The 288,358-nt window shown below is 38.6% G+C and overlaps 4 protein-coding genes and 1 non-coding gene across 18 annotated transcripts in view; 1 reads left to right on the top strand and 4 right to left on the bottom strand.

Annotated features, from left to right (window-relative positions):
- The window catches only part of VPS13B (vacuolar protein sorting 13 homolog B), a 769,553-nt gene extending 737,736 nt beyond the window's left edge, over positions 1 to 31,817 (top strand). For all 10 annotated transcript variants that reach the window (XM_057531718.1, XM_057531717.1, XM_057531723.1 and 7 more), the window contains 8 exons: positions 5,690 to 5,808; positions 9,726 to 10,531; positions 14,643 to 14,819; positions 16,749 to 16,919; positions 23,272 to 23,448; positions 25,739 to 25,841; positions 26,340 to 26,589; positions 30,309 to 31,817. In XM_057531718.1, the coding sequence (XP_057387701.1) occupies positions 5,690 to 5,808; positions 9,726 to 10,531; positions 14,643 to 14,819; positions 16,749 to 16,919; positions 23,272 to 23,448; positions 25,739 to 25,841; positions 26,340 to 26,589; positions 30,309 to 30,557 (2,052 nt within the window). In that variant the 3' untranslated portion in view covers positions 30,558 to 31,817. The remainder of the gene's footprint in view (positions 1 to 5,689; positions 5,809 to 9,725; positions 10,532 to 14,642; positions 14,820 to 16,748; positions 16,920 to 23,271; positions 23,449 to 25,738; positions 25,842 to 26,339; positions 26,590 to 30,308) is intronic.
- Positions 31,818 to 32,657: 840 nt separating this feature from the next.
- On the bottom strand, positions 32,658 to 42,680 carry LOC114236623 (cytochrome c oxidase subunit 6C). Of its 5 annotated transcripts, none has more exons than XR_009005769.1 (5): positions 42,618 to 42,680; positions 41,407 to 41,541; positions 40,302 to 40,430; positions 33,786 to 33,822; positions 32,658 to 32,774 (listed from the first exon to the last, which is right to left on the bottom strand). XR_009005769.1 is itself a non-coding variant. In XM_028164298.2 (4 exons), the coding sequence occupies exons 2-3, from the start codon at positions 41,518 to 41,520 to the stop codon at positions 40,317 to 40,319; spliced, it is 228 nt and encodes a 75-aa protein (XP_028020099.1). In that variant the 5' UTR covers positions 41,521 to 41,541; positions 42,473 to 42,611; the 3' UTR covers positions 32,658 to 32,774; positions 40,302 to 40,316. The 5 variants fall into 5 exon arrangements, 1 of the variants encoding a protein (XP_028020099.1); XR_009005768.1 differs by lacking the exon at positions 42,618 to 42,680 and adding an exon at positions 42,473 to 42,611; XR_009005771.1 differs by lacking the exon at positions 42,618 to 42,680 and adding an exon at positions 42,139 to 42,397.
- A 68,246-nt stretch (positions 42,681 to 110,926) lies between these two features.
- RGS22 (regulator of G protein signaling 22) lies at positions 110,927 to 280,979 on the bottom strand. The gene is made up of 27 exons (XM_057531906.1): positions 280,955 to 280,979; positions 280,427 to 280,455; positions 265,755 to 265,817; positions 256,549 to 256,770; positions 225,879 to 225,964; positions 225,067 to 225,235; positions 221,743 to 221,872; positions 219,337 to 219,937; positions 217,782 to 217,943; positions 209,622 to 209,796; positions 205,877 to 206,010; positions 203,271 to 203,385; positions 201,700 to 201,822; positions 200,775 to 200,876; positions 173,297 to 173,491; positions 170,577 to 170,669; positions 166,609 to 166,781; positions 165,518 to 165,680; positions 162,332 to 162,490; positions 160,238 to 160,306; positions 157,662 to 157,823; positions 149,330 to 149,509; positions 145,020 to 145,178; positions 132,599 to 132,697; positions 112,341 to 112,434; positions 112,143 to 112,223; positions 110,927 to 110,998 (listed from the first exon to the last, which is right to left on the bottom strand). Exons 1-27 carry the CDS (start codon positions 280,977 to 280,979, stop codon positions 110,988 to 110,990), a joined length of 3,774 nt encoding a protein of 1,257 aa, XP_057387889.1. The 3' UTR covers positions 110,927 to 110,987.
- On the bottom strand, positions 250,664 to 251,720 carry LOC103006175 (growth hormone-inducible transmembrane protein-like). Its single transcript, XM_057532134.1, is given in 1 exon segment — positions 250,664 to 251,720. A coding segment is annotated over 1 exon segment (1,014 nt). The 5' UTR covers positions 251,678 to 251,720.
- On the bottom strand, positions 276,026 to 276,132 carry LOC114236629 (U6 spliceosomal RNA). The gene has a single exon (XR_003622529.2). It is a non-coding gene; the product is annotated as a U6 spliceosomal RNA (small nuclear RNA).
- Positions 280,980 to 288,358: the final 7,379 nt, after the last annotated feature.

Here is a 288,358-nt window from a genome sequence, read left to right as displayed (position 1 = left end):
CTGGAAAGAGGGAGACTGAGACACATACACAGCCTCTCACCCATAACAATTCTGAAATTTTTCTGAGCACATGTTGTGTGGGGTTTTATACCTTGGAAACAAGGAATAGTCTTCAAGCCCTGTCTCTGCTCATGGAAGAGCTCTTTTGCCATTGTTCTTCCGGTCCCTGGATCTACCCTCAGAGATCCTCCTTGGCCAACATCTGAAGTTGTATTGAGTCTCAAATAATCAATCACAGACTCTTTTAGTCTAGGTTCATGAATTTATTAGGCAGTAGTAATTTCTCAGAAACTCGGTAGACTGCTTATCTGTTTGATTCCAGAGAATTCCATGTGCTAATAACCACATCCTTGGTCCTTTTAAAGACATATTTCTGTACTATCTTGCTTCCTTACCTCTCTTTGGATTTAGGAGAGCTTCTGTGGCAAAGTTAAACTATTCATCTAAAATTTTTTTCTGAGTCACCTTAACAATTAAGAAGTTTTAACAGTGAGTTCTGATGGCTATACACAGCCCTAAGTCTGAGTATTAATCTGCCTTCATGGTCAAAGATTAAGTTTTATCTCTTACTGTTTGGGGTTAAAAGCATTACTGACTTTGCAAAGCCCTGAATTTCTGGAATCTCTTTATTCTCTTGAATTTCTATTTGCAAACTGGCCAGTTCTTTCCTGAGCTCATTGCTTCTTCATAGTGAAACACATTGCCAGACACAGCCAGCAGCAGCCAACACTCACTACTTATGTTTTGTCTTCAAACCTCATCTTCTAGAGCTACAAATCTATTAGGTTTATAATCTACCTCCCAAGTAATCTCAGACAAGTTTTACTAAGTGTCTTGCCACTTTGTAACATGAATTCCCTTTCTTGTAGCTTTCAATATCAATTTCTACTGCCTACCATTAAGCCAAGGACTCAGATTTTAGGTTTTTGCTGGAACCCTATTTCTATTACCAATATTTCTATCCATTAGTATCGGCTACATTATGCTGCCTATCACGGTCCTGTTTACTTCTTGCTCATGCTACATCCCAGGGTTTGTCATCAGGGGCTCTGTTCTACATGGTCACTCAGGGACCCAGGTTGACAGAAGCCCCATCATCTTCTGTCTGGCTCATTGTAGCAAACCACCCGCAAACCTAGAGGCTTGCAACAATGGTGATTCAGAGGGTTTGGTTTGGTGATTTTTCTGTGTGAGCCTGGGATCACTCATGCAGCTGCATTCAGGTAGAGGGTTGGCTACGGATGAGTTCAGCTGGGAAGTCTGGGCAGCTCTCTTACCACGTGGTCTTTCCTCCATAGGGAGGCTAAACCAGGCTTTCTCACATGGTTGGCAAGAGGGCAAACCCCAAAAAGCAAGCTTTATCATGCTTCTTCTTGAAGAAAATGGACACAAAACTATTGCCCTCATGAAATTATACAGAGACCATGATGGTTAACACCCTGAGGGGGAGAAACATTTTATACATCTCTGCCTTGGAACTTGTAGCTCTTATCTCATTACTTGTGTACTTGGCTTTTTCACCACCCAAGCTGGGAGCAACTTGAGGGCATGATTACTTCTCAGTGCCTACTGCAGTGAGGAGCTCCTTGTAGGCTCACCTTAAATATCCAATAATTGATTGAATGATTAAATGATCAAACCATTAGACCAAAACAAGAATTTATTTTAATTTCTGGGGGACCTGGCACTAATTCCTCTGGCACTTGGGTTCCCAACTCTCTAATCCCTAGAGCTCACATTGTACAAAATGCTTGGTGTTGCAGGTTATTTCTCTACATGTGAAAGGAGACAAGAGTAGGCTACAAGAATTAAAGTCTGCGTTTCTTCCGTTCTAGTGATGAGTAAAAGGGACACCCAGCAATATTTCTCTCCAGGGTCCAGGTTTTTGGCTGGAAGACGTACCTTAAAGGTTTAGGTTAATTTGCTTACTTTCGGAGATCCCTGGGCAGTTAACAGAAACCATCAGCTTGCCTTATCCTTACTATCTTAGGAAGTACACGTATCCTCACTTCAAAACGCCTGCCGATTGCTTTGAGAATGAGCAGTATTTTCCTCTTCTGATCCCCTCCTTCCCTCCTTTGAGGGGTAGTAGTTCTGGTTTCTAACACTCTCTGCTAAAACCCTGGGATGCCCTGAAGTTATGGACAGTCCTTGAGAGGAAGGAATATACATGGGAGCACAAGACCTTAAAAAGGTTTGTGTCAAATGAATAATCCCATATCTGTAAGCCTGGAAGAAAGCAGTTGACTTACTTTACATATCATACAAAATAATAGCTTTTATAAATGTGACTGTCTGTCAAAGAATATCTGTTTGTTTTAGGTTCGTGAGCTGAGCCATTTTTTAGGTTGGCTGCATTCCACATTTTATCATAGTCAAGTTCAGTTTTTATCTTGGAACAAAAAGGCAAATTCAGGATACAGAGTCTTTTGAAACACATCTTTTTGCAAAACAGTCCATTTGGGAAATATATCCATAGAGTATACAAACTGACTCCACTCCTGCCCTCAAGAAGTTGAGAATCTAGTGATTGAGTCTATGATATAAACCAGTGACTGTAATACAAGCAATAAGATTTGTGATCAAACAAAGTATGGTTAAAGTGTTTCAGGAATGTAGGAGTAGGTATCAATCTGAGGAAAGGAATGGAAAAATTAGAGAATACCCTCCTGCAATAAGGTGTCCTTACCCTGTATGTGCAAAGATGCATAGGATTTGGAAAGGATTTGCGTGGGGGGGACAGCGCGTTGTCTGCACAGAGGGTGCTGAGGGGCATTCAGGGACCTAACTAAGCTAGAGAAGTGGCCATAGGATGAAAAAGAAGGCTAGGGCAGGAGTTGGCAGAGCAGGAGATGAAAGTAGGGAGGAGGCAGAGGTAACCTCCAGGTGCCCTGGATGCTGAGGACGCTCAGGATTTCTGAAGGAGGAGCCGTTGTACAAGAGGAAGCCCAGTAACCTTGAAGTCACTTCCAAGGGTGAGAATCACAGACTCCTGTGGTTCTGTGTACACTCTTTCTCGTACCTCTTCATTTGGACAAAATTAGAACACATTCATTACATGCCAGGCAGACACCTAGCTTTGTTCCTTCATCCAGGAATTTTCAGTCTTTCTTCTTTTATTTGCGGTTCTAACAATAATAAAGGGCCCAGACTTGGACTGAATTGATATTGCAAATCATCAGCATCAACATCCCCAAACACAAGGAGGTTCTTGCCCTTACCTTCAGGTAATGCTGGCAGTGAACATGATGTTCTCAGAGTCGTTCTTCAAATAGTTCTGATTTCAAATATTTATCCATTTAAGCAGCATTGGTATTTAATTCTTAAAGGACATCTGTTCTGCTGGCCTGGCACTGGGCTTCTGAGATAGAACTTTTTTGCAGGGGGGGATAGAACTTTTTTTTAAGTCTTAGTCCACCTTCTCATGGAAGAAAAATTAATTTTTACTCCAAGCAAATCAAGTTATCTGACATTCTTGTTACAAGTTATGTGAGGGACCTTGAGGGGACTATAGCATGTCTTGTTGGTGGGTTTTCAGGTATGTTTTTGTGTCCCCAGCGTAAACGGGCATCATTATGGTAGTAAGTCAAAACTCAAGAGCCTGGAAGTTTTTTGCACATTGCATTTCAATTCCTGTGTTTTAGGGGGTTTCTTTCCCACAGAGCTTCATACGCACACATAAAGCTGGCCCATGGCTGGGCTCCAGCCCATAGAGAGTTATTTGTCAATTCCAGAGAAGCAGAGAATGAAGACACTCATGCCCTGTCGTACATCTTTTTTTTTTTCTATGAACCTTACAGCTGGATATTGAAAAATCTGGATTTGATTCTTTTTTTATTCATTTCAAGTCAGCTGAATAGCCTCTACACATGGATATAAAGAAATATAACCGGGAAGTGTTTGTGGTATTGAATCAGAACTTAAGACATTTGAAGCCTCTAAGAGTTTTATAGTGTCTGGCCTTACATTTAGGTCTTTAATCCATTTTGAGTTTATTTTTGTGTATGGTGTTAGGGAGTGTTCTAATTTCATTCTTTTGCATGTAGCTGTCCAGTTTTCCCAGCACCACTTATTGAAGAGGCTGTCTTTTCTCCATTGTATATCCTTGCCTCCATTGTCATAGATTAGGTGACCATAGGTGCGTGGGTTTATCTCTGGGCTTTCTATCCTGTTCCATTGATCTATATTTCTGTTTTTGTGCCAGTACTGTACTGACTTGATTACTGTAGATTTGTAGTATAGTCTGAAGTCAGGGAGCCTGATTCCTTCAGCTCCTTTTTTCTTTCTCAAGATTGCTTTGGCTATTCAGGGTCTTTTGTGTTTCCATACAAATTGTAAAATTTTTTGTTCTGGTTCTGTGAAAAAATGCCATTGGTAATTTGATAGGGATTGCATAAACATAGGCAGAACACTCTTTGACATAAATTGCAGCAAGATCTTTTTTGACCCACCTCCTAGAGTAATGAAAATTAAAACAAAAATAAGCAAATGGGACCTAATGAAACTTAAAAGCTTTTGCACAGCAAAGGAAACCATAAACAAGACAAAAAGACAACCCTCAGAATGGGAGAAAATATTTGCAAACAAAGCAACTGGCAAAGGATTAATCTCCAAAATATACAAACAGCTCGTGCAGCTCAATATCAAAAAAACAAAACAACCCAATCAAAAAATGGGCAGAAGACCTAAATAGACTTCTCCAAAGAGGACATACAGATCGCCAAGAAGCACATGAAAAGATGTGCAACATCACTAATTATTAGAGAAATGCAAATCAAAACTACAATGAGGTGTCACCTCACACCAGTCAAAATGACCATCATCAAAAAATATACAAACAGTAAATGCTGGAGAGGGTGTGGAGAAAAGGGAACCCTCTTGCACTGTTGGTGGGAATGTAGATTGATACAACCACTGTGGTGAACAGTATGGAGGTTCCTTAAGAAACTAAAACTAGAACTACCAAATGACCCAGCAATCCCACTACTGGGCATATACCCAGAGAAAACCATAATTCAAAAAAACACATGCACCCCAGTGTTCATTGAAGCACTATTTACAGTAGCCAGGACATGGAAGCAACCTAAATGTCCATCAACAGGAATGGATAAAGAAGGTGTGGTACATATATACAATGGAATATTACTCGGCCATAAAAAGGAACAAAATTGGGTCATTTGTAGAGACGTGGCTGGATCTAGAGACTGTCATACAGAGTGAAGTAAGTCAGAAAGAGAAAAACAAATATCGTATATTAACGCATATATGTGGAATCTAGAAAAATGGTATAAATGATCTTATTGGCAAAGCAGAAACAGAGACACAGACAGAAAACAAATGTATGGACACCACGGGGCGAAAGAGGGGGTGGGATGAATTGGGAGATGGGGATTGACATATATACACTATTGATACTATGTATAAAATGGATAACTAATGAGAACGTACTATATATAGCACAGGGAACTCTAGTCAGTGCTCTGAGGTGACTTAAATGGGAAGGAAATCCAAAAAAGAGGGGATATATGTATACATAGAGCTGATTCAGTTTGCCGTACAGTAGAAACTAACACAACGTTGTAAAGCAACTATACTCTAATAAAAATTTTTAAAAAAAAAGGACATTTGAAGCCATTTCAATAGTGTTTCTTATTGCTTTTCAATCTGATTTTGAGTGTTCTTTTTGCAGGTTGTGTTCCTGACTGGCTTTGGCTGTGTGTATGTGGACACTGTCCATCAGTGTGGCACAGTCTTCATCACTGTGGCCCCAGAAGGAAAAGCTGGACCTATTTTAACTAATACCAACAGGTAGGCTTAATTAGTATCCCAGTATCAGCAGGGTATGTTTCCCGTTATAAAGTTGTAAACCTACTATTTGCCATTCTTTGTCATCCAAATATATACATTAAGGCTTTTGGTTAATTATTGTATAATCCATAAGGGTATGGTTATTAGCATTAAATTACACCCATAATAAGAAGCAATATATCATCTTCCGTGGGTACCCCTTCCAGTTCTTCTGTGGTGAGTTTAACAAGCTGATTTACAAACTAAGACATGAATCTTAGAATTATACATTATCATTAGCATGAAATGCAAATTAATACTTCTCTATCCACACAACCACCTAGTAATTAGTAATTAGACTTAGCTACAGCAAAAATAAAGTCACCTCTAAGAGCCACATTTTCCCCCGTTCAACCTGAGTGTTGCCATCAGGTTTTACAAATATGAACCAGAGTTATTATCCTTAATTTAAAGGAACTCATATAATTCAGTAGGAATAATATGAAGATAGTCCCTCCTTCCAAAAATTAAACAAGGGCAAAAGACACGAACAGAAAATTCTAGGAAGAGGAAACACAAGTAATCAAAGAAATGCAAATTTAAATAGGATATTACTTACTGAATTAACAATGATGTTCCATCGTATAGAGTCCTAGTAAAAGTGTAAATTGTTACTATTTTCTGGCAAGCACTTTAGCAGTATGTATCAAGGGCTTTAAAATCCCTCTGGCTTGGAAATTCCACTTTTAACAGTTTTAAGAGCTTGAGAGTTAAAGCAATAATTAGAGAAGTAGGCAAAGGTATGCAGAGAGATTTTATCACATTGCTAATTATAATGGCAAAATATTCAGAGTACAAACCCCATCAGCAGGGGAATAGATGATACATAAATGTACCATAAATGGTATATCCACAGAAAAAAGACTTACAGGATTTTAGTGGAATAGAAAAATACATATGATGACTCTTAAATAAAGCAAACAGAATATAAAATTGAACATATAAATATCCTAGTTATGTGCACATACAAGTACATATATGCACACACATTCTCACACATACACAAAGAAAACATTCCTAGAAATAACACTGAAAAGAAAAGAATCAAAATTGTTAATGGATGTGCGGTTATAAGTGATTATTTAATAATTTTCTGTATTTTTTCTACAAGAAGAATATACTTTATAATCAGAAAAATTTTAATTTTTAAAATTTTTATTTAAAATGTGAAATAGTAATATCAACTTTTGTACATTTGTTTAAGCTCCTTTTTTAAAATTTCCTTGCTTTTCATATATGGTTAAGAACTCATTAATTTGGACCTTGCCAAATTATCATTAATTTGAATTTGTAATATCTCAAACAGGTTGGGTAGACTATTTCCTTTGCCCAGAAGTGTTTGTAAAAAAAATTAATAGTGTAACAAAACCGGAGACTAAATTTTGACTTGCATAGCCCAAAATTTCAAGCCCACACGACAATTTCAGGAACGTTTTATCTAGGGCATTAGGAGGGCATTGTTATGACAGTAGCAACAATCCATGCATTCAGTGGTAGAAATAGGAAAGGAACAAGGATTTGCTTGTATTTCCTTAATTCATTTGTTCAGCAAATATTTTTCAAGTGCTTACTGGATGCCGGTGCTCTTGTAGGGATGAGGATACACCAGTGACCAAAACGCCCAAAATCCCTGCTCCCGAGGAGATCACATTCTCATAGGTGGGGAAAGGGAGGACAGAGAATAAACGTAATAAAAAAGGAAATTTTATGGTTCAGTAGAAAGTTGGAGTTCTGCAGGGATAAGAACAGAGCCTGGGAAGGACTAGTAGTACCTGGGCACAGGGACAGAGAGAGTGTAGTTTTGAAAAACTGGTGTAGGTAAGCCTCACCAGGAAGTTGACATTTGAGCAACTTGAAAGCAGCGAGGGGGTTAGTAATGTGGTCATCTGGGGGTGAGCTTTCCAGACAAAGGGCACAGCCAGTTCAAAGGTCGGAAGCAGTGTGCCTGGCGTATTGGAGGAGCAGGGAACAGGCCAGTGCAGGCCAAGTGTAGAGGGTGAACAGGAAGGCACTAGTGCCTGGGGTCAGGGAGGGAAGGGCTAGAAGGAGGGGACACGTCGTGTAGGGCTTCGTTTTACTTCTGAGTGAAACCAGGAAGTCATTGGAGCTTTTTGAGCAGAGAAGTTACATGATGTGACCTAAATTTTTAGAAGACCATTGGCAGCTTTATTTTTTTAAGTTTATTGAAGTGTAGTTGATCTACAGTGTTACAGTGTTACAATGTTAATTTCTTCTGTACAGCAAAGTGACTCAGTTATACACATATATATTCTTTTTCATAGTCTTTTGCATTATGGTTTGTCACAGAATATTGAATACAGTTCCCTGCGCTTTTGCAGTAGACTATAGAGAAGCACAGGAGGAAGCAGGGAGACTGGTCAGGAGACTATTACAGTTATTCACACTAGAGGTGGTGATGGCTTAGGCTACACTGTCAGGGGAAGTGGTAAGAAATGGTCAGATTTGGGACGTATTTTAAGGAAAAGCCAATGGGATTTCCCTGGCGCATTGGATAAGGGTTGAAAATAGAGGCATCAAGGAGGATTTCCAAATTTTTGGTCTGAGCCCCTGGTAGGATGTGGTTGTCATGAACTAAGATGAGAACGACTGTATGTGGGATTGGGGGTGAGATCAAGAGTTTGACTACAGACGTGACCACTTGAGATGTCTTTTGAGACGTGTAAGTCACTACTATGTGGATGGGCAGCTAGAAATACAAGATCAGAGTTCACAGGGAGTTCTAGGCCGAATATGTGACTTTGGAAGTCATCAGCATATAGATGCATGTCAAATCGTAGGCCTGGATGAAGATCTCCAAGGGGAGTGAGTGGAGATGGGAAGAGAAGAGGACCAAGGGCTCAACCCTGGGCACCTTAACTTTAAGAGGAGGGTGTCCCATAGGTGCTGAGTGACCAGACGTACAAGAGCTGAGAGCAGACATGCAAAGAAAGTTTTTCCAGAAGGAGGAAGTTATCGACCCCGTCAAATGCCATTGTAGGGTGAATGAGTCACAGACTAAATGCCCGTCATTTGATTTAGCCACATGGAAGTCCCTTGGGGGCCTTGACGAGACTTGCTTTGGTAGACGAGTGGGGACAAAGGCCTGCCTGGAGCAAGGTTAAGAGAAAGTGGAAAGTGAGGAATAGCAGACAAGGTGTATATGCTTTGGAGTTTTTATGTAAAGAGGATCAGGAAAATGAGTGATAGCTAGAGGGGGACATAGAGTTACGAGAGGGATTTTTTAAGACAAGAGAAATAAGAGCATGTTTATAAGCTGCTAGTAGTGAAGAAAAAACGATACAGAAAAGGGGTGAATTTCTGGAGAGATGACCTTGACGGGAGTGAGAGCCCAGTGGTTTAGCGCACGTCAGAGTGGCTCGCGATGGACAGCTCAGCTCTAAACGTGGCGGGGGGAGCAGAGCACATGGCCTGACACGCTGGTAGCTGGGCTGTTGTAGTGTGGGCTCGTGATGAGTTTTCTTCTGCTTGCTGTACTTTTCCAGCATAAGGCATCTTGGTTATTTTATTATGACTTTCTGCTTTGTGATGATCATGACAGAGAATTAGTGCACAAAGAACTAGAGGGATTTGAGAATAAAAAATCTGGTGTTGATAAGGGAAACATGATACAGCAACACGACAAGAACTTGTAATAGTCCCTTTGGGAACATTTCCCAATACTGTTGGAGTATGACCGGCTCTGTCCAGACACAATGTACTGAAAGTTGAGTTCTTATTTGTTTCTTACGAGAGTCTGATGGGACGTCAGGAGGTGTTTAATAAGGCACTATCATTAAAAACTAAGACATTAAGGAAGAAAGGGAGGGAGGAAAAGAAAAGCAGGGGAGACTCATTGTTCTTTTCCCTTTCTCCCGTAGAACTCTGGAGAAGATTGTGACATTTAAAATGTTCATCACTCAGTTGAGCCTGGCGGTGTTTGATGACCTCACCCACCACAGAGTATCGTCTGAGCTCCTGAGACTTACACTGGACAACGTTTTTCTCCAAATAGCCCCGGTGGCTGGTCACGTCCCTGGGGAAGAGACGACCACCACCCTCTTTCACCTTTACTGTGTGGAGGTCTGCTGTAGGGACCTGCAGTTGGACAACCAGCTATATAACAAGTCCAATTTCCACTTCGCTGTCTTGGTCTGCCAGGGGGAGAAAACAGAATCTATTCAGTGTTCCAAGATGCAGAGTCTCCTTACGTCCAACAAAGATTTGGAAGAATACAAGAAAAACTGTTTCATCAAACTCTGCCTCACCTTAACTGAGGGCAAGAGCTTCTTATTTGATATTAACGAGTTCAGTTTCGAACTGAAACCTGCCCGCTTATATGTGGAAGATACATTTGTCTACTACATCAAAACTTTGTTTGAGACCTACCTTCCTAGCAGCAACCCGGCCGGTCACCCCGTGGCCTTCGCAGGTGGGAAACAGGTGTTGCCTGTGCAGGTCAGGCAGCACGCCAGGGCCCTGGTGCATCCTGTGAAGTTACGGAAGCTGCTGATACAGCCGGTGAATCTCCTCGTCAGCATCCACGCTTCCCTCAAGCTGTACATAGCCTCCGACCACACCCCGCTCTCCTTCTCAGTGTTTGAAAGAGGCCCCATCTTCACCACGGCCAGGCAGCTCGTCCACGCCCTGGCCATGCACTATGCCGCGGGGGCTCTCTTCAGAGCAGGTGAGGACACAGCCAAGGGGCCACGATGAGCCAGAGCCTGAGCAGAAAGGAAAGGCTTTGGGGTGGGCTTACTGACTTCAAGACATAGGGAAGCAGCTTGGTGGGAGGTGAAGAGCACAGCCTTTGCAGTTAGACAGTAATGGATTTGAATCCAGACTCTGCCACTGCCGGCTGTGAGGCCTTGGGCAAGTTATTGAACCTCCCATATCTCAGTGTCCTCATCCATAAAATGGGTTTTAAGATTTTTGACAGGAAAAAGTGGAAGTATGTAAAGTACCCTGAATTTTGGTTGGCACTTAATGAACACTCAGGCAATAGTAGCTGTTATATTTGCTGTTATATGACAGAGTTTTAATCCCATTTAGCAAACGCTTTTTCAGCTCCTTGCAGGCACAAGGCTCTATGTTAGGGCACTAGTGCGGCCAGAAAAACCAGCCCAGGCCCTCAGGTCCTGGGCCTAAAAGAAATTCAGTTCTGGGTTGTTAGCTTTCTTCATTACAGTCCATGAATAGCTCCAGGTGAGAAATTCAGAGGATTTGTGTGCTCGTCAGAGGCATAAAGAGCCTTCTATCTACCCAGCGCAGCCCTGCCTGTCTAGACAGATGGCAAAGAGAAGGCTGTAGGCATCTCAGCCTCTCCACAGGCCTGAGCCCGGGGCGGGGGGAGTCCGCAGGGGGTGCTTTGAACATGTGTACAAAATGTTGTATGGGGAGCGCTGTGCACTGAAGGTTGCTTTGGAGACCAAGTTGTCTCCTGATACCCTATGGTGATTGGCTTCGGAACACGCCTTCTTGACCTAAATTCACTCTAAAGTGGTTTCAGTCTGATAATCTGGCTCCTCGCATTCCCATGCATTCCAGCACCCGACACCAAACAACCAGAGTGGGTCTTGCAGCCCCTTCTGGTAAAGAGCATGGAGGTCTTCCTTTCTGAAAGTAACAAACAAGAGACCTTGGTAATGTTGTACTTGGTGGGTACATTCCCATATAAGGTAACATTGTAGCAGTGACTGACCCATGTAGTTGCCCTACTGCTAAGATTACATTTTCTCCATAAAGGAATTCATAGAGTTAGAGCGCTACCCAGAACTCTCAACTGAAAAGGGCAAGATCAGGGGAGGGCCCTGCCCGGGAACTGTTGTTTTGATAGCTTGTACAACAATGAAGAAAATATTTCCCTCTTGCTAGGATATTATTTAAAAACAAGCAGCTACGATTTCAAATTTAATAGACGGGTATATTAAAAACCTACTCTTTCAGGCAGTTTTTGTTTTTAACCTGAGAAGCATGCCTGTAGGTTACTGAGCTCTGCTCTGGAGCCTGGGAAGGAATAAGCTTCCCGTCCGTCTGGTCATCACATTAGGCTGAGGTGTGGGGAGCACCCATCAGAGTAATGAGCTGGCAGAGAAACCCCAACTGTGACCACCAAGGAACCACGTCCCTGCAGCCTATGTGCTAAAAATGATCTCTCTTTGTTTTGTTTTTCATGAGCTTTCACAAGAACATTCTGTTTGGATTTTTTGTAATCCACCTAAAAGTTCTCTAAGCTGTTGTCCCAATCTCATTATATGCTGAGACAAGAAATTCTGAAACAGAGGGCCAAGTTTTTAGGCCTGCTGGGAATTCTGTCACTAAAGGCCTGCAGACAATCTGAAGATTATCTGGAGGAAAGCAGTGATTTTTGAAAGAGTTGGAAATGGGAAGATGGTAGGAGGTTACCCCCGGGTAGAAGCATCTTAAAGAGAATGTACTGGCATTCTTGTAGAGGAAAGGAAAGGGCTGGCCTGGGAGTGGGCAAGTTGCCTCTGCATCTCACATGGGTCAGTATTCACCCACTGGACTTGATTAAAAGGTTCCTCGTTGGGATGACTGAAATACCCTGACCTCATTTCTAGGGAGGTACTTGTAGAGGTTTTAACAGTAAAGTAGTTAGAAATGAGTAACAACTGACCCTATTTGAAGAAAAGAATGTGGGCTCTGTAATTTCCTGGGGTCTCCCTCTACCTCCAAGGCTCAGTTTGATGGGAAGCCAGACAGGCACTTGTTTTCAACAAAAGTTTGGAAACAGGTAAGAAAAAGATACATGTGCTTTTGGAGGGAAATAATTAAAGAAGGAATGCCCTCAGATGCTTTGGTCCTTTTCTGGCCATCTCAGATGCCACTGAGAAGTAGCGCTGGTCCACACGTAGCCTTCCCATCAGCAGTGAACCTAACCCAGGAGAGTCTCCCTCACCGTCCCGTAGCCGGGGTGAGGGCTAGAAGGTGAGGCTGGGTGCTTTCCACACACCCTGTGCCCCGCTGCCCTGGCCTGAATGGGCCCATTGTAGAGTGAGTGGTCTTTGCTTGGCAGTAGCTACGCACCTTTCTTTATCTCTATATGGAGCTTTAGGAGAGAAGGGGAATTAAGATGTTTCTAGTCCAATCTTCTGCCTCCAGGCGAACCTTACAACTATGCCAAGCTAAAGGAAATTTGTTGTTTCTTTACCTCCAGAGAAGGCCCTCCAAGGGAGACTATTCCACAGCCTTCCACGGTACCCTGCCTACTCAGCGCAGCCTGGGCTCCCAGGAAGAGGGAGGGTGGGCTCTGGAACCAGCTAAACCTGGCTTGGAACCCTCGCACGTGTCTAAACGGCGGGGAGACTGTGAACTGACTCAACCTCTGAGCCGCAGTTTCCTCCTTGTCCTGCCTGCCCTTGAGATGGTGGAGACGGGGTAACACCGTGTCGGAGTAGGCTCTGTCCCCTGCACCTGGAACAGTCCCTGAACCCAGGGAGAGGCTCAGTCCTTGGCTAATCTGAATTTGCACGGAGGCAGCTACTAGGACTTGAAGAGTTGCTGTGAGAATTGAGGGAGTTGAATGCCTGGCGCCCATAGGCGCTTCCATTTATAATCTGCATCTTCTGGAAGTTATTCCCTCTTTTAACCTAAACCCTAGTGTTGTCTTCTAATGTTCCAGAGAAGAGAGGTGGGCTCAAAATTTAAGAACGTTCCTCTCTACAAGGGCTGGGCCTGGGAACCCTTCAGGGCTCTGGCTTGGCTCTTGCACCCGTACCTTCCCTACCCTCTGGGACTGATGACTTGACTGGGGGTCTCTGTCACAGGCCTGGCCTCCAAAACCCTGCTGGGGGGCGGCAGGATCGGCTCCCACACGGGTCCTGTCCCCGTGGCCTCCCCGTTAAAGCGCTCGCCGCCCTGGGCTGGAGAGGCCATGGTGTCCCCAGGGGGAGCTGTCTGTTCGGCATCCTCTCCTGAGCCCCCGGCCCTTGCCTGCACCTCCCGTCCTCCGGGCGAGAGCCCCGAGCCCCCCACCCGGGGAGGAAGGCGAAGGGGAGCCGCTCCAGCCTCCACACCACAGCCCCGTTCCCACGGGGCCGAGCGCTCGGCAGTCGGGCCGCCGCTGAGCGGGCCGGCTCCTGGCGAGCCCCAGCTCAAGTAGGAAACCAGATCCAAAGCTCCCCTCCTGGGACATTCGCGGGGAACACGCCCCTCTCGCTAACCTAATCAGCATGTCCCTGTCACTAGAGTTTACACAACTGAAGCTGGGCTTGAAGGGGAAACATTTCTCTGGCTCCAGCTCCACTCCAAAGGGAAGCGCTCAGCTTGGTAGGATTGGGGAAGATTAAAACTAACTGCTCCATCCTTGTCAGAACTGTGCATCCCCTTTGCAACACCGCATTTAGCATCTGGCCTCCTCCCCTGACCAGGCGTCTCCTCCTCATCCTGGTGCCTCCGCTGCCCAAGGAGGTTTTAAGGGTAACTTCCCGGCCTGCGAACACCTGCAGCCCCAGGGACTGCCTTTCCTGGGGGCGGGAGCATTGTCCCCTGCACACGGGTCCCTTTTAGCAGGAATACGGGAGGCTCGGGCAGGGAAGTCATATTAAAGCTATTTGTGAGGCCGCCAAAAGGATCACTTTGATTTATAAAGTATGAAAGTTTGCCATTTATGAATTCACAGTGAATGAGTTATTTCCCATATTTTGCTCCAAAGGAGCTTATTACATTCTCCATTCTAGTGTGAAAAATGAATTGCAGGGAAAATGGGTCACTTGTCCCATATGTTGAAAGTGCTGTGTTTAAGATTTCAGTAACCCCTTCCCTTTGGTCCCTCACAGGCTGGGTGGTTGGATCCCTGGAAATCCTTGGCAGCCCGGCAAGTTTGGTGCGAAGCATCGGGAATGGGATCGCCGACTTCTTCAGGCTTCCGTACGAGGGGCTGACCCGAGGCCCGGGAGCCTTTGTGAGCGGAGTTTCCAGAGGGACGACATCATTTGTGAAGCACATTTCCAAAGGTAGCTATTCGGGTTCCTTGTAATGAGGCCTTATTTTCATTCCTTCCCTCTCTTATTTTTTATTTTTAAAGAACGTGTTAAAAGTTTTCAGTGAATTAAGTTTGCCTCTAACTTTGTTTGGCTTGTTAGCTGGCAGTGAAGTGTTGGATTTGTAACAAAGCTCATATATAATGTCTTATATTTTAAACAGATCACTGCTTGCCTGTAGTGTGTGAAAATGTTTCAGAAACTTCAGAATTTGAAACCTCCCAATGGGAAAACAAGGATTGGCTCAACTGTTATTCCATGTGATAAATACAGAAATATTAAAGGTGTTCAAGACTTCTGCTAAACATCAGAAATCCTACACTGTGTTGCCTCATCATATTTTTTTAAATATAGATACAGTTGTCATAACTTTTGTAAGGCTATGGATACATTTTGACGTGGAAGTCGATTGGGAGGTGAAAGAGCCAGCTTTTCCCTAGCACGCCACGTAAACAGTGCCACCTTGTGGCCCAGACGGGTCATCAGGCGCAGAAGCCAAACTGCCGCCCACAAGAAGGAGAGCGTGCTTTCCTTTCATCCGTGTGTTTGTTTGCCCATATTTTGGTCAGGTTGGCAGTGACTCGGGAACTAACAAGGGCCATCTGAGTCCCCGTTTCTTCTCAGCAGGAGGCAGGGGAAACAGGGCAAAGGCCTCCTCCCCCATAAAAGGCTTTTTACTGTCAACAGTACTGCAACTCTGAGTGGGCAGGTTACAGAAGTCTCTAGAAGGCCTCAAACAAGACTTGAGCTCGAAATACGAGAACCCATGATCCATAGAGGGGGACTGGCAAGAGAACAGCAAGAGCAATAAACCAAATTCCATGGACAATCACGGGACCACTCCCCCGGGGCCCCGGTCATCCGGGAGGCCTGTGAGCCAAGCTGCAGGAACTCACAGATGAGTCACTGGTGGATTTCTCACTCTTGACACTTGAATCTTTGTGGTTCTGTTGTTTTTATTTTAAAATAAGACAACCAACACTTGCTAAATTGCACTCCGGCAGTAATTTTAGCATAGTGACTCACTGAATGTTTTTTACACTTGTTCTCTCCTTCTCTTAGGAAAATCTGTTTGGTTTGTCTGTGTGTGTGTACGTGGATTTTTTCTTTTCAGATGACTGGTTAAGATGCAGCTGCAAAAACAACATCTTCCATTTCTTCTGAAAACTAGACATCCAATAACAGATGAACTAATTCATTAGCTTCAGGATATGTCCGTTGATGTCTTTCAGTTTTTCTCACTGGGGTCTATGCAGACTTGCTAGAGGGGATTATGACTGTCTTGAGCAAGATGCAGAAATAGCCTTTCTTGGGAAAACCAGACAGAATCGTGGCTTTCACATGCTTTACTCCCTTTGTTGTCCTCACTGTTTTTCAGCTAACACCCTGAATATCAAAATCACGCATATTCTCTGTGGCATAATAATTATTTCCTGACTGTCAAATGATAAAAGTAGAAACATTCCTTTACGATCTGTTTAAAATTCAGCAACATAACCTTACCCTTTCAAATCAGAGCAGGCAAATTGCAACCTTCAAAACTGGGCCTCAGTGAGGACTTCAAAACTAACTATTTTAGCCAAGCCCTAACAGTCAAATGAAAGTGCATGATAGCCTCCTATGAGGCCGTGGGCATTCTTCTGGTAACAGAGGTTCTAATTCTACCCGCTGTGAGGAGTGCCATCACCCTTGTCAGCAAGTGTGCATCTTCACCTCATTGTCTTAAGGCTGCTTCTTCAAACTGATCGAGGGGAAGCCACCCTCACTCTCCATGGGCGAGTCCAGAAGGCGGATGTGCTTCCACCTCCCTCTCCCCTCCCCCACAGCGCTCCAGGGACCACTCCCCTAGGGGCCACCGTCTATGTGACCAGGAGACCAACCCACGTGCTCTTGTGCCCTCAGGTACCCTCACCTCTATCACCAACCTGGCCACGAGCCTGGCCCGGAACATGGACCGGCTCTCGCTGGATGAGGAGCATTACAACCGGCAGGAGGAGTGGCGGCGGCAGCTCCCGGAGAGCCTAGGCGAGGGGCTCCGGCAGGGCCTGTCCCGGCTGGGCATCAGCCTGCTCGGTAAGGGACTGCCAGGGACCGGGGCCCAGGACTTCCCACGGGCTGGTTGTGGACTGTCCCTCTTTCTGCAGAGATGCTGAGGCTCAGAGAGGCCAAGGCACGCATTCTGGTTCCTACCCTGGCCAGCGGGGCTCTGGAACCGGCACCCTCTCCAGAGCCCTTGTGCGGCTGCGCAGGGCCATCCTGGGACCTGGGCGCTCCCCGCTCCCCGCTCCCCGCCGGTCGCGTTCCCGCCTTCCCTCGCCTCTGGTGGGAGATGCCTCTCTGCGTCCTCGTGGCTTCCGTAAGACATCATTCACTCCGTAGGGCCCCGCGCGCGGGGTGTCAACACAAGGACGGCAGCCCACAGCTGCATGCTTGCTGAAGGGAGCAACGGGCAAACCTCCTGAAGCGCTTGCTGCCTCTCTGCCACAGATACTGCAAACGCCTGCTTGTGTTTGGGAAGCACTTGAGCAATGTGCAAATGTCATGTAAACTTCAGTGAGGAGCCCACTTTTCCCTTTTATTTTTTTAAGAATGCCAGATCTGCCTGACTCCGAGTAATTGCCATTTGTCAAGCAGCCAGATGGTATAGCTAGAGATGAAGATTGCTAGGGGTATTTCCAAATATTACAAATGTTTGAAAAATAAGTTGCTTTGGAAAATCTATGAAAAGGAAGCTTCAGAGCTGAAATTTTACAGAGCAGGATTTTCAAGGGTATCTTTTGTTTATTTGTTTGCAAAGGAATTTAAAACTGTATTGCTTGGCAGCCTGCCTGCCGAGCATCTGAAGGAGTGTGCATCTTGCAGAGATCAAAGTGGCCCAAAGCAGGGAGAGCAAAGGTCAGAAAAGATGAGCTTGAAAGGATTTGTCCTCTCTCCAGGCTGCAGTTCTGTACATAACCCCCCCGACTCGCAGGGGGGCCAGCTGAGGCCCCGAGAGGAAGTCGTAAGATGTTACAACTTCAGGTTAAGTTACTAGAAAGTGTTTAAGCCCTCACCTGCGGTGGTGTGGGGCACGGTCCTGTGATGATGTGTGGGAACGGGGACCCGGGGTGGAGCAGCTGGTCAAGGAGCGACCCCGCCGGCAGAGTGGCTGCTCTGGGGAAGGGCAGATGGCGGGGGGGGGGGGGGGGGGGAGCCGGTCCTCGGGAGCCAGCGGACCCCAGGCTCAGATGTCCAGGCCCTTTCTCTGTGACCTCAGAGCTTCTCTTTTGTAAATTGGGGCTGAAAATTACTCTGCTGTTATTGGAAGTAATGCTGGTCGGTTGTGTGCCAGGCATAGGGTCCATGTTTGGTAAACAGCACCTTCATTATATTCTGGTAGCAAAGGAACTATAAGAGTTGCCTGGTTTCACAGAGTGTCCCCGCAGAGAGAGACATCTGAGCAGTGGCAGGAGCATTTCTGCTTTAGTTTTAGTCCAGTGGGTTCAGTTGCTGTAACCACAGGAAGTGTCAGTGAGGTTATCTTGGAGCCCTCAAGCCATCATTTGGGAACTGTGGGACCTCTTTCTGCTAAGAATCGTGGCTTTACATGCCCTCTGCTCTGGGCAGGAGAGCTTCCTTCTCGCTGTCCAAGCGCTTCTTGGATGGAGGCGCTCAGCAGAGGAGACCTGAGCCGGCTGGCACGTGGCTGTCCCCATCCTGACTAATCTGTTCTCTCCCCACCCAGAGAAGCCCACATCCACCACCCATTTTCCACAGTGTAAAACTGTGCCTGATGGTAGAAATCAGTTACGTGGGGAGCCATGGTTCTGCCTTTGTGATGTCATCCTTTCCAGCATGGCTCCTGTTATTAACCAGGGTAGAAAATCCTAAACCTTTGAACTTTGCTGTAGCCATCATGTTTTGTACTCACTCATCCATGCAAAGAACCACTTAGCCTGTCTGTGGAAACTACAGTAGGCTCGTGGAGTCTGTGGGCCCCTAAGAGCTCCACTCCCAGAAGCACATGTGTGTCCATTTCTGTGCTTCTCAGGCTAAGGTTGGCCCAACCAGCTTCCTTTCCTGGAAGAGTTCAAGAACTCTCTGTATCCCACATAATCACTGGGTCATTTCAAAACGTCTGGTCCTTGATGTGTGGCAGGAAGAAAGGGGAGAGTAGGACCAACCAAGTCCCCTCACCTGGAAAAGTATAGATTTGTCACCATTTAATCCATCCCCAGAAGTGGTGTATAAAACTGCCAAATGCCAGTAAATGCCCGATTGAAGTTAGAGCTATTATCATATAATAGTTTGAAAGCCATGCTTGGTGAAATCAAAATGCTAGTTCCTCAGTTTCTTCCTTTATAAGACATAAACATAAATGACCTGGTCAGTAAAAAATATATTTAAATAACACTTCTGGGTTGTCAAAGTACTTTCACATGGGTCATCTTATTTGATCTTCAAACCTAGGCATGAATGAGGTTAAGTGACTTGCCCAGGTCAAACCTCCAGGCAGGACAAGAACCTGGGCCTTCCCACATGTCACCCACCCTGGAGGGCTCCAAGCCTGGAAACGATCAGGATGTGGGGAGACTGAACAATTGACAGTTCCAGGGTAGGAAAAATCCATTTCCCCCAAATGTTTATGGGTTTGATGGGCCTTCTTGACTCGGCTTGGCCCTCATGGGGACACGGTGGAGCGTTATGAGGCACTTGAAAAATCAAAGGACGTCTTTAGCTGTCCTGCCCAGCCCCATCGCCCCGGGATAGTGAGGAAGTGTTGGGCTGCAGAGAGATGCCGCGGAGGCTCCTGCAGGAAATCCACAACCGTTTTCAGAAAGCAGTGGCTTTTGGAAAAACTCTGTTTAGCCTGCAGAGTTGGCATCAGGCTTGCCCGCATTTATCAGATCCGTTCCCCGGATGCCCCCACTTTCTACCACCCCCTGGAGCCTGCTGAGAGAGGATGTGAGCTCCGTGTCGCAGCTGCACGGCACGTCCCCTCCCAGGTGGGACTTCTCCCTGGTGAATACCTAAGGCAGGATGTCAGAACTCGCTTCCCTGGCCCATGCCTGAGCTGGATGAAGCGCTGCTGGCTTTCCCAGCAGCCACACCTGTCTTGACGGCCGCTCTCGGGATGCCCTTCGGAATCCCGACCACGTAGGCCTCCACCAGGTGAGTCGGCACGGTTTCGCGAGCGAGCGAGTGAAGAGCTCGGCACCGAGAAGGCGCTTAACACACAGTCCGGCTGATGCTGCCCTCAGCCATCAGCACCCTGCTTTGCAGTTAGAAGGGAATTTGGGAATAACAGACGTGCTTCCTTCTCAGTTTGCTCATCTGTCGTGGTCAAAACAAGCAAGCCTCAAGCCGGGATGCCTAATACACTCTGTGGGGTTCGTTTGTCCCTGGAACGTGAGCTGTGGAGCGGTGTCCCAGCCCAGGCCTGTGCCTCCGCTATTGTGATTTTAAAAAAAATGTTCAGAATAAAATTACAACATGTAATAAGGCAGCACCAAAATAGCCACACAGGCAGAACATTCATAGATAGTGACCCGGTGAGTTTTGCCTAAGGCTGGGGAGCAAGTCACAGAAGAGGTGAGGGAGGGTCTTTTAGTTCCCTTGCTAAACAGAGCAAGCCCTCCTCTTCCAGCAAAGGGTAGGAAAGGAAGCACGTCTGGGACTTCCCTGGTGGTCCAGTGGTTAGGACTCCATGCTTCCCCTGCAGGGGGGAACGGGTTCAATCCCCGGTCAGAGAACTAAGATCCCGCATACCGCGCAGTGTGACCAAAAAAAAAGAGGAAAGGAAGCACATCCGGCTTCTGCCCTGCCCAGCACACGAGGGGGGTCCGGGGAAGCGCCCCTTCCCTCCCTGCCTCACTTCATCACATCACAGCCGGCTCCATGTGGCTGCCCTCCCCGTGGGCCTGATGCCAGCGGACAAGTTTGGGGATCAGTCGCCGCTAACTAAAGCCTCAGAGCAGAGTTGGAGTGTATGGCAGTAAATAATTTACCAGTTGTGGGATTTAGCGGGATTACACTGCCTGAGAGACCCTCTGAAGCCCTGGGAGAGCTGCCTCTCAGGCTCAGCTGCAGACGCGGGCCGGGCTGCCGGTCTCTCACGCACCTGGAGCCCAGTGAGGTGTCGGTGTGTGTGACAGGCCGGCCTCCCGCCTGGGGCCTGGCACTGGCCCAGGGCATGCGCTCCTGCAGCTCCTTCTCTACCTCTTAGCATCTAACACCTTGTCACGGGGTTCAGGCTTTCCACTTTGGGGGCTGCCTGAAGAATTTATCTATCAAAGTTTATCTATCAGAGCCTTCACCGTGGCCGGTGGCTGGAGAAAGTGGAAGATCAAAGGGGAGTTTCACTGTGATACGGGTTTGCACTTAGGCAGATCCAAGTCAGAGCCTTGTGTGGATAATCACTGCTCTATGCTCCTTGTGCTGGTCAGGCCTGACACATTAAAGGAAAATGGGAGATTTTCACCTGCCCCCCAACTCTGTTTTAATAGTGTTAACAGCAATCTGCCCTTCAGAGAAGACATTTCTACCAGAAATACAGGCAATAACTTATTGGTGAATTTGTAATTATTTACCCCACCTTTTCTACTGTTAAGCATGGAAATCTTTCAAAGAAATCAGAAAGTGAAATCACAAAGTCTGTGTTCTTTGATTTGATGCTATTCACTTTGAACTGTCTGCTATGAAATGATTTGAAGAGAAGACCCCAGGGTTCTTGCCTCTCCCAGTGCAGCCGGTTCCATTAATACTTCCCAGCTGCCCTGACTTCTGACCTCATAGATGGAGAGCAGAACATCAGATTCCTCAGACTGAAAACAGGAGGCGAGCTCCCAGCCCAAGCACCAAGACCGGGTGTCTTGGGGGGTGCTGAGACTGCCATCCCTTGGCGCCTGATAGCCAAGGTGGCCCAGGCCAGCTGTGAGCAGCTTCTTCCACTTCCCTCATCATTTCTTTAAGAGGTTTGGGAAGCGGTGGTCTAGGCTGGGAAACAGACCTGTCGCCTCAGGTCATTCTTAATCTGTCAGTACATAAACTTAAATGGCTCTGTCAAAATTTAGAGGAGTGGAATCCATGAAGAACATTGCCTTTACAACTGACCCAAAGGAACTGGCCTTTCATTTTACTGGATTTCGTTCAATGGAATATTACTTGAAATTAGCAGGTCATTAACTGAGAACTGGAAATCTCCCTTTACCCAGGAGACTGAATTAGTGGCATTTGGAATAATGGGATTTGACATGTACTACAATTTCTACCAGGGGACTGTGCATTTTCATTAATCCTAGCAGGTTTGAGCTGAAAACAGAGAATTCTGTCAAGAATTGTAATGAAATTTCTACCTCTTACTGGGTTAGGGAACCCTTCCCTCTGACACGGCAAAAAATCTGGACTGTTGGGGCCTTTAGTCGAACTCATCCCTGGTCCCTCAAGGTAAGAGGAGCAAGGGGGGGACCCACAGAGGCTGAGGGATTCGCCCTCCAGCTCCGAGCATGGCCTGGCTGACCCGTGGGAAAGCCGTTAGAGCAAAGTGCCTTGAGCGCAGGGTTTGTAGCTGTTCTCAAGTGAACGGTAAGCGGCCAAACCTCAGCTGAAGTGAGAGAAAAGGAAATTCTTCCAAGACTGGCAAAGGAAAGAGCTTGTTTTATAAACAGGATCAGTGAATAGCTTGGTGGTTAAGAGCGAGGCTGTGACTCGACTCCCTGGACTCCAATCCTGGCTCAAGCGCAGGGCAGCTGTGTGACCTTGGGAAAAACTCCTTAACCTCCCTGTGCCTCGGTGGCCTTGTCTAGGAACTGAGGGTAAGAGCCACGCCTGATTCCCTAGGGTTGTGAGAATTAACGATCTCCTACAAGTAAGCTCTTAGCACACAGTAAGCACTCAAAACAGATTTGCTATAATAGCAATAATAATTACTATATCAACAATTACTCTTATTATATAATTATTAACATATTAACATTACATTACTATTAAATAATTGCTCTTATTCTTACTAAAAGAGAGAACAAGGAAAGGGGCTGGCCCTTTTCAGTTTTTTCATCCTCTTGATTCAGTGAAAATGTATTAGGCTCACTCTCCTCCTAAGGAATTGTTAGCTCTTGTCCCTAAAGTGTGTTGCCTGATTTCTGGAAAAGGATGTGTGGGTGTCACTTGGGAATAGTCTGGCATGTTTATTAAATTCGAAACTGAACTTCACAGATCCTGTGTTGGGCCAAACCCAGTCTGAACTTTGTGTTTTGATGAAGATAATAATGTCTAACACATCCTCAATGTACTTAGATAAATGGTAAACAAATGCATAGTAAAGAGCTTTATAATGAGGGTGGGGTTTCATTTTCAATCCAAACAAAACTGTGCTCCAGATTGAAGGTTTTCTCTTTCTCAGGATTTTATGCATCAGTCCTCACCCGGGGCTTTTTTTGTTTTTCAGGTGCAATTGCTGGTATAGTCGATCAGCCAATGCAGAACTTCCAGAAAACATCGGAGGCTCATGGTTCAGCAGGACACAAGGCCAAGGGTGTTATCTCCGGCGTGGGGAAAGGAATCATGGGAGTGTTCACGAAGCCCATTGGAGGGGCTGCTGAGCTCGTGTCACAGACTGGCTACGGTGAGTCCTGGAGAACCAGCCAACTCAGACATCACCGATAAATTTGCGTTATTATACCAAGGTTTCCCTAAGATAATCTAGCCCCTCACATGACAGAGGAGTGAAAAATAAAATAGATAAATCTATAAATAAATAGTCCTTTTTCTTACTTCTTTATGCTTATTTACACAAAGAGTTGAATTGGACTATGACTAATAAATTACGATAATAAAATTATAAAGCCAGGAAATCAATTAATAATTTCAGTATATACAGGTCACAGAATCTTTTTACAGTCATTTAATAAAATCGACTTTAATGCAAAGTAACCAGTTAGAGGTTGAGGGCAATAAATCCAATATACTGAAGCAGAAAGTAGACTTACTTTTTCTGGTGAGCAATTTGAAAGAAAAAAATAAGTTATAAAGCAGGAAGATATCTTTAAAAGACAATGCATATGTATGTGGAGAATGAGAGAGAGAGGAGCATGCGTGTGGCGGTGGGTGCATGCACTTGCCCGTGCAGCTTGGCGTCAGGCATGGCTTTCTCGCCAGCAACTGTGCTGCTCTCGCAGCCAGGCCCAGTCTCCTGGCCAGTGTCAGCGAAGGTGCATGATCTGCCACTGAAAACCCTTCCCCGAGCAGACAGGTGCGGAGAACTTGGGCTCGTGGAACTGCCGCATTAGGCTGGTGCCAGGCCTCTCCGCACATGCGCGTGCACGCAGGAGCAGTGGGTGCGTGCGAAAGGAAGCGCCTCCGCCTGTGCTAATTCTCTACATTCTTGGCAGAGCACATTAAAGTGACTTTACAGAACCAGGCAACTGGAATTGTTACCTTTTTTTTTTGGGCCGGACCTCGCGGCTTGCAGAATCTTAGTTCCCCGACCAGGCACTGAACACTCGGCCCTTGGCAGTGAAAGTGCAGAGTCCTAACCACTGGACCGCCAGGGACCCTAGAATTGTTAACCTTTTTACCTAAAATCGGTGTCATCGTTTTGGTCATGAAGTGGCTGGCTGGCTGGAACCACAAACTATGGGCAGGAGCTCTGCATCTGTATCTGCATCTGGCCATAAAGTCTGCAGGGTGCATTTGACTGCGGCCTCCTGCGCCTCACTCGGTCTGACAAGAGGCAGCCCACACTAGGGCATAAAACCCGTGTCTGAAAGGAAGAGAGCGGGAGACGAGTGCCCACACTCAGGCAACCATCCGGAGAGGCTCCTTTAAGAGACCACACAGACAGGAACATGTGTTCCTCTCCGCTCTTCCCCTCACCTCCTTCCCCTCAAGTTCTGTCTCTCACTCCTGTGGATGACATTTTCACTCGCAGGGAAACTGACAAAAAGAACTGCTGCAACTTATAACTGGACAAAGTTAAATGCTCCCTTATCAAATACTTAACACGTTAATAAAAACAGTATTCCATTTTGCTATAGACTGCAGTGAGGTAAAGTCAACTTATACTTCATAAATTCCTCTGGTCTTGAAAATGCCATTGTCCCTCACTGTGTGTTTCCCAAGGCTGAGGAACTCTCCCTTATGTAAGAGCACCTCAGAACAGAGCCTCACGTGGCCTTGCTGGTTTCCATCATTCCTGTAAAACTTTTATTACCGCACTGAAGGTTTTACAAACCACTAACTCAGTCTAATGACTGTGCCTCGTTTATAAACATTTACAAGCCCTCGGAAGGCACACATGCTGTACCATCTTTGGTTCCGAAGCGTCTCTCTGGAGGGCTGCATGACTGCTGCTGGGTGCCCTCGTCTGGTGCTGGCACAGGGAGAGCGTGTAGTAAACCAGAGGCCCCAAGAGCACTCATAAATGTATATGGATTCATGTTTAACAGCTGGATTAAGTCACTTAAATACTGCATCTAGACAAACCGTGTGCCTTTGTGTGCATCTCTGTGTATGTTGTGTTTTCTATTTCACCAGCCACAGCACAGATACGGAAGTATTGTAGTATTAAGCAAGGAAGTCAACTAACAATCTTGACTTTTGTATCACATAAATTGTAAATGATGTGTAAGCTATTGCTCCAGACTGATTACTCCCAGGAGCATTATGCGTCCTCTAATTGCCAGTCTATGCTTGGACTGCAGCTCATTCATATTTCAGTTTGCAGCTAATATAAGATCACCAGGGTTAAGAGCATTGCAATGTTTAATGATTATCTATATACTTGCTTCCAAAGATGTGATATCATTTTGGATCTGTAGCATTTTATGGATGGCTTTAAGCAGATGACATCACTGTAGCATGAAACTGTTTTCCAGAAAACAGCTAGTAAAACTCCCTTACTTCTCTTACCACAGGTATTTTACACGGAGCTGGACTTTCTCAGCTTCCCAAACAGCGCTATCAGCCAAGTGATCTGCATGCTGACCAGGCTCCAAATAGCCACGTCAAATACGTCTGGTAAAATTATCTAGACACTTGTTCAACTGTACACGTGCGCTGTATGTTAACAGGGCCTGGCTTGCTCTCAAGCTAACGGGCCACACTTCCAGGGGAGCCCAAGAGGAGCAGCTGTTTTCGGGGAAAGGCTGCCATCCACGGATCTGGGCTGGCAGCAGGACACAATGCCCCCCTCCCACACGTCCCACTCAGGGGAGGATGCGCACTGGCAGAGGTGCCCGGGCCTGCAAGAGGGCCTGAGATTCTCTATGGAGCCAGTGTTCTAATTAGGGGTGACATTTCTAATGGGGAGAAAAGGAATTACCAAAGCCAAGGGATATCTTTGTCTCCAGGAGGAGCTGGGTTCTGTTGACCAGAATCAGAATTCAAGTGACAATTACATTTCAAACTGAAATAATCAGATTGGTGAGGGCCTCTGCCTTGGTACAAACAGTGAGCCCTGATAAGTGACCATCTTTTCTAAGCTGGCTTTGGCCTCATTTTTCTCCTCTGAAACAGGAAAATGCTTCAGTCTCTGGGCAGACCAGAAGTCCACATGGCCCTGGATGTGGTTCTGGTGAGGGGCTCGGGCCAGGAGCACGAAGGGTGCTTGCTGCTGACGTCGGAAGTGCTCTTCGTGGTGAGTGTCAGCGAGGACACCCAGCAGCAGGCCTTCCCTGTCACGGAGATCGACTGTGCGCAGGACAGCAAGCAAAGCAACCTGCTCATCGTGCAGCTTAAGCAGCCAAGAGTGGCCTGTGACGTAGAGGTACGTTTCGGAAAACAGGGTGACCAGGGTCAGCTGCCGGCAAAGTTGAGACACAGGGTGACCGCAGGTACCAGGCATTTATGGGCCAGCAGCGTCTGGCGTGGGTGCTGGAGACCAGGAGGGCTGCCAGGGGAAGGGGTGTGGGCAGCAAGGAGGCCGATGGACTCAAGAGCTGGGGCTAAGCCACCTATAGGAATTGAAGGTTGGTTGTCATGGAACTGGGGTGCTGGAGCTTCAAAACAAGCAGGTCTGAACAAGAAGGGCCAGGACCAAGGCAGCAATTCCATGCAAATACTCCACGAAGCAGGCCTCCTGGTCTGAACCCCACAGAGCAGGCCCAAGTCTGCACGTGGCCTGGGAGTGACTGCAGCAGGTCACTTTAGCAGGGACAGGAGAGGACCACCATAGAAGTGAGGGGTGTCATGAGTGAAACAAGGCACAAGCAGTAGGCCTGACCTTTGCAAGCTCACAAACCAGGAGGCCTGACTCACTCCCATCCCTCATTCCCAACTCCTGAGAGTTCAGGGTCAAAATTTTGTCAACTCTCTCCCATCCCCTGCCCTATATTTTGTGTGGCTCTGTGTTCCCTTTCCAATAGGATGGTTTCCCATCCCCGAAGTACCACAGGGTACCTCCTGGGGATGCTGTTCAGGCTCTTGGGGCAGCTCCCTGGCCACACAGCTCCTGAGATGTGCTGGCTGCTGGCTCCCGGCTCCACATAAGTTGATGTAGAATGGATGTTCAGGTGGGGCATTCTGGGTGTCAGGGGTCAAAGGTGAGCAGCAGTGCAGCCCGGGGTGAGCAGGTGCACCCACTGCCAAACTGCTCTGCCCCTGCCCTCCCTGCTGACTGCCTGATCCATGGGGCCCTGAGAGTTGACCTCAGAGACAGACATCTTTTCCCACACAGCTTGATGGGGATGGATCAGAGGCAAGGTGTAGCCTGCTGGCCCTAACTTAGGGTCTGAGTAGCCCCAGGAAGAGGACAGCAAACCTGCCTCCAGCAGGTCCTGCCTGATTCCTTCTTTCATTATTTTCTTCCTGGTATGGGAGCCTGCGTCTCCCTCACACCACTGTTTGCGTAAAATTATTTGAGAAGATGGAAGGCAGCCAACCACAACAACTCTGAGATTTCTCTAGTTTCTTGGATCGTAATCAGTCAGGCTTTAAGCTGGGGCTTGGCACTAAGACTACATTGCTGGTTCGAGTTGATGACTTTCTGGGAATAAACAGAGGTCAGATGTCCAGCCTGACTTTATTAGATCTGCCAAAATCTTCTGATCCAGATGACAATAAAGCAGCAGTGTTCTGGCTACAGGCCTTGGCAGGGGATAGTATCATTATCTTCAAGTCCTTGGTCCTTAACGAGAAGCTCCCAAAGCCCTGAGGAATATCTGTGACCATTGTTATTCCTTAGTTGCTTGGGAAATATTTCAGATCTTTCTTAAACTATTGAGACTAGAGAATCATCTTTAGCTGTTAAACTGTCTTCAACTGTGATCCTTCTCTTTGGCTTTTCTGCTTGAGGAGGGGGTACTGTGGGGAATTACAGCTGGAGGGGAACAGACCTCAGTTTCTCCGGGGGTTACTGAGATGACAGGTGGAGTCACCCCTTCCCCCCCCCCCCCGCCAGAAGTTGCCAAGGCTAACTGAGACCATGGGATCAGTGAGTTAGTTAGAGGCAGAAGCACTAACAAACACTCTGGACGCCATGCTCACCACTCGTTTTCCATTGGTGTTCAGTGATAACAGGGTTGGGATGAAGGGGTGGCTGAAACAGAGGCAGGAAGAGATGACTGAGGGCAGGAATACTGCAGGGCAGCTACTGAGCTTACACAGCAGCACCCGGCACTGGGCAGACCTGGGCAAACCGGTAGATACCAAGCATGCTTTCAGCCTCCAAACTGCACTTTCTCACTGTTTCCTTTACCTCTAAACCCCAACTCCTTATTAACAAAAAGTAACTGCCCGATTAATCCTGTGTCCACACCCTAACCTCCTCCCTCACCCTGATGGAGACCCAAGCTGCAGAACAAAATGGTCTTTTTTTTGAGAGATAGTAGACCCTTCCTTAATAGCACTATAATCCAGTGTATTTTCAAAATGGGAGTAGGGGAGTCACTTGGCGGTGCTGCCTGACCATACATTTTCCTCAGTGGCCATGCCTAACCTAATCCACAGATGTGAAGCTGGGCTGGGAAGCCTACCCATTATCTTCCAGTGAAAACTAAAGAACAGTATTTTAAAATCTTTACATGAAATGGCTTTTCTGGGATTTTTGCTCTAGATGCTAGGAAACACAGCTCCTTTGAATTTTGGAAGGAATTAATTTGTAGATGACATCATTTGGTATATTCAAATATGGCAGGATTTTTTTAAAAACCAGCATTTGCTTTTCTTAGTTAAATGCAGCCATTTTTAGGGTAATAATAATTGCTTAATATGCCTGGCACATTACTGAAATCCCTTATGAGAGGCTCACAATGAGTCAGGAGGTCAATTTATTCCTTGGCCATGTTCCTTTCACAACACGGGTTTTCCTGTGCTGCTGTTCAGGAGGAGCAATTAAGACTCTTGTGTATTCAGAGCTTTCCAGCTGAATCCTGACCCCATCAAATGATATCATCAGAGCTCTGGCTTTTGCCTGGTGGTGCACAGCTTTCATCTGTCAGTGAATCTTTGGGGGCCTTTATTTTCTTTCCCAAGCTTAAAAATATGAGACGGAACTCTAATGGATGCCCTACTTATTCCTTATTTCTCTGGCAGGCAGACCTCCCTCTTTACCATCCCACTGGCTTTCTGCAGCTTTTAAGACACCCTTGGCTGCATCGTCTCTGTGCCCTACACAGAAATATATAAATTCTTTACTACTATTTCAAAACCTAAAAAGCCCTCATTAAAATGTTTATAATTCTTCCAGAGTAGTCTTCCCAACATTTGGTAGGTAAAGACCACTGAAAGGTCAGTGGCTACCTGATCCCCACAGGTCAGTGGCTTACACAGGAGACTTCCCACTCCACTTGATTTACACAATAGATACAGAATTTCAGGATGGGAGGAATTTATAGCTCCACTTGCCTTTGATGGGTACTTTCTCAGAGAATCTCTCTTAAGAACTTAGGTAGTATATCTCAGTTCTCCTATTTGAGTTCCACTGAAGATGAGCCAGACTTTTATGAACCATAAATGTACTTTGCATCCTCCCTCTTTTCCATAAAAATTTCCCCTTCCTCTGCCCAGTTTTTTTATTTTCTCTGGCTTTAAATCCTAGTATTTATAAAAGCAGAAAATGTTACAGTTCAAAAGGTATTTGTTTTTCTAATGCTCTGTCCAAAGCCACTGGGTTTGAAAGAGGTAAAGAGGTTCTGTCTGGAGAGGTTTGCGGAGACAAGCAAACAGAGCTTTTATCTCAGGGTTTAATGTTGATTAGATTCAAGCAGAGGAAAGACACTTTCCTCCTTTTGTTCCTGGACTAGGCTAGTAAAGAGCCAGTGACAGATGTTTTGAGAGTTAGTTAATGAGTAAAATATTCTGAAATCGTCAACTTCAAACATGGGAGTTTTACACAACACCAAATGCTTATTCGGTGGCTTTATTAGATAACCTAAAAGGCACAACATCCAATGTATCAAGGCAAGAGAAGGAATGATTTTGTTATGGAAGTCTCCTTATGAGCGTTTGGCAACTTACTTACTTAAAAAATCTTTTTTTGGATCCCAGGTGGATGGAGTTCGAGAGAGACTGTCAGAGCAACAGTATAACAGACTTGTGGACTATATCACAAAGACATCTTGTCACCTGGCCCCCAGCTGCTCTTCCATGCAGACACTATGCCCTGTGGTGACTGTGGAACCTCTCCCTTCCACTGTGAAAACATACCATTATATGGTTGATCCACACTTTGCCCAAGTCTTCATCAGTAAATTTACCATGGTGAAAAATAAAGCCCTGAGGAAAGGGTTCCCTTGAGTCCCCTCTGAGGTGTTGATTCCTGCTTGTGCAATTTATTTCTGAAAAAGAAACCTAATGAGCTCTAACAACATCTAATGTGGACAAAACCCACTGTTCTATAATTGTTATAGTAATTTTCTAGCCTCTTCCAAAACTAATTCAGGTTCTTCCTTTTTCCCGAAACTAAGATACTTCAAAATTGAGTGACTGATTGATTAAAAAACCTATTCCTTTCCCATTTGGGGACAATGAACAGAATCCTATTATTAATCTTATCACGTGCAGAAAATACATTCCTTTTTGCTGTTTGCTAAAATTTCGACTATAATTAGGCTCTGTTAACTCCAACACAAAACATGGTCAGGCCTTGGAAAGAGATTAAAACTTCATCCCCAGTTGCATCTGTTTTTAGGCTGAGACAACTGCCTAATAAATACCCTCGTCTGCAGAGGTTCAGATTCTTTATATGAAATAAAATGCTTAGGAGCTTACTGTTTAACTTGTTAATAAATTTGTTACTTAAATGTGATGCTGTTTCTTTAAGTGAAAGCTGCCATGTACATTCCTAAACCTTTATGGAAATTTACAAAACATTCAGATGACTGTCCAGGTACATTTTTGGAAAAAATGTTTTTCTAGTTTGTTTTACTAGGCAAGCTTAGAGAATCTTTTATCTACTGATAAAAACAGACCCCAGGTGCTCAGGTGAGTTTCTTTAGTTTCATAAGCAAAACACTACTGGGGAACTCCCACTACTGGATATTCTTATGGAAGGACTCACCCTGATGCATTGGCAGACTCAAGAACCCGAACATTAACCTGAACAATAGTTTATTTTGCTGACTTGGCTTGATCACAAGCATAAAGATATTCCCAGTATCTGACATTCTTTTGTATTTAAAGATGGATTTGGCTTAAGATCCTGGGTCACCAGGTACCACCTTTAATATTCAGTTAAAATTTGATACTCCAATTAAAACACATTTTTACTCATTACATCCAAACTTGGGCCTACAACCTGATACCTACAATTGTGAGATGCTAAGAAAATTCAATTTCAAATGCCCACTTTAACTTTCTTTAAACTTAAGCCTCACATGTTATTGGGCATAAGAGGTCACTGCATAGTTGTTTGCTGTTAATGGAAATTCACGCTGAATATGGAAAAAATGGTTCCACCATTACTTTGCTGTAATCATACTCATTTAGGAAAGTTTTGTCAACCTCAAGAGTAACTATTTTTAAGACTGTAAATATGTATTAAGTCGTATGGTAATTTTGCATACTACTTTAAGAATTGTTATATGAAATTGTTTAAAATAAAAGGAATCCTTGAATTACTGGTAACACAAATGTGGGTTCTTAAAATGCAGCTTTTCACTCATACTTGGGTTTATTACAGTTTACATCATTGGAACTCAGGAATTTTGCACGAGTTAAAAAGAAAATTTTTGTTAACATAATAAAAGAACTGGTGATTAAATTAGCTGTGGCTAAAATACACTTAATTCTTAAAGCTCTCTGTAGTATCACTTTTATCACAACAAAACCACAATTATTAAAGGGGAGAAAGGTCCTAAGACCTCCCTGAAAAAATGTTATTACCACACTCTAAATTAGCAGACATTACTCAATCGCAATTCCAATTAAATAACACAACTTTTTCTAGACTAGATGTATATTCCATATTGTACAGTTAGGTCTTCAATAAAGTAATACTGAGTAAAGAACCTTAAATTTTAATTACCTACTATTACATCTGTCCAGTGGTTGGATCCGGTAGGGCAATCCAGTGACAATGAAGTCCAAAGACGTTTTATTGGAAAGGCAAGTCTCTGTTCCTTTTAAGAGCCCACAGTATAGCAGTCATGTAGGCTCATGCAGACCCCTTAAACCCATGGCCCAGGCAGTTACCTCAGTGAAATGGACAAAATGTGAGAGGAATCAAAAATGTCCTAAAACAATGAAAATTTTAAAAAATTATGAATCTTACGATGATAACTTGATTTCAATAAGTTAAGTTCTAATTTAATTCCAATGATATGACCAATTCTAATGCAAGTACCCTGAACTATATGTATCAGCAAGAGTAACTGCACAAAAATTTAGTGTCCACAGTATTTGTTAATCGTTTATTTATCATGAGAAACTATTCCTTAGCCCAGATATTAGTAGTTCATAGTTCAGGAACACAGGTAAGTGACAAACTTCCATGGAACTCAACCCAAAGAAATTCTGTGGAGAAAAACAGAGTGGCCAAGTTAATGACAATCATTCTCTTAATACCTCAGCACCCTGGAGATCCCCTGAGGTCCACTGTTACCAGTGGAAGCCACACTTTGATCACTCACCCTGAGCCCAGGAGCAGCCCTCTTCAGGCTGCCTGGGCTCCAGGTCCATTCTCCCCCAGGCTCCCGAACCTCCCTGACCAGCCTCTTTTCCACTTGGGACACTGACACCTCACTTTGGGGTTTTTTTGCTTTCATTTACCAAATTCTGCTTTTTTTCTTCAAGTCCACCCCCCTCTGTTCCCTTCTCATACCCATACTGTTCTTAAAAACCAGTAGCCCATCTGTTCTAAACAACATTTCTATTCCTATCTCCAAATCTGTTCCTCTTTTTCTTATTGTTTTTTAAACAATCAACTTCTTGTAAGTAAAAGGTAAAAAAATATATATTTAAAAAAATCAGCCTGTTAACATCTGATTATGAAATGCATACCCACTGTGGAAGTTTTGAAAATTTCAAAGGTACAAGAAAACAGCAATGTTAAGATTCCACACACAACCACTAATATTTTCTTGATCTTTTTACCTTCAGACTTTTTTTCTGTGCACTCTTTAACACAGATCACCCTTTACAAAATACATTCTTAGTTTTCTATTCTACTAATTTCTGTTACTCTGTGATTACCAATTCTAAGGGACATAATAGTCCATGATATGAATGTCATAAATTCCTTATCAATTTTCCAACCACTGGGAATAAAGTTGTTTTTCTACTATTATATATATTAAACTGTGGCATGTATCTATCTGTGACTCAGATACCGCCTTTATATTAAATATAAACAACTATAGAAATGGAATGTAACAGAATTGAATCTTATATTAAGCAAAAGTTATTCATAGTCAAAATTATCCTTGAATCTTTTAGAAAACTGACCTGAGTCCAATACAGCAGGTCTCCCCCACACCCCAGATCTTGGGAAAGATCACACACACACACACTCTCACACATACATACATATGGCAGTTGGAATGCTCCTTCAGGAACAGTCTGCCTGAAAAAAAAATAGCACATTCACATTCCCCTTGTCACAGCAAACTCACACTGGGGTGGTAGACAGGATCTTTAACTCTACTTGAATTGTTCTACCTTACTATTTTGTTGAGCTTGAATGAAGTTAAACACATGAATTACAAGATTCCACAGTACAAATAGTTTCATCAGGTACTGGACACATGCTTTCAAATCAATTTAACAGATGACCTTTCATCAGCACACAAGCCAGTCCTCTTCTAGACACAGAACCTTAATCACACTGTCCATAAGGCAGTAGACCTTAACCACCCAAACCAGAATCTCTGGAAAGCCACCAAGTCACCTATGGACATCCAAATAACAAACTAAAAATAACAAACTAACAAACTAAAAATAACTGTCAAAAACTTGTTTTTTAAAGCACTTCTAAAAATGTGATTTTCCTGATGCCAATCTAGCAGTAATAGCACAACATGCAAAATGATTCTGAACATAAAATCAACTTCATGTCAGCAAGATGGTGCAATAACAAAGCTCCATACCCCTACTCCCGAAGAGAAAACGCAACAACACATGGACCAAAGTGTGTTTGTGAGAACTGCAGAAATCAATTAAGCTGCAACAACCAAGCAAACACCTAAATATGAAAAAGCTGCACTCAAAATGGCAGGAAATGTCATGCACTTTTTTCTCACCCTTGCCCCACCCCCTCCTCAATGCAGCAGTGAGGTCAGGAGGAAAGTGACCAATTCCTGACTCCTCCTTCAGGGCAGAAGGAAAAGAGAAGACCCTGCATGCAATGTTCTGGCTTATTTGAGGGCTTCCCAAGGGACTGCTTCTATCTTTATCTCAGAGCACTGATGAGAATGGTGACAGAGTTTAAGTGACTTATGAGACACCACCAAAAAGACCAATGTATGTATTCTGGAAGTGCGAGAAGGGGTAGAGAGTTTATTTGAAGAAATAACGGCCAAAACCTTCCCAACTTTGAGCAAAGAAATGGATATATAAATACAAGATGTTACTGGAAGTAAGATGCACCCAAAGAGACCCAACACGAAGACACATTATAATCCAACTGTCAAAAACCAAAGACAGGGCTTCCCTGGTGGCGCAGTGGTTAAGAATCTGCCTGCCAATGCAGGGGACACGGGTTCGAGCCCTGGTCTGGGAAGATCCCACATGCCGCGGAGCAACTAGGCCCGCGAGCCACAGCTACTGAGCCTGCGCGTCTGGAGCCTGTGCTCCCAACAAGAGAGGCCGCGATAGTGAGAGAGGCCCGCACACCGCGATGAAGAGTGGCCCATGAAGAGTGGCCCCCGCTTGACGCAACTAGAGAAAGCCCTCGCACAGAAACGAAGACCCAACACAGCCAAAATAAATAAATAAATAAATTTAAAAAAAAAAAAAAAAAAAACCAAAGACAATGGATCTTGGAAGCACCAAGAAAAAAATGATTCATCACCTACAAGGGAGCCTCTGTAAGATTAGCAGTGGATTTCTCAGGAGAAACCCTGCAGGTCACAAGGATGTCAGATGGTAAATACAAAGTGCTCACACACACACACAAAAATTACCAACCAAGAATACTATAACCAGCAAAAATGTCCTTCAAAAATCAGGAAGTGGGCTTCCCTGGTGGCGCAGTGGTTGAGAATCTGCCTGCTAATGCAGGAGACACGGGTTCGAGCCCTGGTCTGGGAAGATCCCACATGCCACGGAGCAGCTGGGCCCGTGAGCCACAGCTGCTGAGCCTGCGCGTCTGGAGCCTGTGCCCCGCAACGGGAGGGGCCGCGATAGTGAAAGGCCCGCGCACCGCGATGAAGAGTGGCCCCCACTTGCCGCAACTAGAGAAAGCCCTCGCACGAACCGAAGACCCAGCACAGCCAAAAATAAATAAATAAATAAATAAATAAATAATTAAAAAAAAAAATCAGGAAGAAAATTAAGACATTCCTAGATTTTAAAAAAAAACTAAAAGATAAGGAATTCATTACTACTAGATCTGCAATGAGAGTTCTTCAAGTTGAAACAAAATTACACTAGACAGGGACTTCCCTGGTGGCGCAGTGGTTAAGAATCCGCCTGCCAATGCAGGGGACAGGAGTTGGATCCCTGGTCCGGGAAGATCCCACATGCTGCGGAGCAACTAAGCCCGTGCACCACAACTACTGAGCCTGCACTCTAGAGCCCGCAAGCCACAAGTACTGAAGCCCGTGCGCCTAGAGCCCACACTCCGCAACAAGAGAAGCCACTGCAGTGAGAAGCCCGCGCACAGCAACACGAAGAGTAGCCCCCGCTCACTGCCACTAGAGAAAGCACATGCACAGCAACAAAGACCCAACACAGCCAAAAATAAATAATAAATAAATTAATTAAAAAATTACACTAGGCAGTAACTCAAAAGCCATGTGGAAATATAAAGTTCACTGGCAAAGGCAAATATATGAATAAATATAAAAGCCAGTGTTGTAACTGTTTCATATCCCCACTTTTAATTTTGTAGGATTTAGAGACAAAAGCTCTAAAAAAAAGAAATCTATGTTAATGGGTACACAGTATCTAAAAATACAATTTGTGGCATTAGTAACAAAGTAGGGGAGCAGAGCTGTAAAAGAGAATTTTCTATGTGATTGAAATAAGTTGTTACCAATTCAAAATAGATTATAACAATAGGTTGGTTTAAACTCCCCAAAAGTCATAGATCTGAGGAATGGATACAAAACAAGGTCCAACTATGAGCTGTCTACAAGAGATTCACTTTAGATCCAAGGACACACACAGTTTAAAAGCTAAGGATGGAAAAAGATTCCATACAAACAGCAATCAAGAGAGCAAGAGTAGCTATACCAATAGCAGACAAAACAGACTTTAAGTCAAAAAATGTTACAAAGACAAAGGACATTATATAATGATAGAAGGGTCAATTCACCAAGAAGACAGATTATAAATATCAATATATATGCACCAAACATCAGAGCTTTGAAATATATGAAGCAAATATGAAGCAAATGCTAACAGAATTGAAGGGAGAAATAGACAGCTCTACAGTAATAGTGGGTGACTTAAAATACTTTCAATAATGGCTATAAGAACCAGACAGAAGATCATTAAGAAAATAAGTGGACTTGAACACTACAGACCAATCAGATCTAAGAGACAAATACAGAACATTCTACCTAACATGAGAATACACATTTTTTTTTCTCAAGTGCATATGGATTAATTTCCATGTTAGGCCATAAAACCAGACAATAGATTTTAAAATACTGAAGTCACATGAAGTATCTTTTCTGGTCACAAGAGATGAAACTAGAAATTTATACCAGAAGGAAAATAGAAAAATCCACAAATATGTTGAAATTAAACATACTCTCCAACAACCAGTGGGTCAAAGTAGATATCAGAAAAGAAATTTAGGACTTCCCTGGTGGTGCAGTGGTTAAGAATCCACCTGCCAATGCAGGGGACACAGGTTTGATCCCTGGTCCGGGAAGATCCCACATGCCACGGAGCAACTAAGCCCATGCACCACAACTACTGAGCCCGTGCTCTAGAGCCCGTGAGCCACAACTACTGAGCCCACGTGCTGCAACTACTGAAGCCCACGCGCTTAGAGCCCGTGCTCTGCAACGAGAAGCCACCGCAACGAGAAGCCTGCGCACCGCAACGAAGAGTAGTCCCCACTCGCCACAAATAGAGAAAGCCCACGTGCAGCAAAGAAGACCCAATGCAGCCAAAAAATAAAGAAAAAAGAAATTTAAAAAGAAGATCAAGTCAACAACCTAAGTTTACACCTTAAAAAGGTAGAAAAAGAAAAGCAAGATAAACGAAAGCTAGCAGGAAATAAAGATTAAACAAAATAGTGAACAGAAAAACACTAGAGATACATCAACAAAATCAAAAGAGCTGGTTATCTGCAAAGATCAACCAATATAACAAACCTTTAGTCAAACTAAGAAAAAAGAAGACTCAACTAAAAACAGAAATTAAAGAAGGGACATTATGTCACCAAATTAGATCACCCACATGAAATGGAATAATTCCTATAAACACACAACCTACCAAGAAATAAGAAACAGATTAACAGACTTATAAGTAAGTAAGGAGATTAAATCAGCAATCAATAACCTCCCAACAAAGAAAAGCCCAGGATCAGATGGCTTCACAGGGAAATTCTACCAAACACTTAAAAAAGAGTTAACACCAATCCTCCTCAAGCTCTTCCAAAAAACTGAAGGGGGGCGGGGGGGGAACACTTCCAAATTCACTCTATGTATTTTTTGTTTTCTATATATTTATATTAAGACATCTTAAACATTTCTGTATGGCGGAGAGACTGGCCCCCACCATGTTTTCCTGAACCTCTCACATGTCTCTTGTGGCCACATCTGACTCACCATCTCATTTAAGAATATAAAACATTCTATAAGACCAGCATTACCCTGATATCAAAGTCAGACAAATATAACACAAGAAATTACAGAGTAATATCCCAAATACAGATGCAAAAATCCTTCAAAAAATACTAGCAAACAATTCAACAGCTCATTAAAAGGATTACATACCATGACCAAGGATGATTCAACATAAGAAACTATACCACAGAAGTATAAAAAAGCCACATGATCATCTCAACTAATTCAGAAAACGCATTTGAAAAATTCAATACCTTTTCATGATTAAAAAAAATTCAAATAAAGAACAGAAAGAAACTACCTCAACATAATAAAGGTGATACATGAGAAACCCACAGCTAATATACTCAATAGTGAAAGACTTAAAAGCTTCTCCAAGGTCAGAAAAAAAAAAAAAAACAAGGATGCCCATTCTTAACCCTTCTATTCAACATAGTACTGGAAGTCCTAGTCAGAGCAATTAGGGAAGAAAAAGAAAAGACATCCAAATTGGAAAGGAAGAAGTAAAACTACCTCTGCAGAAGACCTGATCTTACATGCAGAAATCCCAAAAAGATTTCACACGCACACAAAAAACTGTTAGAATAAACTCGGCAAAGCTGCAGGATACAAAATCAACGCACGAAATCAGCTGTGTTTCTAGACACTAACAATGAATAATCAGAAAAGCAAATTAAGGAAACAATCCCAATTACATTAGCATTAAAAAAAAAATACAATTCTTAGGAATAAGCTTCACCAAGGAGGCAAAAGACTTGTATACTGAAAGATACAAAACACTGCTGAAATTAAAGACAAAAATGGAAAGACATCCTATGTTCATGTTCCCTTAACATCATATCCAAAAATTAACAAAATGGATCAAAGACCTAAAGGTAAGAGCTAATAAAACTATAAAACGTTCGCAGAAAATATAATACTTTACAACACTGGATTTGTCAATGATTTCTTAAACATGACACCAAAAGCACAGGCAACAAAAGAAAAATTACATAAATTAGACTCCACCAAAATTTCAAATGTCTGTGCATCAAAGGACACAATTAACAGACTGAAAAGGCAATCCATAGAATGGGAGAAAATATCTAAATCATATCTGATAGGGAGTTTTAAATAACTCCTACAACTCAACAAAAACAATCCAATTAAAAGTGGGCAAAGGACTTGAATAGACATTTCTCCAGAGAAATGTCCAAATGGCCAAAAAGCATGGGAAAAGATGCTCAACATCATTAACCACTAGGGAAATGCAAACGAAGACCAAAATAAAACAACACCTCACACCCATTTCGATGTCTACTATCAAAAAACCAGAAAACAAGTGTTCACAAGGATGTGGAGTAATTGCAACCCTTGTGAACAGAAGTTGGTGAAGTAAAAAATGGTGCAGCCACTATGTAAAATAGTATGGCAGTTCCTTAAAAAATTAAAAACAGGGGCTTCCCTGGTGGCGCAGTGGTTGAGAGTCTGCCTGCCAATGCAGGGGACACAGGTTCGAGCCCTGGTCTGGGAAGATCCCACATGCTGCGGAGCAACTGGGCCCGTGAGCCACAACTACTGAGCCTGCGCGTCTGGAGCCTGTGCTCCGCAACAAGAGAGGCCGCGATAGTGAGAGGCCCGCGCACCGTGATGAAGAGTGGCCCCCGCTTGCCACAACTGGAGAAAGCCCTCGCACAGAAACAAAGACCCAACACAGTCAAAAATAAATATAAATAAATTAATTAATTAAAAAAAAAATTAAAAACAGAACTACCATATGATTCAGCAACTCCACTTCTGAGTATATACTCAAAAAAGTATTAAAGCAGGGTATCAAAGAGATATCTGCACACAAAGCAGCAGCATTATGCACAGTAGCCAAAAGCAATCCAAGCGTCCATTAACAGATGATTAAACAAAATGTGGTATACAGATAAAATTGACTACTTAGATGAAAAGAGTTCTGAAGACTGGTTGTGCAACAATGTAAATGTACTTGACAATACTGAACTGTACACTTAAAAATAGTTAGGACTGTATATTTTATATATATTGCCACAGTTAAAAGATTTTAAACAGTAATTTCAAATAACCATATTACCTTTATATTCCAAAATCACTTTGCACTCTGAAAGATACCAGCCTTCCTCATCTCCTCAAAATCTTTTATGGAATCATAATTTCTGTAGAAATCTGCATATGCCTTCTTTCTTGGTTCAGCCACAGCAAACTAAAAAGTAACATATCACATTTAGGACTAATTTTTTTTAATTATTAGAAACAATATCTAAAGACAACATAAATCACCAAGTTTTTGTTCACCTTGAATCCTACTTATCTTGAATCCTATTATAAGGCCCTGAAAGAGGTAATTAAGTTAAAATGAAGTCTTTAGGGTGGGTCCTAACCCAACATGACTAGCATCCTTAGAGAAGGAGAAAATTCAGACAGAAACAATGCTAACACACAGAGGACCATGTGATGAGAGGGAGAAGACAGGAATACAAAGCCAAGGAGAGAGGCCTCAGAAATCAACCCCACAGCCAACTATTTTTTTGGCCGCAGCGCAGGGCATGCAGGATCTTATTTCCCCAACCAGGGATAGAACCAGTGCCTCATATCAGGGATAGAACCAGTGGAAGCACGGAGTCTCAACCACTGGACTGCCAGGGAAGTCCCCCACAGTTATCCTGATCTTGGATTTTCAGCCTCAAAAAAAAACATTTCTATTGTGGAAGCCACCCAGTTTGTGGTATTTTGTTATGGCAGCCCTAGCAAACTAAGACAACTTCATTTAAAGATGGAGGACAAGCCACCTGGGGAATAAGATACTTTCCCATCACACTTAGGTGGGTGGATAAAGGGTAAGAGGAAAGGAGCACATTACAGAGGGAATTTCTTTAAAAGACTCTAGGGACTTCCCTGGCAGTCCAGTGGTTAAGACTTTGCCTTCCAATGCAGGGGGTGTGGGTTCGATCCCCGGTTGGGGAACTAAGACCCCACATGCCTCGTGGCCAAAAAACCAAAACATAAAACAGAAGCGGTATTGTAACATGTTGAATAAAGAATTTTAAAATGGCCCACGTCAAAAAAAATCTTAAAAAAAATAAAAGACTCTATATGCTATCTATGAAAATAAAATACATTTTCAAATTTAAAACACATTTTTGGACCATGAGCACAAAGTAAAAATAAAACATACATACCTTATAGAAAGCTGCAACTCCCAAGGAGACAACGAATGCTCCAACAATATGAAATCGCAGACGCTTGGCCAGAAGGCCACGCATCTGAGGTTTTGTCAAAGAACTGGAAGCCATGGTAGTTTTTCTCCTTGACAGCTAAAATAATAAAAGACAACTCTTAGAACATAAGATACCTAAAGAACTCTTCTGCATAATGCATTTTAGTACCCAGAGAGGCACAGGCAGGACAGTGGACCTACTCCTCTCCCGAAGCCTAAGGTCTTTACTGGCTTAGCGGTTTCATCTTCTCACACGGTGGAAGACCACCCTAAATAAGCAAGATGATCGCAGCCCAACAGTAGTAACCAGGGAACAAGAACAACAAAAACCTCACCCAACTACAGGGAAGATTAGCAGCGGCTCTGGATGGGGAATCACAAGTGCAAACATTCCTAGCATTAACTCTACAAGCTTACTACCAACACATTTCAGCCTGTGACACAGCTGTTTTCCCATTTTATTGAGAAAACCGGGATGCAGGAAGGTTACGGGACTATTTCAAGGTCACGCAGTCAAGAACTAACACTCGGGCGGGACCGTAGCAGGTCCCGCAGGGCCCACTTTGTGACCCGGGCCTGAAGGCCGCGGCGCGCGGGCCGGCCTCCCGACCTTCGGCGAGCGCGGCCCGGGCACGGGCGGAAAGGTCGTGGGCGCGCGCAGGGGGCTGCCGGGAGCCCACCCCTGCACTCCTACCACAGGCCCGGTGACCCTCCTGCAGCTTCCCAACTCCAATCACAAACGCTACCACAAAGCTGACGCCCACTAAGGGCCGACGGTGCTCCTTGAGCCTCTGGAACGGATGAGGAAGAAACCACCTTCCCTTTTTGTAGGTGAAGACACTGTGACCAGACAGGTCAAAAGACGCAACGAAGGTCACGCTGAAAGCGGTAAAAAAGCAGCGGCCACCGGGCCCGGGCCGGCTGTCTCAAAAGCCCGGCGGTCCCTCGAGGCCCCCTGAGCAAACCCGGCCCCCGTGGGACCCGCGCCGCCAGCCCGCCTCCCCTAAAAGGCCGCAACGAGGACTTGCTGGGGTCGACGAGGGCGAGAGGTCCGAGGTTTTCCGCCCCAGAGATGCAGAGTAACGATTTAGCTCCAATGTAGACCGACAGCAGGCAGCGGGAGGCGGCAGGTACGGGAATCCGAACGAGGGACGCAAAACGCGCAAGACTCACCTCAACAACGACGTCCTTGGAGAAATGGACGGCGTTCCAGCAGTGCGCAGGCGCATAAATAGAGGGAACGGAGAGAGGATCCGGCTACGGTGGCCCAAAGAATACAAAAGGCCTCCGGCGCACGTCTCGCTGTTCAGAGCTGAAGTTAACCTGCATATTTAGCCTCTTCTCTGTGTAACCTTGGATTCAGGGTTTGAACTTGTGAGTCAGTTTCCTTAGTCAAGTCGAGAAATTGATCTTACTCATACACAGAGTTGATATGAACTTATTGGGGAATTCAAAGATTTTTAATATGTGATTTTTTTTTTTTTTTAAATGTACCCTACAAACACAGCACAAATCATCCTGGGCATGGATTGCTCCAACTATGTGCACAAACCAACATTTTCATTATGACTATCCTTATGCATCTAGCCACTTGTTTGGGTAAAGAGTAAATAAAACAGCCAAGTTCCAGGAACTCACAGCCCAGCAGATGAGAGACATAAACTGAGTAACATCAATCCCAAGCAGTAGGCGCTACCATAGACACGTGACCCTGGTGCTGCAGAAGCAATTACCTGCTTGGAAAAGCTGAGCAAGTTTGGGTGGAAGTATTTGTGTGGACTTTTAGTAAAAGACAAGTGTTTTAAAGCAAGGTATCTGGAAGTTTATGGAAAGTAGTGTGTAAAGTAAGGCTCTTGTGCCTTAGGGTTGTCAGACTTGGTTTTTATTGAAATAACCTGGATTTGTACTGCATTATTCAACTCAGCAAGTACTGTGAAAGATTCATAGGATACATGATATTGATTCAACATATATAGATTGAGCAATTACTAGGTACCAGGCTCTGCTATTAGCAGGGCAGATCATCAAGGAGGTCATGGAGTCTTTGTCCTCAACTTGTTAACAGATGGTTCTGGGGAGTGAAACCTTTCAGCCACACAGAAATGGTGCTAATTGAAGGTCAGAGTGGACTTGTACCTCAACAACATTTTTTTTCAGACTTCTTTTTGTCGAAGACAAGTTCGAGTGCCTGAAAAATGGTGAGGCCAAACAAACTGAGATGTCGGAGTTTAGAGCAGAGAAAGGTTTATTGCAAGGGCCAAGCAAGGAGAACAGGCAGCTCGTGCTCAAAAAAACCGAATTCTTCAATGGTTTGGGAGGAAGAGTTTCTAAGGGCAAAATCTGGGGTGAGGGCTGCAGAGTATGTGACTTTCCTGTTTTTGGCTGGTGGTGAAGAAACAAGGTGGTGTTCCGGGAATCTTGTGCTCAGCCTGAAGTTACGTTCCTCCAGGAACTGGGTGGGGGCCTTAGTTCCTACCGAAGAACTCAAAGACATATTGTTATATATCTGTGAGGTGAGTTATCTGGGAAGCGAATCTTAGAGAGTAAATACAGACCTCAAGTAACAGAACTAGAATTTAATATCCATTGAAACATAATCTTTTTCTTTCTAAAATTACCCTCACTTTTACCAAATATAGCCGAATTAAGACTAATTTGTTTACCAAATAAGTCTGGTTAATTGGTCACATAGGGTTTTTTACACTGGCTGTACTGGAACTTTTCATAAGGAGTCTCAGACAACTTTTTTTTTTTGAATTTTTGAATTTTATTTAATTTATTTTTTTATGCAGCAGGTTCTTATTAGTTATCTATTTTATACATATTAGTGTATATATGTCAATCCCAATCTCCCAGTTCATCACACCACCACCACCTGCCACACCACTTTCCCCCCTTGGTGTCCATATGTTTGTTCAGACAACTTTTAATAGGCCTCTCAAGGCCAGGAAAGTCATGCCAAGGACTTGCCATTAGATTCTGCCTGGGTGAACTTCTCTCCTCTAGAGTTCCCCAAAATATCAAGATTCCTGTACCTGCCAGGAGGCAGCCTTTTTTGTTCACCTGATAAGTCTGTTCAGAACCTAAGAGTTTCCAATTTCTGGATGGATCAGGTAGAGAGAAAAGATAAATGTTTTAGTTCTACTTACAGAGGGGTAATTTACCAAATTGCTTTAAGTCATAATTACCATGAGGGGAAGGGTTTCCTTATATCTGGAAAACACAGATCAAAACCAATAATATTCCAGATAAAAACCATGAAAATTATAACCATATTCATCAGTTCACTGAGTAAGCAATTCTTTTGTTAGTAGTTTTATGAAGCCATCAGATTTTCCATTAGGATTCTTTAATTTCTTACCCAGTTCAACAGTATGATCTGAAATTTACCAGAAACTGTGCTTGTCCAAAAGTCCTTCCTATGAATCTTCTAGAAGATGAAGCACTTTTGCAAAAGCATTGGGGTACAATAATAACTGTCTATACATGACAAAAGACTTTAAAAGGCAGTTAAACACCTGATTATGATGTAATTGACAAAGAAACTTTGTTACTGCTGTGACACACAACATTTTAAGATAATAACTAGAATAATGACTGATAATGTTAGCAGATAGGTTAGGGGGTCCCTGGAGAAAAAAGAATCAGTTATAGCTTTTTGACATAAGAGAAGCCGTTTTAGGCCTCAGCCATTTTGTGATCGGTTAACCTGGCAACAATGCTTGCTCTTGAACAGGTCTCAGTAATAATGATCTTAAGGGAACAAAAGAACTGTTATCAGGCAAGAGAAGTAACAATAACAAAGATAAATCAGATGTAAAGACTCCCAGTTCTGTTTCCATGGTAAAGGCTAGCCTGAAGCACCTTCTTGAGCTGTTTTGCAGAATTTAAACCCTCCTTGGGCACTCAGTCACAGGATCAACTGGAACCTAAGGGATGATGATGACTTTTTCTGACCCTTGTGAGTTCAGTCAACGAAAGCTTGGACTTGGTTGAACTTGGCCCCAATTCAATGCTGAACTCTCCTCTGCTCAAGCCCCTTCATGAATATGCATGTACCCTTAGCTTAAAACTGCCCCAATTTTGCTGCTGGGGAGACACTGCTTTGGGAAAGACCCCAGTCTTCTCCTTACTTGCTGCAAGTGGTAAAGCCATCCTTCTCCCTATGTTTGGCTTGGTTGTGTCTTTTAGTTTGACACCCACCAAGAGGCAAACCCAGTTTGGGGGTAACAATAACACTATATATCAGGACATATCCAAATTTTAGAAATTTCATGTAATTTCTAAAATGTCTATATTAATGATATTTACCCATACAGTATAACCTGAGAAGGCTTATCACTCATTTGACAATGCTTCCCATGTAATTTAACATACCAAATAATCCTAGTTAATTTAATCTCTCTGAGATGCTGAGATGCCTCAGGGTTCCTCTGAAGTATCCCAGAGTTAGCTGGAGGTCAAAAGAACCTCATTAAGAATTTGATATTTGGAAAGTTTGTCAAAAATATCAAAACACTTGGTCAAATAGTATCACAGGTCACTGTGAATACTTATTCACATAATCAAAGTGACAATAAACGATTTTAAAAACAAATACAGGTCACTTAAAGGCAAAGAAAAAATCTGTTATCAAAAGCACCGTTCTAAGAAAACTTTGTTCTCTTAACAGAGAGAAACCAAATCCAGTCTTGCACCAGCCTACTCTTAATAACAAAATCCATTTACCTAATTAAATTTAATCCAATCTGAGCCAATCCTGACCATGTACAAAACTTTTTTCTCAGTGTTCCTTTTCACAAACCTTCTACAACTTTTTGAATCCATACTATTTTGGATTTTATTTTCTTTTCCATTCAGAAACAATCAGCTCTAGGACAAAACTACTGTTTTTTTCCCTAACAAAATGCATTTCCATTCCTCATACATTCTTTTACTGAAAACACATATCGTACTTTCCTGGAATACTGAAATGTTTCCCTTATTATTTTAGTAGCTTCATATTATAATTTTAGCCCTTAAAAACCTTAATCTCTAGCAAAAACCAAGAATCAAGTAATTGTGAACTGTTTGTCATACCAGCATTTCCTGATTGGAACTTATGTTTTAGTTTTCCTCTTGTAAGAAGGCAAAGGTAGGTAAACTCAGACCTGTTTAGCAATTAATGTTCCAGTATTTTATCTTATTTGAAATGACCTAGATTTTCCATAAATTCCTATCATTTAATTTAATTTAACAAAACTAAAGTTTCAAGTTACCAAAATCAGGGGAGATTATTTGAAGTCTTCAGCCTGGGAAAGCCTCTCAGATTGCTCTGAGGGACGTTCCAAAGAGGCAAAAGAGGAGCCAGCATATATAAGAGTTTTGCAAAAAACAAAAACAGAAACAAAAAACAAAAGAAAAAACAGGTAGTCGAACATCAAAAGATTACTGCTAATTAAAGAAAAAACAGACATCTCAAGTTAATGAATTTAGAGCTTTCCTATGTATGGGAAGATTCAAGAGTCTGGGCTTAATGAAATTGTTCCTTTGATATGCACCTTAACTATCTAGGGCCAGTATCCTGTTTTCCTCCATTCTGAATCCCCTCAGGGTACACCTTGGTGGGGGAGGGGTGTGGCCACAGTGGCTGATGGCTTGATGGCCACAACATCCTTTGTTTACTGGTAGGGTAGGTGACATTCTTTGTCCACAATATCAAGTTATTTTCCTTGCTGACAAATTGCAACAGATATATTTGACTTCCAGTAAACATAAGTATAGTAAAAGTATTATTCTTAATACTGATGACTCTAAAGACATGTCTATATTAATCAAACCAACAAGCTTAAGTTAGCTTTTTTTTTTTTTTTTTTAAAGAAATTCACGTTATTTATTTATTTATTTATTTATTTATTTATGACTGTGTTGAGTCTTCGTTTCTGTGCGAGGGCTTTCTCTAGTTGCGGCAAGTGGGGACCACTCTTCATCGCGGTGCGCGGGCCTCTCACCATCGCGGCCTCTCTTGTTGCGGAGCACAGGCTCCAGACGCGCAGGCTCAGTAATTGTGGCTCACGGGCTTAGTTGCTCCGTGGCATGTGGGATCTTCCCAGACCAGGGCTCGAACCCGTGTCCCCTGCATTGGCAGGCAGATTCTCAACCACTGCGCCACCAGGGAAGCCCTTAAGTTAGCTTTAATACCATATATTAATTTAATATTGAATATTTCCCAGATCATGTGAACCTGAAATTTATTCTGGTCAGTTTCTTTTATATTTATGAGAATTTTTATAAGTGCTTAATCCTTTTAAGCCAATTAAATGAATTCATCCACAAACCTATCTTGGCAATGCCATTTCAAGGCAGAGACACATCATATTTATAATGTATGCATATACATACATCTATATAGACACAGACAGAGGTCTCACAGTTTTCCTGCTTGAGTTTAAAAGGCCTCTTTTTTTTTTTTCTTCAGTCTCAGGGATTACAGATGATTAAAGTTCCTGAGAACCCAGGTAGATCATCTACAACCATACATGTCACTCACTCACTTTCACATGTCTCACTTCCAGATGAAATTAAATCAGCATTCAAGTTACTAGGACCCCCTAATGAAGGTCAAAACCAGGAAGAGAGAACAGGATTCAGATTAGTACTCATGTACCAAGACACTGAAGCACACACCTAAGATAAAAGCCAAACCAATTCCAAAAGGCTCACTTTGATACAATAGCATAAAAGCCTATACATAAGGAATCTCATCCCATTTTCCTTCCTTCTACAAAACAGTTCTAGTTGAAAGATGGTGTTATAATTTAAAGCACCATAGGGGCCATTGTTCTCCAGATCCCAAGGAGTACTGAGGCCAAGCAGGGTTACAATAAAATACCATTTTCTTTCATTCATGGGAGCATAGCTGAAGATCTCCCAGTTTTGTAAAATACACCACAGGGGGCTACAAGATGGAACAGAATTCTGATCACCCATACTTAATTATTCACAGCTGGTGTTGTCAAATATCAAGCAAACAGCAAACCAGTGCAATGCAGAACAGTCTCTGGGAGTTGGTGCAGTTTCTCTAGCCACAGAAAGGGAAATTCTCAACCAATGCCCCACCAAGGATGGAACCAAAGAGCCAAGCCTTAGTCCAAAAGGGAAAATCCCAACCAATGCTCCATCATAGGCAAAGCCAATGCAACAGGGAAGATCCCTTTAAAGTTAGGAACAGCCATATGACTTACTGTGGCCAAAGCAATATGAGTGAAAATGACATGTGTCCCTTCTGGGTCGATGCTTCACACCCCAGCATGTGGTTTGCCATGTTCTCTTCGCCTTGCCTTTGTTATAATGGAAGTATTGATTGAGAAGTCACCTATGTCTCCTGGGTCCGTGAAAGACAGAGCTAAGCAGAGACCTCCTACTATCCTATACTGGCCAGGTTCAGTGAGTGAAAAATAAGCAGTCTGGTAGCATGTTATTCCACTGAGATTCAGGGATTTTTTTGGTTCTAAAGACAAACTTAGCTTGTCCTGACTGGTACAGGAGGTGAAAAAAAAAAAGTATCTGTTTTAGTTAAACATGTGTATGTAAATGCTAAGAAAGATAAAATGAGTAATAGAGACAGTGAGATTGTGAAAAAGAAATGGAGACATTAAGGTGGCACTGGAAATGAGCTATTTTGATCACCACAATTTCTCCTAAGTTGAAAACAAAACAGCCTTTCTAGGTTAGGGCATCCCTGAGCCCAGTGCTGACCTCCCCAGAATCTGTGATGTTCTCAGCAAAGCCCTGAGTTTATGATAGAATCTGCTGCTTAAGAGTCCTCCAGCTGCTGACCGAAGGTAACTCTGGGTGTTTGGGCCCCTCAGGAGGTGTGTGCTTGGGGCGTCAGCTCCCCCAAGACTTTTTAGAGGGAGAGCACTGTATTCTAGAGGATTTTGGACTCCTCCAAAGTTTGTATGTGGATCAGGGATGATGTTTTCTGACCACTCTAAGGCTGAGTTACTGCCTCACTGTAAGCCCTATGTAGTTTGCAAAACATGTGCACATATGTGTTACAGTGGTAGAAAATAGCAGGACTGGGGATGGAATCTAGAGTGGGAATCCTCCCACAGCAGAGATGTGGAGAGCACCTCCAGAGAAACTCTACCTCAGTGGACACCACTCATTAGCCTATGATTTGCTGAGCGCCTGTTATGTGCTCTGTGTGTTCCTAATGGCTAAGAGGATGGTCCCAAGAAGCCACTGATGACACTCCCCAAATCAGTAAATTATTTCAAAACCTTCCATTTCTCTTTCATTAAATAGATATATCCTCCTAGGTCCCAATTAGAAAATCTAAGAGATTATTTATTCAGACTAACAGTGATGAGGTCTGTGAAATAACTAAGTACCAGATTTGATGCTTTTCTGGTCATTTTAGAGCCAGCAGTATTTAAAAACAAACTTTCCAGGACTTCCCTAGTGGCACAGTGGTTAAGAATCGACCTGCCAATGCAGGGGACATGGGTTCAAGCCCTGGTCTGGGAAGATCCCACATGCCACGGAGCAACTAAGCCCATGCGCCAAAACTACTGAGCCTGTGCTCTAGAGCCCGCGAGCCACAACTATTGAGCCCGCATGCCACAACTACTGAAGCCTGCACACCTAGAGCCTGTGTCCCACAACAAGAGAAGCCACTGCCATGAGAAGCCCACGCACCGCAACAAAGAGTAGCCCCCACTCACCGCAACTAGCGAAAGCCTGTGTGTAGCAACAAAGACCCAACACAGCCAAAGATAATAAACAAATAAATAAATACATTTTTAAAAAAGAATTTTAAAAATAAATTGTTTGTTTAAAAAAAAAAAAGAGGACCTTCAAGATGGCAGAGGAGTAAGATGTGGAGATCACCTTCCTCCCCACAAATACATTAGAAATACATCTACATGTGGCACAACTCCTAGAGAACACCTACTGAATGCTGGCAGAAGACCTCAGACTTCCCAAAAGGCAAGAAACTCCCCAGGTACGAGGGTAGGGCAAAAGAGAAAAGGAAAAACAGAAACAAAAGAATAGGGACGGGACCTGCACCTCTGGGAGGGAGCTGTGAAGGAGGAAAAGTTTCCACACACTAGGAACCCCTTCACTGGCAGAGACAGGGAATGGGCCCGGGGTGGTGGTGGGGAGCTTCAGAGCCACGGAGGAGAGTGCAGCAACAGGGGTGTGGGTGGCAAAGTGGAGAAATTCCCACACAGAGGATCGGTGCCGACCAGCACTCAGCAGCCTGAGAGGTTTGTCTGCTTGGATTGGGGCTGGGAGCTGAGACTCAGACGTTGGAGGTCAGAACCCAGGGAGAGAAATGGGGATGGCTGTGTGAACACAGCCTGAAGGGGGCTAGTGCGCCACAGCTAACTGGGAGGGAATCCGGGAAAAAGTCTGGAAGTGCCTAAGAGTCAAGAGACCATTGTTTCGGGGTGCGCGAGGAGAGGGGATTCAGAGCACTGCCTAAATGAGCTCCAGAGATGGGCACGAGCCACGGCTATCAGCACAGACACCAGAGACGGGCATGAAACACTAAGGCTGCTGCTGCAGCCACCACGAAGCCTGTGTGCAAGCACAGGTCAGTATCCACACCTCCCCTCCCGGGAGCCTGTGCAGCCCGCCACTACCAGGGTCCCGTGATCCAGGGACAACTTCCCCAGGAGAACACATGGTGCACCTCAGGCTGTTGCAACATCACACTGGCCTCTGCCACCACAGGCTCACCCTGCATTCTGTACCCCTCCCTCCCCCCGGCCTGCGTGAGCCAGAGCCCCCTAATTAGCCAGTCCTTTAACCTCCTCTTGTCTGGGTGAATGATAGACACCAGAGGGTGACCTACATGCAGAGGCAGGGCCAAATCGAAAGCTGAACCCCAGGATCTGTGCAAACAAAGAAGAGAAAGGGAAATCTCTCCCAGCAGCCTCAGGAGCAGCGGATTAAATCTCCACAATCAACCTGATGTATCCTGCATCTGTTGAATACCTGAATAGACAACGAATCATCCCAAATTCAGGTGGTGGACTTTGGGAACAACTGTAGACTTGGGGATTGCTGTATGCGACTGACTAGTTTCTGATTTATATGTTTATCTTAGTATAGTTTTTAGCGCTTGTTATCATTGGTGGATTTGTTTATTGGTTTGGTTGCTCTCTTTTCTTTATTTTTAAATTTTTTTATTTTAATAATAATTTTTAAAATTTTTATTTTAATAACTATTTTATTTTATTTATTTTCCTTTCTTTTTTAAAATAAATTTATTTATTTTATTTATTTAATTTTGGCTGCATTGGGTCTTCATTAATGCACGCGGGCTTTCTCTAGGTGCGGCGAGAGGGGCCTACTCTTTGTTGCGGTGCACGGGCTTCTCATTGTGGTGGCTTCTCTTGTTGTGGAGCACGGGCTCTAGGCAGGCGGGCTTCAGTAGTTGTGGTGCGGGGGCTTCAGTAGTTGTGGCTCGCGGGCTCTAGAGTGCAGGCTCAGTAGTTGTGGCGCACGGGCTTAGTTGCTCCGCGACATGTGAGATCTTCCCAGATCAGGGCTCGAACCTGTGTCCCCTGCATTGGCAGGCAGATTCTTAACCACTACGCCACCAGGGAAGTCCCTCTTTCTTTTTTCTTCTCCCTTTTCTTCTGAGCCATGTAGCTGACAGGGTCTTGGTGCTCCAGCCAGGTGTCAGGCCTGTGTCCCTGAGGTGGGAGAGCCGAGTTCAGGACATTGGACCACCAGAGACCTCCTGGCCCCACGTAATATCAATCGGTGAGAGCTCTCCCAGAGATCTCCATCTCAACACTAAGACCCAGCTCCATGCAACGACCAGCAAGCTACAGTGCTGGACACCCCATGCGAAACAACTAGCAAGACAGGAACACAACCCCACCCATTAGCAGAGAAGCTGTCTAAAATCATAGTAAGTACACAGACACCCCAAAACACACAACTGGATGCAGTCCTGCCCACCAGAGAGACAAGATACAGACTCATCCACCAGAACACAGACACCAGTCCCCTCCACAAGGAAGCCTACACAACGCACTGAACCAACCTTACCCACTGGGGGCAGACACCAAACACAATGGGAAGTACGAACCTGCAGGCTGCGAAAAGGAGACCCCAAACACAGTAGGTTTAGCAAAATGAGAAGACAGAAATATGCAGCAGATGGATGAGCAAGGTAAAAACCCCCCAGACTAAAAAAATGAAGAGGAAATAGGCAGTCTATCTGAAAAAGAACTCAGAGTAATGATAGTAGAGATGATCCAAAATCTTGGAAATAGAATGAAGAAAATACAAGAAGCGTTTAACAAGGATCTAGAAGAACTAAAGAGCAAACAAACAATGATGAACAACACAATAAATGAAATTAAAAATTCTATAGAAGGAATCAATAGCAGAAAAACTGAGGCAGGAAAAATGGATAAGTGAGCTGGAAAATAAACTGGTGGAAATAACTGCCAGAGAACAGAATAAAGAAAAAAGAATGAAAAGAATTGAGGACAGTCTCAGGGGCCTCTGGGACAACATTAAATGCACCGACATTTGAATTATAGGGGTCTCAGAAGAAGAAGAGAAAAAGAAAGGGACTGAGAAAATATTTGAAGAGATTATAGTTGAACACTTCCTAATATGGGAAAGGAAATAGTCAATGAAGTCCAGGAAGTGCAGAGAGTCCCATACAGGGTAAATCCAAGGAGAAACACACCAAGACACATATTAATCAAACTATCAAAAATTAAATACAAAGAAAAAATATTAACAGCAGCAACGGAAAAGCAACAAATAACCTACAAGGGAATCCCCATAAGGTTAACAACTGATCTTTCAGCAGAAACTCTGCAAGCCACAAGGGACTGGCAGGACATATTTAAAGTGATGAAAGGGAAAAACCTACAACCAAGATTACTCTACCCAGCAAGGATCTCATTCAGATTCAACAGAGAAATTAAAACCTTTACAGACAAGCAAAAGCCGGGAGAATTCAGCACCACCAAACCAGCTTTAAAACAAATGCTAAAGGAACTTCTCTAGCAGGAAACAGAAGGAAAAGACCTACAAAAACAAACCCAAACAATTAACAAAATGGTAATAGGAACATACATATCGATAATTACCTTAAATGTAAATGGATTAAATGCTCCAACCAAAAGACACAGACTGGCTGAATGGATACAAAACAAGACCCATATATATGCTGTCTAAAAGAGACCCACTTCAGACCTAGGGACACGTACAGACTGAAAGTGAGGGGATGGAAAAAGATATTCCATGCAAACGGAAATCAAAAGAAAGACGGAATAGCAATTCTCATATCAGACAAAATAGACTTTAAAATAAAGACTATTACAAGAGACAAAGAAGGACACTACATAATGATCAAGGGATCGATCCAAGAAGAAGATATAACAAGTGTAAATATTTATGCACCCAACATAGGAGCACCACAATACATAAGGCAAATGCTAACAGCTATAAAAGAGGAAATCGACAGTAACACAACCATAGTAGGGGATTTTAACACCCCACTTTCACCAATGGACAGATCATCCAAAATGAAAATAAATAAGGAAACACAACCTTTATATGATACATTAACCAAGATGGACTTAATTGATATTTATAGGACATTCCATCCAAAAACAAGAGAATACACTTTCTTCTCAAGTGCTCATTCTCCAGGAGAGATCTTATCTTGGGTCACAAATCAAGCCCTGGTAAATTTAAGAAAATTGAAATCGTATAAAGTATCATTTCCGAGCACAATGCTATGAGACTAGATATCAATTACAGGAAAAATACTGTATAAAGTACAAACACATGGAGGCTAAACAATATGCTACTAAATAACCAAGAGATCACTGAAGAAATCCAAGAGGAATTTAAAAATACCTAGAAACAAATGACAATGAAAACAAGACAGCCCAAAACCTATGGGATACAGCAAAAGCAGTTTAAAGAGGGAAGTTTATAACAATACAATCCTACCTCAAGAAACAAGAAACATCTCAAATAAACAACCTAACCTTACACCTAAAGCAATTAGAGAAAGAAGAACCAAAAATCCCTAAAGTTAGCAGAAGGAAAGAAATCATAAAGATCAGATCAGAAATAAACAAAAAAGAAATGAAGGAAACAATAGCAAAGATCAATAAAACTAAAAGCTGGTTCTTTGAGAAGATAAACAAAATTGATAAACCATTAGCCAGACTCATCAAGAAAAAAAGGGAGAAGACTCAAATCAACAGAATTAGAAATGAAAAAGAAGTAACAACAGACACTGCAGAAATACAAAGGATCATGAGAGATTATTACAAGCAACTATATGCCAATAAAATGGACAACCTGGAAGAAATGGACAAATTCTTTTTTTCTTTTTAACATCTTTATTGAAGTACAATTGCTTCACACTGTCACACCAGTTTCCACTGCACAACAAAGTGAATCAGCCATATGCACACACATATCCCCACATTCCTTCCCTCATGCGTCTCCGTCCCACTCTCCCTATCCCATCCCTCTAGGTGGTCACAAAGCACGGAGCTGATCTCCCTGTGCTCTGTGGCTGCTTCCCACTAGCTATCTATTCTACATTTGGTAGTGTATATATGTCGATGCCACTCTCTCACTTCAAGAAATGGACAAATTCTTAGAAAAGCACAACCTTCCAAGACTGAACCAGGGAGAAATAGAAAATATAAACAGACCAATCACAAGCACTGAAATTGGAACTGTGATTAAAAGTCTTCCAACAAACAAAAGCCCAGGACCAGATGGCTTCACAGGAGAATTCTATCAAACATTAAGAGAAGAGCTAACACCTATCCTTCTTAAACTCTTCCAAAATATAGCAGAGGGAGGAACACTCCCAAACTCATTCTACAAGGCCACCTTCACCCTGGTACCCAAACCAGACAAAGATGTTACAAAAAAAGAAAACTACAGGCCAATATCACTGATGCACATAGATGTAAAAATCCTCAACAAAATACTAGCAAACAGAATCCAACAGCACAGTGAAAGGTTCATACACCATGATGCAAGTATTCTTCAATATATGCAAATCAATCAATGTGATACACCATATTAACAAAATGAAGGGTAAAAACCATATGATCATCTCAATAGATGCAGAAAAAGCTTTAGACAAAATTCAACACCATTTATGATAAAAACACTCCAGAAAGTAGGCATAGAGGGAACTTACCTCAACATAATAAAGGCCATATATGACAAACCCACAGCCAACATCATTCTCAATGGTGAAAAACTGAAACCATTTCCACTAAGATCAGGAACAAGATAAGGTTGCCCACTCTCACCCTATTATTCCACATAGTTTTGGAAGTTTTAGCCACAGCAATCAGAGAAGAAAAAGAAATTAAAGGAATACAAATTGGAAAAGAAGAAGTAAAGCTGTCACTGTTTGTAGATGACATGATACTATACACAGAGAACCCTAAATATGCTACCAGAAAACTACTAGAGCTAATGGATGAATTTGGTGATGTAGCAGGATACAAAATTAATGCACAGAAATGTCTTGCATTCCTATACACTAATGATGAAAAATCTGAAAGAGAAATTAAGGAAACACTCCCATTTACCATTGCAACAAAAAGAATAAAATACCTAGTAATAAACCTACCTAAGGAGACAAAAGACCTGTATGCAGAAAACTGTAAGACACTGATGAAAGAAATTAAAGATGATACAAAAAGATGGAGAGATATACTGTGTTCTTGCATTGGAAGAGTCAACATTGTGAAAATGACTATACTACCCAAAGCAATCTACAGATTCCATGTAATCCCTATCAAACTACCAATGGCATTTTTCACAGAACTAGAACAAAAAATTTCACAATTTGTATGGAAACACAATAGACCCCAAATAGCCAAAGCAATCTTGAGAAAGAAAAACGGAGCTGGAGGAATCAGGCTCCCTAACTTCAGGCTATAGTACAAAGCTACAGTAATCAAGACACTATGGTACTGGCACAAAAACAGAAATATAGATCAATGGAACAGGACAGAAAGCCCAGAGATAAACCCACGCACATATGGTCACCTTATTTTTGATAAAGGAGGCAAGAATATACAATGGAGAAAAGACAGTCTCTTCAATAAGTGGTGCTGGGAAAACTGGACAGCTACACGTAAAAGAATGAATTTAGAACACTCCCTAATACCATACACAAAAATAAACTCAAAATGGATGAAAGACCTAAATGTAAGGACAGACACTATCAAACTCTTAGAGGAAAACATAGGCAGAACACTGTATGACATAAATCACAGCAAGATCCTTTTTGACCCACCTCCTAGAGAAATGGAAATAAAAACAAAAATAAACAATATGACCTAATTAAACTTAAAAACTTTTGCACAGCAAAGGAAACCATAAACAGAATGGAAAGACAACCCTCAGAATGGGAGAAAATATTTGCAAATGAAGCAATTGACAAAGGTTTAATCTCCAAAATATACAAGCAGCTCATGCAGCTCAATATCAAACAACAAACAACCCAATCCAAAAATGGGCAGAAGACCTAAATAGACATTTCTCCAAAGAAGATATACAGACTGCCAACAAACACATGACAAGATGCTCAACATCACTAATTATTAGAGAAATGCAAATCAAAAGTACAATGAGGTATCACCTGACACTGGTCAGAATGGCTGGTACATCATCAAAAAATCTACAAACAATGAATGCTGCAGAGGGTGTGGAGAAAAGGGAACCCTCTTGCACTGTTGGTGGGAATGTAAATTGATACAGCCACTATGGAGAACAATATTGAGGTTCCTTAAAAAACTAAAAATAGAACTACCCTATTCCCAGCAATCCCACTACTGGGCATATACCCTGAGAAAACCATAATTCAAAAAGTCATGTACTACAGTGTTCATTCCAGCACTATTTACAATAGCCAGGACATGGAAGCAACCTAAGTGTCCATCAACAGATGAATGGATAAAGATATGTGGCACGGGCTTCCCTGGTGGCGCAGTGGTTGAGAATCTGCCTGCTAATGCAGGGGACACGGGTTCGAGCCCTGGTCTGGGAAGATCCCACATGCCACGGAGCAGCTGGGCCCGTGAGCCACAATTGCTGAGCCTGCGCGTCTGGAGCCTGTGCCCCGCGACGGGAGGGGCCGCGATAGAGAAAGGCCCGCGCACCGCGATGAAGAGCGGTCCCCGCACCGCGATGAAGAGTGGCCCCCGCTTGCCGCAACTGGAGAAAGCCCTCGCACGAACCGAAGACCCAACACAGCCAAAAATAAATAAATAAATAAATAAATAAATAAGAAAATCCTTTAAAAAAAAAAAAAAAAGATATGTGGCACATATATAAATGGAATATTATTCAGCCATAAAAATAAACAAAATTGAGTTTTTTGTGGTGAGGTGGATGGACCTAGAGTGTCATAGAGGGTAAAGTAAATCAGAAAGAGAAAAACAAATACCATATGCTAACACATTTATATGGAATCTAAAAAAAAAAAAAAGGTCACTATATCTGTAGTGTCATCTGCAGACGTAGAGAATGGACTTGAGGACGCGGGGAGGGGGAAGGGGAAGCTGGGATGAAGTGAGAGAGTGACATGGACATATATACACTACCAAATGTAAAATAGATAGCTAGTGTGAAGCAGCCACATAGCACAGGGAGATCAGCTCGGTGCTTTGTGACCACCTAGAGTGGTGGGATAGGGAGGGTGGGAGGGATACCCAAGAGGGAGGGGATATGGAGATATATGTATATGTATAGCTGATTCACTTTGTTATACGGCAGCAACTAACACAACAATGTAAAGCAATTATACTTCAATAAAAATGTTTAAAAAATAAATAAATAAAAATGGAAAAAAGAGATTAAAAAAAAAGCTTCCCACAATCAAGCTGGCATCAATCACAGAAGGTATACACAGAAATTTCCTAGCCTGATAAAAGCCTTTATGAAATGAAGCTGTTAGATTAAAGTCATATTAAACTCAGCTGTTTAAAATACCCTATATGAATATAGAAAGAGCAAAAAATTTACTAAATAGAAAAAATCAAGAGAAGGGGAAATACCATATTTTAACTTCTAAGAGGACACAACAAAGCTAAAAGATACTCTGAGGGAGGACACGATAACAATTCCTTAATTTTAAAAAGAGGATCTCTTAGTAACTACTTTGGGATCCCACTTTGAACTTGTGTTAATTTCAATTTGTAGATGTGGTGAACTAATCAAATCCAATAAACATGGATGTCTTTATCATCCAGATGTTCCTCTGGGTAGACAGTCACCTGTCCGGCTGGCTAGCAGCACACAGCTATCTGAGGGCTGCATGGTCACCCTGACATGGGCCAGGTTTAAAATCTGGGGCCCCAAGCAATCATTTCAGAAAGGACCACCTCACCTATCACTACCTGAAAAATGGGCAGACCTGGCCCCTTTTGTACACTTCCCCTCACATTTACCTTTAGCCTTCTCTGGATTACAAAGAGCCTGGATTTAAAATATATTCAATATTCAAATTATAACAAGTCTATATGTGACATGGAACACAGCACACATGTAAAAAAATGAATGTGTGCTATAACTTCTGATAGTGGTAAGTGCTGTGAAGAAATGAAACAGAGTGCTGGGGGGGTGCCCTTTAAGATGGGGGTCAGAAATGCCCTCTCCAAAAGGGTGAGCTTTGAACAGAGTCTCTACTTACATGAAGCAGTAAGCCCTGTGAAGATCTGGCAGAAGAGTGTTCTCTGCAAAGAGAGCAGCAAGTGAGGGCATGTGAGGCTGCTGTGTTCTAGAAGAGCAAAAGGCTAAGGAGACAGGAACTAAGTAAGCATGAGAGTTCACTCAGGAGGTGAGATTTAAAATGAGATTAGCTTGTCCAGCTGAGTAGATGGGGAGAGCATTCCAGATGATTGGCTGAATTTCCACCACCTGGTGGCATGAGGACTTAGAGAAGAGAATTAGAGTAACATTTCCTACATCTGTAGGGCTGACATCTGAGGACTCAAGTTAACACTTTCTATAACACAATCTATCAGTTACTCCCTTCTCAACTATTTTGGGTTTTAATTGCTTGTATATACATTTTTTAACCCTTCTTAGATTGATGATAATAAAGGGAGCAAAATGGGAGTGAATAATCCTATCTTCACCACCTTCTGTAAGCAGTGTCAATGGTCTTGCTTCTTTGAAGAGCTGTAAAGTCCCTTTGAGAGCCTCTACACTGAATTACCAATTTAGAGGAAATACAAGGGACAGAGGAACATGTTAAACACCACCACAGGGATGTAGTTAGCAGAATCCAGACTATGGGAATCTCTACAGGACAACCTGGTTTCTTAAAAAATAATAATAATAAATTGCAAGGAACAAAAAAAGAGTGAGAATTGTCAACCAATCACAACACGTGGAACTTATTTGGGTCCTGATTCAAACAGACTGCAAAGAAGAAAGGCAAAAAAAAAATCTAAACAGATTTATGACCTGGAGGTAACTAGAAATTTGAACACAAATTGGCTATTTATGAATTTAAGAAATTATTGTGAAATCTCTTTTTTTAGGATTGGTAATGCCCTTATGGTTTAGAAATACATCCTGAAATATTTCCCAATCAAATGATATGATGATGATTATTTCCTTCCATATAATACAAATGGGGTTGGCAGGTAGGTAGACAGGAGTGGGGGGTATTGATTAGGGGAGAAATAATCAGGGGTCAGCAAACTGTTTCTATAAAGAGTCAGGTAGTGGCTGTGGGCCAAGGTCTTTGTTGACAGTACCCAACTATCTTGTTGCAATGTGAAATCAACCACAGGCAAACTATAAAGAAATGAGATGACTGTGTTCCAATAAAACTTTATTTATAAAAACAAGTACTGGGGGCTTCCCTGGTGGCACAGTGGTTAAGAATCCGCCTGCCATGCAGGGGACATGGGTTCGAGCCCTGGTCCAGGAAGATCCCACATGCTGCGGAGCAACTAAGCCCGTGCACCACAACTACTGAGCCTGCACTCTAGAGCCCGCAAACCACAACTACTGAGCCCACGTGCCACAACTACTGAAGCCCGTGTGCCTAGAGCCCGTGCTCCGCAACAAAAGAAGCCACTGCAATAAGAAGCCGGTGCGCGGCAACAGAGTAGCCCCTACTCGCCGCAACTAGAGAAAGCCTGCGTGCAGCAACAAAGACCCAACACAACCAAAAATAAATAAATTTATATTAAAAAAAAAAAAGACTCTGAGGACTCAGATTAAAAAAAAAAAAAAGTAGTGGGCTGGACTTGGCCCTTAGGCCATAACTTGCCGACCCCTGGTCAAATGGGCATTATTGTAGCTGGATCATGGTTACATAGGAGTTCACCATACTATTCTGTCTACTTTTGCATATGTTTGATATTTTCCTCAATAAAATGTTTACAACAAATGAATGTCTTTAGCATTATTTACAAGCCTCAGACCACTCTTCAGCCTTCTTGGTATTATTCTTGCAGGTGACTATTCCTCATACCTGACTTGGATGACATACCTTTCATTTCCCCTTTTGGATAAAGGCTTTTAAACTCCAAACTCACCTGAGATCCCCCTGAACAACTACATTAATTTTGGTTTGGCCTCAATATGGAATCTATCTGCCCAATGCCAGTGTGATTCCACGGGTACATCTGTTCTAGCGAAGGACTGTCCTTGTAAAACAACCTGACCATGCTTTCCAGGAGCTGGGACCATTAGCTGGGCCATCTCATTAATCAAGGGCTTATAGATCCTGGCATCCTGGGATCTGCTGGGGCCCATTGAGGGTCCTACTGGGCCCTGTCTTCAGATTCTGGAAGCTACTAGAAGAATGTTCTTCCGTCAGATTTACAGCTTCTGCTGCTCTAAGGCAGCCCCTGGTCTATTGAGTGGAAACCCACAGTAAGCACAGGGAAATGCTGGATTGAGAGAGGCCCTCACCCTCCCCGCACGCCAGGCCCTTGAAACCACCTTCTGTAGTTTCAAGACTGGGACCAGGACTCAGAGCTGAAAGTCAAACTAGCTCAAAAAATGTTTGGAGACAGAAGTTTCTGTCCACCCTGTGCACACTGAGGTGGTCCCCTGAGCTCAACCCTACCCTGAATTGTATGGCATATAAAATTATTTTGTTATTTTGAAATTCTTTTCAAACATGGAGAGAATCAGTATATTTTATTTATAAAATATCTGCCAATCATAGGTAATAAAGGTATTATTTTACCAAAAAAATTTTTTTTGGTTTGGTCCCTATTTTCTGCCATGTTGAGATTATCCATAACTAAATTTTTATTTTTAAATTTAATTTAATTTTCACTTTTTGGTCCTCTCATTCCTCTTAAGCCATACCATTTGAAGTGGAATCAGAACACACCTAGCATTTCCCTAAGTAAGTGAAGAAATATAAAAACTCTGCTTTCTCTCAGTCTAAGGTGCTTATTTTACAAATATTTACTGAGGTTACTCTGGGCCATACTTTGTGACAGTTTTTGTGGAAGCAAAGATGAACATGATTCAGTCCCAAACTTTGGGGAGCTCCCAGAGTCCTGTAGACCCCTACATTCTCATTCTAAACTCCAGGACACTGCCTTCTAAGCTTCCCATCTCTTTAATATCACCAGCTATTCTCATTATTGATAGAATTAAGCTTAGTGTATCAATTTTCTGTGCTTTTCTTTCTGCCTTCTAGAGAGAGAGAGTGACTCAGGACAAGCAAAGATGTGTGCAGCCCCAGGAAAGAGGGTCTTAGTGTGCCTGCAGCCTAACCCAAAGTTTCCAAGCTTTATCTGCACACCCCTACACTATTACTTATTAACCTTCTTCTTTAAATTGACTCATTTTAAATCAATGTAGCCATTAATATTTGGAGATGCTAACATGGGCTTTCTCATTTTCCATACTGCCACCGTTCACCTGGGTGGAATAACATTCTATACACACGGTCTTCAGTGTAGTCAGCTTGTTGAAGTGATTTTAAACCTCCCAGCGGGCAAATGGTCTTAAAAGCCACAGCTTTTGATTGGTGTGAGCTCTCTAAGGAAAAAGAAAGTTTTCGAGAATCAACAGCTAAATCTATCAGGAAGCAGGGGTATAAAGAAAGTGGATTATAAGCAATAAGCCCAAAATATTCACAATTTCCTACTCCAAGGGAAATTAAATGAGATGGGAGGAGGAGAATCAGGGAAGAGGTAACTGGAGCTTGGATGCTTCATGGGTGGCAGAGAGGGGGTTCGGGCCAGTTCTAGCAGGTGCTGTAGAGCAGAGCTCCTTATATTTTAATGCGCGTGCAGATTCAGACTCAGTGGGTCTGGGGTGGGGCTGGAGATTCTGTGTGTCTGAAAGGCTCCCAGGAGATGCTGGTGTTGTTGATACACAGACTCTATGCTGATTAGCAAGGCTGTAGAATGTCTTAAGGATTCCCATGGACCCATGGGGGGGATCTGTTCTGAGACTGAGCTATGGGCCCCAAAGATCCAGAAGATGGGTGAGGAGGACAAAAATTAAACTTCAGGAGCCAGTGCTGGGGCACAGTGTCAAGACTCAGGAAGACTGTACTGTACCCAGTGAAGGAACAGGGTAGACCAGGCACCCAGCTCCTCCTTGAGGCCAGAATGAAAGTCACTCCAGAGAGAAGGGAAGGAGGGGAGGGCATAATTCTAAGGAGAATTCTGAATGGACCCTGAAACAACTGAATTTTAAATCGGGGATGATTGAATTGAGTCACACTTTCTGTTCAAGAGAAAGAAATAGGGAACAAGAGCTTACCTGAGTTCCGTTATAGAGAAATAAAATGACAATTCTTGCATATGGGAACACAGTATCTAAAATTCATACCTGTTAAAATTTTTACTTAACAACTTTATAATATATATTATAAATTATATATAATATATAATTTATATAATTTTTAATAATTTTTAAAAGCAAATTCTGTGTAAATTTTATATCACTACAGAACATAAGTCAGGATCACTTGAGGACCAAGAAATCATATTAATGTCTAATTGAAGGCCCTGAGTCTGACTTGAATTTTTTTTAATTTTTGAAATTAATTTAATTAATTTTTTTATATAGCAGGTTCTTATTAGTCATCAATTTTATACACATCAGTGTATACATGTCAATCCCAGTGGCCCAATTCATCACACCCCAACCCCTACAACCCCACCGCTTTCCCCGCTTGGTGTCCATATGTTTGTTCTCTACATCTGTGTCTCAATTTCTGCCCTGCAAACTGGTTCATCTGTACCATTTTTCTAGGTTCCACATATATGTGTTAATATATGACATTTCTTTTTCTCTTTCTGACTTACTTCACTCTGTATGACAGTCTCTAGATCCATCCACGTCTCAAAAAATGAGCCAATTTCGTTCCTTTTTATGGCTGAGTAATATTCCATTGTATATATGTACAACAACTTCTTTATCCATTCGTCTGTCAGTGGGCATTTAGGTTGCTTCCATGACCTGCCTATTGTAAATAGTGCTGCAATGAACATTGGGGTGCATGTGTCTTTTTGAATTATGGTTTTCTCTGGGTATATGCCCAGTAGTGGGATTGCTGGATCATATGGTAATTCTATTTTTAGTTTTTTAAGGAACCTCCATACTGTTCTCCATAGTGGCTGTATCAATTTACATTCCCACCAACAGTGCAAGAGGGTTCCCTTTTCTCCACACCCTCTCCAGAATTTATTGTTTGTAGATTTTCTGATGATGCCCATTCTAACTGGTGTGGGGTGATACCACATTGTAGTTTTGATTTGCATTTCTCTAATAATTAGTGATGTTGAGCAGCTTTTCATGTGCTTCTTGGACATCTGTATGTCTTCTTTGGAGAAATGTCTATTTAGGTCTTCTGCCCATTTTTGGATTGGGTTGTTTCTTTTTTTAACATTGAGCTGCATGAGCTGTTTATATATTTTGGAGATCAACCCTTTGTCCGTTGATTCATTTGCAAATATTTTCTCCCATTCTGAGGGTTGTCTTTTCGTCTTGTTAATGGTTTCCTTTGCTGTGCAAAAGCTTTCAAGTTTCATTAGGTCCCATTTGTTTATTTTCGTTTTTATTTCCATTACTCTAGGAGGTGGATCAAAAAAGATATTGCTGTGATTGATGGCATAGAATGTTCTGCCTATGTTTTCCTCTAAGAGTTTTATAGTGTCCGATCTTACATTTAGGTCTTTCATCCATTTTGAGTTTATTTTTGTGTATGGTGTTAGGGAGTGTTCTAATTTCATTCTTTTACATGTAGCTGTCCAGTTTTCCCGGCACCACTTACTGAAGAGACTGTCTTTTCTCCATTGTATACCCTTGCCTCCTTTGTCATAGATTAGTTGACCATAGGTACGTGGGTTTATCCCTGGGCTTTCTATCTTGTTCCATTGATCTATGTCTCTTTTTTGGGGCCAGTACCATATTGTCTTGATTACTGTAGCTTTGTATTATACTCTGAAGTCAGGGAGTCTGATTCCTCCAGCTCCGTTTTTTTCCCTCAAGACTGCTTTGGCTATTCGGGGTCTTTTGTGTCTCCATACAAATTTTAAGACTATTTGTTCTAGTTCAGTAAAAAATGCCATTGGTAATTTGATAGGTATTGCATTGCATCTGTAGATTGCTTTGGGTAGTATAGTCATTTTCAAAATATTGATTCTTCCAATCCAAGAACATGGTATATATCTCCATCTGTTGGTATCATCTTTAATCGCTTTCATCAGTGTCTTATACTTTTCTACATACAGGTCTTTTGTCTCCCTAGGTAGGTTTATCCCTAGGTATTTTATACGTTTTGTTGTAATGGTAAATGGGAGTGTTTCCTTAATTTCTCTTTCAGATATTTCATCATTAGTGTATAGGAATGCAAGACATTTCTGTGCATTAATTTTGTATCCTGCAACTTTACCAAATTCATTGATTAGCTCCAGTAGTTTTCTGGTGGCATCTTTAGGATTCTCTATGTATAGTATCATGCCATCTGCAAACAGTGACAGTTTTACTGGTTCTTTTCCAATTTGTATTCCTTTTATTTCTTTTTCTTCTCTGATTGCCATGGCTAGGACCTCCAAAATTAAGTTGAATAATAGTGGTGAGAGTGGACAACCTTGTCTTGTTCCTGATCTTAGAGTAAATGCTTTCAGTTTTTCATGATTGAGAATGATGTTTGCTGTGGGTTTGTCATATATGGCCTTTATTATGTTGAGGTAGGTTCCCTCTATGCCCACTTTCTGGAGAGTTTTTATCATAAATGGGTGTTGAATTTTGTCAAAAGCTTTTTCTGCATCTATTGAGATGATCACATGGTTTTTATCCTTCAATTTGTTAATCTGGTGTATCACATTGATTGATTTGCGTATATTGAAGAAATCTTGCATCCCTGGGATAAATCCCACTTGATCGTGGTGTATGGTCCTTTTAATGTGTTGTTGGATTCTGTTTGCTAGTATTTTGAGGATTTTTGCATCCATATTCATCAGCGATATTGGTCTGTAATTTTCTCTTTTTGTAGTATCTTTGTCTGGTTTTGGTATCAGGGTGATGGTGGCCTCGTAGAATGAGTTTGTGAGTGTTCTTTCCTCTGCAATTTTTTGGAAGAGTTTGAGAAGGATGGGTGTTAGCTCTTCTCTAAATGTTTCATAGAATTCACCTGTGAAGCCATCTGGTCCTGGACTTTTGTTTGTTGGAAGATTTTTAATCACAGTTTCAATTTCATTACTTGTGATTGGTCTGTTCATATTTTCTGTTTCTTCCTGGTTCAGTCCTGGAAGGTTATACCTTTCTAAGAATTTGTCCATTTCTTCCAGGTTGTCCATTTTATTGGCATACAGTTACTTGTAGTAGTCTCTTAGGATGCTTTGTATTTCTGCAGTGTCCGTTGTAAATTCTCCTTTTTCATTTCTAATTTTATTGATTTGAGTCCTCTCCCTCTTTTTCTTGATGAGTCTGGCTAATGGCTTATCAATTTTGTTTATCTTCTCAAAGAACGAGCTTTCAGTTTTATTGATCTTTGCTATTGTTTTCTTTGTTTCTATTTCATTTATTTCCGCTCTGATCTTTATGATTTCTTTCCTTCTTCTAACTTTGGGTTTTGTTTGTTCTTCTTTCTCTAGTTTCTTTAGGTGTAAGGTTAGATTGTTCACTTGAGATTTTTCTTGTTTCTTTAGGTAGGCTTGTATAGCTATAAACTTGCCTCTTAGAACTGCTTTTGCTGCATCCCATAGGTTTTGGATCGTCATGTTTTCATTGTCACTTGTCTCTAGGTATTTTTTGATTTCCTCTTTGATTTCTTCAGTGATCTCTTGGTTATTTAGTAACGTATTGTTTAGGCTCCATGTGTTTGTGTTTTTTACGTTTTTTTCCCTGTAATTCACTTCTAATCTCATAGCATTGTGGTCAGAAAAGATGCTTGATATGATTTCAATTTTCTTAAATTTATTGAGGCTTGATTTGTGACCCAAGATGTGATCTATCCTGGAGAATGTTCCGTGCGCACTTGAGAAGAACGTGTAATCTGCTGTTTTTGGATGGAATGTCCTGTAAATATCAATTAAATCTATCTGGTCTATTGTGTCATTTAAAGCTTCTGTTTCCTTATTTATTTTCGTTTTGGATGATCTGTCCATTGGTGTAAGTGAGGTGTTAAAGTCCCCCACTATTATTGTGTTACTGTCAATTTCCTCTTTTATAGCTGTTAGCAGTTGCCTTATGTATTGAGGTGCTCCTATGTTGGGTGCATATATATTTATAATTGTTATATCTTCTTCTTGGATTGATCCCTTGATCATTATGTAGTGTCCTTCCTTGTCTCTTGTAACATTCTTTATTTTAAAGTCTATTTTATCTGATATGAGTATAGCTACTCCAGCTTTCTTTTGATTTCCATTTGCATGGAATATCTTTTTCCATCCCCTCACTTTCAGTCTGTATGTGCCCCTAGGTCTAAAGTGGGTCTCTTGTAGACAGCATATATATGGGTCTTGTTTTTGTATCCATTCAGCAAGCCTGTGTCTTTTGGTTGGAGCATTTAATCCATTCACATTTAAGGTAATTATCGATATGTATGTTCCTATGACCATTTTCTTAATTTTGGGGGGTTTGTTTTTGTAGGTCCTTTTCTTCTCTTGTGTTTCCTACTTAGAGAAGTTCGTTTAGCATTTGTTGTAGAGCTGGTTTGGTGGTGCTGAATTATCTTAGCTTTTGCTTGTCTGTAAAGGTTTTAATTTCTCTTTTCAATCTAAATGAGATCCTTGCTGGGTAGAGTAATCTTGGTTGTAGGTTCTTCCCTTTCATTGCTTTAAGTATCTCATGCCACTCCCTTCTGGCTTGTAGAGTTTCTGCTGAGAAATCAGCTGTTAACCTTATGGGAGTTCCCTTGTATGTTATTTGTCGTTTTTCCCTTGCTGCTTTCAATAATTTTTCTTTGTTTTTAATTTTTGCCAATTTGATTACTATGTGTCTCGGCATGTTTCTCCTTGGGTTTATCCTGTATGGGACTCTCTGCACTTCCTGGACTTGGGTGGCTATTTCCTTTCCCATGTTAGGGAAGTTTTCGACTATAATCTCTTCAAATATTTTCTCGGGTCCTTTCTGTCTCTCTTCTCCTTCTGGGACCCCTATAATGTGAATGTTGTTGCATTTAACGTTGTCCCAGAGGTCTCTTAGGCTGTCTTCATTTCTTTTCATTCTTTTTTCTTTACCTGTTCCGCAGCAGTGAATTCCACCATTCTGTCTTCCAGGTCACTTATCCGTTCTTCTGCCTCAGTTATTCTGCTATTGATTCCTTCTAGTGTAGTTTTCATTTCAGTTATTGTATTGTTCATCTCTGTTTGTTTGTTCTTCATTTATTCTAGGTCTTTGTTAAACATTTCTTGCATCTTCTTGATCTTTGCCTCCATTGTTTTTCCGATGTCATGGGTCATCTTCACTATCATTTTTCTGAATTATTTTTCTGGAAGGTTGCCTATCTCCAATTCATTTAGTTGTTTTTCTGGGGGTTTTATCTTGTTCCTTCATCTGGTACATAGCCCTCTGCCTTTTCATCTTGTCTATCTTTCTGTGGATGTGGTTTTTGTTCCACAGGCTGCAGGATTATACTTTCTGTTGCTTCTGTTGTCTGCCCTCTGCTGGTTGAGGCTATCTAAGAGGCTTGATGGGAGGCTTTAGTGGTGGGTAGAGCTGACTGTTGCTGTGGTGGTCAGAGCTCCCCACCTTCAGTCTTAAGAAATTTGTTGAAACCTCTGGTCAACTGATGCCCTCTATTTATTTTTGTGGGTTTATAACTTTATCCTTTACAGTAGCTTTTAGGGGTTTGGAGAAAGAGGAGCTAAACACATGTGCTTAATCCACCATACAGAATTACAAGTCTGAAAGTGTTGTTTAGAAATCTTACCATTTCCAGTGCTTTTCTTCTTTCCTGCAGATGCAGGCTCCCATCTGGGATCATTTCTATCCAGCCCTGGGAACTTCCTAAATATTTCCTGCACTGCAGGTCTAGTGCCAACAAATTTCCTTAGCTTTTGTTTTTCTGAAAATATCTATATTTATCCATCATTCTTCTATTTTTAAAATTTTACTTTGAATTAATTTTAAGCTTACAGAAAATTGCAAGAATAGTACAAAGAACTCCCAAGTACTCTTCTTAACTGGTAACATTTAATTTTTAACCTTTTGCCACATTTGCTTAGTTATTCTATCTTTGTAATCTCCCTCTGTTCCTTTGTCTCTGTATATGTATATATATTATACATAACTTTTGATATTATACGTAATTTTGTATAATATAAGTTTTTAACAATTTGAAAGTAAGCTCTAGATATAATGACCCAGGTTCAGGGAATTAACACTGAAACAATACTACCCTCTAATCCACAGATCCTGCTCAAGTTTCACTGATTGTCCTGACAATGTTCTTTACAAGTCTACAATCCAATCCAGGATTACATATTGCATTTAGTTATCATGTCCCTTTAATTTGCTTCAATCTGGAAGATGCCCTCTGTCTTTGTCTTTCATGCCCTTGACATTTTTATTTATTTATTTACTTACTTACTTACTTACCTATTTATTTATTTTTGTCTGCATTGAGTCTGAATTGCTGCCCACGGGCTTTCTCTAGTTGTGGTGAGTGGGGGCTATTCTTCCTTGTGGTGCACAGGCTTCTCATTGCGGTGGCATCTCTTGCTGCGGAGCACCGGCTCTAGGTGTGCTGGCTTCAGTAGTTGTGGCTTGCGGGCTCTAGAGCGCAGGCTCAGTAGTTGTGGCACATGGGCTTAGTTGCTCCGTGGCATGTGGGATCTTCCCGGACCAGGGCTCAAACCCCTGTCCCCTGCATTGGCAGGAGGATTCTTTTTTTTTTTTTAACTTTTGCTTTTTTTTTTTTTAATTTATTTATTTATTTATTTGTTTATTTATGCCTGTGTTGGGTCTTCGTTTCTGTGCAAGGGCCTTCTCCAGTTGTGGCAAGCGTGGGCGACTCTTCATCACAGTGTGCAGGCCTCTCACTGTCACAGCCTCTCTTGTTGTGGAGCACAGGCTCCAGACGCGCAGGCTCAGCAATTGTGGCTCACAGGCCTAGCTGCTCTGCGGCATGTGGGATCCTCCCAGACCAGGGCTCGAACCCGTGTCCCCTGCATTGGTAGGCAGACTCTCAACCACTGCGCCACCAGGGAAGCCCATTGGCAGGCGGATTCTTAACCACTGCGCCACCAGGGATGCCCGTTCTTGACATTTTGTTTTTTTGAAAAGTACATGCCCGTTATTTTGCAGAATATCACTCAGTTTGAGTTTGTTTGGTATATTCTCATTTTTCAGGAGAGGTTTTTTGTTTGTTCGTTTGGCAGGAATAACACAGAAGTGATGCTATGTCCTTCTCAGTGCATCCTTTCAGGAGGGGCACAATGTCAGCTGTCCTCATTTCTTGTAATGTTAACTCTTACTACTTGGTTAAGGTGGTGTATGTCCATAAATAGTCAAACAAAGTTGAAAAAGAAGGACAAAGTTGGAGGACGCACACTTCCCAATTACAAAAATATGTGGTACTTGCATAAAGACAGACATATAGACCAATGCAATAGACTAGAGCACCGCTCCCCCCGAAAACCCCTCACATATACAGTGAAATGACTTTCCATAAGGGTGCCAAGACCATTCAATTTTGAAAGGACAGTCTTTTCAACAAATGGTGTTGGGAAACATGCCAAAAAAAAAAAAAATGAATTTGGACCCTTTCCTTATCTTACACAAAAATTAACTCAAATTGAATCAAAGACCTAAAGGTAAGAGCTAAAACTATAAAACTCAGAAGAAAATACAAGCGAAACCTCATGACATTGGATTTTGCAATGATTTCTTCAATATGACATCAAAAGCACAAGCAACAAAAGAAAAATTAGATAAGGCAGACTATATCAAAATTTAAAATTTTGGGCATCAAAAGACTCAATCAACAGAGTATAAGGCAACCTACAGAATAATAGAAAATATTTGCAAATCCTATGTCTGATAAGCTGTTAGTATTCAGAATACATAAAGAACTCCTACAATTCAACAACAACAAAAACAAACAAACAAATTCAAAAATGGGCACAGAACTTGAACAGACATTTCTCCAAGAAGATGTCCAAATGGCCAATTAGATGCTCAACATCACTAATCATTTGGGAAATTCAAGTCAAAACCACAATGAGATACCATTTCATACCCATCATGATGGATATTATTTTTTTTTAAATAGAAAATAACCAGTGTTGGGAAGGATGTGGAAAAATTGGAACTCTTATGTCCTGTTGGTAAGAATATAAAATGTTGTAGTCACTATGGAAAATGGTATGGTATTTCCTCAAAAAAAAAATTAAACATAGAATTACCATATGATGCCGCCAAAGTTTGGGGAATAGACTCTTGGATTCACATAACACACCTAAAGAAAGCACCAAATCTTGACTGGACCTGCACATAATCTGGTGAGCTGAAAGTAAAGATTTCCCAGAATTGAAGCAGATGACACCTGATGAGACAGCTTTCCCAAGATTTCTGACAAGGCCTCTTGGAAGCTTGCCACCAAACCTTTGATAATGACATAACACTTCAGATCTCCAGCGTCTATGATCTATTAAGAGGACTTTAGATAAAAAGTGCCTGAGAGTCCTCCCTCCCACCTCTTCTTGCTACTCAAATGTGATCTCAATAGGTTTCCAGTCTGTGTACTTTCCCTCTGATGTGAGACACTACACCCAGGAAAGATCCTTCCTGGCACTGAGGGACAAAAAGCCACTGAAACTGAAAACCTGACTCCTGATCAGTGATGCTTTCAAAGAAAGATCTTGATTAAAAGGGGGAAATGTAAAAAATTAATAAACAGAAACCTCAATTAAATAGAGCCAGGAGGGCTGAAGGGGAAGTTCTCACACCCTGTGATAATAGCAGAGCCCAACAGGAAGAAGAAAGACTCCTCTTCCTTCCTGACAATAACTGAGCTAATGAAAAGCTATAGGGTCTTTGTTTACTATAGCCCTTCTAACCTCCTTTTCCCCTCTATAAAGGAGTTCTCCTTCCCTTACTGTGCGGGGACTTGCACATGGCTAGCCATGATTGCAGACCCTAAATTGTAATTCTCTGCTGATGCTGAAAACCACCCCCTTTCTTTTTGCTGGAGAAATAACTGGCAGTCTATTTGCTTTAGGTCAAAAGATTAATAGTTGTTTATGGCAGAAGAGGAGGTCTGATACTAGTTACTTCATCATGTCCAGTGCCAGAAGTCCACAAATATTTCTTAGGTTCTTATAGCTCAATCTTATATTTATACAGTAAAAAATTAAAGGTAAGCAAACCTATACCATGTGATTTCCAGTTTAGTTCTGTACAGGACAGGAAACATGTGCGATCCCTGTCTGCATGCTTCCTGTAACTTTAGTAATCTCAACTTGCACTGAGGATACAGAAAGGATGATTTGTAAATTCATAAAAACAGAGCTAAAACTTCAAGAATCCACCTAAGTCATACCCAAGTACCATTCAGTTTTTTATTTTAAGCCACTTAGATTTCAGGGTTTGTTATAATAGTATGGCCTGGCCTAGCTTGACCAATGTTCCAATCAAAGAATATCATAAAACTATTTTTGACAAGTAAAAAGGAAGCTATACAGAATGCATATTGTTATCACCCATGAACAACAGTATCATGAGCATATGTATTAGTATTTAGATGAAAACTTATACCCATGCACACACACATATACATGAACATTTAACTTGCCATGCCATAAAGTACATCTCAGAGATCATTCAAAAAATAACTTCCACATTAAAAAAAAAAAAACTTTCTCACTTCATTGGTTGAGCGTTCAAGTGGCTAATCAATTCTTACATGACCAAAAATACAAAAGTATAATCTAAGCATTGTATTATCAAAATATATTGTATCAATGTCAGTATCTTTAGGCCAAGTATTAGAGTCTAAAACCAAAGGCAAGCATCACATTTTAGAAAAATCGAATACTTCTAGAGAGATTATGCTACCTATCTGCCACAGAGGGATGAGATCTGCATTTACTTCTTAATCATCTATTCCATTTCTAGGAAATAAGCAACGTTATTATTAATATCAAATGAGAAGACTAATTTGCTTCATATGAGGCTTGGACTTTAATTCTCCCTTGACACTGAGACTAGGTGTCATAATGATAGTTGGATAGGCTCAAAAGGGAATTAATGCTGGAAGTCATCATGGTTTCATGATATAAGCTGTTAGCAGTGTAACCATGGATAAACTAACCTCTTTGTGCTCCAGTTGTCTCATCGGTAAAATAATAACTTTTATTGATGGTTCTGGTTCTTGTAAGGAATGTAGAACAAGCTGGTAATTAATAACCATTTAATAACTGTTAGCGAACATCATCATGATCACTATCATCATCACTATAGCAAGGAAATTCAGATATTATTAGTGCTGACCACAACTTCGTCATTCACTTTGTACAAGAACGTGAATAAGAATGTAAGCAATAGGTTTTATCATTTTGGCCCTTTCTTTTTACCTGCTTTAGTAAAGTAGGAGTATTGCTATACATGGCATACTGAGAATTGTGGTAGACGTTTTAAAAGTAGAAGTCGGGACTTCCCTGGTGGTGCAGTGGTTAAGAATCTGCCTGCTAGGACAGGAATAAAGACAGAGACATAGAGAATGGACTTGAGGACACAGGGAGGGGGAAAGGTAAGCTGGGATGAAGTGAGAGAGTGGCATGGACATATATACACTACCAAACGTAAAATAGATAGCTAGTGGGAAGCAGCCGCATAGCACAGGGAGATCAGCTCAGTGCTTTGTGACCACCTAGAGGGGTGGGATAGGGAGGGTGGGAGGGAGACGCAAGAGGGAGGAGATATGGGGATATATGTCTATGAATAGCTGATTCACTTTGTTTTAAAGCAGAAACTAACACACCATTGTAAAGCAATTATACTCCAATAAAGATGTTAAAAAAAAAAAAAAAGAATCTTCCTGCTAATGCAGGGGACACGGATTCGATCCCTGGTCCAGGATGATCCCACATGCCACGGAGCTACTAAGCCTGTGTGCCACAACTACTGAGCCTGCTCTCTAGAGCCCTCGAGCCACAGCTACTGAGCCCATGCACCACAGCTACTGAGCCCATGCACCACAGCTACTGAAGTCTGCACGCTCTAGGGCCCGCATGCTGCAACTACTGAGCCCGCATGCTGCAACTACTGAAGCCCATGTGCCTAGAGCCCGTGTTCCACAACAAGAGAAGCCACTGCAATGAGAAGCCCACACACCGCAAAGAACCAACGCAGTCAATAAATAAATAGATAGATAAATAAATAAAATATGTTAAAAAGTAGAAGTCAAGGAATACATTTCTGAACCAGGTTTCTCTATATTTCAAAAGAAGCTTTCAGTTAAATATTAGAAAAATCAGAACATGCCATCTTGGAAGAGAAAGTTTTAAATTGTGAGGAAAACAGCCTTAAGCAAGCCACATACATTTTTAAACTTTTTTTTTCCCTCATACATTTTTAAACTTGTTTTGGAACCACCTTGTGGTTCCTTCGTGTTTGCACACACACACATTAGACGGAACACAGGGGCTATGTTAACACAAACACTGCCATCAGAGCTCAAGGTAAATGCATTATAAATTAACTTTTCATTATTTAATCTTGGATCCCCAGGTTCTTGGAAGTATGGTGGAATCACATTCATCAAAATGTCTCAAGGGACACATAAAGCTTTCAAATACGTGAGGATTTGGATAAGGTAACTTGGCAAACAGAGCTTGAACTTGGCAGTGTAGGTTGCTACATCTACAGCACAGATTCACAAAGTATCCTTTCCATCTCCCTTGGTTGATGACCAACTAACGTGGCCAAGTCAGCTCACTAAACAAGGGTGTTATGTTCCAGGCACACTGAATTCAGAGTTTCAAGAGTCGCTTGTTTTTCCTCTTTATCAGTTAGCTAGAGTTGGAGAAATCCAAAGATTGAAAATTTTTATTTATTTTTTTTAAGGTCACGTTGTCTTTTACCAAGAATCAAAAATTTAACTATAACCTCAGGAGATACAAAGTGTGGTGCTTATAAAACCATCCAACTATTTCTTCAAAGGTTTTAAACCTACTAAAAGCCTGGACCCTACATGCTGCGCAAAAAAACACTGAATGGATTTGTACCGGCACTGTCACAAGATGGCATGCAGATAAAGTGACCCTAATTAGACTCAATCAAAAATATATGGCACTGGGCTTCCCTGGTGGCGCAGCGGTTAAGAATCCGCCTGCCAATGCAGGGGACATGGGTTGGAGCCCTGGTCCGGGAAGATCCCACATGCCGCGGAGCAACTAAGCCCATGCGCCACAACTACTGAGCCTGCGCTCTGGAGCCCGCGAGGCACAACTACTGAAGCCCGTGTGCCACAACTATTGAAGCCCGCGTGCCTAGAGCCTGTGCTCCGCAACAAGAGAAGCCACCACAATGAGAAGCCTGTGCCCCGCAACGAAGAGTGGCCCCCGCTCACTGCAACTAGAGAAAGCCCGCGCGCAGCAGCGAAGACCCAATGCAGCCAAAAATTAAATAAATGAATAAATAAATAAATTAAAAAAAATATGGCACCTTCTGGATCTGTTAAAAGCATAGTAGGCATCTTAACACAAGTATTTTAAACTTTATTCAATTCCAACTAAAATATGATGGATATACCATAGCACTAACCAAGATTTTTCGAGAAGATGGTCACCAAAAAACCTTCTTCAAGCATTAAGCTGCAAATCAGAGCTTGGTTGCCTATACAGGATTCTCAGACAGGCCAAAGACCTATGGAACTGGAATTTGTCCCTTAAATTGGTCATTCTTAATGCATTCATAAGAGATTTACAAAGCCCATGGAATTGTGCATTTTATAAAGCTGGAATGCTGTTGGCTTAAGCATTACTTGGGACTTAAAAAAAAATCATAAAATAACCTGTTTTTACTTTATTGTTTTTTCTTGAAAAAATCTAAGTAGGAAAAAGTAGATCTCATATTTCTGTTGCACTGAAAGGTTTGAGCTTCACGATTAATAGTATTGGCAGCAGATAGTGTAAACAGTCCTCCTTAAATGCATTTTGATTAAACGCATTTAGAGTTCCACTTAAGATGCATTTTGCCATGTTCAGTATGGTGCTAGACATGGGGTGGAAAAACAGCAGATATTTTTCCAAGCAGGAAGCATGAGATTGCTAAAATCCTCAGCCTCTACCACAACATTAATTAGTGTGTTTCACCAACTAAGGCTGTAAGATTTGTAAATGAAATTCTAGAAGGGGCATCAAGCTAAAACAGGATATGGAAGCCAAATGGAAAACATGAACCAATAAAAGAAAAAAGCTAAACTAGCTAGAAGTCTAAGTTTAGTCTTTGAAGTCAGTTCAAGTCCTGCATGCTTTAATTCTGATGTAATCTTAAAATGGTGGGTACAAACAAGAACTCAGAAACAGCTTTTGGAACTTTTGGACCAACTGCACATGAATCAGTTTGTTGATGGCTATAATGATTACACGGTGGTCTTTGCTGAATTACATCTGAATTAAAACCGTCATTCTCCTTAGGCTGAAATATAATAATGAATATTATCAACAAGAATAGCCATCCTGCAAACAATACACCCCCCATGCTTATAAAAATTTTTACATAGTATATTACATTTTGTTGATATATCACATTATTTGTCTTAACAACAGTAATGCATAAGCTCTTACACGCTAGCACATTCTTCCTGTATGACAATGTGTTTGTGCCTTGTTTGTCCTGTCGTTTGTCTCATTTCACATTCTAGTTAATGACATGATTGCTTTTCTGCGTGCAAGAATATTTTTCTGAGAAGAGAGAATTCTCTGGATCTAAAAAAACTATATTTCTGGCAAGATGGGAACTTCAAGCACATATGGCATAAAAAGACCATGTCCATAATAGTCTTAGTGGACAAAAAAATTCTTCAAGTAGAAGCAAAATTGGATTAAGTGCATTTTTCTTGTCTGCTAACAGCCTTAAAAATAAATAGTACAAACAAAAAAAGGAAAATGATTTTTTTTAACAATCCACTTAAAATCCTCAGATGGAGTAAGTGTTATCAATATGTTGTAAAGTGTTTTTCATATGAGCCAAATTAATTATTCTTTGAAAGAAATGAAAGTTATTTTCTTTTGATGATAAGTGGAAATGTTTACTATGTAAACATTACTTTAACTTAAAAAGAAGGGTCTTTTGATAAAAACTCCTTTATATACATAATTTCAGTACATTTTTAAAAAAACATCTTTATTGGAGTATAGTTGCTTTACAATGGTGTGTTTTATAACAAAGTGAATCAGCTATACATATACATGTATATACATATATCCCGATATCTCCTCCCTCTCCTCCCTCTTGCGTCTCCCTCCCACACTCCCTATCCCACCCCTCTAGGTGGTCACAAAGCACCGAGCTGATCTCCCTGTGCTACACGGCTGCTTCCCACTAGCTATCGATTTTCCATTTGGTAGTGTATATATGTCCATGCCACTCTCTCACTTCGTTCCAGCTTATCCTTCCCCCTCCCCGTGTCCTCAAGTCCATTCTCTACATCTGCATCATTATTACTGTCCTGCCACTAGGTTCTTCATAACCTTTTTTTTTTTTTAGATTTCATATATATGTGTTAGCATAGGGTATTTGTTTTTCTCTTTCTGACTTACTTCACTCTGTATGACAGACTCTAGGTCCATCCACCTCACTACAAATGACTCAATTTCGTTTCTTATTATGGCTGAGTAATATTCCATTGTATATATGTGCCACATCTTCTTTATCCATTCATCCGATGATGGACACTTAGATGGCTTCCATGTCCTGGTTATTCTATACAGAGCTGCAATGAGCATTGTGGTACATGACTCTTTTTGAATTATGGTTTTCTCAGGGTATATGCCCAGTAGTGGGATTGCTGGGAATAGGGTAGTTCTATTTTTAGTTTTGTAAGGAACTTCCATATTATTCTGCATAGTGGCTGTATCAATTTACATTCCCACCAACAGTGCAAGAGGGTTCCCTTTTCTCCACACCCTCTCCAGCATTTATTGTTTGTAGAATTTTGATGATGGCCATTCTGACTGGTGTGAGGTGATACCTCATCGTAGTTTTGATTTGCATTTCTCTAATGATTAATGATGTTGAGCATTCTTTCACATGTTTGTTGGCAATCTGTATATATTCTTTGGAGAAATGCCTGTTTAGGTCTTCTGCCCATTTTTGAATTGGGTTGTTTGTTTTTTTCATACTGAGCTGCATGAGCTGCTTGTAAATTTTGGAGACGAATCCTTTGTCATTTGCTTCATTTGCACATATTTTCTCCCATTCTGAGGGTTGTCTTTTCATCTTGTTTATGGTTTCCTTTGCTGTGCAAAAGCTTTTAAGTTTCATTAGGTCCCATTTGTTTATTTTTGTTTTTATTGCCATTTCTCTAGGAGGTGGGTCAGAAAGGATCTTGCTGTGACTTATGTCATAGAGTGTTCTGCCTATGTTTTCCTCTAAGAGTTTGATAGTGTCTGGCCTTACATTTAGGTCTTTCATCCATTTTGAGTTTATTTTTGTGTATGGTATTAGGGAGTGTTCTAAATTCATTCTTTTACATGTAGCTGTCCAGTTTTCCCAGCACCACTTATTGAAGAGGCTCTCTTTGCTCCATTGTATATTCTTGGCTCCTTTATCAAAAATAAGGTGACCATATGTGCGTGGGTTTATCTCTGGGCTTTCTGTCCTGTTCCATTGATCTATATTTCTGTTTTTGTGCCAGTACCATAGTGTCTTGATTACTGTAGCTTTGTACTATAGCTTGAAGTTAGGGAGCCTGATTCCTCCAGCTCCGTTTTTCTTTCTCAAGATTGCTTTGGCTATTTAGGGTTCTACTGTGTTTCCATACAAATTGTGAAATTTTTTGTTCTAGTTCTGTGAAAAATGCCATTGGTAGTTTGATAGGGATTTCATGGAATCTGTAGATTGCTTTGGGTAGTGTAGTCATTTTCACAATGTTGATTCTTCCAATCCGAGAGCATGGTATATCTCTCGATCTGTTTGTATCATACTTAATTTCTTTCATCAGTGTCTTATAGTTTTCTGCATACAGGTCTTTTGTCTCCTTAGGTAGGTTTATTACTAGGTATTTTATTCTTTTTGTTGCAATGGTAAATGGGAGTGTTTCCTTAATTTCTCTTTCAGATTTTTCATCATTAGTGTATAGGAATGCAAGAGATTTCTGTGCATTAATTTTGTATCCTGCTACTTTACCAAATTCATTGATTAGCTCTAGTAGCTTTCTGGTAGCATCTTTAGGATTCTCTATGTATAGTAACATGTCACCTGCAAACAGTGACAGATTGACTTCTTCTTTTCCAGTTTGGATCCCTTTTATTTCTTTTTCTTCTCTGATCACTGTGGCTAAAACTTCCAAAACTATGTTGAATAATAGCGGTGAGAAAAGTTTCAGTTTTTCACCATTGAGAACAATGTTGGCTGTGGGTTCGTCATATATGGCCTTTATTATGTTGAGGTAAGTTCCTTCTATGCCTACCTTCTGGAGGGTTTTTATCATAAATGGGTGTTGAAAGCTTTTTCTGCATCTACTGAGATGATCATATGGTTTTTATCTTTCAGTTAGTTAATATGGTGTATCACATTGATTAATTTGCGTATATTGAAGAATCCTTGCATTCCTGGGATAAACTCCACTTGATCATGTTGTAGGATCTTTTTAATGTGCTGTTGGATTCTGCTTCTAGTATTTTGTTGAGGATTTTTGCATCTTTGTTCATCAGTGATATTGGCCTGTAGTTTTCTTTTTTGTGACATCTTTGTCTGGTTTGGGTATCAGGGTGATGGTGGCCTTGTAGAATGAGTTGGGGAGTGCTCCTCCCTCTGCTATATTTTGGAAGAGTTTGAGAAGGATAGGTGTTAGCTCTTCTCTGAATGTTTGATGGAATTCGCCTGTGGAGCCATCTGGTCCTGGGCTTTTGTTTGTTGGAAGATCTTTTTTTTTTTTAATTTATTTTTTATTTTTATTTTTGGCTGTGTTGGGTCTTCGTTTCTGTGCAAGTGCTTTCTCTAGTTGTGGCGAGCGGGGGCCACTCTTCATCGTGGTGTGCAGGCCTCTCACTGTCGTGGCCTCTCTTGTTGCGGAGCACAAGCTCCAGATGCGCAGGCTCAGTAGTTGTGGCTCATGGGCCCAGTTGTTCCACGGCATGTGGGATCTTCCCAGACCAGGGCTCGAACCTGTGTCCCCTGCATTGGCAGGCAGATTCTCAACCACTGCACCACCAGGGAAGCCCCTGTTGGAAGATTTTTAATCAGAGTTTCAATTTCAGTGCTTGTGATTGGTCTGTTTATATTTTCTATTTCTGCCTGGTTCACTCTCAGAAGGTTGTGCTTTTCTAAGAATTTGTCCATTTCTTCCAGGTTGTCCATTTTATTGGCATAGAGTTGCTTGTAGTAATCTCTCATGATCTTTTGTATTTCTGCAGTGTCAGTGGTGACTTCTCCTTTTTCATTTCTAATTCTATTGATTTGAGTCTTCTTTTTTTCTCGATGAGTCTAGCTAATGGTTTATCAATTTTGTTTATCCTCTCAAAGAACCAGCTTTTAGCTTTATTGGTCTTTGCTATTGTTTCCTTAATATTTTTTCATTATTTCTGATCTGATCTTTATGATTTCTTTCCTTCTGCTAACTTAGGGTTTTTTTTGTTCTTCTTTCTCTAGTAGCTTTAGGGGTAAAGTTAGGTTGTTTATTTGAGATGTTTCTTATTTCTTGAGGTAGGATTGTGTTGCTATTAACTTCACTCTTAGAATTGCTTTTGCTGCATCCCATAGATTTTGGTAGTCGTGTTTTCATTGTCATTTGTTTCTAGGTATATTTTGATTTCCTCTTTGATTTCTTCAGTGATCTCTTGGTTATTGAGCAGTGTATTGTTTAGCCTCCATGTGTTTGTATTTTTTACAGATTTTTCCTGTAATTGAGCATTGCTTTCAGAAAATATACTTGATATGATTTCAATATTCTTAAATTTACCAAGGCTTGATTTGTGACCCAAGATATGATCTATCCTGGAGAATGTTCCATGAGCACTTTAGAAGAAAGTGTATTCTGTTATTTTTGGATGGAATACCCTGTAAATATCAGTTAAGCCCATCTTGTTTAATGTGTCATTTAAAGCTTGTGTTTCCTTATTTATTTTCATTTTGGATGATCTGTCCATTGGTGAAAGTGGGGTGTTAAAGTCCCCTACTATGATTGTGTTACTGTCGACTTCCCCTTTATGGCTGTTAGCATTTGCCTTATGTATTGAGGTGCTCCTATATTGGTTGTATAAATATTTACAATTGTTATATCTTCTTCTTGGATTGAGCCCTTGATCATTATGTAGTGTCCTTCTTTGTCTCTTGTAATAGTCTTTATTTTAAAGTCTATTTTTTCTGATATGAGAATTGCTACTACAGCTTTATTTTGATTTCCATTTGCATGGAGTATCTTTTTCCATCCCCTCACTTTCAGTCTGTATGTGTCCCTAGGTCTGAAGTGGGTCTCTTGTAGACAGCATATATATGGGTCTTGTTTTTGTATACATTCAGCCAGTCTATGTCTTTTGGTTGGAGCTTTTAATCCATTTACATTTAAGGTAATTATTGATATGTATGTTCCTATTACCATTTTCTTAATTGTTTTGGGTTTGTTATTGTAGGTCTTTTCCTTCTCTTGTGTTTCCTGCCTAGAGAAGTTCCTTTAGCATTTGTTGTAAAGCTGGTTTGATGGTGCTGAATTCTCTTAGCTTTTGCTTGTCTGTAAAGGTTTTGATTTCTCCGTCAAATGTGAATGAGATCCTTGCTGGGTAGAGTAATCTTGGTTGTAGGTTCTTCCCTTTCATCACTTTAAATATGTCCTGCCTCTCCCTTCTGGCTTGCAGAGTTTCTGCTGAAAGATCAGCTGTTAACCTTATGGGGATTCCCTTGTATGTTACTTGTTGTTTTTCCCTTGCTGCTTTTAATATTTTTTCTTTGTATTTAATTTTTGATAGTTTGATTAGTATGTGTCTTTGCTTGTTTCTCCTTGGATTTATCCTGTATGGGACTCTGCACTTCCTGGACTTGATTGACTATTTCCTTTCCCATATTAGGGAAGTTTTCTACTATAATCTCTTCAAATATTTTCTCAGTCCTTTTCTTTTTCTCTTCTCCTTCTGGGACCCCTGTAATTAGAATGTTGGTGCATTTAATGTTGTCCCAGAGGTCTCTGAGACTCTCCTCAATTCTTTTCATTCTTTTTTCTTTTTTCTGCTCTGAAGTAGTTATTTCCACTCTTTTATCTTCCAGGTCACTTATCCATTCTTCTGTCTCAGCTATTCTGCTATTGATTCCTTCTAGAAAATTTTTAATTTCATTTAGTGTGGCGTTCATCATTGTTTGTTTGCTCTTAGTTCTTCTAGGTCCTTGTTAAACGTTTCTTGTATCTTCTCCATGCTATTTCCAAGATTTTGCATCATCTTTAGTGTCATTACTCTGAATTCTTTTTCAGGTAGGCTGCCTATTTTCTCTTCATTTGTTCGGTCTGGTGGGTTTTTACCTTTCTCCTTCATCTGCTGTGTGTTTCTGTGTCTTCTCATTTTGCTTACTTACTGTGTTTGGTGTCTCCTTTTCACAGGCTGCAGGTTCATAGTTCCTGTTGTTTTTGGTGTCTGCCCCCAGTGGGTAAGGTTGGTTCAGTGGGTTGTGTAGGCTTCCTGGTGGAGGGGACTGGTGCCTGTGTTCTGGTGCATGAGACTGGATCTTGTCTTTCTGCTGGGCAGGACCACGTCTGGTTTTGTGTTTTGGGGTGTCTGTGACCTTCTTATGATCTTAGGCAGCCTCTCTGCTAATGGGTGGGGTTGTGTACCTGTCTTGCTAGTTGTTTGGCATAGTTGTTTGGCATAGGGTGTCTAGCACTGTAGCTTGCTGCTCGTTGAGTGGAGCTGGGTCTTAGCGTTGAGATGGAGATCTCTGGGAGAGCTTTTGCCATTTGATAGTACATGGACCTGGGAGGTCTCTGGTGGACCAATGTCCTGAACTCAGCTCTCCCACCTCAGAGTCACTGGCCTGACACCTGGCCAGAGCACGAAGACCCTGTCAGCCACACAGCTTTGGGGAAGTCTGAGGTCGTCCGCCAGCATTCAGTAGGTGTTCTGTAGGGGTTGTTCCACATGTAGATGTATTTCTGATGTATTTGTGGGGAGGAAGGTGATTGCCACGTCTTACTCCTCTGCCATCTTGAAGGTCTCCTTCTCTGAGATTTCTTTAGAGCTAAGTTCTGTAGGTCAGAAATACAGCATGGCCTGGCTAGGTTCTCTCTTCAGACTATCACAAGGCACAATTCTGGAGGCTGGGAAGTCCTCATGTAGTGGAAGGAGCCAATTTCAGTACTCTTATGATGGAAACTGTATAGGTGGGTTTATATTTATTTATAGAATCTATATGTGAATAATTAATAATGGCTCCCAACTAAGCATGTTCAGTATTTTGACCATACACATTTAATTATTTTTAATTGAACTACAGTAGATTTACAATGTTGTGTTAATTTCTGTTATACAGCAAAGTGATTCAATTATACATATATATCCTTTTTAAAATATTCTTTTCCATTATGGTTCATCACAGGATACTGAATATAGTTCTCTGTGCTATATAGTAGGATCTTGTTATTTATTCATTCTATATATATTAGCTTACATCTGCTAACCCCAAACTCCTGCTCCATCCCTCCTCCACCCCCTTCCCCTTGGCAACCACAAATCTGTTCTCTATGTCTGCGAGTCTGTTTTTGTTTTGTAGATAGCTTCATTTGCATCATATTTTAGATTCCACATATAACTGATATCATATGGTATTTATCTTTCTCTTTCTGACTTACTTCACTTAGTATGGTCATCTCTAGTTCCATCCATGTTGCTGCAAATGGCACTATTGGGTTCTTTTTATGCTGAGTAGTATTCCATTGCATATATATACCACAGCTTCTTTATCCATTCATCTGTTGATGGACATTTAGGTTGTTTCCATGTCTTGGCTATTGTGAATAGTGCTGCTATGCACATAGGATGCATGTATCTTTTTGAATTTTAGTTTTGTTTGGATTTTTGTCCAGGAGTGGGATTGCTGGATCATATGGTAATTCTATTTTTATATTTTTGAGGAACCGCCATACTGTTTTCCATAATGGCTGCACCAATTTACATTCCCACCAACAGTGTAGGCGGATTCCCTTTTCTCCACATCCTCTCCAGCACTTGTTATCTGTAGACTTTTTAATCATGGCCATTCAGACCAGTGTGAGGTGGTACTTCGTTATAGATTTTTTGTTTGTTCTTCTAAAATTTTTATTGGAGTATAGTTGCTTTACAATGTTGTGTTAGTTTCTACTGTATACAGCAAAGTGAATCAGCTATACATATACATATATCCCCTGTTTTTTGGATTTCCTTCCCATTTAGGTCACCACAGAGCATTGAGTAGAATTCCCTGTGCTATACAGTAGGTTCTCATTCGTTATCTACTTTATACATAGTATCAGTAGTGTATATATGTCAATCCCAATCTCCCAATTCATCCCACCACCCCCCTTCCCCTTTGGTATCCATATGTTTGTTCTCTACGTCTGTGTCTCTATTTCTGCTTTGCAAATAAGATCGTCTATACCAATTTTTTCAGACTCCACATATACGTGTTAATGTATGATATTTGTTTTTCTGACTTACTTCACTCTGTATGACAGACTCTAGGTCCATCCACATCTCTACAAATGACCCAATTTCGTTCCTTTTTATGGCTGAGTAATATTCTATTGTACATATGTACCACATCTTCTTTATCCATTCCTCTGTTGATGTACATCATAAAATCTACAAACAATAAATGCTGGAGACAGTGTGGAGAAAAGGCAACCCTCCTACACTGCTGGTGGGAATGTAAATTGATACAGCCACTATGGAGAACTATGGAGGTTCCTTAAAAAACTAAAATATAGAACTACCATGTGACCCAGCAATCTCACTACTGGGCATATACCCAGAGAAAACCATAATTCAAAAAGACACATGCACCCCAATGTTAATTGCAGCACTATTTACAATAGCTAAGACATGGAAGCAACCTCATTGTAGTTTTGATTTGCATTTCTCTAATAATTAGCAATGTTGAGCATCTTTTCATGTGACTATTGGCTATCTGTATTTCTTCTTTGGACAAATGTTTATTTAGGTCTTCTGCCCATTTTTTGGATTGGGTTGTTTGTTTTGTTGTTGTTGAGTTGTAGGAGCTGTTTGTATATTTTGGAAATTAAGCCCTTGTTGGTTGCATCGTTTGCAAATATTTTCTCCCATTCCATAGGTTGTCTTTTTGTTTTGTTTATGGTTTCCTTTGCCATACAAAAGCTTGTCAGTTTGATTAGGTCCCATTTTTCTATTTTTGTTTTTATTTCTATTGCCTTGGGAGACTGACCTAAGAAAACATTGGTACAATTTATATCAGAGAATGTTTTGCCTATGATCTCTTCTAGGGAGCTTTATGGTGTCATGTCTTATGTTTAAGTCTTTAAACCATTTTGAGTTAATTTTTGTGTATGGTGTGAGGGTGTGTTCTAACTTCACTGGTTTACATGTGAATGTCCAACTTTCCCAACACCACTTGCTGAAGAGACTGTCTTCTTCCCATTGTATATTCTTGCCTCCTTTGTCAAAGATTAATTGACCATAGGTGTGTGGGTTTATTTCTGGGCTCTCTATCCATGCCATTTTGATAAGTATAGCTTTGTAGCATTGTCTGAAGTCTGGGAGGGTTATGCCTCTTACTTTGTTCTTTTTCTTCAGGATTGCTTTGGAAATTCTGTTTTGTTTTGGTTTTTTTTAACAGTAATTTTTCCTGTAATTGATATCTATTCTCATAGGGTTGTGGTCAGAAAAGATGCTTGATACTATTTCAGTTTTCTTAGATTTACCAAGGCTTGATTTGTGACCCAGGATGTGATCTATCCTGGAGAATGTTCCCTGTGCACTTGAGATGAAAGTGTATTCTGCTGCATTTGGATGGAATGTCCTGAAGATATCTATTAATTCCACCTGGTCTAATGTGTCATTTTAGGCTTGTGTTTCCTTATTATTTTTCTGTCTGGATGATCTGTCCATTGGTACAAGTGGGGTGTTAAAGTCACCCACTATTACTGTGTTGCTGTTGATTTCCCCTTTTATGGCTGTTAGCATCTGCCTTATGTATTGAGGTGTTCCTATGTTGGGTACATAAATATTTACAATTGTTATGTCTTCCTCTTGGATTGATCCCTTAATCATTATGTAGTGTCCTTCCTTGTCTCTTGTAATAGTCTTTATTTTAAAGTCTATTTTGTCTGATATGAGTGTTGCTACTCCAGCTTTCTTTTGATTTCCATTTGCATGGAAGATATTTTTCCATCCCCTCACTTTCAGTCTGTATGTATCCCTAGATCTGAAGCAGATCTCTTGTAGACAGCATATATATGGGTCTTGTTTTTTTATCCACTCAGCCTGTCTGTGTCTTTTGGTTGGAGAATTTAATCCATTTACACTTAAGGTAATTATTGATATGTATGTTCCTATTACCATTTTCTTAATTGTTTTGGGTTTGTTATTGTAGGTCTTTTCCTTCTCTTGTGTTTCCTGCCTAGAGAAGTTCCTTTAGCATTTGTTGTAAAGCTGGTTTGGTGGTGCTGAATTCTCTTAACTTTTGCTTGTTTGTAAAACTTTTGATTTCTCCATCGAATCTGAATAAGATCCTTGTTAGGTAGAGTAAGCTTGGTTGTACGTTTTCCCCTTTCATCACTTTAAATATATCCTTCTGGCCTGCAGAGTTTCTGCTGAAAGATCAGCCAATAACCTTATGGGGATTCCCTTGTATGTTATTTGTCATTTTTCCATTGCTGCTTTTAATATTTTTATTTTGTGTTTAATTTTTATTAGCTTGATTAATACGTATTTTGGTGTGTTTCTCCTTGGGTTTATCCTGTATGGAACTCTCTGCACTTCCTGGACTTGATTGACTATTTCCTTTCCCATGTTAGGGAAGTTTTTGATTATAATCTCTTCAAATATTTTCTCAGACCCTTTCTCTTTCTCTTCTTCTGGAACCCCTAAAATTCGAATGTTGGTATGCTTAATGTTGTTCCAGAGGTCTCTGAGACTGTCCTCATTCCTTTTCATTCTTTTTTCTGCTCTGTGGCAGTTATTTCCACCATTCTATCCTCCAGCTCACTTATCCGTTCTTCTGCCTCAGTTATTCTGCTATTCATTCCTTCTAGTGTATTTTTCATTTCAGTTATTGGGTTGTTCATCACTGACTGTTTGTCCTTTAGTTTTTCTAGGTCCTTGTTAAACATTTCTTGCATCTTCTTGATCTGTGCCTCCATTCTATTTCCAAGATTTTGGATCATCTTTACTATCATTACTCTGAATACTTTTTCAGGTAGGTTGCCTATTTCCTCTTCATTTATTTGGTCTTGTGGGTTTTTACCTTGCTCCTAAAATCTGCAAGATATTTCTCTGTCTTCTCATTTTGTCTAACTTTCTGCGTTTGAGGTCTCCTTTCCCCAGGCTGCAGGTTCATAGTTCCTCTTGTTTCTGGTCTCTGCCCCCAGTGGCTGAGGTTGGTCCAGTGGCTTGTGTCGGCTTCCACATGCCTGTGTTCTGGTGGGTGGAGCTGAGTCTTTTCCCTCTGATGGGTAGGGCCATGTCAGGTGGTGTGTTTTGGGGTGTCTGTGAGCTTAGTATGACTTTTTGCAGCCTGTCTGCTGATGGGTGGATTTGTGTTCCTGTCTTCCTTGTTGTTTGGTGTGAGGCATATAGCACTGGGGGCTGCAGGTAAGTGGAGCTGGGTCTTGAATTCGGATACAGGCCTCCGTGAGAGCTCTCACTGATTAATATTCCCTGGAGCTGGGAATTCTCTGGCAGTCCAGCGTCCCAGACTCAGTGCTCCCACCTAGAGGCTCAGGCCCGACTTCCAGTCAGGGAGCCAAGACCCCACAAGCCACTCATCATGGCAATAAACCAGATTAAAGAAAAAAATAAAGAAAGACATACTAAAACCCAGACAAATGGTAAAAGCAAAATCAAACAAACAAGAACAAAAACACACACAACACACACACAAAAGAAAAACAGAACCAAAGAAAACAAAAAACAAGAGACCAAACAAAAGAACCCCAAAACGAAATCAAACAATTAAAAACAAAACTAACAAAAACACAAACAAAAAACAAAACCAAAGCAGAATGCCAACTGAAGAATAAAGCAAAGAAAACAGACAACAATGATAAAAGAAAAGGAAAAAAACACAGAACATCAGAAGAGCAAGGTAAAAATAGAAATATAAAAAAATGAAAAATATATTAAAAACAGAAAAAAACCACAGAACAGAAAACCAAAGTAAAAATAGAAATATAAAAAGATAAAAAATATGTTAAAAAATCCCAAGACTAAATGAAAATAAAAATAAAAAAACAACAGCAAAAAATAAAAATAAAAAGAACCAACAACAGAAGGAATCAAAATATAATAAAAATAATAGGAATAATAATGTTTTCCTGGGGTCTCAGCTGTCAGTGTCCTTGCCCCTATCATGAGCCACATCTCACCTCTGCCTCCCCAGGAGGCCCTCCAATGCCTCTAGGCTGGTGTCTGGACCTGCTGTGGGCCCTGTGGGGACAGCTCAGACTCTGATCTGGCCCCACTCCCACATGTGCTGCCCCCAAAGTCCACAGCTGCCAGAGCTAGACCATTTTCTTTTGTGGGAACACTCATTGTCCATTCAGATATTCCATAGATGCAGGGTCTACCTAGCTGATTGCAGGGATTTAATCTGCAGGTTGTGCAACTGATGGGAAGATTTTCAATCCTCTTCCTTAGTCACCCTGCCCCTGGGGGTCAGCTGTGGTTTTATCCCCACCTCTGCATGTGGGCCACCCACAGGAGGCTGCTCCTGAGGCTGCCCTGGAGCACGTGGGTCTGCCTCGGTGAAGACAGTGTGCAGAGGTGGCATGGCTGCTTGGATTGTGGGAGCCCCAGCAGTTCCAGGTGCACAGGGAAGCCGGCGGCCACAGGCACAAGAGATATGGCCCTAGTGGGAGGCTTTTCTAGTGCTCAGCAGCAGGTGCATGAGGGCCAGCCCTGGCAGGGTTTTTTCTAGCAACTGGCAGGTGCCATCATGTGGGGAGAGAGAGGCTACAATGGTGGCTCCACCCCCTGCATGTGACTCAGCAGTAGTGCCCTGCTCCCATGGCAGTCTGGTTTTCCTGCATAGGCATTCCCTGTTGCAGATTTCCTCCCTCCCGGTCCCTCAGGCCATATTCCCACAGCCAACAGCAGTCCTCGCCCCAGGTTTGCTCTCTAATCCCCATGCTCCAGCTCCCAGCCCATGTGCACTGGTGCACCCACATTCCCATGGGGCACGTAGGCCCGCAGTATGGACCATCTGTGTCATTTTCACTCTGTCCTGTCTGCCATAGATTGGTCACTTCACTCTCCTCCGACAGCCTCAAATGCTTTCCTTCTGTCCCAACCGATTTCCCCATCAGTGAGGGGGCTTCCCTGGATGTGGGAATCTCTCCCCTGCTTCAGTTCCCTCCCCCCTCACCCAGCAGGGTGCAGGTCCTGTCCACTTCCTCTCCTCCTCCTTCTCCTTTCTTTCTTTCGTCCTACCCAGTTATGCAGGGATCTTTCTGGTCCTTTCTGGTGTCCAAGGTCTTCTGCTAGTGTTTAGCCAGTGTTCTGTATGAATTGTTGCATCCGTAGATGTATTCCTGATGCATCTGTGGAGAGAGATGAACTCCACGTCCTCCTACCGCTCTGCCATCTTCAAAACACTGGAAATTCTGGGGTACTTTTTATTGTTCCATATTAATTTTAGGATTATTTGTTCTAGTTCTGTGAAAAATGTTATGCGTAATTTGATAGGGATTGCATTAAATCTGTAGATTGCTTTGAGTAGTATGGCCATTTTAACAATATTAATTCTTCCAATCCAAGAGCATGGCATATCTTTCCATTTCTTTGAATCATCTTCAGTTTCCTTTATTAATGTTTTATAGTTCCCAGCCTATAAGTCTTTCACCTAATTGGTCAGGTTTATTCCTAAGTATTTTATTTTTTTGGTTTGATTTTAAAAGGTATTGTTTTTTTCATTCCCTGATATTTCATTGTTAGTGTAAAGAAACACAACTGATTTCTGTACGTTAATCTTGTATCCTGCTACCTTGCTGAATTCATTTATCAGGTATAGTAGTTTTTTAAAAAAATTAATTTATTTATTTTAGTTATTTATTTTTGGCTGCATTGGGTCTTCATTGCTGCATGCAGGCCCTCTCTAGTTGCAGAAAGTGGGGGCTACTCCCCATTGCGGTGGGCACTCTCCTGCTGCACAGCATGGACTCTAGGCACGCGGGCTTCAGTAGTTGTGGTTCGTGGGCTCTAGAGTGCAGGCTCAGTAGTTGTGGTGCACAGGCCCAGCAGCTCTGTGGCACGTGGGATCCTCCCAGACCAGGATTTGAAACTGTTTCCCCTGCATTGGCAGGTGGACTCCCAATGACTGCACCACCAGGAAAGCCCGGTATAGTAGTTTTTGTGTGGAGTCTTTAGGGTTTTTTATATATAGTATCATGTCATTGCATATGATGACAATTTTACCTCTTCCCTTCCAATTTGTGTACCTTTTATTGGGTTGGCCAAAAAGTTCGTTTGGGTTTTTCCATAACATCTTATATAAAAACCCAAATGAACATTTTGGCCAACACAATATTTCTTTTTCTTTTCTGATTGCTGTGGCTTGGACTTCCAATACTATGTTGAATAGAAGTGGTGAGAGTGGGCATCCTTGTCTTGTTCCAAATTTTAGTGGGAAGAATTTCAGCTTTTCACCATTGAGTATTATATTGGCTGTGGGTTTGTCATAAATAGCTTTTATTATGTTGAGATATGTTCTCTCTATACCAATTTTTAATCATGAATGGATGTTGAATTTCGTCAGATGCCTTTTCTGCATCTATTGAGATGATCATGTGGTTTTTGTCTTTTCTTTTGTTGATGTGGTATATCACATTGATTGATTTGTGTATATTGAACCATCCTTGTGAACTTGGGATGAATTCTACTTGGTCATGGTGTATGATCTTTTTTATGTGTTGCTGGATTCAGTTTGCTAGTATTTTGTTGACAATTTTTGCAATACTCATCAGAGATATCAGCCTCTAATTTTCTTTTTTGGTGGTATCTTTGTCTTGTTTTGGCAGCAGGGTGATGATGGCTTCACAGAATTTTATCATAAACATTTTTGCCATAGACATTTTTGCCTCAAGGATTCTGACTGCAAACATTTTCACCACATACCTAACTGGGCAATTTTGCTGTGAAAGATAAAATAATGAAAAATAAAAGAGGAACATTAAAAAGGATACATTGAAACATGAGAAATGAATAACAAAATTTAAAAGACTTTATTGTGAAATACAAAATATTTGAATACCTTTAAAATGTGTATAGATTCATGGCAATACTGCTCAAATAACTGATTTTACTTTGTGAGCTGTACCTCAGCACTTGTCTTCCAAGTCTTTCATTCACAGTATTATACATTTTTTTGTTTGTTTGTTGATTTGTCTCCTCTTTGGGCATCACACTTTTTCTTTTTTGCTAAATTTTCTTCTTTTGTTAAGAGAGGTATCAGTTTCCAAATCCTAGGACGCAAATTTGTAACTGAGCTTTGTATTGTGTTGTGAAAGCCCTCTACACTATTATTTGTGCTTGGCATATTGTCACATGTCTGTTGATAGAACTTCCAAAGCTCTATGGGAAATGTGGGTTCAACTCTGTGCCTTCAAATCACTGAAGGATTTTCAAATTAATGTCATCATTTTCTAGTATAGAGGTAATCTGGGTTTACACTGTCTTATTTCACACTTCCAGGAGGTTTTATCACCATGTTTTCTATTAAGTTGATAAATATAGTTGTTATCATTCACTATTTTAAGAACACCACATCTACTCATCATTGTATAGACCATTACCAGGGCTAAGATTTATGTAATATAAAAATGGGAGTACTGCATCAATGGAGACCATTGACCAAACTACCACACCAAACTGTCAACCAGTTATTTTATCCTTTATGGAAAAATTGCCTTAAGGACAATTAGTTATGTGGCGAAAATGTTTGTGGTGAAATGCTTGTGGCAAAGATGTCGATGGCAAAGACGCTTACAGCAAAAGTACGTAGAATTCCAATGAATAATTGCAATTATATAGGAATAGGCTGTGCCACATATACAGTGCAGAGTGATGCAATGGCAGCACTATTACATTTAGAAAGTAGAAAATAGCCCACAAGTGTAAGAAGAAAAAGCCATTGTCATGATTTTCTGGTAGGAAATTACAAAATTTCAGCCTCTTTAAATCACTGAATATCTAATAAGGATGTGATTAAAACATGTAAAAATGCAACACAGTTGATAAGTACCATAGCAAGATATGTGCAAGGTACCATGGCAAGACAAAAGAGAAAAAGATCAACTCATCTGGGGGAGAAAAGAGTCAGGGAAAGCTTTAAGGAGAGAATGTTTGAATTGGGCCTGTGAAAAATGGATAGGAGCTTCGTGGGTAGAAGAGGGAAGGGATTTCCATGCAGAGGGGACAGGTATGAAACTGCCACAACCTATTTGTGAGTGGAAGTAATTTGTTCAGTGGTTCTCAAAATGTGGAATGTAGACTCCTCTTTCAGGAGGTCCATGAGGTCAAAACTATTTTCATAATAATACTAAGATGCTATGTGCCTTTTTCACTGTGTTGATATTTGCACTGATGATGCTAATGTGATAGTGGGTAAAACTGCTGGCCCCTTTATATGTATCAAGGCAGTGGACCAGAATGATTGTATTATTTTAAAGGAAAAAAGAAACAGTTTCACTTAAGAATGTCTAAAATTATTAACTTTATTAATGATGATTGTTGAGTACACACCTTTATAATATTCTAATTGATGAAAGGGGAAGTAAACAGAAAGCATGCCTGTCACATACCAAAGTATAATGGTTATCTCCAGAAAAAGCACTTGTGTAATTGTTTGAGTTGCCAGCTGACCTAGCCACTCTTTTCATGGAACACCATTTTCACTTGAAAGGACTGGCATACAAATTATAGTTATTCAGACTTGGGTATTTGGCAGATGTTTATTCAAAAATGTACAAAGTGAGACTGTTACTTCAAGGAAAACAACAGACAGTATATTCCATTGTATGCAAGTTCAATATTTTGTTTATCCACTCACCAGTCGATTGATATTTGTACAGTATTCACATTCTGGCTATTATGAACAATGCTGCTATGAATGTTAGCATACACATTTTTGTGTGGAAGTGTTTTGATTTCTGTTGGGTAGTTTCCTAGGAGTGTAATTGCTAAGTAGTATAGTAACCATAACTTTTTAAGGAACTGCCAAATTTCTACCAAGTGCCAGTTACTTTCCCACCATCAATGTATAGGGTTCCAGTTTCTCACATCCTTGTAAACACTTGTTATTTTCTGTATTTTTGATGATAGCCATTCTAGTGAGTATGAGTTGGTATCTCACTGCAGTTTTCATTTGTATTTCCCTAACAACTAATGATGTTAAACAGCTTTCCATGTGCTTATTAGCCATTAATATATTTTTCTTTGGTGAAATGCTTATTCAAATATTTTGCTCATTTTAAAATTGGGTTGTCTTTCTTTTGGCCACGTGGCATGTGGGATCTTAGTTCCCTGACCCGGGATAGAATCCATGCCCCCTTCAGTGGAAGCGTGGAGTCTTAACCACTGAACTGCCAGGGAAGTCCCCAGTTGTCTTCTTATTATTGAATCTTAGGAGTTCTTTATGTAAATATAAATCCTTTGGCAGGATTTATAACATGCAAATATATACATATATAATTTGAAAAATTTTTTTCCAGTCCTCAGTTTGTCTTTCATTTTGGTTTGTTTGTTTGACCTGTTTGTTTTTTGGCCCCACTGCAGGGCATGCAAGTCTTAGTTCCCTGACCAGGGATTGAGCCCTTGCCCCATGCAGTGGAAGCATGGAATCTTAACCACTGGACCACCAGGGAAGTCCCTGTTTTTGTTTTTGTTTTTTTAATGGGATCTTATGAAGCACAAAAGTTTTTAAATTTTATAAAGTGCCATTTATCCGTTTTTATTTCTTTTATGGATCTATTATGTAGTTGATTTCATATAGGGGATATTTTTGACTAACCCAAGGTCATGAAGATATTTCTCCTGTCTTCTTTCAAGAGTTTCTGTTTTATTGCTTAATACAGGTCTATTATCAATTTCGAGGAAGATTTTGCATACGGTGTGAGATAGTTTCTCACTGAATTGCATTGGCACCTTCATTGAAAATCAACTGATGATAAATATATGGATTTATTTTTGGTTTCTAAATTCCACCACATTGATCTGTATGTCTATCCTGATGCCAATATCACACTGCCTTTTTAAAAAATAAATTTATTGATTGATTGATTTGATTTTTGGCTGCATTGGGTCTTCGTTGCTGCGTGCGGGCTTTCTCTAGCTGCAGAGAGTGGGGACTACTCTTCGTTGCGGTGTGCGGGCTTCTCATTGTGATGGCCTCTCATTGCAGAGCACAGGCTCTAGGCATGCGGGCTTCAGTATTTGTGGCTTGCGGGCTCTAGGGTGCAGGCTCAGTAGTTGTGGCACACGTGCTTAATTGCTCTGTGGCATGTGGGATCTTCCTGGACCAGGGCTCGAACCCGTATCCCCTGCATTGGCAGGCAGATTCTTAACCACTGAGCCACCAGGGAAGTCCTATCACACTGTCTTGATTTCTGTAGCTTTGGAGTACATTTTGAAATTAGAAACTTTAAGTCCTCCAACTTTGTTCTTATCAAATTTAATTTGGAATGGATCCTTTGTATTTACACATAAATTTTAAATCAGCTTGTCAATTTCTACAAAAAAGTCTGGAGAATTTTGTTAGGGATTGTGTTGAATCAATTCATAATTTCAGGAAAATTGGCATCTTAGAAATATTGAATGTTCCATTCCATGAAAATATAATGCATCTCCATTTATTTAGATTTTTAATTTTTATTAGCAATGTTTTGCAGTTTTCAATGTACAAGTCTTGCACTTCCTTTGATAAATGGAACATTTAAGTATTTGATTTGTTTTGGTGCTATTGTAAATAGAATGTGTTCAGTGTGATTGCTTTTGGTTTCTTTATTGCTAGTATAGGGAAATACAACTGATTTTGTACATTGATCATGAATTTTGCAACCTTGCTGAACTCATGTATTAGCTATAGTTTTTGTGGATTCCTTAGAATTTTCTACACACAGAATGATGCCATCTACAAATAAAGACAATTTTACTTCTTCCTTTCCAATCTGAATGTATCTTCTTTTCCTTGCCTGATTATACTGGCTAGAATATCTAGCACAATGATAAAGAGAAGTGGAAAGAGTGGAAACTTTTGTCATGGTTCCAATCACAGGGGGAAAGATTTTAGTCTTTCCCCATTAAGTATAATACTAGCTGTATTTCTTTAGTAGATGTTCTTTATTACTTTGAAGAAGTTCCCTTTTATTCCTAATTTGTTGAGAGTTTTTTAGAATGGATGTAGGATTATCCCAAATGTTTTTTGTCTATTGATCATGTGGTTTTTGTCCTTTATTAGTACAGTAAATGATTTTGGATTTTAAACAAATCTTGTATCCAATTTGTTTTTGAGCTTCTTAGATGTGTAGATTAGTGTTTTCTATTAACTGGGGGATTTTTTTTGGCCATTATTTCTTTTTATTTTCTTTCTTCTTCTTTTTTTTTTTTTAATACAGCAGGTCCTTATTAGTCATCAATTTTATACACATCAGTGTATACATGTCAAACCCAATCTCCCAATTCATCACACCCCCACTCCCACCCGCCCACAGCTTTCCCCCCTTGGTGTCCATACGTTTGTTCTCTACATCTGTGTCTCAACTTCTGCCCTGCAAACCGGTTCATCTGTACCATTTTTCTAGGTTCCACATATATGCGTTAACATACGATATTTGTTTTTCTCTTTCTGACTTACTTCACTCTGTATGACAGTCTCTAGATTCATCCACGTCTCAACAAATGACCCAATTTCATTCCTTTTTAAGGCTGAGTAATATTCCATTGTATATATGTACCACAACTTCTTTATTCATTCATCTGTCGATGGGCATTTAGGTTGCTTCCATGACCTGCCTATTGTAAATAGTGCTGCAATGAACATTGGAGGGCATGTGTCTTTTTGAATTATAGCTTTCTCTGGGTATATGCCCAGTAGTGGGATTGCTGGATCACATGGTAATTCTATTCTTAGTTTTTTAAGGAACCTCCATACTGTTCTCTACAGTGGCTGTATCAGTTTACACTCCCACCAACACTGCAAGAGGGTTCCCTTTAATCCACACCCACTCCAGAATTTGTTGTTTGTAGATTTTCTGATGAAGCCCATTCCAACTGGTATGAGGTGATACCTCATTGTAGTTGTGATTTGCATTTCTCTAATAATTAGTGATGTTGAGCAGCTTCTCATGTGCTTCCTGGACATCTGTATGTCTTCTTTGAAGAAATGTCTATTTAGGTCTTCTGCCCATTTTTGGATTGGGTTGTTTGTTTTTCTACTATTGAGCTGCATGAGCTGTTAATATATTTTGGAGATTAATCCTTTGTCCATTGAATTGCTTGAAAATATTTTCTCCCATTCTGAGGGTTATCTTTTCGTCTTCTTTATGGTTTCCTTTGCTGTGCAAAAGCTTTCAAGTTTCATTAGGTCCCATTTGTTTATTTTTGTTTTTATTTCCATTACTCTAGGAGGTGGATCAAAAAATACATTGCTGTGATTTATGTCAGAGTGTTCTTCCTATGTTTTCCTCTAAGAGTTTTATAGTGTCTGGTCTTACATTTAGATCTCTAATCCATTTTGAGTTCATTTTTGTGTATGGTGTTAGGCAGTGTTCTAATTTCATTCTTTTACATGTAGCTGTCCAGTTTTCCTAGCACAACTTATTGAAAAGACTGTCTTTACTCCATTGTATATCCTTGCCTCCTTTGTCATAGATTAGTTGACCAGAGGTGCGTGGGTTTACCTCTGGGATTTCTATCTTGTTCCATTGATCTATGTTTCTGTTTTTGTGCAAGTACCATATTGTCTTGATTACTGCAGCTTTGTAGTATAGTCTGAAGTCACGGAGTCTGATTCCTCCAGCTCCGTTTTTTTCCCTCAAGACTGCTTTGGCTATTCAGGGTCTTTTGTGTCTCCATACAAATTTTAAGATTTTTCGTTGTAGTTCCGTAAAAAATGCCATTGGTAATTTGATAGGGATTGCATTGAATCTGTAGATTGCTTTCAGTAGTATAGTCATTTTCACAATATTGATTCTTCCAATCCAAGAACATGGTATATATCTCCATCTGTTGGTATCATCTTTAATTTCTTTCATCAGTGTCTTATAGTTTTCTGCATACAGGGGTTTTGTCTCCCTGGTAGGTTTATTCCTAGGTATTTTATTCTTTTTGATGCAGTGGTAAATGGGAGTGTTTCCTTAATTTCTCTTTCAGATTTTTCGTTAGTGTATAGGAATGCAAGAGATTTCTGTGCATTTATTTTGTATCCTGCAACTTTACCAAATTCATTGATTAGCTCTAGCAGTTTTCTGGTGGCATTTTTAGGATTCTCTATGTATAGTATAATGTCATCTGCAAACAGTGACAGTTTTACTTCTTCTTTTCCAATTTGTATTCCTTTTATTTCTTTTTCTTCTCTGATTGCTGTGGCTAGGACTTCCAAAACTATGTTGAATAATAGTGGTAAGAGTGGACATTGTTTTGTTCCTGATCTTAGAGGAAATGCTTTCAGTTTTTCACCATTGAGAATGATGTTTGCTGTGGGTTTGTCGTATATGGCCTTTATTATGTTGAGGTAGGTTCCCTCTATGCCCACTTTCCGGAGAGTTTTTATCATAAATCAGTGCTGAATTTTCTCAAAAGCTTTTTCTGCATCTATTGAGATGATCATATGGTTTTTATTCTTCAATTTGTTAATATAGTGTATCACATTGATTGATTTGCGTATATTGAAGAATCCTTGCATCCCTGGGATAAATCCCACTTGATCATGGTGTATGATCCTTTTAATGTGTTGTTGGATTCTGTTTGCTAGTACTTTGTTGAGGATTTTTGCATCTATATTCACCAGTGATATTGGTCTGTAATTTTCTTTTCCTGTAGTATCTTTGTCTGGTTTTGCTATCAGGGTGATGGTGGCCTCATAGAATGAGTTTGAGAGTCTTCCTTCCTATGCAATATTATGCACGAGTTTGAGAAGCATGGGTGTTAGCTCTTCTGTAAATGTTTGATAGAATTCACCTGTGAAGCCATCTGGTCCTGGACTTTTGTTTGTTGGAAGATGTTTAATCACAGTTTCACTTTCATTACTTGTGACTGGTCTGTTCATATTTTCTATTTCTTCCTGGTTCAGTCTTGGAAGGTTATACCTTTCTAAGAATTTGTCTATTTCTTCCAGGTTATCCATTTTATTGGCATAGAGTTGCTTGTAGTGGTCTCTTAGGATGCTTTGTATTTCTGCAGTGTCTGCTGTAACTTCTACTTTTTCATTTCTAAGTTTAATTTGAGTCCTCTCCCTCTTTTTCTTGATGAGTCTGGCTAATGGTTTATCAATTTTGTTTGTCTTCTCAAAGAATCAGCTTTTGGTTTATTGGTCTTTGCTATTGTTTTTTTGTTCCTATTTCATTTATTTCTGCTCTGATCTTTATGATTTCTTTCCTTCTGCTAACTTTGGGCTTCATTTGTTCTTCTTTCTCTAGTTCCTTTAGGTGTAAGGTTAGATTGTTTACTTGAGTTTTTTCTTGTTTCTTGAGGTAGGCTTGTATAGCTATACACTTCCCTCTTAGAACTGCTTTTGCTGCATCCCATAGGTTTTGGATCATCGTGTTTTCATTGTCATTTGTCTCTAGGTATTTTTTTATTTCCTCTTTGATGTCTTCAGTGATCTCCTGGTTATTTAGTAATGTATTGTTTATCCTCCATGTGAATGTGTTTTTTACGTTTTTTTCCCGCTAACTGATTTCTAATCTCAAAGTGTTGTTTGCGGTCAGAAAAGATGCTTGATATGATTCAAATTTTCTTAAATTTACTGGTGCTTGATTTTTTTTTTTTTTTTGGTGCTTGATTTTTAACACAAGATGTGATCTATCCTGGAGAATGTTCCGTACGCACTTGAGAAGAAAGTGCAATCGGACAGCAGAGGCAAGAACTACCATCCTGCAGCCTGTGGTACAAACACCACATTCACAGAAAGATAGACAAGATGAAAAGGCGGAGGGCTACATACCAGATGAAGGAACAAGAAAACCCCCCAGAAAAACAACTAAATGAAGTGGAGATAGGCAACCATCCAGAAAAAGATTTCAGAATAATGATAGTGAAGATGATCCATGACATCGGAAAAACAATGGAGGCAAAGATCGAGAAGATGCAAGAAACGTTTTAAAAAGACCTAGAAGAATTAAAGAACAAACAAACAGAGATGAACAATACAATAACTGAAATGAAAACTACACTAGAAGGCATCAATAGCAGAATAAATCAGGCAGAAGAACGGATAAGTGACCTAGAAGACAGAAGGGTGGAATTCACTGCTGCAGAACAGAATAAAGAGAAAAGAATGAAAAGAAATGAAGACAGCTTAAGAGACCTCTGGGACAACATTAAACGCAACAACATTCACATTATAGGGGTCCCAGTAGGAGAAGAGAGACAGAAAGGACCAGAGAAAATATTTGAAGAGATTATAGTCAAAAACGTCCCTAACATGGGAAAGGAAATAGCCACCCAAGTCCAGGAAGCGCAGAGAGTCCCACACAGGATAAACACTCCAGGACACATAGTAATCAAATTGGCAAAAATTAAAGAAAAAGAAAAATTATTGAAAGCAGCGAGAGAAAAACGACAAATAACATACAAGGGAACTCCCATAAGGTTAACAGCTGATTTCTCAGGAGAAACTCTACAAGCCAGAAGGGAGTGGCATGATATACTTAAAGTGATGAAAGGGAAGAACCTACAACCAAGATTACTCTACCTGGCAAGGATCTCATTCAGATTCGATGGAGAAATCAAAAGTTTTACAGACAAGCAAAAGCTAAGAGAATTCAGCACCACCAAACCAGCTCTACAACAAATGCTAAAGGAACTTCTCTAAGTGGGAAACACAAGAGAAGAAAAGCACCTAAAAAAAAAACACAAAACAATTAAGAAAATGGCTATAGGGACATACATATCGATAATTACCTTAAACGTGAATGGACTAAATGCTCCAACCAAAAGACACAGGCTTGTTGAATGGATACAAAAACAAGACTCATTTAAATGCTGTCTACAAGAGACCCACTACAGACCTAGGGACACATACAGGCTGAAAGTGAGGGGATGGAAAAAGATACTCCATGCAAATGGAAATCAAAAGAAAGCTGGAGTAGCTATACTCATATTAGATAAAATAGACTTTAAAATAAAGAATGTTACAAGAGACAAGGAAGGACACTACATAATGATCAAGGGATCAGTCCAAGAAGAAGATAAAACAATTATAAATGTATATGCACCCAACATAGGAGCACCTCAATACATAAGGCAACTGCTAACAGCTTTAAAAGAGGAAATCGATAGTAACACAATAATAGTGGGGGACTTTAACACCTCACTTACACCAATGGACAGATCATCCAAAATGAAAATAAATAAGGAAACAGAAGCTTTAAATGACACAATAGACCAGATAGATTTAATTGATATTTATAAGACATTCCATCCATAAACAACAGATTACACTTTCTTCTCAAGTGTGCACGGAACATTCTCCAGCATAGATCACATCTTGGCTCACAAATCAAGCCTCAGTAAGTTTAAGAAAACTGAAATCATATCAAGCATCTTTTCTGACCACAATGCTATGAGGTTAGAAATGATTTACAAGGGAAAAAACGTAAAAAACACAAACACAGGGAGGCTAAACAATACGTTACTAAATAACCAAGAGATCACTGAAGAAATCAAAGAGGAAATCAAAAAATACCTAGAGACAAATGACAATGAAAACACGATGATCCAAAACCTATGGGATGCAGCAAAAGCAGTTCTAAGAGGGAAGTTTATAGCTGTACAAGCCTACCACAAGAAGCATGGAAAATCTCAAATAAAGAATCTAACCTTGGGCTTCCCTGGTGGCGCAGTGGTTGAGAATTTGCCTGCTAATGCAGGGGACACGGGTTCGAGCCCTGGTCTGGGAAGATCCCACATGCCGTGGAGCAACTAGGCCCGTGAGCCACAACTACTGAGCCTGCGCGTCTGGAGCCTGTGCTTCGCAACAAGAGAGGCCGAGATAGTGAGAGGCCCGCGCACCGCGATGAAGAGTGGCCTCCGCTTGCCACAACTAGAGAAAGCCCTCGCACAGAAACGAAGACCCAACACAGCCATAAATAAATAAATCATTCCTTTAAAAAAAAAAAAAGAATCTAACCTTACACCTAAAGGAACTAGAGAAAGAAGAACAAATAAAACCCAAAGTTAGAAGAAGGAAAGAAATCATAAAGATCAGAGCAGAAATAAATGAAATAGGAACAAAAAAACAATAGCAAAGACCAATAAACCAAAAGCTGATTCTTTGAGAAGACAAACAAAATTGATAAACCATTAGCCAGACTCATCAAGAAAAAGAGGGAGAGGACTCAAATTAAACTTAGAAATGAAAAAGTAGAAGTTACAGCAGACACTGCAGAAATACAAAGCATCCTAAGAGACCACTACAAGCAACTCTATGCCAATAAAATGGACAACCTGGAAGAAATGGACAAATTCTTAGAAAGGTATAACCTTCCAAGACTGAACCAGGAAGAAATAGAAAATATGAACAGACCAGTCACAAGTAATGAAAGTGAAATTGTGATTGAACATCTTCCAACAAACAAAAGTCCAGGACCAGATGGCTTCACAGGTGAATTCTATCAAACATTTACAGAAGAGCTAACACACATCCTTCTCAAACTCTTCCAAAAAATTGCAGAGGAAGGAACACTCCCAAACTCATTCTGAGGCCACCATCACCCTGATAGCAAAACCAGACAAAGATATTACAGGAAAAGAAAATTACAGACCAATATCACTGGTGAATATAGATGCAAAAATCCTCAACAAAGTACTAGCAAACAGAATCCAACAACACATTAAAAGGATCATACACCATGATCAAGTGGGATTTATCCCAAGGATGCAAGGATTCTTCAATATATGCAAACCAATCAATGTGATACACCAGATTAACAAATTAAAAAGAAAAACTATATGATCATCTCAATAGATGCAGAAAAAGCTTTTGAGAAAATTCAACACTGATTTATGATAAAAAACTCTCCAGAAAGTTGGCATAGTGGGAACCTACCTCAACATAATAAAGGCCATATACGACAAACCCACAGCAAACATCATTCTCAATGGTGAAAAACTGAAAGCATATCCTCTAAGATCAGGAACAAGACAAGGATGTCCACTCTTACCACTGTTATTCAACATAGTTTTGAAAGTCCTAGCCACAGCAATCAGAGAAGAAAAAGATATAAAAGGAATACAAATTGGAAAAGAAGAAGTAAAACAGTTACTGTTTGCAGATGACATGATACTATACATGGAGAATCCTAAAAATGCCACCAGAAAACTACTAGAGCTAATCAATGAATTTGGTAATGTTGCAGGATACAAAATTAATGCATAGAAATGTCTTGCATTCCTATACACTGAAGATGAAAAATCTGAAAGAGAAATTATGGAAACACTCCCATTTATCATTGCAACAAAAAGAATAAAATACCTAGGAATAAACCTATGTAGGGAGACAAAAGACCTGTATGCAGAAAACTATAAGACACTGATGAAAGAAATTGAAGATGATACCAACAGATGGAGAGATATACCATGTTCTTGGATTGGAAGAATCAGTATTGTGAAAATGACTATACTACCGAAAGCAATCTACAGATTCAATGCAATCCCTATCAAATTACCAATGGCATTTTTTACGGAATGAGAACAAATCATCTTAAAATTTGTATGGAGACACAAAAGACCCCGAATAGCCAAAGCAGTCTTGAGGGAAAAAAACGGAGCTGGAGGAATCAGACTCCTTGACTTCAGAGTATACTACAAAGCTACAGTAATCAAGACAATGTGGTACTGGCACAAAAACAGAAACATAGATCAATGGAATAAGATAGAAAGCCCAGAGATAAACCCACGCACCTATGGTCAACTAATCTATGACAACGGAGCCCAAGATATACAATGGAGAAAAGACAGTCTCTTCAATAAGTGGTGCTGGGAAAACTGGATAGCTACACGTAAACGAATGAAATTAGAACACTCCCTAACACTATACACAAATATAAACTCAAAATGGATTAGACCTAAATGTAAGACCAGACACTATAAAACTGTTAGAGGAAAACATAGGAAGAACTCTCTTTGACATAAATCACAGCAATGTATTTTTTGATCCACCTCCTAGAGTAATGGAAATAAAAACAAAAATAAACAAATGGGACCTAATGAAACTTGAAAGCTTTTGATCAGCAAAGGAAACCATAAAGAAGACGAAAAGACAACCATCAGAATGGGAGAAAATATTTGCAAACGAATTATCAGACAAAGGATTAATCTCCAAAATATATAAACAGCTCATGCAGCTCAATATTAAAGAAACAAACAACCCAATCCAAACATAGGCAGAAGACCGAAATAGACATTTCTCCAAAGAAGACGTAGAGATGGCCAAGAAGCACATGAAAAGCTGCTCAACATCACTAATTATTAGAGAAATGCAAATCAAAACTACAATGAGATATCACCTCACACCAGTTAGAATGGACATCATCAGAAAATCTACAAACAACAAATGCTGGAGAGGGTGTGGAGATAAGGGAACCCTCTTGCACTGTTGGTGGGAATATAAATTGATACAGTCACTATGGAGAACAGTATGGAGGTTCCTTAAAAAAGTAAAAATAGAATTACCATATGATCCAGCAATCCCACTACTGGGCATATACCCAGAGAAAACCATAATTCAAAAGGACACATGCACCCCAATGTTCATTGCAGCACTATTTACAATAGCCAGGTCATGGAAGCAACCTAAATGCCCATCAACAGACGAATGGATAAAGAAGTTGTGGTACATATATACAATGAAATATTACTCAGCCATAAAAAGGAACAAAATCGAGTCATTTGTTGAGACGTGGATGGATCTAGAGACTGTCATACAGAGTGAAGTAAGTCAGAAAGAGAAAAACAAATATCGTATATTAACGCATGTATGTGGAACCTAGAAAAATGGTACAGATGAACCGGTTTGCAGGGCCGAAGTTGAGACACAGATGTAGAGAACAAACGTATGGACACCAACCGGGGAAAACCACGGTGGGGTGGGGATGGTTGTGTGCTGAATTGGGCGATTGGGAATGACATGTATACACTGATGTGTATAAAACTGATGACTAATAAGAACCGGCAGTATAAAAAAACATACAAACAAAAAAACAACTAGTACTAAACTTACTTTGGGTTATTTGTATGGAAATATGTTAATATAAATGTTTCAGACATTACATGAAATTTCTAAAAATGTTATATGTTCTGGTATAATGTTATAAGTCATAATTCTAGTTATTACTTTAAAATGTATATCTCAGAAATAACTAAAAAAAAAAAAGAAGAAAGTGTAATCTGCTGTTTTTCGATGGAATGTCCTATAAATATCAATTAAATCTATCTGGTCTTTTGCGTCATTTAAAGCTTATGTTTCCTCATTAATTTTCTGTTTGGATGATCTGTCCATTGGTGTAAGTGAGGTGTTAAAGTCCCCCACTATTATTGTGTTACTGTCGACTTCCTCTTTTATAGCTGTTAGCAGATGCCTTATGTATTGAGGTGCTCCTATGTTGGGTGCATATATATTTATAATTGTTATATCTTCTTGGATTGATCCCTTGATCATTATGTAGTATCCTTCTTTGTCTCTTGTAAAATTCTTTATTTTAAAGTCTGTTTTTTCTGATATGAGTATTGCTACTCCAGCTTTCTTTTGATTTCCATTTGCATGGAATATCTTTTTCCATCCCCTCACTTTCAGTCTGTATGTGTCCCTAGGTCTGAAGTGGGTCTCTTGTAGATAGCACATATACGGGTCTTGTTTTTGTATCCATTCAGCAAGCCTTTGTCTTTTGGTTGGAGCATTTTATCCATTCACGTTTAAGGTAATTATTGATATCTATGTTCCTATGACCTTTTTCTTAATTGTTCTGGGTTTGTTTTTTTAGGTGCTTTTCTTCTCTTGTTTTTCCCACTTAGAGAAGTTCCTTTAGCATTTGTTGTACAGCTGGTTTGGTGGTGCTGAATTCTCTTAGCTTTTGCTTGTCTGTAAAGCTTTTGATTTCTCCATCGAATCTGAATGAGATCCTTGCCAGGTAGAGTAATCTTGGTTGTAGGTTCTTCCCTTTCATCACTTTAAGTATATCATGCCACTCCCTTCTGGCTTGTAGAATTTCTGCTGAGAAATCAGCTGTTAACCTTATGGGAGTTCCCTTGTATGTTTTATAGTAATCTTTTCTTTAAAATTTATGTATTTTTATATTTATTTTTGGCTGTATTGGGTCTTCGTTTCTGTGCGAGGGCTTTCTCCAGTTGCGGCAAGCGGGGGCCACTCTTCATTGCGGTGCACGGGCCTCTTCTGTATTGCGGCCTCTCTTGTTGCGGAGCACAGGCTCCAGATGCGCAGGCTCAATAGTTGTGGCTCACGGGCGTAGTTGCTCCACGGCATGTGGGATCCTCCCAGACCAGGGCTTGAACCCATGTCCCCTGCATTAGCAGGCAGTTTCTCAACCACTGCGCCACCAGGGAAGCCACCCTTGTATATTATTTGTCATTTTTCACTTGCTGCTTTCAATAATTTTTCTTTTTCTTTAATTTTTACCAGTTTGATTACTATGTGTGGCAGCGTGTTTCTCCTTGGGTTTATCCTGTATGGGACTCCCTGCGCTTCCTGGACTTGGGTGGCTATTTCTTTTCCCATGTTAGGGAAGTTTTAAATTATAATCTCTTCAAATATTTTCTCTGGTCCTTTCTGTCTCTCTTCTCCTTCTGGGACCCCTATAATGCGAATGTTGTTGCATTTAATGTTGTCCCAGAGGTCTCTTAGGCTGTCTTCATTTCTTTTCATTCTTTTTTCTTTATTCTATTCCACAGCAGTGAATTCCACCATTCTCTCTTCCAGGTCACTTATCCGTTCTTCTGCCTCAGTTATTCTGCTATTGATTCCTTCTAGTGTAGTTTTCATTTCAGTTATTGTATTGTTCATCTCTGTTTGTTTGTTCTTTAATTCTTCTAGGTCTTTATTAAATATTTCTTGCATCTTCTTGATCTTTGCCTCCATTCTTTTTCCGAGGTCCTGGATCATCTTCACTATCATTATTCTGAATTCTTTTTTTGGAAGGTTGCCTATCTCCACTTCATTTAGTTGTTTTTCTGGGGTTTTATCTTGTTCCTTCATCTGGTACATAGCCCTCTGCCTTTTCATCTTGTCTATATTTCTGTGAATGTGGTTTTTGTTCCACAGGCTGCAGGATTGTAGTTCTTGCTTCTTTTGTCTGTCCTTTGGTGGATGAGGCTATGTAAGAGGCTTGTGCAAGTTTCCTGATGGGAGGGACTGTTGGTGGGTAGAGCTGACTGTTGCTCTGGCGGGCAGAGCTCAGTAAAACTTTAATCTGCTTGACTGCTGATGGGTGGGGCTGCATTCCCTGCCTGTTGGTTGTTTGGCCTGAGGCAACCCAACACTGGAGCCTACCTGGGCTCTTTGGTGGGGTTAATGGCGGACTCTTGGAGGGCTCGTGCCAAGGAGTACTTCCCAGTGCTTCTGCTGCCAGTGTCCTTGTCATCACAGTGAGGCACAGCCACCCCCCGCCTCTGCAGGAGACCCTCCAACACTAGCAGGTAGGTCTGGTTCAGTCTCTCCTGGGGTCACTGCTCCTTCCCTTGCGTCCCAATGTGCACACTACTTTGTGTGCGTCCTCCAAGAGTGGAGTCTCTGTTTCCCCTCAGTCCTGTTGAAGTCCTGCAATCAGATCCCGCTAGCCTTCAAAGTCTGATTCTCTAGGAATTCCTCCTCCCATTGCTGGACCCCCAGGTTCAGAAGCCTGAGGTGGGGCTCAGAACCTTCACTTCAGTGGGTGGACTTCTGTGGTATAAGTGTTCTCCAGTTTGTAAGTCACCCACCCAGCAGTTATGGGATTTGATTTTATTGTGATTGCACCCCTCCTACCACCTCACTGTGGCTTCTCCTTTGTCTTTGCATGTGGGGTATGTTTTTTGGTGAGTTCCAGTGTCTTCCTGTTGATGATTGTTCAGCAGTTAGTTGTGATTCTGGTGTTCTTGCAAGAGGGAGTGAGAGCACGTCCTTCTACTCTGCCATCTTGAACCAATCTCCTCAGTAGGAAAACTTTAAATGGTAATTGATGAATTTCTCAAGGCTCCGTGTAGAATAGCTTGAGAGTTAGAAATCCAAGGGGGCCCTTAGCTTCCATACCCTCCTCCCTGCCCCTCCACCACATTCTTGAATTTTACTTCCAGGAGCTCCACCAGGTTCTCATTGTAAAGATCAGAGAAAAATCCCCTCCTGCTTCTGGTATGGGGAAGGATGGAGGAACCATACTGGAATACACCCAGAGTTCTCTGGTCTTCCTAACAAGGCCAGCCCTCAAGGGAAACTATTCTGCCACAGCCTAACAGACTGTGGTTTTTCCATAGCCTAACTGACATGGGAGAAGGGAAATACCCAACTCAGGCTCACTAACGGACTGAGATCTACTCAGGGGACTATAAAACACTTTTTCTCTCACATTCTACTACCACATTAATAGTGCTCCTGTATAATAACAGGGATTACAGATAAAAGAACTGCAAGCCTCAGACCCTATGAAGGAATCTCTAGGAAAACCCAAAACAACAGAGGAGATAAAAAATAAGGACATAGAAGAAATTTCAGCCATTAACACCACAGCCATAGCAAACATTAAATACAGCCTAACTCCTAGCCAGAAAAACATAAAACCTCACACACTAAGTGCCCATATGCCTCAGTTCCTTTTACCTGATGCCTCATATGTTACTTTCAACAAAACGTTACAAAGCATGCTAAAAGGCAAAAAAACACAGTCTGAAGAGACAAAAAGTAAGCATCAGAATCAGACTCAGATATGGCAGAAATTTTGGAATTATCAGACCAGAAATTTATAATGACTATGATTAATATGCTAACAGATCTAATAAAAAAGTGAACAATATGTAAGAACATCTGAGTAATGTAAGCAGAGAGATGGAAATTCAAACAGAGAATCAAAAGGAAATGCTAGTAATTGAAAACACTGAAACAGAAATGAAGAACGCCTTGGATGGGTTCATCAATAAACTAGATACAGCTGTGGGAAGAATCAGTGAGCTTGAAAAGTGGTCAGTAGAAAATTCCAAAACTGAAATGCAAAGAGGAAATAAGCAATGAAAAAGACAGAATAGAATATCCAAGAACTATGGGACAATTACAAAAGGTGCAACATATATGTAATAGAAATAGAGGAAGAAAAAAAAGAAAGGAACAGAGGAAATATTTGAAGTAATAATGACAGAATTTTCCAAAATTTATGACAAACATGAAACTACTGATCCAGAAAGCTCAGAGATCACAAGCAGGACATATACTAAAAAATCTACACCTAGACATATCGCATTTGAATTGTGGAAAATCAAAGATGAAGAGAAAATCTTGAAAGAATCTGAGGGATAAGAAAAGAATTGCATTTGCCTTGTCTTCAGAAATCATGCAAGCAAGAAGAGAGTGAAGTATTTGAAGAGTTGAAAGAAAAAAACCCACTAACCTAGAATTCTTTATCTGGTGAAATTATCCTTCAAAAGTAAAGGAGAAATAAAGATGTTCTAAGGCAAACAACAGACCTTCCTTGAAAGAAATTTTAAAAGAAGTTCTTCAGAGAGAAGGAAAATGGTATGTTAGAAACTCAGATCTACACAAAGAAGGAAAGACCATTAGAGAAGGAATAAGTGAAGGTAAAATAATACCTTTTATTTTTCTTATTCTTTATTGACCTAGGAGAAAACAGTTTGCTCAAAATAATAACAGCAATAATGCATTCAGTGATTATAGCTTATGGATAAGTGAATTCATTGACAGCAATATGATAAGGGACAGGAGGGAGAAACTGGAAAATTCTGTTAAAACGTACTTGCATTACCCATGAAGCAGCAGAGTATTATTTGAAAGTGGATTTTTATTAGCTGTAAATGTATATTGCAAACTCTAGGGCAACCAACAAGAAAATTTTAAAAAGAAGTATAATTGATACGCTAAGAGAGAAAATGGAATCACATAAAATGCTCAGTTAAAATCAAAAGAAGACAGAAAAGGAATGGAATTAAAAAAAAAAAAAACAAGGGCAATGAATGGAAAAGAGATACAAACTTCTTGGCCAATATGGGGTATAGAGGAGTATGGGAGCAGAGGAAACTACAGGGTTCCAATGCTTTAAAAAAAGTGTCCAAAAAACCACTGCTTTAGAAGAAAAATGATCTTTGAAGTGTGCCTCCTGATGCTTCCCCCCTTTACAATGTCTAACTCTTTAGAGAATTAGGAATGGTAGTTCCCATTTTGAATATACTTTCTGGGATCATAATAAGGTGAAAGTCTAAGGCTTCCAACCTGCTAAGCCAGGTCACAGTCCTTGGAGCTTCTGAGTCCTGAGGCCAACAGATGGTGAAGGTTCATCCTCCCAGATCATTTATTTCAGATTCTCCTTTCCCTCCAGGAAAGAGGATAGGAGGATGTATGTCTGGGTTCTCTCTGCTATAAGTGTAACTCCAGTTAATAAGAGGGTTTTTGCCTTTTAAAGGTCTTCTCTTGCTACCCTAACAGTTTATCTCAAAGAGTGGTCTGTGGAATGCCCGTATCACACAGACAACTAGGATGTCCATTAAAGAGGGAGATTCCTGGGTTCTGCTCAAGAACTACTGAATCAGACTCTCAGAGAGTGAGCCCAGGAATCGGCATTGCTAGCAAATGTTACGGTGAGTCTTATGCACACTAAAGTCTGAGAACCACTGCTTTAATACACGGTTTCTTTAGAGTGGGATAGGGATAGGGATAAGGTGGGGAAGGCTCTTCCCTCTATGTTTTGCGTCAATTTATTGCTAGGAATATTAGTCCCCTAACCACTTGCTGAATATATCTGCTAACCAAGTACAGCTAACCCTTGAACAACACAGAGGGTAGGGGTACTGAACCCTTCAAAAAGTTGAAAATCTGTGTATAACTTATAGTAGGCCCCTGTATCCACAGTTCCTCTGTATGTGCAGTTCTGCATCTGTGGATTCAACCAACCACAGATCTTGTAGTAATGTAATGTTTACTATTGAAAAATATCTGCGTATAAGTGGACCTGTGCAGTTCAAACCTGTGTCGTGCAAGGGTCAACCGTATAGTGAGTGCTCAAGGAATATTTGTTGAAAGACTACTTGAGGAGCAAAACATAGCTCCTTAACGTGGGAGATAAGCAAAACATTTTGATTCTTCTAACCTAGATAGAAGTCATTTTATCCTAAATAAGTTAAACATTTTTTTATAGTCTTGTATGTCGTGTGTACAGAAGAGACTTCGTTTTCAAACTGTGGAAGTAAAACAAGCTAAGCTTTATTTAGATGATAGGCTTGCTCTAAAGCAGACTGTCAAAAACTCACTTGAGCTTCCATGTTAGTTAAATTTGGTTTAAAGAATTCCTGCAAAAAAAAAAAAAAGAAGAAGAAGAAATGATTGAAACATAAGCTGCTAGAGAAAATTTAAATCCCAACCAACAAAAACAGAAACGTACACAGAGTTGTAAGAAGTATCAAAAAAGTTAACAAATGTGTCAGCACACCCTAAATGTTGGAGGGACTGTGAGGTTGGTCTAAGGGGTGGGGGAACTGACAGAGGGCACAGTGGGTAGGATACATCAGAAGAGAAAAGAGATGAGCAGGCTAAGAGCATAAAGGCCTGCTCGTCAAACCCTCCCAAGAACCAGAAAACTAAGGATTTTCAGAAACAAAAATCTAAGCTACAAGACGGAAGATAAAAGGGGCTTTTACTGGGTTCTTTAAGTATTAGGTCAATGGGTTACACACATTACATTATACTAGTATACTGCTTTGTAAGGGCATTGTTAAACTCTAACGCTAGTATCAAAACTGTATAATCACATCAGTATCTGTATGAGAGAAGGACCCCAGCTTGATTTTCAGTTCTTTATTTTCAGTTCCTTCTTATATTCCCATCTTGGGAAAGTGGAACTTAGAAAAATTCAGCTTGGGAAACCTTGGGAAACTGAGCCCACTCTTCCATAAATGTTCTTTGTGGAAGAGAAGACTAGATAAGGAGTAGACAGAAGGAATAAATTATCATTCCCCAGGGGTCTTCCTATTCAGGAGACTGTGCCATTCAGAAGGGAGGCAAGGCGCTCCTAGCCATCAATTTGCTACTGGACAGTGTAAGTGTATGTGTGTGTGTTTTGTGTGTGCACTGTGCAGGTGTGCATGTCCCTTAGTGTGTGAGTCAGAGGGACATGGATGGGACTGATCAATTCAGTCTATGACTTATCTTGTACCTATCAGCAGCAGCGTATACACTTCCATGAGTGATGTCACTCTGGAAATATAATGTAGTGTTGGGTATATGTCATAGTCTTTCCTCCTCAGCAGAGGAGAAAAAAACAGAGACAGAAGGAACACACACACACACTCTGAAATTCTCCTAACTTGGGGGTCAGAGCAGTTGGGAAGGAATCAGTCCTCATCCCTTCCTACCCTCTCCAGATGGCCAGGTGAGAGGTAGAGTTCTAACAATAAGGAAGAAAGAACTGAAGACAGACTATCACATGAAACTCACTCTGGATGTTGTGGGAAGATATGGTCTTTTTCAAAGACATAGCGGAAGCAGTAGACTTCAAATTTGTAAAAGATGGTGTGGCTGCACAAAAATAAGAGAAATAAGGGAAACAGTGAAGTAATCATTAACAAAGTCCGTTAATATTAATCTGTAATAGAAGATAACAAAGCAACCCTGTAAGCAAAAAGCAAAAATTACCTGCAAACAACTTTGTTTCTAGTTCTTCTTGAATTTTAAGAAGAATCCTTTCCTGTTCTAAGGCTTCTATGTACTTTGAGTAGCACCAGGTTGGCTAAAAAAACAATTTTCAAAATTAATTTTGGAAATATTTGCCCCAGGAAATAAACTGAAGGTAAGATAGTATCAGCTCCCTCATTTAAACCGTTTACTAGAAGAACACATATAAAGAAACATGCACATTTCAAAAATTTATATGAATTTTCACAAATAGAACTTACTGATTTAAACTTTTAACTGGGTACCAAAAATTATTATGGATCTACATTTAATGTAGATATATTTATGATGAAGTAAAGGGATTTTTCTATAGCCTTGACCTAAATTTTTAATAATTTAATTTTTGTTCTAGTTTTATTGAGATGTAATTGACATATAGCACTGTTTAAGTTAAAGGTGTACAACAATAATGATTTGACTTACACACATCATGAAATGATCACAAGAGGTTTGGAAAACACCTATCATCTCACATAGACAAAACATTAAAGAAATAGAAAAAAGAATTTTTTCCTTATGATGAGAAGTCTTAAGATTTACTCTCAGCTTTCATTTGTAACATACAGCAGTGTTCATTATTTTTATCATGTTGCACATTACCTACTTAGTACTTATTTATCTTATAACTGAAAATTTGTACTTTAGATTACGTTCATCTAGTTCACCCTCCCTCCACTCTCCACCTCTGGTAGCCACAAATCTGATCTCTTTTTCTATGAGTTTGTTTGTTTTGGAAGTATAATTGACCTACAACACCACGCTAGTTCCTGGTGCACAACACAGTGATTATCGATATTTCTATACATTAAAAATGATCACCATGATAAGTCTAGTTGTCATCTGTCACAATAAAGATAATACATAATTATTGACTATATTCCCACACTATACATTTCATACCTCTGACTCATTTATTTTGTAACTGAAAGTTTGCACCTCTCACTAGCACTTACATATTTCTCTCCTCCTACCAATACCCTCCCCTCTGGCACCTGTTTGTTATCTGTGTCTAAGACTCGGTTTCTGTTTGGTTCCGTTTGTTCATTTGTCTATCTCTGACTTATTTCACTTAGCATAATACCCTATAGGTCCATCATGTTATCACAAATGGCAGGATTTCATTCTTTTTTATGGCTGAGTAATATTCCAGTGTGTGTGTGTGTGTGTGTGTGTGTGTGTGTGTGTACCACTTCTTCTTTATCCATTCATATATTGATTGGCACTTAGGTTGCTTCCATATCTTGGCTACTGTAAATAGTCTTGCAATGAACATAGGGGTGAATGTATCTTTTAGAATCTGTTTTTGTTTTCTTCACAAATACTCAGTAGTGGAACTGCTGGATCTTATGGTAGTTCTAGTTTTAAGTTTTTGAGGACTCTCTGTACTGTTTTCCATAGTGGTTACACCAATTTACATTCCCACCAACAGTGTACAAGTGTTACATTTTCTCCACATCCTTGCCAAAACTTGTTGTTTCTTGTTTTGTTTTATTTTTATTTTTATTTACTTATTTTTTAACATCTTTATTGGAGTATAATTGCTTTACAATGGTGTGTTAGTTTCTGCTGTATAACAAAGTGAATCAGCTAGATGTATACATATATCCCCGTATCTCCTCCCACTTGCGTCTTCCTCCCACCCTCCCTATCCCACCCCTCTAGGGGGACACAAAGCACCTAGCTAATATCCCTGTGCTATGCAGCTGCTTCCCACTAGCTAACTATTTTACATTTGGTAGTGTATATATGTCCATGCCACTCTCTCACTTCGTCCCAGCTTACCCTTCCCCCTCTCCATGTCCTCAAGTCCATTCTCTATTTCTGCGTCTTTATTCCTGTCCTGACCCTAGGTTCTTCAGAACCATTTTTTTTCTTTTCTTTTCTTTTTTAGAATCCATCATTCTGACTTACTTCCCTCTGTATGACAGTCTCTCGGTCCATCCAACTCACTGCAAATAACTCAATTTCATTTCGTTTTATGGCTGAGCAATATTCCATTGTATATATGTGCCACATCTTCTTTATCCATTGATGTGTTGATGTACACTTAGGTTGTTTCCATGTCCTGGCTATTGTAAATAGTGCTGCAATGAACATTGTGGTACACGACTCTTTTTTTTTTTAATTTTATTTATTTATTTATTTATTTATTTATTTATTTATGGCTGTGTTGGGTCTTTGTTTCTGTGCAAGGGCTTTCTCTAGTTGTGGCAAGTGGGGGCCACTCTTCATCACGGTGCGTGGGCCTCTCATTATCGCAGCCTCTCTTGTTGCAGAGCACAGGCTCCAGACGCGCAGGCTCAGTAATTGTGGCTCATGGGCCTAGTTGCTCCGCGGCATGTGGGATCTTCCCAGACCAGGGCTCGAACCCGTGTCCCCTGCATTGGCAGGCAGATTCTCAACCACTGCGCCACCAGGGAAGCCCACATGACTCTTTTTGAATTATGGTTTTCTCAGGGTATATGCCCAGTAGTGGGATTGCTGCGTCGTATGGTAGTTCTATTTTTAGTTTTTTAAGGAACCTCCATACTATTCTCCATAGTGGCTGTATCAATTTACATTCCCACCAACAGTGCAAGAGGGTTCCCTTTTCTCCACACCTTCTCCAGCATTTATTGTTTGTAGATTTTTTGATGATGGCCATTCTGCCTGATGTGAGGTGATATCTCATTGTAGTTCTGATTTGCATTTCTCTAATGATTAGTGATGTTGAGCATCCTGTCATGTGTTTGTTGGCAATCTGTATATCTTCTTTGGAGAAATGTTGATTTAGGCCTTCTGCCCATTTTTGGATTGGGTTGTTTGTTTTTTTGATATTGAGCTGCGTGAGCTGCTTGTATATTTTGGAGATTAATCCTTTGTCAGTTGCTTGGTTTGCAAATGTTTTCTCCCATTCTGAGGGTTGTCTTTTCGTCTTGTTTATAGTTTCCTTTGCTGTGCAAAAGCTTTTAAGTTTCATTAGGTCCCATTTATTTATTTTTGTTTTGATTTCCATTTCTCTAGGAGGTGGGTCAAAAAGGATCTTACTGTGATTTATGTCATAGAGTGTTCTGCCTATGTCTTCCTCTAAGAGTTTTATAGTGTCTGGCCTTACATTTAGGTCTTTCATCCATTTTGAGTTTATTTCTGTGTATGGTGTTTGGGAGTGTTCTAATTTCATTCTTTTACATGTCGCTGTCCAGTTTTCCCAGCACCACTTATTGAAGAGGTTGTCTTTTCTCCATTGTATATTCTTGCCTCGTTTATCAAAGACAGGGTGACCATATGTGCGTGGGTTTATCTCTGGGCTTTCTATCCTGTTCCATCAATCTATATTTCTGTTTTTGTGCCAGTACCGTACTGTCCTGATTACTGTAGCTTTGGAGTATACTCTCAAGTCAGGGAGCCTGATTCCTCCAGCTCCGTTTTTCTTTCTCAAGATTGCTTTGGTTATTTGGGGACTTTTGTGTTTCCATACAAATTGTGAACTTTTTTGTTCTAGTTCTGTGAAAAATGCCATTGGTAGTTTGATAAGGATTGCATTGAATCTGTAGATTGTTTGGGTAGTATAGTCATTTTCACAATGTTGATTCTTCCAATCCAAGAACATGGTATATCTCTCCATCGGTTTCTATCATCTTTAATTTCTTTCATCAATGTCTTATAGTTTTCTGCATACAGGTCTTTGTCTCCTTACGTAGGAGTACTCCTAGGTATTTTATTCTTTTTGTTGCAATGGTAAATGGGAGTGTTTACTTAATTTCTCTTTCAGATTTTTCATCATTAGTGTATAGGAATTCAAGAGATTTCTGTGCATTAATTTTGTATCCTGCTACTTTACCAAATTCATTGATTAGCTCTAGTAGTTTTCTGGTGGCATCTTTAGGATTCTCTATGTATAGTATCTTGTCATCTGCAAACAAGTGTCAGTTTTACTTCTTCTTTTCTAATTTGTATTCCTTTTATTTCTTTTTCTTCTCTGATTGCTGTGGGTAAAACTTCCAAAATATGTTGAATAACAGTGGTGAAAGTGGGCAACCTTATCTTGTTCCTGATCTCAGTGGAAATAGTTTCAATTTTTCACCATTGAGAACGATGCTGGCTCTTGGTTTGTCATATATGGCCTTTATTATGTTGAGGTAAGTTCCCTCTATGCCTACTTTCTGGATGGTTTTTTTTATCATAAATGGGTGCTGAATTTTCTCTAAAGCTTTTTCTGCATCTATTGAGATGATCATATGGTTTCCATCCTTCAGTTTGCTAATATGGTGCATCACATTGATTGATTTGTGTATATTGATGAATCCTTGCATTTCTGGGATAAACCCCGCTCGATCATGGTGTATGATCCCTTTAATGTGCTCTTGGATTCTCTTTGCTAGTATTTTGTTGAGGATTTTTGCATCTATGTTCATCAGTGATATTGGCCTGTAGTTTTCTTTTTTGGTGAAATCTTTGTCTGGTTTTGGTATCAGGGTGATGGTGACCTAATAGAATGAGTTTCAGAGTATTCCTGCCTCTGCTATATTTTGAAAGAGTTTGAGAAGGAGAGGTGTTAGCGCTTCTCTAAATGTTTGATAGAATTCGCCTGTGAAGCCATCTGGTCCTGGGTTTTTGTTTGTTGGAAGATTTTAAATCACAGTTTCAATTTCAGTGCTTGTGATTGGTCTGTTTATATTTTCTATTTCTTCCTGGTTCAGTCTCAGAAGGTTGTGCTTTCTAAGAATTTGTCCATTTCTTCCAGGTTGTCCATTTTATTGGCATATAGTTGCTTGTAGTAATCTCTCATGATCCTTTGTATTTCTGCAGTGTCAGTTGTTACTTCTCCTTTTTCATTTCTAATTCTATTGATTTGAGTCTTCTCCCTTTTTTTCTCGATGAGTCTGGGTAATGGTTTATCAATTTTGTTTATCTTCTCAAAGAACCAGCTTTTAGTTTTATTGATCTTTGCTATTTTTTCCTTCATTTTTCATTTATTTCTGATATGATCTTTATGATTTCTTTCCTTCTGCAAACTTTGGGGGGTTTTTGTTCTTCTTTCTCTAATCGCTTTAGGTGTAAGGTTAGGTTGTTTATTTGAGATGTTTCTTGTTTCTTAAGGTAGGATTGTATAGCTATAAACTTCCCTCTTAGAACTGCTTTTGCTGCATCCCATAGGTTTTGGGTCATTGTGGTTTCATTGTCATTTGTTTCTAGGTATTTTTTGATTTCCTCTTTGATTTCTTCAGTGATCTCTTGGTTATTTAGTAGTGTATAGTTTAGCCTCCATGTGTTTGTATTTTTTTACATATTTTTTCCTGTAATTGATATCTAGTCTCATAGCTTTGTGCTCAGAAAAGATAGTTGATATGATTTCAATTTTCTTAAATTTACCAAGGCTTGATTTGTGACCCAAGATACCTATCCTGGAGAATGTCCCATGAGCACTTGGGAAAAACAGTGTATTCTGTTGTTTTTGGATGGAATGTCCTATGAATATCAATTAAGCCCCTCTTGTTTAATGTATCATTTAAAGTTTGTGTTTCCTTATTTACTTTCATTTTGGATGATCTGTCCATTGGTGAAAGTGGGGTGTTAAAGTCCTCTACTATGATTGTGTTACTGTCGATTTCCCCTTTTATGGCTGTCAGCATTTGCCTTATGTATTGAGGTGCTCCTATGTTGGGTGCATAAATATTTACAATTGTTATATCTTTTTCTTGGATTGATCCCATGATCATTATGCAGTGTCCTTCTTTTCTCTTATAATAATCTTTATTTTAAAGTCGATTTTGTCTGATATGAGTATTGCCACTCTGCTTTCTTTTGATTTCCATTTGCATGGGATATCTTTCTCCATCCCCTCACTTTCAGTCTGTATGTGTCCCTAGGTCTGAGGTGGGTCTCTTGTAGACAGCATATATACGGGTCTTGTTTTTGTATCCATTCAGGCAGTCTATGTCTTTTGGTTGGAGCATTTAATCCATTTACATTTAAGGTAGTTATCGATATGTATGTTCCTATTACCATTTTCTAGATTGTTTTGGGTCTGTTATTGTAGGTCTTATCCTTTTCTTGTGTTTCCTGCCTAGAGAAGTTCCTTTAGCATTTGTTGTAAAGGTGGTTTGGTGGTGCTGAATTCTCTTAGCTTTTCCTTGTCTGTAAAGGTTTTGGTTTTCCGTCAAATCTGAATGAGATTCTTGGTGGGTAGAGTAACCTTGGTTGTAGGTTTTTCCCCTTCATCACTTTAAATATGTCCTGCCACTCCCTTCTGACTTGCAGAGTTTCTGCTGAAAGATCAGCTGTTAACCTTATGGGGATTCCCTTGTATGCTATTTGTTGCTTTTTCCTTGCTCCTTTTAATATTTTTTCTTTGTATATAATCTTTGATAGTTTGATTAATATGTGTTTTGGCTTGTTTCTCCTTGGATTTATCCTGTATGGGATTCTTTGTGCTTCCTGGAGTTGATGGACTATTTCCTATTCCATATTAGGGAAGTTTTCATCTATAATCTCTTCAAATATTTTCTCAGTCCCTTTTTTTTTTCTTCTTCTGGGACCCCTATAATTAGAATGTTGGTGCCTTTAATGTTGTCCCAGAGGTCTCTGAGGCTGTCCTCAATGCTTTTCATTGTTTTTTCTTTATTCTGCTCTGTGGTAGTTATTTCCACTATTTTATCTTCCAGGTCATTTATTCATTCTTCTGTCTCAGTTATTCTGCTATTGATTCCTTCTAGAGAATTTTAAATTTCATTTATTGTGTTGTTCATCATTGTTTGTTTGCTCTTTAGTTCTTCTAGGTCCTTGTTAAACGTTTCTTGTATTTTCTCCACTCTATTTCCAAGATTTTGGATCATCTTTACTATCATTACTCTGAATTCTTTTTCAGGTGGGCTGCCTATATATCCTTTTCATTTGTTTCGTCTGGTGGGTTTTTACCCTGCTACTTTGTCTGCTGTGTATTTCTTTGTCTTTTCATTTTGCTTAACTTACTGTGTTTGGTGTCTCCTTTTCGCAGGCTGCAGATTCGTAGTTCCCGTTATTTTTGGTGTCTGCCCTCAGGCGTAAGGTCGGTTCAGTGGGCTCTGTAGGCTTCCTGGTGGAGGGGACTGGTGCCTGTGTTCTGGTGGATGAGGCTGGATCTTGTCTTTCTTGTGGGCAGGACCACGTCCGGTGGTGTGTTTTGGGGTGTCTGTGAACTTATTATGATTTTAGGCAGCCTCTCTGCTAATGGGTGGGGTTGTGTTCCTGTCTTGCTAGTTGTTTGGCATAGGGTGTCCAGCACTATAGCTTGCTAGTTGTTGAGTGGAGCTGGGTCTTAGCGTTGAGATGGAGATCTCTGTGAAAGCTTTCACCGTTTGATATTATGTGGGGCTGGGAGGTCTCTGTTGGACCAATGTCCTGAACTCGGCTCTCCCACTTCAGAGGCTCAGGCCTGACACCCGGCTGGAGAACAAAGACCCTGTCAGCCACTCGGCTCAGAAGTAAAGGGAGAACAAAAAAGAAAGAAAGAAAGGAAAAAATATAATAAAAGAAATAATGTTATTAAAATAAAATTTTTTTATAATTATTAAAAATTAAAAAGTAATTAAGAAAAAGCAGGAAGAGAACAACCAAACCAAAAAACAAATCCACGAATGATAACAAGCACTAAAAACTATACCAAAAAAAAAAAGGACAGACAGACCTGTAAGACAAATGGTAAAAGCAAACCTATATAGACAAAATCACACAAAGAAACATGCACATACATACTCGCAAAAAGAGAAAAAGGAAAAAATATATATATAAAAATAAAAAAGGAAAAGAGCAACCAAATCAATAAACACATCTACCAATGATAATAAGCTCTAAATACTAAACTAAAGTAAACATAAAACCAGAAACAAATTAGATGCAGAAAGCAAACCCCAAGTCTACAGTTGCTCCCAAAGTCAACCGCCTCAATTTTGAGATGATTTGTTGTCCATTCAGGTATTCCACAGATGCAGGGTACATCAATTTGATTGTGGAGATTTAATCCGCTGCTCTTGAGGCTGCTGCGAGAGATTTCCCTTTCTCTTCTTTGTTCGCACAGCTCCTGGGGTTCAGCTTTGGAGTTGGCCCCGGCTCTGCGTGTTGGTCGCCTGAGGGTGTCTATTCCCCACTCAGACAGGACAGGGTTAAAGGAGCGGCTGATTAGGGGGCTCTGGCTCACTCAGGCCGGGGGGAGGGAAGGTACGGAACGTGGGGCGAGCCTGTGGTGGCAGAGGCCGGTGTGATGCTGCAACAGCCTGAGGCGTGCCATGTGTTCTCCCAGGGAAGTTGTCCCTGGATCACGGGACACTGGCAGTGGGGGGCTCCACAGGTTCCTGGGAGGGGTGGTGTGGATAGTGACCTGTGCTTGCACACAGGCTTCTTGGTGGCTGCAGTAGCAGCCTTAGTGTTTTATGCCCGTCTCTGGTGTCTGTGCTGATATCCGTGGCTCGTGCCCATCTCTGGAGCTCGTTTAGGCAGTGCTCTGAATCCCCTCTCTTCACGCACTCCGAAACAATGGTCCCTTGCCCCTGAGGCAGTTCCAGCCTTTTTACTGTACTCCCTCATGGCTAGCTGTGGTGCACTAGCCCCCTTCAGGCAGTGTTCACACAGCCAACCCCAGTCCTCTCTCTGGGGTCTGACCTCTGAAGCCCGAGCCTCAGCTCCCAGCCCCCACGTGCCCTGGCAAGTGAGCAGACAAGCCTCTCAGGCTGGTGAGTGCTGATTGGCACCAATCCTCTGTGCGGGAATCTCTCCGCTTTGCCCTCTGCACCCCTGTCGCTGCACTCTCCTTGTGGCTCTGAAGATTTCCCTCCACCCATCCCTGTCTCTGCCAGTGAAGGGGCTTCCTAGTGTGTGGAATCTTTTCCTCCTTCACAGCTCCCTCCCAGAGGAGCAGGTCCTGTCCCTATTCTTTTCTCTGTGTTTTTCCTTTTCTCTTTTGCCCTACCCAGGTACCTGGGGAGTTTCTTGCCTTTTGGGAAGTCTGTGGTCTTCTGCCAGCGTTCAGTAGGTGTTATGTAGGAGTTGTTCCACATGTAGATGTATTTTTGATGTATTTGTGGGAAGGAAGGTGATCTCCACGTCTAACTCCTCTGCCATCTTGAAGGTCCCTCATTGTGACTTAGATTTGCATTTTCCAATGGTTAGTGATGTTGAGCATCTTTTCATGTGCCTGTTGGCCACCTGTATATGTTCTTTGAAAAAATGTCTATTCAGGACCTCTGTCCCATTTTTTACTTGGGTTGTTTGCTTTTTCAATATAGAGTTGTATGAGTTCTTTGTATAGTTTGGATATTAACCCTTTGGATATATTGTTTGCACATATCTTCTCCAATTCAGTAGGTGACCTTTTTGTTTTGTTGATAGTTTCCCTCACTGTGGAAAAGCTTTTTAGTTTGATGTACTGCCATTTGTTTATTTTTGCTTTTGTTTCCTTTGCCTAAGGAGACATATCCAAAAATTTTACTAAGACAGGGGATAGAGCTCAGTGGTAGAGCATTTGACTACAAAAATTTTACTAAGACAGATGTCAAAGAATGTACTGCTTATGTTTTCTTCTAGAAGTTTTATGGTTTCAGGTCTTATATTTAAGCCTTTAATCTATTTTGAGATTATTTATGTATATGGTGTGAGAAAGTGGTCCAGTTCGATTCTTTTGCATGTAGCTGTTCAGTTTTTCCAACAACATTTAAAAAAAATATTTATTGATTTATTGATTTAGGCTGCACCGGGTCATAGTTGCAGCATGCAAACTCTTAGTTGTGCCATGCATGAGGGATCTAGTTCCCCAACGAGGGATTGAACGTGGGCCCCCTGAATTGGGAGCACAGAGTCTTACCCACTGGACCGCCAGGGAAGTCCCAGCACAATTTGCTGAAGAGGCTGTCTTTTCCACATTACATATTTTTGCCTCCTTTGTTATAGATTAATTGGCCATATCAGTGTGGAATCATTTCTGGGCTCTTTACTTGGTTCCATTAATATATGTGTCTGATTTTGTGCCAGTACCATACTGTTTTGAAAACTGTAGCTTTGTAGTATAGTTTGAAATGAGGAATGTGTGATATCTCCTGTTTTTGTTCTTTCTTAAAAGTGTTTTGGCTATTCGAGGTCTTCTGTGTTTCTCAAAAATTTTAGAATTATTTGTTCTATTTCTGTGATGAATGCCATTGGTATTTTGATAAGCATTGCACTGAATCTGTAGATTGCCTGGGTATGTGGTCATTTTAACAATATTAATTCTTTCAATCCATGAGCACAGTATATCTTTCCATCTGTTTGTGTCATCTTCAATTACTTTCACAGGTACCTTGTAGTTTTCTGAGTACTGATCTTTTATCTCCTTTGTTAGATTTATTCCGAGATATTTTATTCTTTTGAATGTGACTGTGAATAGGTTTTCATTTCTCTTTCTGGTAGTTTGTTGTTATTGTGCAGAAATGCAACAGATTTCTATAGATTAATTTTGTATCCTGCAACTTTACTGAATTCACTGATGAGTTCTAGTAGTTATTTGGTGGTGTTTATAGGATTTTCTACATATAGTATCATGCCATCTATAAACAGGGACAGTTTTCCTTCTTCCTTCCCAATTTGGATTCTATTTAGTTCTTTTTCTTGCCTAATTGCTGTGGCTAGGACTTCCAATACTATATTGAATAAAAGTGACCAGAGTGGGTATATTTGTCTTTGTCCTGATCTCAGAGGAAATGCTTTTAGCTTTCCAACACTGAGTATGATGTTAGCTGTGCACCTGTTATATATAGCCTTATTATGTTGAGATATGTTCCTTTATACCCACTTTGTTGAGTACTTTTATCATAAATGTGAATTTTGTTAAAAGCTTTTTCTTCATCTATTGAGATGATTATATGATTTTTATTCTTCAGTTTGTTAATGTGGTGTATCACATTGATTGATTTGCAAATACTGAACCATCCTTGTATCAGTGGGATAAATGCCACATGATCATGGTGTAAGATCCTTTTAATGTATTGTTGAATTTGGTTTCCTAATATTTTGTTGAGGATTTTCGCAGCTACGCTCATCAGTAATATTGGCCTGTAATATTTTCATGTGTGATATCTTTGTCCAGTTTTGGTATCAGGGTGATGCTGGCCTCATAGATTGAGTTGGGAAGCATTTCTTCCTCTGCAATTTTTTGAAATAGTTTGAGAAGGATAGGTGTTAACTGTTCTCTAAATGTTTGATAGAATTTAAATGTGAAACCATCTGGTCCTGGAACTTTTTTTTTTTTTAACATCTTTATTGGAGTATAATTGCTTTACAATGGTGTGTTACTTTCTGCTTTATAACAAAGTGAATCAGTTATACATATACATATGTTCCCATATCTCTTCCCTCTTGCATCTCCCTCCCTCCTGCCCTCCCTATCCCACACCTCTAGGTGGTCACAAAGCACAGAGCTGATCTCCCTGTGCTATGCAGTTGCTTCCCACTAGCTATCTATTTTACATTTGGTAGTGTATATATGTCCATGCCACTCTCTCACTTTGTCACATCTTACCCTTCCCCCTCCTCATATCCTCAAGTCCATTCTCTAGTAGGTCTGTGTCTTTATTCTCATCTTGCCATTAGGTTCTTCATGACCTTTTTTTTTTCCCTTAGATTCCATATATATGTGTCAGCATACTGTATTTGTTTTTCTCTTTCTGACTTACTTCACTCTGTATGACAGACTCTAACTCCATCCACCTCACTACAAATAACTCCATTTCCTTTCTTTTTATGGCTGAGTAATATTCCATTGTATATATGTGCCACATCTTCTTTATCCATTCATCCGATGATGGACACTTAGGTTGCTTCCATGTCCTGGCTATTGTAAATAGAGCTGCAATGAACATTTTGGTACATGACTCTTTTTGAATTATGGTTTTCTCAGGGTATATGCCCAGTAGTGGGATTGCTGGGTCATATGGTAGTTCTATTTTTAGTTTTTTAAGGAACCTCCATACTGTTCTCCATAGTGGCTGTATCAATTTACATTCCCACCAACAGTGCAAGAGGGTTCCCTTTTCTCCACACCCTCTCCAGCATTTATTGTTTCTAGATTTTTTTGATGATGGCCATTCTGACTGGTGTGAGATGATATCTCATTGTAGTTTTGATTTGCATTTCTCTAATGCTAGCCCCAAACTTCCACTCCATTCCTCCCCCACCCCCCCTTCCTTGGCAACCACAAGTCTGTTCTCTATGTCTGTGAGTCTGTTTCTCTTTTGTAGATAAGTTCATTTGTGTCATATTTTAGATTCCACACATAAGTGATATCATATGGTATTTGTCTTTCTTCTTCTGACTTACTTCACTTAGTATCATAATCTCTAGGTCTATCCATGTTGCTGCAAATAGCATTATTTCATTCTTTTTTATGGCTGAGTAGTATTACTTTGTATATATGTACCACATCTTCTTTACTCAACTGTTGATGGACGTTTAGGTTGTTTTCAGGTATTGGCTATTGTAAATAGTACTGCTATGAACATAGAGGTGCCTGTATCTTTTTGAATTATTGTCTGCATATATGCCCAGAGCTGGGATTGCTGGATCACATGGCAACTCTATTTTTAGTTTTTTGAGGAAACTCCATACTGTTTTCCATAGTGGTTGTACCAACTTACATTCCCACCAACAGTGTAGGAGGGTTCCCTTTTCTCCACACCCTCTCCAGCATTTGTTATTTGTAGATTTTTTTTAAATGATGGCCATTCTGACTGGTGCGAGGTGGTACCTCATTGCAGTTTTGATTTGCATTTCTCTAATAATTAGAGATGTTGAGCATCTTTTCATGTGCCTGTTGGCCATCTGTATGTCTTCTTTGGAGAAATGTCTGTTTAGGTTTTCTGCCCATTTTTCAATTGGGTTGTTTGTTTTTTTGTTGTTGAGTTGTATGAACTGTTTGTATATTTTAGAAGTTAAGCCTTTGTTGGTTGCATCATTTGCAAATATTTTCTCCCATTCCATAGGTTGTCTTTTCCTTTTGTTTGTGGTTTCCTTTGCCATACAAAAGCTTGTCAGTTTGATTCACTCCAATTTGTTTATTTTTGCTTTTATTTCTATTGTCTTGGGAGACTGACGTAAGAAAACATTGCTATGATTTATGTCAGAGAATGTTTTGCCTATGATCTCTTCTAGGAGTTTTATGGTGTCTTATGTTAAAGTCTTTAAGCCATTTTGAGTTTATTTTTGTGTATGGTGTGAGGGTGTGTTCTAACTTCATTGGTTCACATGTGACTGTCCAACTTTCCCAACAGCACCTGCTGAAGAGACTGTCTTTTTCCCATTGTATATCCTTGCCTCCTTTGTCAAAGATTAATTGACCATAGGTGTGTGGGTTTATTTTCTGAGCTCTCTATTCTGTTCCATCCATCCATATGTCTGTTTTTGTGCCAATACCACGCTGTTTTGATTAATGTGTCTTTGCATCCCATACAGTTTTGAGTGTTGCATTTCCATTTTCATTTATCTGGAGGTATTTTCTAGTTTCCTCTTTGATTTCTTCATTGACCCATTGGTTTTTTAGTAGATTGTTGTTTAGTAGATTGTTGTTTAGTCTCGTTTCATAACATTTGTTGGAGAAAATACTTGATATAATTTCTATCCTCTTAAATTTGTTGAGACTTGTTTTGTGGCCTAACATGTGATCTATCCTTGAGAATGTTCCATGTGTGCTCAAAAAGAATGTGTATTCTGCTGTTTTAGGATGTAATGTCCTGTAGATATCTATTAAGTCCAACTGGTCTATTGTGTTATTTAAGACCACTTATGCCATATTGATTTTCTTTCTGGATGATCCGTCCATTGATGTAAGTGGACTACTCCTACTATTATTATATTATTGTCAATTTCTCCCTTTAGGTCTGTTAATATTTGCTTTATATATTTAGGTGCTCCTGTATTGGGTGCATATATGTTAACGCGTATACTGTTCTCTTCTTGTATTGATCCTTTTATCATTATATAATGCCCTTCTTTTTCTTTTGTTATAGTCTTTATTTTAAAGTTTATTTTGTCTGAGTATTGTTACTGGAAATTTGTCATTTCCATTTGCATGAAATTTCTTTTTCCATACCCTCACTTTCAATCTGTGTGTCTTGAGCTCTGATATGAATCTCTTGTAAGCAACATGTAGCTGGATTTTTTTTTAATCCAATCAGCCACCCTATGACTTTTTATTGGAGTATCTAGTCCATTGACATTTAAAGTGATTATTGATAAGTATGTACTTACTTTGTTACTTGTTTTCTGATTGTTTGTGTAGTTCTTATCTTTTCATTTCTTCTTTTAGTTTATTCTCTTGTGGTTTGATGATTTTCTTTAGTGGTATGCTTGTGTTCCTTTCTCTCCAATTTCTGTGTATCAATTGTGGGTTTTTGATTTGTGGTTTTAATGGGGTTCATATATGCTGATGTAAAACTGTATCTATTTGTTTTAAACTGATAGTCATTTAAGTTCAAACATATTCTAAAAGCTCTACATTTTTTACTCCCCTCCCCCACGTTTTGTGTTTTTGATTTCATATTTAACATCTTCATGATTATCCCCTGTTTATTTAGTTATAGTTGATTTCACAAGTTTTGTCTTTTAATCTTCATACTAGCTTATTTAGGTGGTTGATCCACCGCCATTACTATATATTTGACTTTATTAGTGGGATTTTTCCTTTTCTATAAACTCTTCTTGTTGTAGCCTTTTATTTCCTCTTAGAGAAGACCCTTAAACACTCCTTTTAGGGCCAGTTTCGTATTGAGAAACTCTTTCAGTTTTTCTTTGTTTGATAAGTTCTTTATCTCTCCTTCAGTTCTGAATGATAAACTTTCCGGGCAGATTATCCCAGGTTGTAGGTGTTTCCCTTTCAGCACTTTAAATATATCATGTCATTCCCTTTTGGCCAGCAAACTTCCTGCAGAAAAATTAGTTGATTGCCTTATGGGGTTGTATGTGACTTTTTTCTCTTGCTGCCTTTAAAAGTTTCTCCTTATCGTTAACTTTTGCCAATTTAATTATGATGTCTTGGTGTGGGTCTCTTTGGGTTCATCTTGTTTCGGACCCTCTGTGTTTCCTATATCTGTATATCTATTTCATTCTTCAGGTTTGGGAAATTTTGAGCCATAATTTCATGAAACACATTTTCAATCCCTTTCTCTCTTCTCGTTTTGGGACCCATATAATGCGAATGTTAGTACGCTTGATGTTGTCTTAGAGGTCCCTTAAACTGTCCTCATTTAAAAATTGTGGTTTTCTTTTTCTTGTTCTTATTGGGTGATTTTCATTTTTCTCTCTTCCAGGTCACTTATGCATTCTTTTGTATCACATAGTCTCCTGTTAATCACTTGTAGTGTGTTTTTCATTTTAGGCATTGTATTCTTCAGCTCTGACTGGTCCTTTTTTACATTTTCTAGTCCCTTGTTAAAATGTTCACTGTGTTTTCCATTATTTTCACAAGTTCAGTGAACATTCTTATTACTAATGCTATAAACTCTCTATGTGGTAAATTATTTATCTGTTTCATTTTTTTTTTCAGAGTTTTTTCTTGTTCTTTCATTTGAGACAAATTCCTCTGTCTTCTCATTTTAACTTTTTATATCTCTATGAAATTAGGTGAAACAGTTTACCTATCCTGGTCTTGAAGGGGTGTCCTTTTATGGGAGTGTCCCTATGCAGTCATCATGTGCCCAGTGGTTTGGTGGGAGAGCTGGATATGAAGTGAGCACAGGTCACGTCTTCCCCCAGGTTGCTGTGGCAGCTATCACCTTTGTGGACTGCAGCCAGCACCAGGTATAAGCAAGGGCCTCTCCTATGCTCAGTGTCCATCACCACCCTATTGGGGTGGGGGTGGGTCCAAAGTTGCTGGAGCAGAAGCACTGAGGATCAGGTCTGAGCTGGTTCCTTTCCCTCTAAGTGTGCACTCTCCTCCCTCCTGACAATGGCACCTTCACCTTAGAGGGAAAGAGCACCAAACAAAGAGGGGCCAGAGCAGGTTCCTAGTGCAGGCTGGGGCATGTGCTGGGATGGCCATGGGAAACTGGCCAGAGCCCTGGGTAGTTTCAATCTGCTTCCTCCACCTTGTTTTCTGAGTAAGCAAGCATGAGTGGAGTCTAGGTTTCTTACAGCCCTCCAGTAAGTCCTGCTGGTTTTCAAACCAGCTAAGGGGACTTGTCTTCCTGATGTTGGGTCTCAGAGCTGGGGTTCCCAATATGTACGTTGAACCCCTTACTCCCCAGGGAGGATCTCTGAGCCCATGATATCCCCCTCCTCTTCTGTGTCTCCTTCTAGGGGTGCAGGTCCTGACCTGATAGCTTCCCCTCACTTCCTACCTGACTCTGTAGATCTTTTCTTACAGCTTTGGTTGTAGAACTGTCTTTCTACAAATCTAGTTTGTTCTCACAAGTAGATGTATTTTTGATGTATTCGTGGGGGACCTGAGTTCAGCATCCTCCTACTCTGCCATCTTGATCTCCCAATCAAAAGTAATTTTTGATTGGTATGTTTTTATTGCCATTTTATTATTTGTTTTGGGGTTGTTTTGTAGTTCATTTTCTTTCCTTTCTTCTTCTTTTGTTCTCTTCCTTTTTTATTTGATGACTACCTTAATGTTATGTTTGTATTCCTTTTTCTCTTTGAGTGTGTACCTGTTATAGATTTTTGGTTTGTGGTTACCATGAAATTTATATATAGCAATCTCTCTCTGTATATGTTTATCTTATGCTGCTGATCTCTTAAGATCAAATGCATTTTAACGACCCTGCATTTTTTACTGCTCCCTCCAAATTTACTAGTTATGACTCCATATTTTACATCATTTTGTTTTTTGTATCCCTTAACTACATATTGTGGCTAAAGATGATTTTATGACTTTTATTTTTTAACTTTCCTACTAGCTTTATAAGTGGTTAATACACTACCTTTACTATATATTTGCCTTTAACAATGGTATTTTTCCTTTTGTAATTTTCACATTTCTAGCTGTGGCCTTTTCTTTTCCATGTAGAGGAGTCCCTTTAACATTTCTCGTAAGGTTGGTTTCGTGGTGCTAAACTCTTTTAACTTTTGCTTTTCTGTAAAACTTTTGATATCTCCTCCAAATCTGAATGAAAGCCTTGTTGGGTAGGTTGTAGGTTTTCCCCTTCATCACTTTAAATATATCATGCCATTCCCATCTGGCCTGTAGAGTTGCTGCTGAAAAGTCAGCTGATAGCCTAATGTGAGTTCACTTGTACATAACTTGTTGCTTTTTCCTTGATGCTTTTAATAGTCTCTTTTTATGTTTAATTTTTGCCATTTTATTTTATTTTATTTTATTTTATTTTATTTTATTTTAGGTAAGAAGTGGGTTTATTTAGAGAGAAACACACTCCATAGACAGAATGTGGGCCATCTCAGAAGGTGAGAGTGGCCCTGGGAGAAACACATTCCACAGACAGAGCGCAAGCCATCTCAGAAGGTGGGAAAGGCCTAATTTTTGCCATTTTAAATAGAATGTGTCTTGTTACAGTCCTCTTTGGTTTGATCCTGTTTGGTACTCTCTGTGCTTCCCAGACCTGGATGTCTGTTTCCTTTCCCAGGTTAGAGAAATTTTCAGCTATTATGTGTTCAAATAAGTTCTCCACCCCTTTCTCTCTCTTTCTTCTCCTTCTGGGACCCCTATAATGTGAATGTTAGTGTGGTTGATGTTGTCCCAGAAGTTTCTTAAACTGTCCTCATTAAAACATTTTTTTTCTTTTTTCTTTTCCACTTCAGTGATTTCCACTATTCTGTCTTTCAGTTCACTGATCTGTTCCTCTGTATCATTTTGTTGATTTCTTCTAGAGTATTTTTAATTTCAGTTATTGCATTCTTCAGCTCTGTTTGGTTCTTCTTTATATTTTCTAACTCTGTTAAAAACTTCTAACTCTGTTCATCCATTCTTCTCCCAAGTTCTTTGAGCATCTTCATGATCATTATCTTAAACTCTTTATTGAGTAGATTGCTTATCTCCACTAGTTCTTCTTCTGGAGTTTTATCTTATTCCTCTGTTTGGAACATATTTCTTTGTCACCTCATTTTGCCTATTCAGTTTTATTTCTATGCATTTTGTAGGTTGGTTATGTTTCCTGATATTAGAGAAGTGGTCTTATGTAGGAAACATACTATGGGGTCAGAAGTGCACTCCTGTCTGGTCACCAGACCTATATGATTTAGGGATGCTCTCTCTGTGGACTGCCTGGGTCCTTCTATTGTGGCAGGCTGACTGCTACAGGTGTGCTGGTAGGTGTGGCTGGCCCCGTCTGGTTGGTTGCCAGGACCTGCCTTGTGTAGGGGCTGTCAGCCACTGGTAGGGGGGCTAGGTCCTGGCACAGCTGGCTGCAAGGTCAGGGCAGTCCTGGTCTTGGTCCACCGGTTGGCAGGACTGGGTCATGAGACTGGTTTTGGAGCTAATGTAGGCTTGCTGATTGGTGGGGCTATGACCCAGGGCATCCCAGGATGGTGCTGGTCTACCAGTTGGTGGGTTAGGTCTTACAGCTGGCTGTGGGGCTGCTGTGGTCTTGGGGCTGTCTAGGCCATTGATGTAAATTTTTAAACTCCCTGGCCCTAGGTTGGTGGGGCAGGGATGTGAGTGTTTTCGTGTACTATTTCTCAGTGAATCAATGTTGAAAAAGTTTTATAGATTTCTTGACAGCTATTCAGTCACATTTATACATTCAATTTGACTATGAATTTAGGTGCTTAGGAAAGATCCAAGTTTTTTGGGGGTGGGTAGTTATGCTTTTGGATCAATTACCATTCTTCAGTGTGCAAAATCTACCTGAAACAGATGCATATACAGAGCAGCCACACTTGCAAAATCATACTGTATTATTATTTTACCAATTACTAGAGTAATTCAACATGTGTACCTTAATAGCAATAATAATAATAATAATTTATATTTATAAAATGCTTTTGGTTTTCAAAAACTTTTTAGTTTCTTACAAAAGTCTTGAGATATATGACAGGATATCACCACCATCACCATCATCATCATCATCATCATCATCATCATTCCTTTCTCTCTCTTTCTCTTTAACAGATAAGGAAACAGGCTCAAAGGAGAAGTGATTTTTTTTTTAGGCTTCAAAGTAATACTGACTTGAAAGTGACAGAGTAAAAATTAGAAGCCTAGTATCTCTAATTCCACATCTCCTCCCTTTATTTTTACACAGTGTTTCTAAAACTTAATGCTAGTCGTTTGCTAATAAATGTACTTCCAAATGGCATTATTAGGTATCACACACTTTTAGACATGTCTTTTTCAATATACGGTTCCACAAAATTGGACATTTCTCTTCTCTTAATAATAGCTTTGTAGTCTATTGGTTATCTTAGCTGGGTAGCTGAACACATTTGACATTCTCAAGTATCAAAAAGATTGTTTCTTAAGCTAGTATTATCCTATGATACAAACAATTTCAATACCAGTCTTTAAAAATGGACATAAACTTATGAAATTTCTGGGACATAATATTAATGTATGTTATACATGTAAGTATAAACATAAAAACTCTACATGTGGGCTTCCCTGGTGGCGCAGTGGTTGAGAATCTGCCTGCCAATGCAGGGGACACGGGTTCGAGCCCTGGTCTGGGAAGATCCCACATGCCACGGAGCAACTGGGCCCGTGAGCCACAATTACTGAGCCTGCGCGTCTGGAGCCTGTGCTCCGCAACAAGAGAGGCCGCGATAGTGAGAGGCCTACGCACCGCGATGAGGAGTGGCCCCCGCTTGCCACAACTAGAGAAAGCCCTCGCACAGAAACGAAGACCCAACACAGCCATTAAAAAAAAAAAACTCTACTATTAGTTGATGATGATGTATTAGTCAATTTTATGACCACTTTAAAGATTTAAAAAACTGAAACTAGAATGTGACATTCTTTCTTTTCTTGACCCAAGAAGATATCAACCGATATATATTCTCTTATTCTATATCATTATCTCTTTTCCAATAAGATAGTTATTTCAACTTCTGCCACTAAAATCTTCTTCATATGTATCAAGAAATCATTTCCCCTGATTATGTTGTCCAGGATCAGCTGAAATTTTAATGTTCTCTGAAGGCTCAAGAAAATTCTCTTCCAATCTCTCTTAGTGATATAATTTTAGCCTCATTTTCAAACAAACACAACTTTACTACTATAAAATGACTCAGTTATTGCATTCTGCTATCCAATGCTCTACAGAAGAAGTGATATCTTTCCTGCTTACCTGTCGGCCGTATGCTTGCAGGCCTAAACCTGGGTCACTGATTAAAGTGGCTGTTTTGATAGCAGATCCTGAAGTACTTGGATATTGTTTGATTCCATCCTGTAATTATATTAAATTAAATTATTCCAAAAAAGGGGTAACACTATATTAACATAAACTTACAGTTCAGAAGTCATAACATTATATGAAAAAGTATTTTGTGGTAAGCACCACACCACAAGGTTTCATCAAGTCAATGTCATGAATATGACATATTCTACTGTTATGATCTTTAATTTCTTTCATACTAATATAAAAATATTAAAAAATAAATGAGAGAAATTACAAAGTAGAATGTAATCATCACCCCCAAATTCTAGCTTCCAAGAAAAACCACTACAAACATTTTCATGAACATCCATCCAAACTTCTCACTAGACAAATGCTTAGATATAATCTATAACTTGAATATTGATATTTTATTACCTAAATTTCATATAAATGGAATCACACTATATAAGCTCTTTTAAAATCTGCTTTTTCATGAAAAATATCATGAAAACATTTCTCTGTGAATAAAGAAAGAACAGGAATATAAGGGCAGGGTCTTTGTATCATTCACCAAGTATGCCTACTGCAGAACACAGAGTATATACTTAAATATTTGTTGGATGATGGAATGCATAAATTATATCATCATTTTCACTGGATGAATGGTCTTTTTAAAAAATTTTATTTATTTAATTTTATTTTTGGCTGTGTTGGGTCTTCATTGCTGCACACGGGCTTTCTCCAGTTGCAGCGAGCAGGGGCTACTCTTCCTTGCTGTGCGCGGGCTTTTCATTGCGGTGGCTTCTCTTGTTGCGGAGTACGGGCTCTAGGCACGCGAGCTTCAGTAGTTGTGGCACGTGTGCTCAGTAGTTGTGGCTCTCGGGCTCTAGAGCGCAGGCTCAGTAGTTGCGGCACACGGGCTTAGTTGCTCCACAGCATGTGGGATCTTCCCCGACCAGGGCTTGAACCAGTGTCCCCTGCATTGGCAGGTGGATTCTTAAGCACTGTGCCACCAGAGAAGCCCTGAATGGTCTTATACACTCAAATATTTGTTGAATGATTAAAGAATAAACTACATTATCAGTTCAACAGGTGAATAATATTCTAGTAAAGGAATGTACCATAGATGATTTAACCAATACCTGAAATTTAAGTCATTTAAAATTTTTACTATTATAAACAATGCTGTATACAAACATCTTTCTGCTTTTTAAAAATTCTCTCCTTTAGAATAAATGTTTAGAAGTCTATCTGCCGGATTAAAAAGAATGAACATTTTAAACAATAAAAGTTGTCAAAATGCCCTTCAGAAACAAAGCACCATTTTACACTTTCTCCAATAATGCATGAATTTGCAGGCCTCTTCCTCATACCCTCAACCAACACTGGATATTTTCTTCTTTGCCAGTCTGCATGTCTTTGGTTACGAGTGAGGTTGAACACCTTTTAATGCTTTTAATCATTTGTATTTCTTTTGAGAATTGCCTGTTGATGCCCTTTGCCCTATTTTTTTGTTGAGTATTTATGATTTATTTTTATAACATATCATACACTTTGTTTTCCCAATTTGTCTTTTTTTTTTTTTTTTTTTAAAGGATTTTCTTATTTATTTATTTATTTATTTATTTATTTTTGGCTGTGTTGGGTCTTCGGTTCGTGCGAGGGCTTTCTCCAGTTGCGGCAAGCGGGGGCCACTCTTCATCGCGGTGCGGGGACCGCTCTTCATCGCGGTGCGCGGGCCTTTCTCTATCGCGGCCCCTCCCGTCGCGGGGCACAGGCTCCAGACGCGCAGGCTCAGCAATTGTGGCTCACGGGCCCAGCTGCTCCGTGGCATGTGGGATCTTCCCAGACCAGGGCTCGAACCCGTGTCCCCTGCATTAGCAGGCAGATTCTCAACCACTGCGCCACCAGGGAAGCCCCCCCAATTTGTCTTTTAACCTTGTTTTTTGCCATTTAAAATTTAAAAATTTTTATTGATCCTTTGTTAATGAATTTGCCACTGTTCATTTTAAGTACTTGATATTAAACTACATGAAAGTTTTCCATGAGATTGTTTCTCCTGTCATAACTTTCTTCAGATTACCTAGTTTCATTTGATTCCTTTATAAGAATGAGAAATGAAGGATATAATTGATATTAGTATTTGTATTATAAAGAAGGCCAATTACTGCTACAATATTAAAAAGATAATAACTAACATTTACTGTATGACATGTATTATTCTTCACATACTATATTTAATTCTACCCTGTGATGTGAGTTCTATCACTATTTCCATTTTCCTGAAAAAAAAATATGAGGTTTTGGGAAGTGAAATGGTTTCCCTGAGATATTAGAAATGATCAATGATAAGGCTAGGATTCAAAACCAGGCAGTCTGACTCTAGAAATTGCACTCCTAACCACTATACTATATTGTCTCCGATCAAATGATACCTTACAACTGTATAGTGAAATACCTTACATGTTCTTTTATTCATATCATTTCAATGAATCCCTTTCAAATCATATGAGATTAATATTATCACCATTAATTGATAGATGAATTTGAGGTTAAGAGGGTTATGAGTCATGCCCATGGTTACCTAGGGAAATCCAATGTTTTTCATAGTGAGTGATTTTTTTCAGAGGATACATTTTTTTAAAAATTAATTAATTTATTTTTTGGGCTGTGTTGGGTCTTCGATTCTGTGCGAGGGCTTTCTCTAGTTGTGGCAAGCGGGGGTCACTCTTCATTGCGGTGCGCGGGCCTCTCACTATCGCGGCCTCTTTTTGCGGAGCACAGGCTCCAGACGCGCAGGCTCAGTAGTTGTGGCTCGCGGGCTTTAGTTGCTCCGTGGCATGTGGGATCCTCCCAGACCCGGGCTCGAACCCGTGTCCCCTGCATTGGCAGGCAGATTCTCAACCACTGCGCCACCAGGGAAGCCCAGAGGATACATTTTTACATTACAAAAAAAATTTATGAGTTTCCCATATTCACTTTTTCCAACATTTCCTCATACGTCTTCATTGACAATGAAATCCTGGAACAAATGTCGACTCTACTGGTCTTCCTTAGCTTACACTTTCCGTGTTAAAATAAGTGCATGTGCGAAATTTGTAGTTACTAATAAGTGATGGCAATATGTTTATTGTGTAAAATAAGAATATTCAAAAGTAGAATTCCTATGTTTTCTTTAGGATTATTCACCCTACAAAACGAATGTCAATATTTGTACCTAACCCCGTTAGCAGTTACCAGTTGACAGATATGGACAGATCAGAAGATCACTTAAGGACATTTGCATTTCCATAACTGAAGTATAATATGGACTACATAAACATACATTCTGGATTTTCTGGAGAAGCAGCAATTGCAGATTTTCTCTACCCTCATCACACTGTATGTTTCAACTTTTGTTTCAGACAATATGTTTACCATATATGTAAGCAAACTGAAAATACCTGGGATGACACTTAGAGCTGTGAAGTTCTTTATAAGCTGTGAAGTTCTTTATAAGTGTTTAGGATACAGTAAGAGATCTTTATATCCTCCTTACTTCTATATTCTTTATTCAATAAGTATATATTTAGAACCATTTGTTAAAATCCTACTATTTAAGACTAACTCAAATTTACCTTTTCTTTGAGATCCTTTACCTTTCCCCCACAAATAATTAATTCCTCATTTTCTGGGATTTCAGTTTTTGTTTATATTCTTTTCAGTTAAGTGTATGTGTGTATCTATCTATCCTTACACTATATGTAAATTATATTCATATCCCTAGCATATGTAGTAGGGATCAATATGAATAGATGATCAATAAAACTCTATGTAGTGGATGATCAGTAAAAGTCTGGTGAAAGAAGGAAGAAAAGGATGAGGAGGGGAGGCTCTTTTGAGAGACTATTTAGGCCACATTAGTAGAAAATGCAGCAGACTCACGTGAGACTCATCTGATTGGTGAAGTTATTCATGTGCCACAGGTGGAATCAGAAAAGAGCTCCAAGCATACATGTTAGACAACATTGTATTTTTTCTCCCTATATCAACCCTTCAAATATATTTCCTTCCTGAGCCTACCAACTTAGGATCACATTCATGCAGCTCAGTCAGACATGGACTTGCCTCAAGGGACTGGAGAAGGTAAATGAGAGGATTTTTATTTAGTGAACTCTGTTTTTAGTCAGATTACATAGATTGGGCCAGATGCATAGTTGGTTTGAGGGGGAAATCAGCTTTTGTATTATTTGATCTATCATTTATCGCCTAAACCACTGGAAGGGAAATAATTGCAGAAATTGTTAAAATAAACAATCCAAAAATAATTATATTTAAGTTTAATAACATTTCATTTCCATACATGGGATAGATATGTGTATATATTGGCTCCATGGTTAAATAACTCACAATACATCAACAAAAATATGTGAAGCCACATTGTGAAGAACTGATTCAGTAGAAGCAAGATTTTGCAGACACCTCTTCCTATTTTCTTGCTCTTATGTCTTCCCTGATTCTCTTTCCCTGAGGGTACTGGAAATACCCTCAACCTCCAGATGATAGAATACATCAACCAAAGATAAGCTTCTGAAAATGTGATAATTTTTTGTAGCATCATTCATATGAAAATGTTATTATATATTAAATACTTATAAAAACACTTATAATACTCACATAAGATATGAATAACAACAATACCACCAAAGCTTAAGAAATGCAGTATCACCAGTACCTCTGTTCCCCTTTGTGTCACTCTCCAATCCCATCATCTATCTCCACCCAACCCATGAAGGTAACCGCTATGCTGAATTTTGTATGTTTATCATTCCTTTTTCTTTTCAAACTTTGGGTTTATTTATTTATTTATTTATTTATTTAATTTATTTATGGCTGTGTTGGGTCTTCATTTCTGTGCGAGGGCTTTCTCTAGTTGCGGCAAGTGGGGGCCACTCTTCATCGTGGTGCATGGGCCTCTCATTATCGCAGCCTCTCTTGTTGCGGAGCACAGGCTCCAGACGTGCAGGCTCAGTAATTGTGGCTCACAGGCCTAGTTGCTCTGCGGCATGTGGGATCTTCCCAGACCAGGGCTCGAACCCGTGTCCCCTGCATTGGCAGGCAGAGTCTCAACCACTGTGCACCAGGGAAGCCCCCTTTTTCTTATTTATAGTTTCCCACATTTGTATTGATTAGTTTTATATGAATTTTAACTTTATATAAGCAGAATTGACTGGTTCTATTCATTTGCAACTTTTTCACTCAACATTATACTCCTGCTATATATCTATGTTTATTATTGTGGTTATAGTTAATTTGTTTTCCATCACAGCACTGTGTTCTACTACATGAATTTGTTTTTCCAATCTCCTGTTAATAGACATTTGAATAGCTTCTGATTTTTTGCTATAGAAAGCATGGGTGCTATAAACCATGTGCATGTCTCCTGATATTTGTGTCCATGAATTATTCTAGGATATATCTCCTGATATTTGTGTCCATGAATTATTCAAGTAGATTTGATAAGTTGAAGGATAAGTGCATCTTTTAATTTACTGGATAAAGTCAAATTGTTTTCTAAAGTGACTATCAATGTACACTCCCATCCACAGTGTATAAGAGTTCTGACTGCTCCCTATTATTGGTGGTTGATGAAAATATAAGACATTTCAAAATGAGCAGAAAATGGCAGGTTATATGCATATAAAACCATTACAAGAATAAAACAGAAAATGAGAACTCCAATATTTTAGCTGATGACACTACTCTCCAAGAAATCTAATCATGAATCAGAGGAAAACTCTAACATAGGAGCCCAAAGTGGATAAAATATCCCTACACAAACATTTTCATATATGAAATACTCCAAATCATAAATGCAGAAACTCAGAACACCGAATAGCCAAAGCAATCTTTTTTTTTGTACTTTATTTATTTTTAATATATTTATTATTTTTGGCTGAGTTGGGTCTTCATTGCTGTGCGCAGGCTTTCTCTACTTGCAGCAAGTGGTGGCTACTCTTCGTTGCGGTGCATGGGCTTCTCATTGCAGTGGCTTCTCTTGTTGCGGAGCACGGGCTCTAGGCATGTGGGCTTTCAGTAGTTGTGGCTCGTGGGCTCTAGAGTGCAGGCTCAGTAGTTGTGGCACACAGGCTTAGCTGCTCTGCGGCATGTGGGATCTTCCCAGACCAGAGCTCAAACCCGTGTCCCCTGCACTGGCAGGCGGATTCTTAACAACCACGCCAGCAGGGAAGCCCCCAAAGCAATATTGAGAAAGAAAAATGGAGCTGGAGGAATCAGGCTCCCTAACTTCAGGCTATACTACAAAGCTACAGTAATCAAGACAGTATGGTACTGACACAAAAACAGAAATACAGATCAACAGAACAGGATAGAAAGCCCAGAGATAAACCCATGCACATATGGTCACCTTATCTTTGATAAAGGAGGCAAGAATATACAATGGAGAAAAGACAGCCTCTTCAATAAGTGGTGCTGGGAAAACTGGACAGTTTCAAGTGAAAGAATGAAATTAGAACACTCTCTAACACCACACACAAAAATAAACTCAAAATGGATGAAAGACCTAAATGTAAGGCCAGACACTATCAAACTCTTAGAGGAAAACATAGGCAGAACATTCTATGACATAAATCAGAGCAAGATCCTTTTTGATCCACCTCCTAGAGAAATGGAAATAAAACCAAAAATAAACAAATGGGACCTAATGAAACTTAAAAGCTTTTGCACAGCAAAGGAAACCATAAACAGGATGAAAAGACATCCCTCAGAATGGGAGAAAATATTTGCAAATGAAGCAACTGACAAAGGATTAGTCTCCAAAATTTACAAGCAGCTTATGCAGCTCAATATCAAAAAAACCAAACAACCCAATCCAAAAATGGGCAGAAGACCTAAATAGACATTTCTCCAAAGAAGATAATACAGATTGCCAACAAACACATGAAAGGATGTTCAACATCACTAATCATTAGAGAAATGCAAATCAAAACTACAGTGAGGTATCACCTCACACGGGTCAGAATGGCCATCATCAAAAAATCTACAAACAATAAATGCTGGAGAGGGTGTGGAGAAAAGGGAACCCTCTTGCACTGTTGGTGGGAATGTAAATTGATACAGCCACTATGGAGAACAGTATGGGGGTTCCTTAGAAAACTAAAAGTAGAACTACCATACAACGCAGCAATCCCACTACTGGGCATATACCCTGAGAAAACCATAATTCAAAGAGTCATGTACCACAGTGTTCATTGCAGCTCTATTTACAATAGCCAGAACATGGAAGCAACCTAAGTGTCGATCGACAGATGAATGGATAAAGAAGATGTGGCACATATACAATGGAATATTACTCAGCCATAAAAAGAAACGAAATTGAGTTACTTGTAGTTAGGTGGATGGACCTAGAGTCTGTCATACAGAGTGAAGTAAGTCAGAAAGAGAAAAACAAATACCATATGCTAAACATATATATGGAATCTAATTAAAGAAAAAAAAGGGTTCTGAAGGACCTAGGGGCAGGATAGGAATAAAGATGCAGAAGTAGAGAATGGACTAGAGGACACTGGGAGCGGGAAGGGTAAGCTGGGATGAAGTAAGAGAGTGGCATTGACATATATACACTACCAAATGTAAAATAGATAGCTAGTGGGAAGCAGCCACATAGCACAGGGAGATCAGCTCGGTGTTTTGTGACCACCTAGAGGGGTGGGATAGGGAGGGTGGGAGGGAGACACAAGAGGGAGGCAGTATGGGGATATATGTTTATGTATAGCTGATTCGCTTTGTTATAAAGCAGAAATTAACACACCATTGTAAAGCAATATACTCCAATAAAGATGTTAAAAAAAAAGAAACTCAGAACAGAAACATAAAGAAATTTTAAAAGGCAGTGTAAAATGACAGTTTACTGAGCTTAAAAAAAGACTGTAAAAAATAAAAATCTCTCAGAAATGAAGCTATAAGGTACCCAAGGGTTCACGAATATCGATCATAAAGAAAGTGTATATATACATATATACACACATATATATAATATGAATATAAATTCACCTCTTCCAAAGTTGGCAAAAGATATAAACATATAGACTCAAGAACTTGAGTAACGCTCAAACAGAATCAACCCCAAGAAATCTGCACAAGACACATCATAATCAAAATTCTGAAAACTAAAGACAAAGAAAAGAATCTTGAAAGCAGTAAGTGAGAAACAATACCTTACTTACAGGGAAAAAAGAAAGAAGAAAATAATAAATCTTGGAACATCAAAAAGGAAGAAAAATAGCAAAAGCAAAAGTAAGGGTAAATACAGTAGACTTTTCACCTTGAGTTTCCTGATTTATGTTTGATGGTTGAAGCAAAAATTATACAATTGTCTGATGTGGTTCTCAATATATGTTGAGAAATATTTAGGATAATTATAAACAGGTGAGGGGAAAGAGACTTAAAGGGAGGTAGTTTCTAGACTCAAACTGGTAAAATGTCAACACCAATAGACTGCAATAAGTTATGCATGTATAATGTGATATCTAAAGCAACCACTGAAACATCCAAACAGAGATACAGCAAAATGAAATTCTAAGAAATGTTCAAGTAAATCCACAGGAATGCGAGACAAAGGAAACAGAAAAAAAGAAACAGGGAACAAATAAAACAAAAAATAAAATGGCAGATTTAACAACTAACATATCAATAATTACATTAAAGATACACAGACTAAATACACCAATTAATAAACAGAGATTCGTAGAGTAGACTAAAAACAAAAATCAAACACCACCATGACCCAACTATATGCTGTTTACAGGAAACTTAATTAAAATATAATGATGTAGGCAGTAAAGTAAAGGAATGGAAAAATATACCATGTGAAAATCAAGAGAGCAAGATGGTTCTGTAGCTTGGGAGAAGTTTGGCAGTTCCTCAAAAGGAGCCATCAATTCAATTTCTAGGTCCCAAGAAAAATTAAAACATGTCTATACTTAAGGTTGTACAGAATGTTCATAGCAGCATTATTAATAATAGCCAAATAGTACATTAACTGATGAATGGATAAGCAAGCTGTAGTACAGCCATACAGTGTAATATTAGTCGGCCATAAGAAGAATAAAGTAGTGAAACATGCTACAAAATGGATGAACCTTGAAAATATCATGCTAAGTGAAAGAAGCCAGCCATAAAAGACCACATGCTATATGATTTAATTTACATGAAATGTCCAGATATAGAAAGTAGATTAGTGGCTTCCAGAGGCTGAGAGGGAAGGAGTAAAGGGGAGTGACTGCTAATGGGTACCGAGTTTCTTTTTGAGGTGATGAAAATGTTCTAAAATTAAGTAGTAGTGATGGTTGCACAACTCTGTAAATATACTAAAACCACAAAATTGTACACTTTAACAGTGTGAATTTTATGGTATGTGAATTAAATTTCAATAAAGCTATTATTAAATAAAAGCACTCAAATAAAAGAATAAGAAGAAGGAGGAGAAGGAGGAGAAGAAGAAGGCAAGAGTGACTACATTAGCATTTTATTGTAATAGTCCAAAACAGGAACCAACTCAAATGTCCTCTAATGAGTGAATGGTTAAAATGTGGTACAATGTACCACAGAGCACTACTCAGCAATTAAAGAGGATGAACTATAGATATACACAACAACGTGGATGGATCTCAAGGGTATTTATGTAGAGTGAAAACTGCCAGTCTCAAAGAGTCACATATTGTATGATTCTATTTATATAACATTCTCAAAACGACAAAATTTTCTAAATGGGGAACAGATTCATGGCTAACAGACATTATAATGGGTAATTGGATGGATATGACTTATAGTCACGAGGGACATCTTTGTGGTGCATCTTGAATATAGTGTTGGTTACTTGAATCTACACATGTGACAAAATGGCATAGAACTATACACACACCTTGTATCAATATCAATTTCCTGATTTTACTATTGTATATAGTTAATGTAAGGTGTAGCCACTGGGGAAAACTGGGTGATGGGTACATGGGACTTCTCTACTATCTTTGCAACTTCCTGTGAATGTTAATTATTTCAAAATAAAAATTTTTCTAAAATATAATTTGGAATTTGAAATTTAAAAATATAATAGCAATAGCATTATTTTGAACATGAAATACTTCGGAATAAATTTCACAAAATATACTCAAGACCTGTCATTGAAAATGACAAATCATCGATGAGAGAAATGAAAGAATAAGTAAATAGAGATAAACTGTGTTCATGGAGTAGAAGACACAGTATTGTTATGACATCAATTCTCAAACTGACCTATAGGTTCATTACAATCCTGATCAAAATATCCGAATAGTTAACATGTGAAAAGTTGTTCCACCTTACTAATAATTAAGTGAACGTAAATAAATGCATCAGCATGATGACATACCACTTGTCATCAACAGACTGACAAAAATTTCAAAGTCTGAACAAACCAAATGGGGAGAAGTAGGAATACAGATTGACACACGCTCATACTCTCTTACTCAGCCATTTCAAAAACATTTTTATACATGTGAATACGAAGACGTTTACAGGAATGTTGTCTGCAGTGCTGTTTGTAATGGTAAAAATTGAAAAAAATCCAACAATAAAGAAATAGGGACTTCCCTGGTGGTGCAGTGGTTAAGAATCCTCCTGCCAATGCCGGGGACACGGGTTTGATCCCTGGTCCAGTAAGATCCCACATGCTGCGGAGCAACTAAGTCTGTGTGCCACAACTACTGAGCCTGCGTTCGAGAGCCCGCAAGACACAACTACTGAAGTCCTCGCGCCTAAAGCCCGTGCTCGGCAACAAGAGAAGCCACCGCAATGAGAAGCCCGCGCACAGCAAGGAAGAGTAGCCCCCACTCACCACAACTAGAGAAAGGCCGTATGCAGCAATGAAGACCCAACGCAGCCAAAACTTAAAAAAAAAAAAAAGAAAGTTAAATAAAAATAGTATATTTATTCATATGATGGAAATGCAGCAATTAAACTGATTAAATGAGATCTAAGTAGAGCAGTGTGGGTAGAATTAAAAGACAAAATTGAATTTAGAATGCAAGATGTAGAAAGCACAATATGTGCTATGGAATGAATTGTGTCTCCCCAAATTGGTATGTTGATGTCCTAACTTCCACTGTGTCTGTATCATGAGATAGGGTCTTTAAGAGGTACTTAAGGTTAAATGAGGTCATAAGGGTAGGGTCCTAATCCAAAGGAATTGTGGCTTTATAAGAAGAGGAAGAGAGAGAGAACTCTTTTTCTCCCCAACTTGTGAGGACACAACAAGAAGGTGGTCATTTTCAAGCCAGGAGGAGAGGTCTCACCAAGAATCGTATTAGCTGGCACCTTGATCTGGGACTTCTAGTCTCCAGAACTATGAGGAAATTAATTTCTGTTGTTTAAGCCATCCAGTCTCTGATATTTTGCTATGGTAGCCTGAGAAGACTAATAAAATATGGTACCATTACGTAAGTTAAAATACATACAAAATAGTCCTCTGGATTGTTTATGAATCCATATACCCAAATAAAACACTATCTTAAAAAGGAGCTGGGAGAACATATCCCAAACTTAATGGTTGCTCTTGGAGATGGAGAGGGTAATAGAACTCAGGGCTGGAGTTAAGAGAGTTTACTGTTCTGCAGTATTTCACTTCTTAAGGAAAAATGAAAAGCAAATGAGGAAAATGTTAACTGTTTATTTTGACCTGTGCAAATATGGGTGTTATAATTATATTACTTTTATATCTTTATATTATCTTTTAAATTTTTTTTAAAAACAGAATAGGGATAAACTTACAAATAAGATGAAATACATTACTTGTTATCCCTTTTCAAGTCAAGGAAAATAGGTAAATATAAAGATAGAGGAATTGATAAATGAATGGACAGACTAAAAGACAAATAGGCAGGCTGGACAATTTATGACTTATATTTGTAAATTTCACAGTCAATATATCATTCTCTAATTTTAATATTGAAAATGTTGCTCCCAGTACATAATATTTTTTCATTCATTCATTCATTCCCATATTTATTTGGTAAACAATAATTTATAATTGAGCATGTGCTGGATAGTGGTAGAAGTGTTTTTAATAAGACAGATTGTATAATTGAGGATCTCAGTCCAGTGAGAAAGACAGATGCAAAAACTTATTCACAAGACAATATAAAGTGTTCTCCAAGAGAGGTACATAGAAGAGATGACATTTGAGATAAATTTTTTAAAATTCAAAAACAAGTCTGAAACCTCTGAATGAAGGCTTTAAAAATCACTAAAATCTGTATTCTATAGCTTCTCTGTATTTTTGCTCAGCCCAAATTCTTCTACATTTATCACATAACTTTTAAAAGTCTGATTAAACCCAAAATGATTCTTGTCTCACCTTTGCAAATTTTTCGTCTTCTGTGACTACCAATTTTTTTTTCTGCTTACTATATTCTTGTCTTCTCTCCAAAACACTCATAATTTTTTCATCAGTTAAGTTCTTCCTAAACTCACAAAACTGAGGCCAAAGTTTAAACAGAACTCCAAAAATTGTCATCTGTATATAAAACAAAGTATGTCTCAGATTACAGTTTTATACAAATGTACCAATTTAAACTCTAATTCACCATAATAATGGATTAACTATTCTATTCTTTAATATACAGCATGTTTCCTCCAACTTATTGTCTCCAGACATCTTGGTATAGTTTAGTTCAGCACATGCTTATCATCAATGTTTTTTTACTACCAATGAGAAGTCTTTCTTTTAAAAAAAACATACTCTTAAATACAGTTAAAAGTCACTTTATGCTTTATGTTTCCCTATCCAGTTGATTGTATTAATAAAGAATCCATTAGGTCTTTTAAAATAAGAAATTTATGTTTTCTTTGAAAACATATACCAGTTGATTTGCCATACACTCTGCTGTTTTATGCAAGTATTCCAAATATTCAGTTCATCAAGGGGAACTCCTCTCCCGTCCCCTTTCCTTTCTTTTAGAGAAAGGAAATACCATTTTGCCTCTGGAAAAGCTCTTAAACAAAGCTGCAGATCTAAGAATAAATCTTGAGTAACTTTTAAATGATATAATCTCTCTTTTATGTGAGAGCAAGAAAAGTAACATTTAAAAAGCAGAGTGGTATCCTGCACAAATGCTTTCTTAGGACACTCTACATTAAGTGATTAATTGTGATATTTATAGAGATAAGAATTGTTGCTCAAATTCCCATGCCAAGTTTTTCCATTAGTTCCAGAGGCATACATTACTTCCAAGAAGGTAGGACTTGCCACATCAGATCAAGTCCAACGTTTTGTTGCTGGGAATGGCCTATACCTAATGCCCTGGAGAAAAATGAACTATCCCATTAGGCTCTAAGCCAACTCTTCAGGGGGAAAGTGGAATTTTTAAAAAGTAAATGCTGCAGTGATCAACAGCGTCCTGAATTGATATATTTCATGACTCCTCGTTTCTGTACATGAGTATCATTAGTAAAACTATTTACTCCCTTTACAATACTATCTTGTCATTGAATGCTATAGCCTCTTGGGATTGTGAACACAAAAGCTAAACATACTTTATTTGATGAAGTGCAGGCTTTTAAAAAATTTTCATTTACATTTATCTGTCATGCATTTAATTAAGTAATCCCCTTCTCCGAAGTTAAACGATCATGGTAGTTTTTATATGCACTTTTTAAACTTAAATACTCCTCCTCCACCTCTATTTACCAACTATTGACCCTACTTCTCAGTTACCCCTCCAAAACCTAAGTCATTCCCAGCTCTCAAATATATTTATTTTCATCTAGAAGGCTTTCCAGTAAAAGTCACCCTATTAGGACACAATTTTTCAAGGTAGACATAAAATTGCTCTATTTCTAGAAGTTGCAATTAAGGTTAATAACATACATGTTATTCATGAAAATTGTCCTATACCTCCAAAACCTTAAAAGATAACCAAACTGTGGGTAAGTAAATGTTTTAATAAATACAGAGCTACTTTGCTCACTGCCAGCAGATGGGCAATGCTCTAGTATGAGTGAGAAGGGCCAGTGAAAATATGGCTGGGTGATGAAAACTTTCAAGCTATTAGGAATGCAGGTGGGGGACAGGCAGACGCTATAGTGCAGGGGTCCCCAATCCCCGGGCCACGGACAGGACTGCACAGCAGGAGGTGAGCGGTGGGTGAGCCAGCAAAGCTTCATCTGTATTTACAGCCATTCCCCATCATTCACAGTACTGCTTGAGCTCCGCCTACTGTCAGATCAGCTGCGTCATTAGAGTCTCAAAGGAGCGTGAACCTTACTGTGAACTGCACATGTGAGGGATCTAGGTTGCGTGCTCTTTATGAGAATCTAATGCCTGATGATCTGAGGTGAAACTTAGGCGGTGATGCTAGCACCGGGGAGCGGCTGCAAATACAGATTATCATTAGCAGAGAGGTTAGACTGCACAGAGACCATAATAAATCAACTGCTTGCAGACTCATATCGAAACCCTATCAGTGAGTGGCAAGTGAAAACAAGCTCAGGGCTCCCACTGATTCTGCACTATAGTGAGTTGTATAATTATTTCATTATATATTACAATGTAATAATAATAGAAATAAATTGCACAATAAATGTAATGCGCTTGAATCATCCCAAAACCATCCACCCACACTCCCGCCCCCAGTCCGTGGAAAAACTGTCTTCCACGAAACCGGTCCCTGGTGCCAAAAAGGTTGGGGACCGCTGCTATAGTGAAATAAATACTAAAACAGGCAATTTTTATATTTACTATTCAGCCCTTTTGCTCAACTTTGCTCTCATGTCCAGTTTGATCTATTCCTGTCATGATCCATCTATTCTCACATCATTCATTCATATGTTCAAAAATGTTACTGAGTGTCTATTCTATGCCAGGCACTCAGGCCGCAAAGGCAAATAAGAAACATTCCCTACGCCCAAAGACCTTACAGTCCGATGGGAAAGTGAGGCATGAGAATAGCCATTTTCAGTTCTGTGTGATAAGTGTTCTGACAGGGACAAATACAAGACATCATAGAAGCATAAGAGAGAGAAGATGATACTGTAAAAAGCTCTGGAAGCAAGAAAGTAAGCCCTCTTTATGGAAGTACAAATATTTCAGTAAGACTGGGAGACAGATGGCAGGGAGTGGGAAGACATGTGGTTAGAGAAATATGTAGTAAGGAGCTTGGTCTTCATTCTGAAGACAATGGGGAGTAATTGAAATTGAAAGCAGAGAAATGACATGATCAAATATACATTTTGAAAAGATGGATCTGTCTGCAGTGAGTTAAATGGTTTTGAGAGAGCCTAGAGGCAGGGAATTCTGGTAATCAATGTGAGACATTGCAGATGTGAACGGAGGTAGCAGCATGGAGTTGGAGAAAAGTAGATAGAATAACAGATAAGAAGGAGACAAATGGATACATATAAGTGACTGAAGATCCCCAAAGGTAAGGAATGAAGGATAGGGAAGACATGAAGATGGCAACCAGATCTCTGGCTTGTATACCTGGGTAGGAGATATGCCATTCTCTGAGCTTCCTTACAGAAAACAGAAACAATAGATTTGGTGAGGTGAGGCCCCTAAATATTCTCTTGTGTTCTGATACTCCAAAGTCCATATTTAAGATATGTTTGGGACTTTGATTTGGGAAATCAGGTAGGAGGCATAAACTAGAGGACTCCAATAAAGTTCACTGGCTGTAATCCCTGGACAGTGCGGTGGAACCAACCTACGTAAGCAGCTCCAGACATTCACCAACAGACTTGAGGCTAGATGGTCTCCTGGCTATCAGGAGACCTATGCTAGGCTAAGTGATCTTTTCATTAACAGATGCTACAATTCTGACACCATGTTTTTTCTATTTCTCTCTAGCACATCCTCAATCATTCTTCTTTATTTTTACCTATTTCAATGCATAATTGGATGGTGAGTCTACTTTCAGTTCCTTTTAGGACTTAGAACACAGCTGGCTTGCAAATGAATATTAAGGAATAATGGTCTTTTTCCATGCTCAAGGGCAATCATACCCTAAATCTCTGTTTCATATCACTTAAATAGTGACATGGCCTTCCCTATTACCCCTATTATAATTTATTTTTCTTAATCATTTTTCAGGAACATCACTAAAAGGCTTTTCAAAATGCAAATAAATTATGTTCAGCAACTCACTGTTTTCTATTATTTGTCTTAAAAAGAAGTAACTTGAGCAGGTTAACAGCCATGATTTTCCTTTCATGAGCTTGTGTACTTTATGTTGGTTGGGTACTTAAATCTCCTCTCACTTATTTTATGAGCTATGTGAATATTCCAACCTTTAAAAATACACAAATCTTGGGACACACATACTTTACACATTTTTGTGGTAGCAGATATTTTAAAAGGAAATATGAATGGTGGGAAAGGAAGGAGGAATTAGCTGGAGTTTTATAAGTTAGAAATAAAATGATAACCATGCAAAGTCAAAGTACAGAATTTAAATAATTGTATTTGCTGTATATTATCATCAACAAAATAGTAAGTTACTAGTTTCTATGTTCTGTGGCATACGCAACATTTTTTAAATTAAACAGAATAAATCCCAGGATTAGGAGGATTAGAGCTTTGCCAAATACGAATAATGCAAAAACTTTTAAAGAATATCTAGATTGTTAATCTATTTTAAAGTATGCTTACTACATGCCCTGATTTCTTACCTGTGCCTCTCTAAATACATATGGTCCCAACTCCTTTCTGTGTTCAATAATCTTCTGGGCTTGCTCTAATGGAATGTCAATTTGTAAAGCTGGTGGAATACTGGAATTAATAAAGCAGTTGATAATAGTCATGATCTTCTTGTGGATGAGGGACTCATCACAATGAGAATGGCACAAGTCCTAAACAAGGAGGAAAGATAGAACAATATATGATTAATACATTAATAGAATACTTTATAGAATGTGTCAATATGTCTGTCAGTTAATATATATATATTTTAATTTCAGATCAAGAGGTTACTGGGACATGTTCAAGACTATCTTAAAAAATCATGGCTTTTATTTCTCTTGGGTTTGAAGAACCTAAGAAATTTTTTTCTTTTTTGCTCCTAGCCTGTGTCTTCATATCTATGTGTGTCTCATGGATAGCATCTAGTTCCATGTTTTTCCCACCCATTCTGTCAATCTCTGCCTTTTAAAGGAAACTAAGACTTTGATGCACATACTTTACGTAAATACGGGTTTCATTTAATCCTGATTCTTTCTTCTCCTGGCAAAGGAGCAGCTTTAGTGTCTACTTTGACTCATTTAACAAATTCATATTAAGTTCCTGCTACATGCCAGACACTGAGCTGAGCCCCAAGACACAGCACCTGTCCTTTAAAGCCTCAATATCTACTGGCATCATAAATATCAGATCAGAAATTAATGAAAAAGAAATGAAGGGAACAATAGCAAAGATCAATAAAACTAAAAGCTGGTTCTTTGAGAAGATAAACAAAATTGATAAACCATTAGCCAGACTCATTAAGAAAAAAGGGAGAAGACTCAAATCAATAGAATTAGAAATGAAAAAGGAGAAGTAACAACTGACACTGCAGAAATACAAAGGATCATGAGAGATTACTACAACCAACTCTATGCCAATAAAATGGACAACCTGGAAGAAATGGACAAATTCTTAGAAAAGCACAACCTTCCGAGACTGAACCAGGAAGAAATAGAAAATATGAACAGACCAATCACAAGCACTGAAATTGAAACTGTGATTAAAAATCTTCCAACAAACAAAAGCCCAGGACCAGATGGCTTCACAGGCGAATTTTATCACACATTTAGAGAAAAGCTAACACCTATCCTTCTCAAACTCTTCCAAAATATAGCAGAGGGAGGAAAACTCCCAAACTCATTCTAGGAGGCCCCTATCACCCTGATACCAAAACTAGACAAAAGATGTCACAAAAAAAGAAAACTACAGGCCAATATCACTGATGAACATAGATGCAAAAATCCTCAACAAAATACCAGCAAACAGAACCCAACAGCACATTAAAAGGATCATACACTATGATCAAGTGGGGTTTATCCCAGGAATGCAAGGATTCTTCCAATATACACAAATCAATCAATGTGATACACCATATCAACAAATTGAAGGATAAAAACCATATGACAATCTCAATAGATGCAGAAAAAGCTTTTGACAAAATTCAACACCCATTTATGATAAAAACCCTCCAGAAGGTAGGCATAGAAGGAACTTACCTCAACATAATAAAGGCCATATATGACAAACCCACAGCCAACATTGTTCTCAATGGTGAAAACCTGAAACCATTTCCTCTAAGATCAGGAACAAGACAAGGTTGCCCACTCTCACCACTATTATTCAACACAGTTTTGGAAGTTTTAGCCACAGCAATCAGAGAAGAAAAAGAAATAAAAGGAATCCAAATCAGAAAAGAAGAAGTAAAGCTGTCACTGTTTGCAGATGACATACTATATATAGAGAATCCTGAAGATGCTACCAGAAACCTACTAGAGCTACTCAATGAATTTGGTAAAGTAGCAGGATACAAAATTAATGCACAGAAATCTCTTGCATTCCTATACACTAATGATGAAAAATCTGAAAGAGAAATTAAGGAAACACTCCCAATTACCATTACAACAAAAAGAATAAAATAGCTGGAATAAACCTACCTAAGGAGACAAAAGACCTGCATGCACAAAACTATAAGACACTGATGAAAGAAATTAAAGATGATACAAACAGATGGATAGATATACCATGTTCTCGGATTGGAAGAACCAACATTGTGAAAATGACCCAAAGCAATCTACAGATTCCAAAAAATCCCTATCAAACTACCAATGGCATTTTTCAAAGAACTAGAACAAAAAATTTCACAATTTGTATGGAAACACAAAAGACCCCAAATAGCCAAAGCAATCTTGAGAAAGAAAAACGGAGCTGGAGGAATCAGGCTCCTTGACTTCAGACTTTACTGCAAAGCTACAGTAATCAAGACACTATGGTACTGGCACAAAAACAGAAATATAGATCAATGGAACAGGATGGAAAGCCCAGGGATAAACCCAAGCACATATGGTCACCTTATCTTTGATGAAGGAAGCAAGAATATACAATGGAGAAAAGACAGCTTCTTCAGTAAGTGGTACTGGGAAAACTGGACAGCTAAGTGTAAAAGAATATTAGAACACTCCCTAACACCATACACAAAAATAAACTCAAAATGGATTGAAGACCTAAATGTAAGGCTAGACACTATAAAACTCTTAGAGGAAAACATAGGCAGAACACTCTATGACATAAATCACACCAAGATCCTTTTTGACCCACCTCCTAGAGAAATGGAAATAAAACCAAAAATAAACAAGTGGTACCTAATGAAACTTAAAAGCTTTTGCACAGCAAAGGAAACCATGAACAAGATGAAAAGACAACCCTCAAAATGGGAGAAAATATTTGCAAATGAAGCAACTGACAAAGGATTAGTCTCCAAAATATATAAACAGCTCATGCAGTTCAATATCAAAAAAACAAACAACCCAATCCAAAAATGGGCAGAAGACCTAAATAAACATTTCTCCAAAGAAGATATACAAATTGCCAACAAACACATGAAAGGATGTTCAACATCACTAATCATTAGAGAAATGCAAATCAAAACTACAATGAGGTATCACCTCACACCAGTCAGAATGGCCATCGTCAAAAAGTCTACAAACAATAAAAGCTGGAGAGGGTGTGGAGAAAAGGGAACCCTCTTGCACTGTTGGTGGGAATGTAAATTGATACAGCCACTATGAAGAACAGTATGGAGGTTCCTTAAAAAACTAAAAATAGAACTACCATATGACGCAGCAATCCCACTACTGGGCATATACCCTGAGAAAACCATAATTCAAAAAGAGTCATGTACCACAATGTTCACTGCAGCTCTATTTACAACAGCCAGGACATGGAAGCAACCTAAGTGTCCATCGACAGATGAATGGTTAAAGAAGATGTGACACATATATACAATGGAATATTACTCAGCCATAAAAAGAAACGAAATTGAGTTACATGTAGTGAGGTGGATGGACCTAGAGTCTGTCATACAGAGTGAAGTAAGTCAGAAAGAGAAAAACAAATACCGTATGCTAACACATATATATGGAATGTAAAAAAGAAGTGGTTCTGACAAACCTAGGGGCAGGACAGGAATAAAGACGCAGACGTAGAGAATGGACTTGAGGACATGGGGAGGGGGATTGGTAAGCTGGGATGAAGTGAGAGAGTAGCAATGACATATATACAAGACCAAATGTAAAATGGATGGCTAGTGGGAAGAAGCAGCATCGCACAGCGAGATCAGCTCAGTGTTTTGTGACCACCTAGAGGTGTGGGATAGGGAGGGTGGGAGGGAGACTCAAGAGGGAGGGCATATGGGGATATATGTATACATATAGCTGATTCACTTTGTTATACAGCAGAAACTAACACAATATTGTAAAGCAATTATACTCTAATAAAGATGTTCAGAAAAATATCTACTGCAAGTGAAGCATGAAAAACGTTTTTCCAATCTGAGATAGTTAATAAGTGGCATGATAAAGGTATAAACAGGGCCCTAGGAGAGCACTGAGAATAGGCACCTTACTCAACTTACAGGTGGATGCAAAAGCTTTTTCTACATAACTGTTTCTACAGCAAGGTGATTTAGGCTCAAAAAGGCTAGCAACACAAGCGGGAATGCTGGTGGTTACAGGTGTATTATTATGCATCTCTTAGGAGCTATATTTTTTCAGATAACCTATTACATTATCATCTTTATAGCTAAAGAATTTAAAAACAGTAATTGTACATTAAAAAGACCCAGTTTTATGTCACAGATGTAAGGCTATCACTTTTTAAAATAAAGAGGTAGCTTAGCTTGAATTATGACATTTTTTTATCAAAGACATTGTTCTCTAAATCCCTAGAAAGCACACAGATTTGGAAACTTGTAATTCTAGGCCAGAAATAAGCCAACATTTATTAAGTAGTTACTATATGACAGGCATTGTAATAACTATCTTACAGACAGTATTAAAGAAAGAAAATTTCTAGTGCTTGCCATATAAAACTTTACATATATAAATTTGGCATTGTTATATGTGAAAAATCTTGATATAAATGTTACACTGAGATAACAGCATTTTTTACTCAATTTAGTATTCCCTCTGAAAATGCCTATTTATAACACATATGTTTGGTATGTTACCAAAAACTAAATTTTTTGCTATTACTAGGGAAATGATCATATATTTGGTAAGCCTGGCTTATTATTATGGAATATAAGGATTATGAAATAAAAACAAATTTGTGAAATTATACGGTTTTAACTTTGAGAGTATAGAGATAGAATTTAGATAGAATCAGGATTGGTATTTTTTCTAGTTGTTCTGCCCTATTATACCTTTAGCAGAGTTCACTTTTACCTATCGTTAAGGCCTATGTGTTTAGCACATAGTTGACCCTTGAACAACGTGGGGGTTAGGGGCACCAACCCTGCCTCGCAGTTGGAAATCCACGTATAACTTTACAGTTGGCCGTCTGCATCTGTAGTTCCACATCCTTGGATTCAACCAACAGTGGATTGTGAAGTACTGTAGTCTGAATTTATTGAAAAAAATTCAGGTATAAGCGGACCTTGCAGTTCAAACCTGTGTTGTTCAAGGGTCAACTGTACTGTCCTCTAGTAAACTTTCTGTGTCTCCCCCAGTCCAGGAGATGGACATCCTAGGTACTTCCATTTTACCCTGTGCTTCTCCCACCACTACACTAATCACACTCTTATAATCATCTTATCTATCACTTGTCTGTCCCTCCCCTAACACTGTAAGCCCTGACAGGAAAGACTGTTTTGATCACAGTTGTATCCTCAGGATTTAGCCTGGCCCTTGATAGGTGCTGAAAAAGTACTTCTTGGATGTATATTTCCTTCAGGTCTTTTCTCTATGGGGACGGACACACACACACACACTTTATATTAAATCATACTGCTTTCTAGTAGCTAGGTTTTAAAAAAATCAGTAAGATGATTATCTTTTCTCATTGATTAATCTCCTAGAGCATAATTTTTAATGGCTGCAGAGTATTCTACTGTATAGATGTATCATAATTAAAATAACCCATGTCCTGTTGTTGTACATCAGGGTTCTTTCCAATTTTTCACAATTCAGAATAATGTTTGACTAAGATCACTGTAGCCATCTCTTTACATATTACTACAGTCATCACTGGGAGGGAGCATAACTTAGTGATTAAGGGCACAAATTTTAGCAACAGAGTGTCTTGGTTCAAATTCCAGCTCTACTACTTAATTAGCTGAAGGATGTCAGAAGTTTCTTAACTTTTCTGTGCCTTAGCTTCTTCATCTGTAAAATGGTGAGAATTAACAGCTTTGACCTAGGATTCTTATAAAGAATAAAGTCATTATTACATGAAAAGCATTAAGGTAATATCTGACAGATGTAAACACTTAATATGAGTAAGCCATATAAAAGTGAGCACAGTAAGACTTGCTAGGTGGAATGCTTTCCCCCTGGCAAACTTCTTCAAGACCCAATTCAAGTATCATCACTTCTTATTTATTTATTTATTTTTAATTAATTAATTTATTTATTTATTTATTTTTGGCTGTTTGGGTCTTTGTTGCTGCGCATGGGCTTTCTCTAGTTGCAGCGAGCAGGGGCTTCTCTTGTTGTGGAGCATGGGCTCTAGGCACGTGGGCTTTAGGAGTTGTGGCACATGGGCTCAGTAGTTGTGGCTCACGGGCTCTAGAGTGCAGGCTCAGTAGTTGTGGTGCACGGGCTTAGCTGCTCCGCGGCATGTGGGATCTTCCCGGACCAGGGCTCAGGCCCGTTTCCCCTGCACTGGCAGGCGGATTCTTAACCACTGCGCCACCAGGGAAGTCCCACTTCTTTTTTATTAAATTTTTGTTGGAGTATAGTTGATTTACAATGTTGTGTTAGTTTCTGCTGTACAGCGAAGTGAATCAGTTATGCATATACACATAACCACTCTTTTTCAGATTCTTTTCCCATATAGGTCATTACAGAGTATTGAGTAGAGTTCCCTATAAGTATCGTCACTTCTGTTGAGATCTCCCTGAGCTACCACCCTCCCTGAATCATTTTCCCCTCTGTGCCCAAATTATAACTAGTTAGAACAGGGATCATAATCAATGTTATTTCATGATATTTTGTTTTCATGGATGATTCCCTCCTTGAAGGAGGGCAGTGTAGTTTATCCATTTTTTTAATTCCTACAATCTAGCATAATAGTTGGCACATTAGTGATTTAGTAAATGCTTATTGAATAAACAAATTCACCCTTAAAGCATGATTTTTAATAACTACCTAGTATTATATGTCCTCTGTTCTATACCACAGAAAAGATACTTAAATGAAGACCAAGGGAAGTCTTGAAGGAGAAACAGTCACAAAGTTAAGGGTTGACTATGTATGAGTCTATGTTTTCTTAAATGCTTATTTTGCACAGTTTATCTCATTACCTCTTATCCTAGCAGGGTTGGACTTAACTCATGTTCATTTTAGCTTAAAGACTGTTCTGCTCACTCATAATAATTTCCTTTATGGAAAACAGACTCTACCTCCTTTTTAATTTTCCCAAAAATTATCTTAATATTACTTATCTTGTGATAGATTTTTTAAAAACTTATCTCAAAATCCTTTTTTTTTTTTTCCTGAGGAAATTTCTATGTTAACAAAGGTACAAAAACTGGTGATAACAGAAAAGGGTAGAAAACAGTTTCATGGAATGCTGGAGAAAGTCTGGAAATAAGATTGTATTGAGCAACTATTAACTATATAGAATAAATATGCTGCAGAGTATTAGTACTGCATAATATTATACATAGGTAGATTATAGGCCAATTGAAAGCATTATCCTCTTAAATTCCAGCTTTATTTTTACTCCCTATTTTTATAATGGGATTAAATAGGCTGCTTGCAAGGAAATGAGCCTGCTAATCCTGGGAGCAGGGATGCCTACTCTTAGGTATTTCTAGACAACATTCCTGTATTCAAGTCTAGATTACACAACCTAGGAAGTCCTTTCCTCCTCTTCAGTGCAGAGATTCTATATGATTCCATCAAACACTTAAACCTGACAATAAACTGCTTTTGCACCTAATAACTTGTTCTTTCATTTATTTATTTTGTTAAGAATTTGGCCATTCTAATAGTAAAGCCTCTCTCATCTCTGTTGGTTTATTTATCTGTAATCCACTATCTCTTATTACTATTGCTGCAAATATGGTTAGGAGGAATTCTTGTAAACAGGTCTTGGTTAAAGTACTGAATATGAATATCTTGAGCAAAAATGTGTATAGTACATTTACAGATAAGCAATATGCAAAAATATAGTTAAAACTTTTCAGGAAGATTCTTGTTAGATCATAATATACATGAAACCTTGAAAAACCTAATACTATCATTTCAGGGTTAACTCTTACATTTCACTGTATAATAATAAATGTATCTAACACAGAACAATAGATACCTCAATATTTACACATTGGTATGAAAACATCGAAGTTGGGATATCTTATATAAATCTTTTTTTTTTCTTTTTTTTTTAAAGGGAGGGGTCAAGACCAGTCACTCTTCTTTTTATTTATTTATTTATTTATGGCTGTGTTGGGTCTTCTTTTCTGTGCGAGGGCCCTCTCTAGTTGCGGCAAGTGGGGCCACTCTTCATCACAGTGCGCGGGCCTCTCACCATCGTGGCCTCTCTTGTTGCGGAGCACAGGCTCAGCAATCGTGGCTCACGGGCCCAGCTGCTCCGCGGCATGTGGGATCTTCCCAGACCAGGGCTCGAGCCCGTGTCCCCTGCATTGGCAGGCAGACTCTCAACCACTGCGCCACCAGGGAATCCCTATCTTATATAAATCTTGCCCAAAAAGTTAGGAAACTGATATGTTAATGCATCTCCTCCTTAAAAAGAGGTGCTTTTCTCCAGCTTCTAATACAATACCTTATATTTTTGTACTTCTTGCCAAAAGAGCACCCCATTTTCCAATAAATCTCCTTTTAGAGCCACAAACCGTTGAAATTGCCTTGCGGTAATTGGATTCAATAATGCTTTACGGAAAGCAATGATTTCACAAGATGACGATATCCACTTACTCTCCACAGGCTGTCCAAATCAGAGAATACAGAAAATTAGCTGTGTTCCAGAAGTTAATAATAAAGTCATTTATTAGGCTAAAATTTACCAACTTCTATCTCCTTTATTTTTGTCTGTTGAAATTTATGGCATGGATAAATAGAATTTGGCAGCTTTCCCCCTCTGTTCTCCCTTTTGTCTCTTTTGTATTTTTATGGCATCAGTTTCTTAAGAGATGGAGAGAAAAAGAAATGACTGGATGACTTAGAACATATGACTACATTAAGAATGTTAACAATCATTACAGTTTGGGACTATGGTGAAAAACTACACTTTGGTGTACAGTATGAGTTCTGTGCTTAAACAGAACAAAGTAATCATAATGCTATAATTACATATATTATATGTTATATATTAATATATAACTTTCTTGCCTTTTAAAAAGTAAAAACAGTTGAACATTTAAGATATTTTTCAAAAATTTTAGAAAAAATTACCAATTAATCTTATTAATTTAAATAGGAAATTTACTGTGGAGCTTCACTATAATTCTATCCTAGAAAGATCATGTTTTTTTTTTTTTTTTGGCCACAGTGTGCCGCTTGTGGGATTTTAGTTTCCTAACCAGGGATCGAACCTGGGCCACAGCAGTGAAAGTGCTGAGTCCTAACCACTGGACCACCATGGAATTCCCGAAAGATCATGTTTTTAGGCAAGACATCTTTATATTATTTTAATAATAAATTACTATTAATAATTAATAACCAGAGGAAATAATTATCAGTGTATATTTTTAATAATAAACTTTCTCTGACCCAGGATTCACTTTACACAACAAAAAAGCCATGTTGTTTTACTAATGCTTAAAGGTATTACTTATTTTATCTTCACAATTCTGAAGTATATGATGTCTACTTTTTTTACCTTGACCAGTTTAGATCACATATTCATCCTCCTTTAGACTCTCAGATTAAAAAAAATAATAGATTTTATTGAATTTACTGAATAGATTCTTTTTCATTTGATAAATTTATTGAAGTGCCCCAAATCTGAGTTTAGCCTACAACCATGCAAGGAAGCATCACTTTAAAGGCAATATTTTAGATGAACTTAGGAATTATAGTAACAATCAATGACAAATATCCATTGCACATGATAAATATCCATTACTGACAATGCATAAAATAAGTTTCTTGAAACAAATCATATGTGACCAACAATAAAAGTGTTTTAAGAGAGTTATGTAAAAAAGTCTATGGGAATGCAAAGGAAAGAGTAACTAATTCTGCCTGGAGGAGTAAGAGCTTTACAGAGAAGGGCTTTGAGGATGACATCTGAGTTGGAAACTGAAAAGCGAAGGCAACTCCAGGCAGTCTAGACGAATGGTGGTGCCTTTACCCCAGATAAAGTGAATAGATGTCTATCACTATTTTAGTGAGGCACATGTGGTGTTCCAAGGACAAAAAGTTAAGACCATCACCAGATGGTCCATATTAAAATTATAGCCCTATAAATAGGAACAACTATGTATTAGACTGGGATGTTTATTTAAAACCCACTCAACAAATAATGTTTTAAGACCTGCTTCTTAAGATACTAAAACTTAGTAATTTAACTAAAACCCATAATTTAACTAAACAGAAAATAACATAATATATAATGTACGATAATATGACATATAAGCCCATTCTATTTAGTATTTTTAAAAAATACATAGCAAAGGACAAATATAAGAACAGTTTGTTTCCTTTCAAGAGGAAAATACAGGAAAAAAGCATCCTAACAGATACATACACTCCTCTAACAGTCGAATAGATTTTTATCTTTGTTAGGTTGTAGGGGGTCACCTGGGTCTAGTTTGACATTTTATCAAGACCTATAGAAGGACGAATACACATACATTTGTAGGCTCAAAAAGAAGACTGTGTTTATCATGCTTGTTAAGAAGCAAAATAGGCAATTTCTAGGAAGGTATCATATTGTAGTGGTTTAAATAATCACCAAAATGATAGCTATCTTAATTCTTTTAAAGTTAAAATGTAATTCTAAATAAAGAGGATAATATAAGATAATTTAAGTTGCTGATTCTGCTGCATACTCCTCATTCTTTTTGTGTAATCCACTCCCAATAATAAATAAACTACCATATGCTGGAATGATCAGCCTGTCTCAATAAATTCATCACAAGCAAAACAACTAAAAATACACATTTAAAGTCCAATCACACACTTCTAGGGTTGAGCAGGTCAAGGAACTCTTTAAGAAGAGGGCTCTAGTAGAATCACACTTTCCTGCCGATTCCATCAGCCAATTAAGAACAGTGTCAGCATCTGGTGGCTTAGAAAGCATTATCTACAATGAGGGTCTCTGTACAAGAAGAGGAAGAAAAACTATACTTTGACAGTGGAACTTACAAGAGGAAGAACATAACAAATATTACTTGCCTTCCAGACTCCAATTTTCCTTTCACGCTTCTGTAGTAAAAGCTCTTCAGCTATGTCTTTCATCTGTACCTAGAAGCAAACCAATGATTTTATCCAAGTTATTCAGAATGTCTACAGTATTGAAATCATTTACTGATTTAACAGCTTTAAAAAATGAGGTGAAGGTCAGTGTGAATAAGAGAAAGAACAGGAGGAAGAGGGTAAGACTTAGAAACGGAAGCCCTGTCCAGTTCCCCGGGCAAGTCACTCAAATTCTCTTAGCAGTCTCCTCATCTGCAAAATGCAGATAATAGTACCTGAGTGTATTGCCCCAAAGGTAGACAACAGTTTCACTTGGGCCCCATAGAATCTGAAGCTGGAAGGATAATTAGGACTCCCCACATTTTTGTGTATTCTCTAGCCACAACTAATTTGAGAAGAGTACAAAAGTTACTCAACACAGGGAGGTAATACAGTAGATACTTCTTGAGGTTATTGCCTATTCACAATATTTTCCCTTTTTTGGGAACCACTCCTGCCAAGTCTGTGCTATGTGACTCTACCTCCCTGTCTATAGCAGGTAGATCCAGGAGCTGACCCAGACAAACAGGGACTAGAATCACTGCTGCTGAGTCTTTTGGTAGCCACAGCCTGGAGAAAAGATCTGAGAATTCTTCTTGCTGGGTTCCCAGGGCTGTCTTGGCCCCTGGTCTTTGTAAAGCTTGGGTGTCAACTCTTCCCCTAAATGCATAAGATGCTCCGGCATCATTTTATTAAAAATTCTTGATCTTCCCTTTTGTCTTTGGCTTAAGGTTGCCAGAATCAGTGAATGTTGTTGGCCACCCAAAGAATTGCTAAGTTAGGAAGGAGCTGTAAACTACAATAAAATTATTGTGGTAAACATAGTGAGAAAACACGGTAAACAATATTAATGAGCCAAATATCTTTTTACTTGGCTTTGGATAGACAATTAGAGTTAGCCTGAAGAAAGGAAATGAGGAAATCTGAGTTGTCCCAAAGCTTACTTCCAGGAACTTTTTGCCTAAAACAAGTCAGGTCTTCTTCCCCATTCTATAAGTTCTATGTTCCCAGCTGTACTGTGTTTTCCATAACTTAAGGTGCTAAGAAGACTAAGGATATTTCCAGATAAGTAAGACTCAAAGTGTTTGATAAATTAAATATGGAGGGCAGCTTTTTTACATTCTTCCTGATCAATACTAATGGCATGTGCTTTGCACACTAAAGTCCAAAATTACATGCTCTCTACTCCTTGTGTTCTTTTTGTAAAGATCAGGTTTGCCTGTTTTTAGGTGTGATAATGACTTTAAAATTATTGAAGCAATACATGCTTCTTATAAAATAAAAACTAAACAAAGCAAAACAACAACAACAAAAACCCTACTTTACAAAGTAAAAATCCTTCACACTCCCCATACCCATTCCCAGGAGGCAGATCTTTTCTTTGATCTTTGTTCATAAACATAAATATAGATAGACAGAGAGGAGAAAGAGAAATGCATAAATAGACAGACATAGAGATATAAGTACATATAACAGGATTATCTTCTATGTATTGTTCTGCATCCTGCTTGTTTCACTCAATAAATAACATCTTTCATTATCAGTATATGTGGAAATCTCATTTTTATAATCTCATTTTATATGGAAAACTGCATAGTTTTCCATAGTATGGAATTCTTATAATTCATTTAACTATTCCCCTTTGTACATCCTTGCCCATTTATATGAAGACTCAATAATAATAATGTAAAAAATAATAACTATATTAATAGACAGTATGTGAGTGTTTGCTGTGTACCAGGCACCATGCTAAGAAACTACACATATATCATTTCATTTCCTCTTCATAACAATCTTATGAAGCTATTACTCTTATTTACTCTATTTCTTTTCCAAATGAGAAAACTAAGGTTATAAAACTTAGTGTTGTACAATTAATATGTGGCAGTGTTGAGATTAAAACTTGGGAAGTCTAACTTCCTGCTCTTAACCACTATGCCATAGAAAGACAATGGCTGAGTCAACAGGCTTTCACATTTGAGGCTTTGAGAGGTGCTGTCCGTTGCTATCCCAAGATTATACTAATTTACATACCTTTATCTTTTGACGTGCTGCAAACTGTTCACTTGCAAGAAACAATGGCAACCACACATTTTCTAGCCTATTTAGGACATGCTTCTGAATTTCAATTAGAACAGCTGCATCAAGCTGCTCATGGAGAATCTTTCCCCAGCCACCACTTAAATGCATTATCTAAGAAAATAAAAATGAAACAGAAACAACAAACTTCTGTTTAGGTAAAGAAATGCTAATCGTCATTAATTTATTCATTCACCTCAAGACTATTTGCTGAGCACCTGATGGGTGCCAGAATTTTCATTTTCTGTAAAATAGCTCCTGGCTTTACTGTGTATAGTAAAGACAGATAACTACTCTAACATCAAACAGAGAATTGTGGTTTATGTGATGGTTGTTTTAGATGTATGATTTTGCTTATGATAATATATTTCAAAGAACACAGGGATTTCTATCCTGTGTGACAACTGCAATGCCATTTTTTTCTCCATGGCTTCAGTTTCTTCGACTGTAAAATAAGGGCATTAGACTTTTAGTTTTCTAAGTTCTCTTCTAGGTCTAATATTCTAGGAATCTCTGATTCTACTCAAATGGACTTGTTTGAGAAGACATTTTCTTTTGTGTCTGAGAAAAATAAGGCATTAATTAGTTAAGAAACAACCTTGACTCAGACATTATAAATATGCACATTACCAATAAACATTGGGTTGGAGATGGTGGAATGATGGTGGTGGTAGCAACGTAGGGCTGTTCCAACAACTTCAAAGAAGAAAACAGAGATAGCAGGAAGTAGAAAAAGGCCAGGTTATACAGACAATAGTCTCTGACTTGCACAAGTAGCCCTTTTATAAGACAATTTCTCTGTGGCCAAAATCTTCCTTCTATAGAATTACTGGCTTCCACGATACTAATGGCCATAAAAATTAATTAATTAAAAAACAATACTAATGGCCAATTCCTACTATAAATCAACCTGTTTCTGTGTATATACCACTCAAAATTGGTGAGTTTTTTGTACACAGAAAAAAATTGGGCTCCTCATTGGAGTCTTAGCTCTCCTTTGATTAATAAGATTAACTTAATCCTAATAATAATATTGTTTTATATAAAAAAGAGAAACTCTCTTAGCCATCCTTTAATAATATTAATCAAATAATATTAACAATAATATGGTTTCTATATAAAAATAAGAAGAAAAGAGAATAAGAGAAAAAACTACTTTGCTAATCAAACTGCAAATTGGCCACACAACTAGGATTAGAACTAGCATGGTCTATATAAAACATAAGGCGATGCAGAAATCCTTAAGTATAAAATATGTAAATAAAAATAAAAGGGGGCTTCCCTGGTTGTGCAGTGGTTGAGAATCTGCCTGCCAATGCAGGGGACACGGGTTCGAGCCCTGGTCTGGGAAGATCCCACATGCCGCGGAGCAACTAGGCCCGTGAGCCACAACTACTGAGCCTGCGCGTCTGGAGCCTGTGCTCCGCAACAAGAGAGGCCGCGACAGTGAGAGGCCCGCGCACCGCGATGAAGAGTGGCCCCCGCTTGCCGCAACTAGAGAAAGCCCTCCCACAGAAACGAAGACCCAACACAGCCAAAAAATAAAAAAATAAATTAATTAATTAAAAAAATAAAAAATAAATAAAAGTAAAGACAAAGATGAGGAAGAAGGGTCATTTGGAAAACTCCTCTGTAGTAAGCACAATCATTTGCTATGACAGCAATGGGTGACTTTTTCCACTGAATTTTTAATTCTCAGCAAGTTTTACTATGGAAGGTTCACACAGTAGCATCAGATACCATGAAACCTCACACAATGTAGCCCAAGCCAAACAGAAAACAAATGCTTTCCATGTGTTTATTTCATACTTATGCTTATTGAGATACTCCCAGCCACTTTTGCTAATACATCCCAGATTTGTATCTCAGGGAACTAATGGCAAGACATTTTTGTTAAGGTTGCTTAATTCTAGAATTTCTTCTCCCTCTTACTCCCAAGGACTTTTGTTTATTTTCCCCCCAAAGAACTAGATTTTTAATTTGGTATGCCCTACTTGTGAATAGCTCTGAATTTTTCTTTAATTTACTGAATTAATCTGAGATTTGTATTTCACAAACGTATGCCATTAGGGTACACATCCTGTTAAACTACGAAAATAAAGAAATCAAATGCTACACATTTGATCCAGCAAACTTCTAGTATTAGCAAACTTCAGGTTAAATAAATTATAACACTTAATTTTATATTTCAAAGGCATTAAAATTGAGCCATATCTCATGTGATCAATTACATGAACACTCAAAACCACCGCTGAATCCCAGTCTGACATTTTTGCTGTAAGTAATGACACCGTCTAGTTATTAATAAGTTGTGATTAAAGCCATATGATCTTGGCTCAACAAAATGGAAAATCTATGTTCCTGGTCAATAAAAATTGTTTTGGGAGACAGTACAATGGCAAACAGGATTTTTCAAAGATCAGTTATGTTTGGAGTAATTTCAAGTAAGAGAAGAACAGAAAAGGGGTAGAGATGGGGCTTAATGGCTGATAATGGCTGTTTTCTGCTTTTGAAAGGTGCAAGGACTTTGTCCTCCTTGTTTACCACTTATCCTGAGCACCTAGAACAGCGTCTGGCATATCACAGGCACCCATATTTGCTGAATGAATGGGTGGGTGGATGAATGAAAGTTATTTTTATTCCATAAATTACTTTAAAAATAACACAGTTTTAATAATATATAATACTTGAGTGAATTTTAAGGCATCTGTAGAGGGACTTCCCTGGTGGTCCAGTGGTTAAAACTCCACGCTCCCAATGCAGGGGGCCAGGGTTCGACCCCTGGTCAGGGAACTACAGCCCACATGCTGCAACTAGGATTTTGCATGGCTCAACTAAAGATCCCACATGCCGCAACTAAAGACCCCACATGCCGCAACTGAGACTCGGTGCAGCCAAATAAATAAATAAATAAATAATTTAAATTATGGAAAAAAATAAGTAAATAAAGGAAGGCAGCCTTTATTAAAAAAAAAGACATTTGTAGATAATTATGAATACCTAAAAAAAAGATATCAAAAGTGTCTAACATATAAGTCATAAAAGCAAAAGAAAAAAAGAAGACGTTCAGATTGTTGGCAAAAAGAAATAAATTACTAGTTTTCATACTTAAATGTAGAAAATATGTCTCCATGTTGATACCTGGTCCTGTTGATATAGAGAAGCTGGACTGTTGGGTCCAAAGAAATATTTTTTATTAAGGTACTTGTTTTTAATGTACATAGATTTTGCCTCCCTTTGCTTTCGATCTCTGTAAGTTATTCTTCGGAACTGTTCAATGTCTGTCCAGCACATAAGGTCCATGCTAAAATGAAAAAGTACAGCCCTTCTTATTTATTTCTTTCAATTCTATTAAACACCAAACAAGTTGCTGTTTTGACAGAATTTAGAAAGTGCTGTATTGAGTAGTTAGCACAACCGATTAGACCACGGAACTAATGAGTACAATATTATTAATATTGTCTTATCCTGGCTAAATATATGAATGAATACAAGGAGTGCTGGGATCAGAGAAGAATCTACCACCATACTGGTAGGGTCTCAGAGTTCTTCCATTAATGATGAACTAGTATTATCAATTTCAAATATGGAAAAATTTCCACCTATTGCATGTCTATTTGGCAACCTGCTAAATTTAGAATAATTATCATCACAAATAAGGGAAACTATATATGTGAAACTTGGCTCCCAGGTGTAACCAGTTTTTGTTAACTTGGGAGAAAATTATGGAAAAAATATGATTAATACTTCAGTTTATATTAGATAAATGTGTCATAAGGTACCAAGATTCTATGCAAAATTATAATGTTTCATTTATGTATTAACTAATGAAAATCACAAAATAGTACAGTAATTTCAATAGCTTAGTGAAATATAAAAGAGACATTCTCAGAAAGAGTCATTAGAGCACCTGTTTAGAAAAATGCAAAAGAAAGAAACATCAGAATAGGCAAAAATAAAACGTACTGGTGTTTTAATTTAGCCAATGGTAAAAGTATCAACAAATATTGTTTGACCACTTAAAATAACATTTTGGAGGCTGCTATTATCAAAATGCAATTCCCAACAAAAAGTTATCCATACAGGTTTCATTAATTTTTACTGAAATGGGTAAAATCTAGCACCAAACCATTTTTATCATATGTTGAATCAAAACAAGTATCTTAAAGAAATAGCAGTTTAGAAAAATATTTTAAGAGAGAAATAAATTTTAAAATGGTTATGTTCCTTACCTTGAAGAATGAGCCTCAAGAAACTGATGGAAATGTTCAAACTCCAGTTTGTTGTTAAGCAGATCATTAAAATTAAAATGCCTATATTCTGCAGGAACATTATTCCAGTATTCTGTTTGTTTAGAGACATGAGGAAGTAGTGAAATACCAGATCCAATTTCACAAGTAGTGTCCTAATGAAATAATACTTTTCATAAAAATCTCTTAAATAAAACAAATTATTTTCCAAATTTAAAGAGAAACTGAAATAAAAGTTAACTATTAGGCCAATGGCATTTATCAGCCCAATGGTAGAACTGGGTAAAGAATCTAGAATCTGGTTCTAACTCACATCAAATTCTGTTCTGTTCTTTTCCATTCCATTCCCTTCTTTTCAGGAACATTAGTAAATATTTACTATACACTTGCTCATAAAATATTAATTTTATTATTTTTGTTGGTACAGAAGTAATATGTCTTTTGTAATAAAAAGAAAACAAAAAGCATACATTGTACTACCATTCAGAAATAACCACCACAAACATTTTTATGTGTATCCTTTTAGTCTTTTTTGTACACACATGTGGTTTATTACAAATGGAAATAGGACTATACAACTATGTATGGTTTTGTAACTTGGTTCTTTTTCTTAACAATATATCATGAACATAAAACATTAGTTTGTGTATAAAAGTTTTTTATGTTATAGAGTAGTACAAGATACTTTAGATGAAATCTCCTTCATAAAACAGTTAATCGTTAGGTATTTTTAACACCTCTGATGTTTTGCGAACAGTTTACAAGTCCTTCAGGGCAAAGAGCTAGAGAGGCTTATTCTTCAGACATCCTTCCTATATAACTCCCTATATAATTAATTCACCTCCCTATTTGTTTTTATCTCAGACCATGAGATAAACTACCTATATTTAAAAAAATCAATTTTTGATAGGTATAAGTATTATGAATAGTATTATAAATTAAAAAAATTTTTAAAGATACAACTTTATGAATTTTTATGTATCCTTTCCAGATATTAATAGAATTTCAAATAAAGCATTTCTGTGTTTATAAGGCAATAACATGAAGGTTACATTTAAAAAATAGCTTTACTGTTTGTGTAAAACTTTATTGCAAAAGAATAAAGATTTCAGATAGGTACAAAGTAGAAAATTTAAAAATCACCTGAAACCTTACCACTCAGAGCTAACTTTTTAATATTTTGATGAACATTTTTCCAGATAGCCTTCTTTGCATATATGTATACACCTAGGAATGCATGTATAATTTTAGGTGAATAGGATTACACGATACCAGTGTTTTTGTTCCCCACATTTTTATATAATAATATGTCGGGGGCATTTTCCATGTCAATAAATATGAATCTAAACTGTCATTTTTATGTAGATATGCACATTTAATCTTATGGCCTTATGGATCTGTCATGGTTTACTTAGCCAATCACAAATTTGCAAATTTATAAATCAAAATAACACTTTAATATCCTAGTCAATCCTATGATCTTTTTATTGACTCTGTTAAAGCCTTTCCATATTTTTTCTTTATTATTTTGCTTATTGCTGTCACACAACACTTCCTTTTCTGTTTGGAAAACTCAATTTAATTCTTTTGTGACTTGACAACAAATAACGCTGCTGCCATACAGAAATTACCAGTAACATTCAAAGGAATATAATGTGGCTTGAAGGCTCTTAGCTAAGGCAAACGTGTATCTTGGCTCCCTATGCTACTTCATCTGCTTTATTTTTCTGGCTTTGTTGTTAAATGTGTCAATAAAATGTGACACCTGTCAAATGCAGCATGTTGGGCAAAGAAGCAGCAGAAAATGAAACTGCCTGTCCCCTACTTTATGAATACATGATTTCCTCAATATAGGATCCCTACTCCCTCCCCCGCTCCCCCCCAATATATGCAGTGATAATCCTTCCTAGGTTAAAAATCTGTGTTTTTTGCATTCCTATATACTAATGATGAAAAATCTGAAAGTGAAATTAAGAAAACACTCCCATTTACCATTGCAACAAAAAGCATAAAATATCTAGGAATAAACCTACCTAAGGAGACAAAAGACCTGTATGCAGAAAATTATAGGACACTGATGAAAGAAATTAAAGATGATACAAATAGATGGAGAGATATACCATGTTCTTGGATTGGAAGAATCAACATTGTGAAAATGACTCTACTACCCAAAGCAATCTACAGATTCAATGCAATCCCTATCAAACTACCACTGGCATTTTTCACAGAACTAGAACAAAAAATTTCACAATTTGTATGGAGACACAAAAGACCCCGAATAGCCAAAGCAATCTTGAGAACGAAAAATGGAGCTGGAGGAATCAGGCTCCCTGACTTCAGACTATATTACAAAGCTACAGTAATCAAGACAGTTTGGTACTGGCACAAAAACAGAAATATAGATCAATGGAACAGGATAGAAAGCCCAGAGATAAACCCATGCACATATGGTCACCTTATCTTTGATAAAGGAGGCAAGTATATACAGTGGAGAAAAGACAGCCTCTTCAATAAGTGGTGCTGGGAAAATTGGACAGCTACATGTAAAAGTATGAAATTAGAACACTCCCTGACACCATACCAAAAATAAACTCAAAATGGATTAAAGACCTAAGTGTAAAGCCAGACACTATCAAACTCTTAGAGGAAAACATAGGCAGAACACTCTATGACATACATCACAGCAAGATCCTTTTTGACCCACCTCCTAGAGAAATGGAAATAAAAACACAAATAAACAAATGGGACCTAATGAATCTTAAAAGCTTTTGCACAGCAAAGGAAACCATAAACAAGACCAAAAGACAACCCTCAGAATGGGAGAAAATATTTGCAAATGAAGCAACTGACAAAGGATTAATCTCCAAGATTTACAAGCAGCTCATGCAGCTCAATAACAAAAAAACAAACAACCCATTCCAAAAATGGGCAGAAGACCTAAATAGACATTTCTCCAAAGAAGATATACAGATGGCCAACAGACACATGAAAGAATGCTCAACATCATTAATCATTAGAGAAACGCAAATCAAAACTACAATGAGGTATCATCTCACATCTCACATGGTCAGAATGGCCATCATCAAAAAATCTAGAAACAATAAATGCTGGAGAGGGTGTGGAGAAAAGGGAACACTCTTGCACTGTGGGTGGGAATGTAAATTGATACAGCCACTATGGAGAACAGTATGGAGGTTCCTTAAAAAACTAAAAATAGAACTACCATACGACGCAGCAATCCCACTACTGGGCATATACCCTGAGAAAACCATAATTCAAAAAGAGTCATGTACCAAAATGTTCATTGCAGCTCTATTTACAATAGCCAGGACATGGAAGCAACCTAAGTGTCCATCATCGGATGAATGGATAAAGAAGATGTGGCACATATATACAATGGAATATTACTCAGCCATAAAAAGAAATGAAATGGAGGTATTTGTAATGAGGTGGATGGAGTTAGAGTCTGTCATACAGAGTGAAGTAAGTCAGAAAGAGAAAAACAAATACAGTATGCTAACACATATATATGGAATCTAAGGGGAAAAAAAAAAGGTCATGAAGAACCTAGTGGCAAGATGGGAATAAAGACACAGACCTACTAAAGAATGGACTTGAGGATATGGGGAGGGGGAGAGGTGAGATGTGACAGGGTGAGAGAGTGTCATGGACATATATACACTACCAAATGTAAAATAGATAGCTAGTGGGAAGCAGCCACATAGCACAGGGAGATCAGCTCAGTGCTTTGTGACCGCCCTGGGGGGGTGGGATGGGGAGGGTGGGAGGGAGGGAGATGCGGGAGGGAGGAGATATGGGAACGTGTGTATATGTGTAGCTGATTCACTTTGTTATAAAGCAGAAACTAACACACAATTGTGAAGCAATTATACTTCAATAAAGACGTTTAAAAAAAAAATCTGTGTTTTTCTAAGTAGAGAGTTTCTTACCTCAGCTTTATTGGAAACTGTCTCTTTATGCAAAGCCTGTAGCTTTCTGAAGTACGTGGAATCTAGCTGTCGAGTTTCCTCCACCAGCTCCACCTATAATAACACAATAATAAAGTTTGTAACATCAAAAGAATGTGCATTATTGGGGGCTTCCCTGGTGGCGCAGTGGTTGAGAATCAGCCTGCCGATGCAGGGCACACGGGTTCGAGCCCTGGTCTGGGAGGATCCCACATGCCGCGGAGCGAATGGGCCCGTGAGCCACAATTGCTGAGCCTGCGCGTCTGGAGCCTGTGCTCCACGGCAAGAGAGGCCGCGATAGTGAGAGGCCCGCGCACCGCGATGAAGAGTGGCCCCCACTTGCCACAGCTAGAGAAAGCCCTCACACGGAAGCGGAGACCCAACACAGCCAAAAATAAATTAATTTAAAAAAAAAAAAAAAAAAGAATGTGCATTATGAAAAAGTGGGGAAGGAATGCACCATTTGCCAATAACAGTGGGCCAAAAAACAAATACACTTGACAATAAAGTAAGTTAGTTTGGAGGCAGAAGCAGGAAGACCCACATAGTGAAAAACATTAGCTACAGCAAAGTCAGGCTTCAAATGATAAAAAATGTATACATTTCTATGTAATGATATAATGCCACCAAAGATCATTCCTCCTTTCTGGACACCCCATGTGAACCAGCAGACAATGCAAACATGTTGGGTGGATTACTTTTCCATCTTCTATTCTTTATAACAGGATAATAGTCATGAAGATAGGCACTGTTAGCTTTAGGGACCAAATAATCCACAGTAGAGCAAAAAAATGACTGGACTCTATTGTTATCAGTCTGTGAGCAAAGGTTTTATTGCTATAGCAAGAGAGGGGAGAGTCAATCATCAAAGTAAACCTCACAGTAGGACTTAGCCTTCAGAGTGCGTATTGCACTGCTTCATACAGTCAGGAGAACAAGATCATTTTCCATTTCTCTATTGAGAAAAATCAGTTTGTCCGACTGAGAACTCCTGTATTTAATAATTCATTTTGGTTAAATCTTCGTGTTTATCCCTTTTGGGAAAGAGTCTACATAATCCAGTCAGCTGGACTTTTAGAGGAGTCCTCTGGGCTGAACTTAAGAAGTTTATAGAATTAAGAGAAATTTATTTTTCCTCTTATTAAAAAGAGTGTATAATTTGTCCCAGGCATTTCATAAGAATCACTGCTAATGCTAAAACTTCTTGGTTTAGGGAAGTCAGTTATAATTCTGAATCTGTTTTGTCATCCTAGGACCATATCTTATATCCATTTTCCTCTATACCATATACTGTATTTAAAATCATGACTGGGGACTTCCCTGGCTGTCCAGTGCTTAGTACTCTGTGCTTTCACTGCGGAGGGCATGGGTTCGATCCCTGGTTGGGTAACTAAGATCCCGCAAGCTGCGAGGCGTGGCCAAAAAAAATTTAATTAGTTTAAAAAATAATAAAATCATGACTGGAGAGAATTTTTCTTTTCTTAAAAAAAAAAATTATTTATTTATTTATTTGGCTGCATCAGGTCTTAGTTGTGGCATGCAGGATATCTGCTGCCACATGTGGGATCTTCATTGTGGCATGTGGGATCTAGTTCCCTGACGGGATGGAACCTGGGTCCCCTGCATTGGGAGCACGGTGTCTTAACCACTGGACCACCAGGGAAGTCCCTGGAGAGAATATTTTTAAAATTTCATATAATATCCCAATTTTCCTAGTGTAAAATATGTATTTTTGTAGTAGAAAGGATACAAATGCTAATTTTTCAGGACAAAACGAAATCAAGACTGAAAAATTCATTAGTTTGGTCAATGAATTTAGTGAGCCATAGAGTTGTGTTGGTCACTATCCAATAAGGTGACTCTATCCGAGGTGCTTGGTATTAATTTCATCTTAATTACCTCACCCATCCTTTCTGGGAGAAGACATGACCAAGAAGTTGTTCAGGAGATCTGAATGAAGAAGAGCAATACAGAGACAGCAGGGATCCATCTGAAATGACCTCATGTACAGGGTACATGCATTAACTTAATATTAAAAATACCCACAAATGGTTTTAATTTGTGATTCAAAATAAACATTTAAAGAAATTTCCTCCACCCATCAATAAGAATAGTGAAAATATTCAAGCACTGAGACTTAAAATGACCTCTTTTGGAATGAAAAAAGATGTGTTGACACTTTTATCAAATCAAGCAGTCTGACCTGATGAACATCTGAGGGTGCTTTAAGTCAGAGAATGTGCTTTCCACAGTATATATGAAACGTTTATATTTTCCATGGGTGTAATATTTACTGTAATTCATCCAGAATAAAAATAAACAGCCTCCTTCCATTAATCAAAATTAAAGTCACTGCTGAGAAATGGCAAGAAGTGACAAAGCCAGTATATTATCATGGCATATTTTATTGGTTCACAGGAAACCAAAACTCAGATTTTTCTCTGCTGACATATTTGTAGACAGACTTAAAAATGACATCAATTTTAGCCTTTTGCTAGGACACAACAGGGAAACTGGCAAAAACTAAGTTAATGAATACTTTCCCTGCCCCAATTTTGTGTCTGCCCAAATCTTAACTCTGAGTCCCTGGCCCACATGAAATCTTTTCCAGCTTTTCTCTCTTGTGAGTTAACAATGTTGGCCACCATCAGTTTTGGAGTAAACCTGAATTGTTCACACACAATTCATCAGTGCCACAATACCTTTCTGTAAGCAACTTGGTCTGATTTTGCCATCTTTGTCCAAGGCTCAAGAAGGAGGAGAAGGATATATTCTTCTGCTGTGTCGAAAAGGTCTTCAAATGGCGGCTGTATTTTCATATAAATTTCTTTCTTCTTTTCCTGTTGGAGTCCAATGTCAAGAGTGGCTGAAGGAGCAATGTATGTGGCAAAAAGATGCTAAGGGAGAAGGGGGAGAAAGGAGAGGATATTGGAAGAAACCATAATGGTTAGTAGATTCCTCAGCAAAGCCATTTTTAAAAAGTTAAGAGAAGGCAAACAAGCTCAAGTGATTTTTTTTCTTGAAAAGATGTGTAAAACTACTTAAGACAAAGCAATGTGTTTATTCAAAACCTTTGCTTTTCATTTTCTTTTCCTATTTCTTTGTTGGTTATTAGTCAACTAGTCACTGGATCTTGTATAAGTGTACGTGATTTGGGTATTCCATTTTTTCTCAGATTACTACTATGTATTATTATGATTGATTCCAGGTTATACATCTCTTTTCCTTATGTTCATGACATTTCTAACACATTTGTGTTACTTTCCAAAGTGGTTTGAAATGCCCTTTTGGGAAAAAGAGGCAAGAATTCACCAGGGCTGAAAACTGACTATCAATCTAGAGACCCAACAGACTACCTCCCCTACCCAACTGAGTTCCAGAGTTCTTAAATGTCTCCATCTGGTGTCCAATGCTGTGGAAGAGATACAAGAAGGAAATAAGAGTGGATGGAAAGATGTACATGGGGGGCTTCCCTGGTGGCGCAGTGGTTGAGAATCTGCCTGCCAATGCAGGGGACACGGGTTCGAGCCCTGGTCTGGGAAGATCCCACATGCCACGGAGCAACTGGGCCCGTGAGCCACAATTACTGAGCCTGCGCGTCTGGAGCCTGTGCTCCGCGACAAGAGAGGCCGCGATAGTGAGAGGCCCGCGCACCGCGATGAAGAGTGGCCCCCGCTCGCCGCAACTGGAGAAAGCCCTCGCACAGAAACGAAGACCCAACACAGCCATAAATAAAAAAAAAAAAAAAAAAAATTAAAAAAAAAATTAAAAAAAAAAAAAAAAAAAGATGTACATGGAACTTCTAGCTTCCTAGACAAAGCTGCATAAATGTCTCTTCCATTCTACTCATTTGTCTTGTCTCTCAATAACAGCTATTTAAATCTGAGAAGCAATTTAATAACATTTAATTTTTAAAATGTTACATACTGGATATGTCATGCCTTGCACATCACATTTAACTGAAGTTTTTGTTATTGCTTCATACTTAAAATTAATGAATTTTATGGCATGTAAATTAAACCTCAATAAAGCTGTTAAAAATAAAAATTAAAAAAAGAAAGACTATTGGTGATTTCTCCCAAAAGCGACACACTCCTCCGTTTTAAAGATTATCTGATTTCTGTCATAATTTTTTCTTCATTCTGTTCTATTTACATCACTATATCAAAATAAATAGTTATCTTAAAAAAAAGAATCTCTAATTAATTGCATTTTATTTCAATTTTATTTTTATACTTAGACTTTGGAACTGATAATGCCTAGATTCGACCCAGGCGATAAGATAGATAGGTAGACAGATAGATAGATATTTGTACCAAATACCGAATAATAGTCTTATGTAAAATAATCTTTTAAAAGTTTTAAAGGGTTCACATTAATAACATAAGCATTTACTGTGTATCCACTACATCTTAGACACTTGGATAGGTGCTATGTATGTAAAGATTAATGAATGCCTGCCCTGAAGGAGCCATTCGGTGTGATATAGAGATGAAAACCAGTGGTTACCACACAGTATGCTAAGTATTACCATAAAGGTATGTATTGAAAACAAGATCTTCAATAATTGCCTTTCTTTTTAAGCTCACCTCCATTAATCACCTTTTAAACTTTACACTCAGATACGCATTTTTCTGTAATTCCCTAAACCTTGATGTTTTGCCATTCTATACCATTGCACATATTGTTCCTTCAATCTTGTATATATGCCCTACCCCATGCACCTTGTCTGCCTGATAAACTCTGATTTATTCTTAAAAACCGATATGGATTTCTCCTCTTCTCGGAGCCCTTCACTCATACCCTCCTCCCAAGATCATGCTTTTTACTACTACACTTATCACACTATAATGCAATCATGTATTTATGTGTCTTCTCTTCTAGAACAAGGATCTTGAGGGCAAATACTGCAGCTTAGTCCTCTCTGATTCTCCAACTCCTAAAAACTGCTTTGGTAGAGAGTAGATGTTATAAATGTTTATTGATTTGTACTGAATCCACAGAAAAGACTCATTTTTGTCTTGGAATGGGGAAGGAAAAGGTTCAGAAACTCTTCCAAGAGAAAGATAAACTTCTTCCTTAGTCTTTAACCTGAATCTTTAAAGATGAGTTGGAGTAAGTCAGACAAGAGAGGGGAGTTGATGAGAAGGATAGTCCAAGAAGAAGGAAAACATGGCCCAAGGCATGGAGGCCTAAGGGGGTTTTATAACCTATAGAGAGAGTCTAGGCTCCAAGTAGATAACACTGGCTAAAGGAAAGAGGTAGAATAAGAAAGGAGGATATAAAGGGAGGAAGGCTCCAGAGCATGGATATGATCTGTTTTCCTTTGGTAAGGAATTTGAATTTTTACCTAAAGATATAAAATGGGGAATCTCTGAGGAGTGACATCTTTAGATATGAATTTTAGAAATAAATCACTGTGGCATCACATGGAAGAAATGGTTTGAGTAGATCAAGATTTGAGGCAGTTTGGAAGTTATTTTAATAGCCAGACAAAAAATTACAGGCCACCCTCATCTCTTGTTTGCTTTTTTGCAATAGCCTCCTAACTGGTCTTCTCAGGTTCTTCTTTGCTTCTTCATGGTTTTTTCTTTTTAAACCACAGTAAACAGAGAAATTCTTTTGTGTATTACTCCTCCATTTAAACTCTCCAGTGACTTCCCATCTCACACAGAGGGGAATTATAAAGTCCTTATAATTACCTATAATTGGAGTATTTGGACGTTTCTCAGCACTGAGAGGACAAGGATTATAGTTCAGGACCTGCCAGCAGGGAAGCCCCTATAAAAACCCCAGGCTGGGCTTCCCTGGTGGTGCAGTGGTTAAGAATCCGCCTGCCAATGCAGGGGACACGGGTTTGAGTCCTGATCCGGGAAGATCCCACATGCCACGGAGCAACTAAGCCCGTGTGCCACAACTACTGAGCCTGCACTCTAGAGCCTGCGAGCCACAACTACTGAGCCCGTGTGCTGCAACTACTGAAGCCCGCACGCCTACAGCCTGTGCTCCGCAACAAGAGAAGCCACCACAACGAGAAGCCCGCACGCCGCAACAAAGAGTAGCCCCCGCTCGCCGCAACTAGAGAAAGCCTGCGTGCAGCAGCAAAGACCCAACGCAGCCAAAAATAAAATAAATAAAATAAAATAAATAAATTTATTAAAAAAAACCAAAAAAACCCCAGGCTCTCAAAACACTCTAAGAGCAGGGGTGAACCTGATACAGACTCTTGCCTTGAGTCTTTAAAGGGCCAAAAGAAAATAACTGCTAACCTATAATTCTATACCTGGTAAAAAAAATACTCTTCTAAAATAAAAAGGAAATAAAGATGTCATAAGTCAATAAACAAAACCAGAATTCATCACCAGCAGACCTACACTAAATTAATTAATTAATTAAAGGGAAGCCCTAGACAAAAGCAGGATGGAATATAGAACAATAAAAAGCATAAATATGTAGGGAAATATCAATACATATTGATTGTAAAATATAATAATAATGAATAAGGTCAGAGGAAATCGTAAAAGAGCCTAAGAAAAAGAAGTCAGAATTGAAGGTTCAGATTTAAAGTGCAGTTGAAATGACCAACCATGAGGCCCATTATAGGTAGAAAAGCACATGAGGTTACAGTCAGGGTAGTAATACAATAACAAGCAGGGCAGAGTATCAAAGAAGTAGAAGTGAAGGTAAAGGAGAAGCCCATGTAGCATAGTTAAAAGGAAGGACTATAAAGTTCAGTGTATAATAGGCACTCAATAAATATTTGCTAAATGAATGAATGGAAGATAGTGGCCTAATCTGAAATTACGATCTGAAAGGAAAATTTCAGAGTTCAAAAATTTTAAGCTGGAGTAGTTCCAAATTATGATGAATTCTGATATATGGCCATCCCTATAGTTAACTTAGGAGAAATGGAGATAAAAGACATTGGAATTGGGTAAATTAAGAAACACTCTAGCACATATGTTATAAGGATTATTACTTTGGGTATTGAAAAAGCTTCAAGGTGATAAAAAAGAAAAAGTAGGGAGAAATTTCATGAGTCATGTATTGAAATTTTCTAGGAAGATAAAGAGAACTGAAAAGGTCTTTAGATAACATTAGTGAGGTTAAGGAGGGGGGAAAGGAGCAGATGGAGCAGACTCCAGCATTTCTGAAGCTATTAAAAGATGAGTCCTGAACAGCAGCAAAGAACATCTCTTTCTTCCTAAGGGTTGTGAAATACGGGAGAAGGGGCGTATTTAAAAGCCATTCTAGATGTTCTGTTTAATTAGATAATCTGCAAGTCTGGAAAGTCCCTTCCCTAAAATATAGGTACATAGCCTGCTGGATTTAATAGTCCAAAGTGAACCATACTCTTACCAAATGATTCTAAAATATTTTAAATGAAATTTGCTTCAGACACACATGGCAATTTTTCCTAACCTTGGGAGTTATTTAGAAGAATGACCTAAATCTAACCTGTTTAACAAGCTAAGATTGTATCAGATTAAAATCTACTCCTAAACATTTTCTAAACTGGAAGTTTTAAAAAGTGCACTAATTAAAATAATGTCTAGGGTTTCCCTGGTGGCTCAGTGGTTGAGAATCTGCCTGCTAATGCAGGGGACAAGGGTTCGAGCCCTGGTCTGGGAGGATCCCACATGCCACGGAGCAACTGGGCCCGTGAGCCACAATTACTGAGCCTGCGCGTCTGGAGCCTGTGCCCCGCAACGGGAGGGGCTGCGATAGTGAGAGGCCCGCGCACCGCGATGAAGAGTGGCCCCCGCTTGCCGCAACTAGAGAAAAGCCCTCGCACAGAAACAAAGACCCAACACAGCCATAAATAAATAAATAAATAAAGTGGCTATTAATTAAAAAAAAAATAAAGTGGTAATTCTTGGGAAGAAACAGAGAAAGATCGCTTTAAAAAAAAATAATGTCTATACTAAGGTAAATTAAGAAACTAAAAACTAACATGATCAAATTAACAACATTAAAAAATGTCTCTAGAATTTGTTTCAGTAATTTCAAATTTACCCCAAAGGAAAGTAAATTTGACCCCCCCAAATCACTTAAAATCAGTTCCTATTTAGCAAAAAAGAAAAGAAAAGAAAAGAAAAAAAAAATCAGTATCCAGGTTTTATTGGGGCAGGAATATCCTCTAATGGCAAAATAAAGCAACTGTTTTATCACTGAGTCAGCTACATTCAAAACTGTAGTTTAAGGAGACTTGGTGTGCCACATACCAAACTCTTCGTATAGACATCAAGGTGATTCCTTTGATTTAAAAGCATAACAGTGAAGAGGGTAAAGTACAAAAGAAGCTGGAATGGTGACTAGAGTAACAGTGACAGAAGTGACTGTCAGCTTCTGGTGGACACCCAAATCTATTCCTTTCCTTTCGACTCCCAGTCTTGCCTTCACTCCCTCATGTCTTTTAAAATCTACTGCTACCCACAGTCTTATGAGACCCTAGATGCCATTTATATACTCCATCATACCTTCTGGAATTTTGCTTTATGATTTTCTTCAGAATGACCTTCACTTCACTTTACCATTTACTATATTAATAGCACAGCTTTCTCGCTCTGACCACTACTCTTCATCTTTTTGTACCTCTCACCAAGCTTTGCTTTACTTTCAGCACAATCTGCGGTTTCTTCCTGTCCTCTAAATAAATCATGCACCACCTACTTTGTCTTACTTTCTTACGCAATTTGGACTGAAAACTGCCCATCATTTCAACTACACTCTTTTTTTTTTTTTTATAAATTTATTTATTTATTTATTTATGGCTGTGTTGGGTCTTCGTTTCTGTGCGAGGGCTTTCCCTAGTTGCGGCAAGCAGGGGCCACTCTTCATCGTGGTGCGCGGGCCTCTCACTATCGTGGCCTCTCTTGTTTCGGAGCACAGGCTCCAGACACGCAGGCTCAGTAGTTGTGGCACACGGGCTTAGTTGCTCCGCGGCATGTGGGATCTTCTCAGACCAGGGCTCGAACCCGTGTCCCCTGCATTGGCAGGCAGATTCTCAACCACTGCGCCACCAGGGAAGCCCTCAACTACACTCTTAAAACATCCTTAATTCCTCCCACCTCAATCTGCTACCTTGTTGAGGCCAAATTCTGGGTCACCTTAATCATTCGTTCATTTTTCCAATTCTATACACAAGCTCCCAATAAAAGCTATGATAGTTGGTTCAATTATAAATACTCTTTAAAATACAAACAAACAACAACAATGACAAAAAATACAAAAAAAACCCCAAAAAAAACCCCACCTCAGCTGTGATCACAAAACTTGGCAAGATTTTGCTTATTTCTAAACTTTGCCATGCTCCTTAGAGCTCCCAGCTGTACCCTTATGCTTCTCCACATTCAGTGGACTTTATCTTCCACTCAACTGGGAGAAACCACTGGTATGGATGCCCTCAACTGTCCCCTCAAGAGCTTTCTTCTAAATCTTTCTTTCTCTGATGTTTCAAAATTCTCCTTCCCAAGGCTAAATGATTCATGCATGCTGTTGACTCCATTTCCCCAGAAACGTGCAACACCAATTACACCCTTAATCCACCTTTCCTTTGATTTCATCTCCTTTCTAATGCTTCAAAGGTGTTCTAACAAAGCATCTCTCCTATTCTAATTGTCACCATTTTGTCCACAAACTATCACCCTTTCTCTCTTTCCCTTCCCAACAAATCTTCATACTCACTTTTCTATCATTCCTCAATCTATTGCAATCTGGTTCTCATGCCAAAGAAGCTGATGTCGCAGATTACTAAGAACCACGTAATTGCCAATTCAATGGTTTCTCTCCTTAATCTTCATCCTACTTGATTCCTTATGCAGCTTTCTTTGTTTTGTTTTGTTTTTAATTCTTGGCTGCGTTGGGTCTTCGTTGCTGCGTGCAGGCCTTCTCTAGTTGTGGTAAGCAGGGGCTACTCTTTGTTGAGGTGCACGGGCTTCTCATTGCGGTGGCTTCTCTTGTTGTGGAGCACGGGCTCTAGGCATGGGGCTTCAGCAGTTGCAGTACGTGGGCTCAGTAATTGTGGTACACGGGCCCTAGAGCGTGCGGGTTTCAGTAGTTGTGGCATGTGGGCTCAGTAGTTGTGGCTCGCGGGCTCTAGAGCGCAAGCTCGGTAGTTGTGGCGCATGGGCTTAGTTGCTCCACGGCATGTGGGATCTTCCCGGACCAGGGCTCGAACCTGTGTCCCCTACATTGGCAGGCAGATTCTTAACCACTGCACCACCAGGGAAGTCCCCTTATGCAGCTTTAACACTGTTGACTCTCTCTTCTGCCTTCAACACTTTCTCCTGATTCGCTGCCTATTTCCATTCTTAGGCTCCTTTGTTGATTCCTCTTCCTCCATATCCTCCCCTTAAAGGAAGGCATTCATTAAAGTTCTATGTTCAAGTATATTTTCTTCTTAATTCATACTCTTTCGGTTTCTCACACATGCCAGGCACTCTCTCACAGGACTTTCACAGTATGTGCTCTATGCCCTCTCTATACTCCACCCTCCTCCTCTTTTCCCCTTTGCTGGGCTTCTATTCATCCTAAAGGACTGAGTCTTCCTTGACTCCTGAAGTCTAGCTTAGGTATCTTTCTTATGTGTGCCCATAGGACCCTGTATTTGTATGTTTCTCCTACTGGACTATAAACTCTATGAAGACAGATTTGGTCTACTTTGTTTATTACTGTATCCCTAGCATCTAGCATAATGATAAATTTAGAATGAATGAATGGATGAATGAATGAATTAAAGACTTCATCCATTCTCAGAGACTTAACAATCAACTATATGTGGAAGAAACACAAATACACACAGCTTTAGACCTGATTTCCTTCCTGAACTGAAAATCTTTGCTTCTAGCTGCCTACTTATAGCTACATGGATAGCCTATGGACCCTCCAACTCAATGACTCAGTAATATAACACATTATCTTTTCCTTTTCCAGTTTTCATACGATTCACAGCACAGTCTTTGACTCTTCCTCACTTTCCTTCTTCCTCAAATGCAAGTCCTATGAATTTAACTCTCTACAATAAAACAAGAAAAAACTGACAAATATAAAAATATGAGGAGGACATAAGGGGTAGCAGTTCCATCCCAACAAAAACCATAATAAAACACAGTCTTCTCTCCAAGCTAGATCAGACCCTTTCCAGGCTACTCCCTACTTCCTGACCTCACACTCTTACTGTGCTCTATAAAGCCACAGGGCTCCATGTACACTTTTTGTTGTTGTTCGACTATTTTGTTCCAGTTTTTTTTTTGTTCCACTTTTATTGAGATATAATTGACATATAGCACTGTAAAAGTTTAAGGTGTACAGCATAATGATTTGACTTACATACATCATGAAATAATTACCACAATAAGTTAACATCTGTCATCTCATATAGAAACAAAAAGAAAAGACAAAGAATTTTTTCCTTGTGATGAGAGCTATTAGGATCTACTCTCAACTTTCATATATACCATATAGCAATGCTAACTATAGTCATCATGTTGTACATTACATCCCTCGTACTCATAACTCATATCTTATGAGTTATCTCATAACTGGAAGTTTGTACTTTTTGACCACCTTCATCCAATTTATCTCATAACTGGAAGTTTGTACTTTTTGACCACCTTTATCCAATTTTCCCTCCCCACACCGCCCACCTCTGGTAACCACAAATCTGATCTCTTTTTCTCTGAGTCTGTTTTTTTCCACAAATGATTTAACTGCATATCCCATAACCTCAAGGAGCTACAATTAGGGTAGCCATGTGACTTCATTCTGGTTTAAGCCTACCATCCTGGCATAATTATTAATATTTCCCCCTTTATTTTCGAAAGAATCCTGGTTTAGATGATAAATTATATGGTCTCTCTATATTTAACTGCCACCAGTTAGACAAAATGAAAGTTTCTCTAAAACAAGACACCTGGAAGTGCTCGACACCTATTTAAAGCTAAAAATAAAGGAAAGAAAGGCAGAGGAACTCCTTTCTAAGGAACACACATTTGTCTAATTTGAAATCATATGAATTGAATACCTGATATCAAAAGCCAAAAATCCCAAAGCAGGAATATTTTATTTAGAACTTGGATTGAAGTTTCACAGACTTCCCTGTTAAGAATAAATGTTCTAAATCAAAATTTTAAAAGAAATTTTAAAATATTTCCTCTCTCTGATTGTACCTAAATGTAGGTATTTGTTCGCCCTCCGACTTTTTTTTTTTTTGCTTTCTCAAAGCCAGTTTATCAGAACATTGTTCATTATCACCTAAGTAACTTCTCTTTGTTCAAATATCAACCCCCGCTATGATAACTAGTATAATCCTTAAGAGTAATATACTCCCCTCGCCTTCTTGACTCTTTACAAGTTATATTATAAAATCACAGAACTGGAAGCATTAGAAAGGGTCTTGAAAGCCCACATTGTGCGCATTTATTGGCTTCCTTTGAGGCTTGGTCTCTGGTCTCTCTCTCTTCCTCCCCTCTCGAGGAGGGTGGGGACAAAGGTGGTTACAGGGGTAAGGAGGAGAAAAGTGATTTATCAATCCTTAATTAGGCCACACAGTAAAATTATAGTACATTCAACTTAATTTTGCCATTACATCTGAGAATGTCTTTCTAATGTGTTTCTAATAATCCAGAGATCATCTTTAAGTGGATAACTGACCAACTGACTATATATAACAAACATAAGAGATGTAATCATATATATGAAACAAAATTAAAAAGCTAAACAACACATTTAAGATCTATATAAAGATGGTGAAAATCATTTGTACGTTGATGTAAATTGACTTTATAATGAAACATAAAGATTATGCTTTATTATAGCTAAGTAATTAATATAGTCTAATCACAGGTTAGAAACATTGTTTAAGTATCCTGCATCATTTGCTTTCTTATTGGCCACCCAGTTCTTCCTTTTCAGCCACTGACTAAATAACAATGTAGCTAATGTTGGAGGGGACAATGCTCCCTTCATATCCTAGTCAGCTACTCAGATTCACATTAAAGTGGAGATTCACTCACAAACAGCTGTGGCCGACATGATTCTAGTTTAAACATTAACCTATGATTCTTTAACAACCCAGCAGGGAAGTTTCTGAGAAGGGATACAAGCCTGTCTGTGATCAGACTGCCTGGCACTGCACTCAGCATGGCTCTCTCTAAACCCCATCTCTCCTGGAGACACTCAAAGGTTATGTAAGCAGGAAATGCACGATGGGCGGCTTGCCCGGCCCTGCTCTATACCTGTGCCTGTGATTCACTTTCTTGGCATCTGTATCAGATATGCAAATAAAAAGCCATGCCTCCCCCTGAAACATCTCTTATAGTCTTGAAATGCTGGGAATTAATTTTCTTGTTTAGCTAAACTCTCAAGACTATGAAGGAAAAAAGGTGTAGGATAGATACCTTGGAGACAGGAGGAAGAATGGAACTGGAAAGTGGAATGGAGAAACAAACTGGGAGAAATGAAGACAGAGAGAGAGAGAGATTTTGATAAACATTTGCCTTCTAAAGGACAGTAAGATGACAAACAATATTTAATTTAAATTATTTTTAAAACACATGACCTTGTTGGAATTATAGGAAAAAATACAAAAATGTTTCTGCTTGCCTTTCAAGGAAATCTCAGATGCTTCATTACTTAGAGCTAATATCCTGAACACAACAACTGTATTGCACTACATAGGAGACGGCTCAAATTAAAATATGATACTTCCCATTGCAATTTATATTTTTTCCAATGCTAAGATACTTTCCATGCAAGGTTTCAGCATTGCCACTTAATAGCTTTCAAATTCACTTTGAAAGTGTATGTGATGAGCATATTCTTGGATGAAAGTGGATACCAATCTCCTTTCAAATATATCATAATGCATTCCAGGCTTGGCTTTCCGACATTTTATTGATTTTCATAGACCCTGAAATGTATTGATGTTTTCTTACTGCATCATAAAGTCTAGATGAACATACCTGAGGAAGGAGAATTTGGGGTTTATTGAGTTTATTCTTGTTTTTAACAGTGTAAAAAGCAAAAAAATAATGAAATAGCCTCCAAAACTTTCTGTGCTATTTGGGTTTCTCTTTGTACCAAAGACTAAATGATGCCAGCTATGGGGTTAGATTCCAATTATCATGCTGTAGAAGCACCCAACAAAGTACTTTCGCTGTGCCAAAGGTGAGCACAGTCTTTGGGAAAGCATCTTTTCCATAAGTAGGGGCCATTTGATGAGCTGCAGCTTGATACTCATCTGTGTTCCAACGAAAATAAGAACAATTTCTGTGTAGCCTTAAAAGGCAAAGTCAAGAATAACACCAAATGCTGTAGCACATGTGTTGATCTGCTATGTTACATTTCAGCTGTTAGTTATGTTAATGGAACAGTTTCACATAATTTGTCTTGATGTATTTATTTTAATGATCATGTGTATGTATCTTTCTATGATTGCCTGGTAACACTGATTGCATGATGTTCTGCTGTCACCTCCAGGCCAACTGCAGAACTGTATGACGTAAAATGAGTCCCTCAGTAAACTAGGTACGAGATGTGTAAAAACCTATATGCTGTGAGATCTTAATACCGGATTACAGGACAACTAGCAGGTTAATAAAACTGGGGACATTTAAAAAGAAGACTTTCAAAATAACTTATTAAAGTATTCCGGAGATTAGGAGAAAACATTCATGCTTCAGCATTTGGTGTCTTTAGCAAATCCTTTTTTCTTAGACCCATTACTCTACTGCAATAGTAAAAGAAGTAACTCTAATCATGTAAGGCTACACAAAGATATGTATCTTTCACCATCTTCTAGTAACTGTCCAACATGCCCACCAAGAGAGTAGAGGAAATATAAAGCTGTCTGCTGTTGCTATTTCCTTCTACTTATTGGGAGGTAGCATTAGGGTCCTGCCAGATGGACTGACAGGGTAGTATCAACAAAGACCTCGCTGGCCCCTGAGAAGAAGAAATATTCCATAAAACCCATGACACTATTTCATACACTCGAAAGATAAAAGACGAAAACAACTTTGGCTACTGAAATATACAAAGATTTTTCTTAAACTCCTTTTATTTTCAGTTTATACTAAACAAACTGTACAGGCTCTGGAGATTCTGGAGCAAAGATAATGTGCTTTCTTTGGTAGGTACAAGCGAGGAGTTCATTGGCAGTCTCTAAAGGGTAGAGGAAAAATTTGAAGGTGGAGGGTCAGGATCTCCAGCGATAACATTAGAGAAATATAAGATTGAGAGGATCAGACTGATCCGTCACCCTTGTCATTATCTCTTCCTCCACTGTAAACTGAAGCCAGCTTACAAGAGCTAATTCACGAATTTTCAGGAACTTGGTGAGTGGGTTGTTAAATTCAGTCACTATCAAAAATTATATAAACTTACAATTAAGCAAATTATATTAAACACAAAGATGATGAATACTCAAAACCGATTACATCCTAATGATTTTACTGTTTTACGACAGTCCATGCTCTTGAGGTTATTTACCTCTATTCTATCTGTCTGGTGGAAATACTGTATAATGGTGGGCTGCTGCGCCTCTCCTCCCAACTCTGTGCTCAGTAACGCCATGTTGGCAGCTTGTAATCGTCCACGGTGAGAGTATTTACACCCAGAGATCAGCAAAAGCTACAAATCAGGGCTGTTTATCCACCGCCCAGAGAGGTGGTTATTAAACATTTATCATCATACCACTGAGTATAAGGCAAAGATAATTCTCTTTTCCTATCATGATTGCCAAAGAAAGAGAAATAAAGTAGGAAAAAAGCAAATGACACCAACTAATTCATATACTCACTGGAGGCAAAGCCACATACCAGAATAAACTAATTCGGGCCAGCATATGCCAGTTTATAACACAGTTTACTTCAATACTCTTTAACTGGCATCCATTTTAAAAAATACGGCTACAGTAAAGTTCTTTTTAATAGTTAAATTAAAGTCAAACTACAGGAGCAGGGCAAGTAAGTTTTTCTTTAAAATTGTTTGTTTACATCCTGAATAGTCTTTATTTGGAAAAGGGCAAAGTTAAACTTCAAATGTTAAATTTAACTTCAGTCGGATTAGGAAACCAGAAGAAGTAAGAGTTTAGTTGGGAAAAGCTTGTTAACTTGTTCTCATGAGAAAGTATAAGGAGAAGCTACGAAGGAGAAACATTAAAGCATCATGAGAAATAAAACTAACTGGTACTAATGGATCTTGATGCAGGGTCTGGACCCCAAAGAGACCAAAATCACTTCACAGATAATCTTGAACACAGCAGAGCAGATGTCCACTACGCTGTAACAACAACAACAAAAACATATTACTGTACTTGAAGGCAAATAGCAAGTAACATGGGATCTTCTCAACTGAGCTCAATAATTCCATCCTTGGAGTTCATATAAAAAAATGAAATGAAACCATGCTCCAAAAAGCTAAGGCAAAGAGTCCCTAGAGGAGTTTACAAAAGGAATGTAAATGCCCTGATATGGGATACTTTCAGAAATCACAAAATATTTACTTCAGCAAAAAGAGAAGTCTGTTTTCATAACTTCACAGCTCTAGCAGACATAGAACATCATTATCTGAGTTCATATGAGGAAGAAGAAAAATAATGAGCAAGTTCAAGCAATCCAATGTTGTTGTTTTTTTCTGCAAAAGGAGGAAAAAATGATGATTTTTAACGACCTCTCATACCCCACAAGGAACTCAAAAACTTTACTGAGGAGCTATGCCGAGAGGGAATAAATTACAGATGGAGCTTTCCACAAATGGATTTTCATGTGAAGGACCTTGGGGTTTTTCAAGTAGGAATCTTAAAGATGGGATCTAGAGATTGCAACATCCTGATACTGAGAGGCAAACTAGTGCAGAGATCAACACAAGATGGAGCTGCACAAAAAAGATAATGTGATGACAATCAAACAGAGAATTCTGGCAATTACTCAGACTCTACTAAGCAGAATTCAGTGCAAAAGAGAACCTAAGAAAATGCCAATAGGATAAAAGAGTAAAACAAACTTGAATCATTTTGGACAGAATGGAAAATCAAAAGGGAAAACAACATGTTAAGTAAAGCCAAAAACAAACCACAAACTGAAGGGACAAAACAGACTAGGCTTAAGACTGACTCGGGCCATTGCTTAAGGTATTTTAAGTAAAATCGACTCAGTATATGATGGAATAAAATTCAAAAAAAAAAAGAGTTATTATTAAGCAGTTTAGGCAACCTAAGCAAAAAACAAGGATTTTATTTTTATAATTTTTGGATTCAATTTAAAAAACATTTTAACAGACAAAAGCAAAATATATATTTAAACTAATGGAATTATTTAACCTCTAATAAAAATAATTCCTTGAAAATCAGTGAACAAAGAATAATTTAGTAAGAAAAGCATGACTATATTAACATTTTGGGCCTAAAAAACCTGCCTCACAGAGAAGCTAACCCAGGCCAACAAAGCACAAGAAACTGACACTAAAACCAGGGCGCTGAAGAATTACTTTACAATGAGAAAATCAACCACCAAACAGATGGGATGTTTACATTCACCAGCATGGCACCTTGGAAAGCAAGCTCAAATGTAGCAGGTTGCTTGGAGTCAAAATAAGGGAAGTTAACTATGATCCTATGAATGTTCTTTACTTCCGGATCTATCAGGCTGCCCAGCTGCTCACAGGAGCAGCTGGCTGAGGATAGCGCTTCAAGGGCATGGTCAAGGACTGCCTCTGTAACACCTCTCTTTCTGGATGCTGCTGCTGATCAATGCCTCTTCTTGCCCGGAACACTCTTTTTTTTAGATGTACTGGCATGTTCATTAGAAGTCTTGAGGCCTGTGAAGCCATTCTGTCTCTAGACAACTGCTCATATCCATTCTGAATTATTACACACTGATTTCATAGTTTAAGTTTCAGAAAGCAACCTTATTTTTAAGTTCCTCGAGTGAGGTGGGAGGAGACAGGGAGATTTCACTGTTGCTCCAGTGAAGCTGGTAAAGGGCTCCTTACTAAGAGCAATCTTGGACTATAAACACAGTATGTCTGGAAAGACAGAATTTTGATCATTGTTGAAGCTGGGTGACGGTATTTGGGGGCTCATGAAGCTATTTTATTTAAAAATTTTTTTAACAATTAAAAGCACCCAGCTGGCAGTCATTTATAAATAATCAATTATTATCTATAATTAGGCTTAGAATATGTTGCTAAGAATATAAGCATGCCAATGAGTTCATTCAGTCATTCAAAAAATATTACAACACCTTTTATGTGCCAGCTCCAGTTCTGAATATATGAGGTAAACAAAGCAGACTGTCTTCTTGGAACTTATAGTCCAGTGGGGGAAACTATTAAGGGTGAAATTTGATATTCAACGTTCATAAAGATATTTTAAGATACCAAAGTGAAAAATTAAACAAGGTGATAAACAGATACTCCTTTTTTTCTAGAGACAATTAATCAGAAAGCAATGACTTAGAAGTTAAGAGTACAGAGTCTGCAGTCAGAATACTTGGTTCTAATTCCAAGCTCGCTAATTGCTAAATGGAAAGTATTGCCTTAGGTAATTACTCAACTTCTCTAAGTCTCAGTTTCCTAATCTGTAAAACGGAGAGGACACCAATATCTACCTCTTAGAATTGTCAAGAATTGAATAAAATTATCCATGTAAAGTGATTTCCATAGAACCTGACAGATAGTAAACATTAAATAAAGGTCAGGTATAATGATAATTATGGTTTAGAGAAGTTCAGGTGTTGATTTTTCTGGAAACAAAAGGATTAAAAAAGGATCTCTTTTGGTCCAGAATCCTATAATATTCAAAATCTTAGGACTGAACATGGGTAGCTGGTATGAACATCAGGAACAGGGAAAACGAATGAATAACTGTAAGCCAGAGAGCTGGCTGCTACGTGTGTTCTTCCTTAGTCCAGTTCACCAGCAAGTGCCACAAAATGGGATGCAGGACAAGAACCCTGTGGATTCCGTGCTCAGTGATTCATAGTGTTCGACAGTCCAAGCCCATTGGTACTTGAGACACCATCTCTCTGGTAACAAAAACAAATAATGTAACAAAGCCTGAATAATAACAGGCCTGATACTCAGAAACAACCTAATTATGAAGATTCTGAAATTTACCATTAAGCTATAAAGAGGTACATGATCTTCCACATTTAATCAACACCCCAACCTGAGCCCTCACCCATGCCCATTCATCTTTTAAGAAACACAGCTTGATTCTTAATACTGCTGCTGTATGAAGAAATAATGATCTTTGTTAGTGCACCTGAAAATACACCATCAGCCTAGAGAAGGAGCATTTAGCTCATACCACTTTAATGAAAATGTCAGGACCACCCTGAAGTATTTAAGTCCTGTAAATGCCAAGTAAAGAGAGGACCTAAACAATTAAGGTAATGGATGACAGCAAGCAAAGAAAAAACTAAGCTGATTCCCAAAAAAATCTTCAACACTGCCCCTCTTATGCCATAAAATTTTTTCAAAGGAATTTGTGGTTAACACCCAACGTTTTCGTTACCTAAAATTAGCTCAGACTTCATTGGAAGACATTGTCAGGACAATGCAAATTTCATAAAGAAAGAGCTACACGGTCTCTTCTTTCTCAATCTTTCTAGAACTCTCTGGAAAAGGAGGCAAAAAAAAGAGCATATTTTTTTAATTTAATTTAGTTTAATTAATTAATTTATTTATGGCTGTGTTGGGTCTTCGTTTCTGTGTGAGGGCTTTCTCTAGTTGCAGCAAGTGGGGGCCACTCTTCATCGCGATGCGTGGGCATTTCACTATCGTGGCCTCTCTTGTTGCGGAGCACAGGCTCCAGATGTGCAGGCTCAGCAATTCTGGCTCACGGGCCTAGTCGCTCCGCGGCATGTGGGATCTTCCCAGACCAGGGCTCGAAGCCGTGTGCCCTGCATTGGCAGGCAGATTCTCAACCACTGCGTCACCAGGGAAGCCCAAGAGCATATTCTTGAACTTTGATAGTATTTAGGTGGTAGCACCTGTATGTGCTTTGTTCCTCAAAGTGCTTCCAGCATGGATCACAGCCTCATGTTCTAGATGTTTGATAAATGTTTGTGGAAATATCTGCAACATTTTTAGGCAAGGGCAAATGTGCTTGTAACTGCTGGTCTAAGTGCTACCCAGGTTATGTTTATTTCCTGTTTCTACAGTAATAGAAAATGGAGCAGGAGCAAAGGGGCCAAATACATGGACATTACTGTAGAACCCTGAGGTAGGGCACAACTTGGAATGAACTTCATTTGGATCCACACTGTGCCTAAGATCACCTAATGGAAAATTTAAATGATTTGGGGCCAGACAGGTTGAGAAGGACAGCAATAAAACATTGTTGAATGAATACATTAATGAATTCTACATTATTATTATATCACAACTTACAGCCTCCTAAAAACACCAAGAGATGGTATAGGCCTGATGACATTAATTGACTTGGTTTTTTAGTTTCCTTTCTCTCTTGTGAAATTTTGCAAATGTAAGAGTAAATCCTATCAAGCCTCACTAAATTTAAGAAAACTGAAATCATATCAAGCATCTATTCCGAACATAACGCTATGAGATTACAAATAAATTACAGGGAAAAAAACATAAAAAACACAAACACATGGAGCCTAAACAATACGTTACTAAATAACCAAGAGATCACTGAAGAAATCAAAGATGAAATCAAGAAATACCTAGAGACAAATGATAATAAAACACGACGATCCAAAACCTATGGGATGCAGCAAAAGCAGTTCTAAGAGGGAAGTTTATAGCTATACAAGCCTACCTCAAGAAGCAAGAAAAATCTCAGATAAACAATCTAACCTTACACCTAAAGGAACTAGAGAAAGAAGAACAAACAAAACCCAAAGTTAGCAGAAGGAAAGAAATCATAAAGATCAGAGCAGATATAAGTGAAATAGAAACAAAGAAAACAATAGCAAAGATCAATAAAACTAAAAGCTGGTTCTTTGAGAAGATAAACAAAATTGATAAACCATTAGCCAGACTCATCAAGAAAAAGAGGGAGAGGACTCAAATCAATAAAATTAGAAATGGAAAAGGAGAAGTTACAACAGACACTGCAGAAATACAAAGCATCCTAAGAGACTACTACAAGCAACTCTATGCCAATAAAATGGACAACCTGGAAGAAATGGACAGATTCTTAGAAAGGTATAACCTTCCAAGACTGAACCAGGAAGAAATAGAAAATATGAACAGACCAATCACAAGTAATGAAGTTGAAACTGTGACTAAAAATCTTCCAACAAACAAAAGTCCAGGACCAGATGGCTTCACAGGTGAATTCTATGAAACATTTAGAGAAGAGCTAACACCCATCCTTCTCAAACTCTTCCAAAAAATCGCAGAGGAAGGAACACTCCCAAACTCATTCTATGAGGCCACCATCACCCTGACACCAAAACCAGACAAAGATAATACAAAGAAAGAAAATTACAGACCAATATCACTGATGAATATAGATGTAAAAATCCTCAACAAAATACTAGCAAACAGAATCCAACAACACATTAAAAGGATCATACACCATGATCAAGTGGGGTTTATCCCAGGAATTCAAGGATTCTTCAATATATGCAAAGCAATCCATGTGATACCTTATATTAACAAATTGAAGAATAAAAACCATATGATCATCTCAATAGAAGCAGAAAAAGCTTTTGACAAAATTCAACACTGATTTAAGATAAAAACTCTCCAGAAAGTGGGCATAGAGGGAACCTACCTCAACATGATAAAGGCCATATACAACAAACCCACAGCAAACACCATTCTCAGTGGTGAAAAACTGAAAGCATTTCCTCTAAGATCAGGAACAAGACAAGGATGTGGAAGTCCTAGCCACAGCAATCAGAGAGGAAAAAGAAATAAAAGGAATACAAACTGGAAAAGAAGAAGTAAAACTGTCACTGTTTGCAGATGACATGGTACTACACATAGAGAATCCTAAAGATGCCACCAGAAAACTACTAGAGCTAATCGATGAATTTGGTAAAGTTGCAGGATACAAAATTAATGCACAGAAATCTCTTGCATTCCTATACACTAACAGAAAGAGAAATTAAGGAAACAATCCCATCCACCATTGCAACAAAAAGAATAAAATACTTAGGAATAAGCCTAACTAAGGAGGTAAAAGACTCAGAAGACTATAAGATACTGATGAAAGAAACCAAAGATGACACAAACAGATGGAGAGATATACCATGTTCTTGGATTGGAAGAATCAATATTGTGAAAATGACTCTACTACCCAAAGCAATCTACAGATTCAATGCAATTCCTATGAAATTACCAATGGCATGTTTTATAGAACTAGAACAAAAAATCTTAAAATTTGTATGGAGACACAAATGACCCCGAAGAGCCAAAGCAATCTTGAGGGAGAAAAACGGAGCTGGAGGAGTCAGACTCCCTGACTTCAGACTATACTACAAAGCTACAGTAATCAAGACAATATGGTACTGGCACAAAAACAGAAATATAAATCAATGGAACAGGATAGAAAGCCCAGAGATAAACTCACGCACCTATGGTCAACTAATCTATGACAAAGGAGGCAAGAATATACAAGGGAGAAAAGACAGTCTCTTCAGTAAGTGGTGCTGGGAAAACTGGACAGCTACATGTAAAAGAATGAAATTAGAACACTCCCCAACACCATACACAAAAATAAACTCAAAGTGGATTAAAGACCTAAATGTAAGACCAGACACTATAAAACTCTTAGAGGAAAACACTCTTTGACATAAATCACAGCAAGATCTTTTTTGACCCACCTCCCAGAGTAATGGAAATAAAAACAAAAATAAACAAATGGGACCTAATGAAACTTAAAAGCTTTTGCACAGCAAAGGAAACTCTAAACAAGACAAAAAGACAACCCTCAGAATGGGAGAAAATATTTCCAAACGAATCAACAGACAAAGGATTAATGCCTGATATACATAAACAGCTCATGCAGCTCAATATTAAAAAGCATACAACACAGTCAAAAAATGGGCAGAAGACCTAAATAGTCATCTCTCCAAAGAAGACATACAGATGACCATGAGGCACATGAAAAGCTGCTCAACATCACTAATTATTAGAGAAATGTAAATCAAAACTACAATGAGGTATCACCTCACACCAGTTAGAATGGGCATCATCAGAAAATCTACAAACAACAAATGCTGGAGAGGGTGTGGAGAAAAGGGAACCCTCTTGCACTATTGGTGGGAATGTAAATTGATACAGCCATATGGAGAACAGTATGGAGGTTCCTTAAAAAACTAAAAATAGAACTACCATATGACCCAGCAATCCCACTACTGGGCATATACCCTGAGAAAACTGTAATTCAAAAAGAGACATGTACCACAATGTTCATTGCAGCACTACTTACAATAGCCAGGTCATGGAAGCAACCTAAATGCCCATTGACAGACGAATGGATAAAGAAGATGTGGTATATATATATACAATGGAACATCACTCAGCCATAAAAAGGAATGAAATTGGGTCATTTGTAGAGACATGGATGGACATAGACTGTCATACAGAGTGAAGTAAATCCGAAAGAGAAAAACAGATATCGTATATTAACACATATATGTGGAATCTAGAAAAACGGTACAGATGAACCCGTTTGCAAGGCAGAAATAGAGACACTGATGTAGAGAACAAACGTATGGACACCAAGCGGGGAAAGCGGGGCGGGGGGGGGCAGTTGGTGGTGGGATGAATTGGGAGATTGGGATTGACGTATATACACTAATATGTATAAAATAGATAATAAGAACCTGCTGTATAAATAAAATAAAATAAAATAAAATTCCAAAAAAAAAATAGAGTAAACCCTTAGAGATCCTGGGCAAATAGGGGTAATCACTTACACTGACTTATTTGCCATGGGACCCATCAACTGATTTCTTTGTAGGGATATAGAGGCACAGGAGTTGCTCACTAGAGCATTAGGTCAGAATATTTACAAGCTGTCAAATTACTGGGTGGAGATGTCAGGAATGGGACTTCCAAATGTCAAGATTTCATCTAGCTAAGATTAAAGACCTAAATCTCAAACGTAAAAGATTTGAGATTTAGTCTAAAGTTGTTGAGATGAATAAAACTGGACGGTATAATATTTTTGTTTGAAGAGTTGTCATCCAATAGACAGAGATTTATTTTGTATTGCTTCACAGAGCAGGAATAAAACCAAAGGAAAAAAGTTTTTGGCTCAAAAAATGGAAAAAAAAAAAAAAAGGAAATAGATCTCTCCCTTCTACAGGTATTTGAAAAGAAGTTGATTTTTAAAAAAAAAAAAACGATAACCAAGTTTTATCTGCCAGGAAAGGAAGAACTTATTTAATTTCCAGTTAAGATGCTATTATCTGGTTTTATTTTAAATGTGACTGAAGTACCTCCATAATTCTCTCTCTCTCCCACTAGAGAGTGAGCTCTTTAAGCCAAGAACTTTGTCCTAATTATCTTTGCATTCACAGAACATTACTTGGCACATACCAGGCTCTCTGTGAATGTTAATTAAGAAGTGAGTAACAAAATATTATAAAATATAGCTTAAAAGGTTGTAATTACATGAAGCATATTTTGATTTAAGTGGTATTTTTAATCTCAGAATAAGTTATAGTATTGGTTGAATGAATAGCTGTTGGTTTAGGAGTTGCTGTTCTTGTATCCTATTTTCTTCAAATTCCTATCTTCTTTCTCCATTAACCAGGCAATTGATAGAACCTTAAGTATTGACTCTAATAATAATAATACCTACTTATTTCATAGAGTGCCCTACATTAAACTACAAAATATTTCCACCTACATTATCTTATGCAGACTTCACAAAGTCCTCTGAGGTAGACGTGATGAACTTTTATACGTAGAGCAGAGAAGGCAAAGTACAGCACTGAAGTAGGTTTTGCACCTCAAGTTTGTTCCCAGCTACGAAACCTTGGCAAAGTTAACATTTCAGAGATCTAGATTCTTTTTTATCTATAAAAAATAGGATAAAAATACCTCCCATTCTTACTATGGGTATTAAATTAGAAAATATATGACTGCTTCTTGCAGACACCCTTTTTTGGTACGTTGGCAGGCTAGATTACTTGAACCTTTTTCTCTATAAACTGCCTAGAAGTACTGGATAAAGTATAACTAATATCCTTTTAAACGCATAGCTGTGGTAGTAAGGAAAATTACCATGGGTCAAAATTAAGGAGTGTACTGAAAACCAGGGTGCTAAGCATGAGCTGATGATGACACTACCATGGGGTGAATCAAGGATGTGGGTTATAAGACCCACAGGGTACAGGAGATAAGGCCTTGGACCCTCACAAAGTGAAAATGTAACACTGAGACCCATACGTACACCATGGTCCTTGAAGGGGTACACACAAAGTGAAACATAGAGTGGGAAAAAATGTACATATATACACCTACCAAACCTAGGAGACAAAAAAGAAGCTTGCTTGTCTTGGCTTATACTCTAGGTAAAAGAAAAATATCTCCTGAGGATGCACTATCATGAGTTTACCATCATTTGGGTGTGTCTTTCAAGATTACACTTGGCAAATGAGGAAACCCCAAGATGACAAAATAGCATTAAAAATGTGCCTAGCAGAAGCACCACAGATAAAAACTTCACTATAAGAGCTCATAATTCAAAATTACAAAGCACACAAGGAAAGAATCCACCATGTCAGCAGAAATAATAAATAGCAGAATTAGTTCTCCCAAGAACTACAAATCATGGAATTATTGGATATTGTAGCACCCAGACTCTAGGGTGGCACCCATGAACAGTGCCTCCTAGTGTTCATTCCCTTTCATAAGCCTCTCCCTCTAAGTGTGGGCATAACGTATGGCTTGCTTCTAATCAACAGAATACAGCAACAGTGATGAGATTTATGTGATTACGTGTACATGATTATGTTACATAAGGTGGTAATGCCAGTCTTACTAAGAAACTCCCTCCCTTGCCGGTTTTGGAGAAGCAAGCTGCCATGTTGTGAGCTACCATGTGGAGAGGGCCACATGGCACAGAGCCGAAGTGGCTGCTAGCTGACAGCTAACAAAAAATGAGTTCTTATTCTGGTGGCCTGCAAGGAACTGAATGCTGCTAACAACCATGTGAGCACTGAAGCAGACTGTTCTCCAGGTGAGACCCAGATGAGAAACCAGCCCTGGTCAATATCCTGATTTACAGCCTTGTGGAGGACCCAGCAAAGCTGTGCCCAGACTCCTTATCCATATAAACTGTGAGGTAATAAAGGTGTGTTGTTTAAGCCACAAAGTTATGATAATACCCTTATGTAGGAATAGATACCTAACACAGCTACAGACTATAAAATATGTTTAAAATGCTTAGAGACATAAAAGGAGAACTAAAAACATGAAGAAAAATAAGACAAAAAGATAAATCACCAAGAAGATTTAAAAAACACAAGTAGAATGTCTAATAATAAAAATAAGTAATTCCTTAAATGATTTTAACTCAATGGATGTGTTAAACAGCAGATTGAAATCTGCTGAAGAAATAAAATATGAACTGGAAAACAGATCAAACAAATTGATCTTGTTCAGTTTTAAAACATATAACAACAGATATTACAAGATGGAGAAACTTGAGAGATTAAGAGAGATATGGGATAGACTGAAAAGCACCAACATTGACCAGAGAATCCAGAAAAGAGAAGTAGAAAGACTGAAAGAAATAATGGCTGAGAATTTTCCAGAATTGATGACAGACATGACTCCTCAGATTCTAGAAGCAACTTAGACCCAAGAAAGATAATTGTAGTAAACACATTGAGGTAACATACAGAACCCCGAAGTCAAAGGGAATGAGAAAAAACATCCTCCCTCAAGGGAGCAACAGCAGACTCTTCAACAATAGCAATGGAAACCAGAAGACAGTAGAATAATATCTGCAAAGTGCTGAGAGAAAATTGTCCACATAGAATTCTATATTCAACTGAATGATCAATGAGAGAATAAAATACACATTTTCAGACAAAAAAAATCTGATTTTTACCACTAGTAAATCCTAATGAAAAACCTACTAAAAGCTATTCTTCAGAAATCAAACCCAAAGGAAGGAATGTGATGCAAAAACCAATGGTAAGCAAGAAATTTGTGCATGATATGTATAGCTGATTCACTTTGTTATAAAGCAGAAACTAACACACCATTGTAAAGCAGTTATACTCCAATAAAGATGTTAAATAAATAAATAAATAAATCTACACAGCATTGATGGTAATAAAAAAATAGTTAAGACTACTTACTGGGTATAAAACAAAATTAATATATATATATTCTGAATCACTTTTCTGTACACCCGAAACATTGTAAATAAACTATACTTCAATTAAAAAATGTGTTACCCTGATGTTCAATTCAATAAGGCAAAAATCTCACACTGCTGCAAGAATATCTTTATATTAAATAGCACTCTGTGGTAAAAGTGCTGTGGATTTACCTAGTAATCCTCTTATTCCTCACTTCCATTTCATTCTTATCTACCTTCTCTACTCATTAATTCCTACATTCTCCACATAATTTTTCTCCTAGGCTCTAATTTTTACTCTTTTTTTCTCTCTTCCTCCTTCCCACTGACTTTTTATTTTGAACATGTTTGTGTATACATATGTGTAAACATGTATAATACTTATGCATGTATAATACATTTACCAATTTTAAAAAAATCTCAATGTATATGCTTTGGAGAGTGGTAAATTCTAAATGTGTAGTTTTTGTTGGGATACAGTTTGAAAGATTTCTACAAAGATGGAAGAACTTACAAAAGACTGTGGTACCCAGATCCACTTCATTCTATTGTAATGGTCTATCACTGAAGCAAGTATGTAATGTTAAAAAAACAGTAGGACTATCAGCAGAAATCTTGGTTCCAAATCTTGGCAGTGATAGATGGTCCACTGGCAAGTTGTTGCTAGGATCAAAGACTGTATCTCTGCACTCTGGTGGTGTTTCTCTTCCTCCTTGCCAAGACCATTTCATTTGGTTTCTAACTGAACGATTCTATCTGGAAGCTGTGCAATGAAACCTTCAGGATGTGCCCAAGACTGTCGTTCAAACTCTTGGACCACAGTTAGTCATGCTAAATCACTATCACTGACCTCCCATCTACTCTGCCTACAGATATTTCTGCAATACTTCTTGAGGTAGTAAAACTTCAAGGTATGTAATGTGTCGATCAGCATACAGAAGAGCATGTAAGTCTTTTGTAATCAACTCTTGGTCTCCTACCACGCAGCTCATCAGATGTATAAAAACAAAATAAAAATCAAGTTAATGGCAACTTTAACACAGTGCCAGCTGATTATATTCTGCCATTGGCTTGATCAATCCAAAGATCTGTATTGTACATGTACCCTTGAAGGAAGTTATACAGCATTTCTATTATAAAGAAACCAATGGTATTTCATATTGTGAAACAAATCTATAGGATCATGGTATTAGAAGCAATTCTTATACCTGGAGGCAGAGATCTTGGATAATTAAAACCTAAACCAATTTAGACAATTGCTCCACTAACCAAAAAATAAAATAACCATGGATGCAAAAAGCAAGCAAGTCAAAAAGATTACATGATTTGCTCCTTTTATTTCCCCCAGTTAAACTAAAACCAATGTCTCCATCACTCCCCTCCCCCCATACTGTTTTGACTCTTCAAAAGAGAAGCTAGGGAAGGATAAAAAGCTTATAGGCCTCGATAACCCCAAAACAGAATATCTCAGAATAACCAAAACGTGAGTGTATCCTGTTTCACAATCATTTATAGCTAGTTGAATACCATTACAAAGAATTAACATCTGCCAAGCTCAAACAGAATTTCCACTTTTACAAGTGTATGGAAGTATTGTGATTACAACAGCAACAAAAAAACCTACTTAACTGAGTGAGCTGCTGAAGATTTTTAGAGGAGCAAGCCTTGTAGTGGTGAAAACATAATAAAAATAATGGTGGCACTTTAGCAGTCAGAGGCAATAGGTTAGGGAAAGAAGGATAAGTAGAGAATTACAGGTAAAGGATTAACAAGCAGAAGAGCCAACTGTGTGGTCTCAGAAAATGGTACTGGCAAATTAGAGATACAGTTTCATGATTTCATGGAGCCAGATCTGGGTTCTGTAGGAACCGAAGCCCTAATTCTCATGGTAAAAAGTACAAAGCTCTGTCAGCTGATTTATAAAACATAGCTATTAATGCCAAAGTCAGGGTGGTGGAGGTAACAGCAAACACCTGGCAGTACTCTCTGATGTCCTGAATAAGATAATAAACAATATGACGAAGCTAATCTCCTCAGCATTGCTCAAGGAAAGGTCCCCTGGAATGGGGTTATTTCAGATTATAAGAACCACTTAAGTGGTCAACAGATATAGAAGTGATTAGCAGTTTTCTAGGCTTGATGACCTCTCTCCATAAAAGATTAGGAGAGCCTAAGAATAAAAACTGAAAAGATAAGTTAGCTTGAGTCATAATTCTATTCCCTTTCCTTCTCCCCTCAAAAAATGGCTACTCTCTCTTTCTCTTTGCAGAGAATCCTCTGTTCTTCGTCCTCTATTTTGCTTTGGAGAGGTCTTAAGATGTTCTTTCCTCCAACTCTGAGTATCTGTCTTGCATAGCATGTAGCACAGAAGGTCAGGTGATGACACAGGGCCTATGCCACATGGAATCAGTCAACATTCTTTCCCCATCTTTAGACAGGCCAACAGCCTAAGTATCTCCAACAGCTGATTGCTGCAGGAAGCTCAGAGAACATCTATGGTCAATGCCCCTGCTCCCAATCACTTCAATGATTCATTACAAGTCCTCTCTCAGGGTTCTCTTTTAAATTACTCACAACCAAACTAAAAAGGCATAAATTAGAAAAAAAGATAAGATGTCCTTTGTTGGAAAAACAATTAATCGGCAGCAAAGAGAAAATAAGGCATACCAAATAAAATAGATAAAACTGAGAACCCACAAATCAGATTATAAAACAATATTCTGCTGACATTTAAATAAAGTAATTCAATGGCAACAATTTACCTGCTGCCTTTTTGCCCACACTCCCAGATTTCTCTTGTTTGAGGCTGGACACAACTTTTCATTTCTGTGTACTTAGTGCTTCACATTGAACCAACATTATTTACTACTTACTTGAGCTTGCTTGCATACTTTAAAAGGGTGAATTGTTTCTTGGTAGAAAAGCTGATGATAAGCTTGTAGGTCAAACCAAAAGTACACACTGTTCTTCCACAACTGCAGACGGAAAAAGTACATAAATTACTACCACCCAATTATTAAAGCTCTACAAAGCTCTAATTTCAAATAAAAATAATTGTTTAGCTCCTCGGTGTTACTATAAATCAGGTTCAATTTAAGGTGGTTTTATCTTGTATCACAAACTGGCAACATACAAATTATTTATTGGTATTGTCACTGGATCATTATATTTTTGCATATATGTTTCTCACATAATTGGTCATTAAAATAGTAAGTGTTCTAGTTAATAATTAAAAAGTAATCATGCTATCTCTGGCATGAAACCAAAATCTGAAGGTATTTGGATATATATGGGCAAATGTGTGTTATACCAGAAGCAAACACTACTTTAATAATTGAGCTAGTGAAATACTTTTCATTTGAGCAAAATAAAGACTGTTTGTGACAACTAAAAAACAAGCAAACAAAAAACCTAGAAATAAGTTTGTCACTATTCATTGCAACTGTCATTGTTAGACTTATTAAAAATAAAAAGTAAAGGATTGATAGAAATCAGCACTGAAGTTAATATACATTACACTGAAACAAAGTTATATGAAAGTAATCTATTGCTAATAATGCAAGTCAATTCTTGTCTATCTGTATTTTACTTTTCTTTGTAATTTTAGTAGGAAAATGAACCAAAGAGAATTACAATTAAGATATTTAAAATTTTACTAAATATTTAGCATGAGATTTCTTACCAGAGGAGATGGGAATTTTAACATCAAATATGACTACTTGAGCATTAAATTATTTCAATCTCTCATTTTAAATGAAATAAAAGTATAAAATTAGATTTAAAATAATTATCTTCTACCTTGTTCCCTGAGTTCTCACAGAATTTAGTAAAGAAGAATCCAGCTCTATTTTCTACATACAAAGATTGCAACAAATTTTCCATGTGAAATCCTCCCAAGGCACCATCTGCCATGGTTTTAATCTAGATAACAAAACAGAAGTACATTATCCACCCAGAAACATTGTTATTTTTTTATGGCATTGTACAACAACAGGGTTTCATAAATTCTACCAAGCTGTCATTTCCCCACTGGACGATTTTATTTTATTTTTGTACCATATATGTAATTAATGCAGTATGTTTGCATCTGCCTGTCGCACAAGATTCATTTATGGAGCCAACTATAGCAGCAGAGTTCATTCTATTATAAACCAATCTGATTTCAAACTTAATATTAAACTGACTTCCCAACCTCAACTATTTTCACATTTCAGGCACCGTGACACCATTTTAGGAGTCTTCCAAATCTCTGTTGGTGGCCTCTTTCCTACGTATTTACTGTTATTTTAGCCTTGAACTGCTGCTATAATAGCTACAAGAGTTATAAAAAGAAATATCTTCAAGGCCTCTCAGTGATGCTCATTAACTGTCCTTACGGGGTCCCTCTTTGGACAGTCTCACTCCATACAGGTCACGGCCTTCAGAGTGTAAATGGCAGTATAAGTTCTCATAAAACTTTGCTATTTATGGGCTTCTCTGCCAACAGTGCTGGCAAGCCTAACACCGTTTCTGAAACACAGAAAGCTGGCTATTTCTCCAAGCACAAGGGTAACTCTAGAATAAGAAAGGGCGTCCACTATTCACATGAGTTCTTTGCTATTTGTTGTGTGGAATTCAGACTTCTTTGTAATCTTAAGATAACTGTGGAATGGATGATTTAGGGTTTAAGTCAGGTTCTTGCTATCTCTGTTATAGTGTCTCTCTGCCTCTCCCTTTATCCCCCTACTAAACAAATTCTGAGGTAAAAATTTAATGTTTTTATGATGTTTAACCATTAGCATTCCAAAGCTAAAAAATCATTATTTGGGTAGGAAATAATACTAAATAGAAGAAAAGGAGAACTGTTTGCTTAGAATAAAATAAATAGTCCAAAATTATATGTAAATGTTCAGCCCATACTAGGACTACGAAGGTTTCTACCTAAAGTATAATTGCTAAAGAATGTGAAATTTTCATTTAGAACTGGTGTATTAAATCCACATTATCAAGGTAACCACACACTGGAAATACTCTGCTTTATAAAAGTTCTAAACATATTTCCAAAACATAACATCGAATATTATGTTTTATAAAATGTTAAAAATTTAATAAAAATCCTAGAGGGTTTTATTTTGTGTCTGAGGTGTGATCATACCAAAACAAGAACATAGCTGTTTTTGAAAACAGTAATCAACAGAGTATACAGCAACATGGTACTACAAAAGGAAATAGAAAGTTTTTGCATAAAAATCCTTTTGCAAGGAAAAAATAATTTTTTTGTTCAGTAAAGAAAAAAGTCATTATGGTAAATCAATAAAAATTCTCTAAATTCAGGGGACATTAAATAGGTTAAATGAGGAATCAAATTACTCAGTTCTCAAAATACTTACCACAGGTTCTTCTGTATAAGTATATCTTCTACCCAGCTGGGGCTTCAGACATTCAGAAATGTCAGTAAAAGATGTTAAACGAATAACTTTGCTGCTTTCTGACATGTGCCTTGACCTAAATTATAGGGATGAGAACTAATTGATCAACAAATATTTTGAGCACCTTTGGTATACATTCACCGAATCTTAGGCGTGCTCCTAAGCATTGTGAGAGAATTAGAAAAAAAAGTATCAGCATCAAGTCCAGCCCTCAAGAGGCAGTTGAGAAAATGAGGTACAGTCATACATAAAGACAACTCTCAATAAAATAACTGCTGGTTGAATGAATTCGTGAACATATCACAGATGCCAAATGTCTGGGACGGATAATAAAACTACGGGCGTGTAAGAATGAGAAGTCCCTTGGAGCTATATTAGTAATTAAAGAAATGAGCTTTTTCCTGAATAATGGGTGGAAGATAAATTCTGTGTGTGTGTGGGGGGGTGTGTTTAGAGGGGTTCTTCAGATGGGGAGAAGAGTGAACAATGTATGAAGGTAAGTAGGCAAAGTCTTGTTTAAAATGCAGCAAGTTAACCAATTTTCTTAGGTCAAGAGAACACTAACAGCTAAACTACATACCAAACATTGTGTCAAATATAATTCATATGATCATATTTAATCCTCACAACAGGTGGGATTCACAAGGGTTTATATGTGGTAGTTTGAGATGAGATGATGGAAGACTCTGGAGTTAGACTAATAACTTTCGACATTATCTTTCTATATTTTCTCATCCAGCTCCCTCTCCCATAGACCACTGCAATTATTCCAAACTTCATTTTCCAGCTCCATAACACACGCCTGTTCCAACTCACCAGCCTTCCTCCACTCCAATCCACCAGCAGATTACTCTGCAGGTTCTTCTCAGACAAAATGTAGGTACAACATGTTTCAGTTTCCCCTGCGCCATGTAGCAGACACTATTAATTGACTGGCTAACTCAACACCCATTTCTGACAACATGATTCTATCACCAGCATCACTAAAATACTAAAAAAGCTGAATATTCACTTATCAAGACTCCAGGTAGGCAGGGGTTGTCATGTAACACAGTTATGATTGAGATATAAAATGAAGTCTGCTGGGGAGCGTCTATGAAAGCCTGCTTTCCTGACTACAGGGAGAGAATTAATGGATATTGCCCCTCCTCCTTCTTTATGATTTGAAAGCCTGATGTCAGGTGCTGTAACACCACTGACTATAAAGGAATAGCCAAGAGCATTACAAAGACTTAGGCCACAATACTCCTGATCTGGTGAACCAATACTGGCAGTTGCCTACACTCAGATTTCTTGTTCTGTGAAAAAAATAATTCCATTTGTCTAGGCCATCGTTAGTCAACTTTTCTGTTATTTGCAGCTGAAAGCATTTCAAATTTATCTATCAACAAATATATTCACCTACACCCATCCTTACGTCCTTCCATCCTGTCTCAGGAAGAAGTGTCCTATTTCCTGTCCAAGGTAGCCTCATTGCCTTGGTTACTGAACCCTTCCCTCTCTTCTCCTTTGAAGGGAAAGGTACAGAGAGTAGATGGGTGGTTACCGGGGGCTGGGGGAGGGAAGAGTGAGGAGTGATTGTTAATGAGATGGAGCTTCTTTTTTGGGTGATGAGTTGTTTTGGAATTATATAGTGGTGATGGTTTTACAACTTTGCGAATATACTAAAAGTCACTGAATCGTATACCTGAACATGATTAAAATAGTGAATTTTATGATAGGTAAATTTTATCTCAATAAAGAAGAATAAAAGTGAAGTAATAAATCCTTAAACAAATAATTATCCACCAACAGACTCCACACCAAAGGGTATTTCTTCAGGCTGAAGGAAAATAACTCCTTTTGAAATAAAGAACAATGAAAAGGGTAAATAGGTGGGCAAATCTAAACAAATTTTTAAAATATACTGTATTAAATAAGTACAATATTATTGAGGGTATTTTGAGTTCTCAAGCTTGAGAAATATTACTGAGCAGGGAAAAGAATTGAAGGGCAATCTCAGAGACGTCTTTTGATTGTACAGCTCATGAGAAGCTAGAGATCATAACTACCACATCTTTAAAATTACCAATCTTAGGCGTTCTACAATTAATTAGAGTATGCATGGGAAATACAACCCTCTAATATCTATCCCTGAAATATAAGAATTCATGTAAAAAAATAAAAGTATTAGTTTTCAATTTCTATTTAACTTTTAAATTCTTCAAAAATCTTACCATTGCAGTTCCAGCCCTGATCCGGGAAGATCCCACATGCCGTGGAGCAACTAAGCCCGTGCACCACAACTACTGAGCCTGAGCTCTGGAGCCCGGGAGCCACAACTACTGAGCCCGCGCGCCACAACTACTGAAGCCTGCGCGCCTAGAGCCCATGCTCCGCAACAAGAGAAGCCACCGCAATGAGAAGCCCACGCACTGCAATGAAGAGTAGCCCCCGCTCGTCCCAACTAGAGGAAAACCCGCGTGCAGCAACAAAGACCCAACACAGCCAAAAATAAAAAAGTTAAAAAAAAAAAAACAATCTTACCATTGCAGAAAAGCACTTGGGACACAAAAAGCTGCACCTACCCTTTCTTAATCACATCATCCTTAGAAGAAACTGGATTCAAAGACTCACTCTTCCAAGGTTTCTGAATTGCTGTTTTTACTCTAGGTGGTTTCTTGGGAGATTTAGAAAGTTGTGATAATCTGGATTCTTCTTTCTAAAAAGCAGTAAGATAATGAACAAAGTGAAAAATGGGCAAAATGGGGAAAAAAGGACAGAGAATAAAGCATAGCTCTCCAAAAATACCTCAAAATTGTTTTGATCATTAGAGGATTTCTTTCCTCACTCTACCACTTACTACGCTATGTTTGAGAAGGAGAATATTTTTTATTCTCCTTCTCAAACTCCGACTTTCATGCAACCAGCAGGCTGAAATCCCTATACCTATTTAGAGTATTAAAAAAACAAGGCCAAAGGCTTTACATTATTATGAAAAAAGACTCTTTCCTGGAGGAAGAACTTTGTAAAAACTTTATTCTGTAACTGAATAAGTTTTAGTGCTCTGTGTGTGTATGTGTATGTGTGTGTGGTGGGGTAGGGAATGCAGGTAGCAGGGCGGGAAAAGATGTGTGGACACCACTGGTCCATAAGAGACTTATATCTTAACAGAACTATTTCCTTCCATTTTTGGACATTTTATTTTCATGGGTATTCTTCTCATTCTTAAATGTTCTTTATGGTAAAAGTTAATTATTTAAATCTAGAACATGAGATGCTACATACATGAATCAAAAAAATACAAACACCTAAATGTCCAAAGAGAGGAGAAAGAAACAATTATATATACTTATACATGTATTTATATATATATTATATATAAATGTAACATTATATAATACTTAAAATTAAGGATTATGAAAATTATGGAAAAGTACTGATGAAGATGTTAAAAGAAATTACCAGAATTGAAAAATATAAGTATATTACAATTAAAAATTCACAAAAAGCCTAAAAGAAAATAGGTTAATAGTTGTCTAGAAGTTGGTGAGATCAGAGTGATTTGTCTCTTCAGTTTCCAAATTTACAGTAGTTTTATTATTTTTATAATTTGAAAAAGAAACAAACTTTTCTTATATGTCAACTTCAATTAGAATGTAATATGTGCTGCTGGAGAGTAAGAAATTTATTTGTGATGCTTTATTATCCAGAACAAACAATAAAATCTTATATACACTCTAGGTGCCTAACAGCTACTAATATTTTTTTAAGAATTCTCTAAACAAAATTAATTACTTAAGTATGTTTTACTTATAACATTCTAGGTATCAGGGCTCGCATCTGTTTTAGTAATTTGGAACAAAGCATGACATTAACCAATACTCACTAAATGAGTGGGACCACAGGGGACTGGGCTTATGAAAAGTGTATCATACAGAAGTGGCAAATTCATAGACACAAAGTAGAATGGTGGTTACCAGGGGATGCAGGAGGGGTTGGTTAATGGGTATATAGTTTCAAATTTGCAAGGTAAAATAGTTCTGAAGATCTGTTTCACAGCAATGCAAATATACTTACTACCTCAGTGTACACTTGAAAATGGTTAAGACGGTAAATTTTGTTATGTGCTTTTTACCACAATAAAAAAGTTTTCTTAACATAAAAAAATTTTTTAAGTGTATTATACTTAAAATGAGAGGATGGCCTAAATTAGAATTTTTGAGCTTTCTGGCTTGGGAGAAAGCAAGAAAAGTAGCCAGAAAGAAACTGATAGAGAAAAAACTGACAAAAGGGCACAGTAGAATTGGGGGGTGGGTTAAGGAGCTGCTCTATATCATGATTGTGATGGTAGCTACACAATGTATATATTTGTCAAAAATTACAGAACAGTACACTAAAAAGGGTGAATTTTACTCTACATAAATGATATCTCAACTTTTAAAACAGGAAAAATAAAGAAAATAGAATCGAGTTCCATTCCTTACACTGTTTTCTGCGGGGGAAACAGAATGAGATCAGAATTAGTTATCCAACTAGAAAACACCGATGACCACATATAGTGATGGTACTCAGAAAGCCAAATGTTATCAGATGATGTGCTCCCTACACCACACCTCTAAGATTTGTATTAACTTGGTGACTGGGTCACAAAGTCACATGAGCTAACAAGGAAGCTCAGATTTATCAGTAGAGTAGCATACAAAAAGGCCACAAGTGCAAAGGAGGTCAGAAAAATGTCTAAACAATGGATAAGAAACCATTAGTTCACTACAGTGACACTAACTCAAAGTGTGGTCCCCAGACCAGCAGCAAAAACATCACGTGGGAGGGAGCCTGTTAGATATGCAAATCCTTGGGCCCCATCCCAGACCAACTGAATATTGATCTTTAGGTGCAGCCCTGAAGTCTCTATTCTGACTCAGGTGATTCACGCATGCTGAAGCTTGAGAACCACCAGCCTGTAGCAATGCTTTGCCTACGCATCACCTAGGAATCTTATTAAAATGTAGGTTCTAAAATGTGATTCTAATGTTCAGGCAGGATGAGAACTTCAATTCTAAGCCAACCTCCTGATTTTACAGTGACTCTCACCCAGTCTATATCAATTAAATCAGACTCTCTGAAGGTGGGACCCAGGCACCAGTATGTTTAAAAGCTCTCTATGTGATTCTAGTATGTATATAGGATGAAGAAACCACTAACAGAAAAATTGTAAGGTATTTCCAGCTCTAAAGCACTATTTGTAGAAGCAGAATTTTAAAAACTGTAATTATACATCTTCCTGACTTTTAAAAATAAGATATCCTGATCATAAAGTAATCTTTTTTTGAAGGGCTTGTGTGTGACTATGGCCAATAACACTTAACATTCTGTGACACCTTTAAAGCTAGAAAGATTAATAAGGCTCCTTACTTCTGAAATGCAGGTGTTAGCTACATTTATTATATCTCTATGCCAAAGCATATAGGATTATTTACTTCTTCTCTGTAAAGTTGGTTAACTTTTCTTCTCTTTGTGGACTTTTCCCCCTATCTTTTGTACTATCTTATTCTTCCCCATTGTGAAAAAATGCTCACTATTTCTAATTTTGCTGTTGCTACTTTTCACTCATTTGTTCAGTTTATATTTATTAAGCGCCAGGCACTGTTCTAGGCACTGAGGAAAAGCAGTTAACAAAGAAAAATCCCTTATATTCTAGTAGGAGCGGAAAGACAATAAACATAAATCACTTGGTCTTAAGTACAATAAAGCAAAATAAAGCAGAGCAGAGGGCTTCGATAGTGAGGGAGGGTATCTGTGCTGTCCTGCACAAGTGTGCTTACATGGAAGAGTCAAGGATAGCCTCTCTGATTAAGGGATATCTGAGCAGACACCAAAGTGAGTGAGGGGCAACATATCCGGAGGAAGGGTGCTGCAAGTGAAGGGAACAGCAAGTGCAACCCTCCCAGGTTTTTGCTTGGTGTGTTCCAAGAACAGCAAAGAGGCCAGTGTGGAGTGGTGTAAGCTAGAGAAGAATGCTAGGAAATAAGGTCAGGAAGTTAGCAGGGGTGTGAACAGCTGTGTAAAGACTTTGGCTTGTATTCTGAGTGAGAGAGGAGGCCACTAGAGAGTTTTGAGCAAGTGAGTACATGATCATGCATCTTTAGAAGATCACATTGGCTGATTGGTGGAGAATAAACCATAGGTTTTCTTATTTCCTAATTGTTGCAGCATGTACATTAACAACAACAACAAAAGGTTTATGATGAAACTTAAGTACTAGTGTACAAAACCCAAGCATGGATATTTTATTACAAACTTAAGAGATCAAAGTATCGATGTACATTCTACCTGCATCTCAGGTATCTGTGGAATGCAAGATTTAGGTCTTAATGGCAAGAGGGTTGCCATTTGTGGAAAAGGGTCGACATCCTTCCTTGGTTTCTCTTGACGAAGGTGCCAGAATTTCAGTTCAGCACTAGCATGTTTTGTTGAGGGTGAATGAGTAACACAGAATCTTGGTGCCCTAGTTGGAGGAAAAACAAATTTAAGATTAAACTAGACAATAAGCCTCAAAAATCAAGAGGCTACCAAATGTATAATATCTGTGCTCACAATTATCAGTCTTGCCACATCCCTTTTCTAATAATTTCTTCTTTTTCTGCTGCCTAGCTCCTCCCTCCAATGTTATTCTATGATATATCAACTGCCTGAAATCACATTCACTTATACAATATAAAGAGGCAATATACACGAAGAAAAAATAATTAATAAAATTGCATTCAAATTATTATCTGCTTGATAAGAAAAAGAAACCTATATATCTATTCGATGAAGGAATTTTAAAAAATAATTTACAGTTTCTAGTAAAACAAAAATAAAATGTACCTGTGATCTGTTTTAAAGCAGTTTACAATTTATCTATAATACCAAATAAAAACTAGTGGATGAAATTAACATTTAAAAATATATAAACATTTTTATAATGCTGAAGTATACTACTAAAGTGGATTATGAATCATATGATCTATTTTCAAGCCTTAAATTTAAAGGTAAGAATTAATTTTATAACAATTTAGATAATAAATGAAAGACCTACACTACTGCCAGAAATTGAGGAAAAAGAATGTTTGGCACAATATCAAGGCCCCACTTAACTGGATGGATATTCCCATACTCAGTCTGTGGGCTAACTCTATATTGCCTATGGGGTTAACTCCAGCAGTCAGGGCCTGTTGTTAATTACTTCTTGGACTAGGTTTTCCCCCTGGTGCCACGGCCCAAAGACTAATTCCCACTTCATATTTCAGGTCCTGGTAGAAAATTGCCTCCCTTTAAAAACAGGAAGATGGTAGATACTTCCCTGATGTAAACACAGGTTAGGAGTGGAAGAGAACCCAAAGTCCATAATTAGTTTAGGATCAGAAAGCACCCTGTAAAGATCTGGGTGGTCATTTTACACCATATTTCAAAACCTTTACTTGCAGACTTGGAAATATCTAAAATTACCTCTTATTTTCATGCCAATTAGTAAGTGGGCATATTTACAAGACCCTTATCAAATAAATCATACATGTGCTGGACAGGAAATCTGGGTATATCAATTTTCTAATTCCCATCATTACAGTATATTCACATGACCCCATTTTAATCTTGCATTCTTATTTAATTCATTGCATTAAGTTTTTATTAGCCACTACGTGAATTCATCAAATATTGTGGACTACATTTCACAGTCAATCCTAAACAGGTATTGTATTCTTTTTCACGCTTCCATCATACAGGTTCTCATGTACATTGATTGTACACCTCAATCTGAAGCTCTAGAGAGCGGGAGAAGGTATTTGCCACGCAGTCCACCAAAGGAACTGCATCCAATATATGTGTGTGTAAACACGTATATATACGTACATACATGTGTGTGTATGTGAATGTGTGTATATCTATCTATATCTATTTATCTATCCATCTATCTATGTATCTCGCAATAGAAAAATGGGCAAGGAAGATAAACAGGCAATTCATGAAAGTTGAAATCCAAATGACCACTCAATATTGAAAAGGTTATCAACCTCACCAATAATCAGGGAAATGTAAGTGAAAAAGCACAAAACACCAATGACATACCAAATACATAGGCAAAAATGTAAGAATCTGACAATATTAAATGTTACCATGGATTTGTAGCAATGGATACTCTCATATTCTGGTTGGTGGGAATGCAAATTGGTACAACTACTTTGGAAAAATGGATATGTGTACAGCATTGCTTATAATTGTGAAAAGAGAAAATGACACAAATTTTTTAAAACAATAAATAAATTATGGTATATTCATGCACTGGAATACCATATACAACAGTGAAAATTAATAAAACTCTTAAATACAGTTACAGTCAAATCTTACAAATATATTGTTGATAGAAGACGCAAAGAAGGCATACAACATGATTCCATTTTTATAAAGTTGTAGAACAGGCAGATAAAAATACACGCTTAGGGATTTATTTGCATACATAGTTGGTAAAACTACAAAGAAAAGCAAGGCAATAATCACAAAAGTCAAGATACTGGTTACCCCCAAGTGGGAGTAAGGATGGCGTGATCAGGAAGGCAACTTCAGGGGTCTCGGTAATGCTTTATTTCCCAAGCAACATGGTGGTGACATGAATGTTTGTCTGTGTTTAGGTTTGAATTTTAAAGAATATACAGGATTTAGCTAGATCAAGAAAAAAGGTTAAGAAAGAATTCTGGGAAAATGGCAAAGTCAGCAATACTGTTTTTCTACCTCTCAGAATCCCTTCATAAAAACAGACAGCACAGCTAAATGGCAAAACCAAAAACTCACAGACGACATTTAGAACAAAATGTTAATGTGACACGGTATCCCCACAAACCCCAATATACAAGCAGGTGGGTACAAAAGATCAGTCATAAGACCTGCAAGACATTGGTGTGTCGGTGAGAAGAAGGAAGTGCCTGATGGACCTGAGAACGGAAGAGCACCAAAAGAGCCAGAAAAGCACAGCAGGCCTGTTTGAGGTTAGCAATTGAGCCTGGAAGGGCTTTTGCCCTCTCCAACACTGAGTGAGTACATACAAATTCAATCACATTTCTACTTACCAACAAAGAACAACTGGAAAGCCCAAATAACAAAATGTATGAACTACGGTACATGCAACAATTGGGATGCATTATGCTTCAGTGGCATTATGCTGACCAACAGAAGTTAATACTGTATAATTATATGACATTCTAAAAAGACAAAACTATAGTGACAAAGAACAGATCAGCGGCTGCCAGGGGTTGGGAGTGGAGGAAGAGTCTAATGACAAAAGGGTGGTGTGAGAGTTTCTTAAGATGATAAAATTGTTTGTACACTGATTGTCATGGTGGTTATGTGAATCTATACAGTTTGCTTTCACTGTATATTAATGGAAAACACAGAAAAGAAGGAAAGAGGAAAAACAGCCTTTTCAATAAATGAGGATGAGCAACTGGATATCCATAAGCAAGAAAAGAAACAAACCAAAACTGAACCTTGACCTAAACCTCACACTATATGTAAAAAATAACTCAAAATGGGCCATGGACTTAAATGTAAAACATAAAATTATAAGGTTTTTAGGAAAAACATAGGAGATAATCTTCAGAATATAGCACTAGGCAAAGAGTTCTCAGGTTTGACACCACAGGTATAATCCATAAAAGGAAGGCCTCATCAGAATTCAAAAATTTTGTTCTATAAAAGACTCATTTTTTTTGGTTTTTCAGATACGGTTACATTTATTCTTAATAGTAGGTGTATTTGACATAGGAAAGTTTGCATTAGTTGAATAAACTTGGCTCAAGAGGATAACTGCCTCTACTCTAATGAAACATTTGTAGTAAAAATTAAGTGGAACTCTTCATTTAGAGAGTCCTCCAATATATTCCCCTCCCCCTCCCAGGGAAAATCCCACACATGTTTAATTTCAGATTTTCCCTTGCAAGTTGTTTTCTTTCTTGTCTGCATGGTCTTCTGTTGTTTGATTTGTCCTGTTTTTTTCAGTGAATTAGTCTTCATAATTAGTATGGTAACATGAGTTTGTGAAAGCTGCATTTTCCATTTGCACCTCTAATTCCAGTTCATCACCACAGGATTCACTCTGTTCTCTTCTATATTTGTAACTCTCTTCCACATTGATGAGAATTCTGGTTCCCATTATCCACAATATTTTTACTTGTTTGCTTAATCTAGATGACTGGCTTACTATAAAAGGATATAACTCAGAAATAGCCAGATGGAAGAGAAGCATAGGGCAAGGGATGTGGGTGCACCTCTACATGTTCACCCATCCAGAAGGTATGAAAGACCTTTTTAAGAAGACTTCAGAAAGCTTGTCTTTAAGAAGACAAGCTAAAGACTGGAAGAAAATATTTGCAAACTATATATCTGACTAATGGCTACTATCTAGAATATAAAAATAACTCTAAAACTCAATAATAAGAAAGAACACAATCAGAAAATATACAAAACACACAGATATGTCACTGAAGTGTATATGCAAATGACAAATAAGCATATAAAAGACATTCAGCATCATTAACAATGGGAGAGTTTCAAAGTAAAACTACAATGAGATATCACTACACACTTATAAAAATAAGTAAATAAGTATTTACTGGCTAAAATAGAAAACTGTGACAACATCAAACAATTGCAAGGATGCAGAAAAACTGGATCATTCATACACTGCTGGTGGGAATGTAAAAGGGTACATCAACCCTGGAAAATAGTTTGGCAGTTGCTATTGAAACTAAAAACAGACTATATGACCCACTAATCTCACTCTAGGACATTTATCCCAGAGAAAGGAAGACTTACGTTCATGCAGACACCTGTACATCAATGTTCATAGCAGCTTTATTAGTAATATCGAAAGACTGGAAACAACCCTAATGTCCTTCAATTAGTGAATGAACGTATAACATCCGTACAACAGAATACTACTCAGCAATGAAAAAGAACAAAACAACTTGGATGGATATCAAAGGAATTATGCTGAATGAAAAAACCAATCCCCGAAGATTACATATTGTATTATTTCATTTATATAATAGATTAGTAGTTTCTAGGAATTATGAGAAAGAGGGAAGGAAAGAGGTAGGTATGGTTATAAGAGAGCAGTACAAAGGGAGGCATGTGGTAATGTAACTGCTCTGTATCTTGACTGTAACAGCAAATGCATGTGATAAAACTATATAGAACTAACTATACACAGAGAAATAAATGCTTGTAAAGCTGGCAAAATATGAAAAAAGATTGGAGAGTTACATCAATGTAAATTTCCTCATTGCAATACTGCACTGCAGTTATGCAAGATGTTACCATTGGAAGAAACTGGGTGAGGTATATAGAATCTCTGTATTATTTCTTACAGCTGCATATGAATCTACAGTTCTCTCAAAACAAAAAGTTAAATTTAAAAAAGGAAAGCTTCTACTGTATTAGTAATGATTTTTTAAGTTGGGTGGTGTGTACACAGGTGCCTATTATAGTATAATTTACACCTTTCTGCATTTCTTAAATATTTAAGAATAGAAGTTTATAGAGAAAGAGAAAAACAACATTCTCTCTATATATGAAAAAATAAAAAGTTTACAAGTAATCTGGAATACCTAGATGGGAGATAATGCCAGAGACATAGGCAGGGACAAATCATGATAATCTCAGGGTATATGCCCAGTAGTGGGACTGCTGGGTCGTATGGTAGTTCTATTTTTAGTTTTTTAAGGAACCTCATACTGTTCTCCATAGTGGCTGTATCAATTTACATTTCCACCAACAGTGCAAGAGGGTTCTCTTTTCTCCAAACCCTCTCCAGCATTTATTGTTTGTAGATTTTTTGATGATGGCCATTCTGACTGGTGTGAGATGATACCTCATTGTAGTTTTGCTTTGCATTTCTCTAATGATTAGTGATATTGAGCATTCTTTCATGTGTTTGTTGGCAATTTGTACATCTTCTTTGGAGAAATGTCTATTTAGGTCTTCTGCCCATTTTTGGATTGGATTGTTTGTTTTTTTGATATTGAGCTGCATGAGCTGCTTGTAAATTTTGGAGACTAATTCTTTATCAGTTGCTTCATTTGCAAATACTTTCTCCCATTCTGAGGGTTGCCTTTTCATCTTGTTTATGGTTTCCTTTGCTGTGCAAAACCTTTTAAGTTTCATTAGGTCCCATTTGTTTATTTTTGTTTCTATTTCTATTTCTCTAGGAGCTGGGTCAAAAAGGATCTTGCTGTGATTTATGTCATAGAGTGTTCTGCTTATGTTTTCATCTAAGAGTTTGATAGTGTCTGGCCTTACATTTAGGTCTTTAATCCATTTTGAGTTTATTTTTGTGTATGGTGTTAGGGAGTGTTCTAATTTTATTCTTTTACATGTAGCTGTCCAGTTTTCCCAGCACCACTTATTGAAGAGGCTGTCTTTTCTCCATTGTATATTCTTGCCTCCTTTATCAAAAATAAGGTGACCATATGTGCATGGGTTTATCTCTGGGCTTTCTATCCTGTTCCATTGATCTATATTTCTGTTTTTGTGCCAGTACCATACTGTCTTGATTACTGTAGCTTTGTAGTATAGTCTAAAGTCAGGGAGCCTGATTCCTCCAGTTCCGTTTTTCTTTCTCAAGATTGCTATGGCTATTCGGGGTCTTTTGTGTTTCCATACAAATTGTGAAATTTTTTGTTCCAGTTCTGTGAAAAATGCCATTGGTAGTTTGATAGGGATTGCACTGAATCTGTAGATTGCTTTGGGTAGTATAGTCATTTTCACAATGTTGATTCTTCCAATCCAAGAACATGGTATATCTCTCCATCTATTTGTATCATCTTTAATTTCTTTCATCAGTGTCTTATAATTTTGTGCATACAGGTCTTTTGTCTCCTTAGGTAGGTTTATTCCTTCAAAAAGAGTCATGTACCACAATGTTCATTGCAGCTCTATTTACAATAGCCAGGACTTGGAAGCAACCTAAGTGTCCATCAACAGATGAATGGATAAAGAAGATGTGGCACAGATATACAATGGAATATTACTCAGCCATAAAAAGAAACGAAATTGAGTTATTTGTAGTGAGGTGGATGGACCTAGAGTCTGTCATACAGAGTGAAGTAAGTCAGAAAGAGAAAAACAAATACTGTATGCTAACACATACATATGGAATCTAAAAAAAAAAAAAAAAGGTCATGAAGAACCTAAGGGCAAGACGGGAATAAAGACACAGATCACTAGAGAATGGACTTGAGGACACGAGGAGGGGGAAGGGTAAGCTGGGACAAAGTGAGAGAGTGGCATGGACATATATACACTACCAAATGTAAAACCGATAGCTAGTGGGAAGCAGCTGCATAGCACAGAGAGATCAGCTCGGTGCTTTGTGACCACCTGGAGGGGTAGGATAGGGAGGGTGGGAGGGAGGGAGACGCAAGAGGGAAGAGATATGGGGATATAAGTATATGTATAACTGATTCACTTTGTTATAAAGCAGAAACTAACATACCATTGTAAAGCAATTATACTCCAATAAAGATGTTAAGAAAAAAAAGGGGGGATGTGATTGAGCTAATGAAATAAACACATATCATTGGAAAAAAAATCATGATAATCTTATTTGTTAACTTAAGGAATTTGAACCTTCTACTGAAAGCCTTGGGGTAACTAGTTAAAGACTTAAAGCAGAGAAGTAACATGATCAGATCCATCACAGCCACACTGGACAGCTCACTGATCCTCAGAAGGCACACATTTTCTCCACTAGGTCCATTCTCTTTCTCTTGTTTAGAGTCCCTCGAGTCGCAGGTGAAATATTACCTCTTCTCTGTATCCTGTGCATTCACCACACTTTCTTTTTTTTGTTTGTTTGTTTTTTCAGAAAATATTCTAGACTTTATACATCAGTTAGATAGCAGTGGAACAGGTAAATGAAAAAGGAAACTCTTGCATATTTATCCATTTGTTTCTGCATCATGACGAGTATTGAGAGAGAACACACTTTCTTTTATTACACTCATTTTATATGTATGTTCCTCCCACTAGACTAGGATCACTAGACTTGACTGTGTTTTACCTTTGTATCCTTAGCACAACACTTGGCCCATAGAAAGTGCTCATGGAATGTTTATTGAGACAAATCTAACTCAAGCTACATGTACACATGCGCACATATGCACACACACACACACATCAATTTCATGAGGTCCTGAGCGTATAAAGGTCAGGGGTAGAAGGATATGCTCACAAAGTTCAAACGGAGCTTAAGTACTGTCTAGTCTTATTACAGATTTAAAGTCCCTCAAATATCAAAATTATCTAAAGGATAGGTACTTTAGAGAAGGCCAAAGATATAATAATCTTGCCATTTAAAATTTCCATAAATGTTACAGCCTTAAGACAAAAAAGTATAACTTGCAACTAGCTTAAGAAAAGTGAAAGCAAATAACTTTGATTCATATTAATTTTTCTTACCAATAAAGAAGTAAGGGTTTTACAACCTCAGTCTGAATATTTTTTAAGTGTTCTTCATTCCACTGAGATCCATCTAGCAGTTTAAATTTTGATAAGATTTCTGCAGAAAGGTAGCAGTCTCCACTGCTCACTAGATAGCATTTTTTCATCTTCTCAATATGTCTGAAATAAAACACATACACAAACATACACACACATTGACACAATATTCAACTAGCCAAATATTTTCACTTCCAAAATGTTTCAGGCAAGTAATGAACTATCTTAAAACCAAAAGTGAGTTACAGGGAGATAAAAATATTTCTCACAGATATGGGAATGGGAAGGGTATTTTTGGTAGGCCAAACAATGGCCTTACAAAGATGTCCATATCCTAATCTCCAGAACCTAAGAATGTTACCTTACATGACAGAAGGGACTCTGCAGATGTGATTAGGATTTTGAGGAGATCATCCTGGCTTATCTAGTTGGTGCTAATATAATCTTAACAGTCCTAAAATGGAGGCAGGAGGGTAATAGTCATAGAGAAAAGAAGTGAGGATAGAAGCAGCAGTCAGAGAGGAGAAAAGATGTCATGCTGCCGGCTTTGGAGATGGAGGAAGGGGGCATAAGCCCAGGAAAGTAGGTGGCCTCAGAAGCTGGAAAAGGCAAGGAAATGGATTTTCCCCTACAGTGCTCAGAAGGAATGCAGCCCTGCAAACCCATTTTAGATTTCTAACCTTTTAACTGTAAGAGAATTAATTCGTGTTGATTTAAGCCACTTAGTTTGTGGTAATTTATTACAGCAACAATAGGAACTAATACAGTATTAATTCTGAAGAATCTATGTAGGTTGCTTGCATATCCCTTCCCTAACATGTCTTGGCAAGTGGTAGTGTCCTTCTACCCTGGGATCAATCAGGTCATGCTTCATAATTAACCATTTGGTAATCCCTGCTCTTATAACTGTGTACAACAATGACGTTATGATCATTATGATCAACAACAGTGGCATTATGATCTGAATGCCACTGAGATAACTGGAATAATCCAGTCACTAGTACTTACTCAGTCAAACCTTTAATGGGAACTGCGGTCTGCTATAGTTGATCTGCTTCAGAGTTCAGAGCAGATCAGGAAAACACAAGATAAGGACTTTCCTAAAGCAGGGTCCTCTTAAGGTTCTTAAGACTTATAGTGATCTAAAACATATGGAGCGGCCAAAGACTTGTGCCCCATCAGACTTTTAAGAGGCTCTCTCGAGGATAGCCCGCATCATATCTAGCAGCTATCACATGCAGATATGAATGTCTAAGTGGCACCTGACTAAAGACCATAGAATTTGTTAACTGAGCAGGCTTCTAGGAACAGCCAGCCCCTTACGCTGGCATAAGGTATCTTTTACGTAAATCAATATTATCATAATAAAATAAATCTTCTTATTATTCATTCCTCTAAAAGTATAAATTACATTTAAATATTTATTTCAGGCTTTCTGCCGGTGCTTAGATGACCCAAACTAATATTCTATAATTTGGTTTTAAAACTGTTTTGAAAAATAAAAAAGTAGAAATACCTTTGATGTCTTCCACGATCCTTAAGAACTTTTAACCTCTCAATATCCATCCAGAGCCACCAATATCTCTCCCCTAATGTACCTTTTATAAATTTCTTAAATCTTTCAAACTCCTTTCTATTGCCAATGTCATAAGTTTTGTGAGAAATACACCAATTAGCCCTGCTTTCTAGTCCAACGCTCTCAGTTTTTGAAACTGCTTGTGCTAACATGTCTTCCGACTTTTCCTTTAGCGTTTCACTCAGCAAAACATTCTTGCCAGAGGTAGTCCCCAAACACTCATCAAATACCACTTCTGTTACATTTCTGAAATTTATATAATCTGGGCTTTCTCTAAGTGGTGCTCCAAGAATTTGATGAATTGCCACTCTCAAAATAAAGTTTATATAAGATCTTAAAAACTCTTCACATGTTGAGAAATGCAATGTCCGGCTTTCATCAACATCCTGTTGCTTTTCAAGGTATGTCCTCAGAAGAGCTTGAGAAGGAGTGTCTTGTAGAGATACAGGCCCATCTTCTTCAAATTTGGAAATTAACCTAGTGGTTGTAGATGGGCCCTTTTCCGTCCTGGGGTGAACTCCATCATCAAAGATAAAACTCTCTGCATTAAATCATAAAAGGCTATTAGATCAGATATGAATGTAAAAGTTTTCTTTTAATTATTAACTAGATGTTATAGAGCTAGGATGGCAAATGGGTTTATCATCGGTAGTGACTGCAGGGACCAGTGTCATGAGGAGTCTAAGGCTACATTTGGGATCAGTAGAGAAAAAAACTGCCAACAAGGATTAGCCATGTCTTCCCTGGACATGAAAGGGGATATTGGTGGCAGATGAATTAAATCTTTGATATCCTTAATAAAGAGGATCTTCAAGAAGACATTATACACTTTTAAAATGTAATATTCCAGGCTGAAAATGTCAACATACAAAGGCCACATCTATTAAAGAATTAGAATGTGTACATCAAACAACTGTATGTACTTTAATATTTCATGTTGTATGGTAAAATAAAATTAGCTGCCATAGGTGATGAGATGATAGATGAACAGACCAGAACTGGAGTCATACTAGCAATTTAAAAAATTCACTATTTTATCAGAAAGATTCAACTACTACTATACTTACAACCTATCATTAAAATTACAAAATTGCATAAGGCCCTTGTGAAGACTTACAAATACAAATGGATTGCTTTTACACTTTTTCTAAAGATATAGTCTAGCCCCTATTCTTCTGTCTTTCAGAGATCAGTGAAATATCTGATATCAGTGCTTTATTTCACATGGCAAATCTACCCCTTGCAAAGCCGTGGATCAGGAAAACCCTGATCCACGTGTCCCACTCTCAGTTTTCTCAGTAATAGATTTCAAGTCTCAATGAACTGGAAATGTTTCATTACAATTTTAATTGAAAATAAATATACTAAACTTCCCCAAAATTGAGATTAGACTTTTGTAAACCTGTGAAAGGATACTGGGTATACACTCAACCCCACAGACTTGGAGGTAAAGTGCAAGCCTGGCACTTCTGCTCACTGCCTTCCTGCTATCCTTTCTCTTCCTGCTTACTAACGTCACTCTCCAATTTTCTACTTTACTATTTGGGGAAAATAGCAAGAAATCTATAAATTCAGCAATTTCCAATTAGGAAGATGATTTCCCCCTTTACCTAGATTTGGGTTCAATCCTAGAGAATCCAGACTTATCACCTCCAGAGGTTGCTTATACTTTTCAAAGGAATTATGTAAGAATTGTTAGTGAATTGCTGAGTTCCCCTCCTGAATCACATTGCAAGATTTTTTTTCCCTCTAGCAACATCATATTTAATTACTCCCATTTCTGGAAGGTTCCCTTTATTTATGAAAAGTTTGTATCACCCACAAAAGTTCCCCACAGTAGAAATTTATCTGCTTTTCAAGGTGAGAAACAGTCTGAACTTAAAAACAGAAGGAAAACTCAAGTTCCATAAATCACTATTTACTTTGGGGAGAAGAGAAAGGTTGCACCCACTTCATTTCAAAGGCTTAATAATAAGAATTTGTAAACTGTGACAGGAAATAATGACAAGACAAATATTTATTGACTGTCCATTAGGTACGAAGCACTAAGCATTTTCTATACATTCAGTATGTATGCATCATTAGTCTAATCTTACAGATGACAAAAGCAAAGCTCCCAGAAGTGGAATTATTTGCAGAAGTCACAAACTAATAAGTATCAGAGTTGGGTTCTAAACCCATCCTCTTTTCACTATATCAGGTTGTCTCTTGAAAAACAGTAGAAAGTGGTGTTCCAGGGGAGATAATTTTTTCTCCCCACCCACTAAGTGTTGTACTGTAAGTTTAGAATAACAACAGAAGATGTAAAAAGGAGTTCTGAGGTCATTCTCGTCCTTTTCTGCTTACCAGAAACAGATGAAATAACTGGTAATCCAATTTTGTTGTGGAATACACAGGAAGGTAATGAAAAGGTTGATACTGTTTGCTGATTTTGTTTTGCTAATGCAAACCAATCTTTTGTTTGAGTATAGGAGGCCTAGGAAGAAAGGAGCACATTTGTTTAACATAAGATTAGCAGTAGTCTTCCAGTCATGAATCTGGACAAGTCATTATGATAATATTCATTTGCATAGTGCAATATGTAAAGGAAAAATTATGCCGTGAAAGAAAAGAATGTTGTACACAGAAAAACTCATTAACTGAGAATAATGGTAAGGAAATTTCAATTCAGATTATTTTCATATTAGATGATCAAAGGAAAGAAATGAGCTCACTACCCATCAAATTCTTCACTCTTCCACCAGAAGCATGCAATCCTACTTCCTGGATTCACTACAAATTCACACCATCTAACTTTAACTTGGCAGTCACCAGCGGCTCATCAGTCTTTGGATGCATCTTTTGCCAGCTACTCCCATTCACAACTTTCCCAATTATTTCATGCCCCCAATTCTGTCTGGCCTGGCTCAGTGTTTTTAACAACTCCTCCCTAATACGACAAAAACTTAACTCTCAGTAGCACTGGAAACCTCTCCATGCTCAACTTCCCCTTTACCTTAGATTCAGTTTTCACAACTTTGCTTGGATTGGATGCTTCCTGAAGGCTGATTCCTGACTCACCTGCCCCTGGATGGAGCCTTCAATGTTTCCTTTCTTTTATGTACTCCTGAGCCAGCTGACCCAATTCTCAACCTGACACACAGCTTCTAGAACCCCAGTCCTAAGAAACTCCATCTCAGATTTCCTGGGAAGATTCTTCTTCCTGCTTCTCTTAGTCATGTCCTCACCTACTCTTCTAGGATAATCCAGCTTGTTCAACAGAAGCAGAAAAGGGAGTGTCCAGCATTACTCTCATCTCTCCTTTCTCCAACCTGGTTGGCCCTTAGCCTAAGGAACACTCACAGAGGAGGCAAGGCTCAAATGGAATAGAATTGTTCCCTATTATGCAGAATTAGCAGGGTAAGTCAGGCCACACAATAAGACCAAAAGCAAGAGAAAGAAATATCAGGTGCCATCAGTGTACTCACTGCCCCTCTTAGAAGTAAGGTTTCCTTGGTAGATAAAAGCTTTCAATCTAATTGCCTTTTGTTTCCTCTTTTCCTTCCTCTAAAACCAAGTCATTTATTACTAATTATATGTTCATTCAACATATTTATTGAATGACTACTCTATTACAAGTAGTATCCTAAGCACTGAGAAGAGACCAAAATAATTAAGGAACTTTCAAGGAATAGAGAGAGACCAACATACAAGAGTCCTTGCTATTCCAACTGCACAAAAAAGAAGAGAGAGTAGAAGATAGGGGAGAAAGAAGTAGTTAGCCAGACATAAAAGCAGTTAACTATTCTACTTTATACTCTTAAAAGATGGGTTAATTGTTTGTGTTTAGATGGTATAACTGAAGACTCAAAGAAATATTACCAATTATATGGATTAATCCCTATCTATAGTCATGGTTTAGTGATTTAAGGGCCCAAAGAAAACTGAATCCTCAAAGTTTAAAGGCTATTAAAAAAATATATAGTTCAAGTATTACTCAAGTTGACAGAAATGAGCTTTTTCCATCACAGAAAATAGTAAAAGTAAACTAGCTTGGATTTTTATTCTCTTATATTTGATTAAACTTACCTGTAAGGAATCAGAACTTATTCCCCTAGATTGATTCTTTCCTTTGTATGTTTATTGACCCCTACTATCGGTATATTTTTTGACATCCCTAACATTATTATAACATATGGGTTAACATAAAAAATAAATACCTAAAAATAAATATAAGAGAAAAGAAAAATGTGCCTTCAGTACATCCCTGAGCATTATTCAGAGGGAATAATGGGACTGGCATAATTTTTTAACATTTTTGCCAAATATTGCTGATAGAACTGTCAAACTATGAAATTAAATAGGAGCTTACACATGAAAAAAATGTTCACATAAGATAGGATAAGGATATCCATTCCAACAGAGATGGCAAATAGTTTTCCTCTTGTATGACATCTTTGATCACTTGGAAGTGCCTGCCTAGAATGCTGTGTTGAAAAAGAATTTGGAGCCAAGTCCTAGCTCAGCAGGAAAATTGCCATAATTGATTAGCAATCTCCGTCATGAATGCAAACTAGGAGAATAGCAACACATGGGTAACATATTTGCAATTCCTGGTTTTGTAAAGAACTGTGTATTAGAAATGTGTTCCCAGAGAGAAGATATGATAAATAGAGGCTAAAGAGAAGCAGAATACGTGACCCCAAAATATGCCATGGCACTGTGGATTATTGTGAGCTGAAGGAGATCACGACCCAGAAGACTCAAGAAAAACACTTACCTCTCCTTTAACTACCTAAAAGAATTTACATAGGGGACCTGGCTCAGAGACAGCCAGTACCAGAGATAACTTTTATCTGAATGACCGACCTATGTATATGGCAGGTAAACATCTAATTACCAAACATCTGGTCTTCTTATAGTCCTGTGAATTACCCTCCTCCACTTTGAAGCCCCAGGCCCCTACCACATTCCTTAGCTCAGGATGGCATATATGCCTCAACTGCCCAACTTGCTCTTGGGTCTTATATTCTTATAGGGGTCCCGTACATACTAAATTAATTTGTTTTTTTCCTGTTACCCTGTCTTATGTCATTTTTTTTTTTTAAATAGACCAGGCAAAGAACTTAGAAGGGTAGAAGGAAAATTTTTCCGCCCTGGCAAAGGCAAAGATCAAACGACAGTTTTCACTAAACTGTGATTCCCCAAAAGGACATTTGATTCTAGGTTAGATCTCTTCAAACGTACCCATACAACCCAACATTCTCCAATTGTGAAGGGCAAATTTATCTGATAACAGCTAAACAGTTATGCATTTTATTACTGAAGAATAATCTTGACAATAGGGAAGAGAAGGCCCAATTTATTGTTGTTTTGTACAAAAATTACAGATTCCAAATAATAAAAAATTTGGAATGAACAATGAAACCCTTGCTTCCCAGGTGACATTGGGGATGTTCTTCAATTTTGCATTTTTCCTTTGTACACATGAGGATAATAATTCTAATTACATTTCAGATGAAAGAGTGTAGGGCAAATAAGTCAGCATAAATCCAAAAGAATATTTGCTAAATCTACTTTAGAAGTATTTGAAATCATTTTCCTATTCAAGTGGTACAAATGAAATTCATATCCCTAAAATGAGAAGTTTCACTGAAGCGGCAAGACACAAAGAAACACTCACACTTTTACCTCGCCAAGAGAAATGTAGAACTTTTTCATAATTATAGCATCATCTTCTTCAACAGGAGGAGGTGGTGGAGTGGTTGGTTTTTTCAGGACCCAGGGAGAAAAATCTGCACCTAATGTGATATTCATGCCTGATTCACTCCATCTTACTTGTGAAACCAATCTGGCTAACCTGCATTTCAGAAATCATACAAACTAGAAATAAGTTTCAAATATGGTAGAATTCAGGAAAAAAAAAAAACCTAAAATTTTGTTTTATGTATTCAAATCAATCTCCCGTCCTAACTCTGCAGAATGATTCTCTTAGGATCTGCTAAAATTAATGGCTTATTCATAGAATTACTAATTAATAATTATTCTGTTTTAATTTATTTTATTTTTATTTAAAAAAACAGTTGTTCTAAGCAAAAGTCAAATTTTAGTAAAACTTCAGAATGTTTAGGTACTTAAACTTTAGAAGTCAGGGAGCACAAAAGAAAAACATGGCCCTGCACTACAACATTCTGTCTTTTTTATGACACTCATATCCATTTTTTAACACCCTGAACATAAATACCTTTACAGAAGTAGAAAAAAATTTTAAATATAATGATCAAAGAAGCAGAATTGAAATACATTTATTAGGTACTGTTTCTACAAAATCTCTTTGCAAAAGTTAAGTGATTTTTACCAATGTTCTATCTTATACTATATAGCAAGTGGAACATAAACTCAAATGAGTTTAAAGGTATACAATTTTATTAAGAAAGTACAGAAAAATTATTTTTGGTGAAAAAAATCATTAAAAAATATGTATATTGATGGGATTACAATACCTGTATTCGAAGTAGCAATCACTTTCCAGAAATGCTGGAAGTCTTTCTTTTTTGACCCAGTGAATACCTTGTTCACGATTGAGACACTATTAGAGGACAAGTGAAAAAGAAAAAGTGTGTCAAAGAAATTCACCATTCAAGATAATGATGGCCTAATCACTAGAGCAATATTACCTCTAGCTCTTACAGGGAGGCCTGCCTGTACCTTCTATTTGGACAGGAGAGAGTAAGAACCCTGAGTCACAAGTGCTTCTTCAATTCTCTCAACAACCCTATATCAACTATTATCTACGTTTTACGGATTAACAAGCTGAATCCAGAAAACTTAAGTAACTTACTGAAAGAGTGACAAAAAATTCAGTCTCAGTATTTTCACAGTCATAAAATGGGTTAAAAATAATCACAAACAGAAAAAGAACTAACCAGAAAACTTGGTAAGACTGCTAGAGTAACTGCAAGCCCTTTGTCCTTCCAATTTTAGGAAATTATGTTAAATATTTAACATCACCAGGCATGATCATCGAGGATACCAAGGTTAACAAGAAAGAGAAGGCCCTTCCTTTAAGGAGTTTGTAGATAATTCAATAAGCAATAATAACAGAGCGCTGTAAGCACCAGAAGTTCAGGATTCTGTGGGAGGCCACATGGGCAAGAAAACCAGCAAAGGTTTCCCACAGAACATGACTGGGGGGGCGGGGGGACAGAGTCAACATGGAGGAATAGGAGGATGTGGAGTTCGCCTCTCCCCACAAGTACATCAAGAATACATCTACAAATAGAACAATTCTCACAGAGCACCTGCTGAACACTAGCAGAGGACCTTGGACACCTAAAAGGGCAAGAAAAATCCCCACGCAAGCGGGTAGGACTTAAGAAAGAAAAAAAGAAGAGGAAACAGGACGGGACCTGCACCCCTGCAGGGGAGCTGAAGGAGAGGAGAGGTTACCGCACTCAGGGAAGCCCCCTCACCAGTGGGGAGAGCAGCTGGGACAGAGAGGGAGCTTCAGGGGCTCGGAGGAGAGGGCAGCAATCAGTCTGTGGCAGACAGGACAGAGTAAGACCTACACGGATGGTCCAAATGGTCCGTGCCGCAGCCCTGAGCGCCCCAGACCGAGTCCTGTGTCTGCTGGGGCAGAGCGGGGCTGCATGCTGGAACATGGGGTCTGGAGAGTGGACTCAGGGAGGGGACAGCTGTTGGCTGTGAAGGGACAGCCTGAAGGGACGGGAGTAAGGAGCTCCACAATTAGGAATGTTCGTGGAAGAAGCCCAGGCCGCCATAGAAGCGGAGTGCCATTGTTGAGTGGCACGCAAGGGGTGAGGCCACCATTGCAGCCCCCTTCCCCATGCACTGGCCCCTGCCTCAGGGGGCACTAGGATGGTCACCTGCCTGAGCAGGCTCGCATGCCCCACCCGTCGCCGCCTCCACCCCCGCCCACCTGGGTGGCTGCATGTGCTCTGGGACAGCCTGAAGAGCAGATGCCAGTGGGAGGAACACATACAGAGGTGGGGCTGAAACCACAGCTGAGCCCCAGGGGCAATGCAACTAAGGAAGAAGAGCTGAAATCTCTCCTGGAGGCTGCAGGAACCACGGATTTACACCCCCGCTGTCGGCATTGTAAACTCAGCAACTGAGGAACGTCCAAATGGACGAGGGCTCCCGTAGCTGAGACGGGTCTAGTTTTAGCAGCTGTGGGCTTTGTGGGCACGTACACACGGGGATTGGACCAGGCCAGAATCTGAGCTGCCACCACAGCTACCACAGTGAGTCCAGGTACACGACTACTGCAGTCCTGGGATATGATCTGCACTGGTGGCCTGGTGAAAACAACACCTGAGAGACGCCAGGGCCAATTGCTGGCATACCCACGGTTAAGGGGGTGCTGAGAGCAGTTCCAACAACAGTGTAACTTGTGAGCCAACACAATGGGTGAAAAGTGACACAATAGAGTTCACTCACAGGTGAACAGCTCCAGAGAAGGAAAACTCAGTGTCTTCTCTCCCAGTGGGAGTGCTCCAATCTCACCTACTGCATACTGCAGATTAGAAACACAGCTCAGAAACGGATCTGAGGGTCTCTACTACAACAAGTAGGGAGCAGACCCTGCCCCTGACAGGGAATTAACAACCACAGAGCAAAGAGGAGGCTGCGCTCAATATCCAGTGCAGGCTTAGGTCACCACAACATCAGTCACACCTCCTATCAAGGGGATAACAGCCAGCATACACTGAGGAAAGAGGTAGCAGACATCCATACTAAAAACAGCCCTTGCACCAAAAAATATTAAACACACAGAGACTACATAGGGACATTCCCACATAAAAATAGACCGTCAAGACAGTCTCAGGGTCAGGCATTAGGAGGAAGAACCCCTGAGTGCAGGAGCTCCACAGGGCTGGAAGAAACAGACACTCTACTCTTGGAGGGTGCACACAAGACCTCGTGTGCGCTGGGACAGAGCACAAAGCAATACCTCCATAGGAATCACAGCTAGACCTGACTAGGGTCTGAGAGGGTTTCCTGGGGAGGCGGGGATTGGCTGTAACTCATTGTCGGGGCAGGGACACTGGTGGCGGAGGTGGGGCTTTGTGGGCACCAGAGAATACTGGACCCCAGAGAATACTGATCAGTGTGAGCTCTCCTGGAGGTCCCTATTTTGCACTAAGACTTGGCCACACCCAACAGCCTACAGGCTGCAGAGCTGGAATGCTTCAGACCAAACAACCAGCAGGACAGGAACACAGCCCCACCCATCAGCAGACAGGCTGCCTAAAGTCATACTGAGCTCATAGCTACCTAAAACACACTCCTTGTCACAACCCTGCCCATCAGATGGACAAGGCCCAGCTCCACTCACCGGAGGGCAAGCACCAGTCCCTCCCACCAGGTAGCCTGCATAAGCCCCTGGACCAACCTCACGCACCAGGGGGCAGACACCAGAAGCAATAAAATGAGATGACAGAGAAATATGTTGCAAAAAAAGGAACAAGATAAAACCCCACAAGAACAACTAAATGAAGAGGAGATAGGCAACCTACCTGAAAAAGAATTCACAGTAATGATAGTAAAGATGATCCAAGATCTCAGAAAAAGAATGGAAGCACAGATCAAGAAGACACAAGAAATGTTTAACAAGGAGCTAGAAGATATAAAGAACAAACCAACCGATGAACAATACAATAACTAAAATGACAAAGCACACTAGAAGAAATCAGTAGCAGAGTAACTGAGGCAAATGAACGAATAAGTGAGCTGGAACACAGAGTGGTGGAAATCACTGCCACAGAACAGAATAAAGAAAAAAGAATGAAAAGAAATGAGGACAGTCTCAGAGACCTCTGGGACAACATTAAACGCACCAACATTCATTTTATAGGGTACCAGAAGGAGAAGAGAAAGAAAAAGGACCTGAGGAAATTTTTGAAGATATTATAGCCAAAAGTTTCCCTAAGATGAGAAAGGAAACACTCAAGTCCAGAAAGTGCAGAGAGTCCCATACAGGATGAACCCAAGGAGGAAAATGCCGAGACACATATTAATGAAACTGACAAAAATTAAAGACAAAGAAAAAATATTAAGAGCAACAAGGAAAAAGCAACAAATAACATACAAGGGAATCTCCATGAGGTTATCAGCTGATTTTTAAGCCAGAAACTCTGCAGGCCAGAAGGGAGTGGCACAATATATTTCAAGTGATGAAAGGGAAAAACCTACAACAAAGAATACTCTACCCAGCAAGGTTCTCTTTCAGATTCAACAACAACAACAAAAAAGCTTTACAGACAAGCAAAAGCTAAGAGAATTCAGCACCACCAAACAAGCTTTACAACAAATGCTAAAGGAACTTCTCTAGGTGGGAAAGAGACCAGCAACTTAAAACAACCTTGTACCTATATAGACTGCTGTATCAAAACCTCATGGGAACAGCAAACCCCAAAACTGCAACAGACACACAAACAAAAAAGAAAAGGCAACCCAAACACAATACCAAAGATAGTCATCAAATCACAAGAGAAGAGAACAAAAGAGGAAGGGAAGAAAAAAGACCTACAAAAAGAAATCCAAAACAATTAAGAAAATGTCAATAGGAACATACATATCAATAATTATCTTAAATGTAAATGGATTAAATGCTCCAAACAAAAGATACAGACTGGCTGAATGGATACAAAAACAAGACCCATATATATGCTGTCTACAAGAAACCCATTTAAGATCTAGGGACACAAACAGACGGAAAGTGAGGGGATAGAAAAAGGTATCCCATGCAAATGGAAACTGAACACTATGGGATTAGAAATCAATTACAGGAAAAAAAACTGTAAAAAACACAAACATGTAGAGACTAAATAATATGTTACTAAACAACCAATGGATCACCAAAGAAATAAAAAATACCTAAAATGACAATGAAAACACAATGATCCAAAACCTATGGGATGCAGCAAAAGCAGTTCTAAGAGGGAAGTGTATAGCTATACAAGCCTACCTCAAGAAACAAGAAAAACCTAAAAAAAAAAAGCCTAATCTTACACCTAAAGCAACTAGAGAAAGAGAACAAATAAAACCCAAAGTTAGCAGAAGGAAAGAAATCATAAAGATCAAAGCAGAAATAAATGAAATAGAGACAAAGAAAACAATAGATAAGATCAATGAAACTACAAGCTGGTTCTTTGAAAAGATAAACAAATTGATAAACCTTTAGCCAAACTCATCAAGAAAAAAAAGGAAGATGGCTCAAATCAATAAAATCAGAAATGAACAAGGAGAAGCCATAACTGACATCACAGAAATACAAAGGATCATAAGAGTCTACTACAAGCAACTATATGCCAATAAAATGGACAGCCTAGAAGAAATGGACAAATTCTTAGAAAGGTACAACCCTCCAAGACTGAACCAGAAGGAAATAGAAAATATGAACAGACCAATTGCAAGTACTGAAATTGAAACTGTAATTTAAAAACTTCCAACACACAGAGGTCCAGGACTAGATGTCTTCACAGGGGAATTCTATCAAACATTTAGAGAAGAGTTAACACCTATCCTTCTGAAACTCTTCCAAAAAACTGCAGATGAAGGAACACTCACAAGGTCATCTATGAGGCCACCATCACCCTGATACCAAAACCAGACAAAGATACAACAATAAGAGAAGATTAAAGGCCAATATCACTGATGAACATTGACACAAAAATCCTCAACAAAATACTAGCAAACCAAATCCAACAACACATTAAAAGGATCATACACCATGATCAAGTGGAATTTATCCCAGGGATACAAGGATTCTTCAATATATGCAAATCAATCAATGTGATATACCACATTAACAAACTGAAGAATAAAAACCATACGAGCATCTCAATAGATTCAGAAAAAGCTTTTGACAAAATTCAACACCCATTTATGACAAAAACTCTCCAGAAAATGGGCATAGAAAGAACCTACCTCAACATAATAAGGGCCACATACAACAAACCCACAGCAAACATCATTCTCAATGGTGAAAACCTGAAAGCATCTCCTCTAAGATCAGGAACAAGACAAGGATGTCCACTGTCACCACTTTTATTCAACATAGTTTTGGAAGTCCTGGCCACGGCAATCAGGGAAGAAAAAGAAATTAAAGGAATCCAAATTCGAAAAGAAGTAAAACCGTCACTGTTTGCAGATGACATGATTCTATACATAGAAAATCCTAAAGATGCTACCAGAAAACAGCTAGAGCTCATCAATGAATTTGGTAAAGTTTCAGGATACTAAATTAATGTGCAGAAACTGCTTGCATTCCTGTACACTAACAACGAAAGATCAGAAACAGAAATTAAGCAAACAATCCCATTCACCACTGCAACAAAAACAATAAAATACCTAGGAATAAACCTACCTAAGGAGGTAAAAGACTCAGAAGACTATAAGACACTGATGAAAGAAATCAAAGATGACACAAACAGATGGAGAGATATACCATGTTCTTGGATTGGAAGAATCAATATTATCAAAATGACTATACTACCCAAAGCAATCTACAGATTCAATGCAATCCCTATCAAACTACCAATGGCATTTTTCACAGAACTAGAACAAAAAATTTTTTAATTTGTATGGAAACACAAAAGACCCCAAAGAGCCAAAGCAATCTTGAGAAAGAAAAAAGGATCTGGAGAACTCAATTTCCCTGACTTAAGACTATACTATAAAGCTACAGTAATCAAAACAGTATGGTACTGGCACAAAAACTGAAATATAGATCAATGGAACAGGATAGAAAGTCCAGAGATAAACCCACACACCTATGGTCAACTAATCTATGACAAAGGAGGCAAGAATACACAAGGGAGAAAAGACAGTCTCTTCAATAAGTGATGCTGGGAAAACTGGACAGCCACATGTAAAAGAATGAAATTAGAACACTCCCTAACACCATACACAAAAGTAAACTCAAAATGGATAAAAGACCTAAATGTAAGGCTGGATATTATAAAACTCTTAGAGGAAAACATAGAACACTCTCTGACATAAATTGCAGAAATATCTTTTTGGATCCACCTCCTAGAGTAATGAAAATAAAAACAAAAATAAACAAATGGACGTAATTAAACTTAAAAGCGTTTGCACAGCAAAGAAAACCATAAATGAGACGAAATGACAACCAACAGAGTGGGAGAAAATATTTGCAAACCTAAGTGACCGACACGGCATTAACTTCCAGAATATACAAACAGCTCACGCAGCTCAATAACAAAAAACAAACATCCCAGTCAAAAAATGGGGAGGACATCTAAATAGAAATTTCTCCAAAGAAGACATACAGATGGCCAAAAAAGCACATGAAAGGATGCTGAACATCACTAATTATCAGAGAAATGCAAATCAAAACTACAGTGAGGTATCACCTCACACTGGTCAGAATAGCCATCAACAAAACATCTACAAACAGTAAATGCTGGGGAGGGTGTGGAGAAAAGGGAACCCTTCTACCCTCCATTTCTTCTACACTGTTGGTGGGAATGAAAATTGGTACAGCCACTATGGAGAACAGTATGGAGGTTCCTTAACAAACTAAAATTAGAGCTACCATACCATCCAGCAATCCCACTCCTGGGCATAAACCCTGAGAAAACCATAATTCAAAAAGATATATGCATCCCAATGTTCACTGTAGCATTATTTACAATATCCAGGACTGGAAGCAACCTAAATGCCCATTGACTGAAGAAGCGATAAACAAGAAGTGGTACATATATGCAATGGAATATTACTCAGCCATTAATAAGAATGAAACAATGCCATTTGTAGCCACATGTATGGACCTAGAGATTGTCATATTGAGTGAAGTTAAGTCAGACAGAGAAGGACAAACATCATATGATATCACTTATATGTGGAATCTAAAAAAATGGTACAAATGAACTTATTTACAAAACAGAAATAGAGTCATAGACGTAGAAACAGTCTTAGGGTTATGGGGGGAAGGGGGAAAGGATAAACTGAGAGATTGGGATTGACATATACACATATACACACTACTATTATATATAAAATAGATAACTAATAAGGACCTACTGCATAGCACAGGGAACTCTACTCAATACTCTGTAATGACCTATATGGGAAAAGAATTTGAAAAAGAATACTTGTATATGTATAACTGAATTACTTTGCTGTACACCTGAAACTAACACAACATTGTTAATCAACTATACTCCAATAAAAATTTTTAAAAATTATAATTGACTGGAAGCATGACTAGCTAGGTTGAAGAGGGAAGCAGGAAAGAAATAAAGATAAGTTTAGTTTAATAAATCACAGGGTAAGATTTGAGAGATGGAGGGAGGAAGGCTGGAGAAGTAGGCAGGGCCCTGATTATGAGTAGTCTTTTAAATAACATTATGGAGTTTAGATTTTACCTTGAGGTTGTGAGGGCCATATGAATTTACAGAAGAGTTACTAAGTTGCTATTCATCCTAAGACATTTATACACTATTGTTTCTATTTTGTCTTATATTCACTTTTCCCAGAATTCTAATCAATGCCAGTACCTTGGACACTAAACAAATGCTAATAATAAGTAAAACAACCAATAATGTACGCATTTCAGTGAGGCAAATGTGTCTGCACTATGTGGCTTCCATTGACTGTCTGTTAAAGCAAAAATTTTGCTGTGATATTAACGTCAGAGTGAACGCAGACCACTGCTATCTCCTTTGAGGAAATCGCAGGCTCACAAAGCAGTGCTGCCACCATCTGAGAAGCTAATGTTCTTGAGGGTGTACCTGTGCTCAGCAATGCTGACATGTGGCACCAAGTCATTAGGCTCCCCAGGACTGGAAAACTAAGCAAACAATGGTTTCCTCCTGTTTAGCCAAAAACACCCACTTGCCTTCACCAAAGACTATCTTCTGGGTACTGAAAGAATAGAGGAAACTTTGGAAACAGCCAGCACCTGAACAGTAGCATCTTGTTGACTGTCTCACTGCTTATCAGTGAGATCTGAAGGACATTTGGATCTTGAGTAAGAAGGATTCCACATATGCTACACACTGACAACCAACCACACAGGAGTCTTGAATTCTCATGAGCAATGCATTCAATGTATCACAGAAAGACACCAGACCGCACATAAAAATCAACATGAACACTTGAGGAATTCTACAAGGCTGTGGAACTAGTCAGTTTATACAAAATCAGTTTGCATAATATTTACCTAATGAACAGTTCACCTATAACTCTTTCCCTTTTGTATGTTTTGCATCTATTTGATCTAAAAATTAAGTGAAAAGTATAAAACAATAAAATCAAAATTGAAGAAAAGTCTTTAGTCAAACTGCTAAAAAATCCTTTCAAGGTGCTTTTAAGTAACTAAAATATAATGACCAAAGAGATACAAAACAACCCTGCCAACCATAGAAGGATAAATTAATAAACACTATAAGAAACACAAAAATAATTTACCTAAAATAAAATTATTTAATCCTTAAAACTAAAAAAAATGTTAAGAAAGAAAAACAGATAACCAAAAGGTTAGGGGAAACTGGCTGTCGGTAAATCATTCTAGAACCACTTCCAATTAGCCATACACAAGCTCTTTAAACTGTCACCAGGATTAGATTAATAAAAATTATATTTAGATGTACGAGCAACTAAATAAAGCATGGCTATCTGCCAATGGACTAGATTTTCTGTCTAGTCATTTATTGAGGTATAAATTACATAGAGTAAAATCCATCCTTTTTAGTACACAGTGCTACAAGTTTTGACAATTACATACAGTCATGTAACCATGACTACAGTCAAGATGTAGAATAGTTCCAAGAGCTCCAAACTTCCTCATGACACTTTGCAGTCAATGACTCCCTCTAACCCCAGGCCCTGGCAACCACTGACAGGTTCTCTATATAGCTTTGCCTTTCCCAGAATGTCATATAAATGGAATCAATATAGTATGTAGCCTTTGACTCTGGCTTCTTTCATTTAGCATAATGCATTTGAGATTGATCTATGTTCTTCCATGGATCACTAGTCCATTCCTCTTCGTTGCTGAGTAGTACTCCACTGTACTGATGAACCACTTTTATTTATCCATTCCCAGTAAGGAAATTTGGGTTGTTTCTAGCTTTTGGTGATTATAATAAAACAACTAGAGACATTCACATACAAGTTTTTATGTGAACATAACTGTCTATTTCTCTTGGGTTAATATATAGGAATAAGATAGGTAGTATGGTATATGTTTAACTTAGGAAGAACTGCCAAACTGTTTTCCAAAATGTAATTTGCATCAACAATGTAAGAATTCTAGATGCTCTGCATCCTGGCTAGCATTTTGTATTGTCAATATTTATTTGTTGTTTATTTTGTACATCATAATAGGTGTGTAGAAATAGTTCATTGTGATGTGTGTATGTGCGAACACTTTTTTTAATAACAGCTTTGAGATATAGCTTACGTTTCACACAACTCATCCATTTAAAGTATAAGCCAATGATTTTAGTATATTCAGAAACCATCACCACAAATTTAGAACATTTTCATCACCCTCTCCAAAAAACCCATACCCATTAGCAATCACTCTCCATTCATTCCAACTCCTCCACCTCACATCCCAATGTTGAATGCACTTCTCTTATGACTAAAGATGTTGAGCATCTTTTCATATGTGTATTGGTCATTTTTACATCTTCTTTGGAGAAATATCTATTCAGATCCTTTGTCCATTTTTAAATTGGGTTGTCTCTTTATTGTTGAGTTGTAAGAGCTCTTTACACAGTCTAGGTACACAGTCCTTATCAGATATATGACTGGCAAATATTTTCTCCCATTCCGTGGGTTGTCTTTTCACTTTCTTTAGACCATAAAAGTTTTAAATTTTTATTTATCTATTTTTTTCTTTTATTGTTTATGCTTTTGGTGTGATATCTAAAATATCAATGCCTATTGATCATGAAGACACATGTAATCATGAAGATTTACATTTGTGTTTTCTTCTAAAATATGCTTCATTATTAGTATTTTTTGCATTGCTAGATTCAGTTTGCTTTTTTTGAACTTTTTTGTGTCTATATTCATGAGGGATATTAGTTTGTAAGCTCTTCTTTTCTTTGAAATTTCTTTATCTAGTGTTGGTATAAGGATAATGCTGGTATCATAAAATGAGTTGGAAATTGATCCCTCTTCTTTTGTTTTTTTTGGAAGAGTTTTCATAAATTTAGTATTACTTCATCTCTAAAGGTTTGACAGAATTCACCAGTGAAGTCATCTGGACCTAGAGTTTTCTTCGTGGGAATCTTCTTCCCCCTAGACTTATTTTTTTGGAGCAGTTTTAGGTTTACAACAAAATTGAGAAGATAAAGATTTCCTATATATCTCCTGCATCCACACATGCATAGCCTCCCCCTTTATGAACATCACTCACAGAATGGTACATTTTTTACCAAGAATGAACCTACATTGACACATCATAATCACCCAAAATCCATTGTTTACCTTAGGGTTCCCTCTTGGTGTTGTACATTCTATGGGTTTGGACACAGGTATAATGATATATATCTATCAGTGTAATATCATACAGAGTATTTTCACTACCCTAAAAATCCTCTATGCTCTGCCTATTCATCTCTGGCCCCTGGAACCCCTAGTAATCACTAATCATTTTTATTTTTTTAATACTTTGACGTGCTTGATTTTATTCTGTATTTTTTTTGAATTTTATTTTATTTATTTTTTTATACAGCAGGTTCTTATTAGTTATCCATTTTATACAAAACCACTAATCTTTTCATTGTCTACATAGATGTGCCTTTTCCAGAATATTATATAGTTGGAATCATACAGTATGTAGCCTTTTTCAAATTGGCTTCTTTCACTTAGAAATATGTATTTAAGGTCCCTCCATGTATTTTTTGTGGATTGAAAGCTCATTTCTTCTTACCACTCTATAATATCCCATTGTCTGGATGAACACAGTTTAGTTATCCACTCATCTAATGAAGGGCATCTTAGTTGCTTCCAAGTTTTGACAATTATGAATAAAGCTACTATAAACATCCATATGCAGGTTTCTGTGTGGGCATATATTTTCAACTCTTTTGGGTAAATAACCAGGGAGTATGATTGCTGAAATGTATGCTAAGAGTATGTTAGTTTTGTAAGAAACCATCAAAATGTCCTCCAAAGTGGCTGTACCACTTTTGCATTTCCACCAGCAATGTATGTGATTTCCTGTTGCTCCACATCTTAACATTTGGTGTTGTCAGTGTTCTGGATTTTGGCCATTCTAATAGGTGTGTACTAGTATCTTACTGTTGTTTTAATTTGCATTTTCCTGATGACATAGAATGTGGACCATCTTTTATATACTTACTTGCCATTTCTATATCTTCTTTGGCCCATTATAAAATCAGGTTGTTTGTTTTCTTATTGTTAGTTTGGATAACAGTCCTCTATCAGATGTGTCTTTTGCTAATATTTTCTTCAAGTCTTTGGCTAGTCTTTTAATTTTCTTGATAATGTTTTATGCAGAGCAGAAATTTTTAAATTTAATGCAATTCAGCTTAACAATGATTTCTTTCATGGATCACGTCTCTGATATTGTATCTAAAAAGTCACCTTACCAAAGGTTATCTAGGTTTTCTGCTGTATTATCATCTAGCAGTTTTATAGTTTTGTGTTTTGCATTTAGGACTATGATCTACTTTGAGTTAATTTCTGTGAAGGGTGTCAAGTCTGTGTCTAGGTTCATTTCTTTTGCATTGGATGTCCAGTTGTTGCTGCACCATTTGTTGAAAGGAGTGCTTTTTGAAATAAACCTGCTTTCACTTAAAAATAAAAAGACTGTTTTGCTCCACTGTATTAACTTTGCTCCTTTGTCAAAGATCAGTTGACTATATTTACGGGAGTCTATTTTGGGGCTCTCTATTCTGTTCCATTGATCTATTTGTGTTTTCTTTCACTGATACCACACTGTATAGGTTAGTGTAACTTTACAGTAAGTCTTGAAGTAGGGTTAGCATCAGTCCTCCAACTCTTTTGGCTCCCTACAAAAAATTTAGAATCAGTTTGTTAATATCCATTAAAAAATTTGCTGGGATTTTAATTGAGATTGCATTGAATCTATAAATCAAGTTGGGAAAAACTGATATCTTGACAATATCAAGTCTTTCAATCCATGAACATGGAATATCTCTATTTGGTTCCTTAATTTCATTCATCAGAGTTTTATAGTTTTCCTCATATAGATCTTGTACATATTTTGTTAGATTTATACCTAAGTATTTCATTTTGGGGGATGCTAGTGGTATTATGTTTATTATTATGGTAAACAGTATTATTATGATAAATGGTATTGTGGTTTTATTTTAAAATTCCACTTGTTCATTGTTAGTATATAGGAAAGCAATTGTCATTTGTATGTTAACCTTGTATCCTGCAATGTTGCTATAATTGCTTATTAGTTCCAGGAGTTTTTTTTGTTTATTCTTTCAGATTTTCTATATAGATGATCATGTCATCTGTGAACAAAGACAGTTTTATGTCTTTCTTCTCAATCTGTATAACTTGTATTTCCTTTTCTTGCCTTACTGCATTAGCAAGGACTTCCATTACAATGTTGAAAAGGATTGGTGGGAGGAGACATCCTTGCCTTGTGCCTGATCTTAGTGAGAAAACTTGAGTTTCTCACCATTAAGTATGATGTAGGAAGATTTTAAACTATGAATCCAATTTCTTTAATAGATTTGGAACTATTCAGATTACGTATATCCTTTTGAGTAAGCACTGGTAATTTGTATCTTTCAAGGAATATGTCTATTTCATTTAATTACTGAGTTTATGGACATAAACCTGTTTGTATTCCCTTATCTTCCTTTGAATGTCTGTAGTATCCATACTGCTGTCCCCTCTTTCATTCGAGATACTGATCAGTTATTTCTTCTCATATTTTTTCCTCATCATTCTGGCTAAAAGTTTATCAATTTCATTGATTTTTTTTCAAAGAACTAGCCTTTATTTTCATTGATTTTCTCTCTTGTCTTTCTATTTTCCATTTAACTGATTATGTCATTTACTTATTTAATTTGGGCTTAATTTTCTATTTCTAGTTTCCTAAGGTAGAAGCTTAGATCATTGATTTGTGATCTTTAGTCTTTTCTAACATAAACACTTAATGCTATAACTTTATCTCTAAAGAATTATTTAGTTGCATCCCACAAATTTTATGTTGCATTTTAATTTTTATTCAATTCCCCATAATTTCTAAATTCCCTTGGGACTTACTCTTTGAGCTATGGGGTATTTAAAAGTCTGTTGTTTAATTACATATTTGGGGATTTTCCAGGTGTCTTTCTGTTACTGACTTATAGTTTAATTTTGTTATGGTCAGAGAACTAATTTTGCACAGTTTCAAATCTTTCAAATTTGTTGAAATTTGTATTACAGCCCAGAATTGGTCTATTTTGGTAAATATTCCAAGTGTACTTGAAAAAGACTGTGTACTCTGCAGTTGTGAGGTGAATTATTCTAGAAACATCAATTAGATTGACTGGATTCCTAATGTTGTTCAGATTTCCTATATCCTTACTGATCTTCTGTCTTTTTTTTATTGGATTACTGGGAGAACAGTGTTTAAGTCTTTAACTATAACTATGGATTGTCTATTTCTCTTTTCAGTGCTATCAGCTTTTATTTCATGTATTCTGAAGCTCTTTTGTAAGGTGCATAATTATGGGTTGTTCTGCTTTCTTGGTGAATTGATCCCTTTATCACTATGTGATGTCTCTTTATATCCATAGCAAGATTCCTTGTTCTGAAGTCTACTTTGATATTAATACAGTCACTCCAGCTTTCTTTAAATTAGTAATTATATGGTATAGCTTTTTCCATTCTTTTACTTTCAACAAAATTTTGTACTATATTTAAGGTGATGTTCGTAAAGACAGAAAATAGTGGTGGGTCTTTTTTTTAACCCATCTGAATCTGACTCTTAACTGGGGTGTGTAAGTCATTTAAATTTAATGTAATTATTCATGTATATTATTAAGCTGCGGCTAATTACTGATGTGGTTTGCTCAAAATCTACCATCTTGTTTTCTGCTTGTTCCGTATATCCTTTATTTCTTTTTTCCTCATGTTCTGCCTGTTTTTGGTTTGAGTACTTTCTTATTCCTTTTTGTCTCCACTATTATTATAGGATTTATACTTCTTTAAAATATTTTAAAATTGTTGTCCTATTGTTTACAATATGTATATTTAATGAATCACAGTCTACCTCAAATATATGGAGTAAGATCACCTTTCAGATCTTTTTGACAGACTGTGTCAAAATACATAACTCAAGTTAAGAAGCTCCTTGTACACAGATATCGAATCATTATGTTGTACACCTGAAACTAATATAATGTTATATGTCAATTGTACCTCAATAAAACAATAAGAAGCTCCTAATAAACAGTTTTTAACAGTAAAGAAGTAGGTTATAAAGACTTCCGTGAAATAAAAAATTTCTGTTCACTGAAGAAAGTGAATAAACCAATAAATATCACTGTCCCAACTAGGGAAAAAAGTTTTTAACTAAATGTTTATACAGTGCTATACTGTCCATAATAGATTTCCTTGTTTTAAATTCAAAACAATGCTGTAACATAGTTGTTATTACTATTTTTACTTTTGTATTAATAAACATTATTTATAAATATTGTTATTAATATTAATACATTTAATTTGATGAAAGTAAACAAGAAACACAGAAATATATCTGAATTCAGTAAAAGAAGAATTGAAGACCTTCCAGGCTGAAGAAGAGCTATGTTTTAAGTATTAGAGATATGTTAGCTTAAAATGTCCATCAGACATTTTAAATCAAGAGAAAACAGTATTGTTAAACATTATTATTTTCATTTGATTCACACAACAAACCTAAGTAGTAGGTATTGAAGGCATCATTTGACAGATGAGGAAAATGAGGCTCATCAAAATGACTTGTATAACAGCACAGTGCTAGTAAGGTGAAGAGCCCAAGTCTTTTTACATCATGCTAGGGAGACAAAATTCAGAAGCTGAGAGAATTTAACGCCAGGGAGTCAGAGCCACACAATGTAATTTCAAGATCAGAAATCTCAACCACGTGCAGTGCAACCTGGGAATACTCAACCTGCACCCACTCCAGCTACAGTTATCTTGCCAGAGCAGCCCTAGCAAGGCATGCCTTGGGAAACCCTGGAATGGGTCTACTCCAACTCCAACCATCCTACCAAGGCAGCCCCGATGCTGTATGCCCTGGGGACACCCCCCATCCCAGTCCACATCCTCTCCAGCTCCAGCTGGCATTCCAAAGCTACCTAGCACAAGCACTTTACACAAGGAATACTCCTACACAAGGCCACATCTTCAAAATCAGGAGAGGTAGCTGTTTTGCGTAATTCACAGAATCAAATACAGAAAGTCACTGAAGCAAGATGGCGGAATAGAAGGACGTGCACTCACTCCCTCTTGCGAGAACACAGAATCACAACTAGCTGCTGAACAATCATCGACAGGAAGACACTGGAACTCACCAAAAAAGACACCCCACATCCAAAGACAAAGGAGAAGCCACAACGAGATGGTAGGAAGGGAGCAATCACAGTAAAATCAAATCTCATAACTGCTGGGTGGGTGACACACAGACTGGAGAACACTAATCCCACAGAAGTCCACCCACTGGAGTGAAGGTTCTGAGCCTCACGTCAGGCTTCTGAACCTGGGGGTCCGGCAACAGGAGGAGGAATTCCTAGAGAATCAGACTTTGAAGGCTAGCGGGATTTGACTACAGGACTTCGACAGGACCGGGAGAAACATGGACTCCACTCTTGGAGGGCACACACAAAGTAGTGTGCGCATCGGGACCCAGGGGAAGGAGCAGTGACCCCAGGGGAGACTGAACCAGACCAACCTACTAGTGTTGGAGGGTCTCCTGCAGAAGCGGGGGGTGGCTGTGGCTCACCGTGAGGACAAGGAAACTGGCAGCAGAAGTTCTGGGAAGTACTCCTTGGCGTGAGCTCTCCCAGAGTCTGTCATTAGCCCCACCAAAGAGCCCAGGTAGGTTCCAGTGTTGGGTTGCCTCAGGCCAAACAACCAACAGGGAGGGAATGCAGCCCCACCCATCAGCAGTCAAGCAGATTAAAGTTTTACTGAGCTCTGCCCACCAGAGCAACACCCAGCTCTACCCACCATCAGTCCTCCCCCATCAGGAAACTTGCACAAGGCTCTTAGATAGCCTCATCCACCAGAGGGCAGACAACAGAAGCAAGAAGAACTACAATCCTGCAGCCTGGGGAACAAAAACCACATTCACAGAAACATAGAAGGATGAAAAGGCAGAGGGCTATGTACCAGATGAAGGAACAAGATAAAACTCCAGAAAAACAACTGAATGAAGTGGAGATAGGCAACCTTCCAGAAAAAGAATTCAGAATAATGATAATGAAGATGATCCAGGACCTCGGAATAAGAATGGAGGCAAAGATCGAGAAGATGCAAAAAATGTTTAACAAAGACCTAGAAGAATTAAAGAACAAACAAACAGAGATGACCAATACAATAACTGAAATGAAAACTACACTAGAAGGAATCAATAGCAGAATAACTGAGGCAGAAGAACGGATAGGTGACCTGGAAGACAGAATGGTGGAATTCACTGCTGCAGAACAGAATAAAGAAAAAAGAATGAAAAGAAATGAAGACAGCCTAAGAGACCTCTGGGACAACATTAAATGCAAAAACATTCGCATTTTAGGGGTCCCAGAAGGAGAAGAGAGACAGAAAGGACCAGAGAAAATATTTGAAGAGATTATAGTCGAAAACTTCACTAACATGGGAAAGGAAATAGCCACCCAAGTGCAGGAAGCACAGCGAGTCCCATACAGGATAAACCCAAGGAGAAACACGCCGAGACACATAGTAATCAAAATGGCAAAAATTAAAAACAAAGAGAAATTATTGAAAGCAGCGAGGGAAAAACAACAAATAACATACAAGGGAACTCCCATAAGGTAAACAACTGATTTCTCAGCAGAAATTCTACAAGCCAGAAAGGAGTGGCATGATATACTTAAAGTGATGAAAGGGAAGAACCTACAACCAAGATTACTCTACCCGGTAAGGATCTCATTCAGATCGGATGGAGAAATCAAAAGCTTTACAGACAAGCAAAAGCTAACAAAATTCAGCACCATCAAATCAGCTCTACAACAAATGCTAAAGGAACTTCTCTAAGTGGGAAACACAAGAAAAGGACCTACAAAAACAAACCCAAAACAATTAAGAAAATGGTCATAGGAACATACATATCGATAATTACCTTAAACGTGAATGGATTAAGTGCTCCAACCAAAAGACACAGGCTTGCTGAATGGATACAAAAACAAGACCCATATATATGCTGTCTACAAGAGACCCACTTCAGACCTAGGGACACATACAGACTGAAAGTGAGGGGATGGAAAAAGATATTCCATGCAAATGGAAATCAAAAGAAAGCTGGAGTAGCAATACTCATATCAGATAAAATAGACTTTAAAATAAAGAATGTTACAAGAGACAAGGAAGGACACTATATAATGATCAAGGGATTGATCCTAGAAGAAGATATAACAATTATAAATATATATGCATCCAACATAGGAGCACCTCAATACATAAGGCAACTGTTAACAGGTATAAAAGAGGAAATCGACAGTAACACAATAATAGTGGGGGACTTTAACACCTCACTTACACCAATGGACAGATCATCCAAAATGAAAATAAATAAGGAAACAGAAGCTTTAAAGGACACAAGAGACCAGATAGACTTAACTGATATTTATAGGACGTTCCATCCAAAAAGAGATTACACTTTTTTCTCAAGTGCACACGGAACATTCTCCAGGACAGATCATATCTTGGGTCACAAATCAAGCCTCAGTAAATTTAAGAAAATTGAAATCATATCAAGCATCTTTTCTGACCACAAGCAACACTATGAGATTAGAAATCAATTACAGGAAAAAAACCGTAAAAAACAAAAACACATGGAGGCTAAACAATACGTTACTAAATAACCAAGAGATCACTGAAGAAATCAAAGAGGAAATCAAAAAATACCTAGAGACAAATGACAATGAAAACACAACGATCCAAAACCTATGGGATGCAGCAAAGGCAGTTCTAAGAGGGAAGTTTATAGCTATACAAGCCTACCTGAAGAAAGAAGAAAAATCTCAAATAAACAATCTAATCTTACACCTAAAGGAACTAGAGAAGGAAGAACAACAAAATCCAAAGTTAGCAGAAAGAAAGAAATCAAAAAGATCAGAGCAGAAATAAATGAAATAGAAACAAAGAAAACAATATAGCAAAGATTAATAAAACTAAAAGCTGGTTCTTTGAGAAGATAAACAAAATTGATAAACCATTAGCCAGACTCATCAAGAAAAAGAGGGAGAGGACTCAAATCAATAAAATTCGAAATGGAAAAGGAGAAGTTACAACAGTCACTGCAGAAATACAAAGCATCCTAAGAGACTACTACAAGCAACTCTGCCAATAAAATGGACAACCTGGAAGAAATGGACAAATTCTTAGAAAGGTATAACCTTCCAAGACTGAAGCAGGAAGAAACAGAAAATATGGACAGACCAAACACAAGTAATGAATTTGAAACTGTGATTAAAAGTCTTCCAACAAACAAAAGTCCAGGACCAGATGGCTTCACAGATGAATTCTATCAAACATTTAGAGAACAGCTAACACCCATCCTTCTCAAACTCGTCCATAATATTGCAGAGGAAGGAAGACTCTCAAACTCATTCTATGAGGCCACCATCACCCTGATAGCAAAACCAGACAAAGATACTATGGGAAAAGAAAATTACAGACCAATATCACTGATGAATATAGATGCAAAAATCCTCAACAAAATACTAGCAAACAGAATCCAACAACACATTAAAAGGATCATACACCACGACCAAGTGGGATTTATCCCAGGGATGCAAGGATTCTTCAATATATGCAAATCAATCAATGTGACACACCATATTAACAAATTGAAGAAGAAAAACCATATGATCATCTCAATAGATGCAGAAAAAGCTTTTGACAAAATTCAACACCCATTTATGATAAAAACTCTCCAGAAAGTGGGCATAGAGGGAACCTACCTCAACATAATAAAGGCCATATATGACAAACACACAGCAAACATCGTTCTCAATGGTGAAAAACTGAAAGCATTTCCTCTAAGATCAGGAACAAGACAAGGATGTCCACTCTCACCACTATTATTCAACATAGTTTTGGAAGTCCTAGCCACAGCAATCAGAGAAGAAAAAGAAATAAAAGGAATACAAATTGGAAAAGAACCAGTAAAACTGTCACTGTTTGCAGATGACATGACACTATACATAGAGAATCCTAAAGATGCCACCAGAAAACTACTAGAGCTAATCAATGAATTTGGTAAAGTAGCAGGAGACAAAATTAATGCACAGAAATCTCTTGCATTCCTTTACACTAATGATGAATAATCTGAAAGAGAAATTAAGGAAACACTCCCATTTACCATGGTGACAAAAAGAATAAAATACCCACAAATAAACCTACCTAGGGAGACAAAAGAACTGTATGCAGAAAACGATAAGACATTGATGAAAGAAATTAATGATGATATCATCAGATGGAGAGATATACCATGTTCTTGGATTGGAAGAGCCAATATTGTGAAAATGACTATACTACCCAAAGCAATCTACAGATTCAATGCAATCCCTATCAAATTACCAATGGCATTTTTTACAGAACTAGCACAAAAATATCTTAAAATTTGTATGGAGACACAAAAGACCCCGAATAGCCAAAGCAGTCTTGAGGGAAAAAAACGGAGCTGGAGGAATCAGACTCCCTGACTTTAGACTATACTACAATGCTACAGTAATCAAGACAATATGGTACTGGCACAAAAACAGAAACACAGATCAATGGAACAAGATAGAAAGCCCACAGATAAACTCACACACTTATGGTCAACTAGTCTATGACAAAGGAGACAAGGATATACAATGGAGAAAAGACAGTCTCTTCAATAAGTGGTGCTGGGAAAACTGGACAGCTACATGTAAAAGAATGAAATTAGAACACTCCCTAACACCATACAGAAAAATAAACTCAAAATGGATTAGTGACCTAAATGTAAAACCAGACACTACAAAACTCTTAGAGGAAAACATAGGAAGAACACTCTTTGACATACATTACAGCAAGATCTTTTTAGATTCACCTCCTAAAGTAATGGAAATAAAAACAAAGATAAACAAATGGGACCTAATGAAACTTCAAAGCTTTTGCACAGCAAAGGAAACCATAAGCAAGACGAAAAGATAACCCTCAGAATGGGAAAAAATATTTGCAAACGAATCAACAAAGGATTAATCTCCAAAATATATAAACAGCTCATGCAGCTCAATATTAAAAAAACAAACAACCCAATCCTAAAATGACCAGAAGACCTAAATAGACATTTCTCCAAAGAAGACATACAGATGGCCAAGAAGCACATGAAAAGCTGCTCAACATCACTAATTATTAGAGAAATGCAAATCACAACTACAATGAGGTATTACCTCACACCAATTAGAATGGGCATCTTTAGAAAATCTACAAACAACATATGCTGGACAGGGTGTGGAGAAAAGGGAACCCTCTTGCACTGTTGGTGGGAATGTAAATTGATACAGCCACTATGGAGAACAGTATGGAGGTTTCTTAAAAAACTAAAAATAGAATTACCATATGATCCAGCAATCCCACTACTGGGCATATACCCAGAGAAAACTATAATTCAGAAAATACACATGTACCCCAATGTTCATTGCAGCACTATTTACAATAGGCAGGTCATGGAAGCAATGTAAATGCCCATCGACAGATGAATGGATAAAGAAGATGTGGTATATATATACAATGGAATATTACTCAGCCATAAAAAGGAACGAAATTGGGTCATTTGTTGAGACGTGGATGGATCTAGAGACTGTCATACAGAGTGAAGTAAGTCAGAAAGAGAAAACGAAATATTGTATATTAACACATATATGTGGAACCTAGAAAAATGGTACAGATGGACCGGTTGCAGGGCAGAAACTGAGACACAGATGTAGAGAACAAACGTATGGAAACCAAGGGGGGAAAACAGTGGGGTGGTGGTGGTGGTGTGATGAATTGGGCGATTGCGATTGACATGTATACACTGATGTGTATAAAACTGATGACTAATAAGAAACTGCTGTATAAAAAAGTAAATTAAATAAAATTCAAAAAAAAATACAGAAAGTCAAACAGAGGAGACAGAGGAATATGTTCCAAAAAAGGAACAAGCTAAAACTCCAGGAAAAAAAAAAAAAAGCTTAACGAAATGGAGATAAGAAAGGTACCTGATAAATAGTTCAAAGTAGTAATAATAAAGGTGCTCACTAAACTTGGAAGAAGAATGGAGAAATACAGTGAGAACTTCAACAGAGTTAGAAAATATAAGAAAGAACCAATCAGAGCTGAAGTATACAATAACTGAAATGAACAATACACTAGAGGGGATTGATAGCAAAATAAATGATATGGAAGAAGAGATCAGCGATCTGGAAGACAGCATAGTGGATATCACCCAATCAGAAGAGAAAAAAAGTGTTTTTTTTTAAATGAGGATAGTTTATGGGACCTCTGAGACAACATCAGTCATACTAAAATTTGTAGATGACTCATAAGGAAGAGAGAGAGAGAAAGGGGCAAAAACTTATTTGAAGAAATAATGGCTGAAATCTTCCCTAACCTGGAGAAGGACATAGATATCCAGAACCAGGAAGCACAGAGAGTCCCAAAGAAGAAGAACCCAAAGAGATTCACACCAAAACATATCATAATTAAAATGGCAAAATTAAAAATAAAGGAAGAATTTTAAAGGCAGCAAGAGAAAAATAACTAGTCACATACAAGGGAACTTCCATAAGACTACAAGCTTATTTTTCAGCAGTACCTTTTCAGGACAGAAGAGAGTGGCATAATATATTAAAGGGCTGAAAAATAAAAACTTACAACCATGAATGCTGTACTTGGCAAGATTATCGTTCAGAATTAAAGGAGAGATAAAGAGTTTCTAAGAGAAGCAAAAGATAAAGGAGTTCATCATTTCTAAACCACCCTTACGAGAAATGTTAAAGGATCTTCTTTAAGTGGAAAAGAAAAGGCCATAAATAGAAATAAGAAAATACTAGAAAGAAAAAAATTACACTGGTAAAGGCAAAAATTATATATAGTAAAGGCAATATCAGCTACTTAAAAAGCTAGTATGATGCCTAAAAGACAAAAGTAGTAAAATCAACTATAACTACAATAAAATAAAAAGGTGTAAAATATGATGTCAAAAACATAAAACATGGTGGAGTAGTAACAATGTGATGCTTTTAGAATGCATTTGAACTTAAGCAACTATCAACTTAAAATAAACTGCCATGTATATATAGGTTATATTCATGAACCTCACGGGAATCACAAACAAAAACCTATGATATATACACAAAAAATAAAGATAAAAGGACCCAAGCATAACACCAAAGAAAGCCATCAAGTCACAAAGGAAAAGAGCAACAGAGAAGAAAGGAACAAAGAAGAACTACAAAAAGAACCAGAAAAAAATTAATAAGTATATACCTATCAATAATGACTTTAAATGTAAATAGACTACATGCTCCAATCAAAAGACATGGGGTGGCTGAATGGATAAAAAAACAAGACCCACCTATGTGCTGCCTACAAGAGATTCACTTCAGATCTAAAGACACACACAGATGGAAAGTTAAAGGATGGAAAAGATATTCCATACAAATGGAAACCAAAAGAAAGCTGGGATAACAATACTCATATCAGATAAAATAGACTTTATTTTTTTAAATCTGGCCAGAACCTTTATTATTTCAGAAATAAGCATCCTATGTAACTTGAAGTGGTTAGAATAGTTATTTATGGATTACTGTAATAAATATTTGTCAAAACACCAACTATCTCAATAATCATACACTTATTTCATTCATAAGAACTTCCAAAAATAACTCTTCCGTATCAAAAAATTTACAAATGGCACAAGAGAATTAAATAATGGTCTGTGGAGGAGAGAAGAAAAATTCTGCTAGGGGAAACTCTAATGAAGCATTTTCTCCATTACATTTTTGATTGATATAGTTCATCAAAGAAGCTTCACTTTGCCTTCCTTTTTTTAGTGATTCCTCTGAGAGGGAATGCAAGAAATCAAATCTGAGGGGAAAAACTGTTTTCATAATCTCAAGTGTAAACCACAAACAGGCTTCTCTGATAAAAGCTTTAAAGCCTGAAGAGATGAGAAAGGCAAGCATGTATTCTTTTAAACATTTCAATAAATTTGTAAAAACATTCAGCAACTATGCACACGTTGTTTGTATACTTAAAAATGCAACAATTTGCATGCTTTGAAAATTTTTTCCTGAGTGTTTTAAGGATATTTTGTTCTAGATGATTCAAAAGTAAGGCTTACACACACACATAATATACATAATAGGAATTCTCCATATGATTAGCACTGTGGACTCTCCTAACAGTGTCAAACAATGAAAAGCCAAATATGACCACATCTATACTATAAGGAGAGCCTGGAGAATCACCTATGTCTTTGTTTTCTGCTCAACACTTCTGACAAGTTCAGCAGATGTACAGCCATGACTTGTTTCCAAACATCCAGACCCCTTCACTGGCTCACCGCAATTACACGACTGTTAAGTTCTAAGTATTCGAAGAAAGACTGCAGGTGTCCCTTTACTTCTCTCTGGTCCCTTTACCAAACCCCTACATCGCTTATGACATTACTTGTTAATATTCCACATTCCAAATGAAAAATGCAGGTACACAAGTTTGCTAAATTTCACTTAACCAAATAAATTTAATAATAGATAAAATACTTAAATTCCTGCAACACAAAACTTGGTTTTCACATTCATTAGAACATTTTAGAATTACTCAAACGTGAGAATTGAAAATGTGTGTGCTATTTGGAAGAGAACTACTGAATTTATTCTCCAAAAGAAAAAGCAGACCTGAAGCATCACGTTACTGGAACACTTGAAACATGTTGACAAGTTCTTATCTTCTAAATTTCCATGAAAGCTGCTTGCACAAACTATTTAAAGAATATCTGCCCCTATTAGACAAGCCAGATATCTGATGTATTAAGGAAGTCAGAAGCTGAGTCACTTCACTTCTTTCTGTTGCCTCCAGTTGCTAGAATACTGGCAACTTGCATAAATATGTTTAAAATGTCCATGTAGATTCCCAGCATCGAATCGATGGGATCATATTTTTTAACTCCATACACTGGTACTACTTCTGCATGCTTGATTACTTTCTGTGTATCATACAGGAGAAACGTGCTGAAAAGAACTAACCCACCATAAATTGCCACTGAGTACAGAGTGGCACCAGCCACAGTGGTAGGTGGAAGAAACATAGATCCTAGTGAGGACACAAAGAAGACACCCAGGCCCACACCCAGGGGTGCTGCCATGTTCAAAAACTTCTCATTGGGCACGCACATGGCCATGGTGGAGAGGCCTCCCACAATGCCAGCTGTGTACCATACAGCTCTGACAAGAGGCCCCCCTAATATCATCAGAAGAGCCACCACTGCACCCATCACACCAGAATGTAGTAACCAAGCAAGATGCTTTGGGCCTGGGCTCCGTACCAGCATTCCAGCTTCAATCATGCGTGCAAAGGTTGCACCAGTTGTCACCCAACAGCCTCTCATCATGAAGTTCATGAGAGCAGGAGTTCTGCTCACTGCCAGGGCAGACAAAGCTGTTATGCCAATACTTTCTGCTAAGTACATATAGGTGGAATGAATTCTATCCTGCACATACTGAGGCCAAATTACAGCTTTTTCAATAGCTCCAATCTCATTAGACAATGGCATTCCCAAGCCATAGGAGCACAAAGCTCCAAGACCAACTGCAGCAATAAACCATCTTTCCATCTGATCAATTTAAAATACTTTTTCCAATGACTGTTCCAAAGCTGTCTCCTTGAGTTCTTGGCTAGTTTTCCCATGCCGAATTCCAATTCTTGTCTTGGTGGCGTATTCCCTGCTGGGTGTTAAGAGCCACTGATTCTTTGTGATGGAATTCTTCACAGTAGGGGAGGCCTTGGTGAAACCTTGGTGGAAAACCCTGGAAGGTAGTTTCTGGAGACACAGAAGTCTTGTGGCCAGCATGGTGGTGCACCAGGTTTACCAAGCAGATCTGAAATGCTCAGTCCCTGGTCACCTCAAGCATGCAGTTCCCCTACTGGGCCGGCGAAACACAGCCACGCACATCTCCCGCATCCTCCGCCCACCTCTTACTGACTGCGCATGCCTAAAATAGACTTTAAAACAAACAATGTAACAAAAGACAAAGGAAGGCATTACATAATGATAAAAAGGTCAATCCAAGAAAAGGATATAACATTCATAAATATTTAAGCACCAACATAGGAGCATCTAAGTATATAAAGCAAATATTAACACACACAAAGGGAGAAATAGACAGTAACACAATAATAGTAGGGGACTTTTGTGACCAACATACATCAACAGACAGATCATGCAGACAGAAAATCAGTAAGAAAACATTGGCTTTAAATGACACAGTAGACCTGATACACCTAATAGACAGATACAGAACATTCCACCCCAAAATTTCATAATACACATTTTTTTTCAAGTACACATGGAACATTACTCAGGATAGCTCACATGTTAAGCCACAAAACAAGTCTCAATAAATTTAAGAAGACTGAAATCATATCAATCATCTTTTCTGACCACAATGGTATGAAACTAGACATCAAGTACAAGAAGAAAACTGGAAAAGACACAAACATGGAGAGACCAAATAACATGCTACTAAACCACCAATGGATCAGTGAAGAAATCAAAGAGGAAATAAAAAATACCCTGAAACAAATGAAAATGAAAACACAGCTTTCCAAAGTCTATGGGACATAGTAAAAGCAGTTCTAAGAGGGAAGTTCATGGTGATACAGGCCTTCCTCAAGAAATAAGAAAAATCTCAAATAAGCAATGTATCTTTACAGCTAAAGGAACTAGAAAAAGAAGAAAAATGATGCCCAAAGTTAGTACAAGGAAGAAAATAATAAATATCAGAGCAGGAATACATGAAATAGAGACTTAAAAAAAAGAAAAGATCAATGAAGAGCTAGTTCTTTGAAAAGATAAACAAAATTGATAAACCTTTACCCAGACTCATCAAGAAATAAGAGAGATCCCAAATAAATAAAATCAGAAATGAAAGAGAAGTTACAACAAAAAGCACAGAAATACAAAGAATCATAAGAGACTAGTACAAACAATTATTTGTCAATAAACTGGACAACCTAGAAGAGATGGATAAATTCCTAAAAACATACAATCTTCTAAGACTCCATCATGAAGAAATAGAAAATCTTAACAGACAAATTACCAATAATGAAATTGAATTAGTAATAAAAAAAAAAACACCTCCCAACAAACAAAAGTCCAACACCAGAAGGCTTCACAGGGGAATTCTACCAAACATTTTAAAAAGAGTTAACACCTATCCTTCTCAAACTATTACAAAAAATTGAAGAGGAAGGAACACTTCCAAACTCATCCAACAAGGCCAGCATTACCCTGATACCAAAATCAAAGACACTACAAAAAAAGGAAAAGAAAATTACAGGCCAATATAGCTGATGAACAAAGATGCAAAAATCCCCAATAAAACATAGAGGGTAAATTCAATAACACATTAAAAGAATCATAAATCAGATGAAGTGGGATTTATCCCAGGGATGCAAGGATGGTTCAATATCGACAAATAAATGTGATATACCATATTAACAAATGAATAAAAATCATATGATCATCTCAATAGATGCAGAAAAAGCATTTGACAAAATTCAACATCCATTTATGATAAAAAAAGGAAACTCTCAACAAAGTGGGCACAGAGGGAACATACCTTAACATAATAAAGGCCATATGACAAACCCACAGCTAACATCATACTCAATGGTGAAATTTTTCCTCTAAGATCAGGAACAAGACAAGGATACCCCCTCTTGCCACTTTTATTCAACATAATATTGGAACTCCTAGCCACAGCAACCAGACAAGAAAAAGAAATAAAAGACATCCAAACTGGAAAAAAAGAAGTAAAATGGTCACTATTTGCAGATGACATGATACTATATATAGAAGACCCTAAAGACTCTGCCAAAAATTATTAGAACAAATAAATTCAGTAAAGTTGCAGGGTACAAAATTAATATACAGAAATATGTTGCATTTCTATACTCTAATAATGAACTACCAGAAAGAAAAATTCAGTAAACAATCACATTTATAACTGCATCAAAAAGAATAAAATACATAGGAATAAATTTAACTAAGGAGGTGAAAGACCTGTACTCTGAAAACTATAAGATACTGATGAAAGAAATTAAAGATGAACAAATAAATGGAAAGATATACCATGCTTGTGGATGGGAAGAATTAATACTGTTAACATGTACATACTACCCAAAGCATTCTATAGATTCAAAGTAATCCCTAGAAAAACACCCATGGCACTTTCCCCAGAACTAGAATAATCCTATAATTTGTATGAAACCACAAAAGACCCCAAATATCGAAAGCAATCTTAAGAAAGAAGAACAGGGCTTCCCTGGTGGTGCAGTGGTTGAGAATCCGCCTGTCAGTGCAGGGGACATGGGTTTGATCCCTGGTCCAGGAAGATCCCGCATGCCGCGGAGCAACTAAGCCTGTGTGCCACAACTACTGAGCCTGCGCTCTAGAGCCCGCGAGCCACAACTACTGAGCCCACGTGCCACAACTACTGAAGGCCGTGTGCCTAGAGCTCATGCTCCACAACAAGAGAAGCCACCAGAATGAAAAGCCCGCAAACCGCAACAAAGAGTAGCCCCCACTCGACACAACCAGAGAAAAACCCGCACGCAGCAACGAAGACCCAATGCAACCAGAAAAAATAAATAAATAAATAAAATAATAAAATAAATAAATTAAAAAAAAAGAATAACAAAGCAGGAGGTATTACGTTCCCTGATTTCAAACTATACTACAAAGCTACAGTAATCCAAACAGGATGGTATTGTCACAAAAACAAACATATAGATCAATGGAACAGAATAGGGAGCCCAGAAATAAACCCATACTTATGTGGTCAATTAATCTATGACAAAGGAGGCAAGACTATACCATGGGGAAAAGACAGTCTCTTCAATAAATGGTGTTGAGAAAACTGGACAACTATATGCAAAAGAATGAAACTAGACCACTTTCTTACACCATATACAAAAATAAACTCAAAATGGATTAAGGACTTAAATGTAAGCCCCAAAAGCATAAAACTCATAAAAGAAAACATAGGCAATATGCTCTCTGAAACTGGTCTTAGCAATATATTTTTTTTTTTGGATCTGTCACCTCAGGCAAGGGCAGCAAAAGCAAAAGTAAACAAATGGCACTACATCAAACTGAAAAGTTTTGCACAGCAAAAGAAACCATCAACAAAGCAAAAAGGCAACTTACTGAATGAGAGAAGATATCTGCAAATGATACATCTGATAATGGATTAATATCCAAATTATATGAAGAACTCATACAACTCAACAACAACAAAATCCAATTGAAAAAATTGGCTAAGGACCTTAATAGACATTTTTCCAGAGAAGACATATAGATGTCCAACAGGCACATGAAAAGATGCTCAAGATCACTAACTGGATGGGAAATGCAAATCAAAACCACAATGAGATATCACCTCACACCTGTCAGAACAGCTATTATCAAAAAAGACAACAAATAAAGTGTTGGTGAGGATGTGGAGAAAAAGGAACTCTCGTGCACTGTAAATTGGTACAACCACTATGGAAAACAGGATGGAGTTTCCTCAAAGGATTAAAACTAGAACTACCATATGATCCAGCAATTCCACCTCTAGGGGCGGGGGAATGGGCAAAATAGGTAAAGGGAATTAAGCGGTACAAACTTCCAATTATAAGTCTCAGGGATGCAAAGTATAGCATAGGGAACACACTTAATAATATTGTAATAACTTTGTATAGTGACAGATGGTAACTAGACTTATTGTGGTTTTCATTTCACAATGTATAAAAATATCAAATCACTGTGTTGTACACCTGAAACTAATATAATAATTAAAAGACAGAAATCTCAATTCCCAAATGCTTGATAGGATAGAACTCAAATGAAATAAATTCACTGCACAGGCATAACTTGTTTTATTGTGCTTTGCTTTATTGTGCCTCACGGATACTGTGTTTTTTACAAACTGAAGGTTAGTGGCATCCCTGTGGCAGGCGAGTCTATCAGCACCATTCTTCCCACAGTATTTGCTCACTTCAGGTCTCTGTGTCACATTTTGGTAATTCTTGCAATATTTCAAACATTTTCATTATTATTACATTTGTTATGGTGATCTGTGATCAGTTATCTTTGATGTTACTACTATGACTTGCTGAAGGCTCAGATGATGGTTAGTGTTTTTTATCGAGAAAGTATTTTTTAAATTAAGGTATGTACATTGTTTTTTTAAGACACAATGCTATGGTACACTTAATAGACTACAAAGTAGTGTAAACATAATTTTTATATGCACTGGGAAACCAAAATAATTGTATGACTTGCTTTTTCATGATATTCACTTTGTTGTGGTGGTCTGGAGCCAAACGTACAATATCTCCAAGGTATGCCTGTATACCCACATTTTCTAGAATGCATCCAAACTGTAAAGCATACACACATTTATACTGCCCCAAATTAAACTTATTTTCTAAATATTCAAAGTAAATTACATGAACCTTCTCATATTGATAATCAAATATCAACAAACTGCTAGACTAAACTGGCCATTTGATATGAATAAGATGATACAGTAACTAACAAATACTTTGTGCAAGTACAATAAAATTTAATAGATACAGTTACACTTCAGAAAGGGAAGCCCAAGGAACCTGATGTTAATGTCACTTAATGCTTTATCTATCTAGCAAGATATAAACTCAAATATACTTTCTTACCATGATATTGTAGTTGACATTAATGGTCTCATCTTCATAAGGGGCATTCACTTGAACAGGTTTAACATCACTCTTTCCTTTTCTTACAACATCATAGATGGGATTTCGAGGTTGCTGGTTTAAGAGAATTTTTTTCAGTTGCTTTTCCAGAAGTTGTGGAGCATTGTTAACTACTTCAAAAACTCCATAGTCCACATTAAATCTAATTGCCTCTGAAAAGGTCTGCAAAATAAATTTGTGGAAGTACGTCTTACAATTTTAAAAACCAGAAACTCACTGTCTCCAAGAAGACTTGATACTTAATGTATGCATATATACTTACACAAAGTTTTGTATTCTTAATCATTACCTCTTTCCTTTTAGAAGCTTAGAAATCTCTTGACTACAGGTAAGGGAACCCACTGAATCCTTCTTTTCCAAATGTACTTAAGCCATGAGATAAGTGTCAGGATATATTATGGCAGAAAGTCCTTTTGCATAAACCTCTTATCTCTGTGCTTCTTTGGAACTGGAAAGAAATACACACCTGGTCTCTATGAAGCAATGTTATTCTCTTAGAAGGGGGTGGATTACTAGGGAAGAATGAGTAAAGTAAGAAGAAATAACACTCCTGTTGTCTCTTTCATCCCCAGGAGCCATGAAAGCTAAGTCTCCCTTGCCCAAAAGGAGAAAATTAAGTACAATGTGTTCTTCATTTAAGACAATTTCAACACCGTTCCATTCACTGTGACCAAAAAAAGGAGAGAGAGTGAAAGACAATATTTCTGAGCTTTTCTCAGTAATTACTAAATGCTGCCAACTTTTATTTAAAGTCAGTCAGTTAATATACAACAGTCAGGAGTCTTGAGTTTGAATACCAGCTTGCCAGTAAGTAGCTCTGTGACTTTGGGTAAATCACTAACATGTTTGGGGCCTCTATCTCCATAGCAAGTATATGGTAGATTGGCTGTGTCTTTTCTCATTTTGCCCTCCAAATTCAGAATCAGGTCCCTTTTCCAGAATATTAATTTATTTTAGGATTCCTTCAGCAAACTGCATACTCATGTGGATTAATTTATATATATTTAGCCAGGTAGTAGAAGACATTAAGCCCTTCCCCTTGGATCAGTAAGGGTACTAGGGAGAGCATCAATTCTTCCAAGTTTTACTAACAGATTGCTAGATATGCTAGATATACTATAGTTAAAATTTAATAAATGGCAGGATGTTACAAAATTGGAGTTAGAAATATATGTGTATATGTATAAATACCTATTATGTGTTTGTGTGTGTATATGTGGGTATATATATATATATACACACACATATATTTTTTAATAAAGACTCATCCTACAGTAAGATGGAGTCTTAGGAAGATCCTGAATATGCCTCCTCCAATGGACACACTGAGTCCACAGCTACATATGGAACAATTTCCTCATAAAGAAGCCAAAAGGCTGGCTGAGTGATGACTACACACTGGGCAAACAAGATGCAAACCACATCAAACAGGTAGGAGAAGCTGGGATACAACCTCGTCATAAACCCCACCCCTGGTGCAGTGACCCTGCGAGGCAACTCGAAACCCAGAGCTTCTCCATGAGTAGCAAAGGGTTCGAACCCCACATCAGGCATCCCAACTTTAAAGACCTGCGCGTGAGAGACGAGCCCCTGATTTTGAAAATCAACAGGGCTCACATCCCAAGACATGAACTGAGATGTGAGACAAGGGAAAGGGGTCCTACAGTCAGCACATAAGGTGAAATCATATTTAGTCAAAACTATCCCTTGAAATCCTTGAAAACACGTAGTATCGTGTTGTTCTATCTTTCAAGAAGTTTATCACAGTCAATTTTTCCTCTGACATTGAAATGTGTCACTACTTTATTTAGGGACCAGATAAAGTGGTGGGCTTGTGTTTAAAGCTCATGTTATACAAAAATATGTATGTTTACCACGAGAATCACCCTCAGCATGAGAAGATGACTACACTAAGAGGCAAGAGGGAGAAGAGCCACTGAGGGAGTGGCAGATTCTCATCTTCCATCTCACACGCTCTCTAGGATGTTCACAGACTGGTCTATGTGTGTTTGTGGACTGGTAAACAGTCACCCTCACTCTTTAAATCACCCTCGCTCACTCTGCAGAGCACGAATAATTCATTTTGAGTAATAACCCGTGTATAAGGCAAGTCTACTTTAACCCACAGTAACTACAATAGAAGTATATACAAACTAGAGTGAGGGCACAGAAGGATTTGTTAACTATCTTTAGGAAATTCAGGAAGTTGTATAGAGAAAGCTGAGTCTGGAAGAATAAACAGGCAGTCTCAACAGCCAGATGAGGGAGAGAAGGGAATTCAGCAAAAGAAATAGCAAGTGTATCGAGATACATGCACCAACAATAGACAAGGAGCACCAGACAACAGGGCGCTTTTGAGGACCTGGAAGCAGTTTGACGGTGCTGAAGCTTAATATTCGAGGGGAGAATAACATGATGGAAGCCCGGAGAGACAGGCAGAGGACAAGTTCAGCAAGGACTTTCTATTTATGCCATAACTCTCAACTTACTCTCTCAAATCAGTGACTCTCAGAGGGTGTCCCTGGACCAGCTGCATCAGCATCACCTAGGAACCTGTTAGAAATGCAGATTCTTGGGCCTCACCCCATAATCAGAAACTCTGAGGGTGGGTCCCAGCAGTCTGTGTTTAACAAGCCCTCAGGTGATTCTGATGCATGCTCAAGTTTGAGAATCATTGCTTTAGAATGACGGGGAGCCACTGCGGAGTTTTTAGCTGGGGGGAGACAGAATCCAGGTTAAGCAAACTCCAAAGCCCACATTCTGTTTCCTACTTCATGCTGACTTTCATGCGTGTTCACATACATGGAGGGGCTGGCCATCTATGGTCTATACCATCTATGGTCTATAGGAGAAAGAACCCTGGGCTTTATTCTCCCAAGTCCTGTTGTCTGCTTAAGAAGAATCTCTCTCACACGTCATGTCCTCTTGTTTTTACCGTTTCTAAGCTCATCTACAAAATTCCTCAAATTAGTTTAGTACGTGACAATAAAAGACACATAAAGTGGGGGAGACAGAAATGAACGATGGAGGAAGACTTTCCCGCAGAAAGCTGAGTAGGCTGATTTAGAGAACACTCAGCTTTTAATCATATGATAGGAAAAATCTTCAGTTTGAGCCTCAAACCCAATCCTCTGCAAGCTGTTACAGACTGCTCTTTCCCTTACTTAATTTTCTTATTTCAAGGGTATCATTTTCCAAATGTTCTAAAACGAATTGACCTGAAGGTGGTGAAAGCTAACTTTGTAGTACCAGTCATCCATGTGCGAAAAATATTTTCACAGAAAAAGCAAGTGCATGAAAATATTTTTACCACAATAAATTGCTGGTTCCACATTTCTTTGAAAAGAGGAGGAAAAAAAAACCTGTGAATAATTAGTGATGTGCTTTAACTGCCAGCCCAGCACCACTGAAACTTACCGGGTGCCAAATTATTTAGCTGAACAGTATTTAAATTAAAAACTAATGACTAGGTTAATTTAATACACGTTCATCTCTGCTCCAACTCTGTCTCTACTAATTGAGTTCCAAAGCTATATTTTAAGCATGCATCTTAGTCAGTGAATGAGAAACATCTGACAACTTGAATATAACAAGTCAGTTACCAATAACAACTTCTTTTAATCTAAGCTTTATTGTCATTTTAGATGCTTAACCATAAACTATTTACTGGACATATTCACCAGTGGGATGGAAGGAATAATGTGCCACATAAAATGCAGAGAAAATATCATTAGTTAATAAAATGAGTTACATTGGGTAATTTGAGTGCTTTATGTTTGAGCTACAAGGCTTATCAAAACACCCATAGGAACAAATGCTGAACTAAGCAGTACTACCTAGGGCTCCAACAACACCTTTAAAAATCAGTCTCTGAGTATTTAAATCTTGGCAGGGGAAGACCCAAGTCCTTCATCCCCACTTCATCCCACCCATTCCCCAAATCCATACTCTCTCTCCTTCTCTCTCGCTCTCCCCTTACCCAACAATCTAACATATAACTCCTTCATAAAGCTGCAAGAAATTATAATAGTTTACAGATTTTAAAAAAGTGTGGAGAATCATTCCAAAAAGAGAAGTTATGGTAAAATTCCAAAGGCACATAGCTAAGCATGGTCTGGCAAACACATGACATACCTATCCTTGCAAGGAGCGTAGAGAATAGGCCACCCCTTCAGCTTCTGCAAACCATAAATGTCACAAACATTCTAAACCACCCACAGAGGACCAACCTAAATCTGTATGTGGGCTCATCTACTCAATCCCACAACAGTCACTGAGCATAATACACACAAAGCAAAACCAAAAGGGAAAAAAAGTGTTTTCACACTATAGCACAGAAGAAAATTTAATAAGCAAACACTTGTCCATAAAGAGTTGACAGCAAAAAAAAACCCTCCCAGACACCAAATGAAAACAATATCTAAAAGTGAACCTGGCACCAGAACAAACGGAATGAAGTTATGAAAGCTAGGATTTGGAAAGTGCCATAATCATTTATAATAGCAGCAACTGTCCTGGATTCCCCTCATCAAAAAATAACATGGAGGCAGGCTACCAGCCATCAATTTCTGGATCTTACAATGTGTCCCAAGGGTGTAATGGTGTAATAGAAAGAAATGATGTAGGAGACAGAAAGCCTGATTCCTAGGCCCATTTGTGCCACAATCCAGTTATGGGACCTTGGGCATTGCACTACATATGTGAAGGAAATCTCAGAAATCTAGACGACTTAAGAGCTCTTTTAGAGAGAGAATGTTATAACATGTATCTACACTCTTGGGCTTAGGTTGTTGGGCCTTTTTTTTTGGAGGGTGCAGGTGGTAGAGAAGCGGAGGCAGATTAGAAGGTTTACTTATTTATTTCAAGGATCTTACGTGGAAGACGTAAAAATAAAAAGAAAATCGTCCTCAAGAAGTTTAGGGAGACACAGAAGAAAGGGACCTATCCTGGCCCCAGGAAATTTACGGTGTAACTCCTGAGATTAAGAAATACACGGTTAGAGGAGAAGAAATTAATCAAATTTTCTTTGGCTGAAAAAGTCTAATCTCCCACCCAGTACATATATCCCCTATAAAATATTGCCCCAAATGATTACCTATACCTGAATATCTTCAATCACAGGGAGTTTAGTTCTGCACAAGCCAGCCATTCTATTGTTAGAAAACAATCTTTAAACATTTTTCTTCTAGTGAGTGAAAAATCAATGTCCTCATAAATGCTGGCCCTGGTTCTGCCCTCTAGCTTCACAGAATATGTTAACCCTTCTTCCTCAATCAGATCTTCAAATACTTGGAAAGAGCTCTTCATTACAACACTTCTACCCATTTCCAAGCCAGGTTCAACACCGACTCGTCTTTCAACCCTCACTCATCTGACATGGTTTCCAGAGCATCCATTAACTGAGTCTTCCTGAGTCTGGTTTGGCAGAGCAACTCTTAACATACGGCACCAAGAATGCAACACAATATTCCAAATGCGGTCTGACAATTCAATCCGATTCAAAAAACCATTTACTGAGCGTCTGCTATGCTTCAGACTAATATTTTTCTTGATCTTAACTACATTTCTATTAATGCACCCTAAAAACACATTAGCTTTGTTTGTTTTAGCCCGTTTCAGACTACCATGACAAAATGAGACCAGATTCTGTTATCCAAACTATTAGTTTATCCCTCTGCTGCCATGTCTATAGTCACTACAGTGCAGTAAGACAAGTTTTTGAGCCATGTGGACCTGAGTGGACCCTGTCACTTACTAGCTGAGTGACCATAAGCTGGAAAAACACTGGTTCACTTGCAATGTTTCATCCAAGTCTCCGATAAAAAATAATTTTTAAACGTCAAAGCCAATGACAGATTTGCATGGGACAGACTATTCTCTAGAATGACAATGATCCATCAATCCAATTAAAGAGTGACCACTCCTCATGTTTCAGGAATGGATGACAAGATGGGCTAGTTAGTGAAGGGAAAGGAAAGAGAAGCACTAATTCTGTGCCAGGCACTTAATGTACGTTACCTCGTTTCAAAACAATCTTGTAAGATAGTTATATTGTTTTGGTAGAGAAAGGAATCGAAGAATTAGGTAATTAAGGAACGTGTCTAAGATCACATGAGTTATGAGTGGAGGGGCTGAGCGCAAACAGTTCTGCCTGCCCCCCCTTCCTAGCCACTGCACTGGGAGATGAACACAGGAAGAGCACGTGTGGTTAAGGTGAGGGAGGGTGATTGGGGGAAGCAGGACAGAGCGCACAGGGTGACATAAGAAGTACGAAGCTAGAGACAAAGCTAGAAAGGCTCTACTGAGGCCATGTTGCGAACAGTCCATATTAAGGAATCTGGATTTCAATCTGTCGTCTGTTAAGAGTCAACCCCTTCTAGCTGTGATTAGTGAACTCTTTCAAATATTTGAGAACGAATTTCACAGATCATGATAGGGCTTTGCAGACAAATACAGCAGCAGAAGTGGAGCATGTGTTTCGTGTATTGTTTTAGACAAGGTTGGGAGGGAAGGCTTCCTGAACAGAAGGGAGATAAAGTGATACAGATATCTCAGGGAAGAGCCCTCCAGGCTGAAAGGCCCTTTGGCATATTCATGTTTGAGAAACATAAAGAAGGCCAAGTTTTCCAGTTAGGCTGGAAAAGAATTAACAAGGGGAAGAGGCTTAGGAAATAAAGACCAAGAGATGGCAAGAGCCAGGTCATAGAGAATTTTCGATTTTATTCCTAGTGTAATGAGAAGCCACTAGACAAAGTTCTGAGTAGGAAGTAACATGGTTCAATTTATTATCATTATTATTATTTACTGAAATCCTAATACATTAAATTTATTGTTCCCTAAAGTGCCAGTTCATAACTATCCAAAAAAAAGAGAGATTAGTTTGGCTCACTAATTCTCAGTAAACCCATGCTGGCTTCTAATTCTTAGCTAAGTGCTCATAAACCAAACATTACTAATCTGTTCTAGAATCTTGCTAGGAACTTGGTTTGAGAATCCATTATTCCTTCTCCTCCCTGCCCCCAAATTCTTTTTGAAAACCTGTGACATTTCCCCTCCTCCCATCTTATGGCATGAAGCATGGGTAGTTAATAATTAGATTGTGTGGTACCAAATGTAAATGCAAAGGAATGAGAGGAAGAGGAACAGAGACAGAGAGAGACAGAAAGAGAGAGAGACAGAGAGACAGATAATGTAAAAGCAGAAGAATTTGGAGAGACAGAAAAGAGAGAGAAGTGGCCCAGGTGGGCTGCATGGGACATATGAAGGGGCGAAACTGCTGGGGAGGGATGAAAAACATTATTGCAGAGACAGAGTTCAACAGAAACCACACTCAGTCCATTCAACTAAAGCCTTGAAGCAAATGTACAAAAAAAGGTCACGTTTATTCTAACTGGATGGCAGGACTTCAGCCGAGTTTTTCTTACGTTTGAAGTTAATTTTCTATACTATTGTTATATTTCTTCTAGAATTAAATATTTTTAAAAAGAAAGTTAGGCAGGGGGATTTATTTTCTAAAGCAAGTAAAAGTCAAGATAATCATAAATCTTGAGACAATGAAACGTAAATCTTGAGAAACTGAAATTAGACCCAATATAAAGATTCTTCTTTTCAAAACTTCACAAAAATGTACTTTTTTTGGAGGAAGAATGGAGAATGCAGAGCCTAGAGGAAAGACTACATAATCCAGAAGAGCAAAATTCCGACAACTTTGTGACTCTGCTGGGATTTTTATAATATACAATTAGACAAAGAAAGTTGAAGAGTCAGACCACAGAAGAATCTCCAGGGGTGTCCTGTAATGTGGCTCAAGCCTGATGCTGGAAGGCGAGAGCGTGGCTTGGTGTCTCAACCTGACCCCCATAATGGTTCCAAATACCTAGCATGCCAGGTGGAGGAGAAATCGCAAATTCTTTTTGGAAAAAAGGAAACAAAACAAACTTGCATGCATAGATACATACATATACACAAAAGCTAATCTAGGCAAAAAAATACATCTAATATGTTCCCTTCAAAAATCATTTTCAGTGGTTGGGATTTAAGAGATTACTCATTTTAGGGTCCAGTCGCTTTAAAATTATTTGTGACTTTTTATATTTCAAATTTTGCCTAGTAAGTATTTGAATGAAAAAAGTTTCCATAACAATAATAAAAACCATTTCTTATCTAACTTTCTTTCATCTGACATTCCTGATGAACTTTATTTCTATACAACAGTATAAGTGTTTTTAATGCATCCCCATTTCACTTTTCCTAAATCCCTCAATACTTACTCTACCAGTCACTGTTGTCTAAGACCAAAAATCTCTTATTTGGCATCTACCTATGCTACACCAACAACAGTGTCTCGAGTCTTATTTACTATCGACATAAAACGCTAGTTTCCTTAAACACAAATTCCACTTTAATATCTGTCCAAGAGGATGACAATAATTGCCTAGAGGCAAGAAATTTAGTTTCTTAAATTTTTTTATATTCTCTCCTCATCACCTCAGTTTAAAGTGTAAAATGATACCCAAATACAAATGTATCCAATTCTGTACAGAATGCTTTTGATTGTTCGAAAAATCCCAGGTTTCTTTTTTTCTTTTCTTTATTTATTTACTTTTATTGTAGTATAACTGACCCAGCTTCTTCAATAAGAATAATTCCTAAATATGATTCAAACCCAAATGATTAACTCCATAAAAAGGCAAAACTTTATCTAAATGCTTTAATTAGTATTTAAAAAAATATTGGGCTTCCCTGGTGGTGCAGTGGTTGAGAGTCTGCCTGCTAATGCAGGGGACACGGGTTCGAGCCCTGGTCTGGGAAGATCCCACATGCCGCGGAGCAGCTGGGCCCGTGAGCCACAGCTGCTGAGCCTGCGTGTCTGGAGCCTGTGCCCCGCAACGGGAGGGGCCGCGATAGTGAAAGGCCCGCGCACCGCGATGAAGAGCGGTCCCCGCACCGCAATGAAGAGTGGCCCCCGCTTGCCGCAACTGGAGAAAGCCCTCGCACGAACCGAAGACCCAACACAGCCAAAATAAATAAATTTAAAAAAAAAAAAAAAAAATATTATCCCTGATAAATTTGTCTCACAAGATAATCCAGTGTTTACAATATTTTGCTTTGATAATATATTCCACAGAACATAATAATACACTCACTGGAAGGCTTAGGAATTCATTAAAGTAGTCCACAAGGAAATCATCTGTTGCCAAAGAATCTTCCTGCAAAAATACAGAAACAATATTATGCTTACACTAAAATGTCTTAAAACATGCCAATATTATTCTCTAATTCTGATACCAACAGATTATAATGTAGATCTTCAAATCATTTTCAGTCAGTCAAGAGTGAACCCTCACTATAAATAGAACACAGTGTTACAATCTCTGGAAGGAAGAAATAAGAAAATAGAATGGAGCATCCTCTTAAAAGGCCTTGCCACTGTACTTAGCTGGAAAACAGAGCACATGAGAAATATAGCACGATGCTCAAAGAAACGTCAACAAGTACAAAATACTACACACAGTAAATTTCCCATGGACTTATTAAATATACTTATTTCATAAGAATAAAGGCAGAGTCAATAAAGACAGAACCAGTGTTTGGGGTTAAGATGAAATTCAGAATTTCAGAATTTCATGAATTGCCTAAAAGAAGTGATAAACTAAGTGAAGAAAATATTCCACTGCCTCCCCCTTAGAATGAGACAGTTTTAGTAATCTGGGTCCTGCGTAACTTTTGCATGAAGAAACTTTGACAATGCATGTGTTCTAAGAATAAGGATTGTATACATTTTTTTCCATAACTATCTCATCCACCAACATAGTCACTTTTAAAGTTGGCAAATTGGAAAGCCACTGCCAATAACAAAGTCTCTCTTCCAAATAAAACACCTTATTTTATTAGTAATTGTTTCCAGTGTGTCAAAAGCACATCATCACATACCCTGTTGTACAGTACGTGTGTTTATTTTGTTATTCATAATTATATTTCAGTTTCACAAATCTAACATGAAAGTTGACAATACGACACAATGCTATTATTTCCATATGGCTGATTATTTTCTTCTTATACGGGCCAACTTTTAAAAATTTGTTGAAGTATAGTGTGAAAGTATAAGGAAGATATTATAGTATATTAACACCTACTTTGGAAAACAGATTTTCAGGGTAATTTCTTTAAGTAATTGCAGTATCAGAATAGAGTTATGAACAATCACTTATAGGATTTATATCAAAGAACTTAGTAAAAATATGAACTGGCTAGAACAACAACTAAGGATTTAGTTTACTAAAAATTTTAGCTGATTAAAACAACAACAATAGCAAACTCAGGATCTCACAAACATACTGCCCTCATAGTGGTACTTCAGTAATACATGCTCAAAAAAATTCTGATTGGCAAAGGTCAAATACAGCAGAACAAGGCAGATAACATTTGGTGGAGGCTAAAAGTCTAATCATCTTTCGAATTTCACCTTTCAGAGTTACTTTAATTTTCATTTAGCAAACTAATAAATAATTCAATAAATATTTTTAGGATTTCCTGGGTAAATTTCCTAGGTAAAGGCATTGTACTACAATAAGGGTGGCCAAATTTTACACTACTGGGCTCATGATCAAAAATCCACAGATAGGAAAGTTGAGTATTTTAAATTAGTAACTGTAATGGAGTACAGTCCCTGTTAGTTTTTCTAAAAGAGCCATTTCATTTTTAATTTTTAGCAATAAAACAAAATGCATATTTCATAAATCCTCATAGACCTAAATGTCACCTAGAATTTGGTCAGTCACATTGCCAGAAATTTCTACAGAATCCTTAGATTCATATATTCATTTCCAGATGCCTCACACTTCTAAGACTCTAATCAATGCTTTCCAAGCCACCTGTGATGAAGCACCTGTTTTTGTTTTGTTTTCTCCCTAATCGATTTCAGACAGATAACTTTTGTAAAATACAATAAGAATGAATTATTAGAAAGTGAAATAAAAATATACATAATACAAGCCCAACATTTTTATTTTTAAATTCCATACTCTGTCAGACAAATTACTGTAAGGTTTCTAAACATTTACTCTCAATTTGTGAACTCATCTCCGGATAGATGGACAGGAGTTCTCAGGCGGTACCAGTCCACACACCTGGCTCCAGCAGCACTGCCCTGACCCTCGGTAAGCAATGTGCTCTCAGCTCCCTCAGGTCCCCCTGAGGCACCACACGAGAAGGCATTCCCTGGGTGTTCAGTCACATCCTCAGTTTGCACTTACAACCATGGAGGTTATTATTCAAATACATCAAAATCTGTATTTCTTTTCTGAAACTGTATCTTAATTTCTACCAATATTAAACGTAAGTGTTTCTGCTGATATCAGGGCAGTTAGTTCCCCAATGGAAATAAGTGTAGCCTTCAAGTGCCATCTGCTCAATCCTCTTGTCACACGTTAATGGGAAGTCCTGCACCTCTCTAAATAATTGAGCATATTTTCCCACTGCAGTTTCTAGTTCACTGTGTTCTGATATCTTGTCACATCAGTAACAAAGTCTTGTGAACCTATGAGAATCTGATAAACCCTTTATTCTCCAAACCCTTTAGTTTAAAAAAAAATTTTTTTAAGGCCTTGATCTGGAGAAGCAGCTCAGTTACTCTCAATAAATTTCCACAATCCAGTCACTTGGCTGTAGTAAAATGAACTAAGTCTCCATATTCAGGTTTAATATCTTTCAAATAACCAATAAACTGGTGATGGTTAGTGATACAATCGAGAAGAAAATTGAGTTACAATCAATTCCTCCATTACATCATTCCATGAACCTGGCTGCAAAATTTGCAACACAGATTCTCTGCAGAATGATGCAATGGAAGGCAGGAACATTTTTTCAGAATTGAATGCACTCTTGAAACCTGTTTTTTCATGTATTACAGGTGTGCCATCTGTGAAAGTGAAGTCAGCTTTTCCATTTTTAGTCCAAACTTCTCAAATTTCTTCCTGACAGAGGGTTAAACAAAATAGTTTATATGTGCTTGCTAATTCTAATAGGTAAAAAAGTTTATTTTGCTGGACTCTCAAATGAGATAAACTACAACTTCTTCACAACTCTAAAAGATGCAAGATATACAGAGACCTTCTAAACAAGGAAGAGGAAATGAGATAAATACAGACAAAAACCATAGTCCAAGAAAGAATACAATACATGCCATAAGAAAATTACAACATAAAACGTTTCCTCCCAAAGGAGGGAAAGATATTATTTGGTAGGGGGAATCAGAAAAGAATCAAGTGGGGAAAATGGCATTTGAATTATATTTCAAATAACTTCAAATTCTATATTTAGAAGTATACACGAGAGGCAATAATGCAGAGTAAAGAGAGAAATGCATGAGGAAAGAGAGGTTGGAAAGCAAAACATAGTAAAGGTAATCAGTTAGCTAATGGCACAACTAGAAAAATAATCCAAGTTTCCAACTTCCTTTTAAGCCATTCACACATTAGCCAAAGCCATTCATCTAATTTCCAATGCAGAATCCTAAACTGACACACTTTAGACTGGGAATGCTATCATCGATCAGGAGATAGGTATAATTTTGGAAATAAGGTCTAAGCCTATCAGGATGGACCTATTTTTACTTCTTCTTCCTAAAGTACATATAAATTCTTTCTTTTCTCCTTTCTAAACAGGCCAGTCACTAGACCAGAGCCTCCCACCCGGTATGGCCATGACACGTGGTGGTGTGCAGACAATGGAATTCAATGGGCCAAGTGAAAGTGGACCTCTTCAGACCTCAAGGCTACCAGGCACAGTCAGGGATGGCTGGTGCTCCCAGGATGGTGACCTCTGGTTGTGAGCAAACTTGTTTGGGACTCCTCAGATCCAACTCCTTTCCCTGGAGTCAGCGATTTATCAGCCACATCCCACACACAGACACTGAGCATAGCCAAAGAGCTGCTCAAGCCCCTGGACATGGATTTATTAGCTAGCTGCAGAGCATACCACTGTGCTACGAAGCTGCTGGAGGAGTTTCTGTTTGAGATGTCCAAGAAGACAGTTCACAGCCAAAAGGTGCTAACAGCTTGAAGGAAAGGGGGAGGGGAGACCCTGGAAGGATGATGGCCCCAAATCTGGCCTTCACATACAACAGATATTTCTGTCTGCTGGCAACTGATGGATCCTTGTAGTAGTATACCAGCTAGATACAAGGCAATCACTTGAAAAATATATGCATATACTGCAGTATAGAGTTTCATCACTATTTTGAAATAACTGAAACATTTTATTGACTTCTATTTCCTAAGAATTTTTAACATTATATTTGTCATGAAAAGAGGGAGTACTGTTAAATTTAAAATTTAATTTCAACTCCTGCAGTTTTGAATGGTTGTAAAAAAGTCTAAAAAATGTTAATACCTATTAGGAGATACAGTTTCTCACCAAGAGAGACTATACAAGAATATTAAAAGATCAACACTGAAAGTCTTGATTAGAAATTACATACAGTCATCTCAAGCATAAAACCTAATATTAAAAAGTTATGCACCTCAGGGGACTGCCCTGGTGGTCCAGTGGTTAAGAATCTGCCTTCCAATGCAGGGGAGGTGGGTTCGAGCCCTGGTCAGGGAATTAAGATCCCACATGCTGAGGGGCAACTAAGCCCGTGTGCCACAACTAGAGAGCCCCACGTGCCACAACGACAGAGCCCAAGCAGTCTGGAGCCCACGTGCCACAACTAGAGAGAAGCCCATGCACCACAACTAGAGAGAGGCCTGTGCGCTGCAACGAAGACCCCGTGCACCACAACGAAGAGCCTGTGCGCCACAACGAAGAGCCCATGTGCCAAAACGAAATGATCCCACGTGCCGCAACTAAGACCTGATGTAGCCAAAAATAAATAAATACATTTTTTTAAAAAAAGTTATGTGCATCAAAAAAGGAAATTAAGAAAATAATTCATTTCAGTAGCAGAGAAAAGAATAACAACCAAGGAGGCAAAGACTTGTACACTGAACTAAAAAATTGCTGAAAGAAATTAGAGAAGATATAAATAAATGGAAAGACATGCCATGTTCATGCACTGAAAGACCATATTGCTAAGTTGACAATACTACCCAAAGCAATCTACAGATTTAATGCACTGTCCATCAAAATCCCAATGCCTTTTTTTTTTTAAATTTATTTATTTATTTGTTTTTGGCTGCATTGGGTCTTCGTTGCTGTGCGTGGGCTTTCTCTAGTTGCGGCGAGCAGGGGCTACTCTTCGTTGTGGTGCGCGGGCTTCTCATTGTGGTGGCTTCCCTTGTTGCCGAGTACAGGCTCAAGGCACGCGGGCTTCATTAGTTGTGGCACGCGGGCTCAGCAGTTGTGGCTCATGGGCTCTAGAGCGCAGGCTCAGTAGTTGTGGCGCACGGGCTTAGTTGCTCTGCGGCATGTGGGATTTTCCTGGACCAGGGCTTGAACCCGTGTCCCCTGCATTGGCAGGCGGATTCTTAACCACTGCGCCACCAGGGAAGCCCCCAATGCCTTTTTTTTTTTTTTTTTTTGCAGAAATGAAAAACCCATCCTAAAATTCACAATGAATTTCAAGGGACTGCAAACATCCAAAATAATATTGAAAAAGAACAAAAACTGAAGGATTCATATATCCTGATTTCAATACTTACTACAAAACTACAGTTATCAAAATAAAGTGGTACTGGCATAAAGGCAGACATACAGACCACTGGAATAGAAAAGAGTCCAGAAATAAATCCTCTCATATACGGTCAAATAATTTTCAACAAGGGTGCCGTGACAATTCAGTGGAGAAAGGACATTCTTTTCAACAAATGGTGCTAGGAAAACTGGATAGCCACATGCCAAAGAATGAAGTTGGACCTTTCCCTTATACCATATACAAAAATTAACTCAAAATGGATCAAAAACCTAAACATAAGGGCTAAAACTATCAAATACTTAGAGGAAAACCATAAGGATAAACCTTCATGACCTTGGATTTGGCAATGGATTCTTAAATATGACATCTAAAGCATGAGCAAAAAATAAATAAATAAATGGGACTTCATGAAAATTTAAAACTTTTGAATCAAAGGACTCTACTAGGAAAGTAAAAAGACAAACTACAGAATGTGAGAAAATATTTGCAAATCATATAGCTGATAAGGGTTTAATATCCAGAATATATAAAGAACTAAACTAGAAAAAGATAAAAAACCCCAAATTTTTTAACGGGAAAAGGACTTGAATAGACATTTCTCCAAAGAAGATATACAAATGGTCAATAAGCACATGAAAAGATACTCAACAACAATAGCAACAAGAGAATGCAAATCAAAACCACAAGATATCACTTCACATCTACTAGGATGGTGACGATTTTTTTTTTAAAATGAAAATAACAAGTGCTGGTGAGAATGTGGAGAAATTGGAACTCTTGTGCATTGCTGACAGGAATGTGAAATGGTACAGCCATCATTCCTCAAAAAGTTAAACATATAATTACCATTTAATCCAGCAATCTACTTCTGGGTATAAGAACTGAAAGCAGGGTCTCATACAGATATCTGTACACCTGTGTTCCTAGCACCATTATTCACAACAGCCAAAAGGTGGAAATAACCCAAATGCCCACTGATGTGTGAAAGGATAAACAAAATATGGTATGTATATATAATGGAATATTACTCAGCCTTAAAAAGGAATGAAATTCTGATACATGCAATGACATGGATGATCCTTGAAAATGTCAGGCTAAATGACGTAAGCCGTACACAGAAGGACAAATATTATTCCACTTATATGAGTTACCTAGACTAGGTAAATCCATAAAGACAGAAAGTAGAATAATGGTAACTGGAGGCTAGAGGAGGGGTAATGGGAAGTTATTGTTTAAAGGGTACAGAGTTTCAGTTTGGGATGATGAAAAAGTTCTAGAGATGGATAGTGGTGATGGTTGCACAATGTGAATGTGCTTAATGCCATTGAAATCATACACTTAAAAATGGTTAAAATGTTAAGTTTAATTTTATGTATATTTTACCACAATAAAAAATTATGTACACGCCAGAATCATGCAACAACATGGAGAATCTCAAAAGCATTATGCTGAGCAAGAGTAATTTTACGCAAAAGAAAACTAACTGTATGATTCCATTTATATGAATTTGAATCTATAATCCAATGGTGAAAAAATAGGACAGTGGTCTTTGGGGAATGGAGGAAGAATCAACTGGAAGGAGGCGTGAAAGGACTTTCTAAGATTATGGAAATGTTCTATATTTGATGGAGGTTTGGATTACACCGGTGTATACATTTGTCAAAATTTGTCAAGTGGGACTCAAAAGTTTTCCATTTCACTGTGCATAAATTTTACCTCAACATAAGAACCATAAACTAATATTGAACACTAGTTTATGATATAAAATGCTGAAATGTTTAGGGTGATCTGTATCATATCAATGTCTGCAGCTTATACTCTGAAATGCATTAAAAAAATAAAATGGATTGATGGACAAATGGTGTGATGGACAGAAGGACAGAAACATGAAAAAGCAAATGTAGCAAAATGCTAATAACTGTGAAACCTTGGTGATGGGTATATAGGTATTCACCATACAGTTCTTTTAACTCTCTTATATGTTTAAATTTTTTCATTAAAAAAATGTTGGGATGGGGGGACTTATGTACAAGGAAACAGTATCATGTTTCTCTGCACCTATGGACAGCCTTCTTAGCCTCCTGTGTACTAAATGACAGATCCCAAATCATTATCATCACATCTAGAATCAGTCCCTGGTTATCTGACAATCTTCTGACCACTACCCTGCGATCCCATGCACTAATGGTCAGACCCCTGGGACCTCTGCTTCACCCTTCTGCCCATAACATGCCAAACCTCATCTTCCTACCTCTCCGTATCACCATTACAGTATAGATCAATCTTCCTAACAACACCACAATCAATACAAGAGTTCCACCTGTCTCCCAATCCCCCATCCTTTTCTAACACACAACAAATGGCTTATGATGAATGCAATTTAGTTCCTGCCCAGCTGTCTAGCCTCATCTCATACTACCATGCTGCAGTCATAGCAATTTTTTTAATAGTTCTGCACCTTGGCGCATGCTGATTATTCTACTTGGAAAATCTTTTCTCCTCTTATTTACCCATCTATCCTTTTTTCTTCTCCAAAAGAAGAGAAGAAATGTGATGTTTCCCCTATGATATGTTTACCCTATCATAACTTTTAATACTTCAGACTATAATTGTCTGTTTAGATATCTCACTCTCTGGACTGTGAATTTCTGGAGGAAAAAGACTGTTTCTTACTCACTCTGAAAATTCCCAATGCTTAAAGAATCTGAAAAAGAATATATATGTATAACTGAATCACTTTGCTGTACTCCTGAAACTGACATATCACTGTAAATAAACTATACTTCAATTAAAAAAAATCCCAATGCTTCAGATAATAGATGCTTACACTTTTGTTGAGTGAATGCTTGAATGATTATACTGAGGACATGAAACCTAAAGAGAAGAGACTGATAACCTAAGAAAGACTCTAATAAAGCAACATCAATAAAATAAAAAGCAGAGATGTTGCCAAAAAAGAAAAACAAAAAGAGAACACAAGGGGAAACAAACTTCACAAAGTGGCTTGTTGAAAGTATATCTTGCATAGATCCAAGGCACTTTGGAAACTTAAGAGCCAAAAGCCCATTTATCAGATCCTCACGGGATCGCAAAATTGTATATTGTATTATGAATATAGTTTATGAAGGAAGGAGAAAATAAGAGTGGCTCAAGCAATGAAGAACAAAAGTATTGATTTCCTTTGATACCAAGGGTTATCATCACATATTACAATCAGCATCTACCCCGCGGTACTTTTCCATTTGGTTTCTGTTCTCACGCTCTCTCCTGGAGGAAATTCTCAAAGGCCTGGAGAAGGTAAAGGAAGCTCTCAATTCCCTTTTTATCCAATCACACTGTCTAATTATACCTACTTGGCTTCAGTCAATTCATTTGGCGAAATACCCTAAGGCTTTCCCCCTGTACAAAAGTTCTTACAATCTGATATCCTAATTTAAAAGAGAGTATCTCACACTCTTTATCACCTTTTCTCCCATGCCACACCTTACCTACGGATAGAAAGCTTCTCTAAATGTGCTTTTGGTTTAAACCTCAAAATTCACACTTCAATATAAACTGTGTGTCCTCATTGTTTCATATTAAAGGCCACCTGGCCAATCAGAAGGTATACAACTTTTGGGAATAGTGACGGACAGTGTGTGTCCCCAGTAGTGCCTAATACAATGAGAAGTGCAAGTTGTTGCTTAATGATATACTTGTTGACTATCATATTGATGGAACTTCTAACGCACTTTCTGCAGTTCCAAAAAGCATTAGAGAATTTGATTCCAACCAGAGAACTGGACTCCACAGAGATGGAAGGATTCCAAACAGCCTACACTTTCCAAAGGACCTCTAGGACCAGTCTCAGTTTCCAAATGACTTGTTGGAAACACTTCTCGCACCTCGCTCTGCACCCTCTTAAAAGAAAGTGAGCAGGGAAGCAGGATGGTACCTCCATCCACCCGCCCCTGCCCTCCACCACTTTCACATAACGCCACCTAGCGTGTCAACCGAGTGTGCTCTCACAGTTCATTCAACCAACTGATGTGCAGTCAGCCATATTTACAATCTGAAAAGACAAATACCAGTTGGTCATTAATGTTCATATAATTAGACAGTCTTGTTCATGAGGACTGGAACATATGGATTTTTTTGCATATTACATTAGAATAATGAGAATATCCTCAGGCTTGGGAAATGCTCTGTGTTTATAATAAATTCATTCACCCTATACAAATAACAGAATATGAATTTAAACAGACTAAAGATTAGCTAAAAATAAATACCATTTTTAACAAGTAAAATACAGAAAATACTGCTTGAAACTACAGTCTCAATTTTATGGTATAAATAAAGAGCATCTGCTTTTTTAAAAAAAACTTTTCTTTTTTAAATGGCATCTGCTTTTAAAGTTGAAACTGAGTTTTATATATCAGAAATCCTTCAACAAAATAGATCATTATACTACAAAATTTTTACTCTACAAAGACTATTTTTGAAGCATGACATATCTACCTGCATAGTTTCAATTTTTTTTTTTTGTTTGTTTGTTTGTTTTTCCCCACACACACACACTGTATTTTATTTTTACAAGAGATAAATAGACTGACACCAAGCATTGTACATGGATGACCACAACAAAAGCAACAATGATTGCAATTACCAAACATGAAACACACTCATACTATGTCATAATATTGACATTCAGTCCAGTAATCCTCCACTGTAACAGCTCCTTTACTTTGCAGTGAAAATTGATTTGTATATTCTTTGCCTCTGAGTCCTTGTGGGAATTTTTTTAAAAATATGGAACGCTTCACGAATTTGCGTGTCATCCTTGCGCAGGGGCCATGCTAATCTTCTCTGTATCGTTCCAATTTTAGTATAAGTGCTGCCGAAGCGAGCACCATAGTTTCAATTTTTAAGGCACAATAAAAAAATATTATTTTGGGTCTTCCCTGGTGGCGCAGTGGTTGAGAGTCTGCCTGCCAATGCAGGGGACACGGGTTCCAGCCCTGGTCTGGGAAGATCCCACATGCCGCGGAGCAACTGGGCCCGTGAGCCACAGCTACTGAGCCTGCGCGTCTGGAGCCTGTGCTCTGCAACAAGAGAGGCCGCGATAGTGAGAGGCCCGCGCACCGCTATGAAGAGTGGCCCCCGCTCGCCACAACTAGAGAAAGCCCTCGCACAGAAACGAAGACCGAACACAGCCATAAATAAATAAATAATTTTTAAAAATATATATTATTTTGAATTTAAAGAGTCAAGTACTTAAGTCTTTAATACTAATTTATTTTCTATTTTAAAGTCAAAAACAATTTTAGGGGTCACTCTAAAATTTAAACTTTTCTCCATGTATACCTAACACATAATCAAATCTCAATGTATCATAAAGCGGTCTGAACTCTACTATTCTTGCTATGACAGATTTATACTTCAATTTTTATGGAATATGAAAAAGAGTATGGGATTGAGGGAAGTAATGAAGAGAAGCATTCACTTTATCACTTTTATTATTTGAATTATTTACAGGAATGTATTTATACATTGCTTATATAATTAAAAATATACCCCCAAAGGAACTAATGAGAAAACTGAATATGTAAGTTTTTTGTATATATTTTCCCTGAGAAAATTATCAAAGACCAAAGTTAATAAAGACACTAAAGTAGAAAAAATGCTACTTAAAAATGCTAAAATAGAAAATATAGAATATATATCAAATGAAGCTTTGCAAAAAATTGTAAGTGAAGCAATTACACTAATTTATTAATCATCTAATAACATATTCTGGGAATTGTTCTATTAACTATAGGGAATATTAAGGTGTACTGAGTCACAACACTAACCCTCCAGGAGTTCACAATTTTGTTAAGAAATTGCAAAATTTACAAACAAAAAGTTAAAATATATACAAGGCAATGTGTCCCTGACAACAAATGATTTATTCTAAATGTTATTCTCTCATTTGAAGACGTAGGATTAAAATATTTTGCAGACATACTTAATAGCACTGTAGTTTTTAGATCACTGGTTGAGAAAATGAAATAAGCAAAAAGTTCCTATGACTATGGAAGCACTTTATATTAGAACAGGACTCTGCTGCCAGTAATGGAAAACCAAGATAACACTATTTAAATAACACAAAAGTTAATTTCTCTCATGTAATTATAAGCAGTTCAGAACTGGCATACTGGCTTCCCAACATATCAGGAACCCAGGCTCCTTTGATCTTGTGACTCCGCCATCCTCAAGATGCCACTTCTATCTCAGAATCCAAGATGGCTGCTTCAGCTCCAGGATCACATCCTCATTTCAGCCAGCAGGAAACAAGACGAAGGGCATGTTCTCTCCCTTTACATTTATCTGAGTACTACAGTCAGAATGACACAGGTTCTAATTGTGGCCTGACCAGTTACTAGCTGTGTGACCCAGGGGTGAGTTATTTAATCTCTGTAAACATCAGCTTTTCAGAAGTATGACACAACACTTCTGCTTACATTCCATTGTAAGCAGAATTTGGTTACATTAGGCTGCAAGGGAGGCTAGAAAATGTTGTAATTATTTTGGAGAGTAATATGTCTGGCATGTATTATGGAAAATGGTAGAATGGATTTTGGGAAACCAGAGATCTCTGTCACACAATTTCTTCTAAAAATATTAATGAGAAAAAAATACTTTTATACTTTTGAAAAACAGATAAATATTATGTGCAAGACATATGAATTAATTAACCTATAGATAATGCTTGGTGAGCATATGAATTTGAGGATCTGGTCACAAACTGGTCACAACTGAAAGCTGCACAGGGCTCAAAGGCAATCTGGATGATTTTAGGTTGGAAAGGTTTCACAGAGGAGATGAGCTGAACCTTGAAGCATGTGCAAGACTGTGAAATGGATGGGGAAGGGCAACTGAGACAAAACTCAACAGCAAAGGCAAGGAAGCAAGCAGGGCAGTTTGGCTGGAGCAGAGGGCATGTGGAAGTACTTTATAAACCTAAAATGGTATGAACATTGTCTTTATCACATAGAAAGTATTGGAAGGTAAGGTTTAAAGAAGGCTGAAACGTTGTAGAAAAGATTTTGAATGCTAAAGGGAGGCTTTTGACATTGTGGCTCTGCCAGTTACTAGATGTGTGGTCCCAAGCCAAGTTAATTAGCCTCTGTGAACACTGACTTCCTCACCTGTGAAATGTGGGTGTTAATAACCACCTAATAGAGTTGTTTTGAGGTTAAATATTAACATGCAGCCAGCATTCAGTAAATAGTAGGATTAATAAAGCTCTGAGTAATTGAGTAACATGGTAATTTTTTAAAGAGTTAACAGCAATCTGATAGCCAAGGTAGGACTGATGGGAGAAGGAAAAATATAAAGGCAGAGCAAAGCCATAGCAAGTAATCCAGCAGAGCTGACGCACAGGAGTCTGCTCTTTAAGCCTTAGGCAAAGGAAAATTGAAGTTGGCAGAGGGAATATTGGAGGCAGTGATATCAGGGAGGACTACTGCCAAAGTCCATGCTCAGGGATGAGGGCCTGAATAAGACAGCGCTGAGGATGGAGAAAAAGATCTGGCTATGAAAGGAACCTGCTAAATGACCGCAGGTGGGAGGTGAAGAAAAGGGAAGAAAGGTTCTGATGTGGGTGACTGAATGGCCAGTGGCACCATTAACCAAAATAAGAAAAAGAGGAAGAAAGATAGAATGGGGTGGGGTGATTAATTCAGTTTAGACTATTGAAGTGATGCAGGGACATCCAGATGATGTTAAGTGTCCAATAACCCAATAGATACAGAGTTCTAGCATCATACGACGTGTGTGGGCTGGAGATGTGTAGATTTGGGAGTCCTGTGAAACAAGAGTAGCTGAAGCCATAGGAGGAGAAGAGGAGTCCTCCCAGAGAATCCTGAAGAAGGTCAACACTTTCATGGGTAAGAAAAAAAGAGAAGCCAGAAAGGGGGACATAAAAATGAGAGATGGGATAACTGGGAGACAGTGGTACAAAGAAACCAAGAGAAAGTGTAGTGGCTAGTAGAATCTTCAAGATGTTATGAGTTCCCATAAGTTGGGAAAAGACCTGGAGAGGTTAGCAGACAGCTCAAAGGGTAACGTCGCTGGGTGCTTGTCAGAGTTTGTGCTGGAGTTGTATGGGAAAGGGTTATCTCCAGAAATGCTTACCTACCTCCTGCTGATGTGAAGAACAGTTCAGGAAGCAGATTAAAGAAATTTGCCACTACACAGAGAGATGCCAAGGCAACAGGAAGATGGTTGGAGTTTCTGACACACTCTTTGTGCCTCTATTTTGGTCTCCCTCTCTCAGTGGTGGACCAAAGGTCTGGAAGGGTGAAAGTGGAAAGTACTAGCAAATGAAGCTAGCAGAGAGCCTCCATTCTCATAGCCCCTACTAGACTGTGAACTTTTGGAGACTTATCCTCAGCATCTAGCACTGCACTGTGAATGTAGAGGCACTCAACGTTTGTTGAATAAAAAGTCAAAAGCAAATAAGATAATTGACCAACAAGAGAAATAAGTCCTGTAGGACATAAGCAAATAATCTAGAGAAGTGGTTAGAACTGCTGGAATCAAACCTTAGTAGGAATGAGGCTCTACGGCCTCCTAGCTAATGTATAACCTTGGGCAAGTTCCTTAAATACACTGTGGGAACCACGGCAGAGCCCACCACCCTAGATATAGCACTCACCTAAATGACAACAATTACAATGTACTTGGCCAAGTACTTATTATTACTCAGCTCTCCAGAAGTCTGACCTGAGAACATATTTAGCACATTTTTAAAGGAATTATAACCGTAAATAGACCACTTATTATCAATCAAAGCCACCTACTAACGTTTACTGTAACCAGGAACTGCACAGCCCCATCACAACAAAACCATGGAGATGAAGCCTTCCACTCATGGAGTCATTAACAAGTTCAGCAAAATTAAATGAGGCCATTTATGTAAAAGAACTTTAACAATGAATAGCATCCACCATAAAAATCAGTTGGCCCCTTCTTAAAAATGTACCTGTTAAAAAATAAGCAATTCTTGTACTCAGCACCCTTGTTATGAAACGGAAGCCTCTATTATACTCATTTGACAAAAAGAAGAAAAGAAACAGCTTTTTTTTTTTAATGATCTATGATTTGCTATTTAAAAAAAAAGCCAAGAAAAAAAAAAGTAGCCCTCTAAATTGTACTTACAAATCCTTCTTCTGTAATAGTTGGTGGCTCTGAAACAAGATAAAATATTACATTATCTCACTCAAATCTGATTTCCTTTTAAAGTAAATGAAATAATTTGAGACAGCACTTAGCCCTGCTGCTTTATACGTGGGCAAGCTCAGTAAAACTCTTGGCCCTCTGTTCATTCTCTGCACATGGGCTGAATTTTAAGCTGGAATTCAAGGTGGAAGTGGGGAGGGAAAGCCTCTGGAATTCAGCTTGGTCACTAATTGACTGTGACCCCGGAGTTAACCTTAATAGACGGAGGCCTCCATTACTCCCGCTGCAAAACGGAGAACTAAGCAAGATAAAATAGGACGGGGCCAACGAAGCACTGGGAAAGGGGTGAGGGATTAAATTCCTTACAAAATGCGGTGAGAGAACTCTGGAGCCAGTGCTACGGGACGCGCGGGAACCCAGAGGCGGTGCGCAGTGGGGCCGCCCCGCGGGCGAGAGCAGCGGCCCGCGCGCCCCGGCCCCGACACCGACACCGGCCGCCCCACCTACCGGCGGTGAGCCGCCTCTCGGGCATGCCGCCGCCGCTGCCCGCGCCCCCGGCACCCGTGCGGGCCTTCAGGCCCCGGGAACGGATGCCGACGCGGAGCGGCGCGCGGCCCCGGACTGCGCCGGCCGCTGTGGCCCCGCCCGGCCCGAGTTGCTATGGAACTGAGACAATGTGGGCGCCGAGCAGCGGGCAGTCACGCGCCTTTCGGGCTCCCCGGGCCGAGGAAGGTACGCCGTCCGCCCCAGCCCGTCCTCCTTCGGGCCAGGGGCCGGCCCCGCCGCCAACGGCTGCGGGACGGCGCGCGCCGAGCAGTGGGCAGTCACGCGCCTTTCGGGCCCCCCACGGGCCGAGGAAGGTACGCCGTCCGCCCCAGCCCGTACCCCTTCGGGTCAGGGGCCGGCCCCGCCGCCAACGGCTGTGGGACGACGCGCGCCCAGACCCCGGCGCTGCCACCGCTAGGGCCCTGGAGACGCAACGCCCTTAGAGCCCGAACTAGCTGAGGTCTCGTTACTGTGGTGACTGCGGCTCAGGCCTGTTCTCCCCGCACAAGCTCCCGCACAAGCTCCGCCCACACCGTCCACAGTAAGAAAAGACCGGCTCCGAGCGGGTGCGGGGATGGAGGCCTCTCTGGCTCGTCCTGAGAAGACGAGGAAGGAAGGGAAGAGTTTTCTAGGTACCGAAGGAGGGCGAGTACTCGCCACACACGGCTCTTGAGCGCGTTCAGTTATATGAATGCCTGTATAAAAAGTTAAATATTCACGTGCTTTAGGAACCGGATCTTCCTCACACTTTTCCTCCAATCGGTTAGGGCAGCCAAATTCTCAAGATAGCTAAGATTTTAAAATTACCGAAGGAATCATGAAGAGGGGACAATATACTGAGGTTGCCCATAGTGTATGTTCCCGGAAAAGTTATGACTGAGGAGTTTAAGTGAAGAGTGAAATTTGAAAAAAGAAAAACAATACCTCTAATTAGGAAAAAGTGAGCGTTTCTAGCAACGTCGTGGCTAACTCAAAAGTTCCAGCCCAGACCTCTCCCCCTGAACCTGAGAACCCTCAATCCAATTTCTACCCGTGGTAGCTCTTCCTGGATGCTTCCAAATCAAAATGTCCAAAGGGAAATTCACAATTTTTCCCATTTCTTATTTTCAAATTTCATCTTCTTACATAAATCCCATATTCAGTAAGCTATACCTTCTTCCACCAAGTGACTCAAGCCAGAAACACCATATTCACTCAAGCACTAGGTCCTGTCAATTCTACCTTGAAGTATTTCTGGAACCTTCTCTCCTTTCCCACTAACAACCAGAGTCCTAGCACAGGCTGCCATTTGGACTGTTGTAAAAAACTTCCTAACTTGTCCCTCGGTCGTTGCTTCCAGTAGAGTTCCCCTTAAGTCCATTCTCCATGCTGAAAGCAAAATTATCCAAATGCAAATGTGACCTACTTGAAACCCTCAGTGGCTCCACACTTGCCTCCTAGGGCCTGCAGGTGTGTGAGTGCTTAAGCAAACAAGGAGTAAGACAAGGGGTGCTGGTACTGCAAGAAACCCTAACACCTGCTTAGTTATATTTATTTCCTCTTCAGCAGTACATAGGCAAAGACAAAAAAGTAAAGCAATAAACCACTACCTTGGCCAAACAGAATCAGCGGGCCAAATGAAGTCAAGGGAGACTAGTGAGGAGAACAGGAAGGGGATGGGTGAGGGAACAAAGCAACAATGGCTTTGTCGGCCCTCATACGGACTCTGGCTTTCATTCTGAGTGAAACACGAACTACAGGAGTTTGAACAAAGAAGTACCACGATTTTACTTTTATTTGAAAATGATCACTCTGGGTGCTGTATAGCGAATGCAGATGGGCCAGGTAGTAGCAGGCAAGAGCGGGTGGCTCAGAGCAGGGGAGTAGCAGGTTTGAGTAACAGGTTTGAGATGGACTCAAATCCCGCATATATTTAAAGGTAGGGCCAAGATGATTCCCTGACAAAGGGGATATTGGAATGAAAGTAGTTGAGAATAATTCCAAGGTTTTTGCCATGAGCAACCAGGAGGATGGAGTTGCAATCATTGGAGATGGAGAAAGCTGTGAGAGGAACACAGGTAGGAGAGAGGTTAAGAAGCCTATTAGCCATGCAAAGCAAAGATTTTGAGTTTGCAGTTGATATAGAAGCCTGGAATTTGGGAGATATAAATTTGAGAGTCGACAAACGGGCTTTTCAGGCATTTGCTTGCACCGTTTTTCTGTCACCAGGGAAGCCCTTCTGGCCTTTCTTTATCAGGCTAAATTTTCTCATTCTTCAATACTCAGCTTGGGTGTCATCTCCAGAATACCTTCATGTGAGCTCCTTTCATTGACCTCTCCTCTTGCTCCTATGTAGTTAGTACAAACTCATGTCTTAAAGGGATACCCTCTACTCTCAGTGCCACTCACCAGACAGTAAACTCCTGGGGGTGAAGGAGATTCATGTTCTTTTAACAACCCCCGACCCAGCACCCACTACTGAGTGCCACTGCTCAGTGCATATTTGTTGAAACATCTTCTCTCCATTGCAGTCATTCTGCCCTGCTCACAGACAAGATACGTTAATTCCTGTTTTAGGTAGCCATACTGATGAGAAGACAATAATTTGTTTTCACATTAAGTGTGGCTAACACTTATTGCACATGCTGTGGGCCTCTAACAATAACCATAACCATGGGAGATTGATATTATCCTCAACAATTTAAGAAACTGAGACTTGGACTTATAAAATTTGCTCAAAGACAAGCAAAGCCTGAAATTGTTGAAACCACCAACTCATCCAGGCCTGTCTCATCCAAAGCCTTTTCTCTAACAACCAGGCTAGGCAGCCTTTCTCGCTAAAAATAATCTCATTAGAGATTTTAAAAAACAGCATAAGAATCATAAAGGCAGTTACTTGAACCCAAATGCTTAGATAAGAAGCTATTCTAATGTTTTGATGATTTTTTTTGGTAACAGTTTTATTGAGATGGAATTCACATATCATAAAATTCACCTATTTAAACTGTATGATTCAGTGGGTTTTAGTATATTCAGAGTTGTGCAACCATCACCACAGTTTTAGAACATTTTCATCACCTCAAAGAAACCTCATACTCTTAGCTGTCACCCCTATTATCCCGTCCCCACCCAAACCCTATGCACCCACTAATCTACCTTCTGTCTCTATATATTTGCCTATTCTGGACATTTCATATAAATGGAATCACACCACATGTTGGTCTTTTGTGACTGGTTTCTTTCACTTAGCATAATGTTTTTAAGATTCATCCATGTTGTGGCATGAATCAGTTCTTCATTCCTTTTTGTTGCTGAATAATATTCAATTGTATGGCTATGCCACAATTTGTCCATTCATCAGTTGATAGTCATTTGGATTGTTTCTACTTTTTAGCTATTATGAATAATGCTGCTATGAGCATTTGTGTACAGGTTTTTGTGTGGACATGTTTTCATTTCTCTTGGATATATACCTAGGAGTGGAATTGCTAGGTAATGTGGTAATTCTATGTTTGTTTGGCAGCCCTGTTTAATTTTTAGGGAACTACAAGACTATTTTCCAAATTGGCTGTACCATCTTATATTGCCACCAGCAGTGGATGAGGGTTCTGATTTTACCACAGCTTCTCTCACACTTGTTATCATCTGTCTTTTTGATTCTAGTCATCCTACTGGGTGTGAAGTGGTATCTCTTTGTGGTTTTGATTTGTATTTCCCTGATGACTGTATTTTACTTACTTTTAACACATTTTATTATGTCTCTGCCCCCCAAACTAGCTAGTATTTCCAAAAAGGCCTTTTTTTTTTTTTTTTTACTACTAGTCTATACCATTGTTGAAAACCTAGGCAGTTCAAAACCACGTTTGTAATAAGACCTATATCTACATAAATGGAATTAAGTTTTTGTTTATTCTCTTCTGATTCTGGACATATTATTAGAGAATTTGAAGGATGTATTTGGGATAGACTTACTAAAACATAGACTTTGTAGTACACCTGAAGTCAATTGGGGGGAATCTTGGAGAGCATCTCAGACAGTCTCCCTGCAAAATAGCTAAAACTGTGATGAAACTGCGGAACAGGACAGAAGTGATATCATGTAAAGGTGCTGTAGACAAAGAAAAATGATCAGGTCTCCAAATATGAATCCTAAACCAAAAGTCACAAGGGCTGATCTGAATTGCAAGGATTAATTTGCATTAGGGCTACTCTTTGTAGCCTGCTCAGGGTGAGAAGCTACAGGGATTTATCCAACGATTCTCACAGGTACTGCTGGAGAGACTGGAGTGTATGTGTATATATCTCCTTGACAGTCAAGAGCAGATTTTTCAGGCATCCTACCTGTTTAGTGATTTCAACTTATTGGTCGTTCCTTGGGTTTGGTGTGGTAGGGTCAAACTTAAGCCTAGTTCCAAACCTTTCTAAATGTGAACAGGAATAGCATCAACGGGATGAAATTCATATTACCATTGTGATTTTAATTTTTGATAGTAATGGGATATTTAATAGAAAGTCTGACTGTACAAATGGACAATGGCCAGACCATATATGACAAGAGAACTTTAATAACCTCTGTAGCAACCAGCCTGGGAAGCCAAGCCACAACTTCTGCAGCAATAAGCCCCAAATGGTCAGGACTTCATCAATAACTGCCAGTTTCTCTCATTTTTGCCCTCACTTCCAACTCAGGACCAACCAGAGAAAACCAAATATGCTTCCCTAACTAGTAACATAGGATTCTAGATAGCCCACTTCCAGCTTCCCCTGCTAACAAACTCCAATCAGAGCACACCTGAAGTTCTCCCCTTTTTTCACTGTACAGCTTTCCCACTCTCTTGCCTGCCTTTGAGCCACTGCCACATGCAAATGATTGTGGCTGACTCCTTTGCTAAAACAAGCTCTGAATAAATAGCCTTTGCTTGTTCTCATTTGGGTTGTTTTCACTTATTTCCACATAGCTAAACTTATATCCTTAATTTTTACATGAATCATTTTTATTCATGAATAAATGAATCAAAATGACAGGATAATGCAGTAGAATGTTTTTCCTAGGAGCTGGATGGCAACTCAACATCTGATGATATACAATACCATCCCCCATTCCAATCCCTAAAATAAGTGCAGTTGTGGCAGTTATAACATTTACATATTGTTTCTTTACATTTTCTTTTTGATAATCACTGATTCTTTCCTTTTTGTGAAATTACATATCAATACTGGATAACAACTACATACACTCCGTATCACACTTAACTAGAAAACAGCATTCTTTTTTAAATTTTTTCACTTAACAGTTCATAATTTTTTGAAGAAGGAACATAATTAGTTTAATACATTCATTAGGCAATTTCTTAACTTATTCAAGATAACTACCCTCTGGACCTGCTGGTTTAGATTTATTCTAATTGTCAATATATTCCATTACATTACTTTGTTTCTTTCACAAACTGATGAGATAATTCAATTTTTTAACGCTTCCCTAAAGTTTTAAAACTCTAATATTGCTCTAGGGTTTTGTAATTTTTACAAATAGAGAATACATTATTTTTTCTTTTTCTCCTCCTTTTTTTTCTCCCCTCCTCTACTTTTTTTTAAAAAATGAATTTGAGCCCTAAGGGATTTTTTGACCTGTGTGGGTCTCTCCTGCAGGCCCAGCACCTAGAACAAAACCTGCCATGATATAGTAAATGCTCAATAAATGTGTGTTAAATAAGTGAATTATATTTAATGAAGAAATAAAGATTTTATTATTGGAAGTTATAAAATAAAACAACAATAAGATACCACTACAAACCTTTTCAAAAGGTCAAAATCCAAACACTGACAACACCAAACGCTGGTGGGGATGTGGACCAACAAGAACTAACCACATTGCTGGTGAGATGGCAGAATGTTACAGCCACTTTGGAAGACAGTTTGGTGGTTTCTTATAAAACGAAACATACTCTTACCATATAATCCAACAGTTGTGCTCCTTGGTATTTACCCAAAGGAGTTGAAAACGTATGTCCACACAAGAACCTTCACATGGATGTTTATAGCAGCTTTATTCATAATTGGCAAAACTTGGAAGCAACTAAGATGCCCTTCGGTAGATAGATAAACTCTGGTACATGCAGACAATGGAATATTACTCAGTGCTAAAAAGAAATGAGCTATCAAGCCACAAAAAAAACATGGAAGTACCTTAAATGCATATTACTAAGTAAAAAGCCAACCTGAAAAAGGTTACATACTGTATGATTCCAACTACATGACATTCTGGAAAAGGGAAAACTATGGAGACAGTAAAAAGATCGGTGGTTGCCAGAGGTTAGTGGAGAGAGAGGTGAATGGGCAGAGCACGGAGGATTTTTAGGGCAGTGGCACTACTCTGTATGATATTATAATGGTGGATACAAGTCATACATTTGTCCAAACTCATAGAATGTATACCACCAAGAGTGAACCCTACCTAAGGTAAACTATGGACTTTGGGTGATTATAATGGTATATGTAGATTCATCAGTTACGGCAAATGTACCGCTCTGGTGGGGATGTTGATAATGGGGTGGCTATGCAAGTGTGGGGACAGGGAGTCTATGGGAAATCTCTGTAACTTCCTCTTAATTTTGCTGTGAACCTAAAACTGCTCTAAAAAAGTCTTTTTAAAAAAGTTATAAAGAACATTAGTAGATTGGTCAAAATAAAAGATCTCTTAATTTTTAAAAATTGAAGTATAGTTAATTTACAGTATTGTATTAGTTTCAGGTATACAGCAAAGTGATTCAGTTATACATTTATGTGTATATATATACTTTTTATTCTTTTCCATTATAGTTTATTACAAGACACTGAATATAGCTCCCTGTGCTATACAGTAAATCCTTGTTGTTTATCTATCTTATATATGGTAGTGTGCATCCCATACTCCCAATTTATCCCTCCCCCCCTTCCCCTTTGGTAACCAAAAGTTTGTTTTCTATGTCTGTGAGTCTGTTTCTGTTTTGTAAATAAGTTCATTTGTACTATTTTTTAGATTCCACATATCATATAATACTTGTCTTTGTCTGACTTGCTTCACTTAGTATGATCATCTCTAGGTCCATCCATGTTGCTGCAAATGGCATTATTTCATTCTTTTTTATGGCTGAGTAATATTCCATTGTGTGTGTGTGTGTGTGTGTGTGTGTGTGTGTGTATACCACATATTCTTTATACATTCATCTGTTGATGAATACTAGGTTGCTTCCATGTTTTGGCTATTGTAAATAGTGCCACTATGAACATTGGGGTGCATTATCTTTTCAAACTAGAGCTTTCATCTTTTCTGGATATATGCCCAGGAGTGGGATTGCTGGAAGATCTTAATTTTTGATCTGCCAGTCAGGCATCAGTGATCAGGAA

The sequence above is a fragment of the Balaenoptera acutorostrata genome, chromosome 17 (assembly GCF_949987535.1).
Source record: "Balaenoptera acutorostrata chromosome 17, mBalAcu1.1, whole genome shotgun sequence".
Taxonomy (NCBI): Eukaryota; Metazoa; Chordata; class Mammalia; order Artiodactyla; family Balaenopteridae; genus Balaenoptera; species Balaenoptera acutorostrata.
This window is presented reverse-complemented; position numbering and strand designations above follow the sequence as displayed.

Excerpts from the sequence above, each read along its gene's own strand:
- RGS22 (XM_057531906.1), bottom strand. The coding sequence starts at position 280,979 with ATGCCCGAGAGGCGGCTCACCGCCG. Across the intron at positions 170,670-173,296 it reads ACCAAGTTGCTTACAGAAAG|GTGGAGCTGGTGGAGGAAAC; the intron begins GTATTGTGGCAC and ends GTGTTATTATAG. Across the intron at positions 166,782-170,576 it reads CAGTTTCCAATAAAGCTGAG|GACACTACTTGTGAAATTGG; the intron begins GTAAGAAACTCT and ends TTATTTCATTAG.
- LOC114236623 (XM_028164298.2), bottom strand. The coding sequence starts at position 41,520 with ATGGCTTCCAGTTCTTTGACAAAACCTCAGATGCGTGGCCTTCTGGCC. Across the intron at positions 40,431-41,406 it reads GAGTTGCAGCTTTCTATAAG|TTTGCTGTGGCTGAACCAAG; the intron begins GTATGTATGTTT and ends GTTACTTTTTAG.